Consider the following 288,358-nt stretch of genomic DNA (forward strand, 5'->3'; position numbering starts at 1 on the left):
AACACTCCAGCCTTTCACTTTGAGATAAGTAAAAAGAGTGATAAAAATTAATGCATGCAGCTTCCTCCCACTGCTCCCTCCATTCTTAACAACTCCTTCCCTTGAAATTTAAATAAGAAATAAGATGACTCAAATGTTTGTGTTATTTCGCAAAGGTTCACGTTATAACGCTAACATAGGAAGAAACACAAAAAAATTTGCATGGCGCTAATACTTTTTCGTACAAAACTCTATTAAAGTTGATCTTTTGTTATCGGTTCAATAAACATATATTGCATTGCATTGATTGGTATTGTATTACATACTAGATACCCGTATGTAGAAATGACTTGTCGACAATCGGTAATGTTTATAAAGGAAACGAAAATGGAAATTCTTTTTAACCAAAAAGGTAATTTTAGTTAGTTCTGTTAAATATATATATGTATACTATATATAAAATGACAGTTGTTTTCCATTTGTTTGATGGGTTTGAGCTTTTGATTTTGCCATTCAGTGATTAGGGACTTTCCGATTTGAATTTTCCATGGAGTTCGGTATTTTTGTTATTTTACTTTTCATTATTCAGACAGTAGTATCGTAAAATCTATATTTGTATGTTACATTAAATGACCTTTAGCAGAAGAAAATAATATTGTAGATTTTCGTGAACATGGGCGGGGCATATCAGGGATGCATCTTATGTTGAAAAATATGTTTTTAGTTCTTTTTTTTGTAAATTTTTGACAGCCTACTTTTTGAATATACTCCTCCGTATCTTCCTCCCTTTATGAAAGTCTTGGATCTGCCACTGGTGAAAGATATCATATGTTTCACGTATATATGCCCCCTTTGAGGACCTCATTCTGAAATATAAGAAGACAACTTTTCAAGTTACTATATTACCAATTTTTTTAATTCAATTCATAGTAAACCAAATAGAAAAGCTGGACTTCATAATACAAACTTGCTAAGCCTTGTAAGATGCACATATTTACAAGTTTAAAATAAACTTATAAACAAGTCTTACAGGTTTTTCAATCGTCTTTGTTTATCGCCCCGTAAATGATTTGTCATAGCTATCAGTGCTCTTTCAATGGACAGCTAACAAAGGTAAATCTATTTAAAGGTCCATCTAACAAAGAATTAAACATAACTTCCTTATTCATTGTACACGCAAATGTACCATTGGTTATACCATTTGAATGATCCAGTCATGTGGCCTAGACATAAATTATTTTCCTGAATGTGACCTACCGAATTAGACTTATTACCTGATTTGTACTAACATGAGCAACACGACGGGTGACACATGTGGAGCAGGATCTGCTTACCCTTCCGGGGCTCCCGAGATCACCCCCAGTTTTTTGTGGGGTTCGTGTTGTCTTTAGTTTTCTATGTCGTGTTTTGTGTACTATTATTTGTCTGTTGGTCTTTTTCTTTTTTAGCCATGCATGGCGTTGTCAGTTTGTTTTCAACTTATGAGTTTGAATGTCCCTCTGGTATCTTTCTCCTCTCTTTTATTGATTTATTTTCTCTGCATGACAACACCTACACTAAAACAACAAATAAAACGTTCGACACAAATCATTCGTCTTTTTCTGAGGTATAGTTAAACATTGTTTATTAAACATTATTGAAAAAGTAAACAACATTGACATGACATAGTAGCAGGCGCCTTCCGGAGTGTCATTGAACTTATAGACAGGACATTTTTTTGCCCTCCCCTTTATTTCAAAATCCGTTATTTTTTGTTTTCTTTTAATTTTAATTATTTTTTGTGTTTTTCTGTGTAATACTTCAATAAATTTACTACAAACAACATTTTTTTTTTACGATTAACAATCAATTGCTAGTTTATTATCGACAGCGGTCACTGATAATTTATTTGTATGTTTAAGTATTGCCGATTGACAACCAAATGTCAGATTTTTTTCTTCATTTTGTCTATGTGATCTTCATACTGCAAAGCAAGTCATTTTTTGGTATGCAACATTTTTCGTTTTCTTTCAAGAAAACTGTTCACATGATCATATTTAGTACTAGTACATTGGACAATTCAGAATCATTTTATATCTTTAAAGGGGTGGATGTATTTTTCTGAGGGATATCAAACTGAGTCATTTCTTAGCCCCGATTGGCTAATAATATACCTCTGAAGTGTGCCCATTTTAGTTTCTGATGGTTTTTTGTTGTCTTAATATGTAAAGTTGAGGAATTGCTGGCACAATTTGGCATTTGAGGGGTTTAAAACAAGGCATGTGAGAGATTGAAATGTGCCTGAAATTTTTCTTAGGGGGTCTTTGACAAGGTATAATCACCCCGGCTTTTCATATATTCAACGGAAAGTCCCATTACGAATTGTAAAAGGAAAATATATATCCCCATTCAAATCAAATGCATTGATCGTCAAAAAAAAGGGAGATTCCAACCCCCGGGCCGGAAACCCCCCCCCCCCCCCGGATCTGCCACTGACTTGAACTGTTGACGTCAGACAACAATCACGTTACCTTTGTGGCGCTAGACATTTTCTATTGTCACGTCAAAATTTTTACGGGAATATGATGTCCAGTAATGACGGACAAAAAGCGATAAGGTGTATTAGAGCGGAACTTTTTTTAACGATTTTTTGTTAAAAAAATCATTTAAATCGTGAGAAACAATGAGAAACTTTTTGAAGATCAAAGTGCAGCGTACGTCCTCTACGTATCTCTGGATCAACCGGTACGACTGGAACCTGTCTGCTAGTCCCAGCTGTCTGAATTATAATTTTATCATAAAAAATTCCGGAAACAAGTCTTGAAACGAGTTGTATATTATGCGTATATAGATAGTTTCCCGCCGCCTGTCAAAGTATGTTTCCTGTTACGATTGTGAAAGGAAAGGGTAAAAATAGACGGTTTTTGTCGATTATACTCAAAGATGCATATACAATATGTTGTGAATACACAAAGAAGTATGTTAAAATAAAACGTGCCAAGTTGAAATGTTGGTCCCAGGTGGTCCAGTGAAATATAATATCATTGACAACCCTGGGTAGGTGTACTCCAGCAACAAAAGCCACAGCTTACTCCACGTTAGTAAGACCAACTCTGCAATATGCTTCCCCAGTATGGGATCCTCACCAAATTACCATCATACGTGACATAGAGCAGGTACAGAGACGAGCAGCTCGATTTGATTATAGTTGCTACCATGACAACTATCCTCCTGGAGAGGGGTTCTTATTGTCGAGTTGCAAGTTGCGAGTTACAAAGTCGAGTTGTAAGTTACGAAAGTCGAGTTGTGAGTTACGAAAGTCGAGTTGCGTCCGTCATCCGAGTTATGAAGGTCAAGTTGCGAGTTACGAAGGTCGAGTTGCGAGTTACAAATAGATTATGTTTCTCTTATTTCTTAAGAATTATATTTATATAAACGGTAGTATATGTAAATGTTCATGTCGTCTGATTTTTTAAACAGAACTTTCCGGTTTACTTTGCATTTAATAATCAAAGCATACATGTACCTGAACTTAGTTATACACTGCATGAGGAAGGGTCCTGGTATTTTTTGTATGATTAACCCGTTTTTTCAGGAGAAGTTACATATTCCAAAACTTGGTCTTTTGTCTCTTTTACAAAAGTATATTTGACAGCTACATATATAGAATAAAGAATGGAAATGGGGAATGTGTCAAAGAGACAACCCAACCAAAATATACAAGTCAACCCAAGGCCACCAGGTATCAGGTCCGTTAGCGCCCAATACACTTTCGCACCCTACACGTTCCAGGGGTTAAAAAATTTTGTTACAGCTCACTAGCCCAGGACTTATTGGTAGCCGGATTTTACTAGCCCTGTTGAAAGAGCTGCTATCCCATCAAAACTACCTGCTAGCCTGAGTATACCTTACAAATTCAGAGTTTGCTGCATAATACAAAGTGGGTGTCCCTTGTTTTGAAAGCGGCATTATACACGGTATTTAATAAAATAAATCAAATATATGTTTGTTTTATTAATTATGACAAGGATCTTTAGACATCTCTTTGGATTTCTGTTGTACTATGGGTTGTTCAATATTTTCGGCCACAGAAAACATGTTCATTGGTACTGTCATGTGAAACCAGTGGTTCAATTCAGATATATTTGTTGTTCCCACATACAAAGCAGACTTTATTAGCGTGATCGGAAAAATAACGGCAATATTTACAAAACATCGTCTCTGGTTTATCATCAGCAACAGACGACCTTGACCAAGGGAATCTTTCTGTTCATGACACTTTAAATGTTCTTTACTGCTTTTCCAGGGCGTATTTGGCATTTTTTTTGGGATGAATTTTCAGCCTCATTACCCTCTTCATCTACCGTTTTTCGTCTTGAAACTGACGAAGTTCCTGGGGTGCCCGTACTAAAATATTTAGAAATATTTTGTTGCATTGTTTCGTGCTCAACAGCTGTCCGACAAGACAGGTCAACATCGATCAATGCATCATACCGCCCCCAGTACCGTTAATTGTAAATCTCGAAATAAGCAATGTCCACCAAGAGTTAGTTGTATTATTTTTAAAACATGTACAGAATCAGTTAAAATTCTAACCCGACTAATCCAGTCGTTATACTCGACTCACTATCGATCGCTTTCTCGAGAGGACACTGACTCATAGAGGGCGCTGAATCATTCGAGTTATTGAAATTCTTGGAATCCAGGATGACGTAATTGAATCTGATTGGCGAAGATAGAATAGTGATGAAGGGATTTTCCGCTTTCTATTTTGGAAACTCCAAGAATTTTTTGTTGCTAGTCCGTCGGGCATATTAGGTTAAAAGTTTTGATTGCCTGTGGCGTAAATACTGTAGTCCCGGGGGTCTGGCTAGTGGATTTTTTAACCCCTGCGTTCGCACCCCACACGTTCGCCCCTTAGGTCTGTTCGCACCCTACACGTTCGCACCCAATTTTTATTTAAATTCAAGTTGAATTATTAGTTTTTGGAAAGTTTGTTATAGCTTGCTATAGCAATAAACTTTCCTAAGGCATTGACCTCAAACCGGAAGTTGGATAGACCATCTTACTATAGGATGTGTGTTCTACTCCTAGATACAATGTAGTACTAGTGTTTGAATACTAATTCTAGGAAGATGCTTTTGAAATTTTGATTTTGATTAGCTTACAGCTTGAATAAAAATGGACTGAATGTTCATCGATAATTCAGATGAACTCAACTTCATTTTTAGGTCACCTAGCCCGAAGGGCCAAGTGAGCTTTTCTCATCACTTGGCGTCCGTCGTCGTTAGCTTTTTACAAAAATCTTCTCCTCTGAAACCACTAGGCCAAATTTTACCAAACTTGGCCACAATCATCATTAGGTATCTAGTTTAAAAAATGTGTCCCAGCTCGCCAACCATTCAAGATGGCCGCCATGACTAAAAATAGAACATAGGGGTAAAATGTAGATTTTGGCTTATATCTCTGAAACCAAAGCATTTAGAGTAAATCTGACATAGGGTAAAACTGATTATGAGGTCAAAATCTATTTGCCCTGATATTTTCAGACAAATCTGACAACCTGTTGTTGGGTTGCTGCCCCTGAATTGGTAATTTTAAGGAAATTTTGCAGTTTTTGGTTATTATCTTGAATATTATTATAGATAGAGATAAACTGTAAACAGCAATAATGTTCAGCAAAGTAAGATCTACAAATAAGTTGTCATGACCAAAATTGTCAGTCGACCCCTTTAGGAGTTATTGCCCTTAATAGTCAATTTTTAACAATTTTTCGTAAATTTTTGTAATCTTTTACAAAAAACTTCTTCTCTGAAACTACTTAGACAAATTTAACCATACTTGGCCATAATCATTATTAGGGTATCTAGTTTAAAAATTTTGTCTGATGACCCCGCCTTCCAACCATCATGGCCGACTTGGTTAAAAATAGAACATAGGGGTAAAATGCAGTTTTTGGTTTATATCTCTGAAACTAAAGCATTTAGAGCAAATCTGACAGGTGGCAAAAATGTTCATCAGATTTAGATTTATCTGCCCTGAAATTTTCAGATGAATCTGACAACATGTTGTTGGGTTGCTGCCCCTGAGTTGGTAATTTTACAAAAATTTTGCAGTTTTTTGTTATTATCTTAGATATCATTATAATATCTAATATCTAATACTATTAATTATGATTTTAACCTTATTTTACATGATTTCCAAAGCATCAGTAATTACAGGTGAGCGACACAGGCTCTTGAGAGCCTCTAGTTAGCTCACCTGGCCCAAAGGTCCAAGTGAGCTTTTCTCATCACTTTTCTCATCACTTGGCGTCCGTCGTCCGTCGTTGTCGTTAACTTTTTACATTTTGAACTTCTTCTAGAGAACCACTGAATGGAATGAAACCAAACACGGCATGAATGTTCGTTATGAGGTGCTGACCAAGTGTTGTTACTTTGTAGCCGATCCATCATTCAAGATGGCTGCCAGCGGGGGACTTAGTTTAGCATAGGACCCTATGGGAAATGCATACAAATGACTTCTTTTAGAGAACCACTGAATGGAATGTAACAAAACATAGCATAAATGTTCCTTACAAGGTGCTGACCAAGTGTTGTTACTTTGTAGCCGTTCCATCATCCAAAATGGCCGCCAGCGAGGGACTTAGATTAACATAGGACCCTATGGGAAATGCATACAAATGACTTCTTTTAGAGAACCACTGAATGGAATGAAACAAAACATAGCATGAATGTTCATAAGGAGGTGCTGACCAAGTGTTGTTACTTTGTAGCCGATCCATTATCCAAAATGGCCACCAGCGAGGGACTAAGTTTAACATAGGACCCTAAGGGAAATACATACAAATGTCTTCTTTTAGAGAACCACTGAATGGAATGAAATCAAATATGGCATGAATGTTCCTTATGAGATGCTGACCAAGTGTTGTTAATTTGCAGTTGGTCCATCATCCAAGATGGCCGCCAGCTGGGGACTTAGTTTAACATAGGACCCTATGGGAAATACATACAAATGTCTTCTTTTAGAGAACCAGTGAATGGAATGAAACCAAACATGGCATGAATGTTCCTTATGAGGTGCTGACCAAGTGTTGTTACTTTGCAGCCGATCCATTATCCAAGATGGCCGCCAGTGGTTGACTTAGTTTAACATAGGACCCTATGGGAAATACATACAAATGTCTTCTTTTAGAGAACCACTGAATGGAATGAAACCGAACACGGCATGAATGTTCCTTATGAGGTGGTGACCAAATGTTTTTACTTTGCAGTTGGTCCATCATCCAAGATGGCCGCCAGCGGGTGACTTAGTTTAACATAGGACCCTATGGGAAATACATAAAAATGTCTTCTTTTAGAGAACCACTGAATGGAATGGAACCAAACATGGCATGAATGTTCCTTATGAAGTGTTGATCAAGTGTTGTTGCTTTGCAGTCAAGCCATCATCCAAGATGGCCGCCAGCAGGGGGACTTAGTTAAACATAGGACCCTATGGGAAATACATACAAATGTCTTCTTTTAGAGAACCACTGAATGGAATGGAACCAAACATGGCATGAATGTTCCTTACGAGGTGTTGACCAAGTGTTGTTTCTTTGCAGCCGATCCATCATCCAAGATGGCTGCTAGCGGGTGACTTAGTTTAACATAGGACCTTATGGGAAATAACAAATGTCTTCTTTTAGAGAACCACTGAATTGAATGAAACCAAACATGGCATGAATGTTCCTTATGAGGTGCTGACCAAGTGTTGTTATTTTGCAGTCAGTCCATAATCCAAGATGGCCGCCAGGGGGGGACTTAGTTTAACATAGGACCCTAAGGGAAATACATACAAATGTCTTCTTTTAGAGTACCACTGAATGGAATGAAACCAAACTTGGCATGAATGTTCCTTATGAGGTGCTGACCAATTGTTGCTACTTTGTTGCCGATTTACTGTTCAAGATGGCCACCAGGATATTTTATTAAATAACGAACCAATATTAAACCAAATTTGGCTTCAATCATTATTTGGGTATCTGTTATGATTTTTATCTATCTTTACATGATTTCTAAAACCAAAGTAGAGTCAGGTGAGCAACACAGGCTCTTGACAGCCTCTAGTGAAAATGGCTATCACAAACACTACTTCACGGATCTGCGCTGTGCAGAAAATAAAATCAATACACATCTACCAGTTTCTACGTTATGTTTTATCGGTTTTCCCCAGACATGCGTGAGATCCATATATGTGTGCCTCCCGACGGTAGTACAATAATCCTAGTTTCAGGGGTTTCCTCCCCCTCCAGTTGAAGAGAAAATAAATACTGTGTTTAAAATATTTCATGAATGCACATTTTGCGACGATTTTTTTTACTACGATTTTTACAAATGTTTATAAAAGACGTAAAAGCACGAGTGTATCGAAAGTATCCTGGTATCTCATCTCGGCCCACAACACATTCGGACTATAACAACCTCGGCCTATTACATAATTGGCCTCACAAAATCGGACTATAACAAAATTCGTATCTATACTTTTTGTTATTAAGTCTCCCAAACAAAGTGTTTGCTCAGTTCTTATTATTTTTCTTCTTTGGGTCTATTTAGGGGTATATTGAGGGCCTACAGAAGGAAGGGTTTTACTATAGAACCCTATGGGATTTATTTTTTTTAAATTTTCAAATGGCTATAACTTGAAAACAGTAAGTGATAGACACACGCGGTCTTCAGTAATGATCACAGGACAATAAAACAAATCAAATAAAATTTAGATTGAGTCCCTGGGGTCACCTCACCCCCTTCTGTTTGAGAACTTGTAAACGGTCGAGATCCCCACCCCTAAACGATATATATTCATGTATGGGACAATAATACAAATTAAATGAAATATAGTGGGAGTCCTTCTGGGTCACCCCACCCCCTCCTGTTTGAGAACTTGTAAACAGTGGAGATCCCCACCCAGAAACCATATATATTCTTGCGTGGGAAATAAAACAAATCAAATGAAATAAAGGGGAAGTCTCTGGGGGAGACTCCCCACCCCCTCCTGTTTGAGAACTTGTTAACGGTCGAGATCCCAACCCAAAACATGATTAAGATTTATTCAACACAAACAAATATTGTCAGAATCTCACTTTATTTTGAAAAGATGAACAAAAAAAATATTTACAGCAATACACTTACCATGCTTACCAAAACTCGATTACAAAATTATTAAACACAAAACCAATAAAAAGGGTGCGAACTGTCTGGGTGCGAAAGTGAAAGGGGGCGAACGTGAATGGGCGTGAACATGTTTTTGGGCGAACGGACCCGGATTTGGGCCACCAATGGGTATTCAACACAGCGAGAAATCCCACACCAGAGGCAGACCCCGGAACACATTGTAACTAGATCAAGAAAAAATGACGCCATTCTATGCTCCGAAACATATAGCTGAACCAAAATTAAAAAAATATACAAGACAAACAAAGGCTAGAGGTTCCTGACTTAGGACAGACGCAAAAAGGCGGCGGGGTTAGACAGGTTTTATGAGGGCTCAACCTTCCCTCTTCACCTCTAGCCAATGTAGACATATAACTTAAACGTCCACAATTTTGAGTGTCACTGCCAAAGAATAAATTTTGGGGTCCCTAACAAATATTGCCTCTGCAGCTGCCCTAAAGAGCCCACTCCTAACGAAATCTGCAGAAGGGGTCTTTTACATATATGTACTATAATTTAGTTGCTATCTCCCTTTATGTTTAATATAAGTTGCTAGCTATGAAATTTAATAATAAACTACTATTTCAAAAGGCGATCTGCTTCTTCAGAAAATAACCATACTTTATATATGTCTACATTGGCTAGAGTTGAAGAGGGAAGGTTGAGCGCTTATAAAACCTGTCTAACCCCGCCGCCTTTTTGCGTCTGTCCTAAGTCAGGAACCTCTAGCCTTTGACACATTCCCCATTTCCATATCAATTTTATTTGCGTACTGATTATGTAAGCAATCCATTCATTTTTTTTTACACGAGACTCAGATGAAGTCCAAACACCAAAAAGAATCAACGATACTGTATACAATTTTATAAGCAATCATCATTCAAAAATGTTAAAGAGGTACACCAAAAAATTAAAATAGTTTTCCCCATTTTCATGCAAATCTAATTTCGTTACTCACAACTCGACTTTCGTAACTAGCAACTTGACCTCAGTAACTCGCAACTCGACTTTCGTAACTCGCAACTCAACTTTCATAACCCGCAACTCGACGTTTGTAACTTGATACTCGACAACAAGTGAATCTCCCTCCTGGATGTTTTACAAAGTTACTGGACCAACTTCAATGGGAATCACTGCAGCACAGACGATGGAAACAGTCTTGTGCTGTGTTACAAGACTCAACACCAGTTGGTTGCCATTGACAGGTCAGGAATAACCACCATTTGGTGGATTATACCTCAATTGAGGTATAATCCACCAATTGTCATTATTGACATATAATGGTATAATTGTTTTTCAAAGCAAATTATTCAACCAAAATGGAGCATTGTTTTCTTAAAACCATATTATTGTATGAAAACATGTCAAACATTCCTAGTTTAGTATAGCATTTGTATAGTGACATAACATATTGCATTTAATCAACAATTGTATTTGCAGTTTCTTCTATTGTTATCTTGTCAATTCTTGATTGGCAAATTTATCACTAATCACCTGTCAGTGGACATCAATACTGTCTGCAGTCATGTGATTATGAGTACAACTCCACAGGTGAATGGAGCTCTTTGTTAATACTTGACTTTCATTATTAAGAGTCAATCATGGTCAATAGTACAGATGTTTCAACAAAAGAATTGTTGTACACATGCATTCTCAAGAGATGCAGCAGCCTTTGACAAAACTGAAACTTTCGGAGAACTCAATAATGGTCATAAAATAGGTTGTAAGTTGCAAAATGATGCTCCTATCTCACACTAGCATTTTATAACAAATAAACTTGCATTATACGTCAATTGGTCTATACCAATATATGTCAATTGGTAGATTATACGTCAATTGAGGTATAATCCACCAATTGGTGGTTATTCTTGAACTGATTGATCCAGCCAAATATTACACATCAGGTGACAGTAGGACCAGAAGCAACCACAAATTTAGACAAACTAGAGTGAAGAAGGATGTCTTCTATCACTCATTCTTCCCAAGAACAACTAGAAAGTGGAATCAGAGCTCCAGATAAGCTGCGTATTTGCGTGATCACGCAATAAAAATAATTAAAAACCCAATGCAATTGACCATTGCAGCGTTCTAAAACCCAATACATTAAAAAAAAAACCTATTATATGCCAAACCATGAGTTCTTTACGCTTTTATTCGCTATCGTTTGCGTTATTTACCCTTATCTTTTACATAGTCGTGCGTAAATCTACTTTTATAATATTTATAATTGGAAATGTCCTTTCGCACGTGTTGATGAAAACATTTCGATCTTCTCTGCGTTTATCCAATTAGGGTTTGTCAAGTTGTTATAATCTTTTCGAATTGCTCGGGTTTTATCATAACACACAATGAATTAAAACGAAAGTAAATGTCCGGTAAAAGTATTGAATGGTTTCAGCTTCTTTTTGATAGCTGAGGGATTACTATGATGATAACAAGACTCAGCTAGTGTTTTTATGAAGAGTCCATTGAACGCACGGGCGTGTTTGCGTGCCTTTACGAGAACATTGTTAAAACAAACACGGGGTTTCGTCAATAAACTCAGCATGCTCAGTTGGAACAATGTAAGGCCAAATTAATTATGACATCATATGTAGCTGGAAAGCATCGGAACCAAAAGTTCTAATAACAATTATAAGGAAAAACTTAACCCAGATTTATTTAAATTAAAATAAACAAAAACATTCAAGTATAATTGAATATATATTATTTTGTCATTTTAGTAGACCGAATTATCTGTCGTTCAAAAGCTTTTTTTTTGATGGTGCTTTTGTGACAAAACATAATTCGGTCTATTATTTTAGTTGATGAGTGAACACACATATCCGTTTTTACGTCAATGTAGCTTGGTCCTTTCTTTGGTTTTGGTCTAATTGTATGCTTAAGATAGTTGTCTAATTGGCAAGTGCAGTGAAATATTGTCATTTAATTAATTGATGTTGCCGGATTATTTGTAAATTTAAAATGAATCATTAAACCACCCTATCATGAACCTGGTCAAGGTTTTTGGGGGTATGTCTTCAATCTGGGAACTACTTTTTTTTAAGTAGTTCTGGCAATTAGGTGGTAGGAGTGGCAACACTATCTTACAGCACCTTATGTTCACATATAATATTACAAAAAAATCTAAACACGTAGCTATACCTACTCCAACTAAACTGTAGCGGTGATCATATGTGATCTAGAAAGGTAATTAGTTACTGCCCAACTAGTGACACCAGCTGCAGTTTATATAAGTTGTGAGAAAATACAAAACTGGCAGAACGGTTAAAACCGGACACAAATTCAACCTACAATTGCTCGTCAGTGTATAAACCAAATAAAACAGCTATCGCATATACAAAGAAAGAAACATATTTAAGATGGATGAACATCTCGGTTTGATAAAATGCGATTATAAAATATCTAAATATTCAATATTGTGTTGATGAAAAAACCCAATACATTAAGGGGCTTGGTGGTGAAAAACCCAATTTGATATTTGCTTGAGGGGTGAATTGGAATTGATGATGCAATTAAAAAACTTTATCACTCAATTACATTAAAAAATGGTGGGTAAAAACCCCAATTTGTGAATTCTTATCTGGAGCTCTGAGTGGAATAAACTTCCCGAATCTGTAGTGGAGTCCTGATCGCTAGAGGACTTCAGGGCCAGAGTGAATACCATCTCCTGGACCCAGCCTCATCTGAAATAGACAGCAAGATTACCTAGTTGTAATTAAGCTTATTATTTTATTGTAAATACCATCCAGTTTACCTGGACTTTTATTTTTGGCCAGAGGAGTGGCCTCCTGTCTGTTTGAGATGCGACCAAGTCAATTACACTCAACTACTGAGTTCGACTCGTAACCGGAAAGAAGAAGAAGAAGAACCCAATAGGGTCTCACACGTGACGGTCGGTACAGATACATGTAACGTGAGAGTTCACAAATTGCACAGAGTATCAATGGCACTGGCTACAATTACCTTGAAACCAGCGACATATAATACTGTTGAAACGTAACAATAACAAAAAAATTTACTGGATGTGCTGAAGCTGCCATTGAAAAACAATGAATAATATAAAAGAAAAACAAAGGATATGTGGTATCCTGATTCCATTTACTGTGGATTCATTATTATTCGTTGGATACCAATTTTTGTTAACCACAAAATTAAAAGTTCAATGAATGGCAAATTTACTATAGGCTTGTATGCAAACATTGTCAAAAACCATGAAATTAAATATCCACGAACATGTAAGTTTTCCTTAATCCACAAAAATTGGTACCCACGAAAATAAATGAATCCACAGTGTGACACAAAATCAGTACATGCACAGCAAAAAATCACACAGGAAATGCAAAGGAACAGTGATTTTATTGCTGTTCTTCATCTCAAAGTCACAGTGAGGCCTTCAACACGTAATGTTGTATAATATATATGCAATATTGTATCATTGAATTGTTTATGAATAAAAATTTTCCAGTTGTATATTAATGTACATTTTACATGTTTTATTATTTGAGATTTCAGAGGTGAAATTCAATAAGGGGTTAGAATTGCTTGCCACAAAAAAACATTCTTTAATTTCATTTGATGTTCCATTCATAATCATGATAATTATGAATCAATTGTTAGGCCTAAAAAAAAATTGTTTGGTAAGGGGAATCAGACCCTACCTAAAAAAAACCTGCAGACCCTTAAATTTTTTAGCATTGTGCAATAACTATTGTCATAGGGTCATCCTAGAGTACCATCAATGTCGGAATACATGCTAACAAAAAAAAATAAATAACCCCGCCTAAATTTTGGACATGTTACTCGAACCAAACAATTTTTTTGTTTAGGCCTCACTGAATCTGCATTTATTTTTTTGTGTGTCGAAAAAGGAAACTATTTTAGTCTTGCCTTGACGGAGTCAAAAAGCGAGACATAGGTATGCTGTTTCCAGCGTCGTCGTCAACAATGTATTAGTTTGTGATTAGGTCTAGTTTAAGGTGAACCAGTAGTGGTTGGTCAATGATATTTGGTATGCAGTTGTATTAGCACTGGCACATCTCATTTCCATGGAGATTATTTGGCCCTGCCCCCTCAGTCATAGTCTATTGACTTTGAAACTTTTGCTTAGTTTACATATATTAGTTTGTGATTAGGTCAGTTTATGGGGAACCACTAGTGGTAAGTCAACAATATTTGGTATGCAGTTGTATAAGCATTGGCATATCTCATTTCCATGGAGATTATTTGGCTCCGCCCCCTCAGTCATGGTTTATTGACTTTAAAACTTTTGCTTAGTTTACATGTATTAGTTTGTGATTAGGTCAGTTCAAGGGGAACCACTAGTGGTAAGTCAATGATATTTGGTATGCAATTGTATAACATTGGCATATCTCATTTCCATGGAGAATATTTGGTCCCTCCCCCGCAGTCATGGTCTATTGACTTTGAAACTTTTGATTAGTTTACATGTATTAGTTTGTGATTAGGTCAGTTCAAGGGGAATCATTAGTGGTAAGTCAATGATATTTGGTATGCAATTGTATAAGCATTAGCACATCTCATTTCCATGGAGAATATTTGGTCCCGCCCCTCAGTCATGGTCTATTGACTTTGAAACTTTTGCTTAGTTTACAGGTATTAGTTTGTGATTAGATTAGTTTAAGATGAACTGCTAATGTTAAGTCAATGATATTTGGTATGCAAATTTATTGGCATTTGCAAGCCTCGTTTCCATGAAGATTATATAGCCCCACCCCCTCATCATGGTTCATTGACTTTGAAACTTTTACATAGTTTACAAGTCAATGTTTGTGTTTAGGTTTGTTGAAAGTGAACGACTTATGATAAGTCTATGGTATTTGCAGGGGCGGATTCAGGCGGGGGCGTCGCTGGCGTGTGTCCCCCCTAAAATTTGCAAAGCATGTGTTGTCCTCAGCTTAATAAAGAATATTTCAATAATTTTACCTCCAAAAAATATTCGACTCGCTCCACTCTGCGAAAATATAAGTTGCGCCCCCCCCCTCCCCAACCTAAAATCCTGGATCCGCCCCTGATTTAGTATGCAGTTGTATTAGCATTGGCCCATCTCATTTCCATGGAGATTGTTTTGCCATGTCCCTTCAGTCATGGTTTCTTAGACTTTGAATATTTGCATAACTTACATGTTAAAGTATCGTTATTTTAATTTCAACATTTGCATTATCAAAAGTACAAAAAGGCAAGACATAGCTATGTGTTAACAGTTTATTTTAATGTTTCAAACATAAGTGTGTCGAAGATTTCTGGTGAAGGAACTGCACCAATAATTTTGCCATCACTTCGGGACCTTCTCCGCCATCATCTTGTCTGTCGTCAAAAAACTAAAAAATCTTCTCACCTAAAACTACTGGGCCAAATACATAAGTGTGTCGAAGATTTCTGGTGAAGGAACTGCACCAATAATTTTGCCATCACTTCGGGACCTTCTCCGCCATCATCTTGTCTGTCGTCAAAAAACTAAAAAATCTTCTCACCTAAAACTACTGGGCCAAATGTTATCAAAATTTACCTGAATGTTCCTAAGGGCAGATCTACATTTGTAGTTTAAAAACTGTATCTGTTGATTTGATCCATTAACAAACATGGCTGATGATGCTAAAAATAGAACATTGGGATAATATGCAGTTTTTGGCTTTTATTTCTAAAACTAAAGCAGATAGAGCAAATCTTCCTATCTCGTTCAAAATTTTCAAAAAATTGGACAACACATATTGCCCCTGAAATGACAATTTTTAGTAAATTTTGAAAGTTTTTGCTTTATACATGTATCTCAAAAAAACTAAAGCAGTTAAAGCAAATTTGACAATTTGGAGGTCTTGGAAACGACCAAATAAGATCTACAAATCATCAACTTAGACTGAATAGTCAAATGACCCCTTACAGGAATTGTATTCTATAAATGATGCAGTATCTCTAGAGAAAAACATTCAAATGTATTTTTCAGGTCATTAATGTCATACATGTAGGTTGTAAATCTATGACCTCATAAATATGCATGATATAAACACACAGCAAAAGAACAGTGCTTTTATTGTTGTTCTTCATCTCAAAGTCACAGTGAGGCCTTCAACACGGAATGTTGTATAATATGTATGCAGTATTGTATCATTGAATTGTTTATTAAGAAAATCAACTTAAACGACCTCATAAATCACTTGGCCGAATCCAGAATTAAAAATCTAGGATATTAATAATGTGCAGAATGACACTGGGCTTTTAGCATACCCGATGAAGGGAGTAAGTTGATGTGTTATATGAATTAAAAGACAAAAAAATATCATCAGTACAAGACCTACAAAATGCTACTTACCCGATAAGATCTACAAACAGGCAAAACTAACCATCATAACTGATTGCAATAAAGAAAAAAGAAAAAAATCAAAATGGCATATTTTTTTACCAGGTGAGCGATTGCTGCTCACGAGAGGCTCTTGTTATTTGTTGATATATCTTCCCATCAAATTATGGTGTTACTACACTACACATGCTCATTTTTTCACTTTTGTACACATTTATATCATTCATTTTGTGTTGCAGAATACTAGTATACATGTTCATCCAGTCTTGCAAAAACTATTTATTCTCAGCTCTTATAGGCCAGGATATTCATTTTGAAAATCCTCCTCCCCTTCTTACCTGCCCCCCCCCCCCTCCCCCCCCCCCCCCTAAAAAAAATGAAATGATTGTCCCCTAATACCAATGAGACAACTATTCACAAGAGGCCAAAAAGTGTAGATTTTATCAACATACATCATACGGCCTCCAACAATGAACCAAACCCTTATCCCTGTTGGGATTCTGTGTCTGGAGCAATTTTGTTATTTGGCTACCTTCAGATAATCATTCCGTACAGAGAATCTGAAATGGGGTTTAGTGTAAATCCCGTACCACAAGCTATAAAAGCCAGACATAAGAAAATGTAACACAATTCACATAAGAAAACCCAACATCATGATTTATTGTTTTTTATGATGAGTTTTAACAGATGTAGAAGACATTGACTGGTGGAGCATTGACTTTTGATTCGTCAAAATTGTCATATGCTTATTCAACCAGTGCACTCAACACAGCAGCTTGAGGAAGATTTGTAAATAAAAAAACTGTAACGTAAGGCATTCTTGAGATAAATCTGAGGAGTTTAGACTGGAAAGGAATTGATCAACCGTGATATGTTTATTGTCTTTCAGGTAAACATACCACATTTGTAGCCAGGAAGTGAGATGTAGACAAAGTTCCCCCTTTGTGGAAAACAATATAATTAACCCCTTATAAAGTGGAAATTCAGAATAAATTTTTTTATTAACGTTCCAGCAATGACCAAGATAACTCCCATTAGAGAAAAGTTTGGCTAATAACAGGCTTTAATGTACCAAGTCGGGAATATGAAAGTTGTTTTCCATTCGTTTATTACCACAAATCACAGATCAAGTTTGAACTTTGGTGGCGTCACTTTTACCGTTCTAGAGTTATGTCCCTTTTCAAATGGAAAAATTGCTGCATTTTTCGTGTCCGTTCTCTAACTTTATTTTGCCTCAACCAAATGTTATGAAACTTATACACAATGCTTATTACCACAAAACACAGATCAAGTATAAATTTTGGTGGCGTCACTTGTACCGTTCTAGAGATATGCTCCTTTACAAATGGAAAAATTGCTGAAATTTTCGTTTCTGTTCTCTAACTTACGTTTGCCTCATTTGAATGTTATGAAACTTATACACAATGCTTATTACCACAAAATTTAGATCAGATAAAAATTTGGGAAGCGTCACTTTTACAGTTCTGGAGTTATGTCCCTTCATAACATTATATGCAAGCGGGGCATCAGGACACATTCCCCATTTATTTCATACTATTATGAATTAATTCTAAAAACTCTAACACTGAGCTTTGTATGGAACTATGGAAGGTTTAGACCTCTTCTTTTTTCATTTATAACAATTATATAAAAATTCAGAGAAAGTTTAACCAGTATTTAAATAAATATAATGTAAACTGAAATTGAGCTATTTTATACTTTCAGTTTGAAGATCTATTTGTATTTATCTATTCAAGGTCCAGTCAATTTATAACTATAGGTAAGTGAACATAATAGTCAAATTGGATTGGAACGATTAATAATTTAGTTTATCAAATAAACTTAATGTTCATGTGAATATTAAAATTTTCAAAGGGGAGATAATCAAGAGCTAGCTGGTTCATTTACACTGGTCAGTGCTTTTTAATTTTTTTTAACAAGATTAACATTTTTCACTTTGCAACCTCTATACAAAAATAACATGAAGTAATTACATATTTAATTGCATTTAAGAGTAAAAAACTGATAAAACATTGCAATCATTAAAATAGGAATTGTATATAACAATAGAGTTGTTAACTAAGATATCAGCTGTATGAATGAAAGATGGGAGACAGGGTTCTCACTAAGGCAGTCAATGAGTCATGGACTCATGAAAATCGGTCTGAACTCATCATTTTCAAAGCGGATGAATCTAAAGATGCATAAGGATCATAAAATATTGTATCAACTAAGCACGCATATCATCATATCATTTTATAGCAAATGTTTAAAAATAATCAAAATTTGATGTCATTTCCTTTCTCTGTTTTATCATATAGACTAAAGCAATAATTATGTAGCAATGAAATTTCTTCTCACTGTTGAAATCACCATGGTCATAAATGACGATTCCCTGGACTTGCCTTCAAAAGTCCTTGGTCAGAATCCTAGGAGGTCTGTGTCAATCAGACAGCAACCAATCAATGAGGATTCCCAGGACTTGCCTACAAAAGTCCTAAGTCAGAATCCTAGGAGGTCTATGTCAATCAGACAGCAATCAATCAATGACGATTCCCTGGACTTGTCTTCAGAAGTCCTAAGTCAGAATCCTAGGAGGTCTATGTCAAGCAGACAGCAATTAATCAATGACGATTCCCTGGGCTTGCCTTCAGAAGTCCTAAGTCAAAATCCTAGGAGGTCTATGTCAATCAGACAGCAATCAATCAATGACGATTCCCTGGACTTGTCTTCAAAAGTCCTAAGTCAGAATCCTAGGAGGTCTACATGTATGTCAATCAGACAGCAACCAATCAATAAGAGAGGTCAAAATGGCATTCAACAATAGATTCCCTGGACTCCCCTCCAAAAATCCTTAGTCAGAATCCTAGGAGGTCTGTGTCAATCAGACAGCAACCAATCAATGAGAGATGTTAAAATGGTATTCATTGAGTCTTTATTACATGTTATTATTTCTACTTTAATACAAACATTTATATTTCTAGATTAAACATCTATTATTGATATTTATTTATAGACCCTTGTCCAGTCAATGTGACCCTCGTCCAGTCAATGTGACCCTCGTCCAGTCAATGTGACCCTCGTCCAGTCAATGTGACCCTCGTCCAGTCAATGTGATCCTTGTCCAGTCAAGTTGTTGTTATAGGTAAGTGTACAATATTTGTGAACTATATATATCCATCTGATAAAACATTTATAATGGAAAATCCCTTAAAAAGATAATTTATAATCAGATTTTTAAAATATGTTTATACTTGATTTAAAATCGGCATCCAATGAAATTGCTTAGGGTTTTCCAGAATTATTTGAATGGGAGGGGGAGGGCTTTTATTCAAATTTGATGCGTGGTGGTTATTTCAGACAGAAAGCCTTAACAATTTCATTAAGTAATCAATTAAAATTTTATGCATGGCGGTGTTAATTTAAAAGTGCATTCCTATGACCTCCCCCCTTTCCCCTGCCAACCAACATGGCTCAAAATAAAATTTATGGTTAGAATGCAAGTTTTGTCTATTATCTTGAAAACTGCTATAGGTAGAGAAATTCTGACAGGCAGAAATGTTTAGAATGTTTACATCCACCTACTGTCCACTTGAATCGATCAAAATTGGCCTACAACTTCTTATAGGAGTTACTACCTTTGAAAGACCAATTGTACCATTTTTTCTTGCAAGGTCTACATGTCTATCACACTGGATTCACCTGACCAGGAGTTCATTTCATGGATCAGTGATCAAGGTTAAAATTTCATGATGAAGTCCATATCTCAGATACCATAAGCAATAGGTCAGCTATATTTGGTGTATGGAATGCTTGTATGGTGAACATGTTTGTCTGGCAGGATTTTCAGACCTTGATCTTATTTTCATCGTTCATTGGTCAGAATTAAGTTTTTGTGGTTTGGTCAGGTTCTCAGATACTATAAGCAATAGATCAGCTGTATTTTCCTTTATGGTATGCTCGTTAGGTAAACATGTTTGTCTATCCACATGGTTTATATGACCGTTACCTTATTTTCATGGTTCATTAGTCAGTGTTAAGTTTTTGTGGTTTGGTCAGGTTCTCCGATACTAAAAGCAAAAAATCAGCTGTATTTTCCTTTATGGTATGCTCGTAAGGTAAACATGTCTGTCTATCCACATGGTTTATATGACCGTTACCTTATTTTCATGGTTCATTAGTCAGTGTTAAGTTTTTATACGACCGCAAAAAAAATTTTGTGGTCGTATATTGGTATGACGTTGGCGTCGTCGTCGTCGTCGTCGTCCGTCGTCGGCGTCGTCCTGCGTCGTCCGAAGACACATTGGTTTTCGCACTCTAACTTTAGTTTAAGTAAATGGATCTTTATGAAATTTTACCACAAGGTTCAATACCACAAACGGAAGATTGGGATTGATTTTGGGGGTTATGGTAATAACAGTAAAGGAATTAGGGGCCAAAAAGGGGCCAAAAATAAGCATTTTTGTAACTTCCAGACATAACTTGTGTGTTAGTGTATGGATCTCTCTGACATTGTACCACAAGGTTCCGTATCACTAAAGGAATGCTGGGATTGATTTTGGGGGTAATTGCCTCCAAATTTTAGGAATTAGGGGCCAAAAAGGGGGCAAAAAACAAGCATTTTTCTAGTTTCATGACAATAACTTGTGTGTAAGTGTATGGATCTTTCTGAAATTGTACTACAAGGTTCCATATCACAAAGGGAAAGCTGGGTTTGAGTTTGGGGGTAATTGCCCTAAATGTTTTGGAATTTGGGGCCAAAAAGGGGCCAAAAAACACATTTTTTTCTAGTTTCCAGACAATAACTTGTGTTCAAGTGTATGGATCTCTCTGAAATTGTACTGCAAGGTACCATACCACAAAGGGAAGGCTGGGGTTGAGTTTGGGGGTGATGAATCATAATGGGGGTTCAAAAAATTTTGGGGGGGGATTTATTTTTTTTTCCTTATTTTTCTTTTTTTCCTTTTTTGTTTCTTTTAAAATTTTCCATTTTAAGTTGGTTATTTCTGATTTATATTTAAAATCAAATAAAAATGATATGGTAGGAGATACACACCAAACAGGATGTGTAAATTATTATATAATAAGTATTGTGCAATAGCAAGAAATTTTCAATTGCACAGTATTGCACAATAGCAAGAAATCTTCAATTGCACAGTATTGCGCAATAGCAAGAAATCTTCAATTGCACAGTATTGCGCAATAGCAAGAAATATCCAATAGCACAATATTGCGCAATAGCAAGAAATTGTCAATTGTACAGTATTGCGCAATAGCAAGAAATATTTAATAGCACAGGATTGTGCAAAAGAAGATACTTCCTATAAATTGCTTATTTCTTGACCAATTTCAATGGGGTTTTATTCTTGATTTCATGGGGTTCTTTAAAATGCTGAATCTAACCGTGTATTTAGTTTTTGGATTTTGGGCCCCGTTTTTAAATTGGTCCACATTGAGGTCCAAAGGGTCCAAAATTAAACTTTGTTTGATTTCATCAAAAATTGAATTATGGGGGTTCTTTGATATGCCGAATCTATCTGTGTATTTAGATTCTTAAATTTTGGTTCCGTTTTCAAATTGGTCTACATTAAGGTCCAAAGGGTCCAAAATTAAACTTAGTTTGATTTTAACAAAAATTTAATTCTTAAGGTTATTTGATGTGCTGAATCTAAACATGTATTTAGATTTTTGATTATGGCCCCAGTTTTCAAGTTGGTCCAAATCGGGGTCCAAAATTAAACTTTGTTTGATTTCAACAAAAATTGAATATATGGGGTTCTTTGATATGCTGAATCTAACCATGTATTTAGATTTTTGATTTTTGGGCCCCGTTATCAACTTTGTCCACATTGAGGTCAAAAGGGTCCAAAATTAAACTTTGTTTGATTTCATCAAAAATTGAATTATTGGGGTTCTTTGATATGCCGAATCTAACCGTGTATTTAGATTCTTAATTTTTGGTTCCGTTTTCAAATTGGTCTACATTAAGGTCCAAAGGGTCCAAAATTAAACTTAGTTTGATTTTAACAAAAATTGAATTCTTAGGGTTCTTTGATATGCTGAATCTAAACATGTATTTAGATTTTTGATTATGGGCCCAGTTTTCAAGTTGGTCCAAATCGGGGTCCAAAATTAAACTTTGTTTGATTTCAACAAAAATTGAATATATGGGGTTCTTTGATATGCTGAATCTAACCATGTATTTAGATTTTTGATTTTTGGGCCCCGTTATCAACTTTGTCCACATTGAGGTCAAAAGGGTCCAAAATTAAACTTTGTTTGATTTCATCAAAAATTGAATTCTTGGGGTTCTTTGATATGCTGAATCTAACCATGTATTTAGATTTTGGATATTGGACCATAATAGGTGAATGTCCAATTTAAAATTTTTAAGTTCTTAGACCACATTCAATCTGTGTTAGAAACCTATGCTGTGTCAAATATTTAATCACAATCCAAATCCAAAGCTGTATCAAGCTTGAATGTTGTGTCCATACTTCCCCCAACTGTTCAGGGTTCGACCTCTGCGGTCGTATCAAGCTGCGCCCTGCGGAGCATTTTATTGTGGTTTGGTCAGGTTCTCAGATACTAAAAGCAAAAGATCAGTTGTATTTTCCTTTATGGTATGCTCGTGAGGTAAACATGTCTGTCTATCCACATGGTTTATATGACTGTTACCTTATTTTCATGGTTCATTAGTCAGTGTTAAGTTTTTATACGACCGCAAAAAAATTTTTGTGGTTGTATATTGGTATGACGTTGGCGTTGTCGTCGTCATAGTCGTCTGGCGTCGTCCGGCGCGTCCGAAGACACATTGGTTTTCACACTCTAACTTTAGTTTAAGTGAATGGATCTCTATGAAATTTTACCACAAGGTTCAATACCACAAAAGGAAGGTTGGGATTGATTTTGGGGGTTATGGGACCAACAGTAAAGGAATTAGGGGCCAAAAAGGGGCCAAAAATAAGCATTTTTGTAATTTCCAGACATAACTTGTGTGTTCGTGTATGGATCTCTCTGACATTGTACCACAAGGTTCCATATCACAAAAGGAATGCTGGGATTGATTTTAGGGGTAATTGCCTCAAAATTTTAGGAATTAGGGTCCAAAAAAGGGGCAAAAAACAAGCATTTTTCTAGTTTCATGACAATAACTTGTGTGTAAGTGTATGGATCTTTCTGAAATTGTACTACAAGGTTCCATATCACAAAGGGAAAGCTGGAATTGAGTTTGGGGGTAATTGCCGAAACGTTTAGGAATTGGGGGCCAAAAAGGGGCCAAAAATAAGCATTTTTCTAGTTTCCAGACAATAACTTGTGTTCAAGTGTATGGATCTCTCTGAAATTGTACTGCAAGGTACCATACCACAAAGGGAAGGCTTGGATTGATGATGGGGGTAATTGCCTCAATATTTTAGGAATAAGGGGCCAAAAAGGGGCAAAAAACACATTTTCTAGTTTCCAGACAATAACTTGTGTATCAAGTGTATGGATCTCTCTGAAATTGTACTGCAAGGTACCATACCACAAAGGGAAGGCTGGGATTGAGTTTGGGGGTGATGAATCATAGGGGGTTCAAAAAATATGGGGGGGGGATTTTTTTTTTTTCCTTTTTTTTCTTTTTTTCCTTTTTTTTTCCTTTAAAATTTTCCATTTTAAGTTGGTTATTTCTGATTTATATTTAAAAGCAAATAATAATGATATGGTAGGAGATACACACCAAACAGGATGTGTAAATTATTATATAATAAGTATTGTGCAATAGCAAGAAATTTTCAATTGCACAGTATTGCACAATAGCAAGAAATCTTCAATTGCACAGTATTGCGCAATAGCAAGAAATCTTCAGTTGCACAGTATTGCACAATCGCAAGAAATATCCAATAGCACAATATTGCGCAATAGCAAGAAATTGTCAATAGTACAGTATTGCGCAATAGCAAGAAATATTTAATTGCACAGTATTGTGCAAAAGAAGATACTCGTATAAATTGCTTATTTCTTGACCAATTTCAATGGGGTTTTATTCTTGAATTCTTGGGGTTCTTTAATATGCTGAATCTAACCGTGTATTTAGTTTTTGGATTTTGGGCCCCTTTTTAAATTGGTCCACATTGAGGTCCAAAGGGTCCAAAATTAAACTTTGTTTGATTTCATCAAAAATTGAATTATTGGGGTTCTTTGATATGCCAAATCTAACCGTGTATTTAGATTCTTAATTTTTGGTTCCGTTTTCAAATTGGTCTACATTAAGGTCCAAAGGGTCCAAAATTAAACTTAGTTTGATTTTAACAAAAATTGAATTCTTAGGGTTCTTTAATATGCTGAATCTAAACATGTATTTAGATTTTTGATTATGGGCCCAGTTTTCAAGTTGGTCCAAATCGGGGTCCAAAATTAAACTTTGTTTGATTTCAACAAAAATTGAATATATGGGGTTCTTTGATATGCTGAATCTAACCATGTATTTAGATTTTTGATTTTTGGGCCCCGTTATCAACTTTGTCCACATTGAGGTCAAAAGGGTCCAAAATTAAACTTTGTTTGATTTCATCAAAAATTGAATTCTTGGGGTTCTTTGATATGCTGAATCTAACCATGTATTTAGATTTTGGATATTGGACCATAATAGGTAAATGTCCAATTTAAAATTTTTAAGTTCTTAGACCACATTCATTCTGTGTCAGAAACCTATGCTGTGTCAAATATTTAATCACAATCCAAATGCAAAGCTGTATCAAGCTTGAATGTTGTGTCCGTACTTGCCCCAACTGTTCAGGGTTCGACCTCTGCGGTCGTATCAAGCTGCGCCCTGCGGAGCATTTTATTGTGGTTTGGTCAGGTTCTCAGATACTAAAAGCAAAAGATCAGCTGTATTTTCCTTTATGGTATGCTCGTGAGGTAAACATGTCTGTCTATCCACATGGTTTATATGACCGTTACCTTATTTTCATGGTTCATTAGTCAGTGTTAAGTTTTTGTGGTTTGGTCAGGTTCTCAGATACTAAAAGCAAAAGATCAGCTGTATTTTGGTTTATGGTATGCTCGGAAGGTAAACATGTCTGTCTATCCACATGGTTTATATGACCGTTACCTTATTTTCATGGTTCATTCGTCAATGTTAATATTTCATGGTTATATAAAGATAAGGAGATGTGGTATGATTTTACATATTTTACAATCATGACAAATCTTTGAAAATTATATAAATGCAAAGTTTTTTGTATTTGTTAGTTGGTATAATCATTTGATATAAAAATAAGGAGATGTAGTATGATTGCAAATGAGACAACTATCCGCCAAAGTAAAAATAAAGAGATTTGGTATGATTGTCAGTGAGACAACTATCAACCAGAGTAAAAATAAGGAGATGTGGTATGATTGCCAATGAGAACTATCCGCCAAAGTAAAAATAAGAAGATCTGCTATAGTAAAAATAAGGAGATGTGGTATGATTGCCATTGAGAACTATTCGCCAGAGTAAAAATATGAAGATGAGGTATGATTGCCAATGAGACAACTATCCGCTAAGTAAAAATAATGAGATGTGGTATGATTGCCAATGAGACAACTATCCACCAAGTAAAAATAAGAAAATGTAGTATAATCGCCAATGAGACAACTATCTTCTAAAGTAAAAATAAGGAGATGTGGTATGATTGCCAATGAGAACTATCCGCCAAAGTAAAAATAAGAAGATCTGCTACAGTAAAAATAAAGAGATGTGGTATGATTGCCAATGAGAACTATTTGCCAGAGTAAAAATAAGGCGATGTGGTATGATTGCCAATGAGAACTATCCACCAAAGTAAAAATAAGAAGATCTGCTATAGTAAAAATAAGATGTGGTATGATTGCCAATGACACAACTATCTTCCAAAGTATAAATAAGGAGATGTGGTATGATTGCCAATGACAACTATTTGCCAGAGTAAAAATAAGGAGATGTGGTATGATTGCCAATGAGACAACTATCCGCCAACTGAAAAAAAGGAGATGTGGTATGATTGCCAATGAAAACTATCCGCCAGAGTAAAAATAAGAAGATCTGCTATAGTAAAAATAAAGAGATGTGGTATGATTGCTAATGAGAACTATTCGCCAGAGTAAAATAAGGAGATGTGGTATGATTGCCAATGAGAACTATCCTCCAAAGTAAAAATAAGAAGATCTGCTATAGTAAAAATAAAGAAATGTGGTATGATTGCCAATGAGAACTATTCGCCAGAGTAAAAATAAGAAGATGTGGTATGATTGCCAATGAGAACTATCCGCCAAAGTAAAAATATGAAGATCTGTTATAGTAAAATAAAGAGATGTGGTATGATTGCCAATGAGAACTATTAGCCAGAGTAAAAACAAGGAGATGTGGTATGATTGCCAATGAGAACTATCCGCCAAAGTAAAAATAAGATTATCTGCTATAGTAAAAAAAGGAGATGTTGTATGATTGCCAAAGAGAACTATTCGCCAGAGTAAAAATAAGGAGATGTGGTATGATTGCCAATGAGACATCTATCTGCCAAGTAAAAATAAGGAGATGTAGGAATTGCCAATGAGACAACTATCTTCTAAAGTGAAAAGAAGGAGATGTGGTATGATTGCCAATGAGAACTATCCGCCAAAGTAAAAATAAGGAGATGTGGTATGATTGCCAATGAGAACTATCCGCCAAAGTAAAAATAAGGAGATGTGGTATGATTGCCAATGAGAACTATCCGCCAAAGTAAGAATAAGAAGATCTGCTATAGTAAAAAATAATTGCCAATGAGACAACTATCTTCTAAAGTAAAAATAAGGAGATGTGGTATGATTGCCAATGAGAACTATTCGCCAGAGTAAAAATAAGGAGATGTGGTATAATTGCCAAATGACAACTATCTTCCAAAGTAAAAATAAGGAGATGTGGTATAATTGTCAATGAGAACTATTCGTGTTTTTACAGGGTACCTCCAGATACTGTATATATACATGGAATCTTTTACATGAAAAATAAAATTATTACGCTCTTTGTTGGTGGTTAAAATAGTACTTTTAATATAGTTTATACATTAAATATACGATATAACAAAAGCGGAAAGTATTTAAGTGATTTTAGTGTAATTATTTCAGCATTTTAGGAAGACTAAAATTTTCCCGATATTTACCACCTTTTTATAGAAAGCAAAATTGTTACGTGTATCATCACAATATTTTTTACTCTGATTAAAGCAATAAGACACTGTGCATGTGTGTGCCAAATTTCATGTGTGAAATAAAAGTAGTTTTGAAAAAATTAGCAATTAAAAACACAAATTAAGTCAAAATTTTGTCATTGATTAAACACAGATTATCCTGTGGCATTAATCATTTTGTTGCTTACACTATTAGGTCATTAACAAGGACAGTTGTCACTCAATACATTTCTCATTTTTGCTTGTGTGGTTGATTTATTTGTTTTGAATAGCTAGCTAACTTCGTAAATTGTTATTTTCTTTGGAGGAATATGTTTTGTGTCTGTTTTTCAATACTTTAAACTTTTTATTGAATAGATTTTTTTTTTACAATTGTAGTATAAGAATCAAATCGGTCGGTTCTGTTTCACACCTGGAATATGGCACATCAATTAAGTCTATGTTATGGTCTTGCATGATGTTTTCGACCTAAATCCCCCTCGGTGTGAACGACAACAAAAATATATCACCGTTCGTGCTATAAATTATACACCAGCAGACACAACTGCAATAATTTCAAAGCTGAATTGGCAATAGGTTTGTCCGAGCAAACCAATGAAGCCAATGACCTATGTGTGGCAAGCTGGCAGCAGGATTTTTTTTTTCGGATTGACCATTTGCTTTCATCTGTTGCTACGCATGCTTATTTTTTTCCGTGGCTTTGCTGCTGGAAAATTTATTTTCACTTTTGTACACATTTATATCCTCAACTATCCTGCATTTCATGTTGCAGAGTATTCATTTTCATCCGGTCTTGTGCAAAGTCATTTATTTTCAGTTCATACCAAGCCAAGTTATTGATGTTCAAAATCCTACTCCCCTCCCTCCTTTTGGAATCAAACGGTCATCCCCTTACTGAAATCTTATGAAAGGACGTCATCAATTTATAGTCTGAGAAAAATCTGATCATAAACATCATTACCGTAAAAACAAGGATTCTACTGGTACAGAATTCTTAGAGAAAAGCTAGGATTATACATTCTTTATATGCCTGTACTAAGTCTGAATCGAGCAGGTATTTGAGTGGTTGTCGTTTGTTCATATCTGTCAATTTTGTTTTGGTAAATTGTTTTGTTATGAATTAGGCTGTTGGTTTTCTCTAATGAATTGTTTCAACTTTTTTATATCCTGGCCTTTTATAGCCGACCATACGGTGGGTTTTTCTCATTGTTGAAGGCAGTACGGTTGCCTAAAACTGCTTACTTCCACATATCCTTATTTTTATATATTACAAGTATTACATAAAATTAACATTATCAATGTTCCATGTAAATGAGGTAAGGTCAGATGAACTCTGCCACAAAGACATGTACACTTTGCTACCATTGCATACACCAAATATATTTGACCCACTACTTATATAACCTGAGATAAGGACTTGACCACTGAAACTTAACCTTGTTCACTGATCCATGAAATGAGGCCGAGGTCAGGGGAACCATGTATGACCGACAAGTAGACCTTGCAAGGATACTATATATTAGTAACCAAATATAGTTATCCTAGAACTCACGATAAAAGAGATGCGAAGGATACATAAGGGACATTCAAAGTCACCAGTGAGACATTCACATGAAGAAAAAAAGCTATACAGTTGTTTAGCAGTCACTAAACCATGAAAATGAGGTCAAGGACAATGATTATATGACAGATGGGAACTTCGTGACACAATGGATCTATATACAAAGTATGAATCATCCGATTCCTCTACCCTCTGAAATATAAAGATACAAATGTTTACAAATATTTATTTGTTCAGTGTATGTTCACTGGTGTTAATATGTCTTTTGATTGAGTTAAGCCATTTCAATTGATATTTTATAGTGTGTCTTTCTATGTTGTCATGTTACACTATTGTTTCAGATAAGGGTGAAGGTTTGGTACCATTAAAACGTTTAAATTGTTTGCACCTGTCCTAAGTCAGGAATCTGAAGTTCAGTAGTTGTCCTTTGTTGATGTGGTTCATAAGTGTTTCTCGTTTCTCGTTTTTAGCTCACCGGGACCCATGTGAGCTTATGCCATCACTTGGCGTCCGTCGTCTGTCGTCGTCTGTTGTTGTCATCGTCTGTCGTCGTAAACTATTTAAAAAATCTTCTCCTCTGAAACTACTGGGCCAAATACCTTCAAACTTTAACTAAATGTTCCTTAGGGTATCTAGTTCATAAATTGTATCCGAAGTTTTGATCCATCGACAAACATGGCCGCCATGGCTAAAAATAGAACATAGGGGTCAAATGCAGTTTTCGGCTTATATCTCCAAAACTAAAGCTTTTAGAGCAAATCTGACCTGGATAAAATTGTTCAATTGGTCAAGATCTATCAGCCCTGAAATCTTCAGACAAATCGAACAACCCATTGTTGGGTTGCTGCAACTAAATTGGTAGTTTTGAGGAAATTTTTAGTTTTTTGTTATTACCTTGAATATTATTATAGATAGATATAAACTGTAAACAGCAATAATGTTCAGCAAAGTAAGATCTACAGAAAAGTTAAATGACCAAATTTGTCAATTGACCCCTTAGGAGTTATTGCCCTTTAAAGACAATTTTACGCAATGTGTTCATCAAGTTTGCTAACATTTAAAAATCTTCCCCTCTGAAACTACTGGGCCAAATACCTTCAAACTTCATCTGAATGTTCCTTAGGATATCTAGTTTATAAATTGTATGCAAAGTTTTAATCCATCGACAAACACGGCCGCCATGACTAAAAATAGAACATAGGGGTCAAATGCAGTTTTCGGCTTATATCTCCAAAACTAAAGCTTTTAGAGCAAATCTGACATGGGTAAAGTTGTTCAATTGGTCAAGATCTATCAGCACTGAAATCTTCAGACAAATCGAACAACCCATTGTTGGGTTGCTGCCACTAATTTGGTTGTTTTAAGGAAATTTTGCAGTTTTTGGTTATTATCTTGAATAATTTTGAAGATAAAGATAAACTGTAAACAGCAATAATGTTCAGCAAAGTAAGATCTTCAAAAAAGTTTATATGACCAAAATTGTCAATTGACCCCTCCAGGAGTTATTGCCCTTTAAGTACAATTTTACACAAGTTGTTTTATGTTTTTTAACTTTAAAAATCTTCTCAAATGAATCTAGTATAAATTTTGTATTTCATTTCCTTGTACGTCAAGAAACATAGACACTATGGCTAAAATGGAACATATGGGTAAAGCAAAAATAATCATTGATGAAAGATTTAAGCAAAAAAAATAACAGGTGAGCGATTCAGGCTCTTGAGAGCCTCTTGTTTATATAGATTAGACCGTTGGTTTTCCTGTTTGAATGGTTTTACACTAGTAATTTTTGGGGCCCTTTATAGCTTGCTGTTCGGTGTGAGCCCAGGCTCCGTGTTGAAGACCGTACTTTGACCTATAATGGTTTACTTTTATAAATTTTGACTTGGATGGAGAGTCATGTCTCATTGGCACTCATACCACATCTTCTTATATCTAAATAGTTAACGATGTTGCCGATGCCACCATCAGATTGTATGCTGTATTCCTTCGCATTCTGTGACTTGCGATTTTAAAAAGAACAACTGAAATTAGCTCTCTAACCTAAACCTGGTCGGTGGGCTTTCAACTTAACAGTAGACAATGAAACGTAATAGCTACTGCTAGCTTCAGCATTTTGTTTATGTTGTTTCAATCTGATTAAAATTCTGATCTATATTAACATGGTTAACATGCGCGCTCGTATATATATATAAGCTCATATGAGGATAATGAAATCAGAGATCTATATATTTCAATTAGATTTATGTTGTTTACAACCCCCTGTTTGTAGATAATCTTTAACTTCATGTCAATTGTAGGCCAATTTATGCTCAATAAGGCATATATAAGATTGTAAGATGGAGTGATTAACATTTTTTATAATTTTTTGTTTTCATATATACCGGTACTTTAACAGAAACCCTCCCTCTTTTCCACCGTTTGCAGTCTTTCTTATTTCTATAAAGCAACGGTATACTCAGACCTGCTAATTCAATCCATTCTACGATAGTATTACACCAGTTTTGGAACTAAATACAATTTTATGTGCTTCACCACTTACCAAAAGAAAATTGGATATTTACCCAGAAAATCATTACGAACACCTTCTATCAAAAGATGGAAAAATAACATGTTGGCAGGGCAACTTATAAATGTTAATATCTAAAAAAACATCACTTGTATCGAATCTTATGTAAAAATTCCGAATTTGAAAATTTTAATAGGTCAAGGTCATTGTTATTTAACAGCTGAATGAAAATTGTAAATGTGCACCCTATAAGTACAAATGCCAATCTCGAACCATATTTGGCAGCATAAATATCAAATTAGTCCTTAATATAGAAACTATAGTTATAATCCTTTGAATTATTCGAATTTATTTTGCTATAAATGCATATATGTAGTGGCGGCCAGCTGTCTACACGTGACTCTGCGTTTTCCTTGAAATTTTAGATTTGACCTTTGACCCAAATTTAAGAAAATCGTGACCACTGTAGACAACGACAACATCAATATTTCGATGAGTCTTGTTCTTCTCTTTCCAATGATATAAAATACAGCCGTGTGTTATTCCATTAACCCAAATCGATCAAATTTGCTGACTGGGCACCCTACTAAATGAGAACTATCCGCCAAAGTAAAAATAAGGAGATGTGGTATGATTGCCAATGAGAACTCACCACAAAAGCAAAAATAAGGAAATGTGGTATGATTGCCAATGAGAACTATCCACCAGAGTAAAAATAAGGAGATGTGGTATGATTGCCAATGATACAACTATCCGCCAAGTAAAAGTTGGGAGATGTGGTATAATTGCCAATGAGACAACTATTTTCCAAAGTAAAAATAAGGATATGTGGTATAATTGCCAATGAGAACTATCCGTCAAAGTAAAAATAAGAAGATCTGCAATAGTAAAAATAAGGAGATGTGGTATAATTGCCAATGAGACAACTATCTTCTAAAGTAAAAATAAGGAGATGTGGTATGATAGCTAATGAGAAATATTCGCCAGAGTAAAAATAAGGAGATGTGGTATGATTGCCAATGTGACAACTATCCGCCAAGTAAAAATAAGGAGATTTGGTATAATTGCCAATGAGACAACTATGTTCCAAAGTAAAAATAAGGAAATGTGGTATGATTGTCAATGAGAACTATCTGCTAAAGTAAAAATAAGGAGATGTGGTATGATTGCTGATGAGAACTATCCGCCAAAGTAAAAATAAGGAAATGTGGTATGATTGCTGATGAGAACTATCCGCCAAAGTAAATATAGGGAGATGTAGTATGATTGCCAATGAGAACTCTCCGCCAAAGTAAAAATAAGGAGATGTGGTATGATTGCAAATGAGAACTATCCACCAAAGTAAAAATAAGGAGATGTGGTATGATTGCCAATGAGACAACTATCTCCACTATGTGTTTCCAGGGAAACTCAATTTGCGACAGTAAAACTACCGATGGACGTCTGCACAGCTTCACATAGAATACAGTTATCTCTAATCTAATCTATCTTAAATATATATATAAATTAGTTTTGGCAAAGTAAACAGTTTTGCCACCGGTTAGTTGGATACTCTTTTGACCGATTATCCGGTTAGCCTGTAGTTAAGTTGATTGATAAAATCTTTGTCTACATTACTCTTAAAATATAAAAATAATATAAAGATGTGGTATGATTGCCAATGACAACACTCCACCAGAGACAAAATGACATAGAAGTTAACAAAACTATATGTCATCGTACGGCTTATGTGTTTTTACGGATTTGTTTTCTCTCAATCGATTTATAACTTTTGAACAGCGTTATACTACTGTTGCCTTTATTTATGACGATGAGCAAAACACATACCGCATAGTCAGCTATAAAAGGCCCCTAAATGAAAAATGTAAAACAATTCAAACGAGAAGACTAACAGCCTGACTTATGTAAGAAAAACAAATATGGTACACAAGACTTCCACTGAATTACTGGCTCCTGACTTGGGACAGTCACATGTAGAATGTGACAGGGTTAAATACACGGCTTCATGGTACGATGAATTGAAGTTTATTCTTAGCCATTATAAGGCTAGGCTTTTAGAATTCCTGTTTTAGATATTTTTAATAATCCAATACAACTAGATCTACAGTAATAAATTCAGATTGAGAAAATGGAAATCTTCTTGATCTATGTGAATTGACAAAGTATGAACATTCTGTTGGGTATTTTAATTTGAGATGAATAAGCATGCTACATGTATTAGTTTGTGATTAGATCAGTTTAAGATGAACTGCTAATGTTAAGTCTATGATATTTGGTATGCAAATGTATTGGCATTTGCAAATATCGTTTCCATGGAGATTATATAGCCCCACCCCTGATCATGATTCATTGACTTTGAAACTTTTACATAGTTTACAAGTTAATGTTTGTGTTTAGGTTTGTTTAAAGGGAACAACTTATAATAAGTCAGTGGTATTTGGTATGCAGTTGTATTAATTAATTAGCATTGGCACATCTCATTCCATGGAGATTGTTTAGCCATGTACCTTCAGTCATGGTTCATCGACTTTGAATATTTGCATAACTTACATGATAAAGTATTGCTATTTTAATTTCAACATTTGCATTATCAAAATTACAAAAAGGCGAGTCATATCTCTGTGATAACAGTTTATTTGTACTATTCAAAACTATATCAGCTATATTCTTAACTTTAATTTTATTTAGATAACAACCTATAGCCGTCGTAAATTCACACCCAAATAGACGTCTCGATCTACTAAATAATATAAATAGAAAATATAAACAAACATCGGATTGTTTACGTAATCAATGTTCATCCCATGCATAGTAAAATTATAACTCAAACGATCCCTTTTAAATTGTCTGAATTTTAAATTTGTACAGGTACAAATCGATGTTGTCCCTATAAGATCAATCATGAACCATATTTGTACTCTGTGGCTTCAAAACTGTTCAAACATAATTACCGTCTCCTCGGAGACGGTCTTAATAGTTGAACAATGCACAGTCTGCGGGCTGAATGCTTCTTACTCTCTGATTGGAAGATAATTACTGACTCTATAATAGTGAAGTTCGTTGATTGGTTGGGACAATCATAACCTAGTAAATGACTGTTAATCCCGTAGAGTGTCGGATTTGAACACTTTATTTTACCAATTAGATTTTGCCTGGTTACCAATCATGAATATCGGTACACAGGTAACACTTATCTATAAATAACCAAAACTCCTAAAATTTTGTAAACACACACGTGATTATTTCACATTCAATCCAGTCGCTCACTGCCAAGTTACGTACATTTTATACATGAAAAAATAGAAAAACACTGCACTTGCTTTTTTCTTAGGTTATAGATATTAATTTTTAGTAAAATAATCAAAAGGCAGAAAAAACATTGAAAGCGGATATATCCAAATCATTTTTTTTCAATTAAAATTAGTTTACAATGGAATCTTTATCTCATCTCAGGGTGCGGCTGCACTTCGACCTTTTTATGATAGGGGTGACCAGCTGAGACATACAATACCCCACCCACCCTTTTCATATATCTTGAATAACAAAAGAACATACCCTAGCTATCATATTTTTATACGCCCGTTTACGGGACATATTATGGTATACTGTCGTCCATCTGTCCGTCCGTCGTCAACATGTCGGACATTAACTCAAAAACGCTTCAACCAATTTGCATAAAACTGGTGAAATGTTCATATCTATTGATGTGAGCTCCCTTCATTTTTTATAAAATTTAGATTTTACATTTCTTAGTTTAGGGTTTTATTCATTAAAAAAAGGGGAATTTTCCAGTTTTCGGACAATAAATCTAAAATGCTTTCACCAAGTTGCAAGAAACTTTGGTCAATTGTTTATATCTATTGACATGAGCTCCTTTTGATTTTTATAAATTTTAGGTTTTAAGTTTCCGAGTTATGGAGTTTTATTCATTAAAAACGAAGGGGGATTTTCCAGTTTTCGGACAATAACTCAAAAATGCTTTCAGCAGTTCTCATGAAACTTTGGAGAATTGTTTATATCTATTGATGTAAGCTCCCTTTCAATTTTTATAAATTTTAGATTTTACACTTTCTAGTTATGGGATTTTATTCATAAAAAAAGGGGTGATTTTCTAGTTTTTGGACAATACCTTTAAAGTGCTTTGAGCAGTTTTCATTAAACTTTGGTGACTGGTTTATATCAATTAAGATAACCTCCCTTTATTTTACAATAATTATACCTACATATAGCTATCATTGTTACGCTATTTCAACAGAGATGAATAGTTTTGGCAAATGTCTTAAGCATTTACGACAGTAATTTTAATTGCATCTGTAAAAAAATATCGACATCTGATTAGTTTCAGGTTCACAATCATCCACCTTGTTATATATTTCACCTAAATTTCTCGACCAGCGGCTCATCCCTTCCACTCATTATAATAAGTGCCTCCCCCTTTCCACATACCCCAAGATATTTAGGGGATCCGGGTGTGGGCTGGGTTGGACGTTGTCTAACTCTCCCTAGCTCTTCCTATCAAGATAACAGATGTTGAAGAACAGAAAACTAAAAAAAAACTCCCAGATGATAAAAGCAATTATACATTTATGCTAGCATATTTTAAGCAATATTTGATATTTATGCATGATTTAAAAGGAGATGTGAAGTATACATAATGTATATAGAAAGCAACCCAATTAAACAACAAACTACACAATTTACTTCTAAAGTTCAACATACGGTCTTTTACAATGGACATGTCATTACAATATTTTAAGTTCTTTATCCTCCCAAGTCTAGCTATAATATGTAGCATAGTTGTAAATACATTTTGTACATGTAAAAAAATATCTTAACAGCAAAAAATTCATAAGGGGTTCCGGGGAACCCTGTGTCGCCTGCGATTGCTGCTATCAGTGTAAAGTGTAATGTTGACTTAAAAAGTGAGTCCATTTATCAGTATAAAGAATTTTTTAAAAATTTCAAACTTTTTCTTTAGAAATGTTAGATGCTTTTTCCTGGTCTTGAAGATTAGCTTATGTCCAAGTTTCATAACAATCCATGAAGGTTTGAAAATGTCAAAAAAAAAAGTTTAATACTAGACTGTCTGTAAATGTTAACTGTAAGAAACTAAGTCCATCTATCAGAAAAAACTGAAATTAAAAAAAATATTTTCAAAAGTTTGCTACAAACACAGATGATTAAGACATTACTCCTCCATTTCCTGTGTTAATACAAAAATTCCCCAAAAAAAGATTTTGGTAAATCTAAAAAATTGTATAAGCCTTTTATAAGTTTTGTAATCCACTGCAATTTATATACAAGGCTATTCTGAATGAATTAAACTACAAAGCGAAAACATTTTCGTCTTCCATCAGCTGAAGTTGGCTAGCTTTTTAGAAAAGCTATTACTTGTATTACGAAATTCAATTCAATAAATTGTTGGCCATTAAATTTTTTATTTTGTTCCAAGGGAAATAAATCGAAAAGGTTTTGCTAAAAGATGGATTGCAGAACAGATATTAAATTACGGTGGGGCGTTCTAAAATACGAGGGTAAAGGGGCATGGCACCAATTTTTTTTCCTAAAAAGGGCAGGGCGCCAAAACCTCCTGTAGGAAACACTAATTGTACAAGGAAAATTTTTGTAAAACTTTTCTTGGCTTTTAAGGAAGGGAATGCTTTTATATTTGGTCTGCAGCTGATAAAGTTGAGTCTTAGCATGTTACACAGGAGTAAGTTCACGACAGGTTAAAATTGGCCATAAGATTTTGATGTTTTTTTTAATCAGGCCAAAATGCTACAAATTTTACACAGAAATAGATGTGATATTACTATAAATACAAAATAACTTTAGTTTGGCACATCACATTAAAAATGGCGAAGAATTGACTCCTTAAGTATGAACTATTTGAGTTGAAACATCAACTTTGGTCAAATTTTCAATTATTCTTAACAGTTTTCTGTATAATTTACTTTGGCTGCAACCCATGTTCCAGAATGTTTTTGTGTCTAGGGATTCAATATAATTATTGGCAACTTTTGGTTACAGAACATTTTGGATCCTAGTTTGCAGCCAAGGGTTGCCTCAAGCTTTTAGGTCCGAAAAAATGCACAAAATCATCTTATTTTGACAATACCTGTATATCTAAAATGTGCTGATTTTGAAGTCAAGAATGTACTCTTATGAAGAGATTTATTTTAACAAAGAAGTAAGACTTTTGAAATAGATCCATTTAAGAAACCAAATTATGGCCATAATGAAATTTTCTGATAAAGTTGAAATTCAAGGCCATATTTGGCCTAAAGTGAACCTTTTTATATTAGGTCTGCACCTTGATAATGTTGAGTGGTAGCCTGTTACAAATTTTAACATTTGCTGTGCAGCCACTTTCTTTTTTCAAAAGTTTGAAATTTTACAACACTCATTGTTCAAGGAAAATTTTTGTAAAACTTTTCTTGGCTTCTAAGGAAGGGAATGCTTTCATATTTGGTCTGCATCTTGATAATCTTGAGTTGTGGCATGTTAGCAATTTTTGCATCTGCTGTGTAGCCACTTCCATTTTGCCAATAGATTGAAATTTTACAACGCTCATTTTACAAGGAAACTTTTCATCAAAGTTTTCTTTATGAAAATAAGAAGATGTGGTATGATTGCCAATGAGATAACTCTCCACCAGAGACCAAATGACGTAGAAGTTAACAACTATAGGTAACCATACTACCTTCAACAATGAGCGAAACCCATATCACATAGTATTCTATAAAAGGCCCAGAAGTTACCAATGCAAAACAATCTGACAATACCAAAAAATTAATCGCATGATTTATGTAAAAAAAACAATAAACCAAAACCAAATATGATATACAGCAACAAACGATACAACTGAATAACAGGCTCCTGACTTGAGACAGGCACAAACAGAATAGGTTAGTGTCATTTTTTAAGAGGGCTTTGATCGTGTTGATTTAAGGACTTTAATGCACCAACCTAAAATATGGCTATATAATAAAACTTTGAAATATTATGACTTAACTTTTCAGGGGTTTAAATTATTGGAAGTCCAAGGTACATAGCCTTTCATTTCTGAGAGGAAAGCTTTGGTTTTTGAAATACAAAAGTCCAAAACCTCCCATCTTTTTACATTGCTGTTTTTTTTTTAGGACCTATGACTTTCTGAAGGGCCTTTCACTAAAAAATTCAAATGGTCCAGGACCTTATATTCTTTAAAGCAAATTTAAGAACTTACTAATAAGAGTAAATTTGAACCTTCAATCCTGTTAGAAAGCGGTGGAATATATCTTTGATCATTATATCATTTTTATATAATAATTATACCCCATGGAACAAAGTTCAGTAGGGTATAATGTTTTTGACTCATCCGTCAGTCTGTTAGTCAGTCAGTCAGTCCGTCCATCCGTCTCTCAGTCCTGTTCTTGTCATAGCAACTCCTCTCAAACCACACAACAGAATTTCATGAAACTTTGTAGATAATTAGGACATAATATGTAGATGTGCATATACTCAAGAAATTTTTATCAGTTGACTTTTGTAGGAGTTATTTGTCTTTGAACTTAGAAATTGGGCGAGATTTTGTTCGCCCAGTGACAATGTGGGGGTGTTGGGTATGTAAGTGTGCTCACAAAGGTTTTTTAATTAAGAGATGTTGTATGAATGATGGTGAAACAGTTATCCCTAGTCAGAAGGACAAAGATATAAACAACTACAGATAATAGATATAAGAAAATGAGGTATGAGTGCCAATGAGACAACTCTCCCTCCAAGTCACAATTTATAAAATTAAACCATTATAGGTCGTAGATCGGCCTTCAACAAGGAGCCTTGGCTCACAATGAACAGCAAGCTATAAAGGGCCCCAAAAAATTACTAGTGTAAAACCATTCAAACGGGAAAACCAACAGTCTAATCTATATAAAAAACGAGAAACATTTATGAACCACATCAACAAACGACAACTACTGAACATCAGATTGACAGGTCTCTCAATAGCCTTTGAAATTGCACAAAACCAATACCATATAATAATATAAAAATCTATAAACAGCACTGATATGATAAAATGTGTAACAAATCAAAAGAGAAAATCAACAGCCTATTACAACAATGAAAACGGGAGGGAATACAGCTACCAACAACAACCACTATACTACAGGTTCCTCGAAATGGACACGCACATAAAGAGAGTGTAAAAAGAACAATTGTTTAATGTGATTGCCATGATTGCCTTGCTCATTTGTGGACAGTTTATTTTAGAGAGGCTGGAAATAAATGAATTCAATATTGTCTTAATGCTGGTAAATAAAACTTTTGAAATTTTTAGGTCGGCAAAAGTGCAATTGATGTTTTTGTGTTTGAAGGAAAAAATCACACCCTGTTTGTAGAATACCTCATTTAGGTATGTAATTAGATATACAAGGTTTTGAGTTTAGTTTTTAGCTCAGCTGGCCTAAAAGGCCATGTGAACATTTGCCATCCCTTTGCGTCGGTCGTCTGTCCGTCTTCCCATGTTAATTTTTCAGAGATCTTCTCTGAAAACAGGGGACCAATTTTATCAAACTTGGGCTGAATTATCCTTAAGGTATCTAGTATAAAGTTTGTGTTTTTTTGTCTATCAAGAAACATGACCGCCATGACAAAGAAAATAAAACATAGGGCAAAAAAAGAAGTTTATGGCTTATATCTGAAAAAAAAGCAGTTAAAGCAAAACTGACCTAAATAAAAATGATACATGTGATAAGCATGTAAAGATTTATCTGCCACGAAAATTTCAAACCAACGGGACAACCCTATATGGAGTTACTGCCCCTGAAATAATAATTGTTATTAAAGTTTCTGTTTTTCGATTTTATCTAGAAAACTATTAAAGATACAGAGAAATTTCAACAGCAAAAATGTTCAGCAAGTTTAAAAAAAATCTACAAATAAGTCAAACTGAACAAAATTGTAAATTAATCCCTTATTGGAGTTATTGCCCTTGAAAGATGCAGAAACTATGATAGATAGAGAGAAACCTTTAGTGGCAAAAATGTTCGACAAAGTAAGATCTACCAAAATTATAGGAGCTAGGTTAAAAGTGTAAACTGTAAAAATTATCAGCACGACAAGATGTATCCACCCTGAAAATTTGGTAAAAACTAACCACTTGTTTTTGTCTCTGAACTATCTATTTTAGAATTTTTCACAGTTGGTGGCTGCTATCATAAAAACTATAGGAGTTAGGTTAAAAGTGTAAATTGCAAAAAGTTGCAACACAACAAAATGTATCTAACCTAAAAATTTGAGAAAAATCTGTCACCCTGTTTTAGAGTTATTGCCCCTGAAAAATCATTTTTATACGACCGCAAAAATTTTGCGTTCGTATATTGCTATCACGTTGTCGTCGTCCGAAGACATTTGGTTAAGTGTACAGATCTCTATGAAATTTAACCAAAAGGTTCAATACCACAAAAGGAAGGTTGGGATTGTTTTTGGGGGTGATGGTCCCAACCAGTTTAGGAATTAGGGGCCAAAAAGGGGCCCAAAACAAGCATTTTTCTAGTTTCAGGACAATAACTTGTGTATAAGTATTTTGATTGCTCTGAAATTGTACCACAAGGTTCAATACCACAAGTAGAAGGTTGGTATTCATTTTGGGGGTAATTGCCCACACCTTTCAGGAATAAGGGGCCAAAAAGGGGCCAAAACAAGCATTTTTCTAAGTTTTCAGACAATTGTGTTTAAATGTATGGATGTCTCTTAAATTGTACCACATTTTACAAAAAGAAAATTTCTTCAAATATTATTTTTTTTGGAGGGGGGTAAACAAAATAAAAAAAATTTTGGGGGTCAATTTTTTTTCCTCAAGATTTAAGAAATTATCAATTTTCCACTATTTTTTATGAGGGTGGGTAAACAAAATTTTTTTTGGGGGTGGAGTCAATTTTTTTTCCCTCAAGATTTAAGAAAGTATCAATTTTCCAAAAAAAAAATTGGGGGTCACAATTTATTTTGCTAATTCTTTGTATATAGTCTGAAAACAGATTTACTAAGTATTGCGCAACAGCACAGTGTATTGCACAACAGCAAGAAATCTTCAATTGAATATAAATTCAAATCATATAACCAATATCAAGTTCTTTGACTACATTTATTCTGTGTCAGAAACCTTTAATGTGTCAAATATTTAATTACAATCCAAATTCATACCTGTATCAAGCTTGAATATTGTGTCCATTTTTGCCTCAACTGTTCAGGGTTGGACCTCAGCGGTAGTATCCAGCTGCGCTCGCGAAGCACATTTATTTAAAGTGTTATCCTGTTATTATTGATAAACATGTAGGCGCTAGGTTAAAAGTGTAAATTACAAAAATGGTCAGCTTGACAAGATTTTATAACTCTGGAAATGTTGAAAAAAATATGTAAACCTGTGTTTTTGAGTTATTGCCCCTGAAAAATACATTTTTCCATTTTTTTTCATTTTTGCCTGTTATTTGTAAAACTATAGGAGCTAGCTATAGGTTAAAAGTGTAAACTATAATTACGATCAGCATGACAAGATCTTTTTACTCAGTTTTTTTTAACTACAAATTTTGGAGTTATTGCCCCTGAAATATTGATTTTTACAGGTTTTTGTTCATGCCTGCGACTTCTCTCTCAGAAAGCTCGACAGGGATAGTGATCCAGCGGCAATGGCTGTCATATGATATGATATGTCAATTTTCCTTGACCGCATTTTCATGGTTCAGTAACTACTTGAAAAAAAATTCAAGTTTTTTTGTATTGTTAATTTCTTTCTTATTATGAGTAATAGGATAACTATATTTGGTATGTGCGTGCCTTGCAAGGTCATCATGCCAGTCAGATAGTTTTCACTTGACCTTGACCTCATTTCACAGATCAGTGAACAAGGTTAAGTTTTCGTGGTCAAGTCCATATCTCAGAAATAAGCATATAAGCAATAGGTCTACTATATTTGGTGTAAGGAATGATTGTAAGTTGTACATGTCCAACTGCCAGGTGTCATCTGACTTTGACCTCATTTTCATGGTTCAGTGGATATAGTTAAGTTGTTTTGTTTTGGTCCGTTTTTCTATAACTGTATGCAATAGGTCGACTATATATGATGAAATATTTTATTATGTACAAGTTAGTCTGGCAGGTTTTATTTGACCTTGACCTCAATTTAATGGCTCATTTCTCAATGTTAAGTTTTTTGTTTTGATCATTTTTCTTAAACTATAAGCAATGGGTCAACTATATCATGTATATTTGGTGTATGGAATGATTTTAAAGTGTATATACTATATAGATATAAGAAGATGTGATATGAGTGCAAATGAGACAACTCTCCATCCCACTCACAATGTGTAAAAAATAAACCATTATAGGTCAAAGTACGGCCTTCAACACCGAGCCTTGGCTCACACTGAACAGCAAGCTATAAAGACCCAAAAATGACTAGTGTAAAACAATTCAAACAGGAAAACCTTTCTTGCAGGTATCATCTAAACTTGACATCTTTTTCATGGTTCATTGGTCACTATGATGTTTTCCTGGTTTAGTTTTTTCCTTAAATACTATATGCAATAGGTCAACTATATTTGATCCATGGAATGATTGTAAGGTGTATATGTCTGACTGACAGGGTTCATCTGTCCTTTACCTAATTTTCATGGTTCATTTGTCAATATAAAATTTTAATGATTTGGTCTGTCTTGTATACTACTAGCAAAAGATCAACTATATTTGGTGTATGGAATGATTGTAAGATGTACATGTATTTCTGGCAATTCAGCGTGTGTACTCATGTTTGCAGTTTTGGCTGTTATCTAAAAACCTATAGGAGCTAGGTTAAATATGTAAATTGCATAAATATCAGCAACACAAAGAGTAACTAGTATGTGCATATAAAAATCGTAGTGAGCAAACTAGCAATATTTTCACCAGGTGAGCGACACAAATTTCAAATAGTGCAAAAAAGTTGAGATAGTCTTTTAGATGCTAGTATTACATGTTTTTGGATTAGATTAATATCTGAAAATATTAGGTCAGTAATTTTCAAGTCCATAATGATCATGTATTTTCAATTGGCATTAACAATTATAACTCAATGATAACTACAACAGTATATATTTGAAATATTTTTTTTTCTATTTTTAGGATATAATGGAATATTGGAATGAGGTAAGATTTACTTTTAAGTCCAATTGTCATGTGACCTTTTATTTCCATTTTCTTACCAAAAATACATGTATGTGATGATTTGAGATACAAACTAGTAGAATTCTACGTGACCTTCAAAAACAGATATTACAAGGTCAAAGATAAAACAAACACAACAAAGATTGGGACAAAGAAAAATGTACTACAAACATTTGACTAAGGTGTTGCTAATAACAACTCATAGCAAAGATAGACATAAACTGCATGAAATTTCTCGCCTGTTTTATTTTTATGCGCCCGCCATAGCGGAGGGGGCATTAAGTTTTACCCTTGTCTTTCTGTACGTCCGTACGTCCGTCCGTACATCCCAAAATACATTGGTCTGCATTTCAGGCGACGAAGCGGATTTCACCCTGCTGCGACCAAAGCCCAAGGCGCAAAAGGGAGAAAAAAAATTCTCCTTTTGCGATTGATGTTTCACCGACCCTCAGACAGGCGTGGCTCATGGAGTGACCCAAAGCCGCAATGTGCGTTCAAGATGTCGATGTTCAATGTGTCCTGCAATTCACATTAATTCACGCAGCTGGCTGCGCTCTTCAGCGACGCACGAGTCGAGTGATCCACCGCTGGTTACTGTTTTCTAACTTTAGAGTTTGCCTCAACCAAATGATATGAAACTTATTCACAATGCTTATTACCCCAAAAAACAGATCGAGTATGAATTTTGGTGGCATCACTTTTACCGTTCGAGAGTTATGCCCCTTTACAAATGGAAAAATTGCTGAATTTTTCGTTTCCGTTCTCTTACTTTAGTTTGCCTCTACCAAATGTTATGAAACTTATCCACAATGTTTATTACCACAAAACAGAGATCAAGTTTGAATTTTGGTGGCGTCACTTTTACCATTCTTGAGTTATGCCCCTTTCCAATGGAAAAATTGCTGAAATATTAGTTTTTGTTCTCTAACTTTAGTTTGCCTCAACCAAATGTTATGCACAATGCTAATTACCATAATACACAGATCAAGTTTGAATTTTGTTGTCGTCACTTTTACCGTTCTAGAGTTATGCCCCTTTACAAATCTCAAAATTGCTGAAATATTTGTTTCTGTTCTCTAACTTTAGTTTGCCTCAACCAAATGTTATGAAACTTATGCACACTGCTAATTACCACAAAACACAGATAAAGGTTGAATTTTGGTGTCGTCTTCTGTCCTAGAGTTATGCCCCTTTAAAAATGGAAAATTGCTGAATTTTTCGTTTCTGCTCTCTAATTTAAGTTTACGTCAACTAAATGTTATGAAACTTATAAACAATTCTTATTACCACAAAACTCAGATCAAGTTCAAATTTGGGTAGTGTCACTTTTACTGTTCTTGAGTTATGGCCCTTTATAACGTTATATGCAAGCGGGGGCATCATCTGTTTCCCATAGACACATTCCCCATTTATTTTTTATAAATCATTAGTAACTTGCCAGAAATCCTCTGAGGTCATGGTGTCAGTAACTTGGAGCTGATTATCATGCATAATTTAGTGGCAGTTTAGTGTTTTAGGTTTTTTCATTTTCAGAAATGTATCGAATGTTTTTTAAATATAAGTGTATACACTCTCTTAAGGTTTATTCTATATCTAGTACCTTCAGAATGCTTGTTTACAATGTCAAATACATAACCCTATTGAGTTGTTAGAGAAAATATTGGACAATTTTTGAAAAATAAAAAATACAGAAGTTCTCTCCTCTTGCAATTGTTAAGTTCGTTAGTTGAAAAAAAACATATCTATTTTATGGTATAAAGTGTAAATTGATACAACGCACATTGTTATAACAAATTGTTATCCAAAAGTTTTTTTTATGCCCCATCAACTAAAAGTTGGGGGCATATTGTTTTACCCCTGTCTGTCCTTCTGTCCCATTATGGGTATATAGTTATTCCAGATAACTCCTCCTACAGTTTGAATGCTAGGAAGTTTTAACTTTGCTGGCTGTTTGAACATATATATTGAAGGTGTGCATGTCGTCAGGGTTTAGATTTTGATAAATATTTGCTCTTTTGGGAGATAGTTGAACTTTATCATTTTTGGAGTATATATTTGCATATTTAAGAGGCGCATAGCGTTTCCAGATAACTCCTCCTACAGTGAACCATAGACCTATGTGCTCCCATGCTCAACTTTGTGTATGTTAAAATAACACTTTGCATCTGTGAGGGCATCAGGCCACAATTAAAAATATTTCAGTTTGCCCAAACCCGACCCATGATGACTGGGTGTGGGTAGGTAGGTAGGCAAATTCTTTTTTTTTTATCAGAATTTGCATGAAAATATTAAAACAGTATATCTTCTTTTTCCGTCAAACCTTTGTAGAGACAATCAAAAGCCATGAAAAACTGTCTGCCATTTTCACATGTTTTACTTCTTTACAGGGATGTCACTAGGTTTTGAAGTAGCAGGATTAATAATTAAAGTAGCAGGCAAGGATTGTGGACGTCATAGACGTCTGGTGCGAAGAGCTTGCTCGTCGCCCAACACGGCGAGGTTTTTTTTTTTCTAAAATGGTGCAAAAATCCTGCATTCTGGGGGCTCTTGAACTCTAATTTAGTCCTAATCAAACACCATTTTTTTTAATGATGATAAGGTAAATGAGCAGAAAGATGGTCACATATTTTCTATAAAGTTGATCACATAAATATTATTATCACTATAACAAGACTTTCAGCTAACAAGTAATTGAAGTTGTTTGAGGAAAATGATGAAGGATGACTCTGTAAGACATGGTGATCATTCAGGAAAAGATTCAAATTTGATCTTATTAGTTGAAAATATTTTTAGTTTAACTGTAGACATGCAATTATTCAAATAATTCAAACAAATAGACATTTTTTTTTATTTCTCAGTATTAATAATTTCACATACTTATTACAATAAATCAAATGATGAATTGGACTGTTGCAGGCAAAAAGGTGAACTCTTTAAGGATGTACTTTGGTGAAATTAGAAAAATGTAGAATTTAAAATTGATACTATAAGTCAGAAGACTTCAAGAGCATTTGAGTTAAGAAGCAAACTAATGGAAAGAGAAGAAATCTACTATCTGCTTAAATTTTTGTATATGACCTTTTATGAGTTATTAATTGAAGTATTATATATGGAAAAAAATGGGGGTCATGGGGCAAAATATTTTACCCTGTATCGTAGGAAAAAACCAGAGTCCAAACATCTGACAGAAATTCCAAAACCTGACCTAAGTACATCCTTAAATGCATAATCATGCAGGGCTCACACTACTTCAGAATCATAGGGAGAAGTGACTTCTCTTTTTGAAACTGATAGGGAGAAGTGCTCCTTTGCACCTGTGCTACAATGTTTGGTTTTTACTACCATAGTACAAAGGGTCATATGTAAATAATGTTCTTTTTATATTGTTCAATTCATATCTGAGTATACAATTAAAGTAAAAGTTCAAATTCAAAGTTGTTTAAGTTTAGGTTCTTGTGAGAAACTACCAACTAAATATCTAGCACTAAAAAGATTTTTTTTTTATGACAAAAAGATAAAGAAATTATAATATATAAATCACAATTCAATTAAAAAACTATCTTGTTTATCATGTTTATGAAATTCAGTGTTTCTCATCAAAAGATATACAAAGTTAAGCTGGGCCATATATATTGATATTAGTATTATAGTCCCAGAGTTAATTAAGCAAGTTTAATCAATATTTTGAAACAATCAATATATATGGAATTATATACATTAATCAAGTAAATCTAACAAATAGTCTGTTAATGCGTGTGGAATGCGCAATTTTTCCATTTGGGACCAATTTCCTTGTCAGCTGTTCCATTCATGCATCCGTAGTTATTATTGTAAAAATACGGATTTCGGTCATAGCTGGTCCGTTTCTGATCCGTAGTTAGAAAACAGTTAATGGCACACGAAGAAAATTTACCAAATAAACGATGTTTGACAAGCTATTTGGAAAGGAATTTAACGTTTTTAATGCAATAAATGGATTAAACATTTACTGGAGGCATTTTTTATCACGTTCAAATGAAGTAACAAACTTATTTTGTGGCCGAAAGTTAGATTGATGTACGATCTCGTGTAACAAGTACCGGAAGTGAATGAAGTGATAAAAAGTTGTCTTTTTATTAAATAATCTGCTTCACACTGTAAAGTCAATGCTTAAATCTCTGTTCTTCAGAAAATGAATCGTTTATGTCTGAATTTCTTTAATTATCAATGTTTCATCGACTTGGTAAAAAATGAAAACTTTGTGAAAATATTATTTTTGACAATTTTGCAGTAGCCGGCGCCAAAGCAGAAGTAACCGTTCGTTAAATCAGAAGATAAAAACCGAAAACATCGAATATCGATTAACTGCGTCTCTTACATGCTTTCTTTTAATCTTATTCACAGTTACATTCAAACGCAAAGACGACGAACATTAAGTTTTATACGATGACGGAGCAGACACGAAAAAGATCAGAAAAAAAAAATTCTTCAAAAAACGGCTAAAAAAGAATTTGAGTCGGCGGGTTTTTTTTTGGGTCTGTCGCGTTTGGGCAAACATACAATATTTTTATTTTGGCCTCATTTGTGTCCCCCAGACACCATAATATCTCAAGGAAAGGATAAGTTTGACCCGAACTTATCAAGTCATTTTTTAGTTTGCTGGTGAAACAAAGAAAACACTTGTTTCTATAATGCAAAATACACAAATACAATCGGATAAATCGATTTACAGATTACCATCATTTTGATGATATTTAATTTATATTGTAAAATGTCAGCTGCTCGACACAATATGAAGCCTCTGAACTCATTCGCTGTGCTCCCATGAAAAAAGCTTTATATTGTGAATCACAGCTGATTCTTAACAATGTCAATATGCAGGCAACCTGATAATCGGTACATATCCTCTCTGCCTGAATGGTATTTGAAGTGAGGATACCCCCGATTTATATAGTTATTTGTCATGCAGAATAATAAATAATTATTGCTTTATTTAACAGTTGTTTCATTTATTTTTCATTACAATCTATTAAATGTAAAATCTATGTTCTACTTACAGAAACTTCTTGCAGATGCTGGAAATGGAGATATAGAAGCTTTAAAATTAAGCCTAGAGAATAAAGCAGACATTGATTATCAAGATGTAAGTAAAACAGTCTCATTAGGTACAGTAGTAACATCCAAATTAGTACTAGAGCAAATTAATTATGTACAGTAAAAAAAACCACACAACTACAGATAACTTCAGAACATAGTAGATCTTACTTGAGCAATATAAATCACATAACTACATGTTACTTCAAAATACAGCAAATTGTAATAGAATGAAATACAATTGCATGTTACTTCAAAACCTGACAGTTGAACATAAACAGTATAAAACACTTACTTTAAATAACTTTAACCTTGCTGGTTAACAATACAGCAGATTAATACAGTATAAATCACAACTGTTAGTTACTTCAAAACATGACAGTAAGAACATTAACAGAATAAAACACATAACTGTTAGTTACTTCAAAACATAACAGTAAGAACATCAACAGAATAAAATACACAACTGTTAGTCACTTCAAAACATTTCAGTAAGAACATAAACAGAATAAAATGCACAACTGTTAGTCACTTCAAAACATAACAGTAAGAACATCAACAGAATAAAACACACAACTGTTAGTCACTTCAAAACATGACAGTAAGAACATCAACAGAGAAAAACACACAGCTGTTAGTCACTTCAAAACATCTCAGTAAGAACATCAACAGAATAAAATACACAACTGTTAGTCACTTCAAAACATTTCAGTAAGAACATCAACAGAATAAAATACACAACTGTTAGTCACTTCAAAACATTTCAGTAAGAACATAAACAGAATAAAACACACAACTGTTAGTCACTTCAAAACATGACAGTAAGAACATAAACAGAATAAAATACACAACTGTTAGTCACTTCAAAACATGACAGTAAGAACATAAACAGAATAAAATGCACAACTATTAGTCACTTCAAAACATCTCAGTAAGAACATAAACAGAATAAAATGCACAACTGTTAGTCACTTCAAAATATCTCAGTAAGAACATAAACAGAATAAAATACACAACTGTTAGTCACTTCAAAACATCTCAGTAAGAACATAAACAGAATAAAACACACAACTGTTAGTCACTTCAAAACATAACAGTAAGAACATAAACAGAATAAATCACACAACTGTTAGTCACTTCAAAACATGACAGTAAGAACATAAACAGAATAAAACACACAACTGTTAGTCGCTTCAAAACATGACAGTAAGAACATCAACAGAATAAAACACACAACTGTTAGTCACTTCAAAACATAACAGTAAGAACATCAACAGAATAAAACACACAACTGTTAGTCACTTCAAAACATAACAGTAAGAACATAAACAGAATAAAACACACAACTGTTAGTCACTTAAACATGACAGTAAGAACATAAACAGAATAAAACACACAACTGTTAGTCACTTCAAAACATAACAGTAAGAACATAAACAGAATAAATCACACAACTGTTAGTCACTTCATAACATGACAGTAAGAACATAAACAGAATAAAACACACAACTGTTAGTCGCTTCAAAACATGACAGTAAGAACATAAACAGAATAAAACACACAACTGTTAGTCGCTTCAAAACATGACAGTAAGAACATAAACAGAATAAAACACACAACTGTTAGTCACTTCAAAACATGACAGTAAGAACATAAACAGAATAAAACACACAACTGTTAGTCGCTTCAAAACATGACAGTAAGAACATCAACAGAATAAAACACACAACTGTTAGTCACTTCAAAACATAACAGTAAGAACATAAACAGAATAAAACACACAACTGTTAGTCACTTCAAAACATGACAGTAAGAACATAAACAGAATAAAACACACAACTGTTAGTCACTTCAAAACATAACAGTAAGAACATAAACAGAATAAAACACACAACTGTTAGTCACTTCAAAACATGACAGTAAGAACATCAACAGAATAAAATACACAACTGTTAGTCACTTCAAAACATGACAGTAAGAACATAAACAGAATAAAACACACAACTGTTAGTCACTTCAAAACATGACAGTAAGAACATAAACAGAATAAAACACACAACTGTTAGTCACTTCAAAACATCTCAGTAAGAACATAAACAGAATAAAAACATAACTGTTAGTCACTTCAAAACATAACAGTTAGAACATAAGGATAATAAAACACACAACTGTTAGTCACTTCAAAACATCTCAGTAAGAACATAAACAGAATAAAATACACAACTGTTAGTCACTTCAAAACATGACAGTAAGAACATAAACAGAATAAAACACACAACTGTTAGTCACTTCAAAACATGACAGTAAGAACATCAACAGAATAAAATACACAACTGTTAGTCACTTCAAAACATGACAGTAAGAACATAAACAGAATAAAACACACAACTGTTAGTCACTTCAAAACATGACAGTAAGAACATAAACGGAATAAAACACAACTGTTAGTCACTTCAAAACATCTCAGTAAGAACATAAACAGAATAAAAACATAACTGTTAGTCACTTCAAAACATAACAGTTAGAACATAAGGATAATAAAACACACAACTGTTAGTCACTTCAAAACATCTCAGTAAGAACATCAACAGAATAAAATACACAACTGTTAGTCACTTCAAAACATGACAGTAAGAACATAAACAGAATAAAACACACAACTGTTAGTCACTTCAAAACATGACAGTAAGAACATCAACAGAATAAAATACACAACTGTTAGTCACTTCAAAACATGACAGTAAGAACATAAACAGAATAAAACACACAACTGTTAGTCACTTCAAAACACCTCAGTAAGAACATAAACAGAATAAAAACATAACTGTTAGTCACTTCAAAACATAACAGTTAGAACATAAGGATAATAAAACACACAACTGTTAGTCACTTCAAAACATCTCAGTAAGAACATAAACAGAATAAAATACACAACTGTTAGTCATTTCAAAACATGACAGTAAGAACATAAACAGAATAAAACACACAACTGTTAGTCACTTCAAAACATCTCAGTAAGAACATAAACAGAATAAAAACATAACTGTTAGTCACTTCAAAACATAACAGTTAGAACATAAGGATAATAAAACACACAACTGTTAGTCACTTCAAAACATGACAGTAAGAACATCAACAGAATAAAACACACAACTGTTAGTCACTTCAAAACATCTCAGTAAGAACATAAACAGAATAAAATACACAACTGTTAGTCATTTCAAAACATGACAGTAAGAACATAAACAGAATACAATACACAACTGTTTAGTCACTTCAAAACATGACAGTAAGAACATCAACAGAATAAAATACACAACTGTTTAGTCACTTCAAAACATGACAGTAAGAACATAAACAGAATAAAACACACAACTGTTAGTCACTTCAAAACATAACAGTAAGAACATCAACAGAATAAAACACACAACTGTTAGTCACTTCAAAACATGACAGTAAGAACATAAACAGAATAAAACACACAACTGTTAGTCACTTCAAAACATGACAGTAAGAACATAAACAGAATACAATACACAACTGTTTAGTCACTTCAAAACATGACAGTAAGAACATCAACAGAATAAAATACACAACTGTTTAGTCACTTCAAAACATGACAGTAAGAACATAAACAGAATAAAACACACAACTGTTAGTCACTTCAAAACATGACAGTAAGAACATCAACAGAATACAATACACAACTGTTTAGTCACTTCAAAACATGACAGTAAGAACATCAACAGAATTAAATACACAACTGTTTAGTCACTTCAAAACATGACAGTAAGAACATAAACAGAATAAAATACACAACTGTTAGTCACTTCAAAACATGACAGTAAGAACATAAACAGAATACAATACACAACTGTTTAGTCACTTCAAAACATGACAGTAAGAACATCAACAGAATTAAATACACAACTGTTTAGTCACTTCAAAACATGACAGTAAGAACATAAACAGAATAAAATACACAACTGTTAGTCACTTCAAAACATGACAGTAAGAACATAAACAGAATACAATACACAACTGTTTAGTCACTTCAAAACATGACAGTAAGAACATCAACAGAATAAAATACACAACTGTTTAGTCACTTCAAAACATGACAGTAAGAACATCAACAGAATAAAATACACAACTGTTAGTCACTTCAAAACATGACAGTAAGAACATAAACAGAATACAATACACAACTGTTTAGTCACTTCAAAACATGACAGTAAGAACATCAACAGAATAAAATACACAACTGTTTAGTAACTTCAAAACATGACAGTAAGAACATAAACAGAATAAAATACACAACTGTTTAGTCACTTCAAAACATGACAGTAAGAACATAAACAGAATAAAATACACAACTGTTAGTCACTTCAAAACATGACAGTAAGAACATAAACAGAATAAAACACACAACTGTTAGTCACTTCAAAACATAACAGTAAGAACATCAACAGAATAAAATACACAACTGTTAGTCACTTCATAACATAACAGTAAGAACATAAACAGAATAAAACACACAACTGTTAGTCACTTCAAAACATGACAGTAATAACATAAACAGAATAAAATACACAACTGTTAGTCACTTCAAAACAGAACAGTAAGAACATTGACAGAATAAAACACATAACTGTTAGTCACTTCAAAACATGACAGTAAGAACATACACAGAATAAAACACACAACTTTTAGTCACTTCAAAACATGACAGTAAGAACATACACAGAATAAAACACATAACTGTTAGTCACTTCAAAACATGACAGTAAGAACATAAGCAGAATAAAACACACAACTTTTAGTCACTTCAAAACATGACAGTAAGAACATACACAGAATAAAACACACAACTTTTAGTCACTTCAAAACATGACAGTAAGAACATAAACAGAATAAAATACACAACTGTTAGTCACTTCAAAACATAGCGGTAGGAACATAAACAGAATAAAATACACAACTGTTAGTCACTTCAAAACATGACAGTAAAAACATAAACAGAATAAAATACACAACTGTTAGTCACTTCAAAACAGAACAGTAAGAACATAAACAGAATAAAACACACAACTGTTAGTCACTTAAAAACATGACAGTAAGAACATTAGCAGAATAAAACACATAACTATAAGTCACTACAAAACATGACAGTAGGAACATAAACAGAATAAAACACACAACTGTTAGTCACATCATAATATAACAGTAAGAACATTGACAGAATAAAACACATAACTATAAGTCACTACAAAACATGACAGTAGGAGCAGAAACAGAATAAAACACATAACTTCAAGTCACTTTAACATGACAGTAGGAACATAAACAGAATAAAACAAATAACTATAAGTCACTTTAACATGACAGTAAGAACAGAAACAAAATAAAACACATAACTATAAGTCACTTTAACATGACAGTAGGAACATAAACAGAATAAAACAAATAACTATAAGTCACTTTAACATGACAGTAAGAACAGAAACAAAATAAAACACATAACTATAAGTCACTTTAACATGACAGTAGGAACATAAACAGAATAAAAGACATAACTATAAGTCACTACAAAACATGACAGTAAGAACATAAACAGAATAAAACACATAACTATAAGTCACTTAAACATGACAGTAAGAACATAAACAGAATAAAACACATAACTATAAGTCACTTAAACATGACAGTAAGAACAGAAACAGAATCAAACACATAACTACAAGTCACTTTAACATGACAGTTAGAACAGAAACAGAATAAAACACACAACTGTTAGTCACTTAAACATGACAGTAAGAACATAAACAGAATAAAACACATAACTATAAGTCACTACAAAACATGACAGTAGGAACATAAACAGAATAAAACACATAACTATAAGTCACTACAAAACATGACAGTAAGAACATAAACAGAATAAAACACATAACTATAAGTCACTACAAAACATGACAGTAAGAACAGAAACAGAATAAAACACATAAATATAAGTCACTTAAACATGACAGTAAGAACAGAAACAGAATAAAACACATAACTATAAGTCACTTAAACATGACAGTAAGAACAGAAACAGAAAAAAACACATAACTATAAGTCACTTAAACATGACAGTAAGAACAGAAACAGAATTAAACACATAACTATAAGTCACCTCAAAACATGACAGTAAGAACATAAACAGAATAAAATACACAACTGTTAGTCACTTCAAAACATAGCGGTAGGAACATAAACAGAATAAAATACACAACTTTTAGTCACTTCAAAACATGACAGTAAAAACATAAACAGAATAAAATACACAACTGTTAGTCACTTCAAAACAGAACAGTAAGAACATAAACAGAATAAAACACACAACTGTTAGTCACTTAAAAACATGACAGTAAGAACATTAGCAGAATAAAACACATAACTATAAGTCACTACAAAACATGACAGTAGGAACATAAACAGAATAAAACACACAACTGTTAGTCACATCATAATATAACAGTAAGAACATTGACAGAATAAAACACATAACTATAAGTCACTACAAAACATGACAGTAGGAGCAGAAACAGAATAAAACACATAACTTCAAGTCACTTTAACATGACAGTAGGAACATAAACAGAATAAAACAAATAACTATAAGTCACTTTAACATGACAGTAAGAACAGAAACAAAATAAAACACATAACTATAAGTCACTTTAACATGACAGTAGGAACATAAACAGAATAAAACAAATAACTATAAGTCACTTTAACATGACAGTAAGAACAGAAACAAAATAAAACACATAACTATAAGTCACTTTAACATGACAGTAGGAACATAAACAGAATAAAAGACATAACTATAAGTCACTACAAAACATGACAGTAAGAACATAAACAGAATAAAACACATAACTATAAGTCACTTAAACATGACAGTAAGAACATAAACAGAATAAAACACATAACTATAAGTCACTTAAACATGACAGTAAGAACAGAAACAGAATCAAACACATAACTACAAGTCACTTTAACATGACAGTTAGAACAGAAACAGAATAAAACACACAACTGTTAGTCACTTAAACATGACAGTAAGAACATAAACAGAATAAAACACATAACTATAAGTCACTACAAAACATGACAGTAGGAACATAAACAGAATAAAACACATAACTATAAGTCACTACAAAACATGACAGTAAGAACATAAACAGAATAAAACACATAACTATAAGTCACTACAAAACATGACAGTAAGAACAGAAACAGAATAAAACACATAAATATAAGTCACTTAAACATGACAGTAAGAACAGAAACAGAATAAAACACATAACTATAAGTCACTTAAACATGACAGTAAGAACAGAAACAGAAAAAAACACATAACTATAAGTCACTTAAACATGACAGTAAGAACAGAAACAGAATTAAACACATAACTATAAGTCACCTCAAAACATGACAGTAAGAACATAAACAGAATAAAACACATAAATATAAGTCACTACAAAACATGACAGTAAGAACATAAACAGAATAAAACACATAACTATAAGTCACTACAAAACATGACAGTAAGAACAGAAACAGAATAAAACACATAAATATAAGTCACTTAAACATGACAGTAAGAACAGAAACAGAATAAAACACATAACTATAAGTCACTTAAACATGACAGTAAGAACAGAAACAGAATAAAACACATAACTATAAGTCACTTTAACATGACAGTAAGAACAGAAACAGAATAAAACACATAACTATAAGTCACTTAAACATGACAGTAAGAACATAAACAGAATAAAACACATAACTATAAGTCACTACAAAACATGACAGTAGGAACATAAACAGAATAAAACACATAACTATAAGTCACTACAAAACATGACAGTAAGAACATAAACAGAATAAAACACATAACTATAAGTCACTACAAAACATGACAGTAAGAACAGAAACAGAATAAAACACATAACTATAAGTCACCTCAAAACATGACAGTAAGAACATAAACAGAATAAAACACATAACTATAAGTCACTACAAAACATGACAGTAAGAACAGAAACAGAATAAAACACATAACTATAAGTCACTACAAAACATGACAGTAAGAACAGAAACAGAATAAAACACATAACTATAAGTCACTTTAACATGACAGTAAGAACAGAAACAGAATAAAACACATAACTATAAGTCACTTAAACATGACAGTAAGAACATAAACAGAATAAAACACATAACTATAAGTCACTTAAACATGACAGTAAGAACATAAACAGAATAAAACACATAACTATAAGTCACTTAAACATGACAGTAAGAACATAAACAGAATCAAACACATAACTACAAGTCACTTTAACATGACAGTTAGAACAGAAACAGAATAAAACACACAACTGTTAGTCACTTAAACATGACAGTAAGAACAAAAACAGAATAAAACACATAAATATAAGTCACTACAAAACATGACAGTAAGAACAGAAACAGAATAAAACACATAACTATAAGTCACCTCAAAACATGACAGTAAGAACATAAACAGAATAAAACACACAACTGTTAGTCACTTAAACATGACAGTAAGAACATAAACAGAATAAAACACATAAATATAAGTCACTACAAAACATGACAGTAGGAACATAAACAGAATAAAACACATAACTATAAGTCACTTTAACATGACAGTAGGAACATAAACAGAATAAAACACATAACTATAAGTCACTACAAAACATGACAGTAAGAACAGAAACAGAATAAAACACATAACTATAAGTCACCTCAAAACATGACAGTAAGAACATAAACAGAATAAAACACATAACTATAAGTCACTACAAAACATGACAGTAAGAGCAGAAACAGAATAAAACACATAACTATAAGTCACCTCAAAACATGACAGTAAGAACATAAACAGAATAAAACACATAAATATAAGTCACTACAAAACATGACAGTAAGAACATAAACAGAATAAAACACATAACTATAAGTCACTACAAAACATGACAGTAAGAACAGAAACAGAATAAAACACATAACTACAAGTCACTTTAACATGACAGTAAGAACAGAAACAGAATAAGACACATAACTATAAGTCACTTAAACATGACAGTAGGAACATAAACAGAATAAAACACATAACTATAAGTCACTACAAAACATGACAGTAAGAACAGAAACAGAATAAAACACATAACTATTAGTCACTTTAACATGACAGTTAGAACAGAAACAGAATAAAACACATAACTATTAGTCACTTTAACATGACAGTTAGAACAGAAACAGAATAAAACACACAACTGTTAGTCACTTAAACATGACAGTAAGAACATAAACAGAATAAAACACATAAATATAAGTCACTACAAAACATGACAGTAAGAACAGACACAGAATAAAACACATAACTATAAGTCACCTCAAAACATGACAGTAAGAACATGAACAGAATAAAACACACAACTGTTAGTCACTTAAACATGACAGTAAGAACATAAACAGAATAAAACACACAACTGTTAGTCACTTAAACATGACAGTAAGAACATAAACAGAATAAAACACATAAATATAAGTCACTACAAAACATGACAGTAGGAACATAAACAAAATAAAACACATAACTATAAGTCACTTTAACATGACAGTAGGAACATAAACAGAATAAAACACATAACTATAAGTCACTACAAAACATGACAGTAAGAACAGAAACAGAATAAAACACATAACTATAAGTCACCTCAAAACATGAGAGTAAGAACATAAACAGAATAAAACACATAAATATAAGTCACTTCAAAACATGACAGTAAGAACATTAACAGAATAAAACACATAACTATAAATCACTTCAAAACATGACAGTAAGAAAATGCATAAAAGAATAAAACACACAACTATAAGATATTTCAAAATAACCAATTGTTACAGTTCAAAAATACAAGTCAAGTCACTTAAAAACATCGCAGGTTGTACATATAAAATATAAAACACACAACTACAAGGTTGTACATATAAAATATAAAACACACAACTACATGTTGTAGATATAAAGTATAAAACACACAGCTACAAGGTTGTACATAAAAAGTATAAAACACACAACTACAAGGTTGTACGTATAAAATATAAAACACACAACTAAAAGTTTGTACATATAAAGTTTAAAACACACAACTACAAGGTTGTACATATAATGCATAAAACACACAACTACAAGGTTGTACATATAAAGTATAAAACACACAACTACAAGGTTATACAAATAAAGTATAAAACACACAACTACAAGGTTGTACATATAAAGTACAAAAATGTATAAAACACACAAAACAAGGTTGTACATATAAAGTATAAAACACACAACTACAAGGTTGTACATATAAAGTATAAAACACACAACTACAAGGTTGTACATATAAAGTACAAAAATGTATAAAACACACAAAACAAGGTTGTACATATAAAGTATAAAACACACAACTACATGGTTGTACATATAAAGTACAAAAATGTATAAAACACACAAAACAAGGTTGTACATATAAAGTATAAAACACACAACTACATGGTTGTACATATAAAGTACAAAAATGTATAAAACACACAAAACAAGGTTGTACATATAAAGTATAAAACACACAACTACAAGTTTGTACATATAAAGTATAAAACACACAACTACAAGGTTGTACATATAAAGTCTAAAACACACAACTACAAGTTTGTACATATAAAGTATAAAACACACAACTACATGTTTGTACATATAAAGTCTAAAACACACAACTACAAGGTTGTACATATAAAGTATAAAACACACAGCTACAAGGCTGTACATATAAAGTATAAAACACACAACTACAAGTTTGTACATATAAAGTATAAAACACACAACTACAAGGTTGTACAAAAAAAGTATAAAACACACAACTACATGGTTGTACATATAAAGTATAAAACACACAACTACAAGGTTGTGAATATAAAGTATAAAACACACAACTACAAGTTTGTACATATAAAGTATAAAACACACAACTACATGGTTGTGAATATAAAGTATAAAACACACAACTACAAGGTTGTACATATAAAGTATGAAACACACAACTACATGGTTGTACATATAAAGTATAAAACACACAACTACAAGGTTGTACATATAAAGTATAAAACACACAACTACAAGGTTGTACATATAAGTATGAAACACACAACTACAAGATTGTACATATAAAGTATAAAACACACAACTACAAGGTTGTGAATATAAAGTATAAAACACACAACTACAAGTTTGTACATATAAAGTATAAAACACACAACTACATGGTTGTGAATATAAAGTATAAAACACACAACTACAAGGTTGTACATATAAAGTATGAAACACACAACTACATGGTTGTACATATAAAGTATAAAACACACAACTACAAGGTTGTACATATAAAGTATAAAACACACAACTACAAGTTTGTACATATAAAGTATAAAACACACAACTACATGGTTGTACATATAAAGTATAAAACACACAAAACAAGGTTGTGCATATAATGTATAAAACACACAACTACAAGGCTGTACATATAATGCATAAAACACACAACTATAAGGTTGTACATAAATAGTATAAAACACACAACTACAAGGTTATACATATAAAGTATAAAACACACAAAACAAGGTTGTGCATATAATGTATAAAACACACAACTACAAGGTTGTACATATAAAGTATAAAACACACAACTACAAGGTTGTACATATAATGTATAAAACACACAACTACAAGGTTGTACATATAAAGTATAAAACACGCAACTACAAGGTTGTGCATATAAAACACACAACTACAAGGTTGTACATATAAAGTATAAAACACACAAAACAAGGTTGTGCATATAATATATAAAACACACAACTACAAGGTTGTACATATAAAGTATAAAACACACAGCTACAAGGTTGTACATATAATGTATAAAACACACAACTACAAGGTTGTACATATAAAGTATGAAACACACAAAACAAGGTTGTACATATCACTCAATGTAAATCCGACCTGTGATCAAAATACAGCAGTGAATGTGAAAGCTACCTGCGATCAAAGTACAACACTTAATGAAAAACCTACCTGTAATCAGAGCTCATTGGGGAATTTGAAACATACCTGTAATCAAAGCTCATCACTAAAAGTGAATCTGTGAGACATACCTGTAAACAAAGCGAAACATGCCTGCAATCAAACACATCACTGAATGTGAAACATACCTATTATCAAACACAATACTGAATGTGAAACATACCTATTATCAAACTTATCACTGAATGTGAAACATACCTATTATCAAACACAACACTGAATGTGAAACATACCTATTATCAAACGTAACACTGAATGTGAAACATACCTATTATCAAACACAACACTGAATGTGAAACATACCTATTATCAAACACAACACTGAATGTGAAACATACCTATTATCAAACACACCACTGAATGTGAAACATACCTATTATCAAACATAACACTGAATGTGAAACATACCTATTATCAAACACACCACTGAATGTGAAACATACCTATTATCAAACATAACACTGAATGTGAAACATACCTGTTATCAAACACAACAATGAAAATGAAACATACCTATTATCAAACATAACACTGAATGTGAAACATACCTGTTATCAAACATAACACGGAATGTGAAACATACCTATTATCAAACACAACAATGAATGTGAAACATACCTATTATCAAATACAACACTGAATGTGAAACATACCTATTATCAAACACAACGCTGAATGTGAAACATACCTATTATCAAACACAACACTGAATGTGAAACATGCCTATTATCAAACACAACACTGAATGTGAAACATACCTATTATCAAACATAACACTGAATGTGAAACATACCTGTTATCAAAGTACATCACTGAATTGGAAACATTGTAATCAAAGTACAACACTGAATGTGAAACATACCTGTTATCAAAGTACATCACTGAATTGGAAACATTGTAATCAAACATAACACTGAATGTGAAACATACCTATTATCAAACACAACACTGAATGTGAAACATACCTATTATCAAACATAACACTGAATGTGAAACTTACCTGTTATCAAACACAACAATGAAAATGAAACATACCTATTATCAAACACAACGCTGAATGTGAAACATGGCTATTATCAAACATAACACTGAATGTGAAACATACCTGTTATCAAACACAAGACTGAATATGAAACATACCTATTATCAAACACAATGCTAAATGTGAAACATACCTATTATCAAACACAACACTGAATGTGAAACATACCTATTATCAAACATAACACTGAATGTGAAACATACCTGTTATCAAACACAACAATGAAAATGAAACATACCTATTATCAAACATAACACTGAATGTGAAACATACCTGTTATCAAACATAACACTGAATGTGAAACATACCTATTATCAAACACAAGAATGAATGTGAAACATACCTATTATCAAACACAACACTGAATGTGAAACATACCTATTATCAAACACAACACTGAACGTGAAACATGCCTATTATCAATCATAACACTGAATGTGAAACATACCTATTATCAAACATAACACTGAATGTGAAACATACCTGTTATCAAAGTACATCACTGAATTGGAAACATTGTAATCAAAGTACAACACTGAATGTGAAACATACCTATTATCAAAGTACATCACTGAATTGGAAACATTGTAATCAAACATAACACTGAATGTGAAACATACCTATTATCAAACACAACACTGAATGTGAAACATACCTATTATCAAACACAACACTGAATGTGAAACATACCTATTATCAAACATAACACTGAATGTGAAACAGATTTATTATCAAACACAATACTGAATGTGAAACATACCTATTATCAAACACAACACTGAATGTGAAACATGCCTATTGTTAAACATAACACTGAATGTGAAACAGACCTATTATCAAACATAACACTGAATGTGAAACATACCTGCTATCAAACATAACACTGAATGTGAAACATACCTATTATCAAACACAACACTGAATGTGAAACATACCTATTATCAAACACAACACTGAATGTGAAACATACCTGTTATCAAAGCACATCACTGAATGTGAAACATACCTATTATCAAACACAACACTGAATGTGAAACATGCCTATTATCAAACATAACACTGAATGTGAAACATGCCTATTATCAAACATAACACTGAATGTGAAACATACCTATTATCAAACATAACACTGAATGTGAAACATACCTGTTATCAAAGTACATCACTGAATTGGAAACATTGTAATCAAAGTACAACACTGAATGTGAAACATACCTGTTATCAAAGTACATCACTGAATTGGAAACATTGTAATCAAAGTACAACACTGAAAATGAAACATACCTGTTATCAAAGTACATCACTGAATTGGAAACATTGTAATCAAACATAACACTGAATGTGAAACATACCTATTATCAAACACAACACTGAATGTGAAACATACCTATTATCAAACATAACACTGAATGTGAAACATACCTGTTATCAAACACAACAATGAAAATGAAACATACCTATTATCAAACACAACACTGAATGTGAAACATGGCTATTATCAAACATAACACTGAATGTGAAACATACCTGTTATCAAACACAAGACTGAATATGAAACATACCTATTATCAAACACAATACTAAATGTGAAACATTCCTATTATCAAACACAACACTGAATGTGAAACATACCTATTATCAAACATAACACTGAATGTGAAACATACCTGTTATCAAACACAATAATGAAAATGAAACATACCTATTATCAAACATAACACTGAATGTGAAACATACCTGTTATCAAACATAACACTGAATGTGAAACATACCTATTATCAAACACAAGAATGAATGTGAAACATACCTATTATCAAACACAACACTGAATGTGAAACATACCTATTATCAAACACAACACTGAATGTGAAACATACCTGTTATCAAACACAACACTGAATGTGAAACATACCTATTATCAAACACAACACTGAATGTGAAACATGCATATTATCAAACATAACACTGAATGTGAAACATACCTTTTATCAAACATAACACTGAATGTGAAACATACCTGTTATCAAAGTACATCACTGAATTGGAAACATTGTAATCAAAGTACAACACTGAATGTGAAACATACCTGTTATCAAAGTACATCACTGAATTGGAAACATTGTAATCAAACATAACACTGAATGTGAAACATACCTATTATCAAACACAACACTGAATGTGAAACATAACTATTATCAAACACAACACTGAATGTGAAACATGCCTATTATCAAACATAACACTGAATGTGAAACAGATCTATTATCAAACATAACACTGAATGTGAAACATACCTATTATCAAACACAATACTAAATGTGAAACATTCCTATTATCAAACACAACACTGAATGTGAAACATACCTATTATCAAACATAACACTGAATGTGAAACATGCCTATTATCAAACATAACAATGAATGTGAAACAGACCTATTATCAAACATAACACTGAATGTGAAACATACCTATTATCAAACATAACACTGAATGTGAAACATACCTATTATCAAACACAACACTGAATGTGAAACATACCTGTTATCAAAGCACATCACTGAATGTGAAACATACCTATTATCAAACACAACAATGAAAATAAAACATACCTGTTATCAAACACAACACTGAATGTGAAACATACCTATTATCAAACACAACACTGAATGTGAAACATACCTATTATCAAACACAACACTGAATGTGAAACATACCTATTATCAAACACAACACTGAATGTGAAACATACCTATTATCAAACATAACACTGAATGTGAAACATACCTGTTATCAAAGCACATCACTGAATTGGAAACATTGTAATCAAAGTACAACACTGAATGTGAAACATACCTGTTATCAAAGTACATCACTGAATTGGAAACATTGTAATCAAAGTACAACACTGAATGTGAAACATACCTGTTATCAAAGTACATCACTGAATTGGAAACATTGTAATCAAACATAACACTGAATGTGAAACATACCTATTATCAAACACAACACTGAATGTGAAACATACCTATTATCAAACATAACACTGAATGTGAAACATACCTGTTATCAAACACAACAATGAAAATGAAACATACCTATTATCAAACACAACACTGAATGTGAAACATGGCTATTATCAAACATAACACTGAATGTGAAACATACCTGTTATCAAACACAAGACTGAATATGAAACATACCTATTATCAAACACAATACTAAATGTGAAACATTCCTATTATCAAACACAACACTGAATGTGAAACATACCTATTATCAAACATAACACTGAATGTGAAACATACCTGTTATCAAACACAATAATGAAAATGAAACATACCTATTATCAAACATAACACTGAATGTGAAACATACCTGTTATCAAACATAACACTGAATGTGAAACATACCTATTATCAAACACAAGAATGAATGTGAAACATACCTATTATCAAACACAACACTGAATGTGAAACATACCTATTATCAAACACAACACTGAATGTGAAACATACCTGTTATCAAACACAACACTGAATGTGAAACATACCTATTATCAAACACAACACTGAATGTGAAACATGCATATTATCAAACATAACACTGAATGTGAAACATACCTTTTATCAAACATAACACTGAATGTGAAACATACCTGTTATCAAAGTACATCACTGAATTGGAAACATTGTAATCAAAGTACAACACTGAATGTGAAACATACCTGTTATCAAAGTACATCACTGAATTGGAAACATTGTAATCAAACATAACACTGAATGTGAAACATACCTATTATCAAACACAACACTGAATGTGAAACATAACTATTATCAAACACAACACTGAATGTGAAACATGCCTATTATCAAACATAACACTGAATGTGAAACAGATCTATTATCAAACATAACACTGAATGTGAAACATACCTATTATCAAACACAATACTAAATGTGAAACATTCCTATTATCAAACACAACACTGAATGTGAAACATACCTATTATCAAACATAACACTGAATGTGAAACATATCTATTATCAAACACAACACTGAATGTGAAACATGCCTATTATCAAACATAACAATGAATGTGAAACAGACCTATTATCAAACATAACACTGAATGTGAAACATACCTATTATCAAACATAACACTGAATGTGAAACATACCTATTATCAAACACAACACTGAATGTGAAACATACCTGTTATCAAAGCACATCACTGAATGTGAAACATACCTATTATCAAACACAACAATGAAAATAAAACATACCTGTTATCAAACACAACAGTGAATGTGAAACATACCTATTATCAAACACAACACTGAATGTGAAACATACCTATTATCAAACACAACACTGAATGTGAAACATACCTATTATCAAACACAACACTGAATGTGAAACATACCTATTATCAAACATAACACTGAATGTGAAACATGCATGTTATCAAAGCACATCAGTGAATGTGAAACATGCATGTTATCAAACATAACACTGAATGTGAAACATGCATGTTATCAAACACATCACTGAATGTGAAACATACCTATTATCAAACATAACACTGAATGTGAAACATACCTATTATCAAACATAACACTGAATGTGAAACATGCATGTTATCAAACACATCACTGAATGTGAAACATACCTATTATCAAACACAACACTGAATGTGAAACATGCCTATTATCAAACATAACACTGAATGTGAAACATGCATGTTATCAAACACATCACTGAATGTGAAACATACCTATTATCAAACATAACACTGAATGTGAAACATACCTATTATCAAACATAATACTGAATGTGAAACATACCTATTATCAAACACAACACTGAATGTGAAACATACCTGTTATCAAAGCACATCACTGAATGTGAAACATACCTATTATCAAACACAACAATGAAAATGAAACATACCTATTATCAAACATAACACTGAATGTGAAACATGCATGTTATCAAAGCACATCACTGAATGTGAAACATGCATGTTATCAAACATAACACTGAATGTGAAACATACCTATTATCAAACACAACACTGAATGTGAAACATACCTGTTATCAAAGCACATCACTGAATGTGAAACATACCTATTATCAAACACAACAATGAAAATAAAACATACCTGTTATCAAACACAACACTGAATGTGAAACATACCTATTATCAAACACAACACTGAATGTGAAACATACCTATTATCAAACACAACACTGAATGTGAAACATACCTATTATCAAAGTACAACACTGAATGTGAAACATACCTATTATCAAAGCACAACACTGAATGTGAAACATACCTATTATCAAAGCACATCACTGAATGTGAAACATACCTATTATCAAACACAACAATGAAAATAAAACATACCTGTTATCAAACACAACACTGAATGTGAAACATACCTATTATCAAACACAACACTGAATGTGAAACATACCTATTATCAAACACAACACTGAATGTGAAACATACCTATTATCAAAGTACAACACTGAATGTGAAACATACCTATTATCAAACACAACACTGAATGTGAAACATACCTATTATCAAAGCACATCACTGAATGTGAAACATACCTATTATCAAACATAACACTGAATGTGAAACATACCTGTTATCAAACACAACACTGAATGTGAAACATACCTGTTATCAAACATAACACTGAATGTGAAACATACCTATTATCAAACACAATACTGAATGTGAAACATACCTGTTATCAAAGCACATCACTGAATGTGAAACATACCTATTATCAAACATAACACTGAATGTGAAACATACCTGTTATCAAACATAACACTGAATGTGAAACATACCTATTATCAAACACAAGAATGAATGTGAAACATACCTATTATCAAACACAACACTGAATGTGAAACATACCTATTATCAAACACAACACTGAATGTGAAACATACCTGTTATCAAACACAACACTGAATGTGAAACATACCTATTATCAAACACAACACTGAATGTGAAACATGCATATTATCAAACATAACACTGAATGTGAAACATACCTTTTATCAAACATAACACTGAATGTGAAACATACCTGTTATCAAAGTACATCACTGAATTGGAAACATTGTAATCAAAGTACAACACTGAATGTGAAACATACCTGTTATCAAAGTACATCACTGAATTGGAAACATTGTAATCAAACATAACACTGAATGTGAAACATACCTATTATCAAACACAACACTGAATGTGAAACATAACTATTATCAAACACAACACTGAATGTGAAACATGCCTATTATCAAACATAACACTGAATGTGAAACAGATCTATTATCAAACATAACACTGAATGTGAAACATACCTATTATCAAACACAATACTAAATGTGAAACATTCCTATTATCAAACACAACACTGAATGTGAAACATACCTATTATCAAACATAACACTGAATGTGAAACATATCTATTATCAAACACAACACTGAATGTGAAACATGCCTATTATCAAACATAACAATGAATGTGAAACAGACCTATTATCAAACATAACACTGAATGTGAAACATACCTATTATCAAACATAACACTGAATGTGAAACATACCTATTATCAAACACAACACTGAATGTGAAACATACCTGTTATCAAAGCACATCACTGAATGTGAAACATACCTATTATCAAACACAACAATGAAAATAAAACATACCTGTTATCAAACACAACAGTGAATGTGAAACATACCTATTATCAAACACAACACTGAATGTGAAACATACCTATTATCAAACACAACACTGAATGTGAAACATACCTATTATCAAACACAACACTGAATGTGAAACATACCTATTATCAAACATAACACTGAATGTGAAACATGCATGTTATCAAAGCACATCAGTGAATGTGAAACATGCATGTTATCAAACATAACACTGAATGTGAAACATGCATGTTATCAAACACATCACTGAATGTGAAACATACCTATTATCAAACATAACACTGAATGTGAAACATACCTATTATCAAACATAACACTGAATGTGAAACATGCATGTTATCAAACACATCACTGAATGTGAAACATACCTATTATCAAACACAACACTGAATGTGAAACATGCCTATTATCAAACATAACACTGAATGTGAAACATGCATGTTATCAAACACATCACTGAATGTGAAACATACCTATTATCAAACATAACACTGAATGTGAAACATACCTATTATCAAACATAATACTGAATGTGAAACATACCTATTATCAAACACAACACTGAATGTGAAACATACCTGTTATCAAAGCACATCACTGAATGTGAAACATACCTATTATCAAACACAACAATGAAAATGAAACATACCTATTATCAAACATAACACTGAATGTGAAACATGCATGTTATCAAAGCACATCACTGAATGTGAAACATGCATGTTATCAAACATAACACTGAATGTGAAACATACCTATTATCAAACACAACACTGAATGTGAAACATACCTGTTATCAAAGCACATCACTGAATGTGAAACATACCTATTATCAAACACAACAATGAAAATAAAACATACCTGTTATCAAACACAACACTGAATGTGAAACATACCTATTATCAAACACAACACTGAATGTGAAACATACCTATTATCAAACACAACACTGAATGTGAAACATACCTATTATCAAAGTACAACACTGAATGTGAAACATACCTATTATCAAAGCACAACACTGAATGTGAAACATACCTATTATCAAAGCACATCACTGAATGTGAAACATACCTATTATCAAACACAACAATGAAAATAAAACATACCTGTTATCAAACACAACACTGAATGTGAAACATACCTATTATCAAACACAACACTGAATGTGAAACATACCTATTATCAAACACAACACTGAATGTGAAACATACCTATTATCAAAGTACAACACTGAATGTGAAACATACCTATTATCAAACACAACACTGAATGTGAAACATACCTATTATCAAAGCACATCACTGAATGTGAAACATACCTATTATCAAACATAACACTGAATGTGAAACATACCTATTATCAAACACAACACTGAATGTGAAACATACCTGTTATCAAAGTACAACACTGAATGTGAAACATACCTGTTATCAAAGTACAACACTGAATGTGAAACATACCTGTTATCATGAGTATACTGAATCTACACTAAATCATGTTGTTAATTAGACAGTTTTAATGGACAAATATTTGTAATAATTATATCAAGTGGGGTCTCATTTTACTCATATTATTGTTCTGAATCAGAAAATATTACTCCTTTTCATGTTTCTTTAAAAAAATTATTTTATTAAAATGAATGATTATACTGAATCTACACTAAATCCTGATGTTAATTAGACAGGTTTAATGAATAGATATGTGTAAGAATCATATAAAGTGGGGTCTCATCTTACTGGTTTTGTTCTACTGAATCCATTGATATAATTATTTTTTACACATTTCTTGAAAAAATTTTTTTTTTTTAAGATATCAGGTTTAATGGAAGTTTTGACATTTCACAACAAAACATGTTTATTTATTGTTTATGTAGAATATAAATACAAGTGTGACTGGTCATTTTATTCAGTTTTGACCACTGATTCATGTGATATATATTTTGTTTATATTTATTACACAACATTGTCCAGTTATCAGACAAGTTTTGATGTCAGTTGTATTATTCCAGGGTAGAGGATGGACAGCATTAATGTGGGCTGCCAGTGAAGGACAGCTGGAGGTCTGTAGACTTCTCATTGATACAGGATGTAAGATCAACACCACAAATGTATGTTATCTACTAAGTCTGATCACATTACTATTAATCAACACTAAATTATGTTGTTAATCAGACAGGTTTAATGAACAAATATTTGTAATAATTATATCAAGTGGGGTCTCATTTTACTCATATTATTGTTCTGAATAAAAATATATATCTTCTTTTATGTTTCTTTAAAAAAAATATTTTATTAAAATGAATGATTATACTGAATCTACACTAAATCCTGTTGTTAATTAGACAGTTTTAATGAACAAATATTTGTAAGAATCATATAAAGTGGGGTCTCATTTTACTTGTTTTGTTCTACTGAATCCATTGATATAATTATTTTACACATTTCTTGAAAAAAAAATTTTTTAAGATATCAGGTTTAATGGAAGTTTTGACATTTCACAACAAAACATGTTTATTTATTGTTTATGTAGAATATAAATACAAGTGTGACTGGTCATTTTATTCAGTTTTGACCACTGATTCATGTGATATATATTTTGTTTATATTTATTACACAACATTGTCCAGTTTATCAGACAAGTTTTGATGTCAGTTGTATTATTCCAGGTTGGTGGATTGACAGCATTAATGAGGGCTGCCATGGGAGGATACCTGGAGATCTGCAGACTTCTCATTGATACAGGATGTAAGATCGACACCACAGATGTATGTTATCTACTTAGTCTGATCACATTACTATTAATCTACAGAAAATCATGTTGTTAATTAGACAGGTTTAATGAACAAATATTTGTAATAATTATATCAAGTGGGGTCTCATTTTACTCATATTATTGTTCTGAATCAGAAAATATTACTCTTTTTCATGTTTCTTTAAAAAAATTATTTTATTAAAATGAATGATTATACTGAATCTACACTAAATCCTGATGTTAATTAGACAGTTTTAATGAACAAATATGTGTAAGAATCATATAAAGTGGGGTCTCATTTTACTTGTTTTGTTCTACTGAATCCATTGATATAATTATTTTACACATTTCTTGAAAAAAATTTTTTTTTAAGATATCAGGTTTAATGGAAGTTTTGACATTTCACAACAAAACACGTTTATTTATTGTTTATATACAATATAAATACAAGTGTGACTGGTCATTTTATTCAGTTTTGACCACTGATTCATGTGATATATATTTTGTTTATATTTATTACACAACATTGTCCAGTTTATCAGACAAGTTTTAATGTCAGTTGTAGGATATGTTGTATATTATTGATATTGATAACAAAGTATTGTCCATAATATTGACATGTTATTACGTTATATTATAGAGAGATGGATACACAGCTTTACATATAGCTGCTCTGAATGGACATTTACAGATCACAAGATGTCTAGTAGAAGTAGGTGCCAGTCCCTTGGTTACAACACATGAGGTAATATTTTATAGTATATACCCAGTGTTCAACTATTAAGTAATGAATCACTAAAATGATGTATGAGATATATTTGGTCAAATTGATTCTTTTTCAAGGCAATAGTCAAAAGTCATCTGATCCTTTAAATTTAACTTAAGATATGAAAAAGTTTTATGGAGGGTGTGGATACAGACATAGGAGGGTGTGGATAGGGTATACAGATATAGGAGGGTGTATATGGGGTATACACATACAGGAGGGTGAGGATGGGGTATACACATATAGGATGGTGTGGATGGGGTATACACATATAGGAGGGTGTGGATGGGGTATAGAGGTTTAGGAGGGTGTGAAGGGGTAATACAGATATAGGAGGGGTAGATGGGGTATACACATATAGGAGAGTGTGAATGGAATATACAGGAATAGGAAGGTGTGGATGGGGTATACACATATAGAAGGGTGTGGATGGGGTATAGACATATAGGAGGGTGTGGATGGGGTATACACATATAGGAGAGTGTGAATGGAATATACAGGAATAGGAAGGTGTGGATGGGGTATACACATATAGGAGGGTGTGGATGGGGTATAGAGGTTGAGAAGGGTGTGGAGGGGTAATACAGATATAGGAGGGGATGGATAGGGTATACACCTATAGGAAGGTGTGGATCGGGTATACACATATAGGAGGGTGTGGACGGGGTATAGAGGTTGAGTAGGGTGTGGAGGGGTAATACAGATATAGGAGGGGATGGATAGGGTATACACCTATAGGAAGGTGTGGATCGGGTATACACATATAGGAGGGTGTGGACGGGGTATAGAGGTTGAGAAGGGTGTGGAGGGGTAATACAGATACAGGAGGATGTGGATTGGATATACTGATATAGGAGGGTGTGGATGGGGAATACTGATATAGGAAAGAGTGGATGGGTAATACAGATATAGGAGTGTGTGGATGGGGTATACAGATAAAGAAGGGTGTGGATTGGGTAGGGTATAGATGGGGTATACAGATATAGGAGGATGGGGATTGGGTATACAGATATAGAGAAAAAAGTAGTATTACATCTTCCCGGCTTTAGGTTGGCCTTTTGTGTACCCAAGGCAGGTGAAGGAAATCAACTTAGAAGCGCTGTGATTAGATGTAAGGGTACAATATATATTTTTATAAGTTTTACCCTTGTCCGTCTGTAAGTACGTCCGTCCGTGCGTCCAAAAATTGGTTTCTGTTCTCTAACTTGAGTTTGCCTTAACCAAATGTTATGAAACTCATAAACAATGCTAATTACCACAAAACTGAGATCAAGTTTGAATTTTGGTGGCGTCACTTTAACCGTTCTAGAGTTATGCCCCTTTATAAATGGAAATGGAAAATTTTTAGTTTCCGTTCTCTAACTTAAGTTTGCTTCAACCAAATTTTATGAAACTTATAACAATGCTTATTACCAATAAATACAGATCAAGTTTGAATTTTGGTAGCATCACTCTAACCGTTCTAGAGTTATGCCCCTTTATATAAATGGAAAAATTACAAAAATTTTAGTTTCCGTTCTCTTACTTGAGTTTGCTTCAACCAAATGTTATGAAACTTATACACAATGCTTATTACCACAAAACACAGATCAAGTTTGAATTTTGGTGTCGTCACTTTAACCGTCCTAGAGTTATGCCACTTTATAAATGGAAAAATTGCAAAATTTTTAGTTTCCGTTCTCTAACTTAAGTTTGCCTCAACCAAATTTTATGAAACATATACACAATGCTTATTACCACAAAATAAAGATCAAGTTTGAATTTTGGTGGGGTCACTTTAACCATTCTCCAGTTATGCCCTTTATAAATGGAAAAAATGCAAAATTTTTAGTAAAACACAGATCAAGTTTGAATGTTGGTGGCGTCACTTTTACTGTTCTAGAGTTATACCCCTTTATAAATGGAAAAATTGCAAAATTTTTATTTTTTTCTAAATATCAATTAATTTTTGAAATTGGAGTTATATTCCTTTGTCCATGATTATAGTTGAATCAACTACAATCAATGCTTTATACAAAGCAATGTTTAATTTTTACTTCCACTGATAAAACACAGATCAAGTTGAATTTGGGTAGTGTCACTTTAACCATTATTGAGTTATGCCCCTTTGTAAATCGAAAGATTGCAAAATTTTTAGTTTCCATTCTGTAACTTAAGTTTGCCCCAACCAAACATTATGAAACCTATACACAATATTCATTACCACAAAACTAAGATCAAGTACAAATTTTTTGTTTCCGTTTTCGAACTTTAGTTTGCCTCAACCAAATGTTATGAAACTTATACACAATGCTTATTACTACATAATACAGATTAAGTACAAAATTTGGTGAGAACACTTTTACCATTCTTGAGTTATGTCCCTTTATAAACATAAAAATTGCTGAATTTTTAGTTTCCGTTCTCTAACTTTATTTTATTTATCTATGAATAACTGCAGTGTGTATATTTTCAATATAAATTTTGAAACCCATTTAAATATTTTTTCACCCCGTTTTCACCCGGATTCTTTAGCCTTCAGACTGATTTCCTTTGAAATACCGGCAAATTCGTAATTCTTCCTTTACAAGAAGTTCAACTAGCTGTGTAAACTAAAATTAAGTGACCCATTTCAGTGCATGGCTTTATTTGACAGCTTTGGTGTCAAACACACTGTTAATTAACACCAATTACCTTAGCTTTAGGTCAAAAATAATTTGTGTATTTCAAAGTTGTTTCACAAAAAATTTAATTACTTCACCTTTTTGTCACCTTTCACAATATACTCCTTAAATTTATGTTTATTTTTGTAAAAAAGGTTAAATCTAAAACAAATTGAATGCAAATACATATAAGATTATTACTTATTATTTTTCTACCTTAGAACAATTAGAAAATAAATAGTTGAAAATTATTAGGGCCTCACCGAATGGCAGACGCCCTATAGTGATCAATCTGTCCGTCCATCTGTCCGTCCTTCCGTCTGTAACAAATTGTGTCTGCTCTATATCTAGAGAACTGGAATGATTTCAAAGTTTATACTTGACATGTATATAAACCAACACCAGAGGGTGTGTCATAATGTATGTACAACTTCCTAGGTCAAAGGTCAAGGTCAAAAACTTTGGTTTAAGTTGACAACCCCATGTCCTATGGTAAAGATCGTGTCCGCTCTATATCTTGAGAACTGTTATGATTTCAAAGTTTATACTTGACATGTATATAAACAAACACCATAGGGTGTGTCATAATTTATATACATCTTCCTAGGTCAAAGGTCAAGGTCATAAACTTTGGTTTCAGTTGACAACCACATGTCCAATGATAAAGATACAAATTTTTTACCTCATGTTATTCTCAGCGGGGCCCACAGAGATGGCTCCCATCTCAATGATATCTAGTTTTTTTCATCTCTACTTCCTTTAAATGTTTAACTTTTTTTTATTATACTCTAATATCAACTACCGTGCGAGGGCTGTATAGCCAGTCAAGGTCTTTAATAACCCCCATCATCATCTCTAGAAATAATGTATAAAACTCTACAGATAGACATGATAGATGCATACTGAGCTCCTTGTGACTTGTGAATTGAATATAATCAAGGAAATTGTTAAAGTGTTAAACATTGATCTATCATAGCCAGAAGTGCATTGATAATAATACTTTAAAATTATTTTCAGTTAATACTTTACCATTACTTTTCATGGTTTGGAAATTGCTTGTTTTAAAATATAAAAAAATGTCCCCTAAAATACTTAAATTCAGCTGGAAAAAAGTTCGTAAGCGTTATGACCTGAGATTTTATTAGGGTACAATATATATATTTTTTTTTTTATCTATGAATAACTGCAGTGTGTATATTTACAATATAAATTTTGAAACCCATTGAAATATATTCTAGAGAATTGTTCGAAAAGACTTCCAAAATTTCTTAAATTTGGTGTAAAATGAAGGTGGGCATGGATAACATAAACAAGCTCCATTGGAAGTTGGTCATGATACATTTGACCTCAAGTTTTAAAACAGAATAATAAAGTACTAATACCACACATAACTGTTTTGTCCGGGTTTTTATTATAAAAAGTGGTAAATTTAGAAAATGTTAGTATTGTCGCCTATGGCAGAATAAATAGTACCGTTTTCCCTATAGGAGGGTGTGGATGGGGTATACAGATATAAGAGGGTGTGGATTGGGTATACAGATATAGGGGGGTTTGGATGGGTAATACAGATATAGGAGGATGTAGATGTGGTATACAGATATAGGAGGGTGTGGATGGGGTATACAGATATAGGAGGGTTTGGATGAGTAATACAGGTATTAGAGGGTGTTGATTGGGTATACAGATATAGGAGGGTTTGGATTGGTAAAACAGATATAGGAGGGTTCGGATGGGTAATACAAATATATAGGAGGGTTTAAATCGGGTATACAGATATAGGAGGGTTTGGATGGGGTATACAGATATAGGAAGGTTTAAATGGGGTATACAGATATAGGAGGGTGTGGATAGGTAATACAGATATAGGAGGGTTTGGATGGGGTATACAGATATAGGAGGGTTTGTATGGGTAGAATTAATGAATAGAAAAGGATTGGGTACAAAAATATAAAAAATAGAGAATAATATTGGGATGTTAAAAATATAAAGAACTGTGAATAATGTGCCCACAAAATTAGAAAAGATAGTTAAAAATGAAGACCCCCAAACTCATCCACACCTCATGTAGACATTAGGATGCATTTACCAATCTTCAGACTGCAAAGAAAATAACAGGACCAAATGGTGACAGATGGAACTTTTATTCTGATTCTTTAAAAAAAAGAGTTAAAAGCCTATTTAAAGTCTTCACAAAATTGTGAAAAATAATCGAAATGTCGTCTCATGAGTTATATATATATGGTTAGCATCTGTTAAGATAAAATTAATCACCACTCAGCTGCTACTGGTCTTACTAATTGTAAGATATTATGTGTTACAGAAGCCTTCTTTGTAACAGGTGAAAGCAATATAAAGATTTGTCTGTATTTCAGGGTCAGACGCCATACGATCTAGCAGCAGAATATAAATCTCTCCAGTATAAAGAAGTGATGGAATACTTACAGGTACATATAGTGATAGATATGGTGTTGAATTACAAACGCTTACACTTAGAATGAATCAAGTAGAAAATAAGTTACAAATTATAAAGAAATATAAAACTAAGAAATCAAATGCCGCAAAACCAAAATACTTCAGGAGAGAAATCTTACAAAATTGGTTTTAAACAAACAATTTAAAATTCTAATGCAATTATTTGTTATCACCATTTTGATTGGACAACATCATATATTTGGGGCGCTAAATCCACACTTAACAAGCTTTTAACTAAGCTTAGTTGTCATGTTTCAATTCAGGAATTTATTATTATGTGATTTCTTCAATATTCAACAAAATTAGCAGATGTTTTTTATTTCATATTCTAGAGCAAACAAGACGAGAGCAAGTTTTGTTAATTTTTATTAATAAATTGTTTTTGGTTTTTGATTTGGAGATGTACGGCGGCCGGCGGGGGGGGGTGGCTGCCAAACAAAAATTTTTGTGGTCGTATATTGGTATGATGTTGGCGTCGTCGTCGTCGTCCGAAGACACATTAGTTTTCGCACTCTAACTTTAGTTTAAGTGAATGGATCTCAATGAAATTTTACCATAAGGTTCAATACCACAAAAGGAAGGTGGGGATTGATTTTGGGGGTAATGGTACCAACAGTTAAGGAATTAGGGGCCAAAAGGGGCCAAAAATAAGCATTTTTGTAACTTCCAGACATAACTTGTGTGTTAGTGTATGGATCTCTCTGACATTGTGCCACAAGGTTCCATATCACAAAGGGAATGCTGGGATTGATTTTGGGGGTAATTGCCTCAAAATTTTAGGAATAAGGGGCCAAAAAAGGGGCAAAAAACAAGCATTTTTATATGGACAAATACTTTAGTACAAAACATAATTTAAAGCAGTGTAAGGGAGATAAATCAAATTCATCATTAGAATTACCTCCCTTACACTGCTTTTAAATTATGTATAAAGTAATGGTTAATGAACAATTAAGACCAAAAAAAAGAAATTGTGGGGGGTCAAATTTTTCTTATTTCAGATTTCAGAAATTAAAAAGAATTATTCTTCAAATATTATTTTTTTTTCAAATTTCAAATATTGAAAAATTTCAAGAAGTAATCTTTAATTGCACAGTATGGCGCATTAGATTTGTAAAATCTTTGACCACATTTATTTATTTGTTATGCCAAATCTGACTGTGTATTTAGATTTTTAATTTTGGGGTCCAGTTTTCAAATTGGTCTACATTAAGGTCCAAAGGGTCCAAAATTAAACTTAGTTTGATTTTAACAAAAATTGAATTCTTGGGGTTCTTTGATATGCTGAATCTAAACATGTATTTAGATATTTGATTTCGGGCCCAGTTTTCAAGTTGGTCCAAATTGGGGTCCAAAATTAAACTTTGTTTGATTTCAACATAAATTGAATATATTTTATTTATTTGTTATGCCAAATCTGACTGTGTATTTAGATTTTTAATTTTGGGGTCCAGTTTTCAAATTGGTCTACATTAAGGTCCAAAGGGTCCAAAATTAAACTTAGTTTGATTTTAACAAAAATTGAATTCTTGGGGTTCTTTGATATGCTGAATCTAAACATGTATTTAGATTTTTGATTTCGGGCCCAGTTTTCAAGTTGGTCCAAATTGGGGTCCAAAATTAAACTTTGTTTGATTTCAACATAAATTGAATATATGGGGTCCTTTGATATGCCGAATCTAACCATGTATTTAGATTTTTCATTTTGGGTCCAGTTTTCAAATTGGTCTACATTAAGGTCCAAAGGGTCCAAAATTAAACTTAGTTTGATTTTAACAATAATTGAATATATGGGGTTCTTTGATATGCTGATTCTAAACATGTATTTAGATTTTTGATTTCGGGCCCATTTTTCAAGTTGATCCAAATAGGGGTCCAAAATTAAACTTTTGTTTGATTTCGACAATAATTGAATATATGGGGTTCTTTGATATGCTGAATCTAACCATGTATTTAGATTTTTTATTTGTGGGCCCGGCTATCAAATTGGTTCATATTGAGGTCAAAAGGGTCCAAAATTAAACTTTGTTTTATTTCATCAAAAATTGAATTATTGGGGTTCTTTGATATGCCAAATCTAACCGCGTATTTAGATTTTTAATTTAGGGTCCAGTTTTCAAATTGGTCTACATTAAGGTTCAAAGGGTCCAAAATTAAACTTAGTTTAATTTTAACAAAAATTGAATCCTTGGGGTTCTTTGATATGCTGAATCTAAACATGTATTTAGATTTTTGATTTCGGTCCCAGTTTTCAAGTTGGTCCAAATTGGGGTCCAAAATTAAACTTTGTTTGATTTCAACATAAATTGAATATATTTGTTTATTTGTTATGCCAAATCTGACTGTGTATTTAGATTTTTAATTTTGGGGTCCAGTTTTCAAATTGGTCTACATTAAGGTCCAAAGGGTCCAAAATTAAACTTAGTTTGATTTTAACAAAAATTAAATTCTTGGGGTTCTTTGATATGCTGAATCTAAACATGTATTTAGATTTTTGATTTCGGGCCCAGTTTTCAAGTTGGTCCAAATTGGGGTCCAAAATTAAACTTTGTTTGATTTCAACACAAATTGAATATATGGGGTCCTTTGATATGCCGAATCTAACCATGTATTTAGATTTTTCATTTTGGGTCCAGTTTTCAAATTGGTCTACATTAAGGTCCAAAGGGTCCAAAATTAAACTTAGTTTGATTTTAACAATAATTGAATATATGGGGTTCTTTGATATGCTGATTCTAAACATGTATTTAGATTTTTGATTTCGGGCCCATTTTTCAAGTTGATCCAAATAGGGGTCCAAAATTAAACTTTTGTTTGATTTCAACAAAAATTGAATATATTGGGTTCTTTGATATGCTGAATCTAACCATGTATTTAGATTTTTTATTTGTGGGCCCGGCTATCAAATTGGTTCATATTGAGGTCAAAAGGGTCCAAAATTAAACTTTGTTTTATTTCATCAAAAATTGAATTATTGGGGTTCTTTGATATGCCAAATCTAACCGCGTATTTAGATTTTTAATTTAGGGTCCAGTTTTCAAATTGGTCTACATTAAGGTTCAAAGGGTCCAAAATTAAACTTAGTTTAATTTTAACAAAAATTGAATTCTTGGGGTTCTTTGATATGCTAAATCTAAACATGTATTTAGATTTTTGATTTCGGTCCCAGTTTTCAAGTTGGTCCAAATTGGGGTCCAAAATTAAACTTAGTTTGATTTCAACAAAAATTGAATATATGGGGTTCTTTGATATGCTGAATCTAACCATGTATTTTGATTTTTTTATTTGTTGGCCCTGCTATCAAATTGGTTCATATTGAGGTCAAAAGGGTCCAAAATTAAACTTTGTTTTATTTCATCAAAAATTGAATTATTGGGGTTCTTTGATATGCCAAATCTAACCGTGTATTTAGATTTTTAATTTTGGGTCCAGTTTTTTAAATTGGTCTACATTAAGGTCCAAAGGGTCCAAAATTAAACTTAGTTTGATTTTAACAAAAATTGAATTCTTGGGATTCTTTGATATGCTGAGTCTAAACATGTGTTTAGATTTTTTATTTCGGGCCCAGTTTTCAAGTTGGTCCAAATTGGGGTCCAAAATTAAACTTTGTTTGATTTCAACAAACATTGAATATATGGGGTTCTTTGATATGCTGAATCTAACCATGTATTTAGATTTTTGGGCCCCGTTATCAAATTGGTCCACATTGAGGTCAAAAGGGTCCAAAATTAAACTTTGTTTTATTTCATCAAAAATTGAATTATTGGGGTTCTTTGATATGTCAAATCTAACTGTGTATATAGATTTTTAATTTTGGGTCCAGTTTTTTAAATTGGTCTACATTAAGGTCCAAAGGGTCCAAAATTTAACTTAGTTTGATTTTAACAAAAATTGAATTCTTGGGGTTCTTTGATATGCTGAATCTAAACATGTGTTTAGATTTTTGATTATGGGCCCAGTTTTCAAGTTGGTCCAAATTGGGGTCCAAAATTAAACTTTGTTTGATTTCAACAAAAATTGAATATATGGGGTTCTTTGATATGCTGAATCTAACCATGTATTTTGATTTTTGGGCCCCGTTATCAAATTGGTCCACATTGAGGTCAAAAGGGTCCAAATTAAACTTTGTTTGATTTCATCAAAAATGGAATTCTTTGGATTCTTTGATATGCTGAATCTTACCATGTATTTAGATTTTGGATATTGGACCATAATAGGTAAATTAAAAAAATTAAAGTTCTTAGACCACATTCATTCTGTTTCAGAAACCTATGCTGTGTCAAATATTTAATCACAATCCAAATTCAGAGCTGTATCAAGCTTGAATGTTGTGTCCATACTTGCCCCAACTGTTCAGGGTTCGACCTCTGCGGTCGTATCAAGCTGCGCCCAGCGGAGCATTTTATTACTATATGAATTTGAGTTATTTCCTTTTGAACAGAAATGGTATAATTAATAATTAATTTCTATGTCATTTGGTCTCTTGTTTATTTTGAGTTATTTCCCTTTGAACAGGAATGATTTAATTAATAATTATCTCATCAAAAATTGAATTCTTGGGGTTCTTTAATATGCTGATTCTAACAATGTACTTAGATTTGGGATATTGGACCATAATAGGTAAATGTCCAATTTCAAATTTTTCATTTCTTTGACCACATTCATTTTGTGTCATAAACCTATGCTGTGTCAAATACTCATTTTTTTATTTTGTATAGAATGCATAAAAATGGAAATAACTGTATTGTATAACTATTTTTAGCTTGGCCTACAATTAATTTGTCCTACTTTAGCAAATATCCTTTTACGTAGCTAACTACTATATCACTAGCCTTTTTACACTCAGGTTATGAGTTTGAGTCCCTCACATGTCAGGTCCTTTGACTTCTTAAATTCACGCAAGTAATCAGTTTTCCACACTATTTGTTGTTATGCTTACAGATGTTGATTTGATAATTGGTATACAGTTTTAGGTTTACCATGACAAATTATAGAACAATTTCTGATTTTGTTCCGGTCTGAAGTTTTGTGCAGAGTTATGGTCCTTTGACTTAGACAATTCAGGAAAGTAATCAGTTTTCAGCATTTTTTATACGACCGCAAAGAATTTTTGCGTTCATATAATGCTACGATGTCAGCGGTGTAGTCGTCGTCGGCATCATCGTCCTTAGACACATTTGGTTCCCGGACAATAACTTTAGTTTAAGTGAATGTCTCTCTATGATCTTTTACCAGAAGGTTCAATACCACAAACGGATGGTTAGGAATGCTTTTGGAGGTTATGGTACCAACAGTTTAAGAATTAGGGCCCAAAAAGGGGCCAAAAACAAGCATTTTTGTAGTTTCCGGACAATAAATTGTGTTTTAGTGTATGGATATCTCTAAAATTGTACTACAAGGTTCCATACCACAAAGGGAAGGCTGGGAATGAGTTAGTTTGGGGGTAATTACTCCTGGGGGGGGGGGGGGTTCAAAAAGTTTGGGGGGATTTTTTTTCAATTTTTTTTGGGGGTTCATATTTTTTTCTTCAAAATTTTTGAAATTTCAAATTTTTTGAAAAGTTTCAAGAAGAAATCTTCAATTGCACAATATTGCAAAATAGCACAGTATTGCGCAACAGCACAGTATTGCGCAATATCACAGTATTGGGCAATATCACAGTATTGTGCAACAGCACAGTATTGCGCAATAGCACAGTATTGGGCAATATCACAGTATTGTGCAATAGCAAGAAATCTTCAATTGCACAGTATTTGGGCAATAGCAAGAAATCTTTAATTGCACAGTATTGCACAAAAGCACAGTATTGCGCACACAGTATTGCGCAATTGCAAGAAATCTTCAGTTCCACAGTATTGCACAATAGCATAGGTATTGCACAATAGCATAGGTATTGCACAATACCACAGTATTGCGCAATAGCACAGTATTGCGCAATAGCACAGTATTGCACAATAGCAAGAAATCTTCAATTGCACAGTATTGCGGAATAGCAGGAAATCTTCAGTTGAAAATAAAGACAAATCTTTTAACCAATTTCAATGGGATTAATTTTAAAGTCTTTAATTTTTGGGTTCTAACCTTGTATTACTATTTTGGATATTGAGCCCCATTTTTAAATTGGTCTACATTGAGGTCAAAAGGGTTCAAAATTTAACTTTGTTTGATTTCATCCAAATTTGTATTATTGCTGTTCTTTGATATGCAGACTAACCGTGCATTTAGATTTTTAATTTTTGGGCAAGCCGTCTTCAAATTGGTCCATATTAAGGTCCAAAGGGCCCCAAATTAAAGTTTAGTTTTAATTTCAAAAAAGAAATGAATTCTAGGGGTTCTTTGATATGCTGAATCTAAGCGTGTATTAGGATTTTTGATTTTGGGCATAGTATTCAAGTTGGTTAAAATTGAATTAATATATGCCCAATCAAACAGTGTTTTAGATTTTAGATTTTGGGCATGTTTTCAAAGTTGGTCCAAATTGTGTTCCAAAATTAAACTTTGTTTGATTTCATCAAAAATTGAATTATCAGTGCTCTTTGGTTTGCCCAACCTTACAATATATTATACCATTTGAATTACCTCCCTTACACTGCTTTTAAATTATGTAGAAAGTAATGAATAATGAACAATTAAGACAATTTAAAAGCAGTTTAAGGGAGGTAATCCAAATACAACGTTTTGATTACCTCCCTTACACTGCTTTTCATGTTTAAAGAAATGCATGTGTATAACGGAAGACCAGTTAATACGCAACAGCATAGTGTATTGCACAAAAGCAAAAAAAAAGGGGGGGTAAATTTTTAAATTTTTTTTGTGGGGGGAGGGAGGGGGGGCAATTCGCAACAGCAAAGTGTATTGCACAAAAGCAAAAAATTGAATATAAATTCAAATCATGTAACCAATTCTAAGTTCTTTGACTACAGTTATTCTGTGTCAGAAACCTTTTATGTTTCAAATATTTAACTGTGCTGGGCTTCGCTAATGTGGCAAATTGCGATTTTTTTTTCATCCGGCGACAAAATATGGCTGCTGGCGATTTTTCTGGCGTCAACATTTCCCTATGTCAAAATGTTTCATTTCTTGACTAACGATAATATTACCGATCTTCATTTACATTGGTAAAAGAAAAAAAATTTAATTGTAAGAAATTTTACCTGGCGACAAGTTTATGACTTTGTTTACGACCCCAAGCTAAGCAACGGTTACAACAGGTGTTATAATTAGTTGTTACAGGTAATCCGTTTATCAGAGGGGTCATTAGTGATCATCAACATTAATTCATTTAAATAGAATTGGTCAGTTGGCATTTGTCATTTCATTTGAAGAAATTTTCATACGGCAACACAATTTGCAACGTTTACCGTAGTTTCATGAAGAAAACGTAATTGACAGAAAGATGAAAACCACAATAACTAATTAAAACACATCATTTTACTTGTATTCCATAAAAAATGGTAAATTCAGACTTGATTTGTCTTTGCCTGCTCTCAATTTTGATACGAAAATAACAAAACTGGATGCCATTGTTGATCGTATTTACTTCTACTGAGTACTGTGTATAATCCTCCGAAGAAGGAGCACACCTGAATAAAGAAAGATAACTCAATTTGATTTTGTCCTAGTATTGAGATACCTACTAAAGATATGTCTACATACTTCTGACTTTAGAATTTATTGGTTTAGGTCTTTTGAGTTATGGGAAAAGTTAAGAGGGTCTTTGTAGCAGGATGGGTACGGTGCTTGGGTCATCATTTTCTGTATTCTTTATTTTTTATACAAATTTTCACTATTCTGTATATCAGTCAGGGGAGTTACTTGTACAAGTGATTTTTAAAATCACTTATTTGCGTGATTTTTTATTTTTGCATAGAAACATAACGATCGGTAAAGAAAATTGAAAATTTAAATTTCCCGCAATTTGTAGCTCGTTGTAATCTCGCGAGATTTTGCGGAAACCACGTGGTTTTCCAAAGATATGGTGGGAAAATACTGTAAACATTGACAAGATAAGGAGTTTACAAAAATTGATTGAAAATGACTAAAAATAGCCTCGAAATATTAATAGTCTGGGGATTTTATAAAATTTTTGCTGATACTGTGAATATTTTTCCGATAAACTTCAACATTTAAACTACGTTTTGACGTTGAAAAATATACGTACTCTCGATTGAAATGCAAGTACTCGCGTGGTCAGAAATTTGGACCTTCTGAAGATTGGAAATCACGCCAATGAGTGATATTTTTTATTCAGGTACAAAAGATCATTTCAGCAAGTGATTTTTGGGAATGGTATTAACTTAAAGGGGATTAACTCCTGACGACTTAAAAAGTTTAAACAATTTCCCCGTGCATGTTTGTCAGAATGTCAGAAATTAATTTTGGCACGATAAAATAAATATGAAATCATTGTGCGTTTTCTTTTTTTATTATAATTTCACACTGCAAACGGAAATATTAAATATTTATTTGATAAATACAGACTTAATAAAGCAGATCTTTTTTACCAAACTTCGTAACAACTAACATGCAAAGATAATTTTTTTTTGCCAGAAATGGTAAACAAATAACTTGCATATTTATCTCCAAGTGTATTTTTTATATAGTTTATTACATTTGTACATGCAGTTGTATAAATTGTGCATATCATGTACTATGTGTTTCAGGAAAATAAACAGATAAACAGTTGCATATATAGACTATGTGATTAACCATTACTGCATTAGGCATTAAATGTTCCATCACATTATCATGCATATTTCATATTTGTTGTTTTTATAAGTCCCCTAACTACAGACAAAGTCGAAGGGGACTTTAGGTTTACACTCCTTCCGTCTGTCTGTCCATCCATCTGTCCGACAAATCAGTTTTCCACACTTTTTTTCTTCATGCTTGAAGATATTGATTTGATATTTGGTATATAGTTTTATTATGACAAGTTACAGATCAAGTTTTCATATTGTTCCGGTCTGATGATTTTGTGCAGAGTTATGGTTCTTGAACTTAAAAATTTCACTCAAATAATCAGGTTTCCACACTTTTTTCGGTCAAGCTTGAAGATATTGATTTGATAATTGGTATATAGTTTTATCCTGACAAGTCACAGATAAGTTTGAATTTTGTTCCAATCTAAAGATTTCGTGCAGAGTTATGGTCCTTGGACTTGGAAAATTCACTCAAATAATCAGTTTTCCTCACTTTGTTTCGTCATGCTTGAAGATATTGATTTGATAATTGTTATATAGTTTTATCAGGACAAGTTACAGATCAAGTTAGCATTTTGTTCCAGTACAATGATTTTTTAACGGGTAGGGGACTATATATTGCCATGCAATACTCCCAGAATGCTTGTTGATCTAACAATCTAACATTCAGATTTATGCATGTTATATGAAATTATTAAAAATCACTGTGCAGTAAGATCATTTGTACCATCATAGAAATCACTGTGCAGTGATTTAAAATCATTTGTACAAGTGATCTATATTATTTAATGTAAATCACTCTGTGCAGTGATTTAAAATCATTTGTACAAGTGATTTACATTGTTATTTATCCTGGTCTTATGGGTTTTTTGTCGAGCCTGCAACAAAAGTCGCAGAAAGCTCGACATAGGGATAGTGATCAGGCGGCGGCGGCGTTAGCTAACTTCTTAAAAGCTTTATATTTTAGAAGCTAGAAGACCTGGATGCTTCATACTTTGTATATAGATGCCTTATGTTACGATGTTTCCATCTGTCACATGTCCATTGTCCTTGACCTCATTTTCATGGTTCAGTGACTACTTGAAAAAAAAGTAGATTTTTTGTGAAGTTAATTTCTCTCTTATTATGAGTAATAGAATAACTATATTTGGTATGTGCGTAGCTTGCAAGGTCCTCATACCCGTCAGACAGTTTTCACTTGACCTCAACCTCATTTCATGGATCAGTGAACAAGGTTAAGTTTTGGTGATCTCGGATACTATAAGCAATAGGTCTAGTATATTCGGTATATGGAAGGACTGTAAGGTGTACATGTCCAACTGGCAGATGCCATCTGACCTTGACCTCATTTTCACGGTTCATTACTTAGTATTAAGTTTTTGTGTTTTGGTCTGTTTTTCTTAAACTATAAGCAATAGGTCGACTATACTTGTTGTATGGAAGAATTGTAAGCTGTACATGTCTGCCTGGCATGGTTCATATCATACAACTAATATTCTCCAGCTGAGCCTAGCAATATTCAAGTAATTTATACACTGTCCAACATTGCCCTTAAAATCTGGGTAATAACGCTAAAGTGCCCTTTCAGACAACTAGCACCCTTCTGCCCTGAGATTCAAGCTAGAACACTGATATGACATTGACCTCATTTTCATGGTTCATTGGTCAATGTTTAGTTTTCTTGATTAAGTCTGTTTCTTAGAAACTATAAGCAATACATGTAGGTCAACTATATATTTAGTGTATTGAATGATTGTAAGGTGTAAATGTATTTCTTGTTTGGTTTATATGACCTTGACCTCATTTTATTGGATCATGTTAAGTTTATGTGATAGTTGTAGTTAAGCTTTATATTTGTGAATATCAACATGATATCAATGATTAGTAAAGAAGGCGAGACATTTCAGCGTTTGCACCCTTGCCTTACTATTAAGAATGCATTTTGACGTCACAATGTCCATTAAAAAAGCATGCATAGTACAAATTCATATGAGGTAAGAAAACATATGATCTGACCATAATGAAAATCACTGTGTAGTGATTTGAAATCATTTAATTTGTACAAGTGATTTATATTATTTAATGTAAATCACTCTGTGCAGTGATCAGATTTGAAATCATTTGTACAAGTGATTTACATTATTATTTATCCTGGACTGCGTGGTCTTATGGGTTTTCTTAACTATTATAACAGGTTGGGAACAACCCCCAAATGAGGGATATCCCTTTAATGAGGGACTGTCCCTCAGACAAGGGGTCATTTTACTGTTGTAAAACTTATATTTTTTAACTTAAAAACAGTTTATCCCAAACTTTGACTGACCAACAAAATGTCAGACAAAAAGTCATTCGGTCAGACAGAAATTTTCAGATTTTTTTAGTTGAAAATATAGACGAAAAGGTCAAATTTCTTTTTCAGTCAGACAAACTCTAAAACTGTTTGGCATAGACTGTTAAAAGGGAAAAAATTATTATACATGTATTTCATAATTTTGAACAACTTTTCTAAAAGACGGGTACACTTATTTTTAATAATAAAGAAGATATACATGTAAGTCCAGAAATATTACAAAATTCTTGGACATGTTTTGACCATTTAATACAAGATAGATTTACAGTTCTTTGGGAAAAGTTTCTTCAAATAATATAAATATTTGCTCATTTGCACATGTATACCCTGTGATGCGTTTTCAGATTCATCACTCAACAACTAAAGTTACTTCCTGTTTACCGAACACTTGTATCGTTTTACACATGATAGCCAAGTTTTGGACGATCAATGCATTTGAATGAGAAAATATGGTTTAACACCCCTTATACATTAGTTGGTAAATATCACCATGATCACTGACAAGTTCAATAAATAAATTGGGTCAATTGGCTATAAATACCTTATGTGCTATAAATATTTCTTATCAATTAAAACATTCAAGGCGTAACAATAATCACAAATACTACAAAATATTCTTGTCAAAAGCTGTATTATATATATTATCTCCTTCTGGCATCAACACTTTGTGGTGTAATTGTCAGGAAAACCTTTCATGTGCACTCAAATACCCCCCTCCCCCCAAACAAATACACTTAAAAAGCATTTGTACATCATCATAATAATGATCAAGTTGATCTGTGGCATTTTGAAGCTAAAGTAAAAAAAATCACTGGTTGAAGTGATGCACGTAGAAAAATTAATTAAAATCACTCTACACAGTGATTAAGATTCAAATTCACTACATTAGTTAAAGTTATTATAACTAAACAACTAAACATACTAAAAAAAACGATTGTGAAAATTTTTAGATATTTGTACTTTTCTCCCCCCCCCCAAAAAAAAACCCAACAGTTTCTTCAAGCTACACCTATTTTCAAATTTATTGAAATAAAGAACACATCGTGAACATAAAAGAAAAAAAATACATTTGAAAATACTTGTAGTAGTACAATGTAGCTAATACTTGTAATAGATATAAAAAAGAAGATGTGGTATGATTGTGAATGAGACAACTCTCCACAAGAGATCAAATGACACAGAAATTAACAACTACAGGTCACTGTACGGCCTTCAACAATGAGAAAAGCCCATACCGCATAGTCAGCTATAAAAGGCCCCGAAATAAAAATGTAAAACAATTCAAACAAGAAAACTAACGACCTAATTTAAATTTAGACCTGGCCTAACATTGATTTGTTAGTTTGTCTGACCTTTCAAATAAGTGAGCAAAAAAAATAAAAAAGAAAGCATAGCACCCTCCCTTTTTTCAATTGATAAATGGTTTGGCAGTTATCGTGTGCCCTATGAAATTTTCTTAAAAAATTATAGATTAGATCTGATGGATAATTTTTTTGTAATCAGTGAAAAGATGTTACTTTAGTAAGTCAGTTTTTGAAGGTAATTTGAAATTAATTTAAGGATCCTGACCAGGGACATGACAATGTGAGAGGAATAAACATTTTTTTAGAATTGAACCCTGCTTTCATCCATGTATAATGGTAAATATGGAAACGAGTTCATGTAACCTTTTTACAGATAAATTTTAATTGCAATTTGAAATGATTTGGGTTTTAAGCACCTGGATAAATCAATTTTTTCTTCATGAATGATCTTGTGCTGGACAGTCAGGACCCCTTGCTGAACCAGATTACAACAAAAATGTTATCTGAATTTAAATTTATAGAAATAGTTATATTCTGACAAAAAGATTCAAATGACCTAGGACTGCAAAATTTGACAACTTTTATGACCTCTGCATTCTGTTTCAACCCTTACAAAGACTAAAATCTGCAACAGAGTTCAATCATTGATGATTAGTCCTGGTCATTAAATAAAGATTAATATTCTGGTACTGGATTTCTAATAGGGGAAGGGTTTCTAATTGGAAATCACTTCTACCAGTGTTCTGTTGAAATCACTCTAAACAGTAAATAAAAGTCACTCAAGTCATCTCCCCTTTTTAACTGACTGAGGCCGGAAGTGCCCTATGTGAGCTTATGTCATCACTTGGCGTCTGTCGTCATAAACTATTTCAAAAACTTATCCGCTGAAACTACTGAGCCAAATACCTTCAAACTTTAAATGAATGTTCATTAGGGTATCTAGTTTATAAATTGTATCCAAAGTTTTGATCCACCAACAAACATGACCACCAATTCATTAAAGAACATTTAAATGGTATTTTTAAGCCACTCATTATTAATATATATTGAAAAGCAAAAATAATCATTGATGAAAGATTTAAGCAAAAAATAACAGGTAGGTGATTCAGGCTCTTGAGAGCCTCTTGTTTATTAAGATTCAATTGCTGTTGCACACATTTTGTTTCAGCCCTCTGAAATTATACAATTTACAACAGATTTGATTTGATTGATAAATATAGTTATTTTTTTAATTTGAATTAAAAAAAAACATTTCTGTTTTTCACCATAGAAGTTAATTGGAAATACTGCTGGTATCAGAGATAAACACACATTTTAATTCACTCTGTGCAGTGATTTTAAGTCATTTGTACAAGTGATTAACATTCTAATTGAATGAAAATCACTCTGTGCTGTGATTTAAAATCATTTGTACCAGTGATTTACATTATTTCAAAATGTATGTGATGAAAGACACCCTTTGAAGTGTTTTATTTTTATTTATACCAGTGATCAATACTATTTTTTTAATGAATGATTATATTCCATTAACTTCACTACAAATTATAATTATGACCTGAAAATCTTATTTATTACTGTTTGAGTCTTTAGTTTTCTACAAATGTATTTAAAAATGTTTGTGATTTTTTTTGGTCATATATATATATAGCATTTTCAGTTTATGAGTTTTTATTGTTCCTTTTTATGCCCCAGCTGTAGCGTAGGGGCATTAAGTTTTACCCTTGTCCATGTTGTCTGTACATCCCAAAATTGGTTTCAGTTCTCTAACTTAACTTTGCCTCAACCAAATGTAATGAACCTTATAGACAATGCTTATTACCGCCAAACTCAGCACGAGTACAAATATGGTAGCATCAGTTTTACAGTTTGTGAGTTATGTCCCTTTATTACAGTATATGCAAGCAGTTTATTTGAAAGAACATTTGAACAGATTGCTACTAATCATTTCTAATGCTATTGTTTGTTCAGAAAATAATTTTTTCTCCTTACAAGTTAGTTTTTATTTATTTTCACCTTTTAAACAGGTGTCTTCTATTAGCTAATGTCAAAAAGACCCCTGTTGTGATGTTGTCCTCTGAAAGAGGGAGATAACCCTGGTTTCTTATTGAAACTTTTCCAAACATAATAATCACTTGAATGAGTGATTTTAAAAAATATTTCTAATCACTGGTAGAAGTAATTTTTAAAAAGTAATGAAAGGGAATTAACTCTAGTTTTGTTGAAAAAATCACTTGAGAAAGTGATTTTAAAAATCATTTGTACAAGTAACTCCCCTGACTGTATATATCTAAACACCCATTATTCTCTTTTCTTCATTTAATTGCACATTTACTCTATTCTGTAACATATACAGACCATAAGCTAATTATAAGGACAGGAACATTGATCAATAGAGTCATTATATATGCGTCCCATTAGTCATTGTTTGGAGACATAAACATTCAAAATAAAAACATACATTTGTGGAAAATCAGCTGCTTTGTTTTAATCTTTATTGTTATAATTTTATACAACCGCAAAAAAAATTTGCGGTCCTATATTGGTATGACGTTGGCGTAGTCGTCGTCCGAAGACACATTGGTTTTCGCACAATAACTTTAGTTTAAGTGATTAGATCTCTATGAAATTTTACCATAAGGTTCAATACCACGAAAGGAAGGTTGGGATCGATTTTGGGGGTTATGGTACCAACAGTTAAGGAATTAGGAGCCAAAAAGGGGCCAAAAATAAGCATTTTTTTAACTTCAAGACAATAACTTGTGTGTTAGTGTATGGATCTCTCTGACATTGTACCACAAGGTTCCATATCACAAAGGGAATGCTGGGATTGATTTTGGTAATTGCGTCAAAATTTTAGGAATAAGGGGCAAAAAAAGGGGCAAAAAACAAGCATTTTTCTAGTTTCATGACAATAACTTGTGTGTAAGTGTATAGATCTTTCTGAAATTGTACTACAACGTTCCATATCACAAAGGGAAAGCTGGAATTGAGTTTGGGGTAATTGCCCAAAACGTTTAGGAATAAGGGGCCAAAAATAAGCATTTTTCTAGTTTCCAGACAATAACTTGTGTTCAAGTGTATGGATCTCTCTCAAATATTACTGCAAGGTATCATACCACAAAGGGAAGGCTGGGATTGATTTTGAGGGTAATTGCCTCAAAATTTTAGGAATAAGGGGCAAAAAAGGGGCAAAAAACAAGCATTTTTCTAGTTTCAGGACTATAACTTGTGTGTAAGTGTATGGATCTTTATGAAATTGTACTACAAGGTTCCATCACAAAGGGAAAGCTGGGTTTGAGTTTGGGGATAATTGCCCAAAACGTTTTGGAATTCGGGGCCAAAAAGGGGCCTACATTAAGGTCCAAAGGATCCAAAATTAAACTTAGTTTGATTTTAACAAAAATTGAATTCTTGGGGTTCTTATATATGCTGAATCTAAACATGTGTTTAGATTTTTGATTATGGACCCAATTTTCAAGTTGGTCCAAATTTGGGTCCAAATTAAACTTTGTTTGATTTCAACAAAAATCGAATATATGAGGTTCTTTGATATACTGAATCTAACCATGTATTTAGATTATTGATTAATGGGCCCCGTTATCAAATTGGTCCACATTGAGGTCAAAAGGGTCCAAAATTAAACTTTGTTCAGGGGTTCAAATTAGCAGTGGTCCGAGGTCCGTGACCTTCCACTGTTGCAATCGGACTTTCGTTTTGGTTACTAGCTACGCCCGACGGACCTTCGATCTTAAAGGAAATAAAAATGATTTTTGCTGACCTTTTTAACCATCTGTATCGTCATTTTTAAGCCATACTTATATTATTATTGAAATTGAGATAAAAAAAATGTTTCATTCCTGACCTTGCAGACGAGTGATAAAAGTTATTTTTAACCTTGTATTTCTTGGAAACACAAGGTTATAAATAGTTGCGAGAAGTCACGTGACAAATCATTTAATCATTTAGACATTTTAGAACAAAATGAGTCTGTTTCACTTTGGTGTCACGTCTTCCAAGAGAAAGCCTGAAGATTATGAACGGTCTTCAACCACAGGCACTTGTTTCTATCCATGGGAAGGTCGACTATCCATAAATATGGAAGGATATTCAACCTTCCCATGGATAGAAACAAGTGCCTGTGTCTTCAACGTCTTCAAAAGAAATCAAATGAAGATCTCACTAAAAACAAAAAATGCGATCGTGAAAAACGGGAACGGAGCCCTTCAGGAAAATCGATCGACCGTGGCTATATTTTGATGAATCAACTGGTCTAATGTCATGCACATACTGCCAGAAGTTCCCCTCTCATTCAGAAAAAGAAAGTGCACTTGTAAGGGGAACACAAAATCTTAAAATAGACCCAATAAAAATATACGAAGTGACACCCCAGCATTTATCTTGTTTAAAGCAGTGGATCCATGAAAGTGACCCAAATTTTAAGTCTAATTATGACTAAAGATTAATTGTCAGACACTAAACTTGGACAATGTATTCTCAAGCAGAATGTAAGCCTGATCAGTTAAATAGATATAAGGTTCTTTTCAACACTGCATACAGTATTGCAAAAAAGGGAAACCCTTCAGTTACTATGAATTTATTCTTGAAATCCAGTGCAAAAATGGTGTTGATGTGTAAGCAGTACTTCAATATTGAAGGTTGTAAACTGTTTATTTGCTGGATAGCCAATTTAGGCATTATATGAGAAACGAAACATCACATGCAGTTCAAATATGATGAAACAAACTAACCTCACTCCAAAAGCTCATTAATTTGTATCTTATTGAGTTATGAAATTTTTCCTGTAAAAGTAGGACCTTTCAGTTTGGAGTGTCAAAGGTCCTGGACCTTCCAGTACCAAATGTTAATTTGAACCCCTGCAATAGTACTGAAAGTGGTGTTAAACATCAACAATCAATCCTTACCACGACGATATAGACAATAGTACTGAGAGTGGTGTTAAACACCAACAATCAATCAATCCTTACCACGACGATATAGACAATAGTACTGAAAGTGGTGTTAAACACCAACAATCAACTCTTACCACCACGATATAGACAATAGTACTGAAAGTGGTGTTAAACACCAACAATCAATCAATCCATCCTTACCACCACGATATAGACAATAGTACTGAAAGTGGTGTTAAACATCAACAATCAATCAATCCATCCTTACCACCACGATATAGACAATAGTACTGAAAGTGGTGTTAAACACCAACAATCAATCAATCCATCCTTACCACCACGATATAGACAATAGTACTGAAAGTGGTGTTAAACACCAACAATCAATCAATCAATCTTTACCACCATGATATAGACAATAGTACTGAAAGTGGTGTTAAACACCAACAATTAATCAATCAATCCTTACCACCAAGATATAGACAATAGTACTGAAAGTGGTGTTAAACACCAACAATCAATCTATCAATCCTTACCACCTCAATATAGACAATAGTACTGAAAGTGGTGTTAAACACCAACAATTAATCAATCAATCCTTACCACCAAGATATAGACAATAGTACTGAAAGTGGTGTTAAACATCAACAATCAATTCTTACCACCACGATATAGACAATAGTACTGAAAGTGGTGTTAAACACCAACAATCAATCAACCCTTACCACCAAGATAGAGACAATAGAACTGAAAGTGGTGTTTAACATCAACAATCAATCCATCAATCCTTACCACCTTGATATAGACAATAGTACTGAAAGTGGTGTTAAACACCAACAATCAATCAACCCTTACCACCAAGATATAGACAATAGTACTGAAAGTGGTGTTAAACACCAACAATCAATCAATCCTTACCACCACAATATAGACAATAGTACTGAAAGTGGTGTTAAACACCAACAATCAATCCTTACCACCACGATATAGACAATAGTACTGAAAGTGGTGTTAAACACCAACAATCAATCAATCAATCCTTACCACCACGATATAGACAATAGTACTGAAAGTGGTGTTAAACACCAACAATCAATCAATCAATCCTTACCACCACGATATAGACAATAGTACTGAAAGTGGTGTTAAACATCAGCAATCAATTCTTACCACCACGATATAGACAATAGTACTGAAAATGGTGTTAAACACCAACAATCAATCAACCCTTACCACCAAGATATAGACAATAGAACTGAAAGTGGTGTTTAACATCAACAATCAACCGATCCTTACCACCACGATATAGACAATAGTACTGAAAGTGGTGTTAAACACCAACAATCAATCAATCCTTACCACCACGATATAGACAATAGTACTGAAAGTGGTGTTAAGCACCAACAATCAATCAATCCTCACCACCACGATATAGACAATAGTTCTGAAAGTAGTGTTAAACATCAACAATCAATCAATCCTTACCACCATGATATAGACAATAGTACTGAAAGTGGTGTTAAACACCAACAATCAATCAATCCTTACCACCACGATATAGACAATAGTACTGAATTTGAAAGTGGTGTTAAACACCAACAATCAATCAATCCTTACCACCACGATATAGACAATAGTACTGGAAGTGGTGTTAAACATCAACAATCAATCAATCCTTACCACCACGATATAGACATAGTACTGAAAGTGGTGTTAAATACCAACAATCAATCAATCAATCCAATTTAGTTTTTGCCAAAATGCCAAGGTTCTCAAGCGATACACTCTTGTTTGAGGCTCTTGTCTAATTTTCATTTCTGCTTTTTATCTTTAAACTACAAAACCTGGTTGAGCAAAAATGATCAGCAAGACAGGTTTTGGCACAAATTTTCCAATAAACACAAATATTATTGTTGCATTGTATAAATTTTGAGGGGCAAAAATGCTGGGTAAGCCGTATACAGGCTCCTTCGAGCCTATATAGTTTAGTTATACCCCAAATACTATCTTAGCTTAAGGGACAATTTTATTTTACGGTTGAACATATCTATACTTAATTTACCACAAATTACATACTTCAAATGGAGGTTATCCAAAAGTTGACGGAGACATAATCAAGACAAATGGTAACAAGTGTAAGGTCACAGAATATTAGAATATTCTACAGTTGGAATAATTTTCGATTCAAAGGTGCATTTAAAATGCTCTTGCAAATAAACACAAAGTAAATTCAAAAACAACCTGTACACTTTTACTCTGGGCCTCACAATTTTTTGGAAAATATGAAAATTTTATCGATAAATATATTATATAATGTGTAACATTTTTATTGTATATTATTTTTGGGGGGTTTATATTTTAGAAATTTAATAGTTCTACAAGAAATATGAGTAAAGGTATATTCACAGTGCATATTGCTTATTTTTCAGTCTGTCATGTCAGAGGAATCTTCAGGTGTGACTGGTGGTCAAGGGATGGAAGGTAATTTTCATTAATAATTTTTGTAATAAATATTTGGTATTTTAAAAGTGTTTGGTGTATATGTCTGTCTGGCAGAGTTCATATCAGGATCTTTTGTGGCCAACTACATACCGTAAATTCGAAATTATTGCGTGCATTTATTATTGCGATTTTTTTGTACGACCGCAAATTTATTTGCAGTAGTATTATGTTATGGTGTTGTCTGCGTCTGCATCTGAAGACATTTTGGTTCGCAGACAATAACTTGATTATAAGTTCATGGATCTCTATGAAATTTTAGCACAACATTCCATACCACTAAAGAACGGTTGGGATTGTTTTGGGGGGCTATTGTCCTAGCTATTTAGCTCACCTGGCCCAAAGGGCCAAGTGAGCTTTTCTCATCACTTGGCGTCTGTCGTCCGTTGTCGGTGTCCGTTAACTTTTACAAAAATCTTCTCCTCTGAAACTACTAGGCCAAATTTAACCAAACTTGGCCACAATCATCATTAGGGTATCTAGTTTAAAAAATGTGTCCGATGACCCGGTCAACCAACCAAGATGGCCGACATGGCTATAAATAGAACATAGGGGTAAAATGTAGATTTTGGCTTATATCTCTGAAACCAAAGCATTTAGAGCAAATCTGACATGGGGTAAAATTGTTTATCAGGTCAAGATCTATCTGCCCTGAAATTTTCAGATGAATCTGACATCCCGTTGTTGGGTTGCTGCCCCTGAATTAGTAATTTTAAGGAAGTTTTGCCGTTTTTATACGACCGCAAAAAAATTTTTGTGGTCGTATATTGGTATGACGTTGGTGTCGTCGTCCGGCGTCGTCGTCGTCCGAAGAAGCATTAGTTTTCGCACTCTAACTTTAGTTTAAGTGAATGAATCTCTATGAAATTTTACCATAACGTTCAATACAACAAAAGGAAGGTGGGGATTGATTTTGGGGGTTATGGTACCAACAGTTAAGGAATTAGGGGCCAAAAAGGGGCCAAAAATAAGCATTTTCTAGTTTCCAGACAATAACTGTGGAACGGTGTATGGATCTCTCTGAAATTATACTACAAGTTTCCATACCACAAAGGGATGGTTAGGATTTGCTTTGGGGGGTTATGGCTCAAACCGTTTAAGAATTAGGGGCAAAAAAGGGGGAAAAACAAGGTTGTCCTGGTTAATGGACAAATACTTTAGTACAAAACATAATTTAAAGCAGTGTAAGGGAGATAAATCAAATACATCATTGAAATTATCTCCCTTACACTGCTTTTAAATTATGTATAAAGTAATGGTTAATGAACAATTAAGATAATTTAAAACAGTGTAAGGGAGGTAATCCAAATACAACGTTTTGGTTACTTCCCTTACACTGCTTTTAAATTATGTTTAAAGAAATGCATATTTATAAAGGAAGACCAGTAAAAATATCTGCAAATGTTGCATCTTTTTTTTTTACAAAAAAATCCATATGAAAGATTTGACACTATATTTTAAATTCTATTATAAAATAGATTAAGTTAGCACTATGGTAAATTTAAATGGGTAATTATGGTTTGGGGGAAAAAAGGGGGGGGGGTAAAAAGAAATTGTGGGGGGTCAATTTTTTCTCATTTCAGATTTCAGAAATTAAAAAGAATTATTCTTCAAATATTATTTTTTTTTCAAATTTCAAATATTGAAAAATTTCAAGAAGTAATCTTTAATTGCACAGTATGGCGCATTAGATTTGTAAAATCTTTGACCATATTTATTTATTTGTTATGCCGAATCTAACCGTGTATTTAGATTTTTAATTTTGGATCCAGTTTTCAAATTGGTCTACATTAAGTCCAAAGGGTCCAAAATTAAACTTTGTTTGATTTTAACAAAAATTGAATATATGGGGTTCTTTGATATGCTGGATCTAAACATGTATTTAGATTTTTGATTTTTGGCCCAGTTTTCAAGTTGGTCCAAATTGGGGTCCAAAATTAAACTTTGTTTGATTTCAACAAAAATTGAATATATGGGGTTCTTTGATATGCTGAATCTAACCATGTATTTAGATTTTTTATTTGTGGACCCCACTATCAAATTGGTTCATATTGAGGTCAAAAGGGTCCAAAATTAAACTTTGTTTGATTTCATCAAAAATTGAATTATTGGGGTTCTTTGATATGCCAAATCTAACCGTGTATTTAGATTTTAAATTTTGGGTCCCGTTTTTTAAATTGGTCTACATTAAGGTCCAAAGGGTCCAAAATTAAACTTAGTTTGATTTTAACAAAAATTGAATTTTTGGGGTTCTTTGATATGCTGAATCTAAACATGTGTTTAGATTTTTGATTATGGGCCCAGTTTTCAAGTTGGTGCAAGTTGGGGTCCAAAATTAAACTTTGTTTGATTTCAACAAAAATTGAATATATGGGGTTCTTTGGTATGCTGAATCTAAACATGTATTTAGATTTTAGATTTTTGGCCCAGTTTTCAAGTTGGTCCAAATTGGGGTCCAAAATTAAACTTTGTTTGATTTCAACAAAAATTGAATATATGGGGTTCTTTGATATGCTGAATCTTACCATGTATTTAGATTTTTTATTTGTGGGCCCGCTATCAAATTGGTTCATATTGAGGTCAAAAGGGTCCAAAATGAAACTTTGTTTGATTTCATCAAAAATTGAATTATTGGGGTTCTTTGATATGCCAAATCTAACCATGTATTTAGATTTTTAATTTTGGGTCCCGTTTTTTAAATTGGTCTACATTAAGGTCCAAAGGGTCCAAAACTAAACTTAGTTTGATTTTAACAAAAATTGAATTCTTGGGGTACTTTGATATGCTGAATCTAAACATGTGTTTAGATTTTTGATTATGGGACCAGTTTTCAAGTTTGTCCAAGTTGGGGTCCAAAATTAAACTTTGTTTGATTTCAACAAAAATTGAATATGCTGAATCTAACCATGTATTTTGATTTTGGACATTGGACCATAATAGGTAAATTAAAAAAATTGAAGTTCTTAGACCACATTCTTTCTGTGTCAGAAACCTATGCTGTGTCAAATATTTAATCACAATCCAAATTCAGAGCTGTATCAAGCTTGAATGTTGTGTCCATACTTGCCCCAGCTGTTCAGGGTTCGACCTCTGCGGTCGTATCAAGCTGCGCCCAGCGAAGCATTTTATTGGTTATTATCTTGAATATTATTATAGATAGAGATAAACTGCAAACAGCAATAATGTTCAGCAAAGTAAGATCTACAAATAAGTCAACTTGACCAAAATGGTCAGTTGACCCCTTAAGAAGTTATTGCCCTTTATAGTCAATTTTTAACCATTTTTCGTAAATTTTTGTAATCTTTTACAAAAATCTTCTCCTCTGAATCTACTGAGACAAATTTAACCAAACTTGTCCACAATCATCATTAGGGTATCTAGTTTAAAAAATGTGTCTGATGACCCCGCCCGCGAACCAAGATGGCCGACATGGCTAAAAAATAGAACATAGGGTAAAATGCAGTTTTTGGCTCATATCTCTGAAACCAAAGCATTTAGAGCAAATCTTACAAAAATAAAATTGTTCATTAGGTCAAGATCTATCTGCCCTGAAATTTTCAGACCAATCAGGCAACAGGTTGTTGGGTTGCTGCCCCTGAATTAGTAATTTTAAGAAAATTTTGCAGCTTTTGGTTATTATCTTGAATATTATAATAGATAGAGATAAACTGTGAACAGCAATAATGTACAGCAAAGTAAGATCTACAAATAAGTCAAACTGACCAAAATTGTCAATTGACCCCTTAAGGAGTTATTGCCCTTTATAGTAAATTTTTTACAATTTTCATAAATTTTGTAAATTTTTGTAAAGGTTATTGTCGTAGCTGTTTAGGAATTAGGGGCCAAAAAGGGGCCAAAAACAAGCATTTTTCATGTTTCAGGACAATAATTGGTGTATAAGAATATAGATTTCTATGAAATTTTACCACAAGGTTCCATACTTCAAAGAAGTTTAGAATGAGTTTTGTCGAGCCTGCGACTTTTGTCGCAAAAAAAGTCGCAAAAGCGAGACATAGCGATCCTACATTCCGTCGTCGTCGTCGGTGGGGGCATCCACAAATATTCACTCTGTGGTTAAAGTTTTTGAAATTTTAATAACTTTCTTAAACTATCCTGGATTTCTACCAAACTTGGACAGAAGCTTGTTTATGATCATTCATAAGACAGTATCCAGAAGTAAATTTTGCAAAAAAAAAAAATCCTGTTTATCCGTATTTTACTTATAAATAGACTTAGTTTTTCTGCCAGTTAACATTACATTCACTCTGTGGTTAAAGTTTTTAAAATTTTAATAACTTTCTTAATCTATCCTGGATTTCTACCAAACTTGGACAGAAGCTTGTTTATGATCATAAGACAGTATCTAGAAAGAAATTTTGTAAAAATTTATTACCTGTTTTTTCGTATACTACTGGACTTAGTTTTTCTTCCAGTTAACATTACATATAGTCTGCAGTTAAAGTTTTAAAAACATTTATAAGTTCCATAAACCATCCTGGATTCTTACCAGACTTGGACAGAAGCTTCTTACAATCAAAAGATAGTATCTAGAGGAAAATGTTTAAAAAAATTTTCCCCATTTTTGTTGAGCCTGCGACTAACGGCAAAAGTAGGCGAGACACTGGGTTCTGCGGAACCCTTACGAATTTTTGAGTGTCATGGCCCATACCGTTTAATAATTAGGGGTCGAAAAGGGGCAGAAGACAATTATTTTTCTAGGTTGCAGGCAATAACTTGAATATAAGTGTATGGATCTCTATTCAATTTTAGCACAAGGTTCCATACCACAATAGGAAGGTTGGGTTTTTTTTCGGGGGTTATTATAGTAGCTGTTTAGGAATTAGGGACCAGAAAGAGCCTAACAAAAACAATTATTTGTCTGGTTCACAGAAAATAACTTGTATAACTGTATATATCTGTATAAAATTTAAGCACAAGGTTGCATTCCACAATAGGAAGGATGGGATTTATTTTGGGGGTTATTGTTGTAGCTATTTAGTAAGTAAGGACCAAAAAGGGGTCAAAACAAGCATTTTTCATGTTTCAGGACACTAATTTGTGTATTAGAGTGGGTTTCTATGAAACTTTACTACAAGGTTCCATACTTCAAAAGGAATGTTGAGAGTGATTTTAGGGGTCATGGTCCAAACCGTTTAATAATAAGGGGCTGAAAAGGGGCAAAAAAAACAAGGATTTTCTGTTTTCTGGACAATAATTTGAGTATAAGCCTATTTATTGCTATTTAATTGTGCCACAAGTTGTTATACCATATAATATAGTTTGGTATTGATTTTAGGTGTTATAACCTTATTGGTTTAGTTAAAAGAGGCCCAAACCAATACTTTGTATAAATTGCTAATTGTTTAGCAATTTCAGTGGTGTTTAATTCAATAGTCTTGAATTCTTTGGGGTCTTTAATATGCTGAATCTAATTAGGTATTTAATATTTGGATTTTAGGGTCTGTTTTTGAAATGATTCATATTAAGGTCCAAAGGGTCCAAAATTAAACTTTGTTTGATTTCTTTAGAAATTGAACTATTTGTGTTCCTTGATATACTGGATCTAATTGTGTTATAAGATTTTTTGAATCTGAGGCCTGTTTTCAAATTGATCCACATTAACATGATTAAGGTCCATGGGTCCTAAATACAACTTTTTTTTTATTTAAAAAAAATTGAATTCTTGGAGTTCTTTGATATGCTGTATCTAAAGGTGTATTAAGATTTTTGATTTGGGGCATGGTCGGCCCACATTAAGGTCCAAAGGGTCCAAAATTAAACTTTGTTTGATTTAAAGAAAAAAAAATAGTTGGGCTTCTTTGATATGCTGAATCGAAGCTTGTATTTAGATATTTGATTTTGGGCACAGTATTCAACTTGGTTCAAATTGGGGTCCAAAATTGAACATTGTTTGATAACATCAAAAATTAAATAGTTTGTGTTATTTGATATGGTCAATATAACAGTGTTTTAAATTTTTTGATTTTGTGCTTGGTTTTCAAAGTTGGTCCAAATTTGGGTCCAAAATTAGACTGTTTGATTTCTTCAAAAAATAAATCATTGGTGTTCTTTAATGTGTGTAATCTAACAGTGTTTAAAATTTTTGATTTTGGGCTTGTTTTTCAAACTGGACCCCATAAAGGTCCAAAGTATCCAAAATAAAACTTAGTTTGATTTTAACAAAAAAATGAAACAATGTGGTTATTTGATATGCTGAATCCAACCATGTATTTAGAATTTGAATAATGGACCATAATTGGTAAATGTCTAATTTTGAAATTATTTAAGAACTTATATCACATTCATTCTGTCATGTCTGTGTCAGAAACTATGCTTTTATTACATATTTGCTCAGAATCTAAATTCAGAGACGTTATTGGACAATTAACAGAAATTTTAATTCGGGTCATAGTTGAAAATAGATAAAAACACCATATCAATTTTAGAGAACTATTTTTGTGGTATACATCACTGGTTCATGGAAAATAAATTAGTTCACAGACAATAACTTAAGTATAAGTGTATGGATGTGTAAGAAATTTAAGCACAAGGTTCCATACCACAATAGGAGGGTTGGGATATTAAATAGTTAATCAAGCTCTACATTTATAGATTTATTGTAAAAGAAATTTTAAATTGAGTCATAGTTTAAAATAGATTTGCTTTTTTCAGATATATTAATCATGTGGTGATAACTGTGCATGCATTGACTTTTAATTGTCTTCTATTTAAAGATTGTTAACATGTTTGAATATTTTCTTATGGTTGAAAATTCCCTTGGAAACTAAAATGGACCTTTGTCCATCTGTTGAAGAGGAAGTGAAGTTTTTAAATACAATTGTGCCATACATTGTGTTATGTTACATTTGAATAGAAAAAAATGTTATTTTAAGAAAAATAATAAATTTTTATTAAAGGATATATTTCATTACAATACATTGTGTAGATAAAAGTTGTTGACATTGATAGATAAGTTGCAGATATTAGTTTGTGACAAATGAAAGACAAAAATATTGGGAACTATTTTAACATGTTTAAAAGTATATATATAAAGTTTGATTACACTAAGTGTTTTTGTAAAAAAATAATTTTCACCGTATTATCACCATAACAAAACATGTGGTAATTGTCAATCACACAATTATAATTGGAGTGATAGTTTTATTTGAAAATTTTGTGAGTTTTTCCTAAGTGTAGCTGATGATAAGCTCTGTAGGATGGTATACATTTAGTTTGAAATTTACTGTTCATTATTAGATATTTTGAAAATAATTTCAGATAAGTTTTATAGATATTTTAAAGACATGCTATTTTGGAGAAAAAAAAATCCTTTTCTTTGGTAAATTGGTTGAAAATTTTGTGGTAGGTTTGTTTGTTTGTACTGAAGAAACTAATTTTCTGAATGCTATATATTTTTTTTTTGGATGAAGCGAACTCTAAACGCTAAGCTTTTATTGTCTATTAATAAAAGGGGCCTCAATGGCCGAGTGGTCTAAGTAGTTACTACTGTAATCACTAGCCAGTTAACACTGAGGTTATGAGTTCGAACCCCGTTCTTGCGGGTGCACTCGACTCCAATCTTAATTGACTAGGATTGTCAGTTTTCCTATCGAAGGTCGGTGGTTTTCTCCGGGCACTCCAGCTTCCTCCACCAATAAAAACTGGCCGCCAGGAAATAGCCCAAAAGCGATGCTTAAAAGTGGCGTAAAAACACAAAAAATCAAAACAATCTATTAATAAACATGTATTTGGATTTTTGATTTTGTGCCCAGTTTTCAAGTTGGTCCAAATCAGGGTCCAACATTAAACTGTGTTTGATTTCAACATAAATTGAATATATACAGGGTTCTTTGAAATGATGAATCTAAACCTGTATTTAAATATTGGATTTTTGGTCCCAGTTTTCAAGTTGGTCCAATCAGGGTCCAAAATTAAACTTTGTTTGATTTTCAACAAAAATTGAATTTATGGGGTTCTTTGAAATGCTGAATCTAACCATGTATTTAGATTTTGGATTCTGGGTTACTTTATCAAATTGGTCCACATTGAGGTCCAAAGGGTCCTAATTTAAAATTTTGTTTGATTTCATTAAAAATGAATTCTTGGGGTTCTTTGATATGCTGATTCTTACCATGTTCTTAGATTTTGGAAATTGGACCATAAAAGGTAAATGTCCAATTTCAAATTTTTCAGTTCTTTGACCACATTCATTTTGTGTCACAAACCTATGTTGTGTCTCACTGTCAAATATTCAATCACAATCCAAATTCAGAGCTGTTTTAAGCTTAAATGTTGTGTCCATACTTGCCTCAACTGTTCAGGGTTCGACCTCTGCGGTCATATCAAGCTTGCGCCTAGTGGAGCATTTTATTGAAGATTGAACTGAAATGTGAGATAAATATACAGATATATGTATCAGATATCAAAATGCAGGTTAATTTTATTGCAATTCTCACTCTCATTATATAAAAAAAAAACTCTCAATGATTTCTGAATTGTCAGTATACGATTAAATATGGTGAGGGTTTTCTCATCATTGAAGGCCTTGCAATGACCTATAATTGCTTATGTCCACTTATTTGAATTCTGATGGATAGTTGTCTCAATGGCAATCGTACCACATCTCCTTAATTATAACCCACGCAACGAGTTGCGGAGGGTATAATGTTTTTGACCTGTCTGTCCATCTGTCCGTCCGTCAGTCCGTTAGTCCTGATTCTTGTCATCGCAACTCCTCTCAAACCACACAACCGAATTTCATGAAACCTTTTCAGATAATAAGGACATACTACGTAGATGTGCATATCGACAGGAAATAACGATTCAATTTTTTTTCCAGGAGTTACGCCCCTTTGAACTTATTTGCCCAACATACTACTGCAATCTTTTGTCATCGCAACTCCTCTCAAACCACACAACAGAATTTCATGAAACCTTTTCAGATAATAAGGACATACTATGTAGATGTGCATATCGACAGGAAATTACGATTCAATTTTTTTTCCAGGAGTTACGCCCCTTTGAACTTATTTGCTTCAATATACTACTGCAACAGCTTGTCATCGCAACTCCTCTAAAACCACACCAGGGGTTCAAATTAACATTTGGTACTGGAAGGTCCAGGACCTTTGACACTCCAAACTGAAAGGTCCACAACCTAAATCCCAGGTCCTACTTTTACAGGAAAAATTTCATAACTCAATAAGATATAAAATTAATGAGCTTTTGGAGTGAGGTTAGTTTGTTTCATCATATTTGAACTGCATGTGATGTTTCGTTTCTCATATAATGCCTAAATGGGCTATCCAGCAAATAAACAGTTTACAACCTTCAATATTGAAGTACTGCTTACACATCAACACCATTTTTGCACTGGATTTCAAGAATAAATTCATAGTCACTGAAGGGTTTCCCTTTTTTGCAATACTGTATGCAGTGTTGAAAAGAACCTTATATCTATTTAACTGATCGGTCTTACATTCTGCTTGAGAATACATTGTCCAAGTTTAGCGTCTGACAATTAATCTTTAGTCATAATTAGACTTAAAATTTGGGTCACTTTCATGGATGCACTGCTTTAAACAAGATAAATGTTGGGGTGTCACTTCGAATATTTTTATTGGGTCTATTTTAAGATTTTGTGTTCCTCTTAGAAGTGCACTTTCTTTTTATACGACCGCAAAAAAATTTTTGTGGTCGTATATTGGTATGACGTTGGCGTCGTCGTCGTCGTCGTCGTCCGAAGACACATTGGTTTTCGCACTCTAACTTTAGTTTAAGTGAATGGATCTTTATGAAATTTTACCACAAGGTTCAATACCACAAAAGGAAGGTTGGGATTGATTTTGGAGGTTATGGTAATAACAGTAAAGGAATTAGGGGCCAAAAAGGGGCCAAAAATAAGCATTTTTGTAACTTCCAGACATAACTTGTGTGTTAGTGGATGGATCTCTCTGACATTGTACCACAAGGTTCCATATCACTAAAGGAATGCTGGGATTGATTTTGGGGGTAATTGCCTCCAAATTTTAGGAATTAGGGGCCAAAAAAGGGGCAAAAAACAAGCATTTTTCTAGTTTCAGGACAATAACTTGTGTGTAAGTGTATGGATCTTTCTGAAATTGTACTACAAGGTTCCATATCACAAAGGGAAAGCTGGGTTTGAGTTTGGGGGTAATTGCCCGAAACGTTTAGGAATTTGGGGCCAAAAAGGGGCCAAAAAACACATTTTTTTCTAGTTTCCAGACAATAACTTGTGTTCAAGTGTATGGATCTCTCTGAAATTGTACTGCAAGGTACCATACCACAAAGGGAAGGCTGGGATTGAGTTTGGGGGTGATGAATCATAATGGGGGTTCAAAAAATTTTGGGGGGGGGGATTTATTTTTCCTTTTTTTTCTTTTTTTCCTTTTTTGTTCCTTTTAAAATTTTCCATTTTAAGTTGGTTATTTCTGATTTATATTTAAAATCAAATAATAATGATATGGTAGGAGATACACACCAAACAGGATGTGTAAATTATTATATAATAAGTATTGTGCAATAGCAAGAAATTTTCAATTGCACAGTATTGCACAATAGCAAGAAATCTTCAATTGCACAGTATTGCGCAATAGCAAGAAATCTTCAATTGCACAGTATTGCGCAATAGCAAGAAATCTCCAATAGCACAATATTGCGCAATAGCAAGAAATTGTCAATTGTACAGTATTGCGCAATAGCAAGAAATATTTAATAGCACAGGATTGTGCAAAAGAAGATACTTCCTATAAATTGCTTATTTCTTGACCAATTTCAATGGGGTTTTATTGTCGAGCCTGCGGCTTTTGTCGCAGAAAGCTCGACATAGGGATAGCGATCCGGCGGCGGCGGCGGCGTTAGCTAACTTCTTAAAAGCTTTATATTTTAGAAGATGGAAGACCTGGATGCTTCATACTTTGTATATGGATGCCTCATGTTACGAAGTTTCCGTCAGTCACATGTCCAATGTCCTTGACCTCATTTTCATGGTTCAGTGACTACTTGAAAAAAAAGTTCAGATTTTTTGTAATGTTAAATTCTCTCTTATTATAAGTAATAGGATAACTATATTTGATATGTGCGTACCTTGCAAGGTCCTCATGCCCGTCAGACAGTTTTCACTTGACCTCGACCTCATTTCATGGATCAGTGAACAAGGTTAAGTTTTCGTGGTCAAGTCCATATCTCAGATACTATAAGCAATAGGTCTAGTATATTCGGTGTATGGAAGGACTGTAAGGTGTACATGTCCAACTGGCAGGTGTCATCTGACCTTGACCTCATTTTCATGGTTCAGTGGTTATAGTTAAGTTTTTGTGTTTTGGTCTGTTTTTCTTATACTGTATGCAATAGGTCTACTATATTTGGTGTATGGAATGATTGTAAGGTGTACATGTCTAGCTGGCAGGTGTCATCTGACCTTGACCTCATTTTCATGGTTCAGTGGTCAAAGTTAAGTTTTTGAGTTTTGGTCTTTCTTTCTAATACTGCATGCAATAGGTCAGCTATATTTGGTGTATGGAATGATTGTAAGGTGTACATGTCTAGCTGGCAGGTGTCATCTTACCTTGACCTCATTTTCATGGTTCAGTGGTCAAAGTTAAGTTTTTGAGTTTTGGTCTTTTTTTCTAATACTATATGCAATAGTTCAACTATATTTGGTGTATGGAAATATTTTATGATCTATATGTCAGTCACGCAGGTTTTATTTGACCTTGACCTCATTTTCAAGGTTAATTGCTCAGTGTTAAGTTTTTGTGTTTTCGTCTGTTTTTCTTAAGCTATAAGCAATAGGTCAACTATATTTGTTGTATGGAAGAATTGTTAGCTGTACATGCCTGCCTAGCATGGTTCATCTGACCTTGACCTCATTTTCATGGTTCATTGGTCAATTTTTAGTTTACTTGGTTAATGTTAAGTTTATGTGACAGTTGTAATAAAGCTTTATATTTAGGACTATCAACATAATATCAATGATTAGTAAAGAAGGCGAGACATTTCAGCGTGTGCACTCTTGTTCTTGATTTCATGGGGTTATTTAATATGCTGAATCTAACCGTGTATTTAGTTTTTGGATTTTGGGCCCCGTTTTTAAATTGGTCCACATTGAGGTCCAAAGGGTCCAAAATTAAACTTTGTTTGATTTCATCAAAAATTGAATTCTTAGGGTTCTTTGATATGCTGAATCTAAACATGTATTTAGATTTTTGATTATGGGCCCAGTTTTCAAGTTGGTCCAAATCGGGGTCCAAAATTAAACTTTGTTTGATTTCAACAAAAATTGAATATATGGGGTTCTTTGATATGCTGAATCTAACCATGTATTTAGATTTTTGATTTTTGGGCCCCGTTATCAACTTTGTCCACATTGAGGTCAAAAGGGTCCAAAATTAAACTTTGTTTGATTTCATCAAAAATTGAATTATTGGGGTTCTTTGATATGCCGAATCTAACCGTGTATTTAGATTCTTAATTTTTGGTTCCGTTTTCAAATTGGTCTACATTAAGGTCCAAAGGGTCCAAAATTAAACTTAGTTTGATTTTGACAAAAATTGAATTCTTAGGGTTCTTTGATATGCTGAATCTAAACATGTATTTAGATTTTTGATTATGGGCCCAGTTTTCAAGTTGGTCCAAATCGGGGTCCAAAATTAAACTTTGTTTGATTTCAACAAAAATTGAATCTATGGGGTTCTTTGATATGCTGAATCTAACCATGTATTTAGATTTTTGATTTTTGGGCCCCGTTATCAACTTTGTCCACATTGAGGTCAAAAGGGTCCAAAATTAAACTTTGTTTGATTTCATCAAAAATTGAATTCTTAGGGTTCTTTGATATGCTGAATCTAACCATGTATTTAGATTTTGGATATTGGACCATAATAGGTGAATGTCCAATTTAAAATTTTTAAGTTCTTAGACCACATTCAATCTGTGTTAGAAACCTATGCTGTGTCAAATATTTAATCACAATCCAAATCCAAAGCTGTATCAAGCTTGAATGTTGTGTCCATACTTCCCCCAACTGTTCAGGGTTCGACCTCTGCGGTCGTATCAAGCTGCGCCCTGCGGAGCATTTTATTCTGAATGAGAGGGGAACTTCTGGCAGTATGTGCATGACATTAGACCAGTTGATTCATCAAAATATAGCCACGGTCGATCGATTTCCCTGTGGGGCTCCGTTCCTGTTCTTCACAATCGCATTTTTGGTCTTTAGTGAGATCTTCATTTGATTTCTTTTGAAGATGTTGAAGACACAGGCACTTGTTTCTATCCATGGGAAGATTGAATATCCTTCTATATTTATGGATAGTCGACCTTCCCATGGATAGAAACAAGTGCCTGTGGTTGAAGACCGTTCATAATCTTCAGGCTTTCTCTTGGAAGACGTGACACCAAAGTGAAACGGACTCATTTTGTTCTAAAATGTCTAAATGATTAAATGATTTGTCACATGACTTCTCGCAACTATTTATAACCTTGTGTTTCCAAGAATTACAAGGTTAAAAATAACTTTTATCACTCGTCGGCAAGGTCGGGGATGAAACATTTTTTTTATCTCAATTTCAATAATAATATGGCTTTAAAATGACAATACAGATGGTTAAAAAGGTCAGCAAAAATCATTTTATTTCCTTTAATTTCGAAGGTCCGTCGGGAGTAGCTAGTAACCAAAACGAAAGTCTGATTGCAACAGTGGAAGGTCACGGACCTCGGACCACCGCTAATTTGAACCCCTGCACACGACAGAATTTCATGAAACATTTTTAGATAATAAGGACATACTATGTAGATGTGCATATCGACAGGAAATTAATATTCAATTTTCATTCTAGGAATTACGCCCCTTTGAACTTATTTGCTTCAATATACTACTGCAACAGTTTGTCATTGCAACTTCTCTGAAACCACACAACAGAATTTCATGAAACTTTGTAGATAATAAGGACATACTACGTAGATGTGCATATCGATAGGAAATTATGATTCATTTTTTTTTCTAGGAGTTACACCCCTTTGAACTCATTTGCTTCAATATACTTCTGCAAGAGTTTTTTATCGCAACTCCTCTTAAACCACACAACAGAATTTTCATGAAACTTTGTAGATATTAAGGACATACTATGTAGATGTGCATATCGACAGGAAATTATGATTCAATTTTTTTTCTAGGAGTTACACCCCTTTGAACTTATTTGTTTCAATATACTACTGCAACAGTTTGTCATCGCAACTCCTCTGAAATTTTTTTTCCTTATGCAATTTTTTTTTCTTACAGTTATTTTATTTCTCCAGTGACAATGTGGGGACGTGGGGTATGTGAGCACGCTCACTAAGGTTCTTTAATTTTATAATGACCTCGTTTTCATGGTTCATTAGTCAAAGTTTAGTAAACCTTGGTAAGGTTTATTTCGCAGATACTATCAGAAAACTAATGTTAACTATATTTGGTTAATGGAATGATTGTAGGGCATACATGTCTCCTGTTTACTATATGTTTGCAAATACTTGATTTTTTTAAGAACGTTTACCAGCAATACAGTTGTCAAAGAAGCCAAACCAATTAATTATTGAATGATTCCAAAAACAATGTACTTAAATTGATAATTACTTTATGCAACTCTTTAGAAATAATGTAAATAATCGGACAAACGGTAATGTTAAGCCTTGTGTACGCCCCATTAACAAGAACACTGAAATATATGTCAAATAAAAAAAAAAAAAAATACAATATTGCAAACAATGAATTAATTGTGTATAAAGCGATTGCCTTGATTAATATTCATCAGGAGTGCTTGAGAAGTCTATTATTTGTACATCATCTAATGAATGTGTCAGTAGGTATAAAGGACACTCACACCATTATTTAATTTTAGGAACTTCTGGTTTTCTTTTCTAGTTATGTTGTTGAAAGTTCATCAAGTTTATCCTCTAAATATAAAGTTTCTTTAATTTGTTTCCCATTTTTAGCTCACCTGACCGAAAGACCCTTTTTAGCTTCTTCCAACATCACTTGCGTCCATTTTTGGACCGTCACTCGTCTATGGTCTGTAAACTGTTTTCAAAAATCTTTTGCTCTGAAACTGCTCAATGCATTAAAGGCAAACTTTCATCATAGGTTTTAAGCTTTAATGTTTGTGATTTATGTCTAGGTTTATCAACCAACATGGCTGTTGTGTCTAAAAATTCAACAAAGAGGTCAGAGTACAAATTCGGCTTATATCTTTAAAACTATAGCAATTAGAGAAGAACTAAGTGGGTAAACATGGACAGCGCAACAAGTTTTAGATCATTCTATTTATCCTGAAAATTTTGAAAAAAATTGTTCAACGGTTTTAGTGTTATTGTCTAGTAATGTTAATTTTCTTTTTTGGCATTTTGCATGACAAAATGTATCCCACCCTGAAAATTGTGGAAGGAAAAATGTAACTGCCTGTTTAAAGTTATTGCCCCATTTTTAGCAGTTGTTGGCTGTTATTGTGAAAATTATAGAAACTATGTTGAAAATGTAAATTGCAAAAAAGGATCAGCACAAGAAGATTTATCTACCCTAAAATAGAGAAAAATCTGTTACCTTGTTTTGGAGTTAATGCCCCTAAAATTTATCCCAATGTACAACGGTACACTATAGCTTGGAGAAATAAAATGTCCTTTTGAAAAGGCTAGACTAGTGTTCTTTCTTCTCACAGATAATATGTTGAATAGCCGCAAAACTGTGAAGTACATCCAAGCTATTATATAAGAATAAGGACATGAGGTATGATTGCCAATGAGACAACTATCCATCAAATGAAGTGGGTGAAAGCAATTATAGACAACCATATGACCTTCAACAATGAGAAAAACTCATACCGTAGAGTCGGCTATAAAAAGAACCCAACATAAAAAATTGAAACAATTCAATTGAGAAAACCAACGGCAAAATTTATAAAAAAAAACAATTTACTAAAAACAAATATGACCGACATGAACCAACGACAACTACTGAACTACAGGCTCCTGACTTGGGACAGGCACATAAAGAATGTGGTGGGGTTAAACATATTTGTGAGTGCTCAACCCTCCCCCTAACCAGATTAAACCCATGGACAGTGGTGAAACAACACAACATAAGAATAAACTATAAAATCATTTGAAAACTTGTCTTCTATTCCTTTCACCATATCTTGGGAGTGTAAAATCTAAATTTAGAATCATGGTTGAAACTAAAACTCAACTTGATGTTAAAAATAGAATTGGACATTTCATCTTCGTGATAAATGTCAAATTAAAATTTCAAGGGGAAGCGAAAAAAAAATCTTTTGTTATGCTTTTGCATATCATTCAGAAGTAGTAAAAGATAATGTGAAGTCAAATTTTCTTCTCAAGTTTCATTTAAAGATAAGAATTTCAATAAAGTTTTTTTGTAATTTTAACCCCTTTAATTAGTCCCCTACCGACGAAGTCGAAGGGAACTTTAGGTTTGCCTCCGTCCGTCCGTCTGTCTGTCTGTCCGGCAAATCAGTTTTCCACACTTTTTTTCTTTGTGCTTGAAGATATTGATTTGATATTTGGTGTATTGTTTCATCACAACAAGTTACGGATCAAGTTCGAAATTTGTTCCGGTCCGACGATTTTGTGCAGAGTTATGGTCCTTGAACTTAGAAAATTCACTCAAATAATCAGTTTTCTGCACTTTTATTTGTCATGCTTGAAGATATTGATTTGATGATTGGTATATAGTTTTATCATGACAAGTTACAGATCAAGTTCGAATTTTGGTCCGGTCTAATGATTTTGTGCAGAGTTATCATGGTCCTTGGATTTCGAAAATTCACTCAAATAATCAGTTTTCCTCACTTTAATTCTTCATGCTTAAAGATACTGATTTGATAATTGGTATATAGTTTTATCATGACAAGTTACAGATCAAGTTCGAATTTTGTTCTGGTCTGATGATTTTGTGTAGAGTTATGGTCCTTGGCCTTAGAAAATTCACTCAAATAATCAATTTGCCACATTTTTTTTTCGTCATGCTTGAAGATATTGACTTGATATTTGTTATATAGTTTACACCATGACAAGTTATAGATCAAGTTAGCATTTTGTTCCAGTACAATGAATTTTTAACCGGTAGGGGGCTATGTATTGCCAGGCAATACTCACAGAATGCTTGTTTATATAAGGATTCTACTTTTGACCTAATTACAGCCATAAAATCTCAAGATAATATGTAGTTTTCATATGTGAAATTATAAATTCTGTACAGTAATTTATAACAGACTTTTTGCCAATGATTAATCTTTATGTCTTATCCAGGACGAGTATAACTTATGTTATATCTATACTACTAAAATAATGAGGTCCAACTAGTTAGCCAGCATGACATAAAAACGATGAATCAAAGAATTCAACTTTATGGTTATAACTAATATAGGACAATGGTGTTGATCAAACATTACACCATTCCAGGCCCTTTTGTTTTCCACATAATTAATTTTACCCATAATTAACAAGTTCCAGGTCGAAGTCGATACCGATATCAATAGTACCTGGTACCTAATCTGTATGTTCCGCCTCTGTCAGGTGCACCACCAAAAAGTGTATTTGGGATTTGCTATATACACTGGTCATAATCACACCTGAACTTCGTCATTGTACAGGGATTGACTATACTAAATTCAATCATTGACCAAATAAATATATCTACAAGTAGTTTCCAGTTGTAATAAGAAAGCCAGGACGGATTCAAACAGAATAATTTTGAAAGCTGAGAAAACTGTACACCTTATAATCAGCATGACTTTATCAAATGACAATACAAATACTAAAAATCCAGGCTCAAAATAAGGCGTAGGTACTGTAATTCAGTCAGGGACCTGCGATGCCACAGATGTGTTCTAGTTATATGTTAAAAAAAAAATACATACTTAAGTTAGATAACTATTTAAAGGGTTTTATCTAACAGCAATTAAACACTTCATGTCCTGTTTTCATTTTCCTAATGAGAATGGGTCAAATATTGAGGAAGGGTTTTCATCTGGGAAAATATATACCATGGCGTTTTTTTTCCTGTACGTGACCTGTTGCGGGGGACATAGAAATACCAGGGCCACAGTCAATCCATCCAGTCTAATGTAAGCGCTTTCACATGTACAATTCTTACTAGATTTTTGTTAAAATTATATCAAAGGTTTATATCAGCGATGTCTCCCGTGTGTTTGAAAATCAATGCAGATCAACTATTTAAGATCTAGAAAGAGTTATACAAATGCATTGTAAGCACTCTTATGTGTCCAATTCTTGTAAGATCTTTATCAAACTGTTGGAAGGTTTATATAAGCAATGTTTCAAACGAGTTTGAAAATCAATACCGATCAACAATTTTTGAAAGAGAAATGCCCCTTGGAAATAATAGTTGTATGGAAAAATGCATTGTAAGTGCTGTCATGTGTACAATTCTTGCAAGGTTTTATCAAACTGATTTCGAAGATTATATCAGCAGTGTTTTGTACAAATTTGAAAATTAGTGCTGATCAACTATTTTAAAAGAGTTGTGCCCCTTGGAAATATTAATTATATGGAAAATTGTATTGTAATTGCTTTCAAGCCTACATTTCTTTTAAGATTTTTATAAAAAGTTTTAAAGAACCCCCTTAAAAAATTGTTTTAATTATTGCCCTCGTTCAGATAAAAAAAGTGCAATGCAGGAGTATAAATGGAACCTTGTCCTGTACTATAGATCTAATAGGATTATACATGTTTTTAGGTCTCTACAACACTGTCAAGCAAATTGTGATTTTTTATTACCACATGTTTTGTGAGGTATTTAGACTCAAAGGATTGTTTCTTGAAAAAGATGTCATATAAGATTTTATAATAGTATCAAGTTTTCCTATTTTGGATTAGCAAGTTGCCGTACTGTAAATTTATCAAGTTGAACATCGAAGTCTTCATCACAATATGAAGTCACACTGTTCTTTTACATGCTAAAATTCATCTGATAAAAAATGTAAAAAAGAGATGAATATCTGTTCTGGACGGCGGTGGAAACAATTGACTTTGAAATTTTCAGTTACCAAGTGCACAGCTGTTTGTATAACACAAAATCTAGTCTTTGTATGGTACTTGTTGGCATACAAAATTACAGACGGAAAATATTTTGTAAAGTCATTTTATAAGCATTAAAACAATAGAAATGCTTTAAATGAAAGAGCATTCTATCATGTTAAATTTGTTTATCTTCTCTCTCCGCTTCCTTGAAACCAAGTTTGATACACATTGGTAATGAATATAGGGAAATTAAAACAGACTTGAAACAGCTAATTGAAATCTACAAATATCATTTTAATATTGTGAAGACTAAAGGTAGAGAGGCCTTATATGAATCAAGGATGTAAATTATTCCCTTTGAATTAACTTTATTGCTCACCAAATGTTGTATGTTTTTAAAAATAGAAGCAAACTATCACCAAAAGACATTTTTTTTATTGTGAAAAAGGAAAAGCGTTATTATCAAATTGCCATATTTTTTCCAGGTAACGATTCAAGCTCTTATATACAATGATGTATGTATAATAAATAGCCTCTTCTTTGTTGAGATGAACACTAAAGATATTTCACATGCATTTTATTGCTGTAAAGAATTAACAAAAATAACTGTTTGTTGAAAAATGTCTATTTATTATTAAATGATGAGCCAGTATAAGGCCAACTAAAATTCCCCATTCATAATGGAAAAGACAGGATATGGGGTATCAATGACACAAAATAAATACACACTTGAAAAAACTAAAAAAGCAAAGAAGCAGCACTTTTTTGTTCGCCTCAAATTCCCATTGACATGCATGGAGCAAAAATTCTCATCTTACTCATTACTGGTTTTAGCATATTTTTATATGACCGCAATAAATTTGAGTTCATATATTGCTATCACGTAGTCGTTGTTGTCCAAAGACATTTGGTTTCCGGACAATAACTTTAGTATAAGTGAATGAAATTCTATAAAATTTAAACACAAGGTTTAATACCACAAAAGGAAGGATGGGATTGATTTATAAACATAAATTGCTGAATTTTTCAGTTCTGTTCTTTAACTTTAGTTTGCCTCAACCACATGTTATGAAACTTATAAACAATGCTTATTACCACTTAATACAGATCAAGTTTGAAATTGGGTGGTGTCACTTTTACCGTTCTTGAGTTATGACCCTTTATATCTTTATATGATATGCAAGCGGGGGCATCATCTGTGTCCCATGGACACAATCCACATTTATTTTATATGCTGAATCTAATCATTGGAATTACATTTTAGATGTTGGACCATTAAGCATTATATAGGGGATAACATTCGATTGATTTATGATATTTTACAGTATACAGAAGAGAACAATATTCATCATTACATGTTCAAAAGGAAATGACACAAATTTAATAATACAAAGCAGACCTCCCCAACTACACCAAAAATAACTATGTTTCTCCGTAAAGTTGTTTTGATTGTTTAAAGCTAATCAACTTTAAAAAATCACTGCAATTATGTCATCCTATGATACCACTTTTTTAAATAATTCTACCAAAAAAAAAAACATATTGTAATTATTATTAAATGCCAACTATTAAATAAGAATTAAAATCCAATAAACCACAGTTCCCAAAACTCAATGTATAGTGCTATTACAGATAGCAGTTACCCCACCACCCCCTCTTTTTTTTGCATAAAAAATTATCGCCATCTAGATATGCTTGGTTATATCTGTCAAAATTTTTGACCGGAAACGGCAAGTTGGTGAGTACATTTTTTTTTTGTATAGCCAAAGCCGGGCAAGGAATCAGAGCTTGCACTTTCCAATATTATAAGTATTCCTCTTATCTTGTACAAATAAATTTTATATTTATACCTCACGCAATTTTTGCGTCGGGTATAATGTTTTTGACCCGTCCATCTGTCCGTCCGTCCGTCCGTCTGTCATTCCATCCATCCATCCGTCAGGCCAAATAAAAATATATGTGTGGTTCCAGTTACCTATCCTTCTTTTTAGTCTTAATAATAGCCTACCCTAAAGATTTTTTTGTCATTTTTCATTAATCACTGTTAAAGTCAGAATGGTGCTCCCATAGACTCAATTTAAAAAAAAAACATAAAAACAAATCCCTACCTACCTACCCTAACTTTTTATTGATGTAACTGGAACTACACATTCTATTTTATTTGGCCTCATTTATGAAACTTTATATATAATAAGGACAAACTATGTAGACGTGCATATCGACAGGAAATTATGATTAATTTTTTTTTTCTATGAGTTATGCCCCTTTGCACTTATTGGCCTCAATATACTACTGCAACAGTTTGTTATTGCAACTCCTCTGAAATTACACAACATAATTTCATGAAACTTTGTAGATAATAAGGACAAACATATAGACAGAAAATTATGATTCCATTTTTTAGCTCACCTGACCTGAAAGGTCAAGTGAGCTTTTCTCATCACTTTGCGTCCGTCGTCCGTCGTCCTGCGTCCGTCGTCCGTCGTCCGTCGTCCGTCGTCCGTAAACTTTTACAAAAATCTTCTCCTCTGAAACTACTGGGCCAAATTTAACCAAACTTGGCCACAATCATCATTGGGGTATCTAGTTTTAAAAATGTGTGGCGTGACCCGGTCAACCAACCAAGATGGCCGCCACGGCTAAAAATAGAACATAGGGGTAAAATGTAGTTTTTAGCTTATAACTCAAAAACCAAAGCATTAAGAGCAAATCTGACATGGGGTAAAATTGTTCATCAGGTCAAGATCTATCTGCCCTGAAATTTTCAGATGAATCGGACAACCCGTTATTGGGTTGCTGCCCCTGAATTGGTAATTTTAAGGAAATTTTGCTGTTTTTGGTTATTATCTTGAATATTATTATAGATAGAGATAAACTGTAAACAGCAATAATGTTCAGCAAAGTAAGATTTACAAATAAGTCAATAAAACCGAAATGGTCAGTTGACCCCTTTAGGAGTAATTGCCCTTTATAGTCAATTTTTAACCATTTTTCGTAAATCTTAGTAATCTTTTACAAAAATCTTCTCCTCTGAAACAACTGGGCCAAATTAAACCAAACTTGGCCACAATCATCATTGGGGTATCTAGTTTAAAAAATGTGTGGCGTGACCCGGCCAACCAACCAAGATGGCCGCCACAGCTAAAAATAAAACATAGGGGTAAAATGCAGTTTTTGGCTTATAACTCAAAAACAAAAGCATTAAGAGCAAATCTGACATGAAGTAAAATTGTTTATCAGGTCAAGGTCTATCTGCCCTGAAATTTTCAGATGAATCGGACAACCCGTTATTGGGTGGCTGCCCCTGAATTGGTAATTTTAAGGAAATTTTGCTGTTTTTGGTTATTATCTTGAATATTATTATAGATAGAGATAAACTGTAAACAGCAATAATGTTCAGCAAAGTAAGATTAACAAATAAGTCAACATGACTGAAATGGTCAGTTGACCCCTTTAGGAGTTATTGCCCTTTATAGTCAATTTTTAACAATTTTTCGTAAATCTTAGTAATCTTTTACAAAAATCTTCTCCTCTGAAACTCCGTGGCCAAATTAAACCAAACTTGGCCACAATCATCATTTGGTTATCTAGTTTAGAAAATGTGTGGCGTGACCTGGTCAACCAACCAAGATGGCCGCCACGGCTAAAAATAGAACATAGGGGTAAAATTCAGTTTTTGGCTTTTAACTCAAAAACCAAAGCATTTAAAGCAAATCTGACATGAAGTAAAATTGTTTATCAGGTCAAGATCTATCTGCCCTGAAATTTTCAGATGAATCGGACAACCAGTTGTTGGGTTGCTGCCCCTGAATTGGTAATTTTAAGGTGATTTTGCTGTTTTTGGTTATTATCTTGAATATTATTATAGATAGAGATAAACTGTAAAAAACAATAAATGTCGGCAAAGTAAGATCTACAAATAAGTCAACATGACCGAAATTGTCAGTTGACCCCTTTAGGAGTTATTGCCCTTTATAGTCAATTTTTAACCATTTTTTCGTAAATCTTAGTAATCTTTTACAAAAATCTTCTCCTCTGAAACTACTGGGCCAAGTTAATTATAGATAGAGATAATTGTAAGCAGGAAAAATGTTCAGTAAATTAAGATGTACAAACACATCACCATCACCAAAACACAATTTTGTCATGAATCCATCTGCGTCCTTTGTTTAATATTCACATAGACCAAGGTGAGCGACACAGGCTCTTTAGAGCCTCTAGTTTATAGGAGTTATGCCCCTTCGCTTTGAACTTAACATTTTTGCCATAATATACTAAACAGTAGTTTGTCATCGCAGCTCCTTTGAAACCACACAATCAAGAGATCAAGACTTTTAAGTGTGTGTTGTTCAGCAGATCATGATTTTTTAGTACATATCTAGGAAATCCTAGTTGTGTATAGAATGATTGTAAAGTGTACATGTCCAACTGGCAGGTGTCATCTGACTATGACCTCATTTTCATGGTTTAGTGGTGAAAGTTAAGAGTTTGGGTTTTGATCTGTTTTTTATACGACTGCAAAAATTAAGATTTTTTTGGTCGTATATTGGTATCAAGTTGTCGTCGTCCGATGACAGATGGTTTTCGGATAATAACTTTAGTATAAGTAAATAGAAATCAATAAAATTTTAACACAAGGTTTATAACCACAAACGAAAGGTTGGGATTGATTTTGGGGGTTATGGTCCCAAAGGTTTAGGAATTAGGGGCCAAAAAAAGGGCCCAAATAAGCATTTTTGCAGTTTCCAGACAATAACTTGTGTTTAAGTGTATGAATCTCTCTGAAATTATACAAAAGTTTCCAAGGGATGGTTATGGGAGGTTACGGCTCAAACCTTTTAGCAATTAGGGGCAAAAAAAAAGGGTGGAAAACAAGGGTTTTTATGGTTAAAGGACAATTTAGACAATTTAAAAGCAGTGTAAGGGAGGTTGTTCAATCCATTCAAAGAATACTGTTGTATATATATTTGATTACCTTCCTTACACTGCTTGTAAATTATGTATTAAGAAATGATGATTGACTTGAGATGATTAGCTGTAAATTTATTTTTAGCTCACCTGACCTGAAAGGTCAAGTGAGCTTTTCTCATCACTTTGCGTCCATCATCCGTCGTTCTGCGTCCGTCGTCCGTCGTCCGTAAACTTTTACAAAAATCTTCTCCTCTGAAACTACTGGGCCAAATTTGACCAAACTTGGCCACAATCATCATTGGGGTATCTAGTTTAAAAAATGTGTCCGGTGACCCGGCCAACCAACCAAGATGGCCGCCATGGCTAAAAATAGAACATAGGGGTAAAATGTAGATTTTGGCTTATATCTCTGAAACCAAAGCATTTAGAGCAAATCTGACGTGGGGTAAAATTGTTTATTAGGTCAAGATCTATCTGCCCTGAAATTTTCAGATGAATCGGACAACCTGTTGTTGGGTTGCTGCCCCTGAATTGGTAATTTTAAGGAAATTTTGCTGTTTTTGGTTATCATCTTGAATATTATTATAGATAGAGATAAACTGTAAACAGCAATAATGTTCAGCAAAGTAAGATCTACAAATAAGTCAACATGACCAAAATGGTCAGTTGACCCCTTAAGGAGTTATTGCCCTTTATAGTCAATTTTTAACCATTTTTCGTAAATTTTTGTAATCTTTTACAAAAATCTTCTCCTCTGAAACTACTAAGACAAATTTAACCAAACTTGTCCACAATCATCATTAGGGTATCTTGTTTAAAAAATGTGTCCGATGACCCCGCCCGTGAACCAAGATGGCCGACATGGCTAAAAAATAGTACATAGGGTAAAATGCAGTTTTTGGCTCATATCTCTGAAACCAAAGCATTAAGAGCAAATCTGATGAGTATAAAATTGTTCATTAGGTCAAGATCTATCTGCCCTGAAATTTTCAGACCAATCAGGCAACCCGTTGTTGGGTTGCTGCCCCTGAATTGGTAATTTTAAGGAAATTTTGCCGTTTTTGGTTATTATCTTGAATATTATTATAGATAGAGATAAACTGTAAACAGCAATAATGTTCAGCAAAGTAAGATCTACAAATAAGTCAACTTGACCAAAATGGTCAGTTGACCCCTTAAGGAGTTATTGCCCTTTATAGTCAATTTTTAACCATTTTTCGTAAATTTTTGTAATCTTTTACAAAAATCTTCTCCTCTGAAACTACTAAGACAAATTTAACCAAACTTGTCCACAATCATCATTAGGGTATCTTGTTTAAAAAATGTGTCTGATGACCCCGCCCGTGAACCAAGATGGCCGACATGGCTAAAAAATAGTACATAGGGTAAAATGCAGTTTTTGGCTCATATCTCTGAAACCAAAGCATTTAGAGCAAATCTGACATGGGGGTAAAATTGTTCATTAGGTCAAGATCTATCTGCCCTGAAATTTTCAGATGAATCGGACAACCTGTTGTTGGGTTGCTGCCCCTGAATTGGTAATTTTAAGAAAATTTTGCTGTTTTTGGTTATTATCTTGAATATTATTATAGATAGAGATAAACTGTAAACAGCAATAATGTACAGCAAAGTTAGATCTACAAATAAGGCAACATGACCAAAATTGTCAATTGACCCCTTAAGGAGTTATTGCCCTTTATAGTCAATTTTTTACAATTTTCATGAATTTTGTAAATTTTTGTAAATTTTTACAAAGTATTTTCCACTGTAACTACCGGGCCAAGTTCATTATAGATAGAGATAATAGTAAGGAGCAAGAATGTTCAGTAAAGTAAGATCTACAAACACATCACCATCACCAAAACACATCACCATCACCAAAACACAATTTTGTCATGAATCCATCTGTGTCCTTTGTTTAATATGCACATAGACCAAGGTGAGCGACACAGGCTCTTTAGAGCCTCTAGTTAGAAGTTACTATTAATTAATATTAATTTTAACCATGACTGTATGTCATTTTATATTTTGATATTTTATGATGTATTTAAATGAGTAGTTATGGTTGCAAACTCCATGAGAAATTTGAATTGAGATTATTTTTGGAATAAGGGAAAGGGGGAGTTGAAAAAATTGGGGGGGGGGGGGGGTAAATAAGAATTAGTGGGGGGCTATAATTTTTCTTATTTCAGATTTCAAAAATTAAAAAGAAAATTTCTTCAAATATTTTTTTTTTTTTTTGGGGGGGGGGGGGGGGGTTAATATTCAACAGCATAGTGTATTGCACAAAAGCAAAAAAAACGGGTAAATTTTTTTTGGGGGGAAGGGGGGGGGACAATTTGCAACAGCATAGTGTATTGCACAAAAGCAAAAAATTGAATATAAATTCAAATCATATAACCAATTTTAAGTTCTTTGACTATACTTATTCTGTGTCAGAAACCTATCATGTGTCAAATATATAATTACAATCCAAATTCAGACCTGTATCAAGCGCGAATATGGTGTCCATTTTGGCTGCAACTTTTCAGGTTTGGACATCTGCGCTCGTATCCAGCTGTGCTCAGCAAAGCAATTTATCTTAAACTATAAGCAATAGGTCAACCATATTTGGTGTATTGAATGATTGTAAGGTGTATATATCTGTCTGGCAGGTATCATTTGACGATGACCTCCTTTTTAGCTCATGTGAGCTTATGCCATCACTTGGCTTCCGTCGTCGTCATCTGTCGTCGTAAACTATTTCATGAATCTTCTCCTGTGAAACTTCTGGGCCATATACCTTCAAACTTAAACTGAATGTTCCGTAGGGTATCTAGTTAATAAATTGTGTCCGAAGTTTTGATCCATCAAGAAACATGGTCGCCATGGCTAAAATAGAACATAGAGGTCAAATGCAGTTTTTGGCTTATATCTCAAAAACTAAATCATTGAGAGCAAATCTGACAGGGTAAAAATGTTCAATAGGTCAAGATCTATCAGCCCTGAAATTTCCAGACGAATCGAACAACCGATTGTTGGGTTGCTGCAACTAAATTGGTAATTTTAAGGAAATTTTGCAGTTTTTGGATATTATCTTCAATATTATTGAAGATAAAGATAAACTGTAAACAGCAATAATGTTCAGCAAAGTAAGATCTACAAATAAGTTCATATGACCAAAATTGTCAATTGACTCCTTAAGGAGTTATTGCCCTTTAAAGACATTTTTTCATAATTTGTTCCTCTAGTTTGCTTACTTTAAAAAAAATCTTCTCTTTTGAAACTGCTGAATCAATTAGGCCAAACTTGGGCTGAATGGGTTTAGAGTATCTAGTTTAAATTTCTGCATTTTATTTCCTTGTTCGTCAAGAAACATAGCCACTATGGCTAAAATTGAACAAAGGGATAAAATGCTTTTTTTTTTTTTTGCTTTTGCTTTTGACAGATACAAAGAACATTTAAATGGCATTTTTAAGCCACTCATTAATATATATTGAAAAGCAAAAATAATCATTGATGAAAGATTTTAGCAAAAAATTACAGGCGATTCAGGCTCTTGAGAGCCTCTTGTTATGGTTCATTGGTCACCCTACTGAAAATGTAAAATGGGATTTCACTGAAAATACCAGTGGAGTTCCATCAGAATTCCATTGGAATACCATTGTATTACCACTGGAAAATTTGGTCGAGATTTTCATTGGACATTTATTGTTTTCCATTGGTATATCAGTGGAATATCCAGTGGGATTCCGGTTAATACTCGAGTGGAATACAGTGGAAATTCCATTGGAATACCAGTGAAAACTTCGTTGGAATACCATTTTTTTCCCACTGGACATTTATTGTTTTCAACTGGGATACCAGTGGTTATTCCATTGGAAATTGTAACAATATTTAAAACCAATGAAAACCAGTGATATTTCAACAGAAATTGAGAATTCCACTGAAATGTTAGATATCATTTTGCATGCACCGCTTATTTTTGAATGAATTAATAAGAAAACTTGAAATAAGAAAATAACCAATTTAATGCAAGTCAAGCAATTAAAGAAATCACAACAGTTCATTCATTATCCACATTTAAGACCTTTTAAATAAAAAGATCAACCTCTTTAAAATAATATGTTGATAAATTATCATGTTTTAGCTAAAGATGTATTTACTTAATTGTACATGTAAATCATTTTTCTTGTTAAATCATTCATAAGTCCATGGTAACTTTTGGTCCTCTTGAAATCTTTCACAAATGGTTTAAATTTTCAATTTTACAAATTTGTTTATCGTGCATTAAACAAACACATGTCCAGTTTACATGCATATGAAATACTTTGTCAGTTTGGTCAGTTTCCTTCATCATGAATTGATATTATTCATGAATTAAGTCCAAAGTTTCTGCATTCCAATCCTGTTCCATTAATTCTTCATTGATTAATCTGAAAGAAAAAAAATCATACATGCATAGAATTTTGAATTAAAATAACATTACAGTACCATGTTTCAGTCTGCAATTATTCAAAAATATATGTTACTGGCATATTTTGTTAGTGTTTGTTTAATTTAGTCGCAACATTTATACACTCAGGGCAATTTAGACACATGTATTTCTATTGTTAAAGACTATGTGTTCTCTAGATATCTTTGGCTATAGTTGTTGGGTTGCTGTCTCTTAGACGAATAACACAGTCACATCTCCTTTTATCAAAATAGACTTTTATAGTTCATGGATCAGGTGTCTCTCTCAGGCCAAATAAAATAGTATGTATGGTTTGTTACATCTAAAAAAAAATTAGGGTAGGTAGGTAAGGATTTTTTTTATTTTATGTTGTTTTTTTTACATTGAATGTATGGGAGCAACATTCTGACTTTAACAGTGCTTAATGAAAAATGGCAAAAACATCTTTAGGGTAGGATATTGCTAAGACTAAAAAGTAGTGTACCCGGCCACGTCCACTCTGTGTAGTATTTCTATGTGTATCCATCTGATGAGTTAAGCCTTTTTCAATTGATTTTTAAAGTTCGTTCTTATGTTGTACTGTTACACCACTGTCCTAGGTTTGGGGGACAACTGTCCCAACTGAGGAGCCTATAATTCAGTGGTTGTCGTTTGTTGATGTGTTACATATTTGTTTTTTTACGTTCATTCTTTGTACATAAATTAGGCCATTAGTTTTCTCTTTTGAATTGTTTTACATTTGTCATTTCGGGGCCTTTTATAGCTGACTATGCGGTATGGGCTTTGCTCATTGTTGAAGGCCGTACGGTGACCTATAGTTGTTACTGTAAATTCAGAAATTATTGCGAGATTTTTATTAATGCGACTGGGTAAGTATTGCAATAATAAGAAGTTGCATTCTGTTAACTGATACATAAACCTGTATGCAGATTTTTTTCGAAGTCGCAATAATTAAACTCGCATTTTTGTCCGTTCTTAAAAAATCGCAATAATAAATACACGCAATAATTTCTGAATTTACAGTAATTTCTGTGTCATTTGGTCTCTTGTGGAGAGTTGTCTCATTGGCAATCATACAACATCTTCTTTTTTATAGGTAATTGGAATCACGCATATATTTTTATTTGGCCTCATATTATCTTTCCCTTTTGTGTTGTGTTTGTTGTTGGTTTGCCATCTGGTTGAAGCATACCAGACACCTCATTTTATTCACACAATAGCCATGATTAGCCATTATGCATGATGATCAGATCAATGTTTTTGAGAAGTGTTTACAGCATATAGATGTGAATGATGTATGTTTATTTCAAGTGTTAAGGGGATGAAAAAATAATTCAATTAATACCTTTCAATAATCTTATACTCAAATTGCTTTTCTGCTGCTGGTTCGTTTGTTTTCATCGTGGTTTCATATTATTGAGTGGATATTGATCGATGCACAGTCGTCATTTTTGCAGCTTTGTACCTTCACCATGAGTAATCCCTTTCAATACATGTATATGGACAACCTAAAAAAAAATTGTAAAAACATTTATCAATCAATTATAATTGTGGTCATGACCTGTATGCATCATATATTACGGATATTTATCATACAATGTACATATATAATTAAGAAGCTTATTTTATTTACGTAAAGGCTGCACAACCTTAGCCATGCTTAATGTTTATATGGATGTTTTGTGTTGCATGTCCATCCAAATCAGAACATGACAAATTTAAGTTGAATGTGCTGGACATTGTGTAGTAAACATTTCCTTGATATGAAGGCACACAATGCAATTGAATATTGAATATATTTCCACCTCCCCCTTTTTAGAACACGAAATGGTCATCCAAAAGTGTGAACTAACGGAGCCCATGAATGAAACTAAAGGGGGTGTATAACTTTTTTTTTAATTTTAATTAAAAATATTCATGATCCAAAACAAGTAAAATGTAAAATCTCATGAAAATTACCTGTATCTTCTGTCTGTCCTACATCAGCACATCGTCTCATCGTAAATTCTTGGTTCAACAGCTAATGTCATGCCTAAATGTTCTGCTGTTTATATGTCTATTTCTTTATTTATCGAAGTTTGTTGAGTATAATTAATCATTAACATGATTAATGTAACCACAGCTGGACAGGATACATACTCGTACAACATTTTTAGTTTCAAATTTGAACCCATTCCATGTATTAATAATAACGACGATCTGATTGGTCGATCGGAAATCCCGGTAATTGAGTTATTCAATGAAATCAGCGGTTATATTTATAGTCTGGTAGAAAAAAATGGCAGCCTCCTTGGATGTAAACATGTGTGTTGAAAAACAACATTATAGACTACAGTTTCACGAATTTTCTGTTCAAATTATGTCAAAACACTTGACATAAGGCGTACAATTGATTGGACTACATTATATGTGAAACGTTTCTATAGATTAAGTTGTACTGTAGTTTTGTCATCTTCGACGGCAACTATTTTACATAAATTCAACACTAGGCTTTCTAAGAAGAAACTTGAAATACTGCCCACAAGATTGTAAAAAAACAGCTTACATCTCGCTCGTCAGATCAACGATGGAATATGGAGCCATAGTATGGGACCCCTACACGGTAACTTACATAAATAAGCTTGAAAGGATACAACGTCAAGCGGCAAGATTTATCACCAGAGATTACAAGTCAAGAGAGGACGGATGTGTCTCCAAAATGCTTGCCCAACTGGAACTACAAGATCTCCAGACAAGACGAACAAGCCAGAAGTTAATATTTATGTACAAAGTGGTTGAGGGACTGGTTCTCGCTATTGAACCAGACGAATTCCTCAAAAAAGCACGTCCAAAAGAGAACCACAACTGTCAAGAAATTCGAAGAATACCACGCAACAAATATTGTGGAAAAGCAAGTAAAAAAATCACTCTTAAGTGTTTTGACATTCCACCAAGCAAAACACCACAATATTCAAACTCATTCTTTGTAAAGACAGTGATCGCGTGGAATCAGCTAGATGACACTGTAGTGTGCGCATCAAGCGTAGAGAGCTTCAAATCTGCTCTCACACCCCGTCAATAAATCAGCGGCGCTCTCTCAAACCGTTGTATTAAAGCCAGTATTGGTATCAACAACGTATTCATACAGATACAGATATGACTCGCGTTCAGGACATGAAAATGATGAAAAATTTATCACACTGACAAAGTTAAGATACCGAAACAGTTTATAGAACAATGTGGAAAATTAAAGCCGTTCACTTTATTTTTCTCAAAAGAACAGTAGACCAGTAACAGTAAATGAACATGAAGAAGTCAAAGGAGAAACAATTATATTATTGTATACATGTAGACTGTAGTGCAGGGCAGTTGCCAGTACGGTCACTTGAAGAAAAAACACGGAGTTACCCTAACAATTGGTACAGACTGAAGATAATTTCTGCAACAGATCTGTTTAAAAACGACCCTTTTAAGGGCAATGCACATTTTTCAAAAAGAATCTTAATTGTTTTTGTCATTTTTGTCGAGCCTGCGACTTTTGTCGCAGAAAGCTCGACATATGGATAGTGATCCGGCTGTGGCGGCGGCGTTAGCTAACTTCTTAAAAGCTTTATATTTTAGAAGGTAGAAGATCTGGATGCTTCATACTTTGTATATGGATGCCTCATGTTACGAAGTTTCCGTCAGTCACATGTCCAATGTCCTTGACCTCATTTTCATGGTTCAGTGACTACTTGAAAAAAAAGTTAAGATTTTTTGTAATGTTAAATTCTCTCTTATTATAAGTAATAGGATAACTATATTTGGTATGTGCGTACCTTGCAAGGTCCTCATGCCCATCAGACAGTTTTCACATGACCTCGACCTCATTTCATGGATCAGTGAACAAGGTTAAGTTTTGGTGGTCAAGTCCATATCTCAGATACTATAAGCAATAGGTCTAGTATATTCGGTGTATGGAAGGACTGTTAGGTGTACATGTCCAACTGGCAGGTGTCATCTGACCTTGACCTCATTTTCATGGTTCAGTGGTTATAGTTAAGTTTTTGTGTTTTGGTCTGTTTTTCTTATACTGTATGCAATAGGTCTACTATATTTGGTGTATGGAATGATTGTAAGGTGTACATGTCTAGCTGGCAGGTGTCATCTGGCCTTGACCTCATTTTCATGGTTCAGTGGTCAAAGGTAAATTTTTGAGTTTTGGTCTTTTTTTCTTATACTGTATGCAATAGGTCTATATTTGGTGTATGGAATGATTGTAAGGCGTACATGTCTAGCTGGCAGGTGTCATCTGGCCTTGACCTCATTTTCATGGTTCAGTGGTCAAAGTTAAGTTTTTGAGTTTTGGTCTTTTTTTCTAATACTATATGCAATAGTTCAACTATATTTGGTGTATGGAAATATTTTATGATCTATATGTCATTCATGCAGGTTTTATTTGACCTTGACCTTATTTTCAAGGTTCATTACTCAGTGTTAAGTTTTTGTGTTTTGGTCTGTTTTTCTTAAACTATAAGCAATAGGTCAACTATATTTGTTGTATGGAAGAATTGTTAGCTGTAAATGCCTGCCTAGCATGGTTCATCTGACCTTGACCTCATTTTCATGGTTCATTGGTCAATGTTTAGTTTACTTGGTTAATGTTAAGTTTATGTGACAGTTGTAATAAAGCTTTATATTTAGGACTATCAACATAATGTCAATGATTCGTAAAGAAGGCGAGACATTTCAGCGTGTGCACTCTTGTTGTATTATAATATTTAATTTCTTTTCAGGCCAGCAAATTATATATTTACAAATTAAATCCATTATATAATAATCATGCACTTATTTGAAAAATTTGAATTAGAAGTGAGCCTTTAAATATCTTAAGTCCAAAATCCCACTGGAAGTATATTTGCATTAAATCAAAAATCCACTGAAATATAAACAATAATATTCCACTGGAAATTAATTGGAAAATCTTTGGAAGTTTCATTAGAAATTTCACTGATTTTCCATTGGAATTACAGTGTGAAAAATATTCCAGATGTTTTGGATGAAACTCTAATGGGATTCCATCAGAATATTTTTTTCCACTGAATACCAGTGTAATTTCACTGGAAATCCAGTGGAATCCTATAGACATTTTCAGTAGGGCAATGTTAAGTTTTCATTGTTAAGTTTTTTTCTTGGATATTTCAAGCAATAGGTCAACTATATTTGGTGTATGGAATGATTGTAAGGTATATGTCTGTCTTGCAGGTATCATCTGACTTTGACCTCATTTTCATGGTTCATTGGTCAATATTAAGTTTTTATGGTTAAGTTTGTTTCTTAGAAACTATAAGCAATATGTCAACTGTATGTAATACATAGATTGCCTGTAAGGTGTACTTGTCTGTCTTTTATGGTTCATCTGACCTTGACCTCATTTTCATCATTCACTGGTCAATGCTACGTTTTCCTCGTTAAGTTTATTTCTTAGAAACTATAAGCAATAGGTCAGTTATATTTCGTGTATGGAATGATTGTGAGGTGTACATGTACATGATGTATTTCTTGTTTGGTTTATCTGACCTTGACCTCATTTTCTTTTATTATCGTAAGTTTATGTGATACTTGTAGTAAAGCTTTATATTTAGGAGTATCAACATTAAATCAATTTTCAGTAAATGAGGCAAGACATTTCAGTGTGTGCACTCTTGTTTTTATAGGAGTTATGCCTGTGTGAACTTAGAATGTTGGCCTAAATATACTGCTAGTAGTCTGTTGTTATTTATGTATTATTGTCATTTTGTTTATTTTCTTTGGTTACATCTTCTGACATCAGACTCGGACTTCTCTTGAACTGAATTTTAATGTGCGTATTGTTATGCGTTTACTTTTCTACATTGGCTAGAGGTATAGGGGGAGGGTTGAGATCTCATAAACATGTTTAACCCCGCCGCATTTTTGCGCCTGTCCCAAGTCAGGAGCCTCTAGCCTTTGTTAGTCTTGTATTATTTTTAATTTTAGTTTCTTGTGTACAATTTGGAGTTTAGTATGGCGTTCATTATCACTGAACTAGTATATATATTTGTTTAGGGGCCAGCTGAAGGACGCCTCCGGGTGCGGGAATTTCTCGCTGCATTGAAGACCTGTTGGTGGCCTTCTGCTGTTGTCTGTTCTGTGGTCGGGTTGTTGTCTCTTTGACACATTCCCCATTTCCATTCTCAATTTTACTGTAAGAGTTTATCATCGCAACTCCTCTGAAACCACACAACAGAATTTCATGAAACTTTGTAGATAGTTAGGACATACTATGTATATGTGCATATGCACAGGAAATTTTTATCAGTTGATTTTTGTAGGAGTTATGAGTTTTAGGAATCGGGTGAGATTTTGTTTGCCCAGTGACAATTTTGGGGTGTGGGGTATGTGAGCGTGCTCACAAAGGTTCTTTGATTCGAGACAATTGTGCACAGACTCTGGCATCATAGCGAGTTGATTCTTCAAGTATATTTTCATAGCTTCTTTCTGTATTTCTATGTGGGTATTAAAGCGACAACCGAAGCACATTTCGTACTACAAATGTACAAACGATCAATGCTTTTACAACACTGTAAAATGACAAAAGAAGGATTCAATTTTGATAATGAGATGTTTATGCTACAATCATGATATAGCAGTTCATATCAAGCTTTTCATTAGTTTTCCTATGCATTGTTCTGATGTTCTCAAAGGAAGCACATGCAGTCATGAAAAAATGAATTTTATTGGTAAATAAATAAAATATAATTTTGGAATTTATCATGACTGTTGTCTGTCAATCAAAACTATAATAACATACATGTAATGCAATTGAATATTAAATATTAACATACAGTGAAAACAGGCACACAAAAAAGTTATATTTGTATACTTAATTAAAGAGAGTAAATTAAGTTATGATCTTCTACTTTATAGAAAAACTCTTTATGAAAAAATATTGTTGCAGGTGATATGGTTCCAACTGAAATAAAATTAATGGCTGATAAAAGATCTATTGATTTGTACCTCAAATTACTTGAGTCAGGCTCTGAGAAAAAGAAAGACATACGTTTAGTAGTAGTTGGAAAAAACGGTGCTGGAAAGACATCATTGATTAAAAGATTGTTCTCTGAAGAGAATACAGATGTAACTAGTACAAATGGAATAGAAATCCACACAATAAAATGCAAAGCAATGTCTGATGATGGCATATGGAATAAATTAGATGGTATGATGCATAAGCTTAAAAACAAATCTTTCTCTATTCTTAAGCAATGTTAAGAAAGTATTTATAATGTTTTTGTTTTCTAGTTAACATAACTTATTATTCAGCAATATTATTTGATTTTTTAGGGGGCTATCTATCAATTTCCAGTTTTCAAAGCATAGGTCTTACCAGATCCAATTCAAGGATACATTTCAATTAATCCAGGTCAAGAATTTTCATAAATAGTTCATCCAGTCAGAAACTATGTGAAGAGATATTTATGGTACAAGTGCAGATCTGGTACATTATAGAAATGGTACCATTAATGTTATAGGCTTTTAAACAGTATCAGAAAAGATGAACAAAATAACTAAAGCTTGATTTGATTTTGTCAAAATATGACCCCAAAAGTTCATTGTTGCATTATTGTTACAACCACATTTGCATCCATATGCATGCGACACATGGTTTGACCTCAGTCAAGATTTTGATTGTGCATGTGCTTATCATATTCAGTTACTTCATCCCCTTTAACCTGTAACACCTGCCTGATTTAAATTTTAATTAAAAAGATGAGGTTGATTTTATCGTTGATATGATATCACACAGAAAAGAGGAATATCATTATAACACTATTTCATGTGTTTTTTTATATTTATCTATTTAAATTGCCTTTTTGTCACATGCCTTCTTTAAATAGAGCTTATGTTGACGGATAATTAGAAGTTTTCCAGTCGTAAAATTGTTGATACTTCATGAAAATTGTTCACCTTTTCTATTGTTTTCTGTGGACTTTTTGTACTACTGATATACTTTTAAATATGGTATATACGCGTATAAATCAATTCTGAAAGTTCCAAAATCAATACAGTTTATGTGGATTTGGTATCTAATGCTGTTTTAACATGTGAAGACATGGATACAAAATGTGTCATGATTGCTCATGAGACAGCTTTCCACCCAAGACCAAAGGATGAGGGTGAAAACAATTACAACTCACTGTTTGCCTTCAAAATTATATATTAACCACTCTGTCTCATAGTGATTAAAACAGTTTTATTTTCTAAGGTAATATAATGATTCTTAATGCATGCTTTTTTTATAATTTTGGGGAATATTGATATTATCATCAATAGTAGTTTGAAACTTTATTGAGCAAAATATTGATAGTATTAAGGTATGTGTAGAATATGCATCAAGTTTTGTGGTTTTCATCAAATCTGTTATATCAATATTACAACCAACTAAAGAAGCTCCCTTTTCAATTGTCATAACTGTACAAGTAAAAATAAAATTGAGAATGGAAATGGGGAATGTGTCAAAGAGACAACCCAACCATAGAGCAGACAACAGCCGAATGCCACCAATGGGTCTTCAATGCAGCGAGAAACTCCCGCACCCGATGGCGTCCCTCAACTGGCCCCTAAACAAATATGTGTATTTATACTGGATAATTAATGGTTGAACAAATAATTGGATGGCAAAGTTTACTGTGTTACTGTTAATTGCTGATTTTATGATGTGATCTAACTTAACATTTATCACATTTCTTTAATATTATTGTAATTTGATATAAATAATAGGAAACAATGAAGAAAATGAAATTCATGCAAGACTTTTGAAACAATACAAAGGAACAATTGAAGCATCAGTAGAAGAAGGAACACATAAAGCTGTTAAGGAAACCACACCATCAACAAGTTTTGATGAATCAGAGACAGTAACCCAGCAGCCTAAAAAAAGAAAACTTCAAGTAACCACTGAATCTCAAGTTGAACCTCCAGTAACCTTGCAACAACGAAATCAAGCATTAGAACAGGCAAAAATGGATATTGAAGCCATGCTTAAATATAATGTTGATTTACATGACAGAGAGGAGTATGCCACATTATTATTGTGGGATTTTGCAGGAGATGAAGAATTTTACCACACACATCAAACTTTTTTATCACAAGATGCAATTTATCTTGTCGTAACAAAACTCAATGAGGCTGACGACAAAAAAGCAAAAGGTAATATATCATATAGATCAATAAGCAGGAATGAAAATAATAGTTTTATTTTATTTTTATGCCCCACCTAGGGGCATTATGTTTTTTGGTCTTTGAGTCTGTTCGTCCATCGTTCCGTCCGTCAGTCTGTCCTGCTTCAGTTAAAGTTTTTGGCCAAGTTAGTTTTTGATGAAGTTGAAGTCCAATCAACTTGAACAACACATGTTCCCTATGATCTGATCTTTATAATTTTAATACCAAATAAGAGTTTTGACCCCAATTTCACGGTACACTGAACATAGAAAATGATAGTGATGTGGGCATCCGTGTACTATGGACACATTCTTGTTTCTTTATAGCTTAGAACACACATTATTGTCAAGAATTATGTATGACCAAAAAAAAAAGATGTCTAACAATCATCCAGTGAAATAATAGATTTTATTTACCGCTGCCTGTGGAATGTTAGTATGATAAGCTCAGTAATCAGTGCTTCGGTAGTGACATCATTTATCACATTACTAGCTACAAATCTCCTCGAATAAATTAAGAAGTTATTAAGAAACTAAGGTTTAAACTCCCTCATGCACATTTGAACATATGTGGATGTTGCTACTCTTTCTGGTTGCGTGTACATTTCTTCTTTATGCAATGGATGATATATATGTGTTGTTTCAAATAACTGTCATTTTGTAGTACTAGTATTTGATGAAAAGCATATATCTAGCAAGGTCTTTTTGTTTTGTGCAATACTTTGCAATTCCATCCAGACTCAAAATTAACTTGCTATTGAGGTTTAAAGTAACAAAAATATATTGCATATTTAGATAGAAAGTTATATGCTCTGGTAGGCAATGAAAAAACCTGCGGTAAAATATAGTTAATTTTTGTCAAGCCTTCGACTTTTAATAACGAAATAATTTTAATAACGTTCTTAAACTATCCTGGATTTCTACCAAACTTGGACAGAAGCTTGTTTATGATCATAAGATAGTATCCAGAATTAAATTTTGTAAAAAAAAAAATCCAATTTTTCCGTATTTAACTTATAAATGGACTTAGTTTTTCTGCCAGGAAACATTACATTCACTCTGTGGTTAAAGTTTTTAAAATTTTAATAACTTTCTTAAACTATCCTGGATTTGTACCAAACTTGGACAGAAGCTTGTTTATGATCATAAGATAGTATCCAGAATTAAATTTTGTAAAAAAAAAAATCCTGTTTTTTCATATTTTACTTATAAATGGACTTAGTTTTTCTGCCAGTTAACATGACATTCACTCTGTGGTTAAAGTTTTTAAAATTTTAATAACTTTCTTAAACTATCCTGGATTTGTACCTAACTTGGACAGAAGCTTGTTTATGATCATGAGATAGTATCCAGAAGTAAATTTGTAAAAAATAAAATTCCATTTTTTCCGTATTCAACTTATAAATGGACTTAGTTTTTCTGTCAGTTAACATTACATTCACTCTGTGGCTAAAGTTTTTAAAATTTTAATAACTTAAACTATCCTGGATTTGTACCAAACTTGGTCAGAAGCTTGTTTATGATCAAAAGCTAGTATCTAGAAGGAAATTTTAAAACATTTTATACCTGTTTATCCGTATTTTACTTATAAATGGACTTAGTTTTTCTTCCAGTTAACATATATACATACAGTCTGCAGTTAAAGATTTAAAACATTTATTAGATTCATAAACTATCCTGGATTTTTACCAAATTGGGACAGAAGCTTCTTACAATCAAAAGATTGTATCGAAAGTAATATTGTTATTATTTTTTTTCCTCATTTTTGTTGAGCCTGCGATTAACAGCAAAAGTAGGCGAGACACTGGGTTCCTTGGAACCCTTACGAATTTTTTTAAAAAGGTACGATAATGATTTCTTTCAATACAACTATTTAATGTAATTCATGACAATTTATTATGTTTCCATAGCATAATTAATATTTTGCTAAGATATTTCTGACTAAAAACTGACTCATAATTATAACAAGCATTCTTTTAGTATTAATTAACCAATACAATGTCCCAGACAGAAAGTTACAAGCAAACTTTTGCATATAGAAAGTAGAGAAATTCTTCATTTTCTAAGACCAAACGCTATAACTCTTGAATAAAACCTTTGAGTCCAAACAGAAGTTTTACTGCAATGGCTGCAATAGAATTAGAACTAATTGGAGATATCTGAAGCAGTTTAAAGAAAATGTCTAAAACCTTTGAAAAAATGAAATATCCTAACTCATAAAGAGAGATGGAAGATACCAATCATAATTAGTGGAAGACAAACAAACGATGCTTTGGCTAAAAAAAAACGTCGAAAAGACAAACAACAGTCTACAAAACACTGCGTAGAAAACTACAGACTGAACAACATTAAAAACAAGGGCTGGCATCATGTGCTCTTAAGGTGGCTAACATATTTTAACGCATGTTACTAACGACGAGCGCCTTGGAAACGGTCGCTTTGAGGGGTTTTCTCAAAAATAGTTTTGACGACATTGGAACGCGGGCGTGAATGAAAGCACCCCTTCCCGATGTCAACAACCCATGCAAAACGTTCTACAAAAGCCACAAAACAGGAAATACGTACGGTCAGGACTACAGAGTGGTTTGTTCATTTTTCACATAAAAAGGAAAGAATTATACATGATATATTAAAGCATAACATTAAAAAAAAGAAAATATAAATATTGACTTGTACGACGGTATCTGGTGCGTTCGCTCCAAAAACACATTCTCATCCTACACCTTAGCCCCTTGGATGCGTTCACACTCTATTTTCATTTAAATACTGGTTGAATATATCAAAAGATGTCTTTTAGATGTATTAGTATATATCTGAAAATATTTTGCCAATGACGCAATGTTTAACCGTAAACAAAGGATAGCGATGTAAACAACTGCATGCATGTCACCTTTCGGCTTTCAAAAACAAGTAAAACCCATATACATGTAGTATGCTATAGTATAAAGGCATCGGGGTTCATCTGCACGCTATAAATAATAAATAAATAAAAAATAATAAATAAGCTTTATTTAGAGTTGGCAAAGTATACAAACAGAGTCAACATAATTAATTAATTAATTAATGTTCCTTACAACTGATCATCAATAAGCTCTAATGAGCTTTTAACCGTTTTATCCGTTTGGCGTTTTATAACATTTTGTTACTGTCATAAATCTCTTTTTTTACTTGAAATATCTTCATTTCCAAGTATTGGTAGGATCTTATTCCGGAGTATGTGAAATATTTTCCCACTGCAAAATTTTGATAATATATATAGTTACGTATTTTTTATTTGCCAAAAATTTTTGAACATAACAATTCCGGAGTATGGGAAATATTTTCCCACTGCAAAATTTTGATAATATATATAGTTACGTATTTTTTATTTGCCCAAAATTTTTGAACATAACAATTCCGGTGTATGGGAAATAATTTAACACTGCAAAATTTTGATAATAGTAAAGTATTTTTTATTTTCCAAAATTTTTTTTGGACATTACAATTTTCAAACAAAGACTAAATACTTGACAGTCACACATAACATTTGTATTTAAAGATTTATATACTTTATCAAATAATAGGCACGAAAATATCTAACAAATTTTCTCGTATCATGATTCTATGAAATTTGGAACACTAGTACTATCACATGAGACCTCGGGGCCAATGTTTTCTATTTATAATATTTTCCTTTTACTTATTTTGCTATTTGTTAATTTTCTATTTTCTGTTGTATCTATCAATATGCCAACAGAGTTCGCATTAAAAAAAAAAGAAAGAGGAAATATCAGCGTAAAAACTAAAATAATTGATTAAGAATGAGTTATTATAATAGACTAACGGAACTCGAGCAACACATTTTTTGTTTTACGCAGAAAAAAACCCAGACATTTCAATAATTTGCAGTTTTCAACCTTTGATCATGTAGATGAAAATTGGTCAATAGCAACCGGGACCTTACTAGTATTGGTGAAATTGGCAAACTTTAACTTCTGTCTTACTTTTTGACATGCGTTTTTTTCAAAAGGGAAGCTAATAAGGAAAGTTCTTGATTTAAAAATATTAAAGTGGAGTGTGTCATTGCGGCAAGAAATATGCATGACAACTTTTTTAATGATGTGTGAACACTGGTTTGACCCACCTGCTAGCTGCAAAGAAACGTAATTATCGGCCTATGATGATAATATGGAGATGCAATTTTTTTTAATATTGACTTTTAAATTTGAACTTTGGTGGCTAGTTGTCTCATTGGCAATCATACCACATCTCCTTATTTTCATATCGTAGGGTATAGAAATATGACTTCCCTAATCTGACAGATAATCCCTTGCTATGACAGGGTGTTCATACAGCTGGATGTATAAATACCTCCGGGGGGGTAGGAGGGGGCACTTCAATACTTAATTGATAGGGGGTGCCGCTGGGGCCCACCTTTTTCAAAAATTTATATTTCAAAAATGTATACCTTTTCATATATTGCGTAGGTAAAAATGTAACCTTTTCCCTATAGTGCTTGGGTTTCATGTAGTGTAATGTAAGACTAGAATACCAAAGTGTTAAAAGAGAAAATTTGGTTGATAAAATCACACCCGGGAACACCAAGAAAGATGACAGACGAAGAAGTTATGGAAACTTTATTGACCTTTTCATATATTTTTGATAGTTTTCCCCGACCTTTTCACATATTTTCAAGCTTGAAAAGGTGACCTATTCCAGCGGCACGTCCCATCACCTTGAATATAGGAAGTGCCCCCTCCCCACCCCCACCCGAGATAAATACGCAGCCTTGTATGGTAAAAAGGAGGAATTTTGTCCGTACCAAACATGCATTGCCCATTCATTTTCTAGCGGCAGTCTATATAGTTTTTGTGTTAACAAGAGTGCACAAGCTGAAATGTCTCACCTGCTTTACTAATCATCATTCATGATTGGTTTTATGTTGATATTCCTAAAGATAAAGTTTCACTACAAGTATCAGAAAAAAATAATATTATCAATGATCATGAAAATGATCAGATAAACCAATCCAAGCCAGCCTTACACAGTGGCGGAGCCAAAATTTTTCATGAAAGGGGGGGGGGGGGGGCTGACTGCCTAAGAGAGGCCTGCTCCAGTCATGCTTCCGTGATTCCCTATATAATCAACCAATGGGCCCTCCCCCTAAGTCCGCCTCTGTTACAATCACCCCATCAACCAAATATTTTAAACATATATATAGTATGCCAGTAACGGACAAAACCATGAACATAAGGTTAAGTTCAGATAGACCCTGCAAGACAGGCATATTTGTTTTTCATTCATTATTTTGTACATAAATATGCCGTTAGTTTTCTCATTTGAATTGTTTTAAATTGTACATTTGTCATTTGGAGGCCTTTTATACCCAACTATGCAGTATAGGTTTTACTCATTGTCGAAGGTCGTATGGTGACATTTAGTTGTTTATTTCTGTGTCATTTGGTCTCTTGTGGAGTGTCTCATTTACAATCATATCACATCTTTTTACTTAATATTTCAATATATACATTTAATAATCATACCATACACCAAATATAATAACCCATTGATTACATAATGTAGCATGTTAAAAGAGGACTTACCATTGACCAATGAACCATGCAAATGTGGTCAATGACAACTGCCAGACAGACATGTACTCCTTACATTTGTGAATCATTGCATACATATAGTTTATCTACTACATGTACTTTTAGTATTAGAAAAAACAGACAAAAACACAAAAACATGACATTGACAAATGACCTATTGCTAACAGTATCTGATAAACAACCCTAATCAGGTAACTTTAACCTTGATCACTGATCCATGAAATGTGCTTGAGATCTTTGTAGCAATCTGTATTAATTTGAGTGCATATCTAAATTTACAAAACAAAATTAATCTGGATCATTGTGATACTGTAAATTTAGAAATTATTGTGAGGTTATTATTAATGCAAATAATACGACAGGGTGAATATTGCAATAATAAGAACTTGCATTCTGATAACTGAATTATAGATCTTTATGCAGATTTTTTTTGTAATCGCAATAATTTAACTCACAATTTAGTCCATTCGTCAAAAATCGCAATAATAAATGCACGCAATAATTTCTGAATTTACAGTAGGTAAAAATGTTGTCAGTTAATAGTGAGACACAAGTTTTCCCAGACAATATATAATTCTTTTGGTTGTTTTGTTTGGTTGCTGTCTCATTGAACAAAACTGTATTTTATTTCTCCTTTTATCCAGAAAATTTAACTTTTGAAATAGAAACTGAATAGCATATGGATGGAAAACAAATGCCAAATGATGTAAAATAATTCAAGTGGCCATTTAGGTCAGGGGTTGGTGAGGTAAAAGATGAGGCAAAGGCATGTGCATTTACCACAACTGCCACTTGGTATTATGATTTCCAAAATTTACAAATCTCATAGCTACCTTCTGTATTAAAGACAACTGCATATATTGCAGTTTGCATATCATGAATTGTGTTTGCAGCAAAATTCACTACAGACAGAAAAAAAAAAGAATTAATTCAGCTCTATTAAAATTCTTTTTTGAAACATTTTTGATTTTTATTCCTAAAATGTCTATGAGATCAAATTTATAAAACATTTATTAGCATTGTAAATTTCAATATACTAGTAATTGTTGACATGTATACATCATGTACATGTACAATCATTAGCTGATCAGCTCTATATTTTCATTATTTTTATATCAATATTCTTCATCAGTGTTTTTTATAAGACTCAATAATCTGTATTCATCATTGGGACGGGTAGGTAAAGTAGGTCCTTTTGATCTTGGATTTTGACAACACTTAAGCATATAGTTCCAAATTATAGTTGATCTTGGCTTCTTAAGTGGATTCTGACAACACTTTGCATATAGACACCAAGTGTAGATGATCTTGGGTTCTCTCATATGGATTCTGCCAGTACTTTGATTATACATGTAGTTCCAAGTATTGTTGATCTTGGCTTCTAATGTTGTTCTTAAGTTTCTGCACTTTGCATATAGTTCCCAATTGCAAGACAAGATGATACTGGCTTCTTGTGTAAATTCTGTCAGTTCTTTGCCAATAGTTTCCAGGTAAAGTTGAACATTCCAGGATCTTTCACAACAAATCACTCCTTCCTCTTACATGTACTTGAAGCCTGAAATTAAATGTCAGAGTAATTCTGTCAGAAAATCAACCATGATTGACATTTAAAAGCATAATGTAGTTCATATTTTAAATAAATGGGGAATGTGTCCATGGGACACAGATGATGCCCCCACTTGGTGACTTGCATATAAAGTTATAAAGGAGCATAACTAAAGAACGGTAAGCGTGACACTACCCAAAGTTTTACTTGATCTGAATTTTGTTGTAATAAGTAATGTGTATAAGTTTCATAACATTTGGATGAGGCAAACTAAAGTTAGAGAGCGGAAACAAAAAATTCAGCAATTTTTCCATTTTTAAAGGGGCATAACTCTAGAACAGTAAAAGTGATGCCACCAAAAAAAATTCAAACTTGATCTGTGTTTGTTGGTAATAAGCATTGTGTATAAGTTTCATTCACAACATTTGGTTGAGGCAAACTGAAGTTAGAGAACGGACACCAATTTTGGGACGTACGTACAGACAGACAAGGGTAAAACTTAATGCCCACTCCACTACGGCGTAAAAAAATGAAGAATTTGTGGCAACAATAATGAGCAAACAAAATTAAATTACATGCACAGCAAGTGTAAAAAGTGATTTTGTTTTTATATATATGTTGAATACAGACTTCTCGGGGCATGCTGTTTCGATGCCAGGGACAAGTTATTTCTATGCCTAAAAATTCTAAAATGCAGCTGAGCTACATTTGTACTCCTCGTCAACCAAATTATGCTGAGGTGTCCTGTTTGGAATATGGGATATACAAATTTTGTGTTTAAAAATACTAAGCACAAAACAATAATGAATTTTTCAACTCAAATGTATGTGTTATTTGGTAAACAAGATAAGCCCTACGTGTATGTTTAAACCTGATACTTGACGTTATGAAATTTTTTATACAAAAGAGAGACAGGGGGGGGGGGGGGGGGTGTTTAATTGTAAACAAATTGTGATCAAGACGAATCCATCAATAAAATGTATTGCCTCGTACTGTAGTGGTTATAATTTACAAATCAGGCCATTAATATTTTCAAGAAAACAAAGAAACAATCGAACCCCTTGAGCGGGTGGACAGGGATAAGGGAACATGGGAATGAGGGATCAGGAAGCGAGAAAAAGGGGTATCATGTGCAGGTCCGTTACCGTTAGTTAGCCTGGTCTGAGTGAAAATAAAAGTACCCAATTTGGTAGAAGTAAATCTTATGAAGATTATAAATAGAAAAAAACCTTTGATCTCGTGTGAGTCACTTTATTTTTAAACAATAAAAATAAACTTAATATATCTTTATTTTATTGTTTTAGAACTATACTAACAAAAGCATGATTTAGATAAAAGGAAGGGTACAAACAGACTCAGGGTGGGAATGTAAAAGGGATGAATGTGTATTGGAGCGAACATGATTTTGGGTGAAAGGACAAGAATTCAAACAAAGGGGGGGGGGGGGGGGGTTGAATAATCTGGGAAATATACTTTGCAATTTTTTTGTATGGGAGCAAGGGGGATGGAAGTAGAAGTTAAAAGAGAAAATTTTAGAGTAAAAGGGAAGAGAAATGGGAGTTGGGGATAGGGAGTGGTAATCATGAACCTCTGTCCGAGGGAAGTTGTGGGGTACCCCATTTTCACAGGTTGGGAACAAACCCTCTATATGGTGTTCAGGGGCGGATCCAGCCATTTATAAAAGGGGGGTTCCTAACCCAGGATAAAGGGGGGGTTCCAACTATATGTCCCCATTCAAATGCATTGATCGTCAAAAAAAGGGGGGGGTTCCAACCCACGGAACCCCCCTCCCCCCTAGATCCGCCCCTGGTGTTTAAACCTGTATAGAGGAATAATCCTTCTATAGAGGGATAAAATTATCCCTCTATAGAGGGGTATTTTTGATTAGACTGGATTTAAAGCAAAATAGGGCAGAATGGCATTTTCTACTTATTATGGCAGTAACCTGCTACATTTGATGCACCAATTGATGTACTTAATTTCATTCATATGCCCAGTTTACTGCTAAACTGACTGAATATACAATCTATTGTACACCATAATTGAAAGATGTGATGATCAGGTAAATTCCACTCAGTTATGCCTCACTGAACAGAATTTCTATTGTTAGATTTAACATAAAATTTAAAGGTCAACTGCATGTCCCTTTTGTTGTTGATCAGGTGTTCAGATAGGTATACAGTAGATTGCAAGTTCTGTCACTTTAGCAGAAAACTGGGCATCCCAGGCCATTTTTTAGTAAAAGAAATACAGAATACAGTAAAGTGCAATAATTGATGCATATATAGTGCTATAGATTATAGCAAATATAACTAGAAAATGCCATTCTGCCCTATTTTGCTTTAAATCCAGTCTAAACAAAAATACCCCTCTTTTATCCCTCTATAGAAGGATTATTCCTCTATACAGGTATAAACACCATATAGAGGGTTTGTTCCCAACCTGTTTTACTAGTCATTATAGACGCTAAGGATAAATATTTAACTTCATTTGACCCTAACGTGGCTACGAAATTAGATTTTACGAATGACGATATAAAATCAAGACTCATTTGACGCTAACGGTAGTGCAGATCATGAGATGCTGAAAATGACTATCCCCTCCTCTTTGACTGTTTGACACGGATATTTTTTCAAAACAGGCTATACATGTTCACAACTTGCCAGTTAACAGGTTAAGGGTCAAGTAAACACATAAATAAGATACCAGCCATAACCAATAACGATTATACATAGAACAGAAATTTAGCCCATGCAAGGTTTCAGCCGCAGTGATTTTCTACAGTAGCGAGTATTTTGAGATAACCCCCCACTTTGTATTTTTCGTGATACTGATAACATTTGGCTGTCTAATATATTAAAATCTATGTTTTCTTATGTAATGACTCTACCTTCATCATTGTCTATTCGCCACTATGTCTGTTATTCATGCACATGGTCGTATTTATCAGTACAGTATGCTGCTCAGCAATGGCGACCCTGAAATTTCTGTTGTCCGATTATGGCGCCAGATTAGAAGGAAGCAACTCGCGCCAGATAAAATTACCGTATTTCACCAAAATAATCAAAATTTCGCTTTTTTATAACAAACAGTAAAATGTTCATCACATTTATATTCAGCTTTCGTCCATTGATATATAATTACAAACATTATTTATTTAAAGACATCAATAAAAAAATCACAATAAAGTAATTAATGGAGTGCATTGAAATCAGACCTCATGGGGTAGAGGGGTTAAACAAAAGCTCGTAACTTTTTTAAAAGCCTGGTGACCCACATTTTATTTTACCTTAAAATGCTCGAAAAGTTCATAGCTTTGACATACCCATTTTAAAAAAAAAATCTACCGTGGAAATTTTACGAAAAATCGATTTAACCAATATTTTTAGCCTTAAACTGAAATTAAAAAATGCCAAATTTAGATATAAATCTGAAAATAAAAGGATTTTTAAGTCTAAAACAACCAAGGGGAACGTTTACATTTCAAATTTAATTGTTTTTTCACATAATAATCATACTGACATGGTTCTAAAAGTCTTTGAATTTGATGTAGTCGTTATTGTTGAAAGGGTGTAAAAGTTTGGAAATAGGGTCAACATTGCACATTTCGCTTCCCTTTGAGGAGAAAACGAGCCTGGTGACCCCCTTTTTTCTTTGCATTTTTGGATTCAGCATAAAAAAATCTACAAAATATGTGAAAATAAAAAAATTCTACCGGGGGTCCTTATTGGGGTGAGCCACCTTAAAGGGTAGGCAGATCCATGTCCACAGGTGCACCAATCGTGTTGCCCATTTAAGTACAAATTCAGTAATAAATTTCATTTGGTGATGTATAATAACCCCGGGGTCAATTTTTCATATGGTATTTTGACCCCTGGTGCACTTTTCAAAGGGGTTCAAAATACAATATGACGCCAGTCTTGGTTATTCCATGAAATTCTATTCATTAAGAGTTTACATTGTAGGAAAAAATTTATCTCTCTTATTTACCTATTATCTGCTGATTGTAAATTTAACTTTTCATCATACTATAAATGAGGTGAATGTACAAAAGGGATCTGACAACGACATGGCAAAAACGTTCAAAGGACAAAACAAAACATTGAACTAAAGACCAAGCAACACGATCTCCACTTAAACTGGGGGTGATATCAGGTGCCTTTGAAGAGGGACGAAAGATACCAGAGGGACAGTCAAACTCATAGATTGAAAATAAACTGACAACGCCATGGCTAAAAATAAAAAGACAAACAGACAAATAATAGTACAGAAGACACAACATAGAAAACTAAAGACTAAGAGACATGAGGGTAGGCAGTTCCTGCTTCAAATGTGGCACCCGTCTTATTGTTCACGGAAGTATACATTTTGTGAAAAATCTAATCCGGTGATGTCAAAATTTGGGAAAAGAGGACAGGATACGACTATTGGAACATATTTATCATCATTGGTGAAACAGATATTCCATAATTATAGTTGACCAACTTGTGATGGAGTCCATAAAATGTTCCATTGGATAACTTTAACCTTACCACTTGGACCCCATGTTTCAATGCCTTCCTTGTAGGCAGCAACCCTATATCAAGGTTATCTTGATGAGATATGCAAGTTCTGGCAAATCGTAATGACTGGGATACATTTTCCCCATATGGAGACCATCTGGACACAATATAATTAAAAACTGAAGTGTAAGATAGATGTGCTGATGGAAAGTTATTACTTTGTAGAGATGTTTCAGTTGTGGATGAACTCAATACATTGCTACTGTAGTACCACTGAAGTGCTTGGAAGTATTGAAGAGAAGAATAAGTCTCTTTATCCACCAGTTGTTCTTGTTGGTACACATAAAGACAAAGTTGAGGCTTCTGAAGAAGTAAAGGTATATATTAGTATACATATTTGATATTTTAACTTGAAGTAGAGGAAACTTTATAATGAATATGGAATATGTATAAATTTCCACAAAATTAAAATTAAAGGACATAATTAACCTATGCAGATGCTATTGCATTAATTTGTGATTTGCATTAAAACACAATCTCCTTTTTAGCTCTACTTTCTGAAGGAAATGTGAGCGTTTGCCATCACTTGGCATCCGTCGTTGTCCATCTGGTGTAAACTATTTCAAACATCTTCTCCTCTGAAACTACTGAACCAATTCCCACTAAACTTAAGCTGAATGATCCTTAGTGTATCTAGAATAAAGTTTGTGTTTTATTTTCTGTTTCGTCAAAAAACATGGCTGTCATGGCTAAAAATAGAACATAGAGGTAAAATACAGTTTTTGGCTTGTATCTCAAAAACTAAAGCATTTAGAGCAAATCTGACATGGGTAAAAGTGTTCATTAGGTGAAGTTCTATCAGCCCTGAAATTTTCAGATGAATCTAATAACCCATTGTTGGGTTGCTGCCACTAAATTGGTTATTTTAAGGAAATTTTGCAGTTTTTATACGCCTGTCAAAATTTTGACGGGACGTATTATGGTATACAAATGTCCGGCGTCCGTCTGTCCGTCGTAAACATTATGCACCGTAACTTGAGAACAACTTATCCAAATTTCATGAAACTTAACATAGTTGTTTCTTATGATGGTCAAACGATCTGTATACCTTTTGGTGAAAATAAGATTAAAACTTTTTGAGTTACGGGACTTTGTAACTAAAACAGGGGTGTGTTTTTTTTTCACATGTCACGCTGTATCTCAAAAACGATTTATGATTATTGGTGATGATTCAAAATTTTATTTTAGAGTTATTGAGTTTTTTGTAAAAAAAGGAGGGGTTTTCACATGTGGCGCCGTATCTCAAAAACAATTTATGATTATTGCTTAAAACTTTACACACTTCTTAGTTATATTAATCTAAAGAGCTGTATACTTTTTGGTGATGATTCAAAATTTTATTTTAGAGTTATTGAGTTTTTTGTAAAAAAAAAGTGGGGTTTTTCACATGTTGCGCCGTATCTCAGAAACTATTTATGATTATTGCATAAAACTTCACACACAAGACGACGGGCGTATCATGCGCTCGTGGCGCAGCTGATTATTTATGAATAAAATCCCATAACTCGGAAACTTAAAATCTAAAATTTATAAAAATTGAATGGGAGCTTGCAACAATAGATATAAACCATTTACCAAAGTTTCATGAAAACTGCTGAAAAAATATTTGAGTTATTGTCTTAAAACTGGAAAATCCCCCTTTTTTTAATGAATAAAACCCCATAACTAGTAAATGTAAAATCTGAAATTTATGAAAATCAAAAGTGAGCTTAAGTCAATAGATATAAACAATTCACCAAAATTTTAGGAAAACTGCTCAAAGCATTTTTGAGTTATTTAAACTTATTATCCGAAAACTGGAAAATCCCCCATTTTGTAATGAATAAAACCTCATAACTCGGAAACGTAAAATCTAAAATTTATAAAAATCAATAGGGAGCTCATGTCAATATATATATAAACAATTCACCAAATTTTCTTGCAAATTGGTGGAAGTGTTTTTGAGTTATTGTCCGAAAACTGGAAAATCCCCCTTTTTGTAATGGATAAAACCTCATAACTCGGAAACGTAAAATCTAAAATTTATAAAAAACAAAAGGGAGCTCACGTCAATAGATATAAACAATTCACCAAAGTTTCATGCAAATTGGTTAAAGCATTTTTGTCGAGCCTGCGACTTTTGTCGCAGAAAGCTCGACATAGGGATAGTGATCGGGAGGCGGCGGCGGCGTTAGCTCACTTCTTAAAAGCTTTATATTTTAGAAGGTGGAAGACCTGGATGCTTCATACTTTGTATATGGATGCCTCATGTTACGAAGTTTCCGTCAGTCACATGTCCAATGTCCTTGACCTCATTTTCATGGTTCAGAGTTAAGATTTTTGTCGAGCCTGCGACTTTTGTCGCAGAAAGCTCGACATAGGGATAGTGATCCGGCGGCGGCGGCGGCGGCGTTAGCTCACTTCTTAAAAGCTTTATATTTTAGAAGGTGGAAGGTCTGGATGCTTCATACTTTGTATATGGATGCCTCATGTTACGAAGTTTCCGTCAGTCACATGTCCAATGTCCTTGACCTCATTTTCATGGTTCAGTGACTACTTGAAAAAAAAGTTCAGATTTTTTGTAATGTTAAATTCTCTCTTATTATAAGTAATAGGATAACTATATTTGGTATGTGCGTACCTTGCAAGGTCCTCATGCCCGTCAGACAGTTTTCACTTGACCTCAACCTCATTTCATGGATCAGTGAACAAGGTTAAGTTTTGGTGGTCAAGTCCATATCTCAGATACTATAAGCAATAGGTCTTGTATATTCGGTGTATGGAAGGACTGTAAGGTGTACATGTCCAACTGGCAGGTGTCATCTGACCTTGACCTCATTTTCATGGTTCAGTGGTTATAGTTAAGTTTTTGTGTTTTGGTCTGTTTTTCTTATACTGTATGCCATAGGTCTACTTTATTTGGTGTAGGGAATGATTGTAAGGTGTACATGTCTAGCGGGCAGGTGTCATCTGACCTTGACCTCATTTTCATGGTTCAGTGGTCAAAGTTAAGTTTTTGAGTTTTGGTCTTTTTTTCTAATACTATATGCAATAGTTCAACTATATTTGGTATGTGCGTACCTTGCAAGGTCCTCATGCCCGTCAGACAGTTTTCACTTGACCTCGACCTCATTTTATGGATCAGTGAACAAGGTTAAGTTTTGGTGGTCAAGTCCATATCTCAGATACTATAAGCAATAGGTCTTGTATATTCGGTGTATGGAAGGACTGTAAGGTGTACATGTCCAACTGGCAGGTGTCATCTGACCTTGACCTCATTTTCATGGTTCAGTGGTTATAGTTAAGTTTTTGTGTTTTGGTCTGTTTTTCTTATACTGTATGCCATAGGTCTACTTTATTTGGTGTATGGAATGATTGTAAGGTGTACATGTCTAGCGGGCAGGTGTCATCTGACCTTGACCTCATTTTCATGGTTCAGTGGTCAAAGTTAAGTTTTTTTAGTTTTGGTCTTTTTTTCTAATACTATATGCAATAGTTCAACTATATTTGGTGTATGGAAACATTTTATGATCTATTTGGCAGTCACGCAGGTTTTATTTGACCTTGACCTCATTTTCAAGGTTCATTGCTCAGTGTTAAGTTTTTGTGTTTTGGTCTGTTTTTCTTAAACTATAAGCAATAGGTCAACTATATTTGTTGTATGGAAGAATTGTTAGCTGTACATGCCTGCCTAGCATGGTTCATCTGACCTTGACCTCATCTTCATGGTTCATTGGTCAATGTTTAGTTTACTTGGTTAATGTTAAGTTTATGTGACAGTTGTAATAAAGCTTTATATTTAGGACTATCAACATAATATCAATGATTAGTAAAGAAGGCGAGACATTTCAGCGTGTGCACTCTTGTTTGTAATGCTAGATTCTCTCTTATTATAAGTAATAGGATAACTATATTTGGTATGTGCATACCTCGCAAGGTCCTCATGCCCGTCAGACAGTTTTCACTTGACCTCGACCTCATTTCATGGATCAGTGAACAAGGTTAAGTTTTGGTGGTCAAGTCCATATCTCAGATACTATAAGCAATAGGTCTAGTATATTCGGTGTATGGAAGGACTGTAAGGTGTACATGTCCAACGGGCAGGTGTCATCTGACCTTTACCTCATTTTCATGGTTCAGTGGTTATAGTTAAGTTTTTGTCGAGCCTGCGACTTTTGTTGCAGAAAGCTCGACATAGGGATAGTGATCCGGCGGCGGCTACGGCGGCGGCGGCGTTAGCTAACTTCTTAAAAGCTTTATATTTTAGAAGGTGGAAGGTCTGGATGCTTCATACTTTGTATATGGATGCCTCATGTTACGAAGTTTCTGTCAGTCACATGTCCAATGTCCTTGACCTCATTTTCATGGTTCAGTGACTACTTGAAAAAAAAGTTCAGATTTTTTGTAATGTTAGATTCTCTCTTATTTTAAGTAATAGGATAACTATATTTGGTATGTGCGTACCTTGCAAGGTCCTCATGCCCGTCAGACAGTTTTCACTTGACCTCGACCTCATTTCATGGATCAGTGAACAAGGTTAAATTTTGGTGGTCAAGTCCATATCTCAGATACTATAAGCAATAGGTCTAGTATATTTGGTGTATGGAAGGACTGTAAGGTGTACATGTCCAACTGGCAGGTGTCATCTGACCTTGACCTCATTTTCATGGTTCAGTGGTTATAGTTAAGTTTTTGTGTTTTGGTCTGTTTTTCTTATACTGTATGCCATAGGTCTACTATATTTGGTGTATGGAATGATTGTAAGGTGTACATGTCTAGCGGGCAGGTGTCATTTGACCTTGACCTCATTTTCATGGTTCAGTGGTCAAAGTTAAGTTTTTGAGTTTTGGTCTTTTTTTCTAATACTATGTGCAATAGTTCAACTATATTTGGTATGTGCGTACCTTGCAAGGTCCTCATGCCCGTCAGACAGTTTTCACTTGACCTCGACCTCATTTAATGGATCAGTGAACAAGGTTAAGTTTTGGTGGTTAAGTCCATATCTCAGATACTATAAGCAATAGGTCTAGTATATTCGGTGTATGGAAGGACTGTAAGGTGTACATGTCCAACTGGCAGGTGTCATCTGACCTTGACCTCATTTTCATGGTTCAGTGGTTATAGTTAAGGTTTTGTGTTTTGGTTTGTTTTTCTTATACTGTATGCCATAGGTCTACTATATTTGGTGTATGGAATGATTGTAAGGTGTACATGTCTAGCGGGCTGGTGTCATCTGACCTTGACCTCATTTTCATGGTTCAGTGGTCAAAGTTAAGTTTTTGAGTTTTGGTCTTTTTTTCTAATACTATGTGCAATAGTTCAACTATATTTGGTATGTGCGTACCTTGCAAGGTCCTCATGCCCGTCAGACAGTTTTCACTTGACCTTGACCTCATTTCATGGATCAATGAACAAGGTTAAGTTTTGGTGGTCAAGTCCATATCTCAGATACTATAAGCAATAGGTCTAGTATATTTGGTGTATGGAAGGACTGTAAGGTGTACATGTCCAACTGGCAGGTGTCATCTGACCTTGACCTCATTTTCATGGTTCAGTGGTTATAGTTAAGTTTTTGTGTTTTGGTCTGTTTTTCTTATACTATATGCAATAGTTCAACTATATTTGGTGTATGGAAATATTTTATGATCTATTTGGCAGTCACGCAGGTTTTATTTGACCTTGACCTCATTTTCAAGGTTCATTGCTCAGTGTTAAGTTTTTGTGTTTTGGTCTGTTTTTCTTAAACTATAAGCAATAGGTCAACTCTATTTGTTGTATGGAAGAATTGTTAGCTGTACATGCCTGCCTAGCATGGTTCATCTGACCTTGACCTCATTTTCATGGTTCATTGGTCAATGTTTAGTTTACTTGGTTAATGTTAAGTTTATGTGACAGTTGTAATAAAGCTTTATATTTAGGACTATCAACATAATATCAATGATTAGTAAAGAAGGCGAGACATTTCAGCGTGTGCACTCTTGTTGTGTTTTGGTCTGTTTTTTGTCGAGCCTGCGACTTTTGTCGCAGAAAGCTCGACATAGGGATAGTGATCCGGCTACGGCGGCGGCGGCGTTAGCTAACTTCTTAAAAGCTTTATATTTTAGAAGGTGGAAGGTCTGGATGCTTCATACTTTGTATATGGATGCCTCATGTTACGAAGTTTCTGTCAGTCACATGTCCAATGTCCTTGACCTCATTTTCATGGTTCAGTGACTACTTGAAAAAAAAGTTCAGATTTTTTGTAATGTTAGATTCTCTCTTATTATAAGTAATAGGATAACTCTATTTGGTATGTGCGTACCTTGCAAGGTCCGCATGCCCGTCAGACAGTTTTCACTTGACCTCGACCTCATTTCATGGATCAGTGAACAAGGTTAAGTTTTGGTGGTCAAGTCCATATCTCAGATACTATAAGCAATAGGTCTTGTATATTCGGTGTATGGAAGGACTGTAAGGTGTACATGTCCAACTGGCAGGTGTCATCTGACCTTGACCTCATTTTCATGGTTCAGTGGTTATAGTTAAGTTTTTGTGTTTTGGTCTGTTTTTCCTATACTGTATGCCATAGGTCTACTATATTTGGTGTATGGAATGATTGTAAGGTGTACATGTCTAGCTGGCAGGTGTCATCTAACCTTGACCTCATTTTCATGGTTCAGTGGTCAAAGTTAAGTTTTTGAGTTTTGGTCTTTTTTTCTAATACTATATGCAATAGTTCAACTATATTTGGTATGTGCGTACCTTGCAAGGTCCTCATGCCCGTCAGACAGTTTTCACTTGACCTCGACCTCATTTCATGGATCAGTGAACAAGGTTAAGTTTTGGTGGTCAAGTCCATATCTCAGATACTATAAGCAATAGGTCTAGTATATTCGGTGTATGGAAGGACTGTAAGGTGTACATGTCCAACTGGCAGGTGTCATCTGACCTTGACCTCATTTTCATGGTTCAGTGGTTATAGTTAAGGTTTTGTGTTTTGGTCTGTTTTTCTTATACTGTATGCCATAGGCCTACTATAGTTGGTGTATGGAATGATTGTAAGGTGTACATGTCTAGCGGGCAGGTGTCATCTGACCTTGACCTCATTTTCATGGTTCAGTGGTCAAAGTTAAGTTTTTGAGTTTTGGTCTTTTTTTCTAATACTATATGCAATAGTTCAACTATATTTGGTGTATGGAAATATTTTATGATCTATTTGTCAGTCACACAGTTTTTTTTTTACCTTGACCTCATTTTCAAGGTTCATTGCTCAGTGTTAAGTTTTTGTGTTTTGGTCTGTTTTTCTTAAACTAAAAGCAATAGGTCAACTATATTTGTTGTATGGAAGAATTGTTAGCTGTACATGCCTGCCTAGCATGGTTCATCTGACCTTGACCTCATTTTCATGGTTCATTGGTCAATGTTTAGTTAACTTGGTTAATAATAAGTTTATGTGACAGTTGTAATAAAGCTTTATATTTAGGACTATCAACATAATATCAATGATAAGTAAAGAAGGCGAGACATTTCAGTGTGTGCACTCTTGTCTTATACTGTATGCCATAGGTCTACTATATTTGGTGTATGGAATGATTGTAAGGTGTACATGTCTAGCTGGCAGGTGTCAACTGACCTTGACCTCATTTTCATGGTTCAGTGGTCAAGTTAAGTTTTTGAGTTTTGGTCTTTTTTTCTAATATTATATGCAATAGTTCAACTATATTTGGTATGTGCGTACCATGCAAGGTCCTCATGCCCGTCAGACAGTTTTCACTTGACCTCGACCTCATTTCATGGATCAGTGAATAAGGTTAAGTTTTGGTGGTCAAGTCCATATCTCAGATACTATAAGCAATAGGTCTAGTATATTCGGTGTATGGAAGGACTGTAAGGTGTACATGTCCAACTGGCAGGTGTCATCTGACCTTGACCTCATTTTCATGGTTCAGTGGTTATAGTTAAGTTTTTGTGTTTTGGTCTGTTTTTCTTATACTGTATGCCATAGGTCTACTATATTTGGTGTATGGAATGGTTGTAAGATGTACATGTCTAGCGGGCAGGTGTCATCTGACCTTGACCTCATTTTCATGGTTCAGTGGTCAAAGTTAAGTTTTTTGAGTTTTGGTCTTTTTTTCTAATACTATATGCAATAGTTCAGCTATATTTGGTGTATGGAAATATTTTATGATCTTTTTGGCAGTCACGCAGGTTTTATTTGACCTTGACCTCATTTTCAAGGTTCATTGCTCAGTGTTAAGTTTTTGTGTTTTGGTCTGTTTTTCTTAAACTATAAGCAATAGGTCAACTATATTTGTTGTATGGAAGAATTGTTAGCTGTACATGCCTGCCTAGCATGGTTCATCTGACCTTGACCTCATTTTCATGGTTCATTGGTCAATGTTTAATTTACTTGGTTAATGTTAAGTTTATGTGACAGTTGTAATAAAGCTTTATATTTAGGACTATCAAAATAATATCAATGATAAGTAAAGAAGGCGAGACATTTCAGCGTGTGCACTCTTGTCATGGTTAAGTCTGTTTCTTAGAAACTATAAGCAATAGGTCAACTATATTTAGTGTATTGAATGATTGTAAGGTGTACGTGTATTTCTCGTTTGGTTTATATGACCTTGACTTCATTTTCTTGGATCATGTTAAGTTTATGTAATAGTTGTAGTAAAGCTTTCATTTAGGACTATCAACATAACATCAATGGTTAGTAAAGAAGGCGAGACATTTCAGCGTGTGCACTCTTGTTGAGTTAATGTCCGACATGTTGACGGACGGATGGACGGACAGACAGACAACAGTATACCATAATACGTCCCGTAGACGGGCATATAAAAATCAGTTTTGAACAATAGAAAGGTGCCTTTCAATTTTTCAAGCTCTAAATCCTCATTGGTCCTTAAAAGTGGTGACAAAACAATCATAAGATCTGCCATTAACACCAAGCTTTCCAAATATTTATAGATATGACATACTACAACTACTGAAAAGTTTCCGGACTTGGAACTGGCACGTGAAAACGACGTAGTGTTAAATTTTAAATGTAAATTATTTTAAATTTAAAATTTAACACTACCTCATTTTCACGTGCCAGCTTCGAGTCGGGAACTATTTCAGTGGTATGTCATTTCTTATGTCAATTGCGTAGGCACCCACCATTCGTCTTTTGTAGGGAAGGCATAGGGCTTTTTGTCGGAACAAACAATATTTTTTCTTGTGCGACTGTCATACAAGTGAGAGTTTTTAGCTAGCTATAAAGCCAGGTTTAATCCATCATTTTCTACATAAGGAAATGCCTGTACCAAGTCAGTTATATGACAGTTGTTTTCCATTCGTTTGATGTGTTTGAGCTTTTGATTTTGTCTTTTGATATATGACTTTCTGTTTTGAATTTTCCTTGGGGTTAAGTATTTTTGCTATTTTTCATTTGTATAATTTATTATTTAACTCCAAATTAAAATTTCAAAAAACATTTTTTTTTTCAATTAAATACAGGGAAAAGATTTTTTTGTAAAACCATATTGTTTTAATTTTATTTATTTCTAATTTTGAATAGAAAAAAAAACTATAATTTCCACGTGACTTCTCCTCTAGCATGTCTAGAACATTTTGTTTAAAGAAATGAATGGTCGGTGACAAATGTGCCTAAATGGATGTTTACTATAAAGCAATGAAAAAACTTCAGCGTTAAGAAACTCACTACCATTTATAATTACGAAAAGAATGTAAAACTGCCCAATCATCATGATCATTGTTCAAAAGCTTTTCATTTTAATTTGTAAATTCTAAATCTGTTTTTATCAAATTGCAATATTTCATCATTTAATCATAAAATATGGAGATAATCCGAATTATGCCCAGATGACAAGATAGTCAGGACAGAAAATATATTTTCACGACAAAGAGATGGGCATATCTTCATATTTTCCTTAACCTTGATCTTTCAAAGAATGTAATTATTTCGGAAGATATGCACAAGCCATGTCATAAAAATAATTATGTGTTTCTATCTATGACTTGCAGAAACTTTATACACCATTTTAATAATCAACCGACAATTTCTAATATGTTATTTATCCTTAAATTAAGAAAAGGTTGGGTGAACAACTTCTTTGATTTAGACAGCTTATATATACACTTGCATATAGTTCCTTTGTAAATCAAAATTTATATTAAATTGCCATTTATAAACTAATTTTGAGAATGTGATTTATGAAAATTAAGCAATTGATAAGAATAATGAAAGTGTTTTATCAGTATCTTACGTTCCTGTAAGCCTTTGGATATAATTTGGTTTAAGATGTGTATTGATATCAGAGTTGATTCCCACACTTTTTGACAGCTGATTATCATACTGGTATTGAGGTTAATAATTTGTGTATCTAATTTATTACACATCTAACTGAATACACAACATTTTTACCTCAATAGTTGTAAAATCAGTGTCATAATAAAATGACATTAGTTAATGATTAAGGTATATTCAAGTTACAATTATCAGTAATTTGGTGGAAGCAATAAACACAATTACATAACTCTTACCTGAGCATTTTCTGCAATACATCTATGTGTATATTCCCTATTATATTGCTATTTAACAGTAATTGGAATTATCTTAGCATTAGGTATTTGTACATGTATATTTGAATACAGGAAATGTATATTTACCTCAAGGTTTATGACCCCTTCTGTAGCCATGTGAATTACGAAATTTTAAAACTGCAGTAGTATCAAAACAGCAAAAATAATGAATAATAGAGATGGGCCATTGTACATACACCAAGGGGAAACTTCCTGCAAAGCATTATTATTTATTGTTTCATTGCATTTGATAGAAAAATGGGATTTTGTGGCAAATAAAACCAAGATTTTTGTAGAAAATCCACAGACATTAAAAAAGAGATTTTAGTCATGAAATTTTAAACATAGATTACTCACTTGTTTTTCTATGATGTGCTAGCATTTATTGTTTACAAAAAAACCTATACAACCTTTAAATTCATAAAAACCTCGTGCTGAGTCACTAAAGTCGAGCTCACCCTAGAGCGTGTACTTGAATTGGTCCATATTTATTTTTGTTTTAACTAATATCTAAATTTATAAACTTGTTTTAAGGAAATCATTGCTAGCACTGCATGCAATAATCCCCTATCTATCAAGCACCGAATTGCCAAATATGAGAGTACAAGGGGAAAGGCTGTGGATTTTCTATAAAATTTCCATATGTTTAGCATTTAATCAACACAAGAGTACATAATCCTTAATGAAGAATGAACACCAATTTATACAAAAGTTAGTTATTTATTTTTGTTGATGTTGAGAAATTGCATTTTTAATGCCTCTTTCTGGAAATTATTAAGCAAATTATTATTAATGGCATATAAAAATATGCTATACATTTGAAGATTCTTGTCAAAATCATTGAATTTCAAATGTTTCTGAAAAAAGTGTTTCAAACAGTGTCTTCAATTAAAATACCAAAATAATGTGCACCAATATTGCAAAATTCTCCATTTTTTGGCAACAGAATAGATATGTTACAGTGAGATTATGGAAATAAAGATAACAAAATACTTATTGAAAGTATGTCAGAAAAAAATGTCAGACTAGATACAAAATTGGCTGAATCACAACATCCATGATGCTTTGTTTTTATAAAATCCATCACAATTATCTCACGCTTATTTGGCTTGAACATTAAAGTTGGTATTTATATACTCCTTAGTAAACCTAAGTACATGGTAAAATCCGGAATATAGCCACTAGAACAAATATAAGACTTTTCGTAATCCAACCGTAATTTCAATCGATATCTGAACCATATTTACATCCTTATAAAGTTACCAGACAAACATACATATGGTAGTATTAGGTTTTCTCAGAGTTGGACATTGACAATCACAAACAATGATTTGGCATGGACATTACTTGGAAAGAAAAAATGTATTGGAGTCATACTTGGAATTATTAACTCGGAAATTAAATTTGCTTGAGTAATTTTTTGAGTGAAAAACTATTCGTAGAAAGAGTGGACACTTAAAGATGCATCATACAACTGAATGTTCTTGAGATAAATTCACACCAAGCCATCACGACAAAATGGAGTGTGTTATTTTAACTCGAGATATGAATAACAACAAATAGTGAAAACCAAAATTGACCATAAAATATTCAATTACACTTTCGTGAGTATAAATCAAACTCAATTTGTTTCTAGAAAAAGTCAATCCAAAGTAATTGGGAGTCGGTAAAACTTAAAAGTTAGTAGTACAGTCATATACTCATGCAATAATATATTCTTTGGAAATGTAATGCAGCGTTACCATTTCCAAGCCATAATAATTGAAAACTATCTTAATCTCTGATGTTGTTAGCATTTCATGAAAAGGAATTTGTTTAATTATAATCAATCACAAAACCTTTTATGTAAACTACCTTTACAGCATTTAGCGTTTTTCACCATATTAAGTAAATCAAATTGGTCCTATTTCGTGTTGAAACAAAACATTTATATCATGAGTTATAAGACAAATAAAATTATAAAAAATCTGAAGTAATGATTGCTTATTTTCGTTGCCAGAAAGAAAAACAAATATGGGGAAGAAAAAAAAAATTGCAAGTGTTCAATGGGCTAGACGAATCTGTGACTTTTATACTAATATATTTTGTCCGAGGACGTTTACTGTTCGTTTACTTAAAAACTTGGAATACCTCTGGATCTGGTGTGCAGGTTGACTTTTTCATATTCGATAATCTTGATAGAAAGTTTAACGTAATATCTGTCCAAAAGATCGCCCTTAAAACAATGAAGCTTAAAAGTGCAAGTGTTCAATGGGCTAGACGAATCTGTGACTTTTATACTAATATATTTTGTCCGAGAATGAATCAATGTGGAATTCACTCGAATTTATGTCTCTCGTTGACTTTGCTTTAAAATAATAAGACTTTTTTCTTTTACGCAACAAGGCGTAAATACTAAAAAATAAACATATACATGCATATTTGTTTAAACATAACAACACATAGATACAGTAAATCAAAATATTACTTGAGTGCTAATTAAAAGATAATAACTGTGAAAGGAGTGATCAATTTCTGTGTTAAATAAAGGCAACAGTGATATACCGCTGTTTGTTACTTGAAATTTAATAATTTTATTTTTTAACATCAATAACTTTATAACTTTCTATACCTACTCTTAGAAATATTCATCATTATTCAAATATAATACCCTTTAGGTGTTTAAAAAGTTTTTTACTCAATAAGATACACAAGGGTACATATAGGGACAAGCAAATAAAGTTTATAGATATAAGAAGATGTGGTATGAGTGCCAATGAGACATCTCTCCATCCAAGCCATAATTAGTAATAGTAAACCATTATAGGTCAAAGTATGGCCTTCAACACAGAGCCTTGGCTCACACCGAAGAGCAAGCTATAAAGGGCCCCAAAAATGACTAGTGTAAAACCATTCAAACAGGAAAACCAACGGTCTAATCTATAAAAAAACGAGAAACACTTATAAACCACACCAACAAACGACAACCACTGAACAACAGGTTCCTGACTATGTCTATATTTTTACAACTTGAAATTGTATAATTTTATAGATTATATGCCAATAAAAATCTAAACTGACAATTATGAATGATGTTTATTCCAAAAATTGAATTCTTTGAAGAAAAATATAGGCATATAAGTTTAAATAACAAAATGAATAAACATTTTGAATTAGGTGGATGACAAAATTACAAAATTGGTCTATTCGGAAAACGATTTTTGCAGGAAATTGGGACCATAAGATTTTTTAAAGACAGGGGGAAATTAAAGTAGACATATGTATTTTTAATATAAGATCAGTTCTAGCCATGTGTTATTTTTAGAGATTAAACTCAATATTTAGACGACTGTTTGCCTGTTAAATCAATTTTAAATTAAAAAAAAATGCATTTTGAATCATTTGCAATTTGTTGAGGTTTTGCAGCTCGTGGAACACGAAAAATGAAATGCAACATGTTAAATCTTCTCAAAATATGAAAATGATCAATACACCTAGGCCTCCATCATACTGTGTACTTTTTGTTTAAGTGAATATTTGTAAGAAAAATATTACAATTAAAATACGGTTATTATGAATATCCGTGTTTGTTTCCATGTACAAACTTTTCATTTTTTTTGGGGAAAAAGTGATTTTCCAACCTACCTACCCAAACCTGGCAGGGTAGAGTTGGGTTTGGGTAAACAGCGGTCTATTTTTATACGACCGCAAAAAAAATTTTTGCGTCGTATATTGCTATCACGTTGTCGTCATCCGAAGACATTTGGTTTCCGGACAATAACTTTAGTTTTAGTGTATGGATCTCTATGAAATTTAATCAAAAGGTTCAATACCACAAACGAAAGGTTGGGATTGTTTTTGGTGGTGATGGTCCCAACCGTTCAGGAATAAGGGACCCAAAGCAAGCAATTTTTCAAGTTCAGGACAATAACTTGTGTATAAGTATTTTGTTTGCTCTGAATTTGTACCACAAGGTTCAATACCACAAGTAGAAGGTTGGGATTCATTTGAGGGGTAATTGCTCAAACTGTTATGGAATTAGGGGCCAAAAAGGGTCTAAAACAAGCATTTTTCTAGTTTTCAGACAATAACTTGTGTTTAAGTGCTTAAATTGTACCACATTTTACAAAAAGAAGATTTTTGCATTTGTTATTTTTTTGGAAAAAAGAGGGGGGTGTAAAAAGAAATTTTGGGAGGGGGTAAATAAAAATTATTTTTTTGGGGGGAGGGGGGCATTTTTTTTCCCTCAAGATTTATGAAATGAAATTAAAAAGAAAATTTCTTCAAATATTATTTTTTTTTGGAAAAAGGAGGGGGGGGGGGGGGTCAATTTTTATTCCTCAAGATTTAATTAATTGTCAATTTTCCAAAGAAAAATTTGGGGTCACAATTCTTTGTATATAGTCTGAAAACAGATTTACTAAATATTGCGCAACAGCACAGTGCATTGCACAAAAGCAAGAAATTTTCAATTGAATATAAATTCAAATCATATAACCAATTTCAAGTTCTTTGACTACATTTATTCTGTGTCAGAAACCTATAATGTGTCAAATATTTAATTACAAGCCAACTTCAGACCTGTATCAAGCTTGAATATTGTGTCCATTTTTGCCCAAACTGTTCATGGTTGGACCTCTGCGGTCGTATCCAGCTGCGCTCTGCGAAGCAGTTTATTGAATATTTGTTATTGCCCCCTAGATATTTTCGTAATACTTTCAACCCCTTGTATCACTCAACTAAGTTTTATTTAATTTTGCGGAAAATGGCGACAAATGAAGCATCAGTAAAAAATGAGGAAAATCACGAGACTGTTTGTGGAACTACATATATTCGTGCATACAGAAGGGGGCATCATCATTGTCTAGTGATGTATATCCAACCTCATTGTTAAACGGTACTCTGATTTATAATAATCATTGACATATCTTTTATGTTTTTTGTCATAGACTTATTGAAGAAAACGACTTTATTTTTTAGATTGAGGATGCATGTAGAGATTGCCTTAATAAATATGTTGAAGATGTTTCAGCTGATGCACGAAGACACATTAGTGATAAGTACGAGTACTTTATTTCAAACACAGAAGATAATCCTAGTGTATTCCAGCTAATACGACAAAATCTCTTGAACTTAGCCAAAACAATGAAAACGTGGAATAAAGACTATCCTATTAAATTTATTCAGTTGGAAAAATGTCTACGAGAGAAAAAGAAGGAGTTACCAATTATTACCTTGAATGATATTAAGCAAATATCTACTGAAACACCAAATCCATTAAACCATGAAGAACTTATGTTATATTTAAATTTTCATCATGAACTCAGAGATTTGGTTTATTTTGAGGATCTTCCAGATTATATCATTTTAGATACTCAATGGTTGTCGGATACTTTTAAATGTATAATAACAGCAGAGAAATTTCAATCAGGTCCCAGTCGGCATCTTTTTACGGATGAATGGAATGATTTAAATATTAGAGGAATATTACATAGTGTGGTTTTGGACCAAATATTAGAAACAAATAAGAAAATCTTTAAATTTGTGGAAAAGCAAAACGTGTTTCAACATAAAGATCATATACTGAAAGTCATGGAGAAATTTGATATTATAATACGTCCAACTGTATCAGACAGAGATGCCACTGATTTAAAACCTTGCTATTACATACCTTGCATGGTTAAAAAGGTACCTGACTGTCCTATAAACAAACAATTTTATGTGACAGAAAAAAACTGTACAAAATCCACTTGGTTATGTTTCAAATTTAAATTTCTACCAGGACATTTAATTAATCATTTGATTGCTTCACTGAGCCGGAAGTACGACATTGCAGAAGTACCTGTCCGTGGACAAACAAAACGGCCAATTGCTCTTTTCAGAGGAACGATCGTCTTTAAGTTACAGAAGACTTCAAAATTACTTGTGATGACATATCCAAATGTTATTCAGATTCAGGTTTGGGATTTTGGGAAACATTGTAACATTGAAAGGTGTTTTTTCAAGGACATTGATGATTTTGTTACAGGAGAAATAAACACTATAATAAGAAAAAGATTCAAAATGACAACTGTAAAATTTGACAAAATGTTGGGATGTAGCCTTGCAGAACCGGACTGTGTGACAGGATTTTATGAGCAGGAAGCAGATTATTTCTGTGAGATGTGTACAGAAACACATATCAATGAATGGTCTGATCATGCACCGATAAAGGTAATTAATTAGTTTAATTGTTTGATAGGAAAGATTTCATCTTATTCATGTTATTGCATTAAGTTTAATATATTAGTCTAGAAGTCATCTTGCAAATATATAACATGTTTTGACCACTTGTTCTCACTCTATTCCTTTGATTTCATGAATATTATCCACAGGCATTCATTTAGCTAATGTGAAAAAAAATAATCACTGTAATTTATTTGTTTGTTGTATTATCTGTCTGTTTGTATTAAATTGGCGCCAATATCATAAATATCTGTATGTCTACTATGTTGTTTCCAGAGAAAATGGCTATGTCCCCTCAGTCAGGCTTCAGTTGCTTTGGTTAACTTTATTGATTTGGTATATTTTTGAAGACTAACATACACTAGACAATTGATATTTAGTTTCCAATTTAAGCAGAATACTGGGATGTACCTTTAGTCATGCTTGAATGACTTTTAAATTTTGTTTGTTTAGTAATTGAAGTCATTTGTGTGATTACAGTTCACACAGGATTGACATACATATAGTCTATATAGTCAAGCGCTGCTGAAAGAAAAGTACAAAGGGATATTAAATTCCTTACGGCAGTTTTTACGTAGGGAAATCATAATTTATCAAATTCCTGTAGTTTTAGATTATTGCTGCAACGAGATAACATTGTACATTGTTATTTGTAATGCAAGTATTTTGTATCAATGGTTTTGATTGGATGACAATAAGCGTAAAATTCTCTATCTTGAATGATTTGTTTATTTTGCATTAGAATAGAGATAAATTTGAAGCTTTGCGGATGTCCATCGGTAGTTTTACTGCCGCAAATATCCGTTTACCTGTCTATGCTACGCGTCGCCAGGTAAACTCAATTTGCGACAGTAAAACTACCAATGGACGTCCGCAAAGCTTCAAATACAATACAGTTATCTCTTACATGTTCCATTAATGATTTACAAATTTAAGTAGAGTAATGAACATCCAATAGTGGTAACTATTTTGTAATTTGTTGTAGCTGACCGAGATTTCTGAAAAAACTCAACATGTTCCAGGATCTAATCCTTGCATAGAAAACACCAGTCAACTCCAAAGTACATCCACAAAGGTAACACTCTACTGTTGAAAACATACACCATGTATAGACTAGTATTATTATATAAATACATGTAATTTTGTATAACTAATTGTGTAGGATGATTTAGATTAATCATAATTGCATTTTTCACTGATCAATACTTGTTACTATCAATTATGTTTGAATTGACCAGAGGTACTATGCATTAGTTGGGTGTTTAAATAAAGATCATTAAGGAAACTCAGGTAACTCCAGTGTAGATATTAATAAAGCTGCTTCACACGAAAAATTTTAGCTCACCTTGCCTTAAAGGCTGTGTGAGCTATTTTAAAGCACTCTGCATATGTGATCTGCCAATTGAAACCATTCACATTTTATATGTTCTCTAAAATCACTTAATTAATTGCAATGAAACTGAACAGGTATAATGAATGTTAGATGATATACACATAATCCTCATCTAGTTCTAATCGGACAAAATCATGGCCACCAGAGACAATCATTTGAATTTAGAGTTTGGCTGTAACTGTACAATTCAAAAACAGGATACAAATGTATCACATCCTAATTTTTACGGTACTGCTGTTAATTAAGCATGTAAATTTAGATACGATCCATGTAAAAGTATTGATCCTTTCAATAAAATTCTTCTTAAATGATATCATATAACATCTTGGTAAATATGTTTGAATATTGTTTTATCGGTAAAAGGATCATATTGGCTATTTTCATCACTTGGTGTAAGTCATTTGTCGTCATCTGTCGTTCTCGTTGTCTGTTAACTTTTATATAAATCTTCTGCTCTGAAATTACTAGGCTAATAGGAACTTAGCAACTATCTGCAAATATAACAGCTCGGCTGTAGTAGTCAGTTGAATCTATATACATTTGTTATAGGAGTTATTGCCCTTTAATGATGAATCATCATTAAAGGGCAATAACTCAGATTGTGGTAAAACACTATAGTAGATACAGACAAAAGGATCAGGAAGACACGATCTACAAACAACAAAGTCGAGACCATCAGTTCACGTATTATAGAAGTTATTATTTTTGTATGACGATCTTCGCCCATTTGTATTTGGAGTAAAAAAATTAAGGTAGATAGAGTGAAAGTGGAAACATAAAGTTCACAGTATTACAAGATTAACAAAAAGAGATCTGAATCATGAATTATATTCTAGTTTTCAACATAAGATTAAGGAGATGTGGTATGATTACCAACTATCCACTAAAATTTAAATGAAGTGAGTGTTGGAAATGCACATTAATCCAGGTCAGTGACACAGCCTCTTTAAAACCTCCAGCTTTTAGGAACAATTGCCTTTAAAAGACAATGTTTATCAAGTTTTTAGCACTATTGCTAATCATTTTTATGTTGCATAACGTTGCATATTTTATCATGCAAGTGATTCTGGCTCATTGAAGACTCTCGTTACCAAAGTTTTCTTTTAATTGGCGTAAACTATAGAGAATAAAAGGAAACTGTAAACAGCAAAATAAATCAGCAAATTATAATAAACTAGTTAGCAGACTTCTTTTGGCTGTATATGCCCTTGCATGATTAATCGGACTATTTTATGTTTTATTTGTTGTTTTTTGTTGTTGGTTTTTTTATGTTATTTTTTTTTTCATTGTATGATAGTAGATTGAGATGTATATTAGAAATTCAAAATGGCCCGAACTCTGAGGAAAATTCAAAACAGAAAGTCTGTAATCAAATTATTATTTTATTATTTAATGAAAGAATTTTCTAAAATTGTCAGCTAATAAATTTTGAAATTATAAAAAATGTTAGGTTTCAACTCCCTCAAAGTTGACTTTAGATGGATTTGGCTATTTTTAGGTCCATTTTGGTCATATATCTCCGACTGTTTCGGTTCTTAATCATCCTTTGAAGGTAAATCCAGAAAAAACGCATGAAATATATATGGTGTTGTTTTCAAATCTCATTGAAATTATACCTACTATAGCTTGATATGCAGTATTGGTTTTGCTCATTTTTGAAGGTCGTACGGCGACCAATTGTTGCTTACATCTACTCCATTTGTTGTCAGGTGGATAGTTACATTGGCCTTCATATCTCATGAGTCTAGTTAGCTTACCTCTTGTTCATTTGTTTATCGCCCAATACACATTCTTTTACTTCTTTCAGAGTTACTATGAGTTTTCCAAACTTTGTTTTACAAAACAGCCCAATACATGATTAATATGATGAACCCTGTATGTGAATTATTACTCATCTGTCCAAACAAATAGAGTGAGCAGAAAGGATAAGTATCATCCACATTGCTTAGTTTTCTGTCAAAATTGAATAATTTCTCAAGGTTTACCAATTATATTATGTTTTGTATATTTAAACAGGATTTATTAATTGCAGGTGCGTGTCAGTGTCAAACGTGGTAAGAGAGATTATTCAAATATTTCTGAAGAGCCACCAAGTAAACGCAATTTGAGAGAGGTATATGATATTCACAATAAATGTTTCCAAAACTATGTATTATAAACACTAAACGCCTTTTCCTGCCTTACTTTGTTATCGAAAAAGAAAAAAAAAAATAGATTAAAAAAAATGAGATGCTGAGTAAATATAAAGGGAACCGAAACACATAGCGTCACAATAACCATAATATGTTCAACATTGGGCTAACGTCAATCTAAAACCATCAATAGACAGAGACATATGAAGTCGGCCACTGATGAAATAGGCAAATTCATGCACATGCAACAGGAATTAGATATTTTTTTGGAATATCATTCATTGTCTCGCCTGCGACGAAAGTCGCAGAAAGTGAGACATAGGTATTACTATCCGGCGACGGCGGCGTAAACTATTTGTATAAAGCTTTATATTTCAGAAGGTAGAAGACCTGGATGCTTCATACTTTGTATGCAGATACCTTATGTTACAAACTTTCCGTCTGTCATATGTCCAATGTCCTTGACCTTATTTTCATGGTTCAGCAACTGCTTGAAAAAAAAGTTTAGTTTTTTTGTTATGTAAATTTTTCACTTATTATGAGTAATAGGATAACTATATTTGGTATATGGGTTCCTTGCAACGTATACATGTCCATCAGACAGGGTTCACCTGACCTCAGCCTCATTTCATGGATCAGTGATCAAGGTTAAAGTTACATGATTAGGTCCGTTTCTCAGATACTACAAGCAGTAGGTCAGCTATATGTGGTGTATGGAATGATTATAAGGGATACATGTCAGTCTGGCAGGTTTCATCTGACCTTGACCTCATTTTCACGGTTCATTGATCAATGTTAAGTTTTTGTGTTTTGGTCTGTTTTTCTAATACTATAAGCCATTGGTCAACTATATTTGGTGTATGGAATGATTGTAAGGTGTACATGTCTGTCTGGCAGGTGTCATTTGTCCTTGACCTATTTTCATGGTTCATTGGTCAATGTTAAGTTTTTGTGTTTTGGTCTGTTTTTCTAATACTATAAGCAATAGGTCAACTATATTTGGTGTATGAAATGATTGTAAGGTGTACATGTCTGACTGGCAGGTGTCATTTGTCCTTGACCTCATTTTCATGGTTCATTGGTCAATGTTAAGTTTTTGTGTTTTGGTCTGTTTTTTTATTACTATAAGCAATAGGTCAACTATATTTGGTGTAAGGAATGATTGTAAGGTGTACATGTTTGTCTGGCAGGTGTCATTTGTCCTTGACCTCATTTTCATGGTTCATTGGTCAATGTTAAGATGCTCTTGTTTGGTCCTCTTCTCAGATACTATAAGTTTTAGGTCAACTATATGTGGTGTATGGAATGATTGTAAGGTGTGCACGTCTGTCTGACAGGTGTCATCTTACCTTGACCTCATTTTATGGTTCATTGGTCAAAGTTCAGTTTCCTCAATGAGGTTTGTTTCTAAGATACTTAGGCAATATATGTTAAATAAATTTGGTGTATGGAATGATTGTACGGCCTACATGTTTGTCTGATAGGGTTTATCTCACCTTGACTTCATGTTCATTCATCATTAAAATGTTAATTTAATGTAAAGCTTATAAAAACTTATTTTTTTTACTTTCAACATAAATTCAATTATGAACACTAAAACAGGCGAGACATTTCAGTGTGTCCACTCTTGTTTTAATATTTACTGTAATATAAATTTGGCACAGAAGAATCGATCATCAATTCTATACATCTCCCTTCCTTTTTTTTTTATTATGATGTCAAATTTGAAGCATAGGGATGCTAATCTGAAGGTGCGGGGGCTTTTCTTCGATGTATAAAATTTTATATTTTATTTGAAAAAACACTGGATTCTTCATATGTGTATACAAATGCATCATGTTCTGAAGTTTCCATTTGACACAAGTCCATTGTTTTCCCCTCATTTTAATGTTTTAGCACCTGTGTAAAAGACTTCAGTGTTTTTTCATTCACCTGCCCAAAAAGGCCATGTAAGCATTATCCTTCACTTGGCGTCGGTTGTGGTCTAATGCCCGTCGTTCATTGTATTTTTTGTTCAAAGATGTTTTCTGAAAGAACTAACACAATTTCAACCACACTTGGTCGGAGTTATCCTTATGGTGTCTAGCATAAAGTTTGTGTTTTTATTCATTCGGATCAGCCTACAAACATGGCTGCTTTCGCTTAAGTTATAACATAAGAATACAATTAATTAATTTTCTTATATTTTGAAAACAATAACAGATAGATTGATTTTTGGTGTTTTCTTTATGTTCAGTTGCAAATATATGATCGGATGAGAACAAATTACCAATAATGAAGCTGTACTCAAGTGGCATTGGATTGAACATGCCCGTTCTGACCGGACGAAATTGATTTTTTTTAATTCTTTTTTTTGTGTTCCTACAAAAAGTTTTTGACACTTTAAGTGACCTGGTTACTGAAGCTTGTTGATAGGAAAAAGGGGTGACAAGTTGCTTTTGTTGACTAATGGGGAAAGGTATTTAATTTTATTGAAGGAAATGTGTAAAATGTTTACTGTAGTACTGGACGAGATAAAACTGTATTTCTGCCAAATATTTCTTTATTTGAAAAAAAATGTAAATTTGAACACTTAATAACTAATGCCAATTAAACAGAGATTAATAGGAGAAACACTGGTGGTATTTCTACTAAATGAGAATCTGCACTCAGTTGTTTTCCATTTTTGGCGAGCCTGCGACTTTGGTCGCAGAAAGCTCGACATAGGGATAGTGATCCTGTGGCGGCGGCGTTAACTAACTTCTTAAAAGCTTTATGTTTTAGAAGGTAGAAGACCTGGATGCCTCATACCTTGTATATAGATGCCTTATGTTACAAAGTTTCCGTCTGTCATATGTCCATTGTCCTTGACATCATTGTCATGGTTCAGTGACTACTTGAAGAAAAGTTAAGATTTTTTGTAATGTTAATTTCTCTCTTATTATGAGTAATAGGATAACGATATTTGGTATGTGCGTACCTTGCAAGGTCCTCATACCAGTCAGACAGTTTTCACTTGACCTCGACCTCATTTCATGGATCAGTGAACAAGGTTAAGTTTTGGTGGTCAAGTCCATATCTCAGATACTATAAGCAATAGGTCTAGTATATTCGGTGTATGAAAGGATTATAAGGTGTACATGACCAACTGGCATGTGTCATCTAACCTTGACCTCATTTTCATGGTTCAGTGGTTATAGTTTTTATGTTTTGGACCGTTTTTCTGATACTGTATGCAATAGGTCTACTATATTTGGTGTATGGAATGATTGTAAGGTGTACATGTCCAACTGGCAGGTGTCATCTGACCTTGACCTTATTTTCATGGTTCAGTGGTCAAAGTTAAGTTTTTGAGTTTTGGTCTATTTTTCTAATACTATATGCAATAGTTCAACTATATTTGGTGTACAGAAATGTTTTATGATGCCCATGTCAGGCTCGCAGGTTTTATTTGACCTTGACCTCATTTTAATGGTTCATTGCTCAGTGTTAAGTTTTTGTGTTTTGGTCTGTTTTTCTTAAACTATAAGCAAAAGGTCAACTATATTTGTTGTATGGAAGAAATGTTAGCTGTACATGCCTGCCTAGCATGGTTCATCTGACCTTGACCTCATTTTCATGGTTCATTGGTCAATGTTTAGTTTACTTGGTTAATGTTAAGTTTATGTGACAGTTGTAATAAAGCTTTATATTTAGGACTATCAACATAATATCAATGATTAGTAAAGAAGACGAGACATTTCAGCGTGTGCACTCTTGTTTTATGACCCCGCTGTAGCAGAGGGGGCATTAAATGTTACCCTGGTCCGTCTGTACCTCTCAAAGTTGGTTTCCGTTCTCTAACTTTAGTTTGCCTCAACCAAATGTTATGTAACTTATACATAAAACACTGATCAAGTTTGAATTTTGGTGGCGTCACTTTTACCTTTCTAAAGTTGTGCTCCATTATAAATAGAAAAATTGCTTAATTTTTAGTTTCCGTTCTCTCACTTTAGTTTGCCTCAACCAAATGTTATGAAATTATACACAATGCATATTACCTCAAAACACAGATCAAGTTTGAGATTTGGTTGGGTCACTTTATCTTTCTAGAGTTATGCCCCTTTATAAACAGAAAAATTGCTGAATTTGGTTTCTGTTCCCTAACTTAAGTTTGCCTTAACCAAATTTTATGAAACTTATACTGAATACTTTTTACCACAAAACTCAGATCAAGTACAAATTTGGGTTGCGCCACTTTTACCGTTCTTCAGTTATGTCCCTTTATTACTTTATATGATGTGCGGATGCATCATCTATGGCCCATTTTATTAATACATTGTAATGAATAAACATGAATAAACATAAAACATTTTCTTTTCAAAAGATATATTTATAGATCATGAAATCATCTTCTTTTACTTCTGGGAACACGAGATTCATCTTCAATAAGTTTATCAGATATATATTTTCCCGTCTAGTTGAAGGATAAAGGCTAATCAGAGATTTTTTCTAATTTTTTCCTACTATGGAATTTATTTCTATGTAGCTTTCTATGTAGCAACGGTTTTCTTTTCCGGACCATCGTAAAAAGAAAAAGAATAATGTCTGATCAAGTAAAGTCCGCGAAACCCTAAAAAAATAAACAAGATGACTGAAATCGAATTGGTATATTTCTTTCGCCAAATTCTTTTGCTAATAATAAATTTTAATCGCCACAACTTTTATTCACAGCGGAAACCCTGGTAATAAGGCTTTACCATGAATTACCTGTTATTTTACATGTTTTAGTATATACAAAATTTCAATCATGGTATCTATGATTAGTTTATTTAGTAGGCAGAGCAAGCTATATTCAGTTTGATTGGGGGTATTTGTCTGACTATCTCTCCCTATTTCTTATATATGGCTATTAAAGTGTGTTTTTTTCCTAAGTAAATCTTTACGAAATATACATTGATGAAAGGATTTTAAATGCACTAATAACTTTTTTTTACTAATAGGAAACCATTATGTGTCCCTTTCTAGAACGCAGCGTAAACTTAAGATTTACGTAATGACTTCTGGAAACCTTGAAGTTCATGAAATCAGTTTTATTGGGATTTTTTTTCAGCTTTAGCCTTAAACACTTCAATAACTCATTTATTATCAAATTTCTAGCATTTATTTGTGATTTTTACCCTTTAATTGTTACATAGTAGAATAAACAGTTCAAATTTGTTGAACATTTGAGGAAAGAAGTATAAATGACCAAGAAAGACCTTGCAATACAGACAGACAGGTGCATTTGCGATGTTTATCATCTTCGAGTAGTATTTTCCATCCTATTCAAATGTTTTTTTTTATGAAATGAAATGAATATTTGATCATTTATTAGTCCAAGCGATATTCTATTATGATGCAGCGTTATTTGGAATTTAAAAGGAATTATACTCATTTCGCTGTATGATGTTGTCTCCTTTATACCTATTTTCTCTTAAATATTTGAACTGATTGTGACAAAATTTGATAGTATTCTTGAAATAGCCAATATTTCAAAGGAAAAAAGATCACATATAGTTCATTTAACATTTACAACATGATTAATGTATTCTTTAGGTGTAACATGTGTAATACCACCAAAACATAGTACGTCACATTCTTATTTATGTCAAAGGAGGGAAAACATCCCCAACTTGACAGTGTTCCTTCAAAATATTTTGGAAACTTGGAAACAGTATTTCAAAAAATTAGACAATGTAAACAACCACAATGATCAGCATACAAGATTTTCAAAAATGATAATTATAACCTGACATCATTTAATTACCCTATAAGGAGTTCTAGCCATAAATAACTATTTTTGACTTATTGTCATGTTTTTTTCTGTTCTTCCAAAAAAATAAACCAAAGTAATCAGCAACACAAAATGTACAGAAAGTATATTATGTCTGCAACCATTAGATGACTACTGAAAGAGTTATTGACAATAAATGACGATTTCTCACAAATTCAGTTTTTTTTGGCAAATTCTATCAAAAAGTAAAATCACACAAATACTGAACTCCTAGGAAAATTCAAAAAGGAAAGTCCCTAATCAAATGGCAAAATCAAAAGCTCAAACACATCAAACGAATAGATAACAACTGTCATATTCCTGACTTAGTACAGGCATTTTCTTATGGAGAAAGTGGTGGATTAAACCTGGTTAAAAAAATGATTAAAAGATAAAAGCTGTCAACAGCAAAAGTAATCTGATACAACATTTACACAAATCTTCATAACTCCAAAATTGCTCAGTTAAAACATGATTAAGTTTAATAGCCTTAGTCATGTTAGTGGACCATTATATTTTCAATGGGAGGGTTTTTTTTTTTTTTTTTGCTGATAGAATATTCAGTATACCAATAATTCTGGTCAGAATGGGGACATTAAATTTGATGCCTCAGGAAAAGAGATTGCTACACTATCAGCACGTTAAACACCTTTGTTACGACTCTGAGGGATCATTAGGTGGCCTGTTGTAAGGCAAAATTTCTGTCCCAATCTAATATACTCTCAGTTTCTAATAGCAGTCCAAATTGACCCAATCTTCATCTTGGGCGGCCTCTATTACAGGACCTATCAGTTGCAGGTACCGTGAATTTGTGTTCGTCTTGAACATGCATGAAATATTTGCCACTAGACTTTTGCAACCAACATCAATCAATCAATCATTTTCAAAATTTTTTTTTTATCTATTATTTCTTTTTTATTACTTAAATAAATAAACAAAACATTTTATTTTTAATAACATTTTTTTAAATCCATGTTGAAACCCTCACCCTCTATTTTCAATGGAATCAAACAATTTTTCTCACTTCCCCCTTGAAACAAATATATTTTTCTTAAAAAATAAATTTGTAAAAAATAAAAGAATAATCATACAATTATGAATTGGTTTGCGTCTAATTGATACAAAAGTTTACAGAGAAATTTTTAATTTAATTCTATGGAATGTACAGGTAATTAAAACCTATTTACAAACGAGCAAAAATGTGAAACCAGTGTTCATGACATGAAATTCATTGTGAACAGATTTGCAGTGCGAAAAGTTCTGTGTGAACACGACCTACGTTTATTGACAAATGAATAGACAAGAAATGCAGTTGATACAAAAATAAGAAGATTGGTATGATTGCCAATGAGAAAACTCTCCAAAAGGTTCCAAACGACACAGAAATTATCAACTATAGTTCACTATACGGCATTCAGTAGTGAGAAAAACCCATACCACATAGTCAACTATTAAAGGCCCAGAAATGCCAAATGTAAAACAATTCAAACGAGAAAACTAACAGCCTGATTTATGTTAAGAATGATAAACAAAAAACAAAATAATATAATATACAGCAACAAAAGACATCAACTGAATTACAGGCTCCTGACTTGGGATAGGTACATACAGAATGTTGTGGGGTTAAACTAGTTTGAAGGCGCCAACCCTCCCCTAACCTGGGACAGTGGTGTAACATTACAACATAAGAACAAAATTATAAAAATCAGTTAAAAGGGGTTTAACTCGTCAGATGGACACAAAGCAGAAAAACATCTAGCTAAATCACAGAGTGGACGTGGCAGGGTACTTATACATCCCCAAAACAAAAATACACTAATTACAGATCTGGGAGTAGCCTTATTCACGATAACATAAGCCTTTTACATACTTTATATAACAATTATTCACTTTTATTATTTTTTTTCAGTTCACCACAGAGCAGATCAATTTTACAAAGATGGGAATAATTGTGCTTAATATTCTTGCTGATGCTTCATATGACCTATTAAAACAAGATATACCAAATCTACATCCGAGGAGCGATTGTGATATAACATACTTGTACAAGGAGCACAGGAAACTAAACAAAAATATTCCAACTAAAGGATGGGGAGGGAATTGGCAAACCATGCAGGTTACAGACATAGCTATTGGAGATGATATTGAGCGCATAAGACTTACAAGGAATGAACTACAACACTCACGGGCAGCTGAACTTGGAGATACACGTTTTAATGAGTTGTGTAACATATTAAGTGATCTTTTAAAAAGGTTTGATCAACTTAACAAACCAGCAAGACTTTATACAGATCACCTAAATGAAATTTTGGCTAAAACTATTTCTGCTGAGGAAGTTCAATCAATTGAAAATGAAATATCAGGTAAGATGGAATTCTTAGCCTTTTTAAAACCAAAATTTGTGCACAAAATTTGTTATGATTTTTTCCATATTTTTTTACAACAGTATGAAAGTATGCAAACATAAAACATAGGTATTTAGAGAACATGTTTCATTGCATGACAATCACTATAGCTTCCTTTTCTACTGGTCTTAAAAATTGTGTATCTCTGTAAAACTGTTAAAGTAGAACTTAAAACGGAATCTAAAATTATCTGTGCAGTTGTGATTTATTTTGTTTTCATTTCAGAAATGGATATTGAAGTTGAAATTATTCCAACACAATAGAGAAATAAGCTCATGCGCAGTTTTTATTGCAAATAGTAATTTATAAACTTTATTAGAAATTTACATACTACCTACCATACCAACTTATTGGCAGTAGACTGATCAGTTTTGTTTACGAGGCCTTCGTCCTAGTATTGAGATAAACAGCTACCAATTAAAGTCTGTCTTAAACTGTCTCTTCATAGAGTTATAAAAAGGAACCTGATGCAAAAGTCAACCAAACTGATTATTCATAGAGTTATGGAATTTGATTGCCAAGATGAAATAAAGAACAAAACTGTCTATTCATAGAGTTTAGGAATGTTTAATGGCTATGATGAAATAGTGAATCAAACGCTATTCGTAGAGTTAAAAAGAGTAATGGTCAAGATTAAATAGTGTACCAAACTGTCTATTCGTAAAGTTACAGAAAGTAACAGAAAGTAATGGTCTAGATGTAATAGTGTACCATAGTCGAAATATTGGACACAACTTAAAATGTGAACCTATATTGGACTGTCTCGTTATTATTTATAGTTTTTCATTACTTGCAGCAAACCTGTAATGTAACTATTGCTAACACTAAACTCGTTATGTACAGAACTATTTTAAAAATGTGTTTATCAGTATGTTTTGAGTGTAAAAAGTGTTTGTTAATGTGTTGTTTGCGTATTATCAATTATATGAAATTTCCAGTTACATGAAAATGTGTAAAGTAAAGACGAATGACAAGAACACATTTAGGAAAACATCCGGTTTAATTGAGAATGTAAATGGAGAATGTGTCAAAGAGACACCAACTCGACCAAAGAGGAGAAAACAGCCGAAGGACACCAATGGTTGTATCTTTTTCATGGGAAAGATATATAAATTATTTTAATGTGTTTGTCCTTTAGTGAATCGAATGTAGATGGTCAAATTTATAAGTCATCATTGAATAAGTTTACAGCTTTTGTATAATTGGCCAAAATAAATTTTGTCTACCTCAGAGGTAACTGAGGTATCGAAATATGTTATGTTCTGAAAAGCAATAAAACCCTTGCCATATTAGGTCATTTAGCTGTGTGGGATGTTTAAATACGCAGTCAGAATAGAGACAGTAGGTACCGTACTTGGCCTGTTGATAGGCACAATGTCTGCCACTGACTATCCAACATGCCATTGTTTTCCAGTGGCAGTCCAATTTTCTGCCCTTCATCCAGGTCTTCTATTTGTTTACTTGTTCTTGTCCTGAAGATGCATGCAATATTTGCCACTGGATGCAATGTGAGCCTGCGAAGCAAGGTGAGCTATTCTCATCAACTGCCGCCTGTCGTCCGTCGTACGCCATCGTTCCTCAACAAAACGATGAGCTAGACATGATCAACAAACAAGTCAACATAGCAAAAAAGTTAGTTGACGCCTTATGAATACTTTTAATCGTTTTGATATGGATTTAATTGTACGTATATAAATATATCAATGGGCTGTTTGTCAGTGTGTAACATTGTTATCGACGACTGTTTAATATACAATACGAAATTTTAAATGTTTTTTGTAAAATTTTGCATCAAAACTCCTCGTTAAAGAAAATCAATAAACATGGGACTAAGATTTTAAAATCTTTAAATAAGTTAATCTCACATGAAGCTGTGATACTGTTGACTTTAGTTAAGACCTTCATATCTCTTTATTGATGGTTAAGGTGTAGAATAGATGTAGGAGAAATTGCCCATATCTCTTTATTGATGGTTAAGGTGTAGAATAGATATAGGAGAAATTGTCCCCATCTCTTTATTGATGGTTAAGGTGTAGAATAGATGTAGGAGAAATTGTCCATATCTCTTTATTGATGGTTCAGGTGTAGAATAGATGTAGGAGAAATTGTCCCCATCTCTTTATTGATGGTTAAGGTGTAGAATAGATATAGGAGAAATTGTCCATATCTCTTTATTGATGGTTAAGGTTTAGAATAGATGTAGGAGAAATTGTCCATATCTCTTTATTGATGGTTAAGGTGTAGAATAGATATAGGAGAAATTGTCCCCATCTCTTTATTGATGGTTAAGGTGTAGAATAGATGTAAGAGAAATTGTCCCCATCTCTTTATTGATGGTTAAGGTGTTGGTTAAGGTGTAGAATAGATATAGGAGAAATTGTCCCCATCTCTTTATTGATGGTTAAGGTGTAGAATAGATGTAAGAGAAATTGTCCCCATCTCTTTATTGATGGTTAAGGTGTAGAATAGATGTAGGAGAAATTGTCCATGTCTCTTTATTGATGGTTAAGGTGTAGAATAGATGTGAAGAAATTGTCCATATCTCTTCATTGATGGTTAAGGTGTAGAATAGATGTAGGAGAAATTGTCCATATCTCTTTATTGATGGTTCAGGTGTAGAATATATGTAGGAGAAATTGTCCATATCTCTTTATTGATGGATAAGGTGTAGAATAGATGTAGGAGAAATTGTCCATATCTCTTTATTGATGGTTTAGGTGTAGGCTAGATGTAGGAGAAATTGTCCATATCTCTTTATTGATGGTTAAGGTGTAGAATAGATGTAGGAGAAATTGTCCATATCCCTTTATTGATGGTTAAGGTGTAGAATAGATGAAGGAGAAATTGTCCATGTCTCTTTATTGATGGTTAAGGTGTAGAATAGATGTGAAGAAATTGTCCATATCTCTTCATTGATGGTTAAGGTGTAGAATAGATGTAGGAGAAATTGTCCATATCTCTTTATTGATGGTTCAGGTGTAGAATATATGTAGGAGAAATTGTCCCCATCTCTTTATTGATGGATAAGGTGTAGAATAGATGTAGGAGACTGTCCATATCTCTTTATTGATGGTTTAGGTGTAGGCTAGATGTAGGAGAAATTGTCCATATCTCTTTATTGATGGTTAAGGTGTAGAATAGATGTAGGAGAAATTGTCCATATCTCTTTATTGATGGTTCAGGTGTAGAATAGATGTAGGAGAAATTGTCCCCATCTCTTTATTGATGGTTAAGGTGTAGAATAGATGTAGGAGAAATTGTCCCCATCTCTTTATTGATGGATAAGATGTAGAATAGATGTAGGAGACTGTCCATATCTCTTTATTGATGGTTTAGGTGTAGGCTAGATGTAGGAGAAATTGTCCATATCTCTTTATTGATGGTTAAGGTGTAGAATAGATGTAGGAGAAATTGTCCATATCTCTTTATTGATGGTTCAGGTGTAGAATAGATGTAGGAGAAATTGTCCCCATCTCTTTATTGATGGTTAAGGTGTAGAATAGATGTAGGAGAAATTGTCCCCATCTCTGTGTTGATCGTTAAGGTGTAGAATAGATGTAGGAGAAATTGTCCCCATCTCTTTATTGATGGTTAAGGTGTAGAATAGATGTAGTAGAAATTGTCCATATCTCTTTATTGATGGATAAGATGTAGAATAGATATAGGAGAAATTGTCAATATCTCTTTATTGATGGTTCAGGTGTAGAATAGATGTAGGAGACTGTCCATATCTCTTCATTGATAGTTAAGGTGTAGAATAGATGTTGGAGAAATTGTCCCCATCTCTTTATTGATGGTTAAGGTGTAGAATAGATGTAGGAGAAATTGTCCGTATCTCTTTATTGATGGTTAAGGTGTAGAATAGATGTAGGAGAAATTGTCCATATCTCTTTATTGATGGTTAAGGTGTAGAATAGATGTAGGAGAAATTGTCCTCATCTCTTTATTGATGGTTAAGGTGTAGAATAGATGTATGAGAAATTGTCCCCATCTCTTTATTGATGGTTAAGGTGTAGAATAGATGTAGGAGAAATTGTCCCCATCTCTTTATTGATGGATAAGATGTAGAATAGATGTAGGAGATTGTCCATATCTCTTTATTGATGGTTAAGGTGTAGAATAGATGTAGGAGAAATTGTCCATATCTCTTTATTGATAGTTAAAGTGTACAATTGATGTAGGAGAAATTGTCCCCATCTCTTTATTGATGGTTAAGGTGTAGAATAGATGTAGGAGAAATTGTTTCCATCTCTTTATTGATGGTTAAGGTGTAGAATAGATGTAGGAGAAATTGTCCATATCTCTTTATTGATGGTTAAGGTGTGGAATAGATGGCGGAGAAATTGTCCGTATCTCTTTATTTATGGTTAAGGTGTAGAAAAGATGTAAGAGAAATTGTCCCCATCTCTTTATTGATGGTTAAGGTGTAGAATAGATGTAGGAGAAATTGTCCATATCTCTTTATTGATGGTTAAGGTGTAGAATAGATGTAGGAGAAATTGTCCATATCTCTTTATTGATGGTTAAGGTGTAGAATAGATGTAGGAGAAATTGTCCATTCCTCTTTATTATGGTTAAGGTGTAGAATAGATGTAGGAGAAATTGTCTGTATCTCTTTATTGATGGTTAAGGTGTAGAAAGGATGTAAGAGAAATTGTACCCATCCCTTTATTGATGGTTAAGGTGTACACATGGTGTAGAATAGATGAAGGAGAAATTGTCCATATCTCTTTATTGATGGTTCAGGTGTAGAATTGATGTAGGAGAAATTATCCATATCTCTTTATTGATGGTTAAAGTGTAGAATAGATGTAGAAGAAATTGTCCATATCTCTTTATTAATGGTTCAGGTGTAGAATAGATGTAGGAGAAATTGTCCCCATCTCTTTATTGATGGTTAAGGTGTAGAATAGATGTAGGAGAAATTGTCCATATCTCTTTATTGATGGTAAAGGTGTAGAATAGATGTAGGAGAAATTGTCCATATCTCTTTATTGATGGTTAAGGTGTAGAATAGATGTAGGAGAAATTGTCCATATCTCTTTATTGATGGTTCAGGTGTAGAATAGATGTAGGAGAAATTGTCCCCATCTCTTTATTGATGGTTAAGGTGTAGAATAGATGTAGGAGAAATTGTCCCCATCTCTTTATTGATGGTTAAGGTGTAGAATAGATGTAGGAGAAATTGTCCATATCTCTTTATTGATGGTTCAGGTGTAGAATTGATGTAGGAGAAACTGTCCCCATCTCTTTATTGGTGGTTAAGGTGTGGAATAGATGTAGGAGAAATTGTCCATATCTCTTTATTGATGGTTAAGGTTTAGAATAGATGTAGGAGAAATTGTCCATATCTCTTTAATGATGGATAAGATGTAGAATAGATGTAGGAGAAATTGTCCATATCTCTTTATTGATGGTTAAAGTGTAGAATAGATGAAGGAGAAATTATCCATATCTCTTTATTGATGGTTCAGGTGTAGAATTGATGTAGGAGAAACTGTCCCCATCTCTTTATTGGTGGTTAAGGTGTGGAATAGATGGCGGAGAAATTGTCCATATCTCTTTATTGATGGTTAAGGTGTAGAATAGATGTAGGAGAAATTATCCATATCTCTTTATTGATAGTTAAAGTGTACAATTGATGTAGGAGAAATTGTCCCCATCTCTTTATTGATGGTTAAGGTGTAGAATAGATGTAGGAGAAATTGTTTCCATCTCTTTATTGATGGTTAAGGTGTAGAATAGATGTAGGAGAAATTGTCCATATCTCTTTATTGATGGTTAAGGTGTGGAATAGATGGCGGAGAAATTGTCCCCATCTCTTTATTTATGGTTAAGGTGTAGAAAAGATGTAAGAGAAATTGTCCCCATCTCTTTATTGATGGTTAAGGTGTAGAATAGATGTAGGAGAAATTGTCCATATCTCTTTATTGATGGTTAAGGTGTAGAATAGATGTAGGAGAAATTGTCCATATCTCTTTATTGATGGTTAAGGTGTAGAATAGATGTAGGAGAAATTGTCCATATCTCTTTATTGATGGTTAAGGTGTAGAATAGATGTAGGAGAAATTGTCTGTATCTCTTTATTGATGGTTAAGGTGTAGAAAGGATGTAAGAGAAATTGTACCCATCCCTTTATTGATGGTTAAGGTGTACACATGGTGTAGAATAGATGAAGGAGAAATTGTCCATATCTCTTTATTGATGGTTCAGGTGTAGAATTGATGTAGGAGAAATTATCCATATCTCTTTATTGATGGTTAAGGTGTAGAATAGATGTAGGAGAAATTGTCCATATCTCTTTATTGATGGTTAAGGTGTAGAATAGATGTAGGAGAAATTGTCCATATCTCTTTATTGATGGTTCAGGTGTAGAATAGATGTAGGAGAAATTGTCCCCATCTCTTTATTGATGGTTAAGGTGTAGAATAGATGTAGGAGAAATTGTCCCCATCTCTTTATTGATGGTTAAGGTGTAGAATAGATGTAGGAGAAATTGTCCATATCTCTTTATTGATGGTTCAGGTGTAGAATTGATGTAGGAGAAACTGTCCCCATCTCTTTATTGGTGGTTAAGGTGTGGAATAGATGTAGGAGAAATTGTCCATATCTCTTTATTGATGGTTAAGGTTTAGAATAGATGTAGGAGAAATTGTCCATATCTCTTTATTGATGGATAAGATGTAGAATAGATGTAGGAGAAATTGTCCATATCTCTTTATTGATGGTTAAAGTGTAGAATAGATGAAGGAGAAATTATCCATATCTCTTTATTGATGGTTCAGGTGTAGAATTGATGTAGGAGAAATTGTCCCCATCTCTTTATTGATGGTTAAGGTGTAGAATAGATGTAAGAGAAATTGTCCCCATCTCTTTATTGATGATTAAGGTGTACACATGGTGTAGAATAGATGAAGGAGAAATTGTCCATATCTCTTTATTGATGGTTAAGGTGTAGATTAGATGTAGGAGAAATTGTCCATATCTCTTTATTGATGGTTAAAGTGTAGAATAGATGAAGGAGAAATTATCCATATCTCTTTATTAATGGTTAAAGTTTAGAATAGATGTAGAAGAAATTGTCCATATCTCTTTATTAATGGTTCAGGTGTAGAATAGATGTAGGAGAAATTGTCCCCATCTCTTTATTGATGGTTAAGATGTAGAATAGATGTAGGAGAAATTGTCCCCATCTCTTTATTGATGGTAAAGGTGTAGAATAGATGTAGGAGAAATTGTCCATATCTCTTTATTGATGGTTAAGGTCTAGAATAGATGTAGGAGAAATTGTCCATATCTCTTTATTGATGGTTCAGGTGTAGAATAGATGTAGGAGAAATTGTCCCCATCTCTTTATTGATGGTTAAGGTGTAGAATAGATGTAGGAGAAATTGTCCCCATCTCTTTATTGATGGTAAAGGTGTAGAATAGATGTAGGAGAAATTGTCCATATCTCTTTATTGATGGTTAAGGTGTAGAAAAGATGTAAGAGAAACTGTCCCCATCCCTTTATTGATGGTTAAGGTGAACACATGGTGTAGAATAGATGAAGGAGAAATTGTCCATATCTCTTTATTGATGGTTCAGGTGTAGAATAGATGTAGGAGAAATTGTCCCCATCTCTTTATTGATGGTTAAGGTGTAGAATAGATGAAGGAGAAATTGTCCATATCTCTTTATTGATGGTTCAGGTGTAGAATAGATATAGGAGAAATTGTCCCCATGATCCCTTTATTGATGGTTAAGGTGTAGAATAGATGTAGACAAAATTGTCCCCTGCTCTTTATTGATGGTTAAGGTGTACATGGTGTAGAATAGATGTAGGAGAAATTGTCCATATCCCTTTATTGATGGTTAAGGTGTAGAATAGATGTAGGAGAAATTGTCCATGTCTCTTTATTGATGGTTAAGGTGTAGAATAGATGTAGGAGAAATTGTCCATATCTCTTCATTGATGGTTAAGGTGTAGAATAGATGTAGGAGAAATTGTCCATATCTCTTTATTGATGGTTCAGGTGTAGAATATATGTAGGAGAAATTGTCCCCATCTCTTTATTGATGGATAAGATGTAGAATAGATGTAGGAGACTGTCCATATCTCTTTATTGATGGTTTAGGTGTAGGCTAGATGTAGGAGAAATTGTCCATATCTCTTTATTGATGGTTCAGGTGTAGAATTGATGTAGGAGAAACTGTCCCCATCTCTTTATTGGTGGTTAAGGTGTGGAATAGATGTAGGAGAAATTGTCCATATCTCTTTATTGATGGTTCAGGTGTAGAATAGATGTAGGAGAAATTGTCCCCATCTCTTTATTGATGGTTAAGGTGTAGAATAGATGTAGGAGAAATTGTCCATATCTCTTTATTGATGGTAAAGGTGTAGAATAGATGTAGGAGAAATTGTCCCCATCTCTTTATTGATGGTAAAGGTGTAGAATAGATGTAGGAGAAATTGTCCATATCTCTTTAATGATGGTTAAGGTGTAGAATAGATGTAGGAGAAATTGTCCATATCTCTTTATTGATGGTTCAGGTGTAGAATAGATGTAGGAGAAATTGTCCCCATCTCTTTATTGATGGTTAAGGTGTAGAATAGATGTAGGAGAAATTGTCCCCATCTCTTTATTGATGGTAAAGGTGTAGAATAGATGTAGGAGAAATTGTCCATATCTCTTTATTGATGGTTCAGGTGTAGAATATATGTAGGAGAAATTGTCCCCATCTCTTTATTGATGGATAAGGTGTAGAATAGATGTAGGAGACTGTCCATATCTCTTTATTGATGGTTTAGGTGTAGGCTAGATGTAGGAGAAATTGTCCATATCTCTTTATTGATGGTTAAGGTGTAGAATAGATGTAGGAGAAATTGTCCATATCTCTTTATTGATGGTTCAGGTGTAGAATAGATGTAGGAGAAATTGTCCCCATCTCTTTATTGATGGTTAAGGTGTAGAATAGATGTAGGAGAAATTGTCCCCATCTCTTTATTGATGGATAAGATGTAGAATAGATGTAGGAGACTGTCCGTATCTCTTTATTGATGGTTTAGGTGTAGGCTAGATGTAGGAGAAATTGTCCATATCTCTTTATTGATGGTTAAGGTGTAGAATAGATGTAGGAGAAATTGTCCATATCTCTTTATTGATGGTTCAGGTGTAGAATAGATGTAGGAGAAATTGTCCCCATCTCTTTATTGATGGTTAAGGTGTAGAATAGATGTAGGAGAAATTGTCCCCATCTCTGTGTTGATCGTTAAGGTGTAGAATAGATGTAGGAGAAATTGTCCCCATCTCTTTATTGATGGTTAAGGTGTAGAATAGATGTAGTAGAAATTGTCCATATCTCTTTATTGATGGATAAGATGTAGAATAGATATAGGAGAAATTGTCAATATCTCTTTATTGATGGTTCAGGTGTAGAATAGATGTAGGAGACTGTCCATATCTCTTCATTGATAGTTAAGGTGTAGAATAGATGTTGGAGAAATTGTCCCCATCTCTTTATTGATGGTTAAGGTGTAGAATAGATGTAGGAGAAATTGTCCGTATCTCTTTATTGATGGTTAAGGTGTAGAATAGATGTAGGAGAAATTGTCCATATCTCTTTATTGATGGTTAAGGTGTAGAATAGATGTAGGAGAAATTGTCCTCATCTCTTTATTGATGGTTAAGGTGTAGAATAGATGTATGAGAAATTGTCCCCATCTCTTTATTGATGGTTAAGGTGTAGAATAGATGTAGGAGAAATTGTCCCCATCTCTTTATTGATGGATAAGATGTAGAATAGATGTAGGAGATTGTCCATATCTCTTTATTGATGGTTAAGGTGTAGAATAGATGTAGGAGAAATTGTCCATATCTCTTTATTGATAGTTAAAGTGTACAATTGATGTAGGAGAAATTGTCCCCATCTCTTTATTGATGGTTAAGGTGTAGAATAGATGTAGGAGAAATTGTTTCCATCTCTTTATTGATGGTTAAGGTGTAGAATAGATGTAGGAGAAATTGTCCATATCTCTTTATTGATGGTTAAGGTGTGGAATAGATGGCGGAGAAATTGTCCGTATCTCTTTATTTATGGTTAAGGTGTAGAAAAGATGTAAGAGAAATTGTCCCCATCTCTTTATTGATGGTTAAGGTGTAGAATAGATGTAGGAGAAATTGTCCATATCTCTTTATTGATGGTTAAGGTGTAGAATAGATGTAGGAGAAATTGTCCATATCTCTTTATTGATGGTTAAGGTGTAGAATAGATGTAGGAGAAATTGTCCATTCCTCTTTATTATGGTTAAGGTGTAGAATAGATGTAGGAGAAATTGTCTGTATCTCTTTATTGATGGTTAAGGTGTAGAAAGGATGTAAGAGAAATTGTACCCATCCCTTTATTGATGGTTAAGGTGTACACATGGTGTAGAATAGATGAAGGAGAAATTGTCCATATCTCTTTATTGATGGTTCAGGTGTAGAATTGATGTAGGAGAAATTATCCATATCTCTTTATTGATGGTTAAAGTGTAGAATAGATGTAGAAGAAATTGTCCATATCTCTTTATTAATGGTTCAGGTGTAGAATAGATGTAGGAGAAATTGTCCCCATCTCTTTATTGATGGTTAAGGTGTAGAATAGATGTAGGAGAAATTGTCCCCATCTCTTTATTGATGGATAAGATGTAGAATAGATGTAGGAGATTGTCCATATCTCTTTATTGATGGTTAAGGTGTAGAATAGATGTAGGAGAAATTGTCCATATCTCTTTATTGATAGTTAAAGTGTACAATTGATGTAGGAGAAATTGTCCCCATCTCTTTATTGATGGTTAAGGTGTAGAATAGATGTAGGAGAAATTGTTTCCATCTCTTTATTGATGGTTAAGGTGTAGAATAGATGTAGGAGAAATTGTCCATATCTCTTTATTGATGGTTAAGGTGTGGAATAGATGGCGGAGAAATTGTCCGTATCTCTTTATTTATGGTTAAGGTGTAGAAAAGATGTAAGAGAAATTGTCCCCATCTCTTTATTGATGGTTAAGGTGTAGAATAGATGTAGGAGAAATTGTCCATATCTCTTTATTGATGGTTAAGGTGTAGAATAGATGTAGGAGAAATTGTCCATATCTCTTTATTGATGGTTAAGGTGTAGAATAGATGTAGGAGAAATTGTCCATTCCTCTTTATTATGGTTAAGGTGTAGAATAGATGTAGGAGAAATTGTCTGTATCTCTTTATTGATGGTTAAGGTGTAGAAAGGATGTAAGAGAAATTGTACCCATCCCTTTATTGATGGTTAAGGTGTACACATGGTGTAGAATAGATGAAGGAGAAATTGTCCATATCTCTTTATTGATGGTTCAGGTGTAGAATTGATGTAGGAGAAATTATCCATATCTCTTTATTGATGGTTAAAGTGTAGAATAGATGTAGAAGAAATTGTCCATATCTCTTTATTAATGGTTCAGGTGTAGAATAGATGTAGGAGAAATTGTCCCCATCTCTTTATTGATGGTTAAGGTGTAGAATAGATGTAGGAGAAATTGTCCATATCTCTTTATTGATGGTAAAGGTGTAGAATAGATGTAGGAGAAATTGTCCATATCTCTTTATTGATGGTTCAGGTGTAGAATATATGTAGGAGAAATTGTCCCCATCTCTTTATTGATGGATAAGGTGTAGAATAGATGTAGGAGACTGTCCATATCTCTTTATTGATGGTTTAGGTGTAGGCTAGATGTAGGAGAAATTGTCCATATCTCTTTATTGATGGTTAAGGTGTAGAATAGATGTAGGAGAAATTGTCCATATCTCTTTATTGATGGTTCAGGTGTAGAATAGATGTAGGAGAAATTGTCCCCATCTCTTTATTGATGGTTAAGGTGTAGAATAGATGTAGGAGAAATTGTCCCCATCTCTTTATTGATGGATAAGATGTAGAATAGATGTAGGAGACTGTCCGTATCTCTTTATTGATGGTTTAGGTGTAGGCTAGATGTAGGAGAAATTGTCCATATCTCTTTATTGATGGTTAAGGTGTAGAATAGATGTAGGAGAAATTGTCCATATCTCTTTATTGATGGTTCAGGTGTAGAATAGATGTAGGAGAAATTGTCCCCATCTCTTTATTGATGGTTAAGGTGTAGAATAGATGTAGGAGAAATTGTCCCCATCTCTGTGTTGATCGTTAAGGTGTAGAATAGATGTAGGAGAAATTGTCCCCATCTCTTTATTGATGGTTAAGGTGTAGAATAGATGTAGTAGAAATTGTCCATATCTCTTTATTGATGGATAAGATGTAGAATAGATATAGGAGAAATTGTCAATATCTCTTTATTGATGGTTCAGGTGTAGAATAGATGTAGGAGACTGTCCATATCTCTTCATTGATAGTTAAGGTGTAGAATAGATGTTGGAGAAATTGTCCCCATCTCTTTATTGATGGTTAAGGTGTAGAATAGATGTAGGAGAAATTGTCCGTATCTCTTTATTGATGGTTAAGGTGTAGAATAGATGTAGGAGAAATTGTCCATATCTCTTTATTGATGGTTAAGGTGTAGAATAGATGTAGGAGAAATTGTCCTCATCTCTTTATTGATGGTTAAGGTGTAGAATAGATGTATGAGAAATTGTCCCCATCTCTTTATTGATGGTTAAGGTGTAGAATAGATGTAGGAGAAATTGTCCCCATCTCTTTATTGATGGATAAGATGTAGAATAGATGTAGGAGATTGTCCATATCTCTTTATTGATGGTTAAGGTGTAGAATAGATGTAGGAGAAATTGTCCATATCTCTTTATTGATAGTTAAAGTGTACAATTGATGTAGGAGAAATTGTCCCCATCTCTTTATTGATGGTTAAGGTGTAGAATAGATGTAGGAGAAATTGTTTCCATCTCTTTATTGATGGTTAAGGTGTAGAATAGATGTAGGAGAAATTGTCCATATCTCTTTATTGATGGTTAAGGTGTGGAATAGATGGCGGAGAAATTGTCCGTATCTCTTTATTTATGGTTAAGGTGTAGAAAAGATGTAAGAGAAATTGTCCCCATCTCTTTATTGATGGTTAAGGTGTAGAATAGATGTAGGAGAAATTGTCCATATCTCTTTATTGATGGTTAAGGTGTAGAATAGATGTAGGAGAAATTGTCCATATCTCTTTATTGATGGTTAAGGTGTAGAATAGATGTAGGAGAAATTGTCCATTCCTCTTTATTATGGTTAAGGTGTAGAATAGATGTAGGAGAAATTGTCTGTATCTCTTTATTGATGGTTAAGGTGTAGAAAGGATGTAAGAGAAATTGTACCCATCCCTTTATTGATGGTTAAGGTGTACACATGGTGTAGAATAGATGAAGGAGAAATTGTCCATATCTCTTTATTGATGGTTCAGGTGTAGAATTGATGTAGGAGAAATTATCCATATCTCTTTATTGATGGTTAAAGTGTAGAATAGATGTAGAAGAAATTGTCCATATCTCTTTATTAATGGTTCAGGTGTAGAATAGATGTAGGAGAAATTGTCCCCATCTCTTTATTGATGGTTAAGGTGTAGAATAGATGTAGGAGAAATTGTCCCCATCTCTTTATTGATGGATAAGATGTAGAATAGATGTAGGAGATTGTCCATATCTCTTTATTGATGGTTAAGGTGTAGAATAGATGTAGGAGAAATTGTCCATATCTCTTTATTGATAGTTAAAGTGTACAATTGATGTAGGAGAAATTGTCCCCATCTCTTTATTGATGGTTAAGGTGTAGAATAGATGTAGGAGAAATTGTTTCCATCTCTTTATTGATGGTTAAGGTGTAGAATAGATGTAGGAGAAATTGTCCATATCTCTTTATTGATGGTTAAGGTGTGGAATAGATGGCGGAGAAATTGTCCGTATCTCTTTATTTATGGTTAAGGTGTAGAAAAGATGTAAGAGAAATTGTCCCCATCTCTTTATTGATGGTTAAGGTGTAGAATAGATGTAGGAGAAATTGTCCATATCTCTTTATTGATGGTTAAGGTGTAGAATAGATGTAGGAGAAATTGTCCATATCTCTTTATTGATGGTTAAGGTGTAGAATAGATGTAGGAGAAATTGTCCATTCCTCTTTATTATGGTTAAGGTGTAGAATAGATGTAGGAGAAATTGTCTGTATCTCTTTATTGATGGTTAAGGTGTAGAAAGGATGTAAGAGAAATTGTACCCATCCCTTTATTGATGGTTAAGGTGTACACATGGTGTAGAATAGATGAAGGAGAAATTGTCCATATCTCTTTATTGATGGTTCAGGTGTAGAATTGATGTAGGAGAAATTATCCATATCTCTTTATTGATGGTTAAAGTGTAGAATAGATGTAGAAGAAATTGTCCATATCTCTTTATTAATGGTTCAGGTGTAGAATAGATGTAGGAGAAATTGTCCCCATCTCTTTATTGATGGTTAAGGTGTAGAATAGATGTAGGAGAAATTGTCCATATCTCTTTATTGATGGTAAAGGTGTAGAATAGATGTAGGAGAAATTGTCCATATCTCTTTATTGATGGTTAAGGTGTAGAATAGATGTAGGAGAAATTGTCCATATCTCTTTATTGATGGTTCAGGTGTAGAATAGATGTAGGAGAAATTGTCCCCATCTCTTTATTGATGGTTAAGGTGTAGAATAGATGTAGGAGAAATTGTCCCCATCTCTTTATTGATGGTTAAGGTGTAGAATAGATGTAGGAGAAATTGTCCATATCTCTTTATTGATGGTTCAGGTGTAGAATTGATGTAGGAGAAACTGTCCCCATCTCTTTATTGGTGGTTAAGGTGTGGAATAGATGTAGGAGAAATTGTCCATATCTCTTTATTGATGGTTAAGGTTTAGAATAGATGTAGGAGAAATTGTCCATATCTCTTTAATGATGGATAAGATGTAGAATAGATGTAGGAGAAATTGTCCATATCTCTTTATTGATGGTTAAAGTGTAGAATAGATGAAGGAGAAATTATCCATATCTCTTTATTGATGGTTCAGGTGTAGAATTGATGTAGGAGAAACTGTCCCCATCTCTTTATTGGTGGTTAAGGTGTGGAATAGATGGCGGAGAAATTGTCCATATCTCTTTATTGATGGTTAAGGTGTAGAATAGATGTAGGAGAAATTATCCATATCTCTTTATTGATAGTTAAAGTGTACAATTGATGTAGGAGAAATTGTCCCCATCTCTTTATTGATGGTTAAGGTGTAGAATAGATGTAGGAGAAATTGTTTCCATCTCTTTATTGATGGTTAAGGTGTAGAATAGATGTAGGAGAAATTGTCCATATCTCTTTATTGATGGTTAAGGTGTGGAATAGATGGCGGAGAAATTGTCCCCATCTCTTTATTTATGGTTAAGGTGTAGAAAAGATGTAAGAGAAATTGTCCCCATCTCTTTATTGATGGTTAAGGTGTAGAATAGATGTAGGAGAAATTGTCCATATCTCTTTATTGATGGTTAAGGTGTAGAATAGATGTAGGAGAAATTGTCCATATCTCTTTATTGATGGTTAAGGTGTAGAATAGATGTAGGAGAAATTGTCCATATCTCTTTATTGATGGTTAAGGTGTAGAATAGATGTAGGAGAAATTGTCTGTATCTCTTTATTGATGGTTAAGGTGTAGAAAGGATGTAAGAGAAATTGTACCCATCCCTTTATTGATGGTTAAGGTGTACACATGGTGTAGAATAGATGAAGGAGAAATTGTCCATATCTCTTTATTGATGGTTCAGGTGTAGAATTGATGTAGGAGAAATTATCCATATCTCTTTATTGATGGTTAAGGTGTAGAATAGATGTAGGAGAAATTGTCCATATCTCTTTATTGATGGTTAAGGTGTAGAATAGATGTAGGAGAAATTGTCCATATCTCTTTATTGATGGTTCAGGTGTAGAATAGATGTAGGAGAAATTGTCCCCATCTCTTTATTGATGGTTAAGGTGTAGAATAGATGTAGGAGAAATTGTCCCCATCTCTTTATTGATGGTTAAGGTGTAGAATAGATGTAGGAGAAATTGTCCATATCTCTTTATTGATGGTTCAGGTGTAGAATTGATGTAGGAGAAACTGTCCCCATCTCTTTATTGGTGGTTAAGGTGTGGAATAGATGTAGGAGAAATTGTCCATATCTCTTTATTGATGGTTAAGGTTTAGAATAGATGTAGGAGAAATTGTCCATATCTCTTTATTGATGGATAAGATGTAGAATAGATGTAGGAGAAATTGTCCATATCTCTTTATTGATGGTTAAAGTGTAGAATAGATGAAGGAGAAATTATCCATATCTCTTTATTGATGGTTCAGGTGTAGAATTGATGTAGGAGAAATTGTCCCCATCTCTTTATTGATGGTTAAGGTGTAGAATAGATGTAAGAGAAATTGTCCCCATCTCTTTATTGATGATTAAGGTGTACACATGGTGTAGAATAGATGAAGGAGAAATTGTCCATATCTCTTTATTGATGGTTAAGGTGTAGATTAGATGTAGGAGAAATTGTCCATATCTCTTTATTGATGGTTAAAGTGTAGAATAGATGAAGGAGAAATTATCCATATCTCTTTATTAATGGTTAAAGTTTAGAATAGATGTAGAAGAAATTGTCCATATCTCTTTATTAATGGTTCAGGTGTAGAATAGATGTAGGAGAAATTGTCCCCATCTCTTTATTGATGGTTAAGATGTAGAATAGATGTAGGAGAAATTGTCCCCATCTCTTTATTGATGGTAAAGGTGTAGAATAGATGTAGGAGAAATTGTCCATATCTCTTTATTGATGGTTAAGGTCTAGAATAGATGTAGGAGAAATTGTCCATATCTCTTTATTGATGGTTCAGGTGTAGAATAGATGTAGGAGAAATTGTCCCCATCTCTTTATTGATGGTTAAGGTGTAGAATAGATGTAGGAGAAATTGTCCCCATCTCTTTATTGATGGTAAAGGTGTAGAATAGATGTAGGAGAAATTGTCCATATCTCTTTATTGATGGTTAAGGTGTAGAAAAGATGTAAGAGAAACTGTCCCCATCCCTTTATTGATGGTTAAGGTGAACACATGGTGTAGAATAGATGAAGGAGAAATTGTCCATATCTCTTTATTGATGGTTCAGGTGTAGAATAGATGTAGGAGAAATTGTCCCCATCTCTTTATTGATGGTTAAGGTGTAGAATAGATGAAGGAGAAATTGTCCATATCTCTTTATTGATGGTTCAGGTGTAGAATAGATATAGGAGAAATTGTCCCCATGATCCCTTTATTGATGGTTAAGGTGTAGAATAGATGTAGACAAAATTGTCCCCTGCTCTTTATTGATGGTTAAGGTGTACATGGTGTAGAATAGATGTAGGAGAAATTGTCCATATCCCTTTATTGATGGTTAAGGTGTAGAATAGATGTAGGAGAAATTGTCCATGTCTCTTTATTGATGGTTAAGGTGTAGAATAGATGTAGGAGAAATTGTCCATATCTCTTCATTGATGGTTAAGGTGTAGAATAGATGTAGGAGAAATTGTCCATATCTCTTTATTGATGGTTCAGGTGTAGAATATATGTAGGAGAAATTGTCCCCATCTCTTTATTGATGGATAAGATGTAGAATAGATGTAGGAGACTGTCCATATCTCTTTATTGATGGTTTAGGTGTAGGCTAGATGTAGGAGAAATTGTCCATATCTCTTTATTGATGGTTCAGGTGTAGAATTGATGTAGGAGAAACTGTCCCCATCTCTTTATTGGTGGTTAAGGTGTGGAATAGATGTAGGAGAAATTGTCCATATCTCTTTATTGATGGTTCAGGTGTAGAATAGATGTAGGAGAAATTGTCCCCATCTCTTTATTGATGGTTAAGGTGTAGAATAGATGTAGGAGAAATTGTCCATATCTCTTTATTGATGGTAAAGGTGTAGAATAGATGTAGGAGAAATTGTCCCCATCTCTTTATTGATGGTAAAGGTGTAGAATAGATGTAGGAGAAATTGTCCATATCTCTTTAATGATGGTTAAGGTGTAGAATAGATGTAGGAGAAATTGTCCATATCTCTTTATTGATGGTTCAGGTGTAGAATAGATGTAGGAGAAATTGTCCCCATCTCTTTATTGATGGTTAAGGTGTAGAATAGATGTAGGAGAAATTGTCCCCATCTCTTTATTGATGGTAAAGGTGTAGAATAGATGTAGGAGAAATTGTCCATATCTCTTTATTGATGGTTCAGGTGTAGAATATATGTAGGAGAAATTGTCCCCATCTCTTTATTGATGGATAAGGTGTAGAATAGATGTAGGAGACTGTCCATATCTCTTTATTGATGGTTTAGGTGTAGGCTAGATGTAGGAGAAATTGTCCATATCTCTTTATTGATGGTTAAGGTGTAGAATAGATGTAGGAGAAATTGTCCATATCTCTTTATTGATGGTTCAGGTGTAGAATAGATGTAGGAGAAATTGTCCCCATCTCTTTATTGATGGTTAAGGTGTAGAATAGATGTAGGAGAAATTGTCCCCATCTCTTTATTGATGGATAAGATGTAGAATAGATGTAGGAGACTGTCCGTATCTCTTTATTGATGGTTTAGGTGTAGGCTAGATGTAGGAGAAATTGTCCATATCTCTTTATTGATGGTTAAGGTGTAGAATAGATGTAGGAGAAATTGTCCATATCTCTTTATTGATGGTTCAGGTGTAGAATAGATGTAGGAGAAATTGTCCCCATCTCTTTATTGATGGTTAAGGTGTAGAATAGATGTAGGAGAAATTGTCCCCATCTCTGTGTTGATCGTTAAGGTGTAGAATAGATGTAGGAGAAATTGTCCCCATCTCTTTATTGATGGTTAAGGTGTAGAATAGATGTAGTAGAAATTGTCCATATCTCTTTATTGATGGATAAGATGTAGAATAGATATAGGAGAAATTGTCAATATCTCTTTATTGATGGTTCAGGTGTAGAATAGATGTAGGAGACTGTCCATATCTCTTCATTGATAGTTAAGGTGTAGAATAGATGTTGGAGAAATTGTCCCCATCTCTTTATTGATGGTTAAGGTGTAGAATAGATGTAGGAGAAATTGTCCGTATCTCTTTATTGATGGTTAAGGTGTAGAATAGATGTAGGAGAAATTGTCCATATCTCTTTATTGATGGTTAAGGTGTAGAATAGATGTAGGAGAAATTGTCCTCATCTCTTTATTGATGGTTAAGGTGTAGAATAGATGTATGAGAAATTGTCCCCATCTCTTTATTGATGGTTAAGGTGTAGAATAGATGTAGGAGAAATTGTCCCCATCTCTTTATTGATGGATAAGATGTAGAATAGATGTAGGAGATTGTCCATATCTCTTTATTGATGGTTAAGGTGTAGAATAGATGTAGGAGAAATTGTCCATATCTCTTTATTGATAGTTAAAGTGTACAATTGATGTAGGAGAAATTGTCCCCATCTCTTTATTGATGGTTAAGGTGTAGAATAGATGTAGGAGAAATTGTTTCCATCTCTTTATTGATGGTTAAGGTGTAGAATAGATGTAGGAGAAATTGTCCATATCTCTTTATTGATGGTTAAGGTGTGGAATAGATGGCGGAGAAATTGTCCGTATCTCTTTATTTATGGTTAAGGTGTAGAAAAGATGTAAGAGAAATTGTCCCCATCTCTTTATTGATGGTTAAGGTGTAGAATAGATGTAGGAGAAATTGTCCATATCTCTTTATTGATGGTTAAGGTGTAGAATAGATGTAGGAGAAATTGTCCATATCTCTTTATTGATGGTTAAGGTGTAGAATAGATGTAGGAGAAATTGTCCATTCCTCTTTATTATGGTTAAGGTGTAGAATAGATGTAGGAGAAATTGTCTGTATCTCTTTATTGATGGTTAAGGTGTAGAAAGGATGTAAGAGAAATTGTACCCATCCCTTTATTGATGGTTAAGGTGTACACATGGTGTAGAATAGATGAAGGAGAAATTGTCCATATCTCTTTATTGATGGTTCAGGTGTAGAATTGATGTAGGAGAAATTATCCATATCTCTTTATTGATGGTTAAAGTGTAGAATAGATGTAGAAGAAATTGTCCATATCTCTTTATTAATGGTTCAGGTGTAGAATAGATGTAGGAGAAATTGTCCCCATCTCTTTATTGATGGTTAAGGTGTAGAATAGATGTAGGAGAAATTGTCCATATCTCTTTATTGATGGTAAAGGTGTAGAATAGATGTAGGAGAAATTGTCCATATCTCTTTATTGATGGTTAAGGTGTAGAATAGATGTAGGAGAAATTGTCCATATCTCTTTATTGATGGTTCAGGTGTAGAATAGATGTAGGAGAAATTGTCCCCATCTCTTTATTGATGGTTAAGGTGTAGAATAGATGTAGGAGAAACTGTCCCCATCTCTTTATTGATGGTTAAGGTGTAGAATAGATGTAGGAGAAATTGTCCATATCTCTTTATTGATGGTTCAGGTGTAGAATTGATGTAGGAGAAACTGTCCCCATCTCTTTATTGGTGGTTAAGGTGTGGAATAGATGTAGGAGAAATTGTCCATATCTCTTTATTGATGGTTAAGGTTTAGAATAGATGTAGGAGAAATTGTCCATATCTCTTTAATGATGGATAAGATGTAGAATAGATGTAGGAGAAATTGTCCATATCTCTTTATTGATGGTTAAAGTGTAGAATAGATGAAGGAGAAATTATCCATATCTCTTTATTGATGGTTCAGGTGTAGAATTGATGTAGGAGAAACTGTCCCCATCTCTTTATTGGTGGTTAAGGTGTGGAATAGATGGCGGAGAAATTGTCCATATCTCTTTATTGATGGTTAAGGTGTAGAATAGATGTAGGAGAAATTATCCATATCTCTTTATTGATAGTTAAAGTGTACAATTGATGTAGGAGAAATTGTCCCCATCTCTTTATTGATGGTTAAGGTGTAGAATAGATGTAGGAGAAATTGTCCATATCTCTTTATTGATGGTTAAGGTGTGGAATAGATGGCGGAGAAATTGTCCGTATCTCTTTATTTATGGTTAAGGTGTAGAAAAGATGTAAGAGAAATTGTCCCCATCTCTTTATTGATGGTTAAGGTGTAGAATAGATGTAGGAGAAATTGTCCATATCTCTTTATTGATGGTTAAGGTGTAGAATAGATGTAGGAGAAATTGTCCATATCTCTTTATTGATGGTTAAGGTGTAGAATAGATGTAGGAGAAATTGTCCATTCCTCTTTATTATGGTTAAGGTGTAGAATAGATGTAGGAGAAATTGTCTGTATCTCTTTATTGATGGTTAAGGTGTAGAAAGGATGTAAGAGAAATTGTACCCATCCCTTTATTGATGGTTAAGGTGTACACATGGTGTAGAATAGATGAAGGAGAAATTGTCCATATCTCTTTATTGATGGTTCAGGTGTAGAATTGATGTAGGAGAAATTATCCATATCTCTTTATTGATGGTTAAGGTGTAGAATAGATGTAGGAGAAATTGTCCATATCTCTTTATTGATGGTTAAGGTGTAGAATAGATGTAGGAGAAATTGTCCATATCTCTTTATTGATGGTTCAGGTGTAGAATAGATGTAGGAGAAATTGTCCCCATCTCTTTATTGATGGTTAAGGTGTAGAATAGATGTAGGAGAAATTGTCCCCATCTCTTTATTGATGGTTAAGGTGTAGAATAGATGTAGGAGAAATTGTCCATATCTCTTTATTGATGGTTCAGGTGTAGAATTGATGTAGGAGAAACTGTCCCCATCTCTTTATTGGTGGTTAAGGTGTGGAATAGATGTAGGAGAAATTGTCCATATCTCTTTATTGATGGTTAAGGTTTAGAATAGATGTAGGAGAAATTGTCCATATCTCTTTATTGATGGATAAGATGTAGAATAGATGTAGGAGAAATTGTCCATATCTCTTTATTGATGGTTAAAGTGTAGAATAGATGAAGGAGAAATTATCCATATCTCTTTATTGATGGTTCAGGTGTAGAATTGATGTAGGAGAAATTGTCCCCATCTCTTTATTGATGGTTAAGGTGTAGAATAGATGTAAGAGAAATTGTCCCCATCTCTTTATTGATGATTAAGGTGTACACATGGTGTAGAATAGATGAAGGAGAAATTGTCCATATCTCTTTATTGATGGTTAAGGTGTAGAATAGATGTAGGAGAAATTGTCCATATCTCTTTATTGATGGTTAAAGTGTAGAATAGATGAAGGAGAAATTATCCATATCTCTTTATTAATGGTTAAAGTTTAGAATAGATGTAGAAGAAATTGTCCATATCTCTTTATTAATGGTTCAGGTGTAGAATAGATGTAGGAGAAATTGTCCCCATCTCTTTATTGATGGTTAAGATGTAGAATAGATGTAGGAGAAATTGTCCCCATCTCTTTATTGATGGTAAAGGTGTAGAATAGATGTAGGAGAAATTGTCCATATCTCTTTATTGATGGTTAAGGTGTAGAATAGATGTAGGAGAAATTGTCCATATCTCTTTATTGATGGTTCAGGTGTAGAATAGATGTAGGAGAAATTGTCCCCATCTCTTTATTGATGGTTAAGGTGTAGAATAGATGTAGGAGAAATTGTCCCCATCTCTTTATTGATGGTAAAGGTGTAGAATAGATGTAGGAGAAATTGTCCATATCTCTTTATTGATGGTTAAGGTGTAGAAAAGATGTAAGAGAAACTGTCCCCATCCCTTTATTGATGGTTAAGGTGAACACATGGTGTAGAATAGATGAAGGAGAAATTGTCCATATCTCTTTATTGATGGTTCAGGTGTAGAATAGATGTAGGAGAAATTGTCCCCATCTCTTTATTGATGGTTAAGGTGTAGAATAGATGAAGGAGAAATTGTCCATATCTCTTTATTGATGGTTCAGGTGTAGAATAGATATAGGAGAAATTGTCCCCATGATCCCTTTATTGATGGTTAAGGTGTAGAATAGATGTAGACGAAATTGTCCCCTGCTCTTTATTGATGGTTAAGGTGTACATGGTGTAGAATAGATGTAGGAGAAATTGTCCATATCCCTTTATTGATGGTTAAGGTGTAGAATAGATGTAGGAGAAATTGTCCATGTCTCTTTATTGATGGTTAAGGTGTAGAATAGATGTAGGAGAAATTGTCCATATCTCTTCATTGATGGTTAAGGTGTAGAATAGATGTAGGAGAAATTGTCCATATCTCTTTATTGATGGTTCAGGTGTAGAATATATGTAGGAGAAATTGTCCCCATCTCTTTATTGATGGATAAGATGTAGAATAGATGTAGGAGACTGTCCATATCTCTTTATTGATGGTTTAGGTGTAGGCTAGATGTAGGAGAAATTGTCCATATCTCTTTATTGATGGTTCAGGTGTAGAATTGATGTAGGAGAAACTGTCCCCATCTCTTTATTGGTGGTTAAGGTGTGGAATAGATGTAGGAGAAATTGTCCATATCTCTTTATTGATGGTTCAAGTGTAGAATAGATGTAGGAGAAATTGTCCCCATCTCTTTATTGATGGTTAAGGTGTAGAATAGATGTAGGAGAAATTGTCCATATCTCTTTATTGATGGTAAAGGTGTAGAATAGATGTAGGAGAAATTGTCCCCATCTCTTTATTGATGGTAAAGGTGTAGAATAGATGTAGGAGAAATTGTCCATATCTCTTTAATGATGGTTAAGGTGTAGAATAGATGTAGGAGAAATTGTCCATATCTCTTTATTGATGGTTCAGGTGTAGAATAGATGTAGGAGAAATTGTCCCCATCTCTTTATTGATGGTTAAGGTGTAGAATAGATGTAGGAGAAATTGTCCCCATCTCTTTATTGATGGTAAAGGTGTAGAATAGATGTAGGAGAAATTGTCCATATCTCTTTATTGATGGTTCAGGTGTAGAATATATGTAGGAGAAATTGTCCCCATCTCTTTATTGATGGATAAGGTGTAGAATAGATGTAGGAGACTGTCCATATCTCTTTGTTGATGGTTTAGGTGTAGGCTAGATGTAGGAGAAATTGTCCATATCTCTTTATTGATGGTTAAGGTGTAGAATAGATGTAGGAGAAATTGTCCATATCTCTTTATTGATGGTTCAGGTGTAGAATAGATGTAGGAGAAATTGTCCCCATCTCTTTATTGATGGTTAAGGTGTAGAATAGATGTAGGAGAAATTGTCCCCATCTCTTTATTGATGGATAAGATGTAGAATAGATGTAGGAGACTGTCCGTATCTCTTTATTGATGGTTTAGGTGTAGGCTAGATGTAGGAGAAATTGTCCATATCTCTTTATTGATGGTTAAGGTGTAGAATAGATGTAGGAGAAATTGTCCATATCTCTTTATTGATGGTTCAGGTGTAGAATAGATGTAGGAGAAATTGTCCCCATCTCTTTATTGATGGTTAAGGTGTAGAATAGATGTAGGAGAAATTGTCCCCATCTCTGTGTTGATCGTTAAGGTGTAGAATAGATGTAGGAGAAATTGTCCCCATCTCTTTATTGATGGTTAAGGTGTAGAATAGATGTAGTAGAAATTGTCCATATCTCTTTATTGATGGATAAGATGTAGAATAGATATAGGAGAAATTGTCAATATCTCTTTATTGATGGTTCAGGTGTAGAATAGATGTAGGAGACTGTCCATATCTCTTCATTGATAGTTAAGGTGTAGAATAGATGTTGGAGAAATTGTCCCCATCTCTTTATTGATGGTTAAGGTGTAGAATAGATGTAGGAGAAATTGTCCGTATCTCTTTATTGATGGTTAAGGTGTAGAATAGATGTAGGAGAAATTGTCCATATCTCTTTATTGATGGTTAAGGTGTAGAATAGATGTAGGAGAAATTGTCCTCATCTCTTTATTGATGGTTAAGGTGTAGAATAGATGTATGAGAAATTGTCCCCATCTCTTTATTGATGGTTAAGGTGTAGAATAGATGTAGGAGAAATTGTCCCCATCTCTTTATTGATGGATAAGATGTAGAATAGATGTAGGAGATTGTCCATATCTCTTTATTGATGGTTAAGGTGTAGAATAGATGTAGGAGAAATTGTCCATATCTCTTTATTGATAGTTAAAGTGTACAATTGATGTAGGAGAAATTGTCCCCATCTCTTTATTGATGGTTAAGGTGTAGAATAGATGTAGGAGAAATTGTTTCCATCTCTTTATTGATGGTTAAGGTGTAGAATAGATGTAGGAGAAATTGTCCATATCTCTTTATTGATGGTTAAGGTGTGGAATAGATGGCGGAGAAATTGTCCGTATCTCTTTATTTATGGTTAAGGTGTAGAAAAGATGTAAGAGAAATTGTCCCCATCTCTTTATTGATGGTTAAGGTGTAGAATAGATGTAGGAGAAATTGTCCATATCTCTTTATTGATGGTTAAGGTGTAGAATAGATGTAGGAGAAATTGTCCATATCTCTTTATTGATGGTTAAGGTGTAGAATAGATGTAGGAGAAATTGTCCATTCCTCTTTATTATGGTTAAGGTGTAGAATAGATGTAGGAGAAATTGTCTGTATCTCTTTATTGATGGTTAAGGTGTAGAAAGGATGTAAGAGAAATTGTACCCATCCCTTTATTGATGGTTAAGGTGTACACATGGTGTAGAATAGATGAAGGAGAAATTGTCCATATCTCTTTATTGATGGTTCAGGTGTAGAATTGATGTAGGAGAAATTATCCATATCTCTTTATTGATGGTTAAAGTGTAGAATAGATGTAGAAGAAATTGTCCATATCTCTTTATTAATGGTTCAGGTGTAGAATAGATGTAGGATAAATTGTCCCCATCTCTTTATTCATGGTTAAGGTGTAGAATAGATGTAGGAGAAATTGTCCATATCTCTTTATTGATGGTAAAGGTGTAGAATAGATGTAGGAGAAATTGTCCATATCTCTTTATTGATGGTTAAGGTGTAGAATAGATGTAGGAGAAATTGTCCATATCTCTTTATTGATGGTTCAGGTGTAGAATAGATGTAGGAGAAATTGTCCCCATCTCTTTATTGATGGTTAAGGTGTAGAATAGATGTAGGAGAAATTGTCCCCATCTCTTTATTGATGGTTAAGTGTAGAATAGATGTAGGAGAAATTGTCCATATCTCTTTATTGATGGTTCAGGTGTAGAATTGATGTAGGAGAAACTGTCCCCATCTCTTTATTGGTGGTTAAGGTGTGGAATAGATGTAGGAGAAATTGTCCATATCTCTTTATTGATGGTTAAGGTTTAGAATAGATGTAGGAGAAATTGTCCATATCTCTTTAATGATGGATAAGATGTAGAATAGATGTAGGAGAAATTGTCCATATCTCTTTATTGATGGTTAAAGTGTAGAATAGATGAAGGAGAAATTATCCATATCTCTTTATTGATAGTTAAAGTGTACAATTGATGTAGGAGAAATTGTCCCCATCTCTTTATTGATGGTTAAGGTGTAGAATAGATGTAGGAGAAATTGTTTCCATCTCTTTATTGATGGTTAAGGTGTAGAATAGATGTAGGAGAAATTGTCCATATCTCTTTATTGATGGTTAAGGTGTGGAATAGATGGCGGAGAAATTGTCCGTATCTCTTTATTTATGGTCAAGGTGTAGAAAAGATGTAAGAGAAATTGTCCCCATCTCTTTATTGATGGTTAAGGTGTAGAATAGATGTAGGAGAAATTGTCCATATCTCTTTATTGATGGTTAAGGTGTAGAATAGATGTAGGAGAAATTGTCCATATCTCTTTATTGATGGTTAAGGTGTAGAATAGATGTAGGAGAAATTGTCCATTCCTCTTTATTATGGTTAAGGTGTAGAATAGATGTAGGAGAAATTGTCTGTATCTCTTTATTGATGGTTAAGGTGTAGAAAGGATGTAAGAGAAATTGTACCCATCCCTTTATTGATGGTTAAGGTGTACACATGGTGTAGAATAGATGAAGGAGAAATTGTCCATATCTCTTTATTGATGGTTCAGGTGTAGAATTGATGTAGGAGAAATTATCCATATCTCTTTATTGATGGTTAAAGTGTAGAATAGATGTAGAAGAAATTGTCCATATCTCTTTATTAATGGTTCAGGTGTAGAATAGATGTAGGAGAAATTGTCCCCATCTCTTTATTGATGGTTAAGGTGTAGAATAGATGTAGGAGAAATTGTCCATATCTCTTTATTGATGGTAAAGGTGTAGAATAGATGTAGGAGAAATTGTCCATATCTCTTTATTGATGGTTAAGGTGTAGAATAGATGTAGGAGAAATTGTCCATATCTCTTTATTGATGGTTCAGGTGTAGAATAGATGTAGGAGAAATTGTCCCCATCTCTTTATTGATGGTTAAGGTGTAGAATAGATGTAGGAGAAATTGTCCCCATCTCTTTATTGATGGTTAAGGTGTAGAATAGATGTAGGAGAAATTGTCCATATCTCTTTATTGATGGTTCAGGTGTAGAATTGATGTAGGAGAAACTGTCCCCATCTCTTTATTGGTGGTTAAGGTGTGGAATAGATGTAGGAGAAATTGTCCATATCTCTTTATTGATGGTTAAGGTTTAGAATAGATGTAGGAGAAATTGTCCATATCTCTTTATTGATGGATAAGATGTAGAATAGATGTAGGAGAAATTGTCCATATCTCTTTATTGATGGTTAAAGTGTAGAATAGATGAAGGAGAAATTATCCATATCTCTTTATTGATGGTTCAGGTGTAGAATTGATGTAGGAGAAATTGTCCCCATCTTTTTATTGATGGTTAAGGTGTAGAATAGATGTAAGAGAAATTGTCCCCATCTCTTTATTGATGATTAAGGTGTACACATGGTGTAGAATAGATGAAGGAGAAATTGTCCATATCTCTTTATTGATGGTTAAGGTGTAGAATAGATGTAGGAGAAATTGTCCATATCTCTTTATTGATGGTTAAAGTGTAGAATAGATGAAGGAGAAATTATCCATATCTCTTTATTAATGGTTAAAGTTTAGAATAGATGTAGAAGAAATTGTCCATATCTCTTTATTAATGGTTCAGGTGTAGAATAGATGTAGGAGAAATTGTCCCCATCTCTTTATTGATGGTTAAGATGTAGAATAGATGTAGGAGAAATTGTCCCCATCTCTTTATTGATGGTAAAGGTGTAGAATAGATGTAGGAGAAATTGTCCATATCTCTTTATTGATGGTTAAGGTGTGGAATAGATGGCGGAGAAATTGTCCGTATCTCTTTATTTATGGTTAAGGTGTAGAAAAGATGTAGGAGAAATTGTCCATATCTCTTTATTGATGGTTAAGGTGTAGAATAGATGTAGGAGAAATTGTCCATATCTCTTTATTGATGGTTAAGGTGTAGAATAGATGTAGGAGAAATTGTCCATTCCTCTTTATTATGGTTAAGGTGTAGAATAGATGTAGGAGAAATTGTCTGTATCTCTTTATTGATGGTTAAGGTGTAGAAAGGATGTAAGAGAAATTGTACCCATCCCTTTATTGATGGTTAAGGTGTACACATGGTGTAGAATAGATGAAGGAGAAATTGTCCATATCTCTTTATTGATGGTTCAGGTGTAGAATTGATGTAGGAGAAATTATCCATATCTCTTTATTGATGGTTAAAGTGTAGAATAGATGTAGAAGAAATTGTCCATATCTCTTTATTAATGGTTCAGGTGTAGAATAGATGTAGGAGAAATTGTCCCCATCTCTTTATTGATGGTTAAGGTGTAGAATAGATGTAGGAGAAATTGTCCATATCTCTTTATTGATGGTAAAGGTGTAGAATAGATGTAGGAGAAATTGTCCATATCTCTTTATTGATGGTTAAGGTGTAGAATAGATGTAGGAGAAATTGTCCATATCTCTTTATTGATGGTTCAGGTGTAGAATAGATGTAGGAGAAATTGTCCCCATCTCTTTATTGATGGTTAAGGTGTAGAATAGATGTAGGAGAAATTGTCCCCATCTCTTTATTGATGGTTAAGGTGTAGAATAGATGTAGGAGAAATTGTCCATATCTCTTTATTGATGGTTCAGGTGTAGAATTGATGTAGGAGAAACTGTCCCCATCTCTTTATTGGTGGTTAAGGTGTGGAATAGATGTAGGAGAAATTGTCCATATCTCTTTATTGATGGTTAAGGTTTAGAATAGATGTAGGAGAAATTGTCCATATCTCTTTATTGATGGATAAGATGTAGAATAGATGTAGGAGAAATTGTCCATATCTCTTTATTGATGGTTAAAGTGTAGAATAGATGAAGGAGAAATTATCCATATCTCTTTATTGATGGTTCAGGTGTAGAATTGATGTAGGAGAAATTGTCCCCATCTCTTTATTGATGGTTAAGGTGTAGAATAGATGTAAGAGAAATTGTCCCCATCTCTTTATTGATGATTAAGGTGTACACATGGTGTAGAATAGATGAAGGAGAAATTGTCCATATCTCTTTATTGATGGTTAAGGTGTAGAATAGATGTAGGAGAAATTGTCCATATCTCTTTATTGATGGTTAAAGTGTAGAATAGATGAAGGAGAAATTATCCATATCTCTTTATTAATGGTTAAAGTTTAGAATAGATGTAGAAGAAATTGTCCATATCTCTTTATTAATGGTTCAGGTGTAGAATAGATGTAGGAGAAATTGTCCCCATCTCTTTATTGATGGTTAAGATGTAGAATAGATGTAGGAGAAATTGTCCCCATCTCTTTATTGATGGTAAAGGTGTAGAATAGATGTAGGAGAAATTGTCCATATCTCTTTATTGATGGTTAAGGTGTAGAATAGATGTAGGAGAAATTGTCCATATCTCTTTATTGATGGTTCAGGTGTAGAATAGATGTAGGAGAAATTGTCCCCATCTCTTTATTGATGGTTAAGGTGTAGAATAGATGTAGGAGAAATTGTCCCCATCTCTTTATTGATGGTAAAGGTGTAGAATAGATGTAGGAGAAATTGTCCATATCTCTTTATTGATGGTTAAGGTGTAGAAAAGATGTAAGAGAAACTGTCCCCATCCCTTTATTGATGGTTAAGGTGAACACATGGTATAGAATAGATGAAGGAGAAATTGTCCATATCTCTTTATTGATGGTTCAGGTGTAGAATAGATGTAGGAGAAATTGTCCCCATCTCTTTATTGATGGTTAAGGTGTAGAATAGATGAAGGAGAAATTGTCCATATCTCTTTATTGATGGTTCAGGTGTAGAATAGATATAGGAGAAATTGTCCCCATGATCCCTTTATTGATGGTTAAGGTGTAGAATAGATGTAGACGAAATTGTCCACTGCTCTTTATTGATGGTTAAGGTGTACATGGTGTAGAATAGATGTAGGAGAAATTGTCCATATCTTTTTATTGATGGTTAAGGTGTAGAATAGATGTAGGAGAAATTGTCCATGTCTCTTTATTGATGGTTAAGGTGTAGAATAGATGTAGGAGAAATTGTCCATATCTCTTCATTGATGGTTAAGGTGTAGAATAGATGTAGGAGAAATTGTCCATATCTCTTTATTGATGGTTCAGGTGTAGAATATATGTAGGAGAAATTGTCCCCATCTCTTTATTGATGGATAAGATGTAGAATAGATGTAGGAGACTGTCCATATCTCTTTATTGATGGTTTAGGTGTAGGCTAGATGTAGGAGAAATTGTCCATATCTCTTTATTGATGGTTCAGGTGTAGAATTGATGTAGGAGAAACTGTCCCCATCTCTTTATTGGTGGTTAAGGTGTGGAATAGATGTAGGAGAAATTGTCCATATCTCTTTATTGATGGTTCAGGTGTAGAATAGATGTAGGAGAAATTGTCCCCATCTCTTTATTGATGGTTAAGGTGTAGAATAGATGTAGGAGAAATTGTCCATATCTCTTTATTGATGGTAAAGGTGTAGAATAGATGTAGGAGAAATTGTCCCCATCTCTTTATTGATGGTAAAGGTGTAGAATAGATGTAGGAGAAATTGTCCATATCTCTTTAATGATGGTTAAGGTGTAGAATAGATGTAGGAGAAATTGTCCATATCTCTTTATTGATGGTTCAGGTGTAGAATAGATGTAGGAGAAATTGTCCCCATCTCTTTATTGATGGTTAAGGTGTAGAATAGATGTAGGAGAAATTGTCCCCATCTCTTTATTGATGGTAAAGGTGTAGAATAGATGTAGGAGAAATTGTCCCCATCTCTTTATTGATGGTTAAGGTGTAGAATAGATGTAGGAGAAATTGTCCATATCTCTTTATTGATGGTTCAGGTGTAGAATAGATGTAGGAGAAATTGTCGCCATCTCTTTATTGATGGTTAAGGTGTAGAATAGATGTAGGAGAAATTGTCCCCATCTCTTTATTGATGGTTAAGGTGTAGAATAGATGTAGGAGAAATTGTCCATATCTTTTTATTGATGGTTCAGGTGTAGAATTGATGTAGGAGAAACTGTCCCAATCTCTTTATTGGTGGTTAAGGTGTAGAATAGATGTAGGAGAAATTGTCCATATCTCTTTATTGATGGTTAAGGTTTAGAATAGATGTAGGAGAAATTGTCCATATCTCTTTATTGATAGATAAGATGTAGAATAGATGTAGGAGAAATTGTCCATATCTCTTTATTGATGGTTAAAGTGTAGAATAGATGAAGGAGAAATTATCCATATCTCTTTATTAATGGTTAAAGTGTAGAATAGATGTAGAAGAAATTGTCCATATCTCTTTATTGATGGTTCAGGTGTAGAATAGATGTAGGAGAAATTGTCCCCATCTCTTTATTGATGGTAAAGGTGTAGAATAGATGTAGGAGAAATTTTCCATATCTCTTTATTGATGGTTAAGGTGTAGAATAGATGTAGGAGAAATTGTCCATATCTCTTTATTGATGGTTCAGGTGTAGAATAGATGAAGGAGAAATTGTCCCCATCTCTTTTTTGATGGTTAAGGTGTAGAATAGATGTAGGAGAAATTGTCCCCATCTCTTTATTGATGGTAAAGGTGTAGAATAGATGTAGGAGAAATTGTTCATATCTCTTTATTGATGGTTAAGGTGTAGAAAAGATGTAAGAGAAACTGTCCCCATCCCTTTATTGATGGTTAAGGTGAACACATGGTGTAGAATAGATGAAGGAGAAATTGTCCATATCTCTTTATTGATGGTTCAGGTGTAGAATAGATGTAGGAGAAATTGTCCCCATCTCTTTATTGATGGTTAAGGTGAAGAATAGATGTAGGAGAAATTGTCCATATCTCTTTATTGATGGTAAAGGTGTAGAATAGATGTAGGAGAAATTGTCCATATCTCTTTATTGATGGTTAAGGTGTAGAATAGATATAGGAGAAATTGTTCCCATCTCTTTATTGATGGTTAAGGTGTAGAATAGATGTAGGAGAAATTGTCCATATCTATTTATTGATGGTTAAAGTGTGGAATAGATGTAAGAGAAATTGTCCATATCTCTTTATTGATGGTTAAGGTGTAGAATAGATGTAAGAGAAATTGTCCCCATCTCTTTATTGATGGTTAAGGTGTAGAATAGATGAAGGAGAAATTGTCCATATCTCTTTATTGATGGTTCAGGTGGAGAATAGATATAGGAGAAATTGTCCCCATGATCCCTTTATTGATGGTTAAGGTGTAGAATAGATGTAGACGAAATTGTCCATGTCTCTTTATTGATGGTTAAGGTGTAGAATAGATGTAGGAGAAATTGTCCATATCTCTTCATTGATGGTTAAGGTGTAGAATAGATGTAGGAGAAATTGTCCATATCTCTTTCTTGATGGTTCAGGTGTAGAATATATGTAGGAGAAATTGTCCCCATCTCTTTATTGATGGATAAGATGTAGAATAGATGTAGGAGACTGTCCATATCTCTTTATTGATGGTTTAGGTGTAGAATAGATGTAGGCGAAATTGTCCATGTCTCTTTATTGATGGTTATGGTGTAGAATAGATGTAGGAGAAATTGTCCATATCTCTTCATTGATGGTTAAGGTGTAGAATAGATGTAGGAGAAATTGTCCATATCTCTTTCTTGATTGTTCAGGTGTAGAATATATGTAGGAGAAATTGTCCCCATCTCTTTATTGATGGATAAGATGTAGAATAGATGTAGGAGACTGTCCATATCTCTTTATTGATGGTTTAGGTGTAGGCTAGATGTAGGAGAAATTGTCCATATCTCTTTATTGATGGTTAAGGTGTAGAATAGATGTAGGAGAAATTGTCCATATCTCTTTATTGATGGTTCAGGTGTAGAATAGATGTAGGAGGAATTGTCCCCATCTCTTTATTGATGGTTAAGGTGTAGAATAGATATAGGAGAAATTGTCCCCATCTCTTTATTGATGGATAAGATGTAGAATAGATGTAGGAGACTGTCCATATCTCTTTATTGATGGTTTAGGTGTAGGCTAGATGTAGGAGAAATTGTCCATATCTCTTTATTGGTGGTTAAGGTGTAGAATAGATGTAGGAGAAATTGTCCATATCTCTTTATTGATGGTTCAGGTGTAGAATAGATGTAGGAGAAATTGTCCCCATCTCTTTATTGATGGTTCAGGTGTAGAATTGATGTAGGAGAAACTGTCCCAATCTCTTTATTGGTGGTTAAGGTGTAGAATAGATGTAGGAGAAATTGTCCATATCTCTTTATTGATGGTTAAGGTTTAGAATAGATGTAGGAGAAATTGTCCATATCTCTTTATTGATGGATAAGATGTAGAATAGATGTAGGAGAAATTGTCCATATCTCTTTATTGATGGTTAAAGTGTAGAATAGATGAAGGAGAAATTATCCATATCTCTTTATTGATGGTTCAGGTGTAGAATTGATGTAGGAGAAATTGTCCCCATCTCTTTATTGATGGTTAAGGTGTAGAATAGATGTAGGAGAAATTGTCCATATCTCTTTATTGATGGTAAAGGTGTAGAATAGATGTAGGAGAAATTGTCCATATCTCTTTATTGATGGTTAAGGTGTAGAATAGATGTAGGAGAAATTGTCCATATCTCTTTATTGATGGTTCAGGTGTAGAATAGATGTAGGAGAAATTGTCCCCATCTCTTTATTGATGGTTAAGGTGTAGAATAGATGTAGGAGAAATTGTCCCCATCTCTTTATTGATGGTTAAGGTGTAGAATAGATGTAGGAGAAATTGTCCATATCTCTTTATTGATGGTTCAGGTGTAGAATTGATGTAGGAGAAACTGTCCCCATCTCTTTATTGGTGGTTAAGGTGTGGAATAGATGTAGGAGAAATTGTCCATATCTCTTTATTGATGGTTAAGGTTTAGAATAGATGTAGGAGAAATTGTCCATATCTCTTTATTGATGGATAAGATGTAGAATAGATGTAGGAGAAATTGTCCATATCTCTTTATTGATGGTTAAAGTGTAGAATAGATGAAGGAGAAATTATCCATATCTCTTTATTGATGGTTCAGGTGTAGAATTGATGTAGGAGAAATTGTCCCCATCTCTTTATTGATGGTTAAGGTGTAGAATAGATGTAAGAGAAATTGTCCCCATCTCTTTATTGATGATTAAGGTGTACACATGGTGTAGAATAGATGAAGGAGAAATTGTCCATATCTCTTTATTGATGGTTAAGGTGTAGAATAGATGTAGGAGAAATTGTCCATATCTCTTTATTGATGGTTAAAGTGTAGAATAGATGAAGGAGAAATTATCCATATCTCTTTATTAATGGTTAAAGTTTAGAATAGATGTAGAAGAAATTGTCCATATCTCTTTATTAATGGTTCAGGTGTAGAATAGATGTAGGAGAAATTGTCCCCATCTCTTTATTGATGGTTAAGATGTAGAATAGATGTAGGAGAAATTGTCCCCATCTCTTTATTGATGGTAAAGGTGTAGAATAGATGTAGGAGAAATTGTCCATATCTCTTTATTGATGGTTAAGGTGTAGAATAGATGTAGGAGAAATTGTCCATATCTCTTTATTGATGGTTCAGGTGTAGAATAGATGTAGGAGAAATTGTCCCCATCTCTTTATTGATGGTTAAGGTGTAGAATAGATGTAGGAGAAATTGTCCCCATCTCTTTATTGATGGTAAAGGTGTAGAATAGATGTAGGAGAAATTGTCCATATCTCTTTATTGATGGTTAAGGTGTAGAAAAGATGTAAGAGAAACTGTCCCCATCCCTTTATTGATGGTTAAGGTGAACACATGGTATAGAATAGATGAAGGAGAAATTGTCCATATCTCTTTATTGATGGTTCAGGTGTAGAATAGATGTAGGAGAAATTGTCCCCATCTCTTTATTGATGGTTAAGGTGTAGAATAGATGAAGGAGAAATTGTCCATATCTCTTTATTGATGGTTCAGGTGTAGAATAGATATAGGAGAAATTGTCCCCATGATCCCTTTATTGATGGTTAAGGTGTAGAATAGATGTAGACGAAATTGTCCACTGCTCTTTATTGATGGTTAAGGTGTACATGGTGTAGAATAGATGTAGGAGAAATTGTCCATATCTTTTTATTGATGGTTAAGGTGTAGAATAGATGTAGGAGAAATTGTCCATGTCTCTTTATTGATGGTTAAGGTGTAGAATAGATGTAGGAGAAATTGTCCATATCTCTTCATTGATGGTTAAGGTGTAGAATAGATGTAGGAGAAATTGTCCATATCTCTTTATTGATGGTTCAGGTGTAGAATATATGTAGGAGAAATTGTCCCCATCTCTTTATTGATGGATAAGATGTAGAATAGATGTAGGAGACTGTCCATATCTCTTTATTGATGGTTTAGGTGTAGGCTAGATGTAGGAGAAATTGTCCATATCTCTTTATTGATGGTTCAGGTGTAGAATTGATGTAGGAGAAACTGTCCCCATCTCTTTATTGGTGGTTAAGGTGTGGAATAGATGTAGGAGAAATTGTCCATATCTCTTTATTGATGGTTCAGGTGTAGAATAGATGTAGGAGAAATTGTCCCCATCTCTTTATTGATGGTTAAGGTGTAGAATAGATGTAGGAGAAATTGTCCATATCTCTTTATTGATGGTAAAGGTGTAGAATAGATGTAGGAGAAATTGTCCCCATCTCTTTATTGATGGTAAAGGTGTAGAATAGATGTAGGAGAAATTGTCCATATCTCTTTAATGATGGTTAAGGTGTAGAATAGATGTAGGAGAAATTGTCCCCATCTCTTTATTGATGGTAAAGGTGTAGAATAGATGTAGGAGAAATTGTCCCCATCTCTTTATTGATGGTTAAGGTGTAGAATAGATGTAGGAGAAATTGTCCATATCTCTTTATTGATGGTTCAGGTGTAGAATAGATGTAGGAGAAATTGTCGCCATCTCTTTATTGATGGTTAAGGTGTAGAATAGATGTAGGAGAAATTGTCCCCATCTCTTTATTGATGGTTAAGGTGTAGAATAGATGTAGGAGAAATTGTCCATATCTTTTTATTGATGGTTCAGGTGTAGAATTGATGTAGGAGAAACTGTCCCAATCTCTTTATTGGTGGTTAAGGTGTAGAATAGATGTAGGAGAAATTGTCCATATCTGTTTATTGATGGTTAAGGTTTAGAATAGATGTAGGAGAAATTGTCCATATCTCTTTATTGATAGATAAGATGTAGAATAGATGTAGGAGAAATTGTCCATATCTCTTTATTGATGGTTAAAGTGTAGAATAGATGAAGGAGAAATTATCCATATCTCTTTATTAATGGTTAAAGTGTAGAATAGATGTAGAAGAAATTGTCCATATCTCTTTATTGATGGTTCAGGTGTAGAATAGATGTAGGAGAAATTGTCCCCATCTCTTTATTGATGGTAAAGGTGTAGAATAGATGTAGGAGAAATTTTCCATATCTCTTTATTGATGGTTAAGGTGTAGAATAGATGTAGGAGAAATTGTCCATATCTCTTTATTGATGGTTCAGGTGTAGAATAGATGAAGGAGAAATTGTCCCCATCTCTTTTTTGATGGTTAAGGTGTAGAATAGATGTAGGAGAAATTGTCCCCATCTCTTTATTGATGGTAAAGGTGTAGAATAGATGTAGGAGAAATTGTTCATATCTCTTTATTGATGGTTAAGGTGTAGAAAAGATGTAAGAGAAACTGTCCCCATCCCTTTATTGATGGTTAAGGTGAACACATGGTGTAGAATAGATGAAGGAGAAATTGTCCATATCTCTTTATTGATGGTTCAGGTGTAGAATAGATGTAGGAGAAATTGTCCCCATCTCTTTATTGATGGTTAAGGTGAAGAATAGATGTAGGAGAAATTGTCCATATCTCTTTATTGATGGTAAAGGTGTAGAATAGATGTAGGAGAAATTGTCCATATCTCTTTATTGATGGTTAAGGTGTAGAATAGATATAGGAGAAATTGTTCCCATCTCTTTATTGATGGTTAAGGTGTAGAATAGATGTAGGAGAAATTGTCCATATCTATTTATTGATGGTTAAAGTGTGGAATAGATGTAAGAGAAATTGTCCATATCTCTTTATTGATGGTTAAGGTGTAGAATAGATGTAAGAGAAATTGTCCCCATCTCTTTATTGATGGTTAAGGTGTAGAATAGATGAAGGAGAAATTGTCCATATCTCTTTATTGATGGTTCAGGTGGAGAATAGATATAGGAGAAATTGTCCCCATGATCCCTTTATTGATGGTTAAGGTGTAGAATAGATGTAGACGAAATTGTCCATGTCTCTTTATTGATGGTTAAGGTGTAGAATAGATGTAGGAGAAATTGTCCATATCTCTTCATTGATGGTTAAGGTGTAGAATAGATGTAGGAGAAATTGTCCATATCTCTTTCTTGATGGTTCAGGTGTAGAATATATGTAGGAGAAATTGTCCCCATCTCTTTATTGATGGATAAGATGTAGAATAGATGTAGGAGACTGTCCATATCTCTTTATTGATGGTTTAGGTGTAGAATAGATGTAGGCGAAATTGTCCATGTCTCTTTATTGATGGTTATGGTGTAGAATAGATGTAGGAGAAATTGTCCATATCTCTTCATTGATGGTTAAGGTGTAGAATAGATGTAGGAGAAATTGTCCATATCTCTTTCTTGATTGTTCAGGTGTAGAATATATGTAGGAGAAATTGTCCCCATCTCTTTATTGATGGATAAGATGTAGAATAGATGTAGGAGACTGTCCATATCTCTTTATTGATGGTTTAGGTGTAGGCTAGATGTAGGAGAAATTGTCCATATCTCTTTATTGATGGTTAAGGTGTAGAATAGATGTAGGAGAAATTGTCCATATCTCTTTATTGATGGTTCAGGTGTAGAATAGATGTAGGAGGAATTGTCCCCATCTCTTTATTGATGGTTAAGGTGTAGAATAGATATAGGAGAAATTGTCCCCATCTCTTTATTGATGGATAAGATGTAGAATAGATGTAGGAGACTGTCCATATCTCTTTATTGATGGTTTAGGTGTAGGCTAGATGTAGGAGAAATTGTCCATATCTCTTTATTGGTGGTTAAGGTGTAGAATAGATGTAGGAGAAATTGTCCATATCTCTTTATTGATGGTTCAGGTGTAGAATAGATGTAGGAGAAATTGTCCCCATCTCTTTATTGATGGTTCAGGTGTAGAATTGATGTAGGAGAAACTGTCCCAATCTCTTTATTGGTGGTTAAGGTGTAGAATAGATGTAGGAGAAATTGTCCATATCTCTTTATTGATGGTTAAGGTTTAGAATAGATGTAGGAGAAATTGTCCATATCTCTTTATTGATGGATAAGATGTAGAATAGATGTAGGAGAAATTGTCCATATCTCTTTATTGATGGTTAAAGTGTAGAATAGATGAAGGAGAAATTATCCATATCTCTTTATTGATGGTTCAGGTGTAGAATTGATGTAGGAGAAATTGTCCCCATCTCTTTATTGATGGTTAAGGTGTAGAATAGATGTAGGAGAAACTGTCCCCATCTCTTTATTCGTGGTTATTGTTTAGAATAGATGTAGGAGAAATTGTCCATATATTTTTATTGATGGTTAAGGTTTAGAATAGATGTAGGAGAAATTGTCCATATCTCTTTATTGATGGATAAGATGTAGAATAGATGTAGGAGAAATTGTCCATATCTCTTTATTGATGGTTAAAGTGTAGAATAGATGAAGGAGAAATTATCCATATCTCTTTATTGATGGTTCAGGTGTAGAATTGATGTAGGAGAAATTGTCCCCATCTCTTTATTGATGGTTAAGGTGTAGAATAGATGTAGGAGAAATTGTCCCCATCTCTTTATTGATGGTTAAGGTGTAGAATAAATGTAGGAGAAATTGTCCATATCTCTTTATTGATGGTTCAGGTGTAGAATTGATGTAGGAGAAACTGTCCCCATCTCTTTATTGATGGTTAAGGTGTAGAATAGATGTAGGAGAAATTGTTTATATCTCTTTATTGATGGTTAAGGTTTAGAATAGATGTAGGAGAAATTGTCCATATTTCTTTATTGATGGATAAGATGTAGAATAGATGTAGGAGAAATTGTCCATATCTCTTTATTGATGGTTAAAGTGTATAATAGATGAAGGAGAAATTATCCATATCTCTTTATTAATGGTTAAAGTGTAGAATAGATGTAGAAGAAATTGTCCATATCTCTTTATTAATGGTTCAGGTGTAGAATAGATGTAGGAGAAATTGTCCCCATCTCTTTATTGATGGTTAAGGTGTAGAATAGATGTAGGAGAAATTGTCCCCATCTCTTTATTGATGGTAAAGGTGTAGAATTGATGTAGGAGAAATTGTCCATATCTCTTTATTGATGGATAAGATGTAGAATAGATGTAGGAGAAATTGTCCATATCTCTTTATTGATGGTTAAAGTGTAGAATAGATGAAGGAGAAATTATCCATATCTCTTTATTGATGGTTCAGGTGTAGAATTGATGTAGGAGAAATTGTCCCCATCTCTTTATTGATGGTTAAGGTGTAGAATAGATGTAGGAGAAACTGTCCCCATCTCTTTTTTCGTGGTTAAGGTGTAGAATAGATGTAGGAGAAATTGTCCATATATCTTTATTGATGGTTAAGGTTTAGAATAGATGTAGGAGAAATTGTCCCCATCTCTTTATTGATGGATAAGATGTAGAATAGATGTAGGAGAAATTGTCCATATCTCTTTATTGATGGTTAAAGTGTAGAATAGATGAAGGAGAAATTATCCATATCTCTTTATTGATGGTTCAGGTGTAGAATTGATGTAGGAGAAATTGTCCCCATCTCTTTATTGATGGTTAAGGTGTAGAATAGATGTAGGAGAAATTGTCCCCATCTCTTTATTGATGGTTAAGGTGTAGAATAAATGTAGGAGAAATTGTCCATATCTCTTTATTGATGGTTCAGGTGTTGAATTGATGTAGGAGAAGCTGTCCCCATCTCTTTATTGGTGGTTAAGGTGTAGAATAGATGTAGGAGAAATTGTCCATATCTCTTTATTGATGGTTAAGGTTTAGAATAGATGTAGGAGAAATTGTCCATATCTCTTTATTGATGGATAAGATGTAGAAAAGATGTAGGAGAAATTGTCCATATCTCTTTATTGATGGTTGAAGTGTATAATAGATGAAGGAGAAATTATCCATATCTCTTTATTAATGGTTAAAGTGTAGAATAGATGTAGAAGAAATTGTCCATATCTCTTTATTAATGGTTCAGGTGTAGAATAGATGTAGGAGAAATTGTCCCCATCTCTTTATTGATGGTTAAGGTGTAGAATAGATGTAGGAGAAATTGTCCCCATCTCTTTATTGATGGTAAAGGTGTAGAATAGATGTAGGAGAAATTGTCCATATCTCTTTTTTGACGGTTAAGGTGTAGAATAGATGTAGGAGAAATTGTCCATATCTCTTTATTGATGGTTCAGGTGTAGAATAGATGTAGGAGAAATTGTCCCCATCTCTTTATTGATGGTTAAGGTGTAGAATAGATGTAGGAGAAATTGTCCCCATCTCTTTATTGATGGTAAAGGTGTAGAATAGATGTAGGAGAAATTGTCCATATCTCTTTATTGATGGTTAAGGTGTAGAAAAGATGTAAGAGAAACTGTCCCCATCCCTTTATTGATGGTTAAGGTGAACACATGGTGTAGAATAGATGAAGGAGAAATTGTCCATATCTCTTTATTGATGGTTCAGGTGTAGAATAGATGTAGGAGAAATTGTCCCCATCTCTTTATTGATGGTTAAGGTGTAGAATAGATGTAGGAGAAATTGTCCCCATCTCTTTATTGATGGTAAAGGTGTAGAATAGATGTAGGAGATATTGTCCATATCTCTTTATTGATGGTTAAGGTGTAGAATAGATGTAGGAGAAATTGTCCATATCTCTTTATTGATGGTAAAGGTGTAGAATTGATATAGGAGAAATTGTTCCCATCTCTTTATTGATGGTTAAGGTGTAGAATAGATGTAGGAGAAATTGTCCATATCTCTTTATTGATGGTTCAGGTGTAGAATAGATGTAGGAGGAATTGTCCCCATCTCTTTATTGATGGTTAAGGTGTAGAATAGATGTAGGAGAAATTGTCCCCATCTCTTTATTGATGGCTAAGATGTAGAATAGATGTAGGAGAAATTGTCCCCATCTCTTTATTGATGGTTCAGGTGTAGAATTGATGTAGGAGAAACTGTCCCCATCTCTTTATTGGTGGTTAAGGTGTAGAATAGATGTAGGAGAAATTGTCCATATCTCTTTATTGATGGTTAAGGTTTAGAATAGATGTAGGAGAAATTGTCCATATCTCTTTATTGATGGATAAGATGTAGAATAGATGTAGGAGAAATTGTCCATATCTCTTTATTGATGGTTAAAGTGTAGAATAGATGAAGGAGAAATTATCCATATCTCTTTATTGATGGTTCAGGTGTAGAATTGATGTAGGAGAAATTGTCCCCATCTCTTTATTGGTGGTTAAGGTGTAGAATAGATGTAGGAGAAATTGTCCATATCTCTTTTTTCGTGGTTAAGGTGTAGAATAGATGTAGGAGAAATTGTCCATATATCTTTATTGATGGTTAAGGTTTAGAATAGATGTAGGAGAAATTGTCCATATCTCTTTATTGATGGATAAGATGTAGAATAGATGTAGGAGAAATTGTCCATATCTCTTTATTGATGGTTAAAGTGTAGAATAGATGAAGGAGAAATTATCCATATCTCTTTATTGATGGTTCAGGTGTAGAATAGATGTAGGAGAAATTATCCCCATCTCTTTATTGATGGTTAAGGTGTAGAATAGATGTAGGAGAAATTGTCCCCATCTCCTTATTGATGGTTAAGGTGTAGAATAAATGTAGGAGAAATTGTCCATATCTCTTTATTGATGGTTCAGGTGTTGAATTGATGTAGGAGAAACTGTCCCCATCTCTTTATTGGTGGTTAAGGTGTAGAATAGATGTAGGAGAAATTGTCCATATCTCTTTATTGATGGTTAAGGTTTAGAATAGATGTAGGAGAAATTGTCCATATCTCTTTATTGATGGATAAGATGTAGAATAGATGTAGGAGAAATTGTCCATATCTCTTTATTGATGGTTAAAGTGTATAATAGATGAAGGAGAAATTATCCATATCTCTTTATTAATAGTTAAAGTGTAGAATAGATGTAGAAGAAATTGTCCATATCTCTTTATTAATGGTTCAGGTGTAGAATAGATGTAGGAGAAATTGTCCCCATCTCTTTATTGATGGTTAAGGTGTAGAATAGATGTAGGAGAAATTGTCCCCATCTCTTTATTGATGGTAAAGGTGTAGAATAGATGTAGGAGAAATTGTCCATATCTCTTTTTTGACGGTTAAGGTGTAGAATAGATGTAGGAGAAATTGTCCATATCTCTTTATTGATGGTTCAGGTGTAGAATAGATGTAGGAGAAATTGTCCCCATCTCTTTATTGATGGTTAAGGTGTAGAATAGATGTAGGAGAAATTGTCCCCATCTCTTTATTGATGGTAAAGGTGTAGAATAGATGTAGGAGAAATTGTCCATATCTCTTTATTGATGGTTAAGGTGTAGAAAAGATGTAAGAGAAACTGTCCCCATCCCTTTATTGATGGTTAAGCTGAACACATGGTGTAGAATAGATGAAGGAGAAATTGTCCATATCTCTTTATTGATGGTTCAGGTGTAGAATAGATGTAGGAAAAATTGTCCCCATCTCTTTATTGATGGTTAAGGTGTAGAATAGATGTAGGAGAAATTGTCCCCATCTCTTTATTGATGGTAAAGGTGTAGAATAGATGTAGGAGAAATTGTCCATATCTCTTTATTGATGGTTAAGGTGTAGAATAGATGTAGGAGAAATTGTCCATATCTCTTTATTGATGGTAAAGGTGTAGAATTGATATAGGAGAAATTGTTCCCATCTCTTTATTGATGGTTAAGGTGTAGAATAGATGTAGGAGAAATTGTCCATATCTCTTTATTGATGGTTCAGGTGTAGAATAGATGTAGGAGGAATTGTCCCCATCTCTTTATTGATGGTTAAGGTGTAGAATAGATGTAGGAGAAATTGTCCCCATCTCTTTATTGATGGCTAAGATGTAGAATAGATGTAGGAGACTGTCCATATCTCTTTATTGATGGTTTAGGTGTAGGCTAGATGTAGGAGAAATTGTCCATATCTCTTTATTGATGGTTAAGGTGTAGAATAGATGTAGGAGAAATTGTCCATATCTCTATATTGATGGTTCAGGTGTAGAATAGATGTAGGAGAAATTGTCCCCATCTCTTTATTGATGGTTCAGGTGTAGAATTGATGTAGGAGAAACTGTCCCCATCTCTTTATTGGTGGTTAAGGTGTAGAATAGATGTAGGAGAAATTGTCCATATCTCTTTATTGATGGTTAAGGTTTAGAATAGATGTAGGAGAAATTGTCCATATCTCTTTATTGATGGATAAGATGTAGAATAGATGTAGGAGAAATTGTCCATATCTCTTTATTGATGGTTAAAGTGTAGAATAGATGAAGGAGAAATTATCCATATCTCTTTATTAATGGTTAAAGTGTAGAATAGATGTAGAAGAAATTGTCCATATCTCTTTATTAATGGTTCAGGTGTAGAATAGATGTAGGAGAAATTGTCCCCATCTCTTTATTGATGGTTAAGGTGTAGAATAGATGTAGGAGAAATTGTCCCCATCTCTATATTGATGGTAAAGGTGTAGAATAGATGTAGGAGAAATTGTCTATATCTCTTTATTGATGGTTAAGGTGTAGAAAAGATGTAAGAGAAACTGTCCCCATCCCTTTATTGATGGTTAAGGTGAACACATGGTGTAGAATAGATGAAGGAGAAATTGTCCATATCTCTTTATTGATGGTTCAGGTGTAGAATAGATGTAGGAGAAATTGTCCCCATCTCTTTATTGATGGTTAAGGTGTAGAATAGATGTAGGAGAAATTGTCCCCATCTCTTTATTGATGGTAAAGGTGTAGAATAGATGTAGGAGAAATTGTCCATATCTCTTTATTGATGGTTAAGGTGTAGAATAGATGTAGGAGAAATTGTCCATATCTCTTTATTGATGGTAAAGGTGTAGAATTGATATAGGAGAAATTTTTCCCATCTCTTTATTGATGGTTAAGGTGTAGAATAGATGTAGGAGAAATTGTCCATATCTCTTTATTGATGGTTCAGGTGTAGAATAGATGTAGGAGGAATTGTCCCCATCTCTTTATTGATGGTTAAGGTGTAGAATAGATGTAGGAGAAATTGTCCCCATCTCTTTATTGATGGCTAAGATGTAGAATAGATGTAGGAGACTGTCCATATCTCTTTATTGATGGTTTAGGTGTAGGCTAGATGTAGGAGAAATTGTCCATATCTCTTTATTGATGGTTAAGGTGTAGAATAGATGTAGGAGAAATTGTCCATATCTCTATATTGATGGTTCAGGTGTAGAATAGATGTAGGAGAAATTGTCCCCATCTCTTTATTGATGGTTCAGGTGTAGAATTGATGTAGGAGAAACTGTCCCCATCTCTTTATTGGTGGTTAAGGTGTAGAATAGATGTAGGAGAAATTGTCCATATCTCTTTATTGATGGTTAAGGTTTAGAATAGATGTAGGAGAAATTGTCCATATCTCTTTATTGATGGATAAGATGTAGAATAGATGTAGGAGAAATTGTCCATATCTCTTTATTGATGGTTAAGGTGTAGAATAGATGTAGGAGAAATTGTCCATATCTCTTTATTGATGGATAAGATGTAGAATAGATGTAGGAGAAATTGTCCATATCTCTTTATTGATGGTTAAAGTGTAGAATAGATGAAGGAGAAATTATCCATATCTCTTTATTGATGGTTCAGGTGTAGAATTGATGTAGGAGAAATTGTCCCCATCTCTTTATTGATGGTTAAGGTGTAGAATAGATGTAGGAGAAATTGTCCCCATCTCTTTATTGATGGTAAAGGTGTAGAATAGATGTAGGAGAAATTGTCCATATCTCTTTATTGGTGGTTAAGGTGTAGAATAGATGTAGGAGAAATTGTCCCCATCTCTTTATTGATGGTTAAGGTGTAGAATAGATGTAGGAGAAATTGTCCCCATCTCTTTATTGATGGTAAAGGTGTAGAATAGATGTAGGAGAAATTGTCCATATCTGTTTATTGGTGGTTAAGGTTTAGAATAGATGTAGGAAATTGTCCATATCTCTTTATTGATGGATAAGATGTAGAATAGATGTAGGAGAAATTGTCCATATCTCTTTATTGATGGTTAAAGTGTAGAATAGATGAAGGAGAAAATATCCATATCTCTTTATTGATGGTTAAAGTGTAGAATAGATGTAGAAGAAATTGTCCATATCTCTTTATTAATGGTTCAGGTGTAGAATAGATGTAGGAGAAATTGACCCCATCTCTTTATTGATGGTTAAGGTGTAGAATAGATGTAGGAGAAATTGTCCCCATCTCTTTATTGATGGTAAAGGTGTAGAATAGATGTAGGAGAAATTGTCCATATCTCTTTATTGATGGTTAAGGTGTAGAATAGATGTAGGAGAAATTGTCCATATCTCTTTATTGATGGTTCAGGTGTAGAATAGATGTAGGAGAAATTGTCCCCATCTCTTTATTGATGGTTAAGGTGTAGAATAGATGTAGGAGAAATTGTCCCCATCTCTTTATTGATGGTAAAGGTGTAGAATAGATGTAGGAGAAATTGTCCATATCTCTTTATTGATGGTTAAGGTGTAGAAAAGATGTAAGAGAAACTGTCCCCATCCCTTTATTGATGGTTAAGGTGAACACATGGTGTAGAATAGATGAAGGAGAAATTGTCCATATCTCTTTATTGATGGTTCAGGTGTAGAATAGATGTAGGAGAAATTGTCCCCATCTCTTTATTGATGGTTAAGGTGTAGAATAGATGTAGGAGAAATTGTCCCCATCTCTTTATTGATGGTAAAAGTGTAGAATGGATGTAGGAGAAATTGTCCATATCTCTTTATTGATGGTTAAGGTGTAGAATAGATGTAGGAGAAATTGTCCATATCTCTTTATTGATGGATAAGATGTAGAATAGATGTAGGAGAAATTGTCCATATCTCTTTATTGATGGTTAAAGTGTAGAATAGATGAAGGAGAAATTATCCATATCTCTTTATTGATGGTTCAGGTGTAGAATTGATGTAGGAGAAATTGTCCCCATCTCTTTATTGATGGTTAAGGTGTAGAATAGATGTAGGAGAAATTGTCCCCATCTCTTTATTGATGGTTAAGGTGTAGAATAGATGTAGGAGAAATTGTCCCCATCTCTTTATTGATGGTAAAGGTGTAGAATAGATGTAGGAAAAATTGTCCATATCTCTTTATTGGTGGTTAAGGTTTAGAATAGATGTAGGAGAAATTGTCCATATCTCTTTATTGATGGATAAGATGTAGAATAGGTGTAGGAGAAATTGTCCATATCTCTTTATTGATGGTTAAAGTGTAGAATAGATGAAGGAGAAAATATCCATATCTCTTTATTGATGGTTAAAGTGTAGAATAGATGTAGAAGAAATTGTCCATATCTCTTTATTAATGGTTCAGGTGTAGAATAGATGTAGGAGAAATTGACCCCATCTCTTTATTGATGGTTAAGGTGTAGAATAGATGTAGGAGAAATTGTCCCCATCTCTTTATTGATGGTAAAGGTGTAGAATAGATGTAGGAGAAATTGTCCATATCTCTTTATTGATGGTTAAGGTGTAGAATAGATGTAGGAGAAATTGTTCTTATCTCTTTATTGATGGTTAAGGTGTAGAATAGATGTAGGAGAAATTGTCCATATCTCTTTATTGCTGGTTAAGGTGTGGAATAGATGTAGGAGAAATTGTCCGTATCTCTTTATTTATGGTTAAGGTGTAGAATAGATGTAAGAGAAATTGTCCCCATCTCTTTATTGATGGTTAAGGTGTAGAATAGATGTAGGAGAAATTGTCCCCATCTCTTTATTGATGGTTAAGGTGTAGAATAGATGTAGGAGAAATTGTCCCCATCTCTTTATTGATGGTAAAGGTGTAGAATAGATGTAGGAGAAATTGTCCATATCTCTTTATTGGTGGCTAAGGTTTAGAATAGATGTAGGAGAAATTGTCCATATCTCTTTATTGATGGATAAGATGTAGAATAGATGTAGGAGAAATTGTCCATATCTCTTTATTGATGGTTAAAGTGTAGAATAGATGAAGGAGAAAATATCCATATCTCTTTATTGATGGTTAAAGTGTAGAATAGATGTAGGAGAAATTGTCCATATCTCTTTTTTGACGGTTAAGGTGTAGAATAGATGGAGGAGAAATTGTCCATATCTCTTTATTGATGGTTCAGGTGTAGAATAGATGTAGGTGAAATTGTCCCCATCTCTTTATTGATGGTTAAGGTGTAGAATAGATGTAGGAGAAATTGTCCCCATCTCTTTATTGATGGTAAAGGTGTAGAATAGATGTAGGAGAAATTGTCCATATCTCTTTATTGATGGTTAAGGTGTAGAAAAGATGTAAGAGAAACTGTCCCCATCCCTTTATTGATGGTTAAGGTGAACACATGGTGTAGAATAGATGAAGGAGAAATTGTCCATATCTCTTTATTGATGGTTCAGGTGTAGAATAGATGTAGGAGAAATTGTCCCCATCTCTTTATTGATGGTTAAGGTGTAGAATAGATGTAGGAGAAATTGTCCCCATCTCTTTATTGATGGTAAAGGTGTAGAATAGATGTAGGAGAAATTGTCCATATCTCTTTATTGATGGTTAAGGTGTAGAATAGATGTAGGAGAAATTGTCCATATCTCTTTATTGATGGTAAAGGTGTAGAATTGATATAGGAGAAATTGTTCCCATCTCTTTATTGATGGTTAAGGTGTAGAATAGATGTAGGAGAAATTGTCCATATCTCTTTATTGATGGTTCAGGTGTAGAATAGATGTAGGAGGAATTGTCCCCATCTCTTTATTGATGGTTAAGGTGTAGAATAGATGTAGGAGAAACTGTTCCCATCTCTTTATTCGTGGTTATTGTGTAGAATAGATGTAGGAGAAATTGTCCATATATCTTTATTGATGGTTAAGGTTTAGAATAGATGTAGGAGAAATTGTCCATATCTCTTTATTGATGGATAAGATGTAGAATAGATGTAGGAGAAATTGTCCATATCTCTTTATTGATGGTTAAAGTGTAGAATAGATGAAGGAGAAATTATCCATATCTCTTTATTGATGGTTCAGGTGTAGAATTGATGTAGGAGAAATTGTCCCCATCTCTTTATTGATGGTTAAGGTGTAGAATAGATGTAGGAGAAATTGTCCCCATCTCTTTATTGATGGTTAAGGTGTAGAATAAATGTAGGAGAAATTGTCCATATCTCTTTATTGATGGTTCAGGTGTAGAATTGATGTAGGAGAAACTGTCCCCATCTCTTTATTGGTGGTTAAGGTGTAGAATAGATGTAGGAGAAATTGTTTATATCTCTTTATTGATGGTTAAGGTTTAGAATAGATGTAGGAGAAATTGTCCATATCTCTTTATTGATGGATAAGATGTAGAATAGATGTAGGAGAAATTGTCCATATCTCTTTATTGATGGTTAAAGTGTAGAATAGATGTAGAAGAAATTGTCCATATCTCTTTATTAATGGTTCAGGTGTAGAATAGATGTAGGAGAAATTGTCCCCATCTCTTTATTGATGGTTAAGGTGTAGAATAGATGTAGGAGAAATTGTCCCCATCTCTTTATTGATGGTAAAGGTGTAGAATTGATGTAGGAGAAACTGTCCCCATCTCTTTATTGATGGTTAAAGTGTAGAATAGATGAAGGAGAAATTATCCATATCTCTTTATTGATGGTTCAGGTGTAGAATTGATGTAGGAGAAATTGTCCCCATCTCTTTATTGATGGTTAAGGTGTAGAATAGATGTAGGAGAAACTGTCCCCATCTCTTTATTCGTGGTTAAGGTGTAGAATAGATGTAGGAGAAATTGTCCATATATCTTTATTGATGGTTAAGGTTTAGAATAGATGTAGGAGAAATTGTCCATATCTCTTTATTGATGGATAAGATGTAGAATAGATGTAGGAGAAATTGTCCATATCTCTTTATTGATGGTTAAAGTGTAGAATAGATGAAGGAGAAATTATCCATATCTCTTTATTGATGGTTCAGGTGTAGAATTGATGTAGGAGAAATTGTCCCCATCTCTTTATTGATGGTTAAGGTGTAGAATAGATGTAGGAGAAATTGTCCCCATCTCTTTATTGATGGTTAAGGTGTAGAATAAATGTAGGAGAAATTGTCCATATATCTTTATTGATGGTTAAGGTGTAGAATAAATGTAGGAGAAATTGTCCATATATCTTTATTGATGGTTAAGGTGTAGAAAAGATGTAAGAGAAACTGTCCCCATCCCTTTATTGATGGTTAAGGTGAACACATGGTGTAGAATAGATGAAGGAGAAATTGTCCATATCTCTTTATTGATGGTTCAGGTGTAGAATAGATGTAGGAGAAATTGTCCCCATCTCTTTATTGATGGTTAAGGTGTAGAATAGATGTAGGAGAAATTGTCCCCATCTCTTTATTGATGGTAAAGGTGTAGAATAGATGTAGGAGAAATTGTCCATATCTCTTTATTGATGGTTAAGGTGTAGAATAGATGTAGGAGAAATTGTCCATATCTCTTTATTGATGGTAAAGGTGTAGAATTGATATAGGAGAAATTGTTCCCATCTCTTTATTGATGGTTAAGGTGTAGAATAGATGTAGGAGAAATTGTCCATATCTCTTTATTGATGGTTCAGGTGTAGAATAGATGTAGGAGGAATTGTCCCCATCTCTTTATTGATGGTTAAGGTGTAGAATAGATGTAGGAGAAATTGTCCCCATCTCTTTATTGATGGCTAAGATGTAGAATAGATGTAGGAGACTGTCCATATCTCTTTATTGATGGATAAGATGTAGAATAGATGTAGGAGAAATTGTCCATATCTCTTTATTGATGGTTAAAGTGTAGAATAGATGAAGGAGAAATTATCCATATCTCTTTATTGATGGTTCAGGTGTAGAATTGATGTAGGAGAAATTGTCCCCATCTCTTTATTGATGGTTAAGGTGTAGAATAGATGTAGGAGAAACTGTCCCCATCTCTTTTTTCGTGGTTAAGGTGTAGAATAGATGTAGGAGAAATTGTCCATATATCTTTATTGATGGTTAAGGTTTAGAATAGATGTAGGAGAAATTGTCCATATCTCTTTATTGATGGATAAGATGTAGAATAGATGTAGGAGAAATTGTCCATATCTCTTTATTGATGGTTAAAGTGTAGAATAGATGAAGGAGAAATTATCCATATCTCTTTATTGATGGTTCAGGTGTAGAATTGATGTAGGAGAAATTATCCCCATCTCTTTATTGATGGTTAAGGTGTAGAATAGATGTAGGAGAAATTGTCCCCATCTCTTTATTGATGGTTAAGGTGTAGAATAAATGTAGGAGAAATTGTCCATATCTCTTTATTGATGGTTCAGGTGTTGAATTGATGTAGGAGAAACTGTCCCCATCTCTTTATTGGTGGTTAAGGTGTAGAATAGATGTAGGAGAAATTGTCCATATCTCTTTATTGATGGTTAAGGTTTAGAATAGATGTAGGAGAAATTGTCCATATCTCTTTATTGATGGATAAGATGTAGAATAGATGTAGGAGAAATTGTCCATATCTCTTTATTGATGGTTAAAGTGTATAATAGATGAAGGAGAAATTATCCATATCTCTTTATTAATAGTTAAAGTGTAGAATAGATGTAGAAGAAATTGTCCATATCTCTTTATTAATGGTTCAGGTGTAGAATAGATGTAGGAGAAATTGTCCCCATCTCTTTATTGATGGTTAAGGTGTAGAATAGATGTAGGAGAAATTGTCCCCATCTCTTTATTGATGGTAAAGGTGTAGAATAGATGTAGGAGAAATTGTCCATATCTCTTTTTTGACGGTTAAGGTGTAGAATAGATGTAGGAGAAATTGTCCATATCTCTTTATTGATGGTTCAGGTGTAGAATAGATGTAGGAGAAATTGTCCCCATCTCTTTATTGATGGTTAAGGTGTAGAATAGATGTAGGAGAAATTGTCCCCATCTCTTTATTGATGGTAAAGGTGTAGAATAGATGTAGGAGAAATTGTCCATATCTCTTTATTGATGGTTAAGGTGTAGAAAAGATGTAAGAGAAACTGTCCCCATCCCTTTATTGATGGTTAAGCTGAACACATGGTGTAGAATAGATGAAGGAGAAATTGTCCATATCTCTTTATTGATGGTTCAGGTGTAGAATAGATGTAGGAGAAATTGTCCCCATCTCTTTATTGATGGTTAAGGTGTAGAATAGATGTAGGAGAAATTGTCCCCATCTCTTTATTGATGGTAAAGGTGTAGAATAGATGTAGGAGAAATTGTCCATATCTCTTTATTGATGGTTCAGGTGTAGAATAGATGTAGGAGGAATTGTCCCCATCTCTTTATTGATGGTTAAGGTGTAGAATAGATGTAGGAGAAATTGTCCCCATCTCTTTATTGATGGCTAAGATGTAGAATAGATGTAGGAGACTGTCCATATCTCTTTATTGATGGATAAGATGTAGAATAGATGTAGGAGAAATTGTCCATATCTCTTTATTGATGGTTAAAGTGTAGAATAGATGAAGGAGAAATTATCCATATCTCTTTATTGATGGTTCAGGTGTAGAATTGATGTAGGAGAAATTGTCCCCATCTCTTTATTGATGGTTAAGGTGTAGAATAGATGTAGGAGAAACTGTCCCCATCTCTTTTTTCGTGGTTAAGGTGTAGAATAGATGTAGGAGAAATTGTCCATATATCTTTATTGATGGTTAAGGTTTAGAATAGATGTAGGAGAAATTGTCCATATCTCTTTATTGATGGATAAGATGTAGAATAGATGTAGGAGAAATTGTCCATATCTCTTTATTGATGGTTAAAGTGTAGAATAGATGAAGGAGAAATTATCCATATCTCTTTATTGATGGTTCAGGTGTAGAATTGATGTAGGAGAAATTATCCCCATCTCTTTATTGATGGTTAAGGTGTAGAATAGATGTAGGAGAAATTGTCCCCATCTCTTTATTGATGGTTAAGGTGTAGAATAAATGTAGGAGAAATTGTCCATATCTCTTTATTGATGGTTCAGGTGTTGAATTGATGTAGGAGAAACTGTCCCCATCTCTTTATTGGTGGTTAAGGTGTAGAATAGATGTAGGAGAAATTGTCCATATCTCTTTATTGATGGTTAAGGTTTAGAATAGATGTAGGAGAAATTGTCCATATCTCTTTATTGATGGATAAGATGTAGAATAGATGTAGGAGAAATTGTCCATATCTCTTTATTGATGGTTAAAGTGTATAATAGATGAAGGAGAAATTATCCATATCTCTTTATTAATAGTTAAAGTGTAGAATAGATGTAGAAGAAATTGTCCATATCTCTTTATTAATGGTTCAGGTGTAGAATAGATGTAGGAGAAATTGTCCCCATCTCTTTATTGATGGTTAAGGTGTAGAATAGATGTAGGAGAAATTGTCCCCATCTCTTTATTGATGGTAAAGGTGTAGAATAGATGTAGGAGAAATTGTCCATATCTCTTTTTTGACGGTTAAGGTGTAGAATAGATGTAGGAGAAATTGTCCATATCTCTTTATTGATGGTTCAGGTGTAGAATAGATGTAGGAGAAATTGTCCCCATCTCTTTATTGATGGTTAAGGTGTAGAATAGATGTAGGAGAAATTGTCCCCATCTCTTTATTGATGGTAAAGGTGTAGAATAGATGTAGGAGAAATTGTCCATATCTCTTTATTGATGGTTAAGGTGTAGAAAAGATGTAAGAGAAACTGTCCCCATCCCTTTATTGATGGTTAAGCTGAACACATGGTGTAGAATAGATGAAGGAGAAATTGTCCATATCTCTTTATTGATGGTTCAGGTGTAGAATAGATGTAGGAGAAATTGTCCCCATCTCTTTATTGATGGTTAAGGTGTAGAATAGATGTAGGAGAAATTGTCCCCATCTCTTTATTGATGGTAAAGGTGTAGAATAGATGTAGGAGAAATTGTCCATATCTCTTTATTGATGGTTAAGGTGTAGAATAGATGTAGGAGAAATTGTCCATATATCTTTATTGATGGTTAAGGTTTAGAATAGATGTAGGAGAAATTGTCCATATCTCTTTATTGATGGATAAGATGTAGAATAGATGTAGGAGAAATTGTCCATATCTCTTTATTGATGGTTAAAGTGTAGAATAGATGAAGGAGAAATTATCCATATCTCTTTATTGATGGTTCAGGTGTAGAATTGATGTAGGAGAAATTATCCCCATCTCTTTATTGATGGTTAAGGTGTAGAATAGATGTAGGAGAAATTGTCCCCATCTCTTTATTGATGGTTAAGGTGTAGAATAAATGTAGGAGAAATTGTCCATATATCTTTATTGATGGTTCAGGTGTAGAATTGATGTAGGAGAAATTGTCCCCATCTCTTTATTGATGGTTAAGGTGTAGAATAGATGTAGGAGAAATTGTCCCCATCTCTTTATTGATGGTTAAGGTGTAGAATAAATGTAGGAGAAATTGTCCATATATCTTTATTGATGGTTCAGGTGTAGAATTGATGTAGGAGAAACTGTCCCCATCTCTTTATTGGTGGTTAAGGTGTAGAATAGATGTAGGAGAAATTGTCCATATCTCTTTATTGATGGTTAAGGTTTAGAATAGATGTAGGAGAAATTGTCCATCTCTCTTTATTGATGGATAAGATGTAGAATAGATTTAGGAGAAATTGTCCATATCTCTTTATTGATGGTTAAAGTGTATAATAGATGAAGGAGAAATTATCCATATCTCTTTATTAATGGTTAAAGTGTAGAATAGATGTAGAAGAAATTGTCCATATCTCTTTATTAATGGTTCAGGTGTAGAATAGATGTAGGAGAAATTGTCCCCATCTCTTTATTGATGGTTAAGGTGTAGGATAGATGTAGGAGAAATTGTCCCCATCTCTTTATTGATGGTTCAGGTGTAGAATTGATGTAGGAGAAACTGTCCCCATCTCTTTATTGGTGGTTAAGGTGTAGAATAGATGTAGGAGAAATTGTCCATATCTCTTTATTGATGGTTAAGGTTTAGAATAGATGTAGGAGAAATTGTCCATATCTCTTTATTGATGGATAAGATGTAGAATAGATGTAGGAGAAATTGTCCATATCTCTTTATTGATGGTTAAGGTGTAGAATAGATGTAGGAGAAATTGTCCATATCTCTTTATTGATGGATAAGATGTAGAATAGATGTAGGAGAAATTGTCCATATCTCTTTATTGGTGGTTAAGGTGTAGAATAGATGTAGGAGAAATTGTCCCCATCTCTTTATTGATGGTTAAGGTGTAGAATAGATGTAGGAGAAATTGTCCCCATCTCTTTATTGATGGTGAAGGTGTAGAATAGATGTAGGAGAAATTGTCCATATCTCTTTATTGGTGGTTAAGGTTTAGAATAGATGTAGGAAATTGTCCATATCTCTTTATTGATGGATAAGATGTAGAATAGATGTAGGAGAAATTGTCCATATCTCTTTATTGATGGTTAAAGTGTAGAATAGATGAAGGAGAAAATATCCATATCTCTTTATTGATGGTTAAAGTGTAGAATAGATGTAGAAGAAATTGTCCATATCTCTTTATTAATGGTTCAGGTGTAGAATAGATGTAGGAGAAATTGACCCCATCTCTTTATTGATGGTTAAGGTGTAGAATAGATGTAGGAGAAATTGTCCCCATCTCTTTATTGATGGTAAAGGTGTAGAATAGATGTAGGAGAAATTGTCCATATCTCTTTATTGATGGTTAAGGTGTAGAATAGATGTAGGAGAAATTGTCCATATCTCTTTATTGATGGTTCAGGTGTAGAATAGATGTAGGAGAAATTGTCCCCATCTCTTTATTGATGGTTAAGGTGTAGAATAGATGTAGGAGAAATTGTCCCCATCTCTTTATTGATGGTAAAGGTGTAGAATAGATGTAGGAGAAATTGTCCATATCTCTTTATTGATGGTTAAGGTGTAGAAAAGATGTAAGAGAAACTGTCCCCATCCCTTTATTGATGGTTAAGGTGAACACATGGTGTAGAATAGATGAAGGAGAAATTGTCCATATCTCTTTATTGATGGTTCAGGTGTAGAATAGATGTAGGAGAAATTGTCCCCATCTCTTTATTGATGGTAAAAGTGTAGAATGGATGTAGGAGAAATTGTCCATATCTCTTTATTGATGGTTAAGGTGTAGAATAGATGTAGGAGAAATTGTCCATATCTCTTTATTGATGGATAAGATGTAGAATAGATGTAGGAGAAATTGTCCATATCTCTTTATTGATGGTTAAAGTGTAGAATAGATGAAGGAGAAATTATCCATATCTCTTTATTGATGGTTCAGGTGTAGAATTGATGTAGGAGAAATTGTCCCCATCTCTTTATTGATGGTTAAGGTGTAGAATAGATGTAGGAGAAATTGTCCCCATCTCTTTATTGATGGTTAAGGTGTAGAATAGATGTAGGAGAAATTGTCCCCATCTCTTTATTGATGGTAAAGGTGTAGAATAGATGTAGGAAAAATTGTCCATATCTCTTTATTGGTGGTTAAGGTTTAGAATAGATGTAGGAGAAATTGTCCATATCTCTTTATTGATGGATAAGATGTAGAATAGGTGTAGGAGAAATTGTCCATATCTCTTTATTGATGGTTAAAGTGTAGAATAGATGAAGGAGAAAATATCCATATCTCTTTATTGATGGTTAAAGTGTAGAATAGATGTAGAAGAAATTGTCCATATCTCTTTATTAATGGTTCAGGTGTAGAATAGATGTAGGAGAAATTGACCCCATCTCTTTATTGATGGTTAAGGTGTAGAATAGATGTAGGAGAAATTGTCCCCATCTCTTTATTGATGGTAAAGGTGTAGAATAGATGTAGGAGAAATTGTCCATATCTCTTTATTGATGGTTAAGGTGTAGAATAGATGTAGGAGAAATTGTTCTTATCTCTTTATTGATGGTTAAGGTGTAGAATAGATGTAGGAGAAATTGTCCATATCTCTTTATTGCTGGTTAAGGTGTGGAATAGATGTAGGAGAAATTGTCCGTATCTCTTTATTTATGGTTAAGGTGTAGAATAGATGTAAGAGAAATTGTCCCCATCTCTTTATTGATGGTTAAGGTGTAGAATAGATGTAGGAGAAATTGTCCCCATCTCTTTATTGATGGTTAAGGTGTAGAATAGATGTAGGAGAAATTGTCCCCATCTCTTTATTGATGGTAAAGGTGTAGAATAGATGTAGGAGAAATTGTCCATATCTCTTTATTGGTGGCTAAGGTTTAGAATAGATGTAGGAGAAATTGTCCATATCTCTTTATTGATGGATAAGATGTAGAATAGATGTAGGAGAAATTGTCCATATCTCTTTATTGATGGTTAAAGTGTAGAATAGATGAAGGAGAAAATATCCATATCTCTTTATTGATGGTTAAAGTGTAGAATAGATGTAGGAGAAATTGTCCATATCTCTTTTTTGACGGTTAAGGTGTAGAATAGATGGAGGAGAAATTGTCCATATCTCTTTATTGATGGTTCAGGTGTAGAATAGATGTAGGTGAAATTGTCCCCATCTCTTTATTGATGGTTAAGGTGTAGAATAGATGTAGGAGAAATTGTCCCCATCTCTTTATTGATGGTAAAGGTGTAGAATAGATGTAAGAGAAATTGTCCCCATCTCTTTATTGATGGTTAAGGTGTAGAATAGATGTAGGAGAAATTGTCCATATCTCTTTATTGATGGTTAAGGTGTAGAATAGATGTAGGAGAAATTGTCCATATCTCTTTATTGATGGTTAAGGTGTAGAATAGATGTAGGAGAAATTGTCCATTCCTCTTTATTATGGTTAAGGTGTAGAATAGATGTAGAAGAAATTGTCTGTATCTCTTTATTGATGGTTAAGGTGTAGAAAAGATGTAAGAGAAATTGTACCCATCCCTTTATTGATGGTTAAGGTGTACACATGGTGTAGAATAGATGAAGGAGAAATTGTCCATATCTCTTTATTGATGGTTCAGGTGTAGAATTGATGTAGGAGAAATTGTCCCCATCTCTTTATTGATGGTTAAGGTGTAGAATAGATGTAGGAGAAATTGTCCCCATCTCTTTATTGATGGTTAAGGTGTAGAATAGATGTAGGAGAAATTGTCCATATCTCTTTATTGATGGTTCAGGTGTAGAGTAGATGTAGGAGAAACTGTCCCCATCTCTTTATTGATGGTTAAGGTGTAGAATAGATGTAGGAGAAATTGTCCATATCTCTTTATTGATGGTTAAGGTTTAGAATAGATGTAGGAGAAATTGTCCATATCTCTTAATTGATGGATAAGATGTAGAATATATGTAGGAGAAATTGTCCATATCTCTTTATTGATGGTTAAAGTGTAGAATAGATGAAGGAGAAATTATCCATATCTCTTTATTGATGGTTAAAGTGTAGAATAGATGTAGAAGAAATTGTCCATATCTCTTTATAAATGGTTCAGGTGTAGAATAGATGTAGGAGAAATTGTCCCCATCTCTTTATTGATGGTTAAGGTGTAGAATAGATGTAGGAGAAATTGTCCCCATCTCTTTATTGATGGTAAAGGTGTAGAATAGATGTAGGAGAAATTGTCCATATCTCTTTATTGATGGTAAAGGTGTAGAATAGTTGTAGGAGAAATTGTCCATATCTCTTTATTGATGGTTCAGGTGTAGAATAGATGTAGGAGAAATTGTCCCCATCTCTTTATTGATGGTTAAAGTGTAGAATAGATGTATGAGAAATTGTCCCCATCTCTTTATTGATGGTAAAGGTGTAGAATAGATGTAGGAGAAATTGTCCATATCTCTTTATTGATGGTTAAGGTGTAGAAAAGATGTAAGAGAAACTGTCCCCATCCCTTAATTTATGGCTAAGGTGTACACATGGTGTAGAATAGATGAAGGAGAAATTGTCCATATCTCTTTATTGATGGTTCAGGTGTAGAATAGATGTAGGAGAAATTGTCCCCATCTCTTTATTGATGGTTATGGTGTAGAATAGATGTAGGAGAAATTGTCCCCATCTCTTTTTTGATGGTAAAGGTGTAGAATAGATGTAGGAGAAATTGTCCATATCTCTTTATTGATGGTTAAGGTGTAGAATAGATGTAGGAGAAATTGTCCATATCTCTTTATTGATGGTTAAGGTGTAGAATAGATATAGGAGAAATTGTTCCCATCTCTTTATTGATGGTTAAGGTGTAGAATAGATGTAGGAGAAATTGTCCATATCTCTTTATTGATGGTTAAAGTGTGGAATAGATGTAAGAGAAATTGTCCATATCTCTTTATTGATGGTTAAGGTGTAGAATAGATGTAAGAGAAATTGTCCCCATCTCTTTATTGATGGTTAAGGTGTAGAATAGATGAAGGAGAAATTGTCCATATCTCTTTATTGATTGTTCAGGTGTAGAATAGATATAGGAGAAATTGTCCCCATGATCCCTTTATTGATGGTTAAGGTGTAGAATAGATGTAGACGAAATTGTCCCCTTCTCTTTATTGATGGGTAAGGTGTACATGGTGTAGAATAGATGTAGGAGAAATTGTTCATATCTCTTCATTGATGGTTAAGGTGTAGAATAGATGTAGGAGAAATTGTCCATATCTCTTTATTGATGGTTCAGGTGTAGAATATATGTAGGAGAAATTGTCCCCATCTCTTTATTGATGGATAAGATGTAGAATAGATGTAGGAGACTGTCCATATCTCTTTATTGATGTAAAGGAGCCACTCAATAACAATAATACGAAGTTAGACAAAACCATGGGCAAACAGACAAATGAAGAAACTACAAACAACAATCAACGAAACACAAATTTACAACATCTATACAAAAATATTTTAAACATCTATATCTTTTTACATAATTTATTATCGAGCCTTCGACTTTTGTCGAAAAAGCGAGACATAGCGATCCTACATTCCGTCGGCGTCGTCGTCGTCGTCGTCGTCGTCGTCGTCGTCGGCGTCCACAAATATTCACTGTGGTTAAAGTTTTTGAAATTTTAATAACTTTCTTAATCTATCCTGGATTTCTACCATACTTAGACAGAAGCTTGTTTATGATCATAAGATAATATTCAAAAGTAAATTTTGTAAAAAAAAAAAAAAAATCTATTTTTTCCGTATTTTACTTATAAATGGACTTAGTTTTTCTGTCAGGAAACATTACATTCACTCTGTGGTTAAAGTTTTTGAAATTTTATTAACTTTCTTAAACTGTCCTGGATTTCTACCAAACTGGGACAGAAGCTTGTTTATGATTAAAAACTAATATCTAGAAGGAAATTTTGTTAAAATTTTGTTCCATTTTTTCCGTATTTTACTTATAAATGGACTTAGTTTTTCTTCCAGTTAACATTACATACAGTCTGCAGTTTAAGTTTTTTTTAAATTTATTAGATTCATTAACTATCCTAATTCTTACCAAACTTGGACAGAAGCTACTTACAATCAAAAGATAGTATAGAGAGGAATATTTTTATTAATTTTTTTTTCCTCATTTTTGTTGAGCCTGCGATTGACAGCAAAAGTAGGCGAGACACTGGGTTCCGCGGAACCCTTACGAATTTTTATCTATGTAGGTGGTTATGATATTTCAGTAACTGTGAATGTCAATCAAATTGACGTCTACTGATAAATAGCTCTATGTAATCCTAGATGTCTCAATACTGTAAATTCAGAAATTATTGCGATGTTTTCAGTATTGCGAAAAATGCGACAGAGTTATAATCGCAATAATTTAAATTAGCATTTTGAAATTTTTTGTATGAATTAAACAGAATTTTTCTCAATATCACATTTTAATCTAAAAAGACAAAATCGCAATAATAAATGCACGCAATAATTTCTGAATTTACAGTAATAGGCTTCTGTGCACAACTTATTGCGGACCTGATTTTGTATTGTTATGAGTTACAATTTATGACTAAAATCAGCAAAGACCCATCGAAACGACATCTGATACAAAAATTTAACAATACTTTTAGATATTTGGATGATATATTGGCTCTCAATAATGACGACTTCAGTATGTATACTAAAGAAATTTATCCTGTTGAACTTACTTTAAATAAAGCTAATACTAACAATGACCACTGTCCTTTCCTCGATCTTGATATCTATATCATTAACGGGAAGCTTAATACAAAAATTTATGATAAAAGAGATGATTTTTCATTTCCTATCGTTAATTATCCATTTTTAGATGGTGACGTTCCCTTGTCACCATCTTATGGTGTTTATATATCTCAACTTGTACGATTCGCTCGTGTATGTAACAACGTATTAGATTTTAGCGAGAGAAATTTATGTATTACTGAAAAATTATTACACCAGGGTTTTCGATATCATAAACTAGTCAAAGCATTTACTAAATTTTATCATCGGTATAAGGACATCATTCGTAAATATAACTCAACATGCAGACATCTTATACGTTCGGGTATGTCACATCCAATTTTTTATGGTAATATTCTTTACAAAGCACAAAAATGTCAGTATTCACCTCAAAAGCTTAAAAAACCTTTTAACAGACTTATTAAGAAGGGATATAGTTACGATACTGTTGTCAGGTCATTAAAGATTGCATATTTTGGATTTAATATTGATTCACTTATAGGGTCTTTGCATCGGAATTAAACATATTTATTCTAAAACCAGTTGTTGGCATGACACGGGTTATGTTCTTCTCATATATTTTATGATGGTATAATACTAAACCCCTTACAGGAGGGATTGTGCCTGATATTCATATGATGAAGACATAATCTTTCAATCAGTTTAATTGAGGTCTGGAGCTGGCATGTCAGTAACTGCTAGTAGTCTGTTGTTATTTATGTATTATTGTCATTTTGTTTATTTTCTTTTGTTTCCTATTCTGACATCGGACTCGGACTTCTCTTAAACTGAGTTTTACTGTGCGTACTGTTGTACGTTTGTTTTTTCTTCATTGGCTAGAGGTATAGGGCGAGGGTTGAGATCTCAAAAAACATGTTTAACCCCGCCGCATTTTTCCGCCTGTCCCAAGTCAGGAGCCTCTGGCCTTTGTTAGTCTTGTATCATTTTTAATTCTAGTTTCTTGTGTATAATTGGAGTTTAGTATGACGTCCATTATCACTGAACTAGTATACATATTTGTTTAGGGGCCAGCTGAAGGACGCCTCCGGGTGCGGGAGTTTCTCGCTGCATTGAAGACCCATTGGTGGCCTTCGGCTGTTGTCTGCTCTATGGTCGGGTAGTTGTCTCTTTGACACATTCACCATTTCCATTCTCAATTTTATTCTTATTGAAAGGAGTGCTCCGGAAGGGTAAACCGATCCTGCTCCAAGTGTCAAATTGAAATTTACTGATTGATAGCCCTGTGTAATTTTAGATGTCTCAATCATAGGCTTCCTATTAAAAGGGGTGCTCCGGAAGGGTAAGCCAATCCTGCTCCAAGTATCAAATTGACATCTACTGATTGACAGCTCTGTGTAATTTTAGATATCTCAATAATAGGCTTCCTATTGAAAGGAGTGAATAACGTGATCTCGGGTGCTCCGGAAGGATAAGAGAGAGGCGAAAGATACCAAAGGGATATTCAACTCATAAGTCGAAAATAAACTGACAACGCCATGGCTAAAAAACAAAAAGACCAACAGACAAATAACTGTACACATAACACAACATAGAAAACTAAAGACTGAGCAACACGAACCCAACCAAAAACTGGGGGTGAGCAGATCCTGCGCTAAGTATCAGATTGACATCTACTGATTGATAGCTCTGTGTAATTTTAGATGGCTCAATCATAGGCTTCTTATTAAAAGGGGTGTTCCGGAAGGGTAAGCAGATCCTGCTTAAAGTATTAAATTGACATCTTCTGATTCACAGTTCTGTGCTATGTTGGATGTCTTAAGCATAGGCTTCCTTTTGAAAGGGGTGCTGCGGAAGGATAACCAGATCCTGCTCCAAGTATGAAATTGGCATCTACTGATTGACAGCTCTGTGTAATTTTAAATGTCTTTATCATAGGCTTCCTATTGAAAGGGGTGCTCCGGAAGGGTAAGCATATCCTGCTCCAAGTATCAAACTGGCATCTACTGATTGACAGCTCTGTGTAATTTTAAATGTCTTTATCATAGGCTTCCTATTGAAAGGGGTGCTCCGGAAGGGTAAGCATATCCTGCTCCAAGTATCAAGTTACTGTAACATACTACATACTATATCTATTTCAATTTGGCGGTCTCCTTTAAAAAGTATTACATCTTGTACATGTATATATGTTAATGAATGACTATTATGTTCACTGCATTACATTGTTACTTTGATATATTATGAATATTAATGTGTTTGTTATTATTCAAAGACCCGTTTGAGAAATAAAAAATTGAAAACTTGAAAACAAGATATTCATTGGACAATTAGAACCTACTGAAGGCAGGATTACAAAGAGGACAATACATTACTCAGTAAATATGAACATGACAATTAGAGCCTACTGAAGGCATGATTACAAAAAGGACAATACATTACTCAGTGAATATGAACATGACAATTAGAGCCTACTTATTACAGGATTACAAATAGGACAATACATTACTGAGTGAATATGAACATTTCAATTAGAGCCTACCGTCTATTTAGGATTTCCTACCAAAGGTCGATGGTTCTCTCCCGGCACTCCGGCTTCCTCCATCAATAAAAACTGACCGCCACGACATAGCACAATAGTGTTGAAAGTGGCGTTAAACACCAATCAATCAACCAATCAATCAATGTATCAAGGAAATCATGATAGGAAATACAATCTCTAGAATATCGTATCATCTAGGCGATATATACCCCGTATGTAGGCGCTGCTGAATGTCGCTATATAGAAATGGAAAGTTCATAATTGGGAAGCTGAAATCATCTCTTTAGTCGCAAAGTTTTGTTTTCGACCGACCCTCATTGTCAATTTCTATATGCAAGTCAAGAGATGAGGCAGACTTAACTGTATCTGTTGTATCCTTTATCTCAAGTTCGATTGGATAGATGCGGTCAACATGAGTCGACATATTTTGAATTATTTAGCGAGAGAACATCATCTATATAGCGAAAGTGAAGTTAAAAGATACTGCTAACTTCTTTTATTTCTTTTTAAGAAGTTCCTGTATGAAGTCAGCCTCATATGAGTAAAGGGAAAAGTCGACAAGAAGAGGAACACTGTTGGTTTCCATAGTGTCTTTCCGGAAATACTTTTTGGTAATTAGTCTCGGAAGTAACAATTATTATTTCTTATTGTTACTTTTTGCGTGTAATCGTAGCCAGTGCCTTCTTTCTTTACTGTGCCGGGCTCCTCTGAAGCATTGTCGCACAAATAGTTAAATGATTGATTTGAAAACTCTATATTTAATAAAAATTGTATATGTTTTATGTTATTTTATTTTCTAATCACATGTATAGATGTGACCTATACATCCAGTATGAAGCAACAGTTCTGAAAGTAGAAGCTTAAATTTACTATCATTAAAACATGAGGCTGTCTAAACATCTTAAATATTTAGAAGTTAACTTTTGTGAGTAGAAACAATTTCGTCCCATAAGAATCTGCTCTTCTTATGATTTGTAGACATAAAGAAGGCAAGTTTTGGTTTAATGAGCTGTGAAAGGAAAATGCGCTATCTATGTGAAACATAATCAGACATGGTTAACTTTATCCGTGACATCGCAATAAATTCAGAGGATGACAAGAAAATGTGTTGTCATTATCAAGTTTTGACAAGAATCCCACTCCCAGATAAGAAAAAAGAAATCAACCGATTGCGAATTGATTAAATTGGCCAAGAACAAGAAGAATTAGAATATATATGACAAGTTAAATTTTTATATATTTGTTTTATGTCTAACTGAACTTCTTTAATCTGAATTTGTAATATTTAGTAGAGTTAAATCATGACGGATGGAGATTAACAGATTAAATTTTTAAAAAATGAATGTTACATTTTGCAAGTTTTTTTGTTCAACAAAAGTATGTTACATAATTTTATTTGGTCTGTAATTCAATATTATAGACAGAGAAGAAAATAATTTTGGCCGAGCCGTGTTACAGTCTAACTTTAATCATAATAATATGAATGCTGTCTGACTGTCTGTGCTTCGATATCGATCTGGATGTCAAAATTTAGTTTTCTTTATAAAGTTTTCAAAGCATAAAGAATATCATCATTGAACTTTGCTATAATGTTTCAAATGGACGATGAAAACTCTTCTGATTTGGTGTCAAAGGGTTAAAGGTCAAGGTCACAACAATTATTGGATAGACTCAAATTTGGGTACTATTTTTGTTTCCATTTGATATCTTTTAAACATATATTTAACTTTACCAAATTTGATTTATGATGCCCCAAGGGGAATGAGACAGCTTTCTTTGTATTCAACTCGACAAAAAATATGTTGGTTTTTATTCTCTACAAATCCACAAAGATCACAACTCTGATTTTGCACCCAAATTGTGCTTCTTTTAAATAGAATTATCAAATCAGGCATGTGCTGCTAATCGAAATAACACATATGATGTTAAATATCAACAATGAAACTTAATTCAAATGTTTAAATTATTTCTTCAGTGGATAGATATAATGTATTCTATATAAATTTATCTAGAGAATACATTTAGTTCATTCTACATGTTTTATATGCTTTTATCCCTGGATACGCCTTAAATAGCAGCATATGTTTAATAGATGAGGGTATGGATTGGAAAGGGGGCGTCCTTCAATTCTGTATTCTTTAATTGTCTAGGCCAGTTTTCTCTATTTTTTGGGCCCATTTTTCTGTAGAAAATGAAAGGATATGGAGTAAATGTACATGGGACAAAATCGCACACAATACACAGAAAACATAGAAAAATTATCAATGAACAGGGCTTTTATTCCTGTACTTCATCTTGTCAGTTGATGTAGGGTCTTCAACAATGAACGAATCATTCATACCCTACAACAAGGTAAAGACGGCCCCTAGCGTCGACTTAAGCGGTACTATTGATAAAAATAAACCACAGTTCACCTTCTTGCTCCCCACCCGCCTCGGAGTGCCTACTTGTGCGATGCTTGTGTATGACGGTTCTCCAGTCGAAAGCACCAGGGATACAAGAAAAGTGCAGTAATTTTGAAAGACATCGATCGCCGCTAAAATATGCCTTGAAGTTACACATATATTTTTGTCCCATTATTCTCTATTCTGTAAACCCCATCCAGACCCTCATAGATATTTGTTTCACATCTAGTGACACATATTTCACTAATATTAAGGACAATGATTTATTTAGTATGCATTTTTGCTATTTTAGATATTCAGCAAGCTCGGACATAAATAAATCAGTACAAACAGAAAAGATCGCAAGTAACAAATATGACCATGGCTCTGAATTCGAAGCAGACTAAAATATTAACCTTTACCAGGAACACTTGTGACCAAAAGTTTTAATTCCATCAGGAGCACTTTAGTTTTACCTTCAGCAGTAACATTTGTGACTGAAAGTTTTACTTTCATCATGAAAACGTTTATCCTATATCAGGAACACTTTAGACAAAAATGTTGCCGTCATTAGAAACACTTATGACTAAACGTTTTACTTCCATCAGGAACACTTTAGTCAAACAGTTTACTTTCATCAGGAACACTTATGACCAAAAGTTAAACCGCCATCAGAAACACTTTAGACAAAAGGTTTTGCCTTCCTCAGGAAATTTTGTATCTAAACGTTTTACTTTCAACAGGAACACTTTAGACAAAAAGTGTAACTTTCATGAGGAACACTTTAGACAAATGTTTTAAATTCACAGAAACACTTGTGACCTTATGTTTTATCTTTACCAAGAATACTTTACACAAAAGCTTGTTCATTCATCAGGAACCTTAGAGACCAAAATATTTACCTCCATCATGAACACTTTAGACAAAAATTACGTTCATCAGGAACACTTGTGACTAACGTTTACCTTCACCAGGAGCACTTTATACAAAGTTTCACGTTCATTAGGAACACTTCTGACTTACGTTTTACGTTCATCAGGAACACATGTGATCAAAAGATGTACCTTCATCAGGAACACCTTAGACAAAAATATATACCTTCATCAGGAACACTTATAACTAACGTTTTACCTTCATCAGGAACAAGTAAGACAAAACGTTTTACATTCATCAGGAACAATTGAGACTAAATGTTTTAATTTCATCATAAATACTTGTGACAAAAGGTTAAACCTCCATCAGGACCACTTTAAAAAAGTTTAACCTCCATCAGGAACACTTTAGACAAAAAAGTTAACCTCCACCAGAAACACTTTAGACAAAAAGTTTAACCTGCATCAAGAACAACTTAGGCAAAAAGTTTAACCTCCATCAGGAACACTTTAGACAAAAAGTTTAACCTCCATTAGAAACACTTTAGACAAATGTTTTACTTTCATCAGGAACACTTTAGACAAAAAGTTTAACCTCCATCAGAAACACTTTACACAAAAGTTTAACCTCCATCAGGAACACTTTACACCAAAAGTTATACCTGCATCAAGAACACTTTAGACAAAAAGTTCTTCAGTCATCAATAACTTTGTCAACATTCATAAGGTTCATGGAATTTTGACAAATGCTTTTTCACGATCAAATATTTCATTTTATTTTTCCGTGTATACTGATAAATGGATTTAGTTTTTAACATTTACAGACAAAATGGGATTATTTTTTTTTGACATGATAAAAACTTCATGGAGTGTTTTGTAACTTGGACAGAAGCTAAACTTTTTACAGACAGCATTACAATTTTACACTAACAGCATCAATCGGAGGCGAGAGGCTATTGGTACTTTACGGAACGGAACGGAATTTCATTTAAGGTATCCATAGGGGGTGTCTATAAAAATTTCGAAAAATCTTTGAAACAATACAAACTTTAAATTTCTCTGTTTACGGTTTTTAATATACAGATAACACAATGTAAAATGTGTTATAATGTATAACATCGGGAAATATCCTGTAGATGTACATTCATGTCCTGATAAATATTCATGAATTTGACGCATTGGCAGGTCAGAGAAAAAAGTCTTCCACCTTCCATTCATTATGATATCTAAGAAGACAAGATCTCCCGTCGTCCTTTCCGACGATGATAAGAAACATTGATTCTGAATTTAACTTTTTTAAATTTGTTATTCCGTTCCGTTCCGTTCCGCAAAGTTTCAATTGCTCTGAAGAATTGGTATTTAACGGAATCGAACGGAAACAGATTTCTATAATATAATATAGCAGTATGATAAAACAAATATCGTCCTACACCTCTTTTTTCAAATGAGTGGTAAGTGTTTTAGATATGCATTCAATAACCGAATCAATAATTTATATGAAATAGGCAAGTCAGACAAAAAGTATTACTCATTCGTAATTATATCTAAGAAGACAAGACCTCCTGTCGTCCTCTCCGACAACGGTAAAAAACACTGATTTGGATTTAAAAAAATTGAATTTGTCATTCCGTTCGGTTCCGCAAAGTACCAATTGCTCTGAGGAATTGGTATTTAACGTAAGAAAGCAGAAACAGACATTCATAATATAATTATAGCAGTATGATAAAACAAAAATTATCTTACAACTATTTTTTTTTAAATGAGTGGTAAGTGTTCTAGAAATGCATTCAATAACCAAAAATCAGAATCAATGTTCCTAATCATCTTCGAAAAGAACGACTGGAGGTCTTGTCTTCTTAGATATAGTTACGAATGAAAGGAGTAATATTTTTTAATTACTCATTCGTAATTATATCTAAGAAGACAAGATCTCCCGTCGTCTTTTCCGACGATGATTAGAAACATTGATTCTGAATTTAACTTTTTAATTTTGTCATTCCGTTCCGTTCCGTTCCGCAAAGTACCAATTGATCTGAGGGATTGATATTTAACGGAATCGAACGGAAACCGATTTCTATAATATGATAAAAGCAGTTTGATAAACAAATATTGTCTGACACCTCTTTTTTGGCATGAGTGGTAAGTGTTTTGGTGTTTATTCTATAATATTTGTTATATCAAATTTGGAATGATTTGCTAGAAAATTCTACTATTAGTTTCTGCATGTTATGTATAATCTGTTGGTACTGAATATATGAAAAGTACGGTATAGACTTGCAAATCCCATTCGAGATATACAAGTCAAAGCGTGTTAATTCACATGCATGATACATGAATAATACATTGTATTGTAGCAAAGATTGCATAAAAATAGACAACACTAAGCAATGTATTGTAGATCAAGTTGAATCTGATTTACAAGTTTTTAATTCATTCATGATTCTGTTTCGTTCCGTTCCGTTCCGCAAAGTACCAATTGCAATGAGGAATTGGTATTTAACGGAATCGAACGGAAACCAACATCTATAATATAATAATAGCAGTATGATGAAAAAAATTGTCGGACATCTCTTTTTTGGCATGAGTGGTAAGGGTTTTGGTATTTATTTTATAATATTTGTTATATCAAAGTTGGAATGATTTGCTCGGAAATTCTTTTTATTACTTTTTCCATGTTGTAGCAAAGATTGCATAGAAATAGACAACACTAAGCTATGTATTGTTGATTAAGTTGAATCTGATTTAAACTTTTTAATTTTTTAATCCGTTCCGTTCCGTAAAGTACCAATTGTTATGAGGAATTGGTATTTAACGGAATCGAACGGAAATGAACATCTAATATAATTAGAGCAGTATGATAAAAACAAATTGTCTGATACATCTTTTTTGGCATGAGATGTAAGTATTTATAAAATAGTATTCTCGACCGGATCAATACTTATGAATTTAACACAAATGAAGGTTAGATAAAAATTCTTTCTCCTTCCATTAGTAATTATATTTTAAAAGAGGGACTTCCATCGCCCGTTCCAACGATGATTAGAAACACTGATGAGGTTGAATCTGATTTAAACTTTTTAATTTATTATTCCGTTCCGTTCCGTTCCGCAAAGTACCAATTGCTATGAGGAATTGGTATTTAACGGAATCGAACGGAAACGAACATCTATAATATAATTATAGCAGTATGATGAAAAAAATTGTCGGACATCTCTTTTTTGGCATGAGTGGTAAGGATTTTGGTATGTTTTCTATATTATTTGTTATATCAAATTTGGAATGATTTGCTCGAGAATTCTTCTATTACTTTTTATACGACCGCAAAAAATTTTTTGCGTCGTATAATGCTATCATGTCGTCTGCGTCGTCCGAAGACGCATTTAGTTTCCGGACAATAACTTTAGTTTAAGTGAATGGATCTCTATGAAATTTTACCATAAGGTTCAATACCACAAAAGAAAGGTTGGGATCGATTTTGGGGGTTATGGCACCAATCGTTAAGGAATAAGGGGCCAAAAATAAGCATTTTTGTTACTTTCAGACAATAACTTGTGTGTTAGTGTATGGATCTCTCTGACATTGTACCATAAGGTTCCATATCACAAAGGGAATGCTGGGATTGATTTTGGTGGTAATTGCCTCAAATTTTTAGGAATTAGGGGACAAAAAAGGGGGAAAAAACAAGCATTTTTCTAGTTTCATGACAATAACTTGTGTGTAAGTGTATGGATCTTTGTGAAATTGTACTACAAGGTTCCATATCACAAAGGGAAAGCTGGAATTGAGTTTGGGGGTAATTGCCCAAAACGTTTAGGAATAAGGGGACAAAAATAAGCATTTTCTAGTTTCCAGACAATAACTTGTGTTCAAGTGTATGGATCTCTCTGAAATTGTACTGCAAGGTACCATACCACAAAGGGAAGGCTGGGATTGAGTTTGGGGATGATGAATCATAAGGGGGTTCAAAAAATTGGGGGATTTTTTTTTCCTTTTTTTCCTTTTTTTGCTTTAAAATTTTCCATTTTAAGTTGGACATTTTTGATTTATATATAAAAGCAAATAATAATGATATGGTTTGATTTCATCAAAAATTGAAATATTGGGGTTCTTTGATATGCTAAATCTAACCGTGTATTTAGATTCTTAATTTTTGGTCCCGTTTTCAAATTGGTCTACATTAAGGTGCAAAGGGTCCAAAATTAAATTTAGTTTGATTTTAACAAAAATTGAATTCATGGGGTTCTTTGATATGCTGAATCTAACCGTGAATGTATTTAGATTTTGAATATTGGACCATAATAGGTAAATTAACATTTTTTAAGTTCTTAGACCACATTCATTCTGTGTCAGAAACCTATGCTGTGTCAAATATTTAATCACAATCCAAATTCAGAGCTGTATCAAGCTTGAATGTTGTGTCCATACTTGCCCAAACTGTTCATGGTTCGACCTCTGCGGTCGTATCAAGCTGCGCCCAGCGGAGCATTTTATTCCATGTTGTAGCAAAGATTGCATAGAAATAGAGGCCCGAAAAAGACAACACTAAGCTAAGTATTGTTGATCAAGTTGAATCTGATTTAAACTTATAAATTTTTATTCCGTTCCGTTCCGTAAAGTACCAATTGCTATGAGGAATTGGTATTTAACGGAATCGAACGGAAACGAACATCTAATATAATTAGAGCAGTATGATAAAAACAAATTGTCTGATACATCTTTTTTGGCATGAGATGTAAGTGTTTATAAGAGAGCATTCTCGGCGTGATCAATAATTATGAATTTAATACAAATGAAGGTTAGATAAAAAATACTTTCTCCTTCCATTAGTAATTATATTTTTAAAAAATTTTATATTCCATCGCCCGTTCCAACGATGATTAGAAACACTGATGAAGTTGAATCTGATTTAAACTTTTTAATTCATTATTCCGTTCTAATTATATTATAGATGGCCGTTTCTGTTCGATTCCGTTAAATACCAATTCCTCATAGCAATTGGTACTTTATGGAACGGAACGGAACGGAACGGAACGGAATAATAAATTAAAAAGTTTAAATCAGATTCAACTTGATCTACAATACATTGCTTAGTGTTGTCTGTTTGTATGTAATCTTTGCGACAATACAATGTATTATTCTTGTATCACGCATATGAATTAAGACGCTTTGATTTGTATGTCTCGAAAGGAATTTGCAAGTCTATACCGTATTTTTCACATATTCAGTACCAACAGATTATACACAACATGCACAAGATAATAGAAGAATTTTTGTGCAAAACATTCCAAATTTAATTTAACAAACATAATAGAATAAACACCAAAACACTTACCACTTATGCCAAAAAAAGATGTGTCAGACAAATTTTTTTATCATACTGCTATTATTATATTTAAGATGTTCGTTTCCGTTCGATTCCGTTAAATAGCAATTTCCATAACAATTGGTACTTTACGGAACGGGACGGAACGGAATAATAAATTAAAAAGTTTAATTCATATTCACCTTGATCAACAATACATCGCCTAGTGTTGTCTCTTTGCTTCAATACAATACCAATACAATGTTATATTCATGTATCATGCATATGAATTAAGACGCTTTGATTTGTATGTCTCGAAAGGAATTTGCAAGTCTTTACCGTATTTTTCACATATACAGTACCAACAGATTATACACAACATGCACAAGATAATAGAAGAATTTTCGTGCAAAACATTCCAAATTTAATTTAACAAACATAATAGAATAAACACCAAAACACTTACCACTTATGCCAAAAAAAGATGTGTCAAGACAATTTTTTTATCATACTGCTATTATTACATTATAGATGTTCGTTTCCGTTCGATTCCGTTAAATACCAATTCCTCATAGCAATTGGTATTTTACTGAATGGAACGGAACGGAATAATAAATTAAAAAGTTTAATTCATACTCACCTTGATCAACAATACATCGCCTGGTGTTGTCTCTTTGCTTCAATACAATACCAATACAATGTATTATTCATGTATCACGCTTTAGAATTAAGACTCTTTGATTTGTATGTCTCGAAAGGGATTTGCAAGTCTATATCGTATTTTTCATATATTCAGGTTGGGGCCTCGTTGGCCAAGTGATCTAAGTAGCATCAAGAGAAAAAGTAGTTCTACTACTGTTATCACTAGCCAGTCAACACTGAGGTTGTGAGTTCGAACCTCGCTCGTGCGGGGGCACTCGACTCCAATCTTAATAACAGACTTACCGGTGTCCTAGCACTCCCTTTTAGTGTTAGGGTTGGGATTGTCCTTGTAATTATTGTTGTAAATAGGTTAGCGACACATCTCTTTTAATCCCGAAAGGGAGTGTACATGCATGGATTCCACTGTACCCTCGCAGCTCTCAATGGGTGCTCCGAATAAGGAGGAATCTACCAGTACACACATACATCTAATCATCGTCGGAAAAGACGACCTGAGGTCTGCCTTCTAAGATATCATAATCGGAACGAAAGGAGTAAGACTTTTTCTCTGACCTGCCAATGCGTCAAATTCATGATAATTTACTGGACATGAATGTACATCTACAGGATATTTCCTGATGTTAATACATAATTACACATTTTACATGTGAAGATGAGATTTAGTATTCAATTGTGCATGTTATCTGTATATTGAAAACTGTAAAGTTAATTTTGTTTTAAAGATTTTTCTAAATTTTGATAGATGCTCCTATGGATACCTTAAATGAAATTCCGTTCCGTTTCGTTCCGTTTCGTTTCGTTCCGTTCCGTATAGTACCAATAGCCGAGGCGAGACACAGGGTTCCGTTGAATCCTTTACGACTTTTTTATTAATATCATGCACTAGCTTTAATATACTTGGATCAAGTTACTAAAAACTGAACACTGTTGTTAGGATTGGTGAATATAGACTCTCTCTTGATTTTGAAAATGTTCTGGTTTGTCATTTCAGAGTTATGGGACTTTTAAGTTATATTTGACGTAATATTTATACGCCTAAGGGTATAACATCCTCATGCATTTTTTTTTTCAACGTAGCCATTGCATTTGCTGCTAATTAAATGCCTTCTAAATATCCCATTGTATTCTTGCAACAATTCCAATATGCAAAAAAAGTGTGTATCATGCGCTCTTGGCGCCGCTGCTTATTTTAAAAAGGCGGGATTTTGATTCTAAATTATACTTAAACATCACTGTTTAAATCCTATGTATTTATACTATATTCATGCATACAGTGGGGGCATCATATTTGCCTACTTTTTATTCTGTTACAGAATCACAGACTTCTGTTGTTCATAATTCATATAACACACTTAAAGCTACGGAATAAAGTATCCTTTTTGAAGAATACAAGTTAAAATAACACACGTAAAGCTACGGAATAAAATATCCTTATTGAAGAACACAAGTTCATATAACACACGTAAAGCTACGGAATAAAGTATCCTTATTGAAGAATACAAGTTCATATAACACACGTAAAGCTACGGAATAAAGAATGCTTATTGATTGATTGATTGTTGGTTGCTTAACGTCTAGTGTATGCTTATTGAAGAATACAAGTTCATATAACACACGTAAAGCCACGGAATAAAGTATCCTTATTGAAGAATACAAGTTCAAATAACACATGTAAAGCTACGGAATAAAGTATCCTTATTGAAGAATACAAGTTCATATAACACACGTAAAGCTACGGAATAAAGTATCGTTATTGAAGAATACAAGTTCATATAACACACGTAAAGCTACGGAATAAAGTATCCTTATTGAAGAATACAAGTTCAAATAACACACGTAAAGCTACGGAATAAAGTATCGTTATTAAAGAATACAAGTTCAAATAACACACGTAAAGCTACGGAATAAAGTATCCTTATTGAAGAATACAAGTTCAAATAACACACGTAAAGCTACGGAATAAAGTATCCTTATTGAAGAATACAAGTTCAAATAACACACGTAAAGCTACGGAATAAAGTATCGTTATTAAAGAATACAAGTTCATTTAACACACGTAAAGCTACGGAATAAAGTATCCAAATTGAAGAATACAAGTTCATATAACACACGTAAAGCTACGGAATAAAGTATTCTTATTGATTGATTGATTGTTGGTTGCTTAACGTCTAGTGTATGCTTATTGAAGAATACAAGTTCATATAACACACGTAAAGCTATGGAATAAAGTATCCTTATTGAAGAATACAAGTTCATATAACACACGTAAAGCTACGGAATAAAGTATCCTTATTGAAGAATACAAGTTCAAATAACACACGTAAAGCTACGGAATAAAGTATCGTTATTAAAGAATACAAGTTCATTTAACACACGTAAAGCTACGGAATAAAGTATCCAAATTGAAGAATACAAGTTCATATAACACACGTAAAGCTACGGAATAAAGTATTCTTATTGATTGATTGATTGTTGGTTGCTTAACGTCTAGTGTATGCTTATTGAAGAATACAAGTTCATATAACACACGTAAAGCTATGGAATAAAGTATTCTTATTGATTGATTGATTGTTGGTTGCTTAACGTCTAGTGTATGCTTATTGAAGAATACAAGTTCATATAACACACGTAAAACCACGGAATAAAGTATCCTTATTGAAGAATACAAGTTCAAATAACACATGTAAAGCTACGGAATAAAGTATCCTTATTGAAGAATACAAGTTCAAATAACACACGTAAAGCTACGGAATAAAGTATCGTTATCCCAAATGCCTGTTAAAACCCAACAACAAATTGGCAGTATTTGGCCACAGCCTTTAATATTATTTGAATTTATACATATTGTATATAAGTAATCTCAATATAAATGTATGTATGTGCCGCAGATCGCTGTCACTTGTATATCTGAAAATATGAGGTTACCGGCATATCGCTGATTATGGCAACCGTACTATCAAATATATATATATATGACTACCACAGATTGTGGTAACTGAATATAAGATTAGAACAATTTGGATCACCGTGGGAACACAGATGAGGGATCAAAATCCTAACATTGTTCATCTGTAGTGAATGATACTATTTATAAAACGAAATGTTTTTTTGATGCAGCGAATTCTGCAATTCGAGTACATTTGTAAGTCATTCTTTGACGACAGCTCTTTTTACATCAAGCGGAATTCTTCATCTGTTCATTTCTCAAAATACACGTAGGCTTCCAGAAATGTCAACTCATGCATCACCTGAAAAGATAACATAAACCAAAGCAGTTTCTAATTCTAAATTTATTTACAAGAATTGCATGTTCAATATCAGAAATTCTCAAGTGTTTCTTCTGAGAGATGTCCTTCATTGTTATTGTATTTTAACTTCTCCAAGTACCTGTTTCTATTTCGATGTAAAACCATGTCCACATTTGCAAACCAAACACAACAAAACGTTTAATTTAAATGTCATGTGCACATACGGACATTCTACATAATTAACCCCTGCACAAGTCATTACAAAAATTGGCCGATCAAATAACACAAATCTGTGTCCACACTTGTTCATATTTACAAAATAATCAATTTACTGGGAGGGATGGCGGGTTTTTGGTTTTATATTGTAGTTCAATTGTCTCCTGCCTTCCTCCTTGGATCCAAATTGAAAAAGGCTCGTTACGTCAGATTTAAAGGTTCAGTAACCACCAATGAGATTATGGTATAAATGTATACCGATATAACATGTTACTTTTATTATTCTTCCGTTAGTTTATTTATTTTGTATTTACATTGTATCATAGGTCAAATTTATTTGTTCAGTGTATGTTCACCGGTGTTAATATGTCCTTTGATTAGTTAAGCTTTTTCAGTTGATATTTTATAGTGTGTCTTTCTATGTTGTGATGTTACACTATTGTTTCAGAAAAAGGGTGAAGGTTTGGTACCATTAAAACGTTTAAACCCGCTGCATTTGTTTGCACCTGTCCTAAGTCAGGAATCTGATGTTCAGTAGTTGTCGTTTGTTGATATGGTTCATAAGTGTTTCTCGTTTCTCGTTTTTTATATAGATAAGACCGTTGGTTTTCCCGTTTGAATGGTTTTACACTAGTAATTTTGGGGCCCTTTATAGCTTACTGTTCGGTGTGAGCCAAGGCTCCGTGTTGAAGACCGTACTTTGACCTATAATGGTTTACTTTTATAAATTTTGACTTGGATGGAGAGTTGTCTCATTGGCACTCATACCACATCTTCTTATATCTATCTACGTAAACTCACTAATAACCAAACAAAACATATAGAGTACAGCGCACCGTGATAATTGAATTTTAGTACAAGACTTAAATTCTATTATCCCAGATACTTGTTAAAACCCAACAACAAATTGGCAGTATTTGGCCACAGCCTTTAATATTATTTGAATTTATACATATTGTATATAAGTAATCTCAATATAAATGTATGTATGTGCCGCAGATCGCTGGCAATTTAACTGTCACTTGTATATCTGAAAATATGAGGTTACCGGCATATCGCTGATTATGGCAACCGTACTATCAAATATATATATATATATATATGACTACCACAGATTGTGGTAACTGAATATAAAATTAGAACAATTTGGATCACCGTGGGAACACAGGTGAGGGATCAAAATCCTTACATTGTTCATCTGTAGTGAATGATACTATTTATAAAACGAAATGTTTTTTGATGCAACGAATTATGCCAGATTGACATTGAAACCAGACGTTGGTTACACTGTCAACCGTCATAAAATGGGGGTTCGCTGCCAAGCTGTGTGCCAAATACATTAACCAATAATCAAAACATTTCAAACTTAAATTATAAAGTGACGTCAATTACTGAAAAAATAAAAATCATTTTTTATGTAACTTAAACTATACAAGCTAGATAATTAATCATACATATATTTTATATCAATCTTCTGTTTCAGTAGTTGAAAATATATACTTACCAACTGCCTTATGCATGAGCAACAAAACCACCTTGGGTCGATATAAAAAAATTCCAAGAGAACATAAGAGTGTGTAAAGTTTGTAAAATTTTAGAAGACGAGGAACACTTTTTTCTTCATTGCCAAATCAGCAGTGATATTAGAAATCCATTTATTAACACAATTAACACATGATTGAAGCCCATTATTCTAACTTTAACCAGCTCTAATCAAATTGTAAACTATTTTAGATCCAAATAAAGATCACTGATAAAGATATTTGTCAAGTCGTGTGGCTGTATAATGAAAGTAATCCATGGAGTGACGAAAATAAGGTCCACATTAGTCAATTATCTATATACTTAATATCGCCGCGATATAGCCTTTCTGTGCTAATGCGGCGTAAAGCAAACAACAATCAATATATACTTAATATATAGTGATAATGTATATTATCAATATTAACTTGACTTGCTTAGAACTTTTGTTCATGCATTGTATGCTTCCTGTGTACATGGATATTATGTTTGCATTTTAACCCGTCAGGTTTTTACTTTTTGCAATTAGTTATGTATTAAGAAAAAATATTGTTACCGACAAATGACAAATGTACCCCATCGATTTTAATATCTTTTCACTTCTGGAAATGTCTCACAATCTCCAACCAAATCTTGACAGGTTAACATTTATAAACAACTCTATGTTGCATTTAATTTGATAATAGTTCTTATTTGTGGAGGAAAACTATCAAACTGTGAAAGTGTTTACTGAACTGCGACTTTATTATGACAGAAAGTCTTAAAATATTTACCATCATTTTTGAAAAATTAGCTCTTCAAGCTTTAATGCAAATAAGCATTGGCACAATGCACGATAAACAGCAGAAAATATTCCCAAATAGGGCAAGCCAATAATATCCCATATGTTAAATAACCAAAGCTCTAAATCCACTTTCCCGAATGAACTTGCTGGATCAAATGCTTTACGTAACCTGAATTGCTCATCATACAACTTTGTGTTAATATTTCGTTTGCATCTAAATGAACAGTCGTCGTGTACTTTAGTAGATTCTGGGTGAGCTGTACAATAGACATGTACATTTATGTAACAGATGTTCATTACTGAATGAAGGAAACGAAATTGATTTTGTGTATTGTTTAACTAATTTAAAACTAGCTTACATGTAGCCGGCTTTGAATAATTGTTCTAAAACAATATACCAAAATCAATAATTGACATTATACAACTTTTTCTCATATACTTCCAGAAACATTGAAAGCTATATCAATATGCATGCTAACATTAGTTATTAAATATTTGATAAGACTGAATAAGGTTACATTACCTAATGAACGATCTCGACTGGTTCCGGTGTTAAAATAGGATCATCTGTACATGTTTGCACTCATACCACATCTTCCTATATCTATTGTGTTGGACTATACCTTTGCAGTTGTACATTGTATTTAACATTCGGTTGAAGAAGGCAATACTATGTACCCCCGAATTGTAACAGATGTAGTTGCCGTTTAAATGTGGTACAGGTATCAATATAGCTAGTAGCCTTTGGTTGACTTTCTTGCAGAAGCTGCAACTGACAGTTATTGGTGTAGTTTGCTTTTTCTTACTGACTGTCTCAGCGAAACAGACATAACTGCTAAAAATTAAACTTAGAATTTTGTAACACAATATAAATATTAATTTGTATATATATTAATATTTAATTTTTCAAGTTAGAAACCTAGTGACAAAATGTGATCTCCCCTGTAAACACTGAAAACTAGATCTCTTTCAATGTTTGTCCCGTTTAGCCAGGACGCTACCAATTATAAATAAGTTGAAATAAAAACAAACTTTCATTTAATGTTATTTCCTTCTGTAAATAGCAAACAACAAGTGCGGCAAGCTATAGGAGCTTCATATAAAATTGGTTTAAAATGCTGCTATGCAAATAAATTCCTGGAACACAAACTTCAATCTTTTTTCTACTGGCTGTATACCTCTCTGTAATATGCTAATCACTCGGATATCTATGCAGCTAGATCAGAAAAGTTCAGGGGGGGTGGGGGGGGGGGGGGGGGGGGGGGGGGAATTCTAAAGGAAATGATTGATATGCAACAAAGATTAATACTTTAAAAGTAATTAGTTACTAAGCAAATTCAAACGGACTTTATCGTGATGTAAACATTGAATGTTCATCGATCGAAAAGACCGCAAATACATGTACAAAAATCAAGACGACCTTTCTTGATATTGTATAAATTTTTTTAAAAAGATGCCTAACTCATCAAAATATTTAGCTTTAATTTTTTGTTTTGTTTTTGACCTGGACAGACAAGCGATTTACGAAAAAACAATGTCTTTATCAAATGCTCACGTGAGAAGAGCAGACTGGTGTTCTCAAAAACTAAGATGTAATAAATTGCTTCGCCGAGCGCAGCTGGATACGACCGCAGAGGTCCAACCCTGAACAGTTGGGGCAAAAATGGACACAATATTCGCACTTGATACAGGTCTGAATCTGGATTGTAATTTAAATATTTGACACTTAATAGGTTTCTGACACAGAATAACTGTAGTCAAAGAACTTGAATTGGTTATGTGATTTGAATTTATATTCATTTTTTTGCTTTTGTGCAATACACTATGCTGTTGCAAATTGACCCCCCCCCCCCCCCCCAAAAAAAAAAAAAAGAAAAATTAACCCCCCCTTTTTTTTTGGCAAAAAAAAAATATTTGAAGAAATTTTCTTTTTAATTTCTGAAATCTTGAGAACAAATTGTCTCCCCCCCCTCTTTTTAAAACAAATTCTTTCCCTCAAGACATGGTCATAATCTCAATTCAAATTTCCAATGGAGTTTGCAACCAAATTTAAAAGCAGTGTAAGGGAGGTAATTCAAAATGTTGTGTTTGAATACTTCCCTTACACTGCTTTTAAATTATGTTTTGTACTTAAGTAATTGTCCATTAACCAGGACACCCTTGTTTTTCCCCCTTTTCCCCCCTAATTCCTAAACGGTTTAAGCCATAACCCCCAAAAGCCAATTTTTACCATCCCTTTGTAGTATGGAAACTTGTGGTATAATTTCAGAGAGATCCATAAACCATTCCACAAGTTATTGTCTGGAAACTAGAAAAATGTTTATGTTAGCCCCTTTTTGGTCACTAATTCCTAAACTGTTGAGACCATAACCCCAAAAATCAATCCCAACCTTCCTTTTGTGGTCATAAACCTTGTGTTTAAATTTCATAGATTTCTATTTACTTATACTAAAGTTATTGTGCGAAAACCAAATGTCTTCAGACGACGACGACTACGTGATACCAATATACGTATCAAAATTTTTTGCGGTCGTATAAAAATAAGTACATTTTGGCAAATTGTAACGTGCTTATGACTTTGTGGAACACTTCGAAAATGTGGGACCTGAAAGATCTTTAGATTTTAAATGTGCAGGATCAATATACAGCAAAGATTAAAATTGTTTAGACTTCAGTTTCACAAGCTTCTAATGCAATTAGCTCATCAATACTGATGTGTTTTGCTTGTCAACAAAAATTACGAACATTTATAAAATTCTTCAGTTGGACGGCAAACGATTTAATGGCTTCTAAGGTCAAGACATTGGTCACGTGAAAAAAGATCAGAGTGTACGTGTTTTTTTTTTTTGGTAAACGTGCATGCCTCGTGGTTTTTTGACTCGTATCGTCTTATTTGTACTCGTACATTAATAAATCAAAGTGTTCAAACCTTGAGTGTATAAGCTTCATTATTCTTGATGTATAATACATTTTAAAACGCAGATTGTCGCTAACAATAGCTCACCGAAATGCAAATATACGTATAATGAAATCATGAAACAAATTACCAAACGAATGCAAGATTTGATAATAGTTAATAATCACAAACAACTCATCCGTAAATATGAATTATATTAAACAAAAAAATCTTTCTGACTATATGCTGTATGTCATCTTCGCAGTTAAATGTTGCAGCCACAGGCTTGTTGCTTTTTTTTTTCTCTTTAAAATGCACGTTTAAATGTCCTATTAAAAATCTATATCAGCCCAGTAGTAGGTTTTCAATCCTGTGTTGATCAGCCAGTAGTGAATCTTGAAAACTGACCACAAAAAAAAAAATCAATTCATTGCAATAGTTACAACACGAACAGCAAAATTTAAACATATGCAGAATTACATTATAATAAATATAAATGGACAAAGATGATGCCCCCACTTGCATACAACATTATAAAGGGACATAACTCAAGAACGATAAAAGTGACGCTACCCAAATTTGAACTTGATCTATGTTTTGTAGTAAAAAGCATTGTGTATAAGTTTCATAACATTTGGTTAAGGCAAACTTGTTAGAGAACGGAAACTAAAATATTTGCAATTTTTCCATTTATGAAGGGGCATAACTCTAGAACGGTTAGAGTGAAGCTACCAAAATTCAATCTTGATCGGCATTTTGGGGTAATAAGCATTGAGTATAAGTTTCATAATATTTGGTTGAGGCAAACTGAAGTTAGAGAACGGAAACTAAATATTTTGCAATTTTTCCATTTATAAAGGGGCATAACTCTAGAACGGTTAATATGACGACACCAAAATTCAAACTTGATTTGTATTTGGTGGTAATAAGCATTGTGTATATGTTTCATAAAATTTGGTTGAGGCAAACTTAAGTTAGAGAACGGAAACTAAAAAATTTGCAATCTTTCCATTTATAAAGGAGCATAACTCTAGAACGGTTAAAGTGACGCCACCAAAATTCAAACTTGATCTGTGTTTTGTGGTAATTAGCATTGTGTATAAGTTTCATAACATTTGGTTGAGGCAAACTCAAGTTAGAGAACGGAAACCAATTTTGGGACGTACGGACGTACGTACGTACGTTCAGATGGACAAGGGTAAAACTGAATGCCCCCTCCGCTACGGCGGGGGCATAGTGAACGAATATGATATAGAAAACTGCTAAAAGATGCTAAACCAGAATCCTGATACACAAGTTTAATCTGAGAAATTCCAGAACTACGTAAAATATAAAATGAACAATGATCATGATGTTTAATTTCCACTAAAACCTTTTTTCAAATGATGAAGTCGTACAAGGTACTGGACCATGGAAATCATTCTGCTATTTACTTCTATTCTGTAAAATGGTTCATTCTATCTCGTTCTGATAATGCAAAAATTTTAAAAGAACCATTGAATCTGGTTATATATCTGTTACTTTGGAGTTCCACAAGGTTTTACACTTGGACCTTTATTATTCTTGGTCTATTTAGATTTTAAACTAAATAGTTCCTGGAATAGTTTGTCTAAGATTTTACCGAAACACCATAACTACTGAACTATTTAACCTTTTAGATTGAAAATACCGGTAGATCAAACCTCATATTCATGAGTTCCGTTCACCATCAACCTGACAAGGAACATACCACGGCCGACACTCGGCTAACCGAGAGATTGGTCGGTTAATCTATATTGAGTATGCGGCTATATGGGCGGTTGGTCTGTTAATCGGGTCGGTTATACGTCTGTTAAGAGTAAAACGCACAATTTAAATGTTCAACTCTGTTAAATATACAGATTTTTGGCATATTATAAGAACCAAACAAAAAAAAGAAAAGTGTCTGACAAAATGATATCTATCATAGAACATTTTCCACCTGTAAAAACATTTCATAGTCTGCGCAAACTTCAGTAAAACTAAAAGGCGTCGCGCAAGTATGTGGTATTTATGCTTATACGCATAGCAATTGTTTTAATAAAAGGCGAAACAAACAATTTTAGATATCATTTAAAGGACACAAAATAGTACTTTGGTTCTAAAAAATAAATTGACATTAGTAAATAATTGTAATATAATGTGAGTAATACCACGTTTTTGGAATAAAGTCTGTTAATGGGTTGGACAATTAAAATTGTGTCAGTTAAGAGTTATTTAGCCACGACAATAGTTTTGCTACCTTTATAATTTCCCATTAAAAAAGTTAAGAATGAGATGTACTTGAGTAAAAAAAAATGACAATACGGTGCAACAGTATCCTTGTAGTAAGAGCATTTTTATTTTGACTTTCTTTGCATTTTATTGAAAGGTGTGTCACTGCAATATAGCGTGAAATGGATTGGCCGCTGGAATATGCATGAATTTATTATTAACGTTTTCAATCAGCCTTGATTTTTGTGTCTGTTCAAAGAAGCACGTTCAAAAATACGACTGAAAGTGTCTGTCTTATACAACACCAGGTACATGTAACGTGTTGTCGTTCTCATATGGACATGATATTTGCCACTGGACGTTAAACCATAATTCGTCAGCATCATCCAATTGGTTCTTTTGTTCTATTACTTAATCATATGTTGTTTACAAAACATTCTAAAGAAGTAAATGGAAAGAAACGAATGCAGCTACATTTGATTATCTTATGTTTTAATTCATTCTATTCCGTTTAGTTCCTTTCTACATAAGTGCAGAGGAGAACTGCAGTTGTGCGCTTGCAAAATTCTAGCATTTGTCACCAATTTGAGTACATCGCAATCCGTTACTGTTTCAACCACCCCCTCCCCCTGAAATTTTGTTTTGTTTGCCCTTTACAATATTTACTGAGCTATCAGATTCAGCGGTTGACAGGAGGCCAATGTTATTCGGACTCCAGTGTCAAATAACATAAAGTGATATATAGTAAAAAAAATTGCAAAGCATCTATATAGATATCGTTGTCTATACTATTAATTTAAAAATAAGGAGATGTGGAATAAATGCCAAAATTGTTTTAACAATCATCTTGGATGGTCTAAATAGTAAAAAGGGGTGTTTCATGTCTGTATTCTTAAACAATTGTTATTTTTCTCTCTTTTTTAGCAATGCACCACTCTCTACTGTCCTTATATATTATTCTGTATTCTGCGTCTCCATCCAGATTCTCGTGTATACCATGAGGGTCCGGATTGGGGATGTTGTTTATTTCTGTATTCTTTAAATTGTTATGTCACTTTTCTCTACATTTTATTTATTTTTCTCATTATTCTTTCTCTATTCTTTATATTTTAACATCCCAATATATTTTACTTACTGATGTTTAGTTACATTACGACGTTTATCTCTGATATAAAAAAAGCAGATGTGGTATGATTGCCAATGAGACAACTCTCCACAAGAGACCAAAATGACATAGAAATTAGCAACTATAGGTCACCGTACGGCCTTCAACAATGAGCAACTCTCCACAAGAGACCAAAATGACATAGAAATTAACAACTATAGGTCACCGTACGGCCTTCAACAATGAGCAAAGCCCATACCGCATATTCAGCTATAAAAGGCCCCGAAATGACAATGTAAAACAATTCAAACGAGAAAACTAACGGACTTATTTATATATAAAAAAAAAATGAACGAAAAACAAATATGTAACACATAAACAAACGACAACCACTGATTTACAGGCTCCTGACTTGGGACAGGCACATACATACAGAATGTGGCGGGGTTAAACATGTTAGCGGGATCCCAACCCTCCCCTAACCTGGAACAGTGGTATAACAGTACAACATAAGAACGAACTATAAAAATGATGTGTATACTGGTTACCAATGTAGATGACAAATTGGTGTCATTCATAACAACGAAACAGAATTCACATAATATATGCGACCATTCTTGAATGAAATTAATATTACTTTAATATTACACTTTTTGAAACCATTTTTATCAATTTCCAATTTCCATTGTCTAAATTTATGTTTCATTGTTCATGAGTTGTTTCCGTATATTTTAGCCACTCGTCTTGAGCCTACCCATTTGATCCGATAACTCCCCATAAAGCAATCAAATTATATTTTCATTGCCATTCATAACTCTTAACAGACAAAATAACAGACCGGGTTATATACATCCGACCCATTAACAGACCAGGTTTTTAATAAAAATTGATTAATATCACCAAAATACAGTTTCTCGTGTAGATTTTTCACACAATGATATTAATATGATTAACAAACATAATGCCTGTCTTTTTTCGATGTTCAAAATATTGCATGCAAGTAAATTCAGCCAAGTTGTCATTTTGTGTACATTTTGTGTGTGTAAAATGTGTATAAATTTATTGGTGAGTAACCCGCCTTTTCATTTTATTGATTGTTTATCGAAGCTAGAAAAAAAATAATTACACCACTGGATTCAGTACATTGAATTGTTTTGTCAGACATGAATATTTTTTATGATAAAAAATATATTTAAAAAGTTATACAATGAAACATACCGAACTTGCAAGTATTTTCTCGATAACACCTGATTAACAGACTTTAGCCAACCCAATTAACAGACCAACCGCCGATATAGCCGCATACTCAATATAGATTAACCGACCAATCTCTCGGTTAGCCGAGTGACGGCCGTGCATACGCATCAATACCATCGTAGCTTAAGCAAATAAATCATTAGGCTTCCTGAGAAGAAATATCAATATACTCCCGAAAGAAAGGAAAATAAGGCATACAAAGTTATTGAAAGACCAAATTTAGTATATGCAAGAAGTGCTTGGAATCCATACCAGGAAAATCTCATAAAAAAAATTAAAAATAGTGCAAAAAAGATTAGGGTGCCCAATATATAAATAAAACCAACTAGTCAAATAAATTAACTTGGTAATAATCTTCGGGAAAAAAAAATTTTCGCTTCTTTTTTCCATGTTGTCGCCATGTGCTTTTGTATTTCAGTCAGCACACGTTCAAAAATAATTCATAATTAACGTCACTTTGTGACGAAACACCTTACATGCGTTAGTAAAACCAACAAATATACTTCAAAGGTTTAAATATTCATCAATACTCCCTGACAATATTAAAGATTGTCGAATTTTTTTGGTTTTATATTGGAGTTCAATTGTCTTCTGCCTTCCTCCTTGGATCCTCGTCAGATTTAAAGGTTCAGTATCCACCAATGAGATTATGGTATAAATGTATACGTAAACTCACTAATAACCAAACAAAACATATAGGGTACAGCGCACCGTGATAACTGAATTTAAGTACAAGACTTTAATTCTATTATTGAAGAATACAAGTTCAAATAAAACACGTAAAGCTACGGAATAAAGTATCCAAATTGAAGAATACAAGTTCATATAACACACGTAAAGCTACGGAATAAAGTATCCCAATTAAAGAATACAAGTTCAAATAACACACGTAAAGTTACGGAATAAAGTATCCCTATTGAAGAATACAAGTTCAACTCTTGAAAACTTTTTTTATTCATTCATAAGTTTGTTTAATTTTTCAGTATATTCACAAGTTCTCGTCGTTATATTAATCAATAAAAAGAGAACATTTTCCTGAATGTTTTTCACTTCATGGTCATTTTTTTATTTTTGAGAATTTAAACCTCTATTGGGATTAACAGTGTTAGCTTCATATATAATTTATATTCCAACAGCTTAACTTTAACTTTAATGTATACTAGAACACACCCGTGACATCCGGGTCCTTGACTGAATTAAAGTACATGTGCCTTATTTTTTAGCCTGGATGTTTAAGGTGGTACCTAACACTACAGGGAGATAACTCTGTAAAAATCAGCTAAACGTTTTAATCACGTTGTTTTGCTAAGGACATATTACGCTTCTCAATGATCAAAATTAGTGTTTGTCAAACTGCTATATAACCAATGAAATTTTTCTGATAAAGTGGTTGGTTCAAATTCTTTGAAATTTTTATATTTTTGTCAAAGGGTCAAAGTAAACATTATGTCAAAATTTTATGAAAATTAAACGAGCCAAATTAATTTTAGTCAAGGTGTTGGGTACCACCTTAATATTCGTAATGTCATCTAATAAAGTCATGCTGATTGTAAAGTGCAGTTTTTCTGCTTTCAAAATCTTTCTGTTTGAACCGGTTTTCTTACTACAATAAACTTGCTATAAACTTAATTTAATTCTTTAACTAATTAACCAAAATTAACAGTGGTATTGAAGTGGAAGAAAACAGACTTGTTAAATAGTGTACTCTAGTGTAACATAGCTAGAAAACAACTACTGGAAGAATTCCAGGTTCTCCCAATTGTACCTCGTTATTTTAGATGTATAGATATAGAGTAAGTGTCCCGTCGAAGTGAAATGGGAAACGTGATGCATATATTATATAACGTAGTTTAACTCCTTTTTTCGTCATTTAACGAATAAGCCGTAAAGATTAAGTTCAAGTAAATTTGGATGTTACCTGTTTTATAAGATTTTTCTCAAGCATGTTATTTTGCTACAAATATTCTGAAAAGATATGCACGTTTTCCTTTAAAAACACGTTAAATAGACAAAACTGAACTTCCTGAGAAATGAAAAAAATATATCCAATAATTGGATCTTAAAAGGGACTGTTGGTAACCTGTTGCAAGGCAAACATTTTTTTTTCATAATTCAATAAACAAATCCAAACTTCCAATCCTTCATCTCAGTATACCTCCTTTACAACACGTTCCTTATTGATTTATCTTTTTCAACGATTGCGTTCTGGATATTTATCAAACATGTTGGTCTTCTTGGTCTTTGGATGTAAAAAAACAAGTCAATTAACAAAATGATTAAGCAAACTCTAATTTTTATGTTTTGTCAAATGATAAAATTATCGAGTTTAATATCCAGTTGTTTTTAAACAGTGATTGACCTTGATTGAGATACAAGCCAGAAATAAACACCGTCTTACCGTGTTGTAAAGGAGGTCTACTGAGATGCAGGATTGGAAGTTTGGACTTTTCGTTTATTGAAAAGTGAAAAGAAATGTTTTCATTGCTCATTTCCAAGTTAACATTTCTCAGTTTAAACTTTATCTGTTGATTGTCTCACGAATCCATGACAGCTCCATCTGCATTAGGAACACATCGTGTTACTGCATGGGATGTTTGTCTCATCCGTGACTGATCATTCTGCATTAGGAACACAGTATTACTGCATTGGCAGAATCTAACAACTACACCTCGTTCGGATCCATGACAACGCCATCTGCATTAGGATCACATCGTGTTACTGCTTGAGTTGTATGTCTAATCCATGACAGCTCAGTTGTGTTCCAGATGGAGCTGTCATGGATTTGTGAGACAGACAACCAATGCAGTTAAACAATGTGCCCATAATGCAGATGGATCTGTCATAGATGAGACAAACAACCCATGTAGTAACACGATATGTTCCTATTGCAGATAAAGTTGTCACATTACTGCATGGATTAACCTTACAATTGAACTCCTTTTTTGTCTATAACATCGCCATCTTCAAAAGGAACACATCATGTACTTGCATGAGGTATTTGTCTCATTCATGCCAGCTCTATTGTGTTCCTAGTGCAGATGGAGCTGTCATGGATTCACGAGACAAACAACCAATGCAACAACACGATGTGTTTCTAATGCAGACTAAGCTATCATGGATCAGAAAAACAACCCATTTAGAAACACGATGTGCTCCTAATGCAAATGGAACTGTCAATGGAACTGTCATGGATTCATGTGATAAACAACCCATACAGTAAAACGACGTATTCCATATGCTGATTGAGCTGTCATGGGTGACCCAAACAAATCGTACATCACCACGATGAGTTCCTTATGCAGATGGAGCTGTCATGGATTTATGACCGGACTATTTGGACTGTGCAGTGTGAAATTAGTTTTTAAACAACATTTTATGAATTCAATTGTTTTAATGTATATTCTTATTTTGCATTTATTTCATTATTCTGAACTTTGTCGTAAATTTAGGCATAAGTGTTTTACACGAATTATGTGTCATAATCTTGGACAAAGGACTTAAATTCATTTGCTCTATTCATTTAATTATTTATTCTCTGTAACAGTTTAGACAATAATTTACTTATACGTGTCGGACATTAATTACTCTTCTAATCTATTGTTATTTCTATTTGGCATATGTTAATCTTCTTAATCCTTTAATTGCTTGTGCTTATATATATTGTTATTGTTTGTATGTTACTTTACATTTGGTTTTGAGTTTGTTGTTCGGTCTTGCCGGACTGCTAAAATAAAAGTCTAAGGAGCGAAATATTCCTTCTTGATTTTTATATAGTCGGAACGCCATTTTACCCGGCTATAGATTCATGAGACTAGCAACTCATACAAGAACACGATGAGTTGCTAATGTAGATAGAGCTGTTGTAGGTTCATGAGACAAACAACCCACACAGTAATACGATATGTTTCTAATGCAGATGGGACTGTCATAGATTCGTGAGAAAATAACCATACAGTAAAACGATGTGTTCCAATATGCACATTCACCTGTCATGACTGAGACATACAACCAACTCAGTACCACGATGTGTTTCCTAATGCAGATGAAGTTGTCACGTATGAGACAAAACAACCCATACAGTAACACGATGTGTTACTTATTAATGAGAAGATATAGCTGTCATGGATGAGACGAACAAACCACGCAGTAACACGATATTTTCCTATTGCAGATGGAGCTGTCATGGATTCGTAACCTGAAAATGTAAAAAAAAAGATACAGAAGAAATTTTTCCCATCATTATTGATTAAATGGTTGTTCTTTGCTACACGTCCAGTAGCAAATATCTCATGCATATTCAGTACGGGAACAATTCAACAATCAATTCAATAGACTGGTTCTTAAGAAGGAGACAAGAAGGTGTCAATCAAATTGCAAGTCGCAGAAAGACAAAAGCAAGACAAACAAAAAACGACCACCAGACAAACAAGGGTCAAATCCATTCTTTCTCCTCTAGTGGCACCAGTCGTGTTGTTTATGGCAAGTAAAATTTCAGTGATTATTCGCATTCGGTGACAATCGATTATAATGATGAGACTGGATTGGTGTGTAATTTTAGCTATGGCCGAAAGTGTGATATCAACATGTTAAACCCACACGCTTAATTTCAATGTGCTAGTTGAAACGTTTAATCCCGCAGAAAGACATGCCACCTTTCCTTGGAAAGACATGCCACCCTACCTTGGAAAGACATGCCACCCTACCTGGGAAAGACATGCCACCCTACCTGGACACAGTATTTTGATTCCAAGTCGACCCGTATTTTGTCTTACTCGTGCTATGCACAAAAATAACAATTACTAATTTTCAAGTCTGGTTTGACCCTACAAATTAAAGATCAAATCCATAATCTCCAGCACTCATAGTGAACATTTACCATGAGATCACAATCACGGAAAAGAGGTCGACATTGTATCTATGATAAGTGAACATTTCAATGGTCAATTTGTTTATATAGGTTGACCAAATCATGGTTTTGTCCGTAAAACTTTCAAATGGCTCACATCAAATCTTCTATTTGAAAACTTTGTCCTTGTACGCATCAACCACTACCAATGCCATTAGACAAGAATATCTTGAATATCGATTAAACTTGTTAAAATTGAGATGAATTTTCTGAATTTGACCTTTCTCTGCGTGATCACACTCGGCATTACTGAATGAATAATACTGTATTCCAAAAGCAATACAGCTTATAGGATACGTACACATAATAATAAGAATTTGATATGCACCAATACCAAAAATTTGTACAAAATATTCTTGAGTTATATATATATATACACAATATATAATATAAAGGTGTACATGAAACAAAATATAATACATAATACAAAATACGAAATACGAGCGGAGAATGATACATTTGAATAAACACAATATGTGAGAACAAATATACTATATAATGCAATTAAATTCTAAGCTTTTTCTGCTGAAAAATAAACCTAAATTATTTAATTCTTTAATATTTCCAACAGATAACAACTGGATAAGTTTGTATGCAGATGGATTTCTCCAATAATACTTTTTAATATACTTTTCTCGGATTTGACTATATTTTTGACATTCAAGTATAAAACGGTATTCATCTTCAATAGAGCTAGTGTTACAATTTGTACATAGTCTATTATTTTTATCAATATTATAATATCTGCCTGTTTCTATGCTTAAATTATGAGCTGATATACGATATTTACAAATGTATGGTTTGGATATATAGTTTACATGTCTATCTAAATAAAATTGAAAAGCATGTGTACTATACATATATCTATACAAATGACATTTACTTAAATTTGGAAAAAACGCAGTTACCTCACTAATGAATGCACCAATAGATACAGTTGTATAGGAAGATGTGGTATGGGTGCCAACGAGACAACTCTCCATCCAAGTAAAAATTGATAAAAGTAAACCATTATAGGTCAAAGTACGGTCTTCAACACAGAGCCTTGGCTCACACCGAACAGTAAGCTATAGAGGGTCCCAAAAATTACTAGTGTAAAACCATTCAAACGGGAAAACCAACGGTCTAATCTATATAAAAAACGAGAAACGAGAAACACTTATGAACCACATCAGCAAACGACAACTACTGAACATCAGATTCCTGACTTAGGACAGGTGCAAACAAATGCAGCGGGTTTAAACGTTTTGATGGTACCAAACCTTCACCCTTTTTCTGAAACAATAAAGCATTCTTTCAATTGTAATAGATAAATATCTATACAAACTACACTTTGGCTTAACCAAACATAATTAAATCCATATCTTAACAAAATATCTTTTAATCTTACAACATCAGTTTGGTTTATCATTCTTTATAATACAACTTCTTTCAAACATCTCATCATAGCAGTTCTTTAATATACAATTTTCTGTACTCACAATTTTTAACCAATATTTGATCATTCTATATTGCCTTTCAATGGACATAGGCAGTCTACCTAATTCACAATAAATCATATTAGTCACAGCACTCATTTTGACTTTAAGAATACGTTTTAAAAAATACAAATGAACTTTTTCGATATTTGGTGCCATATGAAATCCCCATACTTCCGAGCAATAATTTATATGCTTGCTACATATTGATAAGGATCAAATAATGACAACAAAGTTTCATGATTATAGTAATCGTCATGTATTTTATTAAATATGCTAAAACAGCCTTTTTACTCTGTTCTGATAGTTTCTTTTGGGTATTTGCAAAATTACAAGTATAATAAAACAAAATTCCTAAATACATAAACTCGTTACATATATCAATAGCTTATCCATTTTTATACCATTGCTCTTCTGGTCTAATTTTACCTCTGTTTCTAAAGAGTACAATTTTTGTTCTTGACAAATTTATGTTTAAATCCTACTCATTTGAATAAACATTTAAAGTATCGATCATCTTTTGTAGATCAGTTATACTTTCACTAAATAAGACCATATCGTCAACGTATATTAACAAATACAAATTTAACATTTTAAGTTCATATGATTTACAATTCTGTGTAATAAGTCCTATATCCATATCATTGACATATAATGAATACAGGAGAGGAGATAAGGATTCCCCTTGCATTATGCCAACAGTACATTTAAAAACACGACCTTGTATGAGAACACACTCCGAATTACTGAATGAAAACACGACCAGGCCTGAGAAAACACTCTGCATTACTGAATGAAAATACGACTAGGTCTGAGAACACACTCCACATTACTGCAGGAAATCACGACCAGGTCTGAGGACACACTCCGCATTACTGAAGTAAAACACGACCTGGTTTGAGAACACACTCCGCATTACTGAAAGAAAACATGACCAGGTTTGAGAACACAGTCCACATTATTGAAGGAAAACACGACCAGGTATGAGAACACACTCCGCATAAATGGAGGAAAACACGACCAGGTCTGAGAACACACGCCGCCTTACTAAAGGGGAACACGACCAGGTCTGAGAACACATTCCACATTACCGAAGGAAAACCGGACCAGATCTGAGAACACAATCTACATTACTGAAGGAAAACAGGACAAGGTCTGAGAACACACTCCGCATTACTGCAGGAAAACACGACCAGGTCTGAGAACACACTCCACATTACCGAAGGAAAACAGGACCAGGTCTGAGAACACACTCTGCATTACTGAAAGAAAACACGACCAGGTCTGGGAACACACTCTGCATTACTGCAGGAAAACACGACCAGGTCTGAGAACACACTCAACATTACCGAAGGAAAACATGACCAGGTCTGAGAACACACTCCGCCTTACTGAAGGAAAACACGACAAGGTCTGAGAACACACTCCACATTACCGAAGGAAATCAGGAGCAGGTCTGAGAACACACTCTGCATTACTGAAGGAAAACACGACCAGGTCTGAGAACACACTCTGCATTACTGAAGGAAAACATGACCAGGTATGAGAACACACTCCGCCTTACTGAAGGAAAACACGACAAGGTCTGAGAACACACTCCACATTACCGAAGGAAAACAGGACCCGGTCTGAGAACACACTCTGCATTACTGAAGGAAAACACGACCAGGTCTGAGAACATACTCTGCATTACTGAAGGAAAGCACGACCAGATCTGAGAACTCAATGATGCTGTGATATGTATTTTGCTGGAGAATGCACCAAAAGAGAATAATCTGTAAGTTCTTTTTTCAATCAAATGTATAAATGTTTTTGCTGATTTCTTAACAATACATTCGAGTTTGGTCTTTTGGGTTATAATTATACTTTACATGTAGTTTTTAATGCGTATAAAATGATAAAGCTTTGCATCAAGGAATTTAAAGTACATTTGGATGTGACAATCTTTATAAGATTTTACATAGAACATTATTATGCTTAAAAAATATTAGATTTATTACTATATATCAGGAACATTATCATCCTTAAACAATATTAGATTTATTACTTTATATCAGGAACATTATCATGCTTAAACAATATTAGATGTATTACTTTATATCGGGAACATTATCATCCTTAAACAATATTAGATTTATTACTTTATATTAGGAACATTATCATGCTTAAGCAATCTTAGATTTATAACTTTATATCAGGAACATTATCATGCTTAAACAATCTTAGATTTATTATTTTTTATCAGGAACATTATCATGCTTAAACAATATTAGATTTATTACTTTATATCAGGAACATTATCATGCTTAAAAAATATTAGATTTATTACTTTATATCAGGAATATATTACAATTGTATGCTTACAATATAATGAACGTAACACAGGAAAATAAATAAGCTTTGCCATTACTATGAAGAATTATATGTGTGACCTGTTTCCACGAAACGTTTCTCCAACAATTCAATGTACCCCTTTTCCGGTCGCAAACTAAATTTCTTATCCTTTCTCCCAGTCTCCCAGTCGACTTCGTTTGTAAAAAAATAATATGTAGTTACCTTTCACTGTTACGCTTGTTCAGTTCTGATTATGCATGAAACATTTGCATATGGAAGTTACGAAACAACCCACACGCGCCCTGATTATGCAAAGAAAGTTCCCGTTAGAATTGAAAAAGAACATACGTCAACTAACCGGTGTTTTTTCCGTCACGTCCTGATTATGCAGGCAAGTTGACCTTGAATCTACGATTAACCAGTAATCCTTTTCAAGCCTTTTTCCGTCCCGTTCTGAATATGCATGAAACATTTGCATGTGGTTGATTCGAAAAAACCTTCATTAACCGGGAAATTTTCCCATCCCGTCCTGATTATGCATGAAACATTTGTGCTGGAGGTTATGACACATCGTCAATACACCGGTTTATTATGATTACGCATGAAACGTTTTCCTTGAAACGTTGAATTTACAAAAAAAAACCTTCAATTAACCAGTAATCCTTTTCTGACTCTTTCTGAATATGCATAACACATTTGACTGAGGAAGTTTCGACACAACCTTTCATAAACCGAGAAATTTTCCCATCCCGTCCTGATTATGCATGAGAGGTTTGACAAGAAAGAGTTACCAAACATCCGTCAAATAAGCTGTTAATTTTACCGTCACTTCCTGAGTATGCATGAGAGGTTTGACAAGAAAGAGTTACCAAACATCCGTTAAATAAGCTGTTCATTTTACCGTCACTTCCTGAGTATGCATGAGAGGTTTGACAAGAAAGAGTTACCAAACATCCGTCAAATAAGCCGTTAATTATACCGTCACTTCCTGAATGTGCATGAGAGGTTTGACAAGAAATAGTTACCAAACATCCGTTAAATAAGCTGTTCATTTTACCGTCACTTAAGCTTCCTGAGTATGCATGAGAGGTTTGACAAGAAAGAGTTACCAAACATCCGTCAAATAAGCTGTAAATTTTACCGTCACTTCCTGAGTATGCATGAGAGGTTTCACAAGAAAGAGTTACTAAACATCCGTCAAATAAGCTGTTAATTTTACTGTCACTTCCTGAGTATGCATGAGAGGTTTGACAAGAAAGAGTTATCAAACATCTGTCAAATAAGCTGTTCATTTTACCGTCACTTCCTGAATATGCATGAGAGGTTTGACAAGAAAGAGTTACCAAACATCCGTCAAATAAGCTGTTTATTTTACCGTCACTTCCTGAGTATGCATGAGAGGTTTGACAAGAAAGAGTTACCAAACATCCGTCAAATAAGCTGTAAATTTTACCGTCACTTGAGAGGTTTGATAAGAAAGAGTTGCCAAACATCCGTTAAATAAGCTGTTAATTTTACCGTCACTTTTGCCCAAGCTAGTAACGACAGACCTTTAATTAACCGGTTATACTTTTCCGTCATATTTTGATTTTGCATAAAACATTTGTCCATAGATTTTACGAAACAACCGTCTATTAACCAGTTATACTTTTCCGTCACGTTTAGATTATGCATAAAACATTTGTCCACAGATTTTACGAAACAACCGTCTATTTACCGGTTGTACTTTTCCGTCACGTTTTGATTATGCATAAAACATTTGTCCATAGATTTTACGAATCAACCGCCTATTAACCGGTTATACTTTTCCGTCACGTTTTGATTATGCATAAAACATTTGTCCATAGATTTTACGAAACAACCGTCTATTAACCGGTTATACTTTTCCGTCACGTTTTGATTATGCATAAAACATTTGTCCATAGATTTTACGAAAGAACCGTTTATTAACCGGTTATAGTTTTCCGTCACGTTTTGATTATGCATGAAACATTTGTCCATAGCTTTTACGAAACAACCGTCTATTAACCAGGAATTTTTTTCCGTCCGGTTATGATAAAGCATGAAATGTTTGTTTATGGAAGCAACGAAACATCGGTCAACATTCTAAGTTTGACTACATAGGTGAGTAGTAGGAGAGCAACTCATCCAGATTCGCCGCGTACTAAAAAAACATTTATATTTCCTATTAAGATAATTATGTCATGTCATGTTGACATTCATCAAGACAAGTTTATCATATCCCACGCTAGAAGAGTTAAGTGCCTAGAAAATCAACCTAACGATGTTAGAGTAGATCTGTTTCTTTACTTTCTTCCCGAGCAGGGCTGGAACCTGTACTTTTTATTTCTAACTTCTACGACAACACCGCCTAGCATTGCGCAGACACCTTATCCCCTCCTCTAACTATAGCTGATAAAAATCAGCTTTCGTTTCAGGAGGTGTCACCTTCTCGTTGGAATTAAACAAGGATACCTGATACAATACACGAAGTATTCTTTTAGTGTACAGAAATTATCATCTACTCATCTCTTATATATGTATATATATATATAACATTGTTAGGCTGATATTTAGACGAATTATATATACAGAATGTATTTTCAGCCTTGTATCACCATCACTGCTGGTGATCCGATGGACAAAATCAAAAATAAAGCTTTCGGTGGCCGTGTGTTATCTTTCCTCGTCAGTTTTAATCTAGCGTCGTAACACAGTACATGATTTATAAGGCATGAAGATGGAATTTTTACAGATCAGCTCAGTTATCCTACAAATTAATGCAAGATCTTAATAGGAAATATAAATATAAATGTTTTTTTAGTACGCGGCGAATCTGGATGAGTTGCTCTCCTACTACTCACCTATGTAGTCAAACTTAGAATGTTGACCGATGTTTCGTTGCTTCCATAAACAAACATTTCATGCTTTATCATAACCGGACGGAAAAAAATTCCTGGTTAATAGACGGTTGTTTCGTAAAAGCTATGGACAAATATCTACTCATCTCTTATATATGTATATATATATATAACATTGTTAGGCTGATATTTAGACGAATTATATATACAGAATGTATTTTCAGCCTTGTATCACCATCACTGCTGGTGATCCGATGGACAAAATCTGTTGTAGAGTCGTCATTGGTTCAGACGTACTTATAATATAATTATTTCTGTGACTGCATCTTGCATTAATTTGTAGGATCCTTTACAATAGATAACTGAGCTGATCTGTAAAAATTCCATCTTCATGCCTTATAAATCATGTACTGTGTTACGACGCTAGATTAAAACTGACGAGGAAAGATAACACACGGCCACCGAAAGCTTTATTTTTGTAGAGCCTAGGTGGTCGTGTGGTCTAGCGCGTCGGGCATAGTGCAAGGCGATTTGGTGCCACGATATCTCAGTAGCATGAGTGCAAATCCCGGCGAGGGAAGAACAAAAAATTTGCTAACGCAAATTAACAGATCTAACATTGTTAGGCTGATAATTAGACGAATTATATATACAGAATGTATTTTCAGCCTTGTATCACCATCACTGCTGGTGGTCCGATGGACAAAATCTTTTGTAGTGTCGTCACTGGTTCAGACGTACTTATAATATAATTATTTCTGTGACTGCATCTTGCATTAATTTGTAGGATCCTTTACAATAGATAACTGAGCTGATCTGTAAAAATTCCATCTTCATGCCTTATATATCATGTACTGTGTTACGACGCTAGATTAAAACTGACGAGGAAAGGTAACACACGGCCACCGAAAGCTTTATTTTTGTAGAGCCTAGGTGGTCGTGTGGTCTAGCGCGTCGGGCATAGTGCAAGGCGATTTGTTGCCAAAATAACCCAGGAGCATGAGTTCGAATCCCGGCGAGGGAAGAACAAAAAATTTGCTAACGCAAATTTACAGATCTAACATTGTTAGGCTGATATTTAGACGAATTATATATATATATACATATACATCTCGGACTTCTCTTGAACTGAATTTTAATGTGCGTATTGTTATGCGTTTACTTTTCTACATTGGCTAGAGGTATAGGGGGAGGGTTGAGATCTCATAAAAATGTTTAACCCCGCCGCATTTTTGCGCCTGTCCCAAGTCAGGAGCCTCTAGCCTTTGTTAGTCTTGTATTATTTTTAATTTTAGTTTCTTGTGTACAATTTGGAGTTTAGTATGGCGTTCATTATCACTGAACTAGTATATATATTTGTTTAGGGGCCAGCTGAAGGACGCCTCCGGGTGCGGGAATTTCTCGCTGAATTGAAGACCTGTTGGTGACCTTCTGCTGTTGTCTGTTCTATGGTCGGGTTGTTGTCTCTTTGACACATTCCCCATTTCCATTCTCAATTTTATATATAAGTCTAGAGATTTGCACAACGATACTAATATTATTAGTTACATAGTGTGTTAGTGACCTAATACGATATATACGGGGTCAGTAAATTCCATATGGGGTGAGAGCGACGGCTTAACAAATAGCCTTCTTCAGTGTCAATAATTTTAACAATACTGTTACTATCCAGTATTGTTAAAATTATTGACACTGAAGAAGGCTATTTGTTAAGCCGAAATATTTGTCAACACGATTTAATAACAACATCTTCGTATAATACCATCTTATATTAGTATCGGTGTGCAAATCTCTAGACTTATATAATTTTTTCCTTATGTGCACAGTATCGTCTATTCGAGACGATCCGGTACATAGTAAATTTGCTGGTTGGTCCTTTTTATAGACTTCTATTTATATATATATCATGATGACGGAATACAATCGTGTAAGGAAATATGGGACTCTCGCAACACCTTAGAACCACCTACCGAATGTTTAGTCCAGCTGCTCACTCTGGTTCTGAAATGCAACAATTTCACCTTTAATGGTGAACATTACCTTCAGATAAACGGGACAGCGATGGGGACGAAAATGGCACCGTCATACGCCAATACTTTCATGGGAAAATTAGAGAAACAAATTATTTCAACATCTTTATCCAAACCTCTGTCTTGGTTCCGTTTCATCGATGATGTTGACATGAAATGGATTGAATCCCAACAAAAATTGGATGATTTTATCAGACATGCAAACAACGCACACCAGTCAATTAAATTTACATATGAAATTTCCGACTCCAAAATATCTTTCTTAGACACTACTACATCTATTAAGGACGGTGTCATATCAACAGATCTCTACTGTAAACCTACAGATAAACATCAGTACCTTTCTCCCCAAAGCTGTCACCCCAAACACTGTACAAAAAGTATCCCGTACAGTCAAGCTCTCAGAGTAAAGCGGATTTGCTCCTCTGAGGAGGCTGTCACTAAACGGTTACAGGAACTTCGCGGTTTTTTTACCAAACGAGGTTATAAGACTTTGGACATGGATAAGGGATTTGCGCGTGCTAATAACAACAGCCGCAATGACCTATTACAGTACAAACAGAAGAGGCGCAGCAAAATAGTTCCGTTTGTTTTAACATACAATCCCGCCTTTACTAACCTTTCACGTTTGATCCGTGCCAATTGGCAAACTATTGCCAAGCACCCAAAATTGTCCAAGATCTTTCCGAATCCTCCTGTCTTACCTTTTCGAGACCAGCAAGTCTGAAAGACTTATTTGTGAAAGCTGACGTCTCTTCTAATAAAAGCTGTTCAACTGCAGGATGGTACAAGTCGTGTGGTAACAGACGATGTCTGACTTGCCAACAAATACTGAATACTGAAACATTTACTTGCCACTCCACTGGGTCTGTGTACACTATATTTTGTAATGTAACTTGCAAAACACAGAATGTTGTATACCTTCTTCAGTGTCGATGTGGCATGCAGTATATTGGCGAGACAGAACAGCCATTCAACAAACGCATGAATGGTCATCGAAGTGACTACACCTGCAAGCCCGACCTCCCCGTAAGTCGTCATTTGAGATCACCTGGGCACGCCCAAGCTGATCTCAAAAACCTTACAATCACAATCATAGACCACAACGAGGGTTGGTCAAGGGCCGAAAGACTTGCTCGGGAAAGGTTTTGGATAAGAAAGCTAAGGACAGTTTCCCCAGAGGGCATAAATGAAAAAACATAGAATGAGTCACTCATTTTCCCTACCATCACTCATTTTCCTGACATCATTTGTTTCCAGTTACTCCGGCTTCCTTACTTGACCCTTACAGTTTTCAGGATTCTTTTGGAATTTTTTGAATTTTACTAGTTTAAATACCAGGGTTCTTTTCATTTGGTAGGGATGTACAAGTACGCATCCACGTCCAATTTTGTAACCTTATCCCAAATTTACTATTACTTTTTCTTTTCATTATAAAACTGCTATTTATTTGGGATGATAAATACGCAGCCTCTGTTTGACATATTTAACCAGCTTATATCGATCAGTGCTGTTTTTTTGGGAATGTATTTACACGCAGTTGTTGTAACATCTTAACTGACGTCATTTTGGAATTTTAGAGTTGTGCCAGTTCATATCTCTAATTACTATTTTCATTTTAGGCATGTCTTTGAGTCGTTTTTTGGAAATTTTAAAAATTTATTAGCGTCTCTACATATGATGTTCGGGTGAAACTGTTTCACTTTCTTTATTGTATAGAATTCAAGATTGCTATAGTTTAATAATCAGAATAGATTGATCTGATTCATTTTACATCGTGCTTATACTGATGAAGGATATCTGTTATCCGAAATATTTATAGTTACATTTGTTCGTTTATTGTCATTTTTTGGTGATGTTGTACCCTTTTAGACTGGTTATATATTATATTTTGTAGTGTACTGTATCATATTTATATGATCCATCGCCCCGTAAGATTTATCGTTGGCTATTATTCAGTCATTTTATATATATATATATACAAGTCTAAATTGATATATATATATATACAAGTCTAAATTGATATATATATATATATACAAGTCTAAATTGAAAACAACGTTCAAACCTATGATTGCGTTGGATAAAAACCGCAATTTTTATACGTGTGCATGCAAGACAAATTTCTTGGTAGAGGGGTCTACACATAGCACAAACAACATTTTCCAAAAGACCAAAAAAGTGAAAAAGTATATTTAAACAAAACGCATTTAACTAGCAGGTCGAACAACAGATGTTTTTAAACCCTACTGACTGCCTTGGCGATTGCCAAAAAAAAAACGGATCACCAGATGTAACAAAATGTATCTCAATTATTAATTTAATACTAAACAGAAAACAATAAACTTGCGGAAAAGATGGTATACCGCAAACATAAGGTGCAAAAATTGGTACACCATATCCGGATTTCGACAATTAATGTCTCTTCAGTGATGTTAGGAATCGAAACGGTATTTGGAAGGCCATATAATTTACCTCAATTTAGGATTGACTCTTGAATTTTGAAGAGTCGAAATAGGATGAACGGATTATATAAACCCGAAGGCAAATATAATACAAGCCTAAACGAAAAAATATAAACAAGTCTAAATTGAAAACAACGTTCAAACCTATGATTGAGTTGGATAAAAACCGCAATTTTTATACGTGTGCATGCAAAACAAATTTCTTGGTAGAGGGGTCTACATACAGCACAAACAACATTTTGCAAAAAACCAAAAAAGTAAAAAAGTATATTTTAACAAAACGCATTTGACTAGCAGGTCGAACAATAGATGTTCTTAAACCCTACTGACTGCCATGGCGATTGCCAAAAAAAAAAACGGACCACCAGATGTAACAAAATGGATCTTAATTTTTAATTTAATATCAAACAGAAAACAATAAACTTGCGGTATATATATATATATAAACAAGTCTAAATTAAAAACAACGTTCAAACCTATGATTGCGTTGGATAAAAACCGCAATTTTTATACGTGTGCATGCAAAACAAATTTCTTGGTAGAGGGGTCTAAATACAGCACAAACAACATTTAGCAAAAGACCAAAAAAGTGAAAAAGTATATTTTAACAAAACGCATTTGACTAGCAGGTCGAACAACAGATGTTCTTAAACCCTGCTGACTGCCATGGCGATTGCCAAAACAAAATGGATCTTAATTATTAATTTAATACCAAACAGAAAAACAATAAACTTGCGGAAAAGATGGTATACCGCAAACATGAGGTGCAAAAATTGGTACACCATATCCGGATTTCGACAATTAATGTCTCTTCAGTGATGTTAGGAATGGAAACGGTATTTGGAAGGCCATATAATTTACCTCAATTTAGGATAGACTCTTGAATTTTCAAGAGTGTAAATAGGATGAACGGATTATATAAACCCGAAGGCAAATATAATACAAGCCCAAACGAAAAAATATAAACAAGTCTAAATTGAACACAACGTTCAAACCTATGATTGAGTTGGATAAAAACCGCAATTTTTATACGTGTGCATGCAAAACAAATTTCTATATATATTGCATTCACCTTGTACGTCCGTCCGTTCGTCCGACAAATATTTTGGTCATACTTTTCCATTAATACTTAACAGAATAGCTTTATATTTGGTCAGTAGCCGAAAAGTGATGAGTTGTCACGTGGGATCTCTTTTCCAATCTATGTTGAACCTGCTTCTTGTTTTCCGAATAACGAGTGGAAGATGCTTAGCAAGTGCCGCATGCTGCGTTGTTTTAATGTTTAAAAAAAGTCTGACTTGAAAAAAAGTCTTGATTTCCTTAAATGATATCATGATTCAATAGATATATTTTTTTTTTGTAAATTTGAGCCATTATGATTCCAGACAAAAAATGAACCTTGAAGTTTTTTTTATCAATTCCGAATCCCGGTACTATTTCAACCCGGATTAATAAAGTTCTTTCCTTCTATAACACAACATATCATGTGATGAAGATACAATGATATGGATGCATGAAAACTTCCGGTACATGTACCAATCCAGAATATCTCTGTGAGAGAGAGAGAGAGTTTACAATTTTCTTAATCCGCAGGTCGGCAAACATATACATTTTTTTTGTTATTTTTTAAAATATAAAGAAGTATTTGTTTCTACAGAGGACATATAACTAACAATATACGTCCTTGTTTCTACAGAGGACGACAGATTTTTGTACAAAACGAAGAAAAACTTGATGGTAGGTTTAAAAAAATAAGGTTGAAAGTCGGGTAGTCGTTTTTTTCCAGCCTCAAAGTGAGGTAGTCACGCCTTTTTTATGATTAAATATGTTGTGAAACAGTTTTGCGTTTTTCGGGATTTTCCACAATAACAAACTAGCAATGTCACTCAGTCTGGGGTGTAGCGCTCCATATACGCTTACACGCCATGGCGTGCACATCATCTTACCACAGAAATAATTGGTGAAATGGAAAATAAAATTACAGATATATCATTGATATTCTATATTATTGCTACTGTGCTATACTAGACTACTGGTACTGGTCATAAAAATTATATTGGTATAGATTCATTTCTACATCGGATGTGACCTTGAGAGGTCATACCGGTGTTATGTTGCCGCAGAAATTTCCTTGCGCTTTTGACTGATAACCGAATGTATTTCCTTAGATACGCGGATATTATCGAGTGCAAAATAGCATTCCTTATCGCTTGTTATAAATTCATTTCTTCAATGAATACTCATGAAAATACTTTTTAAGAACATAGATAAATGATATGAAAATGTTTTGTCGTGAGAAATATATTTATCAGTAACAAATCATGAATACCGAATATTTGTGTTAACGCATGCGGAAGAATATCTCGAGAGATGATCTGCTATATATATATAACTGTTATACAAATATTTATATAATATATAACAACAAACCAGATTATACTGATTACAAATGATTATATCAATACAATATAATAATTATTACGATGAGGTTAAATTCCCTGTCATGTATGCATCATCCACACAGGAATTTGTCTCAGAAAAAAATATACTGTTTTCATCTATGATGGCTTTCTATACGTTAGTTATTTCATTCTCTCTTTTGGCCTTTCATGAAAAACCTGTCTGTTGAAGACTGTGTATTCCCGTCTAGTAGTCTTCTTGTTATTTTTGTTGTTGAATGTCCGACTTGTTGACGAATATCTCACATCTTCTTTTCTTTACATCTATTCTGTACAGAATTGTTCATCGTGTCTTCCTGTACTATTTATGTCGTAGCTTTGTGAACAATGATAAAAAGCTACTGTAAAGTACAACCACCGGTTTTGGTGTAGGGCGGTATAATAACATATCAGCAGGTTTCTTACTTTTACCTCGCTTTCAATAACTGCAAGCCTTCTTTGATCAATACGGTATTATTTGTTATTGCTTGATCTTTTTTTGTGCTTTTATTAATTGCTATTACTATAATATTAAAATGTTCAACCATTCATCAACTATTAAAAATTTATAATTGCGTTTCGAACTCACTGGAAAAGAAGTAGAATATTTTTTTGAATTTTATCGTTTTTTCAAAACCCTTTGATCACGTTTGGCATGATGGACTTAATCATAAAATGAAGGCTTATGGTATAGACGGGTTTATCTATAATTGACCTAGAAAACATGGGCGCATCCATTAACCTCTCACGTGACCGATCCGCCATTACAACCGTGAAAAATAACGCACGTGTATTGATCAAAACATTATCGATTTTCTGTTTACATTTGTATTTCCTTCATTTTCTTATTTATTTCACTATGGATACTGCCGAAAGTTATAAAAAAAAAGTGGAGGCATTTCTTGTGCAGTTAATATTTGTCCAAATAATTGTAGAAAATTTCAGATGTGCAAAAAAAAATCAATAAATAAAATATGTGAACTATATACAAGTTGTGCCGACTGCACACAATCCTTTTTTTTTTAATAAAACTTTTTATGAAAGTAAAATTACACTGGCAGACGAATGTTGACACGTTGTCAAACGAAATTATCTATGAAAATTAATCCGATGACTACAGTGCATCTGTCTCTGTTTGTATAGAAGATCTACACATTAGATGGATCCAGGATTTTGAAAGGGGGCCGCGGGTCCCCAAACAAGACACAATTTGTAGTGGAAGCGGTAAAAAGTCTGAATTAACCATGAATGAAACTTCATAAAGGGGCCTGGGCATCCCCTAAATCCGTTCCTGCACATTTCTTTAGATAATAATAATGAAACCTACCCCGAGGCTACATGCATGCATTGGATGCAAATCAAACAAGTATGAAAAGACGATTTTTTTTTTTATACATGACGACTATCTTTAGGCTGCAAAATGGACAGACGTTCCGACAACATTAACTCAGACAAACATATTGTTAACAGAGGAGTAAGGAGTTCAAAATTGAATAAAATCAGGAAACCACGTCGATCAGCGTATAAATATACATATTATGAATGACAGTTACGCCTTATTGTATAATTGTCTTATGTAACTAAGTTTTCTATACTTGAGTGGAATAAATACACAATTTACTTTTCAACTACGATATTGCAGATCAGCTGTTGCTTGATCGTACTGATTTAAAGGTTAACACATAGTTTGATGTTTGGTTATTTGGGACGGCGCTTTCATATTTCGAAAAGTAAGGCTAGTAAACTATTTTATTCCTGGGTGCCAGTTCTTGCTGAAAAACTTAAAGGTTTTACAAACAGCTGCATCCATAGACAAATCACAGCAAAACTTACTATTAAGGGCACTTCTTTATAAACCTCGTCTTAATGGTCCATATATATGAAGGAATGTGTGCTTAAATAGATATAAGAAGATGTGGTATGAGTGCCAATGAGACAACTCTCCATCCAAGTCAAAATTTATAAAAGTAAACCATTATAGGTCAAAGTACGGTCTTCAACACGGAGCCTTGGCTCACACCGAACAGCAAGCTATAAAGGGCCCAAAAAATTACTTAAGACCATTCAAACGGGAAAACCAACGGTCTAATCTATATAAAAAGTATATATTCACTTTAGTCGGATGGTCCAATATACATCCCTAATGTAATACTGTAATTCTGTATTTCACTGTATTATATATATCGGGGACTCATAAAGGAGTCTAATACAGATTCAGGATGAAAATATACGAGACCTCTGTTTTGGGGTGGTGGGGAAGGGGAAATTGGAAAAACACTAAATGACGCTTTTAAAACATAATTCTAAGCATTGCTTTTAATTTACACGTTTGCGTCTTTTGTGGTTTAATGACATTTATTTATTTTCAGCACGGGCCGGAGCATGATGTTATAGGCTATGCATACTAGTAGTTTCATGTCAAGCAATTTTTCTACAAAAGAAATTGGAATCGAACACCTACTAACTATATGATAACATGGGCCGTGAAAGTTCAAAACTTCTTCGGCCCAATTAAATCGCAAAGTTAAGTCTACATATGGCCTGACGCACTGATAGCATATAGCGCAATTCACGCGGAGACAAAAGTGATACGAAAACGTCACTAAATTTTGAGCAGTATACGTGAGTTGAACCAAAAGCAAAAATATCGTCAAGTTCTGTGAAAAAAGTTTATCATCAAACGGTACATGTCTATAGGTATAATTTTTTCAGAAGATGTAAGTAACCGCGCGCCGGAGAAAACGGGCTGTCGAATAAAGGACCGTCGGGTTAGAAGATTGTTGAATTTTAGGACTGCCTCATTATAGGTTTGCATGACTACAGAAATTTCTATGAGTTTGATAAAATTGCACCTGGTTTTTCTGATATATCACATTCGACCCACAAGACAATTTATTTTTATTTATGTACGGGTTATAATAATCAATATTATGATTGCCAAATGATTATAATCGATATGTAACCTGGGATTCGTATTCGCAAATATTATGTCCCGGTTCTAACGTATCAAATAAAATTAGTTATATTTTAAGGACACGACACCTGGCCTGCAATACACTTATAATTTTAATGTCCATTCCTTATCTAATTACTTTATTATTTACTTTGAAATTTTGCCGAGGTCAAGTACGCTTCACATTCTTGTGTTTACGTTAATATATGCGGTCTGGGAAATAGATGTATATCTTGTTTACATTTTTTTCACGGTTGTAATGGCGATCGTACTACAGACCTTCTAAAATTCAAACTGACCATTATTCCGTGCGTTCATCGTGTATCGTGCGTGTTGCGTGCGTGTTGCGTGCGTGTATCGTGCGTGTACCAATCGTGCGTTCATCATTCATCGTTCCGTGTATTTTCCGTGTAACGTGCGTGCATCGTGTATTCTTAATCGTGTATGGTGCGTGTATCGTGCGTGTATCGTGCGTTCATCAATCATTCATTCTTAACCGTGTATCGTGCGTTCTTCAATCGTGTATAACTGTGTACATCAGATAACGTGCATTTGTCAAACGTTCATCCTAATCGGGTAACGTTCATTCATTGCGGTTTTTATATGATAGTCGGTTATAGAGCTCATCAAAGCTTATATTTTATCTCACGGTTAAAGTGTATATATATGTTCCGACTTTAAATAAAATTTACATTCATACTTACTTTCCGAGTTGTGAACACTTAATTAACTTCATCGTACATAACGTTCATACAGATTCATGAATTTTTGTGTAAAATTTATTTATCATCTGTAAACATTTCGTGGTTATTCAGTGAATCTTGGCTGGGACTGACACATTTTAATATAATGATACATGTTCTACGTACAAACAATAACATGATGACATTTCTACGACAGAACAGTTAAAATTGGAATTTCTATTCAACTGAGCGAAATGGGCTTAAAAATATACTGTTGGCTACTGTTATTTGTTAAAAAATATTCCGCCAATTAAAAACAACAGTGCTTTTGCAAAATTTAGATGTGGGGTAGCTCCACTAAAAATAGAAACTGGAAAGTATGAAAGAAAAGAAGTCCACGAGATGACATGTGTTGTTGCTCTACTATTGAAGATGAACTTCATGTCATTTTAAAATGCCCATTATATGTAGATTTAAGACAAATTATGATACATTAAGCTAAACATTTTAATGAACATTTTAACTTTAATTATCAGATAGCGAAAAATTTATATTTTTATTTAATAACGGCAATGTTGCTGCTATAGTTGCAAAAAACATCAACAATATTTCATTGAAAAGAAACGGCATTTTATTTCCTAGTTCTCAAAGAAAAATGTTTTATTTTCATATAGTACAGGTGGACACTGTAAATTTTAAATGTAAATGAGTAATAATATTGTGTCTTAAAAGTCTCTCATTATTCTTTTTAAGATTGGTACATACAATGCAAATGTTTTAATGTTTTATGTTTATTTCTGTGATTCTCATTTTATGTTTGTATGTGGTGAGACTATAATAAAATATTGAATTAGTATTAATGTTCAACTTGAGTCATTTCTCCAATGTTGAACAATGCAAGATTATAATTCTTCGCTTATTTGGCAAATTCATATTCTACTAAATATTCAAGCATTTAAGTTTTGATAAATACCATTACAAATATAATTTTTGTCTTCCGTTTCTGATGGTCACGTGCAGGTAAGGTTATTCCATTGAGAAAATACAATATACAAGATTGTCGGGTAAATGTGGATTGCGGATTAAGATTTTAGATGTCAAACTTGAATTAACAAATTAAACTGAGGCGAATTTAACACGAATATGTATTTTCTCTTCAACAGTGTTTTTATTCTCTGTTCTTTATTTTCATTTAAAATAAGCTAAATATGTTTTGTGGAAAATTGAATACAAATAAACATATGTATTTGAAGGCATTTTTTTAATCAAACAAGTATATTATTAAGATCACGCAAATATATCCCGTATTCCTTAAGAAGGATTTTAAATTGAGGAACTTTTTAAACTTGAAATTGTGTTTACGAGTTTAAGATATTCTTTTTTATTTAAATTTTTTGATAAAATAGTTAAATATATTGTATTATCATAACAAGACTTTAGTTAAATGGAATAAACATGGAACACTTTCACAGATTCACTTTTCATTGTGTTCATGGTTGCATATCAAGGACACCGTTTTTAATGTATGTCTAAAAGATTAATATCCGAAAAAATAATTCACAATAGTACTTTGTATTAAAGAATGACGGATTATTTTACCATGGGGGTATTTTTTGTTCCGTTACTGAGGACATTTTTTTGTCCTTTATGAATCCATATGACAAATTTGACTCCAATAAGGATAAATTTTATCTTATAGAAAAATCGGTAGTTTTTATCCGATAGATTTTGTGTTCATCTTTATCGGATATAAAAGATTGAAAAATACAAACAATTAATTGAAGTTTCGTATGCATCTATCACGATCCAGCAACTTTTGACTAGTATAAAGGGTTGCCTTGGTTTTATAGCTCAAAACGGTATCATTTGTTTTGCTTTACATTGGGTTAGATAATGAAATGTATGTTTCAGAAATTTACACAAATTTGATTTTGGCTTTGACTCCCGGGGACACTGTCGTTTACAGTAAAAGACGAAATTCTACACATGTACGTTCTTATAAAAAGAAGTTGTGGTATGATTGCCAATGTTCATCATTATATCATAATTATTGTACTCCCCTTAATAATGAATCTATAATATATGCCACTGGACGTTAAACGATCAACTATTAATTCATCCATCTTATCCTTTTAGTTTTGTGATAATTTGCATATCAAATACATGAAACAACAGGGGCGGATCCAGCCATTTTAAAAAGGGGGGTTCCCAACCCAGGGCAAAAAGGGGGGGGGGGGGTTCCAACTATATGTTCCCATTCAAATGCATTGATCGTCCAAAAAAAGGGGGGTTCCAACCCCCAGAACCCTCCCCCTGGATCCGTCACTGAACAACTGCAGAGTTTCACTAATGTTAGAAGGCCGATATTATTGCACATATAAAACAGACATTAACATCGATCCCTACGTTTTGATCCCCTCACAAAACACGCTTTATAAATTTCATGCATCTATAACGCTTTTCTTGATTTACTTTCACTAGGAACGCTTAATGCTAAATATTTGAAAGCCAAAGAATGTATAAAATAGATAGGAGTGTAGAGCTATATGACCAATAAAGGGCCTATACACATTCACAATATTCTGTGTATTTATGTGTCTGTCCAAAGTCAAAAGCACGTAGTTCAGAGGTTTTCGTAACATCAATTCTGTTATATACATGTATTTGGGCTTTTTTTTGGGGGGCAAGATACATGTAGCTTTGAAATAAAGAAGGCCGTTAGTTTGCTCAATTGAATTGTTTCATATTTTTTTCATGTCGGGGCGGGGCCTTTAATAACCGACTTTACAGTTCCCGTATTTTTTCATTATTGAAGGTCGTATAGATATAACTGCTAGCATTCCTCTTGATTTGAACTTTCTTGAATAGTTGACTCACTAACAATTATACCACATTTTCTTATTTTTACATAAGCCTTCAATCCATGTGTAAACCCTTAAATAAACCCTATTTCTTTGGGCAATACCTACGGGAATTAAAATAATAAAAACCATTATTAGAAAATCGGAATATATATGTGTGTATGACTCGGAGGTGCAATGGAGATCATAAAGTTTGATGGCCACGCGTGAAGTGCGCTGGTCTGCGCCGAAGTGCGATGAGCTGTTCGATGGTTTGCGATGGTTTATATAACGCGGGATACCTAGATTAAAGTCTACAGATGTGCAATTATTATGAGCAGTATATTTGTTTCAATGTCAGTATATAAAGCATTTACTAGTGTTATTGTCTATGAATGTAATAGTTAAAGTTACCGCGTACTAATTTAGAGATCGTCCTATTTGATGTTTTGCATGTGGAAATTATTCTTGCTTCAACATGTATCTTTACTTAATTTGTTCCTCTAATGAGATCATCATTTACCGTTATATAATCATAAGTTTCAAGGTGGACCCGTATGTATTGAGGGAATGACACTTCATCGTACGTAAAAACAAATCTTTTCGTCTAGGAGTCGCGTCACAAACTAAGGCAGATAATTGGAAAAACCTGTCTATAAATGGTAGGTGAAAGCTATCTGAATGATAGAAAACAAACAGTGGTTATAAATCAGTCTTCTTTAAAACTTTGCAATATTTCAACTGGTCTGTTTTTGGACCCTTGCTTTTTATAATATACATAAATGACAATGCGTAAAATTTTAATTATCACTGCAGGCTGTGTATCGTGATGCATTACAAATAGAATCTGACATAAATCACGACCTGTGATAGATCCGTGTTTTTACTCGCTTGGCTTTTTAAAATAAAACACTATATTTCTGTTATTATTTTCTAATTCTATAACTGCATGTTTACATTTATACTACAAATCTACAACTGTCAGTTTTTGGCTACATGTGCTGTTCTTATCTCTCAAGTCATGAATATTTATTAGCTATGTAGGCGTGTCAAGATCGCATACGAGATAATGACCAGCCAGTACACACTGTTATGATTTCATTAACCAGTATTAAAAAGATAAAAATAACATCCCCGCCCACAATTTAGAAATTTCTAAAAATTTCTTACTGGTAAATCAAATCTGTAAATATAAAAATTATGATTAATAATTAAAAAAAAATCTGAAACAATCTATATGCAAATAAATTGTACTTAAACACACATTAAAAAAAATCAAAAGTTCTCATTAAAATACTATGTTTCAAATTTAATAACTGCGAAATTAGGTAATCAAAAAATAAAAATAAAAAAGAATTAGAATAAAAGGTTTCTTTTTCTTCGTTAAAATATGCAGTAAAAAAAATTCATTATGTCAAAATGTATGTGAAAACAGAAAACAATAAAACATTTTCAATTAGAATCAATGATCATGGTTTAAACTTATTTACCAGTGTAATTAAGTTGCAGTTTTATTTTCAGTTCTTGAAACGGAAATTCTGTTTATCTGATTTGTCAAAATGACAAGTGTGCATAAATTTTATGGTTACAAATCAACAAATCTAACCACCAACCTCATTAGAACTCATTAAATAGAAACCACAACACCATTAATATCTCTCTGTGAATATCCAGACACAGATGTTCGATACTAGAGGTCGTAAAATCTTGACCATTAAACTTTCACTTGTTTTTCTAACGGATACTTCCAAGAGCACGACAGAAGTTACAACTGTCAACTTTGCTCAAGTGAACACTTGCGATGCATAAATTGTAGCTTAAAGTACATATAGATATAAGAAGATGTGGTATGAGTGCCAATGAGACAACTCTCCATCCAAGTCAAAATTTATAAAAATAAACCATTATAGGTCACAGTACGGTCTTCAACACGTACATACTTATTTGAAAGTGATGACACTAGCAGAGACCCGTAACTCTTAATTAATTTCAAATAATAATAACTAATATATTCTCACGCACTCACAGAATTACTCATTAATGCTCCGTTAACTGAGATTAAAGAGTCTTACAACATTCAGTCAAAAATAGTTATATATATATGAAAACATAGGTTATTTCTAGCATAACATCTTTTGCGCTACTACATGTACATCTGTTGTTCAACATTTAAACACTTAACAAAATCCCGGCCACCAATTTTTGGCCACTATTACACTTTATACCATTTGAATCATTTGATTCCACCCAAAAATTCCTAATACAATTAGACACTCAAATAGCAAAAATAACTTTTACAAATAACCCTATCAGCACGATTCAAGGATCAACGACAACAAATATACTACTTCTAAATGCAGTCACGTGTAGCCCTCTATATAAGCATGCAAAAACAAAATTCATATAAGATCAAATATAACACACAAATGAAGTAAATGTCACTAACAGTTCAATGTAAATCAATTAACACATATCAACAAAATGTTAAAATTATTTAATATTGTCACA

General features: G+C 33.5%; 2 protein-coding genes, 4 long non-coding RNA genes and 1 other non-coding gene across 8 annotated transcripts; 4 read left to right on the forward strand and 3 right to left on the reverse strand.

Moving 5' to 3' along the window:
* The first annotated feature begins 309 nt into the window (after positions 1 to 309).
* Positions 310 to 71,117, forward strand: LOC127731882 (uncharacterized). The gene is made up of 7 exons (XR_007995880.1): positions 310 to 391; positions 18,196 to 18,250; positions 19,487 to 19,615; positions 40,032 to 40,106; positions 43,850 to 43,873; positions 48,930 to 49,013; positions 70,992 to 71,117. It is a non-coding gene; the product is annotated as an uncharacterized LOC127731882 (long non-coding RNA).
* On the reverse strand, positions 44,334 to 44,487 carry LOC127732032 (5.8S ribosomal RNA). The gene has a single exon (XR_007996032.1). It is a non-coding gene; the product is annotated as a 5.8S ribosomal RNA (ribosomal RNA).
* Positions 71,118 to 71,479: 362 nt separating the features above from the next.
* LOC127731871 (death-associated protein kinase dapk-1-like) lies at positions 71,480 to 147,029 on the forward strand. The gene is made up of 7 exons (XM_052240739.1): positions 71,480 to 71,747; positions 72,375 to 72,479; positions 77,515 to 77,586; positions 97,307 to 97,358; positions 132,713 to 132,973; positions 134,536 to 134,964; positions 146,840 to 147,029. Exons 1-7 carry the CDS (start codon positions 71,628 to 71,630, stop codon positions 147,013 to 147,015), a joined length of 1,215 nt encoding a protein of 404 aa, XP_052096699.1. The 5' UTR covers positions 71,480 to 71,627; the 3' UTR covers positions 147,016 to 147,029.
* On the reverse strand, positions 141,560 to 145,122 carry LOC127731895 (uncharacterized). Its single transcript, XR_007995897.1, has 2 exons — positions 145,003 to 145,122; positions 141,560 to 142,121 (listed from the first exon to the last, which is right to left on the reverse strand). It is a non-coding gene; the product is annotated as an uncharacterized LOC127731895 (long non-coding RNA).
* A 2,547-nt stretch (positions 147,030 to 149,576) lies between the features above and the next one.
* LOC127731877 (uncharacterized) lies at positions 149,577 to 153,840 on the forward strand. 2 transcript variants are annotated; one of them, XR_007995874.1, is made up of 3 exons: positions 149,577 to 149,806; positions 151,190 to 153,276; positions 153,717 to 153,840. It is a non-coding gene; the product is annotated as an uncharacterized LOC127731877 (long non-coding RNA). The 2 variants fall into 2 exon arrangements; XR_007995873.1 differs by lacking the exon at positions 153,717 to 153,840 and adding an exon at positions 153,570 to 153,599.
* On the reverse strand, positions 149,874 to 153,541 carry LOC127731879 (uncharacterized). The gene is made up of 3 exons (XR_007995876.1): positions 153,395 to 153,541; positions 151,452 to 152,954; positions 149,874 to 150,068 (listed from the first exon to the last, which is right to left on the reverse strand). It is a non-coding gene; the product is annotated as an uncharacterized LOC127731879 (long non-coding RNA).
* A 7,612-nt stretch (positions 153,841 to 161,452) lies between the features above and the next one.
* On the forward strand, positions 161,453 to 176,035 carry LOC127731868 (uncharacterized). The gene is made up of 5 exons (XM_052240736.1): positions 161,453 to 163,414; positions 164,412 to 164,501; positions 166,852 to 166,932; positions 174,634 to 175,087; positions 175,355 to 176,035. Exons 1-5 carry the CDS (start codon positions 162,347 to 162,349, stop codon positions 175,390 to 175,392), a joined length of 1,731 nt encoding a protein of 576 aa, XP_052096696.1. The 5' UTR covers positions 161,453 to 162,346; the 3' UTR covers positions 175,393 to 176,035.
* Positions 176,036 to 288,358: the final 112,323 nt, after the last annotated feature.

Source organism: Mytilus californianus, unplaced genomic scaffold (assembly GCF_021869535.1).
Source record: "Mytilus californianus isolate M0D057914Y unplaced genomic scaffold, xbMytCali1.0.p SCAF_21, whole genome shotgun sequence".
Lineage (NCBI taxonomy): Eukaryota > Metazoa > Mollusca > Bivalvia > Mytilida > Mytilidae > Mytilus > Mytilus californianus.

Bases quoted from the DNA above. Each gene is read 5' to 3' on its own strand.
- LOC127731871 (XM_052240739.1), top strand. From the start codon at position 71,628: ATGTCAGTTGTATTATTCCAGGTTGGTGGATTGACAGCATTAATGAGG. The intron at 72,480-77,514 runs GTAATATTTTAT...TCTGTATTTCAG, and splicing joins CCTTGGTTACAACACATGAG to GGTCAGACGCCATACGATCT. The intron at 97,359-132,712 runs GTAATTTTCATT...ATATTGTTGCAG, and splicing joins TGGTGGTCAAGGGATGGAAG to GTGATATGGTTCCAACTGAA.
- LOC127731868 (XM_052240736.1), top strand. From the start codon at position 162,347: ATGAAAACGTGGAATAAAGACTATCCTATTAAATTTATTCAGTTGGAA. The intron at 163,415-164,411 runs GTAATTAATTAG...AATTTGTTGTAG, and splicing joins CTGATCATGCACCGATAAAG to CTGACCGAGATTTCTGAAAA. The intron at 166,933-174,633 runs GTATATGATATT...ATTTTTTTTCAG, and splicing joins GTAAACGCAATTTGAGAGAG to TTCACCACAGAGCAGATCAA.